Source organism: Mobula birostris, chromosome 11 (assembly GCF_030028105.1).
Source record: "Mobula birostris isolate sMobBir1 chromosome 11, sMobBir1.hap1, whole genome shotgun sequence".
Lineage (NCBI taxonomy): Eukaryota > Metazoa > Chordata > Chondrichthyes > Myliobatiformes > Myliobatidae > Mobula > Mobula birostris.
Genome location: NC_092380.1, coordinates 81,438,861 through 81,682,653, shown reverse-complemented (window position 1 = coordinate 81,682,653; position 243,793 = coordinate 81,438,861). Strand labels below are relative to the sequence as shown.

General features: G+C 40.1%; 1 protein-coding gene and 1 long non-coding RNA gene across 7 annotated transcripts; one reads left to right on the top strand and one right to left on the bottom strand.

Moving 5' to 3' along the window:
* The first annotated feature begins 1,166 nt into the window (after window positions 1–1,166).
* LOC140205228 (MOB kinase activator 2) lies at window positions 1,167–208,957 on the top strand. Of its 6 annotated transcripts, none has more exons than XM_072272647.1 (6): window positions 134,980–135,607; window positions 135,914–136,027; window positions 183,666–183,826; window positions 184,748–184,841; window positions 199,325–199,449; window positions 208,229–208,957. In XM_072272647.1, exons 2-6 carry the CDS (start codon window positions 135,990–135,992, stop codon window positions 208,492–208,494), a joined length of 684 nt encoding a protein of 227 aa, XP_072128748.1. In that variant the 5' UTR covers window positions 134,980–135,607; window positions 135,914–135,989; the 3' UTR covers window positions 208,495–208,957. The 6 variants fall into 6 exon arrangements, with proteins under 6 accessions (XP_072128751.1, XP_072128748.1, XP_072128749.1 ...); XM_072272648.1 differs by having other exon boundaries at window positions 135,909–136,027; XM_072272650.1 differs by lacking the exons at window positions 134,980–135,607; window positions 135,914–136,027 and adding an exon at window positions 1,167–1,444.
* Window positions 40,129–51,465, bottom strand: LOC140205229 (uncharacterized). Its single transcript, XR_011887789.1, has 3 exons — window positions 51,382–51,465; window positions 43,769–43,803; window positions 40,129–40,288 (listed from the first exon to the last, which is right to left on the bottom strand). It is a non-coding gene; the product is annotated as an uncharacterized lncRNA (long non-coding RNA).
* Window positions 208,958–243,793: the final 34,836 nt, after the last annotated feature.

The window sequence follows — 243,793 nt, the reverse complement described above, 5'->3', positions numbered from 1 at the left end:
TCATCCCTTCCCCTGCAGGTTTCACCTATCACCTGGTGGTTCTCTATCTCCTCCCCCACCTTTTAAATCTACTCCTCAGCTTTTTTTCTCCAGTCCTGCTGAAGGGTTTTGGTCCAAAATATCAACTGTATCGTTTTCTATAGATGTTGCCTGCCCTGCTGAGTTCCTCCACTATTTTGTGTGTGTTACTCAGATTTCCAGCATCTGCAGATTTTCTCTGGATTGTAATCCATTGTAGGATCTTACAACTCCTGTAATTAATATTATATTTTTAATTGTTCAAGACTCAGGAATAGTAATTAAAATAAAGATCTCTTTAGAACTGCCGAATAAACCACGTGCTTTAGCAGCAAAATTCTCTTTAAAATGCAGACTGAATATACCCCTTCAGAACAAAATTCATCTGAATGGTATGATTCAACAGAATAGGTAATTGAACAACATACATTTTGAAATAATAAGTAATACACTACATAAAATCCAAGCGCCATACACTTTTAAAATCTAACTATGAAGTGAAACTTGTCGCAGATTTAATCTTCAGACCAGCACAAATTTAAACACTTGATGCCAACTACAAAAGGAGAAATTGGCTTCTTTTTGCGCAACATGAAAATAAAATTTGCAAGTTATTCAGCAACGAAAGACATTATACGACTCGGCCTGTCACAATCCTCTTGACTAAGCAATACTGAACAAATCAGTACTCGTGAAAATTATAAAGAATCCGCAGAGCTGGTTCTACTAATTTAAAACATATTTTAAATAACTTACTCTGTACCTTGTTCAACTAACTGATTACAACCAATCTGCGTCTAAATTTGGTGGCTTTCCTTTAGGATTTTAACAGCTTACACGCAAAACATGTTAAGATAGTTTACAAACGTGTTTACTTTAAGACCCTAGTCCTTTCCTAGTGAGCTGTTAGTGCAGTAGTCTCTTTCCATCGACGCTGCCCCAGACTTGTTGGGTATCACCAACATTTTCTGCCTTCGCTTCGGAGTTACAGTATATCTGACAGTTTGCTCCCAGACCACTTTTCAAAACTCTGCGGATTTTTGAAGTCGCCTGAGGACAGGTCCGGACAGCAGATAAACTACAACTCCCAGCAGGCGTCGATATCCGGCGGAAGCGAGCCGTGACCCTCGTGGGGGTGGGCATTTGAGTGTTGAGTGTTCCGGTCTGGCCGGGAGCCGCACAGCGCCGCTGATGTCTGAGTGTGCCTGGACAGGCGAAGGGTTCCGCCAGCTGGGCTCCGTCCCTCACACAGCTAACGGCTCTTGACAGACCCTGCCTGCGCGCCCTTTAAATGCCTCCCGACTCTCGCTTGGCACTGCTTCTAGTCTGATGGTGCTTGAGTGTTTGGTGGCGGGAGAAGGGTTGGAGGAAGCTTGAGGAGGTACTGGGAGCTCTTCATCGGATCAGCGATGGATTGGCTCATGGGGTAAGTGAAGGAACTTCAGGAGGGAGAAGCCCTCCACTGAGGTACTGGCTGGTTGTAAGACCAGCACTCCATCCATCAAACCTCTTTCTACAGCTCATAGTGGGCCGAAATGAAGGGGTTGGTGCCCTAACCTCCGCTCCCAGGTGTACTTTGTTTAATGACGGAGATAGTTTGTAGAAGTTTCATTTTTTTAAAGTCATGTAAATGCACCCGGCAAGTAGGAAGAGAGGTCGGTTTTATCTGCCCTTCCGAGATGGTTATTTGTTTTTTTTTGAATTGGTTTACGATACCTATGGTTGGATAAATACTAAATCGAGAAAGGTGTAAAATTACAGTTTCCACGCTGAAATGATTGATTTTTAATCTAAAGAAAGACCTGGTTGTTATTAAAATGATCATTGATAGCATTTCGCTTAAAGAAAGTAAGAAAAGCAAAGGTCAAAGATAATCTATTTATGGAGACGTATAATAAACTGCGCGCGATACTTTTACTGAACAAGCTTGGGAGGGATAAAGCAAGTCGTACTGTTTGCCTGTTTAGCAATTTGCTATGTCATGCTGGAATACAGTAGGTCATCTTAGTAAATTGTTTATAACAAGGATAGAAAGGGCATTTATTTGATTTGTAAGATGTGTTTATTAGTTGGGTTAAAACTTTACGTGCAGGATTTGGACTCTTGTTAGACTTAAGGGGTATTGTTCTGTCATTTCTTCTATTAATATGTAACACCTGGAACGCATTGAGAACAACTTCAGTGTTAAAATGCATCTTCAGTAAAGTAATTGGAAAATTATATTGTCCATTTTCCTAGCAGTTTAAGGAATTAAAAGAAACTATCAGTTTTATTGATGACAAGTAGGATTAAAATGCTGCAATGTAGTTAAGATCCTGAAGTTATAAATGAACATAATAAGACTCTGTATTAGCACACACAAATATACATTGATGCTATCTCTTCAGTAAGGAAGTTAATGGCCTTGAAGATTAAACATTATACTGCTACCATAACTTGCATGTCCTGCAAATATTATTGGAGTGGCACATTTTCTTTTATAGTTCATAGCTTATTTCTTTTTATTGTATCAAAGTACTACATTTTCAGTGATATTTTTGTTTGTTTGATTACTTAGATTTTTTCCCTTATAAGTGGGGAAATATCTAATTATTGTTTATTTTTATAATTTTACGAATGCAAGTCAAAATAGTCCATAATAATCTTGAAGAAATGTTAAAGTATTTTCAAATGTCAATACTGAGACACTATTTTAGTCAGAAAGTTAAGTTTTTAACTTTTGGGAAACATATTTATAGCTGAAATATTGGTAAATAATAAATTATAATCATGCTTATGACCATTAATATGCTTTTCTATGTTTATAGATTCTGAGCACCAGACAAAGGTTGCAATTAGCTTTATATTGATTTTTTTGCCCTTTTTTTGGAAGCATGAAGTATGTCAAATTAGAGTTAAATGATAGCTTAATGGACTTGAGGATAATTTTCAGAACAAAGGCTTTTATTTTAGATATTTTTAATATTGCCAGCTGTATATCATGTTTAAACTGAACAAGTTAGTTTTAAGAATTTTAGAAATAGAAGCAGAACATAGAAATCCTGTTATTCATTAATATCATGGTTGATCCTGTTACCTTTCCTGCTTGATCTTATGTGCTCTGATTTCTTAATATCCAAAATTTATTGATTTTTAACCTTTTATCCGCAAAATATTGGAGTTTCCTGATGTAGAGAATAATAAATTCTTACAGACATGACTGCATCTAATATTTCTCCATAGAGAGAATAACCACTCACTGTTTATCCTGTTTGGCCCTTTGAAAATACTGTATGCATCTTTGAGGTAATTTTTCCTTCTCTTAATTGCCATACACAATCTCTCCTTGTAAGACAGCTGCCTCAACCCAGGAATCAATTATATAAATCAATGTTGTACTGAATTCTAATAACAATTAGGAAGGCTGGATTATAATGAATATTTAAATTGTAGCTGATATTTGAAGCATCCTCTCTAGAAGAAGTACTGTATATCTCAATGGATAGAACATGTGAATGTAAATCAGTGGTTACTTGGGCAATAGTGAGCAAACTTGATATGGTTACAGTGAGGGGCTGTGGCTTCTCATCTCTAATGCCCACAAAAAAGAGGTCCCGTTCGAATAGAACATTTTGTTAAGTTTGTTCTCGCTCTGAATCAGAATCACGTTTATTATCACTGTCTTGTATGATATGAATTGTGTTGTTCTATGGCTGAAGTACAATGCAAAAACATTAAATTACTATAAATTACAAAATAAACAAATGGGACAAAAAAAGGTAAAATGTGGTCTGTTCAGCGGTTCATGCTCCATTCAGAAATCTGATGGCAGAAGGGAAGAAGCTGTTTCTTAATTGTTGATTGTGGGTCTTCAGGTTCCTGTGCTACTTCTCTGATGGTAGCAATGAGAAGAGGACATGCTGGATTGTGAGAGTCCTTGGTGATAGGTGTCACCTTCTTGAAGCAGCACTTCTTGAAGATGTCCTTGATGGTGAAGAGACCTGGCCGTAAGGGAACTGGCTGAGTCCACAATCCTCTGTAGCTTCTTCCAATCCTGGGCATCGAAGGCTGCGTACCAGGCAGTGTTACAAGCAGTCAGAATGCACTCCACTATACAATTGTAGAAATCCGTAAGATTCTTCATTGATATGCCAGATCTACTCAAACTCCTAACAAAGTAGAGCTGCTGATGTGCCCCTTTAGTGATTGCATCAGTATGGCAGTGCTCGATAGGTCCTCTGAGATGTTAATGCCCAGGAACTTGAAGCTGCTCACACATTCCACCACTGATCCCTCAATGAGGACAGGTATAAGTTCTCCCAACTTCCCCTTCCTGAAGTCCAAAATGGGTTAATTGGTCTTACTGGTTGAAAGTTATGTTCTTGCAACGTCACTCAACCAGCCAATCTACCTCATTCCTGTATGCCTCCTTATGAGATGTTACCAATTACAGCAGTGTCATTTGCAAGTTTATCGATGGCTCTTGAGCTGAGCTTAGCCACACAGTCATGAGTGTAGAGAGAGTAGAAGACTGGGCTAAGCATGCACCTGTGTTGACTGTCAGCAGGGAGGAGGTGTTTTTGATCCCTGCGGACTGGTTTCCTGACAAAAGTATGAATACAGCATTGTAAGACTCCTAATTTGGATATACAAATTAATTCTTGTACTTACAATACAGCATTGTAAATGCACGAATTAGTATATCCTATCATTAGATTTTTTTTCTCCCTCTTCTAACTCTTTTGACTCTCATTGCTTATTCTTAAAGGGTGATTTGATACAGTTAGTCCATCTAGACTAACTAAATGGTGATCACACCAATATAGCATGTGGTATTATCTTTCACAATGATACACATGCAATTCCAGTTAGCAAACAGAGCAAGAAATCATAAAAAAAATTTATCAAACTATTTGTAATACACAAATCAAAGATGAAGCATTTTATCTTTCTATCTAGTGAAGCTCACTGCTTTTGTTAGCTGTACTTTTGGGGAATTAACCATTTGGTTTGTAAGATAATACTGGAGATTCCATAGAAATTATTTCGATTTTTTTTTTTTTTTGGACATTATTTCCCAAACTGAAAGGACTTAACTGAAATGATCTATTTCTTAATGCTTTTCATCATGGATCATTGTACAGTTTAAAACATTTCATTTATTACACCAAACAAATATTACCTTTCCACTTGAAGCTAAGGTAGAGTCAAGCAAGTAGCTATAAATATTGTTACTCTTCATAATTAATTGTCAGCATTCTATGCATATCAGTTACTGAGTTCTTAAAAATCCCAACTATTGGTTATCGAGCAGGTGTAATATGACAGCACGTGCAACAGATATGTTTTACTGTACTTAATAGGGCGCGACAGTATCGTACTGGTTGGAACAATGCTATTACAGCATGGGCATCAGAGCTCAGAGTTGAATTCTGACATCACCTGTGAGGGGTCTGTATGTCCCCACAGTGAACGGATGGGTTTCCTCTGGGTGCTCCAGTTTCCTTCCACTGTCCAAAGGCGTACCAGATAGTAGGTTGATTGATCATTGTAAATTGTCCTGTGATTAGGCTGGGGTTAAATCAGTGGGTTACTGGTGACGCAGCTCAAAGAGCCGGCAGGGGGCGGTGGGGGGGGGGTGCGTATTCCACACAGTACCTTGAAATAAATAAATAAATATTAAATTGCCACTTTTATTAAAATAAAGCAACTCATCTAGTTTGCCACAAAGTATCTTCATGTCAGATCATCATTGTAGAAATATTAAAAGCATGTCCTGAGGCCTTGATGCTGGTAGAATATTTGTGAAACTTATTATAGGGGTTAATCCTGATATAATATTTTGATATTAAATCTGATCAATTATTATGATTTTTGAACTTTTAAAAATATTTAACATGGGTATTCATGTGCATTAAATGTGCTGCATAAAGCAAGATCTTCATGAAAGGGTTAGTAGAATTTATGTCCTGGTTCTGCCTGTCGATTATCATCAATAACGTTTTGGTTTGCAACCTTTGCAGCTTTAAGTACTGTTAAGTCATAAAATGTTGCGGCCTTGTTATGTTTCTCAAGTACTTTTTTTCTGATACCAGCACCTAGTTCTTTAGACATTGCTGTATATAACAAGTGGGAAACTTTCACTAGTTACAATGAAACTATATCCAGGTGTATGCTTTGATTTCTTTGTAGCAGATTAATCAGACCCTGTCTACTATGTCACAATGAAACTTTACCTAAGGTTAGGTTACTCTTTTGCGGGAAATTCTGCAGGCATTCTTTCCGATTATTAACGGGATGTGAGGAATTTGTCATGTTTTTTACTGGTTGTGAATCGGTATTGGAAAATAGTCACATAACGTGGAAACATTCTCTTAAGTTACTGTGTCCACGCCAAGCATCAGTTACTACTTTATGCTGATGCCTTTTCCTAACACTCAGCCCATAGCCTTAAATATTATTGTCTTTCAATTGCTCATCTAAATGCTTATTAAATGTTGTAAGAGTACCTTTCTCCTCCAAACTCATGGGCAGTAAGTTCCAGGTTTTCATCATTCGATGAATGGAAAGTTCTTAATGAAATTCCAAACACAACATTCTGCAGGTACTGGAAATCCAGAGTAACACACACAATGCTGAAGGAACTCAGCGTGTCACGCAGCATCTGTGGAGAGGAATAAAGAGCCAATGTTTTGGGCCGAGACCCTTAATGAAATTCCATCTACTTCTCCCACCTCTTATCTTAAACCCAGCATCCTTTAAGCATTGATATTTCTGCAAAGGGGAAACTCTTCTCACAATCCTCATAAGTTTCTAAACCTCAGCCAGGTCATCACTCAGCCTCTTGTGTTTCAAAGGAAGCAAGTTTCTCCTCATGGCTGAAACATGGTATCCTGAACAACGTCACAGTGAGTCTCCTTTGCACTCTCTCCTCTGCAGTCGGTGTGGTGCCCAGAACCACATAATTAATTCAACTGTGGCTCTAATACTTGTTTTATATAGTTGTGCTATAATGTCCATGCTCCTATAGTCTATGATGACAAGTATTCCTTTTTCCTTCTTAAGCCTTTATCTATCTGTGCAGTTGCCTTCAGAAATCTTGGGCATGTTGCAGTAAGATCATTCTATTTCCAAATTAACATTAAGAGTTTGTTTTTCTTAGCATATGGGCTATCCAACCTTCTTTAGCTGAATGAGACTGGACAGCTTCAGTACTGGCATACTGTTTATTGATTCATGCAGTTAGAATTGGAATCTCTGCAGTGACATGTCTGTAAGATGACTAAACATACTCAATGTGGATACTGGGTTTGATTAATTGCTGAAAGATTGTAAATTCTTTACAGTTGTGGCTTTCTTTCTGTCTTTAGTACAGGTTTCTTCTATGGTACCAGTAAAAGGAACTAACGTGAACTGAACATGTTTTGTGAGTAGGTGCAGTGGCAGATGAGTCACTGGTGTTCACCGTTTCAGGAACCATTTCTCCTCTACCATCAGCTTTCTCAATAGACAATGAATCCATGAGCTACCTCAGTATTCTCCTTCTCCTTTTGCTCAACTTAGTATTGTACGTACATGAACATTGGTTGCATCCCCCTTGGCAAGAGAGGGGGAAACAATCAAGCCGGGTTCTGATAGGTAACCGCTCTTTAGTGTCTCCCTCTCAAACATAGATTTTGTTTGATACAGATCCTGCTCTTCTGGTTCTCTCTTCAACAAAAGAGCTGGTGTTTTCACATGATATATGGCTAGTTAGACTAACACTTGGAGCTCTGTCAAATACTGTGAACTAAACAACTGATGTATCGTTCCATTTGGAAAACAGGAGCATGCAATCTTTGATAATTTGACAGTTTAATGTCTATTGTCCATATTAATTTCTTTTTACATGCCATTACAAATTTGAAATATTGATCATAAGAAAATGGACCATTTGTTATTTTTACCTTTTCTTATTTCCTACCCCTTTCTCATGGAAGTAGAGTGTGTCATTATTTTATCGGTTGAACATGGGTGAAATTACTTAGATGCAGATAATAAGGTGAAGTACAACAGTTAACGTTATAGTTATTAAGCTGCTGTTCAATGCATTTAATGTGAATAAAATTAAAAAATTTTACAGAGCATTCTTGTCAAATAGAATTGCATATTCTTAGTGTACTCTCAACTAATCACATCGTAGTTAACTAAAATATTTAGAGTTCAATATGGTGAATGCTGAAGGGTTTCTGTTCAAAAGTGGGAGTGAAGTAGTAAGCTTCATGGTTGTGATGGAAAAGGGCTGGTAGATTGTGATTCAGATTATAAAAGCTTATTAGGTAATCATCTGGGAGGAGAACTGGGCATCCACTCAGGGAATGAAAGTAAATGCGCCTTGAGCGGATGTACTTTAATCATTAATGCAACGTTATATTCTTCTGCTAGAGATTAATGTGTAATTTGGCAGCATTATTGTTTCTTCTTTGTCTGAGTATTATAAATGATACAGGTCCTTTGTTGTAGAGCATTCGCTTAGAATAATTATTTATCAGTATTAGGTACACTTTGACAACTTTAGCAATTGCAGAGCACTTAATCCATTCAAAGTCTAAAAGAAAGTTTTAAGATTCAGGATTTCCTGCTGCACCTTTTTTATTAAACCTGTGTAGCCTCATTGGTTTCCTGCTGTTTTAAGTCTACCTTTCAAAGCATCGTTTACTTTAACAAATGCTTTCAAATGATGCTCACATGTATGCACAGAAAACTGAAAGTAATGTGCTCTTTTTTTATTATTGGCTAGTTCCTAGATCAGGGGTTCCCAACCTGGGGTCCATGTGGTCAGGCTCATTGACATTAAAAAGGCTAAGAATTCCTGTCCAAGAATGTCAGCCTGAAAGTGTTTCAACGAATTTGGGGGCTGGAAGAAGATGTAGGGGGAGAGGACATTATTTCTGGGAAATTTACCTTTCGATGTATTTGTAAAGCTGCAATTAAAGCAGGTGCTGGAAATGAGTCGGACAGCATCTGTGGAGAGAAAGAATGTTTCAACCTGATGCTCTTTTATCAGAAGGTTCAATGAGTAAAACTTGGTCACGTTCGGCAACTTTTGACTTGCCAATCCGTTTTGAGGTGGTAGTTGCAGCCGTGTGGTGGCAAAATTGCTGCTAAATTACTAGGTTGTGGATTAAGTACCACTCTAGAAAACTTAGTGTAGTCAGTATAGGACTAAGAAAGTACTGCCATTAATGGGAATGAATGTACGTAAGTATGTCAGACTTGTGAATTTAATAAAATGGGGGGCTCATTTGTAGGAGTGTTCATAAGTCAGGCCGTTGTAACCTAGGGACAGCCTGTAAGTTCAAAAGCGCAGCATTTGTACAGTACTGTGCAAAAGTCTTGGGCACATATATGTATTGCTAGGGTACCTTAAGATTTTTACACAGCAGTGTGGTAATTTTATGTATTGCACTGTACAGCTGCTGCTGCTGCAAAAATCAAATTTTATCACATTTGTGAATAATGATAAACCTGATTCTGATATAGGTCTCTATTGTGGACTGAGAGTGGGAAGGGGGCAGGGAGAGGGGAATCATGGATGGGAAAAGGGGAAGGGAGAGGGGAAGGAGTGGGAAGCATTCTGTAATGATTAATAAACCAATTGTTTGGAATCAAATGACCTTGCTTGCTGTCTTAAGGCTGGGTGTGTCTGCACCTGCACCAGCCTCACTCTTGGCACTCCTCCTCTGCCACATGTCCCACACCCCTCCCACAGTGCTCCACACTCACCATCCCCAACATCATTTGCTCCTATCAGATTTACAAACTCGCTTTCCACTCCACGGTGACAAACACAGTACTGTGCAAAATTCTTGGGCCTAAGACTTTTGCACAGTACTGTGCAGGTTTTCGCTCCTATGAATTGCAGAACTTGTTTCCCCTTTTTTCAATAGGTGCATTTAATGTCAGAGAAATGTGTACAATATACATACTGAAATTCTTTTTCTTTGCAGACATCCACAAAAACAGAGGAGTGCCCCAAAGAATGAATAACAGTTAAGACGTTAGAACCCCAAAGCACCCCCCAACAACTCCCCCTCCCATGCATAATCAGCAACAAGGCAATGAACTCCCCACCCCCACCAGCAAAAAGCATCAGCACCCTCCACTGAGCACTCAGGTGTGCAGCAAAGCATCAATAAAGACACAGTCTTGCAGTACCCCAAAAACTACGCACTCACCCGATAATTCGACATACAACAGGCTCTCTCTCTTCCTCCCTAATAAGAGAAAAGGAGATGTCCCCATTTCACAGCAAGAGGGGAGGCAAAACAAGCAACTTGCTGATTTACGATGTTAAACGTCTGTTGCGTCACTTTTTCTGAGCTCTGCGCCCAGAGAATCAGCACTAAAAAGGCGCAGCTCTCTGGGCACACAACCCCCGGCAGCTAACCTGCTGCTCCTGATGTTCTGTGTTCTCCCGCAAAGCTTCAGCCAGGGGCACTGGCCTAGAGTCAGCACATCCCTAGAGCCACGAAATCCAGGAACCCTGAAGACATACTCGTCTTCCAGGCTTCATCCTTGGGATATCAAAAAGCTGCCGGTCATGAGGCCCTGAGAGTGGGTCCCATTCCCGCAAACAACCAAAGTCAGTGTAACTCCAGGTCAGGGTCTTCGAAAGAACTGCTCACACCCTGGAAAGGGAAAAAAGAGATTCTTTCTACTTGTAGCAATTGTTCTTTTTTTATCAGTCTTATTTGCTTTTGATGCCATTCATTAAAGTACTGTGGATCTACTGTTATCAATTTAATTGATATTAATCAATTGATAACAGAAAAGGTAGCACTAATAAGGGTGACTCCTTGCGTGCAGCTCTGATGGGAATCATCAAATATTCCTGTTCAGAACTACTACAGCTAAAATCCGCAGGTACTTTGTTTTAAGATGTTATTTTAAAAAATCTATTGATACTCAAAGTCAATGGATCCCAGACTGCAGATTCAGGTCGCGAGTGCAGTTTTCCTTTACAATAAAGGAAGCAAGGGAAGTGGGCTGGGCTGAAAGTAAGGTTGAAGTGCAGAGGCTTTAGAACCCCCACTCCTGATTATCCTGCTGGGGAATGTACAGACTCTGGAAAATAAGACTGAAGACTTCAGAGTAAGATTGCTGTGCCAGAGGGACATCAGGGACTGCTGTGTACTTAGCTATGTTTTCGGGTCCCTACTATTTCAGATGCAGCGCTGCAGTTCCATTTCTTCACCATTCTCTGCAAAGACAGGAAAGGTTTTTTTTACAAAGGTAGAGAAGGTGGAGTGTGATTTATAATTAACTCATCATGGTGCACAGATGTGGCGGTTCTGTCCCAGTCCTGCTCATTTGACCTAGAACATCTAGCGGTCAAATGTCATCCTTTTCATCTGCTGAGTTTTCCACCATCGTCCTGGTTGTGGCGTACATACCACCTCAGGCCAGTGTCAGGCAGGCACTTAAGGAGCTGACCTCTGTAGATAACAGGCACAAATCAGCGCACCCTGATGCCTTCTCTAGCATTGTGGGGGATTTCAACTAGATCAACATGAAGTCATCTCTGAGCAGCTGCAACCAACACTTTGCATAATGCTTTACAGTACCAGTGACCCAGGTTCAATTCCTACCACTGTCTGTTTGGTTTGTATGTTCTCCCTGTGACCACCTCAAATCTATAGACATTTGTCAACGTTTTAGAAGGCTTGCTGAATCTTCGTAAACTTCGAAGAAAGTAAAAGCGCTGTCTTGCTTTCTTCATGATGGCACTTACATGCTAGACCCAGAGCAGATGCTCTGAAATGATAACACCTTGTAATTTAAAGTTGCTGACCCTCTCCACCTCTGGTCCTGTATGCCTGTTCGTCACCACCTTTGATTCAGCCAACGACAGTGGTGTCATCAGCAAAGCTAAATGTGGCACTGCAGCTGTGTTTACCCTCACAGACATAATGATAAAGTGGGTAGTTCAGGGGGCTAAACACACAGTCTTGTGCTGCACCTGTGCTGATGGAGATTGTGGAGGAGATACTGTTGCCAATCCAAACTGATTAGAGTCTGCAGTTGAGGAAATTAAGGCTCGGGTTACACAAGGAGATATTGAGGCCTAGAGCTTGAAGCTTATTGATTAGTTTTGAGGGATGATAGTATTGAATGGCAAGCTGTAATCAATGAAGCACATCCTGATATATGTATCTTGCTGTCTAGATGTTCCGGGGTTGAGTGGAGAGCCAATGAAATAGCATCTGCTGTTGACTTGTTGGAGCGGGTCCAAGTCACTCTGCAGGCAGTAGTTGACATGTCTCATCATCAACCTCAAAGCACTTCATCACAGTGGATGTAAGTGCTGCTGGGCAATAGTCACTGAGGCAGGTTACCATGTTCTTCTTGGGTACCGGGATAATTGAAGCCTGCTTGAAGCAGGTGTGAACCTCAGACTGCTGAAGCAAAAAGATAAAGATATTGGTGAACACTCTAGCCAGTTAATCAGCCCAGGTCTCTAGTACTTGGCGAGATACCCTGTCTGGGCCAAATGCAAAAGGGTCTCTGACCGGAAATATTAACTCAGTTTCTCTTCTCACAGATGTTGCTTGATCTGCTGAGTATTTCCAGCATTTCCTGTTGTTGTTTTTTTTTGTAACCAAAATTTAATTTGGTAAAGAGATTGAATCTTCATTAGGCTCCTAATTTAAGAAATGAAGTTAATGATGTAGAAGGAGTTTCTTAAAAAAATAGACTAATATCTGAGATTGGTGTATTGCCTTGGAGTCATGGAGCACTACAGCACAGAAGCAGACTCTGACTCATCTAGTCTGTGCAAGTTTGTTATTTTGCTGAGTCCCATCAACCTACATCTGGACAATACCCTTCCCATCTGTGTACTTACCCAAACTGCCCTTAAATGTTGCAAACGAGTCTGCATTCTGCACTTCCACTGTCTGCACGTTCCACACTCGCACCACTTTCTTAGTGAAGAAGCTCCCCTTCAGGTTCCTGTTAAATATTTCACTTGTCATCATTAACCTATGACCTCTAGTTCTAGTCTCTCCCAATCTCTGTGGAAAAAGCTTGCTTACATTGACCCTATCTAATAGCACTGTAGATTTGTTCTGTTGTTAGATTTTCATCAGTGACAATCTTGGCAAACTCATCAATGAATTTCCCTACAGCTTTGTGATCAACAAATGCTTTATCTTTAAAATGTTTAAACTCTAAAACTTTAATGCCATGCCTTTTAAATTTCTGCAACCACCTGTTGAATATTCACACTTATCTTCAATTTTCAGTTTGTCATGATAGATCTTTGCTAGTGTCATGATTAGCGTTCCATTAAGTCGCATATGTTCACTCCGATGCTGAAAAATCCACTCTTTCATTACACGATCAAGATCTTGATTTTTTGCTTTATGCAGTGTTTTTCTTTAACTTCTGTTCATTACATATGTAAGGTCACTTCACAGAACTGTCTGTGGTGTGCAGAGACCTACACAATGCCTGGGAACCTTCCCAGTGCTTTGTAGAACTTTCCGTTTGAGGTTATGTCAGCGCTCAAAAGATTTTGGATTTTCGGATAAGGGATACTCAACCTGTTTAAATGATTTTCTACAAACTGGCATTAGACCAGTTGTTAAAAATAATTATCAGAAGCTGCTGTGAACTTTGGGAGGATAGTTATATTTGTGAGCTGTTGGTTTATAAAATACTAATTTACAAATATAAATTTTAAATCTGTACCGTATTTTACATTATGATTAAAACATGGAAATTTAAAAAAATAGAATAATCAGGTGCCATTGTTACAGAGAACTTGAAAACTAAACTGATTATATTCAGCAGGAATGATCATTGTGTGACATGAAACATTTTCTTACACTAGTTCACAGCTTTTGAGTTTTTGAATAAATCTGATGGGGGTAAATGGCAATAATCCAATAGAAATCTAATTTAAAAAGCAGTCGGTACATATTTCAAATAAAATAGATTGTTACTATGATAACTTCAGAAAATTAAGCATTGATGAAATTATTTTCATTCTTGTTTAATTGACGAGTTGTGTTCGGAGTGTACCCTCATATTATGGCAGCTTGAGGAACAGAAATTCATCCAATGGAGTCCACAATTCACTTCCAAAAGTTTGAGATGCAGAATAAAGAAAATCTTTTATAGAATTCATGTGAGGGAAAATATGCAATAAAAAAAATTTGTAATTATTTTTAATCAGAGTTTGTGTCATGAAAAATCTTGATATGGACAGTTTTCTAGCAATCCAACCCCTTGATTACATGGGTGTGTGATTACTTCAACGTTTTCATATTGCATGACACTTGAATAATTTTCTCTTTTAATCAATTACTTGCATTAAGTGTGAAGATTGCAGGGTCCTTATTCCATGACCTGTTTGTAGAAATTTGTGCGCAAGTCTATTGTTCCTCTTGTTACAACAATGACTACATTTTAAAACTATTTCATCAGCTGTAAAGCTTTGGCCCACCCTTTATTGAAATGGAAGATGCAAGTTTTTATTTCATGGACCCAGTACCTGTAAAGTATCTTTTGGTTCCATTTGTATGCTTACAATGCATTGTAGCAGATGTTAATTTGATTTAGTGCATTTACCACATGAATACTGCCTCCATTATCACCTTTAATTATTTTCATTTCTCAAAATAATTTCTGCAGTTAATCTTCAGTTTTAAAATTATGCACTCTTCTGAAAGAAATGAAGGAAAAAGGTATTTTGGTACCTGTAACAAACAAGTTTGTCAGGGCCTTAATTGTATAGTCATTTCTTTGGCAATTAGCAAACGCAATTTGTCACAATATGAGAGGCCATTTTAAATTGTGATGATTTTTGATTAACACTGAAAGCACTGGAATGATTCAGTATTTCATTCTTTTTAAGCTAAGTGAGATCTCCATGATCATGCAGGCTTGCATGATTTAATTTGGAAAAATCTAGCAGTGGAATTACAGAGTATACACTAATAGATATCATCTGTTTGTACGGTGCAGCAAATTAACTTCCATTTTGCGATTCTGATGAAGTTTGCTATAAAATCTGGGTTTTCAATGCCAGCAAATGATATACTTCGTTAACAGTAAAAATCAAGGATGTAATGTTGAGGCTTTATAAAGCACTGGTGAGGCTTCACCTGGAGTATTATAAGCAGTTTTGTGCCCATCTAAGAAAGGGTGTGCTGACATTGGAGAAGTTTCAAAGGAGGATCACAAAAATGATTCTGAGATTGAAAGGCTTGCCATATGAGGAGCGATTGACGGCTGTGGGCCTCTACTCACTGGAATTCAGAAGAATGTGGGGGTGACCTTATTGAAACTTATCAGATATTGTAAGGCCTCAATAGAATGGATATGGAGAAGATGTTCCTTATGCTGGGAGAGCCTAAGAGTAGAGGACACAGCCTCAGATTAGAGGTGCGTCCTTTTAGATTGGAGATGAGGAATTTATTTAGCCAGAGAGCGGTAAATCTGTGGAATTTATTGCCATAGGCGGCTGTGGAGGTCAAGTCATTGGGTATATTTAAGGTGGAGGTTGATAGATTCTTGATTAGTCAGGGCGTGAAAGGATACAGGGAGAAGGCAGGAGGTTTGAGCTGAGAGAGAAAATGGATCAGTCATGATGAAATAGTGGAACAGACTTGATTGGCCAACTGGCCTAAATCTGCTCCTATATCTTATGGACTAACCTAATCCTGAAATTTCCTAATGGATAAAAGTAGAAACCAATATGCATATCAAACAAAAAATCCTATGTTGTTGTTGGTACGGTTTCCAGTTTAAAATAATGTGAACTCTCACTGTACTATTACAATATATATGTTTTTCAATGTGTTTTGTTTGGTGTGGGAAATACTGGCTTTGCATATGTCCTGAGAATTCACTGTTTAGCAAAAGTTTTAATGACAGTACTTCGATAGTAAGAGTGCTACAATTTATCAATGGATCAGTTTAACACTGACTGCAATAATTAGTACTAATATTAAACCAGTAATTTTTTTTTCTTATTACTGCATTTTAAAGGTAAGATCAAAAATAAATCTCAAAGTTGCTGGTGAATGCAGCAGGCCAGGCAGCATCTCTAGGAAGAGGTACAGTCGACGTTTCAGGCCAAGACCCTAACGAAGGGTCTCGGCCTGAAACGTCGACTGTACCTCTTCCTAGAGATGCTGCCTGGCCTGCTACATTCACCAACAACTTTGATGTGTGTTGTTTGAATTTCCAGCATCTGCAGAATTCCTGTTGTTTGTGTTGTTTGTTGTTCAAAAATAAATTTACTTTGTTTCATGTCTATTGATGAAGTTGGCAGAGGTGTTCAAGGAAATGTTTGTTTTCTCTCTGCTGCAGTCAGAGGACCCACCTGCTTGAAAAGGGCGACAATCACACCAATGCCCAAGAAGAGCAGGATGAGCTGCCTCAATTACTTCTGCCCAGTAGCACTCACATCTACTGTGCTGAAGTGCTTTGAAAGCCTGGTCATGGCTAATATCAACTCCTGGCTAAGAAAGGACCTGGACTCGTGGTAATTTGCCTATCGCCACAAGAGGATCACTTGGACAATAGTAATACATAAGGCAGGCTGCTGTTTGTTAACTATAGCTCAGCATTCAACACAATCGTACCTTCAGTTCTAATCAACAAACTCCAGAACCTGGGCCTCTGTACCTCCCTCTGCAACTGGGTCCTTGATTTCCTCACTGGGAGACCGTAGTCAGTGCAGATTGGATGTAACATCGCCTCCGCACTGACAACACTGGTGGACCTAAAGGATGTGTGCTTAGCCCACTGCTGTACACCCTCTGTACCCATGACAGTGTGGCTAGGCACAACTCGAGCACCATCTATAAATTTGCCAACAACACAACTATTGTTGGCACAATTTCAGATGGTGACGAGGAGTAAGATACACCAACTAGTAGAATGGTGTCACAGCAAGCAACCTCACACCCAAAGTCAGTTGTTTTTCCTCTCCACACCTTGTGGCGTATTGGATAGAAACCTTGCCATTTCTCTAGTATTTGTCTTCTTGCTTGAAACGAGGCTGAGTTGCTAACTCAACGCTCAACCCAGCATGGATGGAGAGCGTGCCAGATTGAACACAAGACCACTCTCCTCGAAGTCTGGTGTAGATGCCACCACACCACCAGCCAACAACTCACCATCAGTGAGACCAAGGAATTGATTGTGGACTTCTGGAAGGGGAAGTCGAGGGAGCACACACTGGTCTTCATTGAGAGATCAGCAGTGGAAAGAGTCTCTACTACACAGCTGTAGAAGTTTGCAAGAGTATTTGGTGACATATGAAATCTCCGCCGTCTCCTAAGAAAGTAGAGCCACAGGCATGCTTTTTTCATTATGGCCCAGGATAGATCCTCCAAGATGTTGACACCCAGGAACTTGAAGCTGCTCACCTTTTCCACCACTGACCCCTCAATGAGGGCTGTTGTGTGTTCTCCTGACATTGCCTTCTTGAAGTCCACAATCATTTCCTTGGTCTTGTTGACACTGAGCATAAGATATTGTTGTGACACCACTCAACTAAGCTGATCTACTCACTCCTGTATGCCTCCTTGTTGCCATTTGACATTCTGCCAACAACAGTGGTGTCAACAGCAAGTTTATAGATGCCGTTTGACTGTTCCTAGCCACACTATCATGAACATAGAGAAAATAGAGTATGGGCTAGGCATGCATCCTTGAGGTGTGTCTGTGCCGATTGTCAATGAGGAGAAGTTGTTTCATTCTCAGCATATTTGAAATGTATGTGAAGAATTTCATATTTCTGTAGACTTGACTCACAGATGGCTTGTTAATTTGTAAGAATACATCTCTTTACTATTCATTTAGAAATTGAATACTTGTAAATTGTTACCACAATGCTATTGCAGCCAATTTATGACTTGCACATGCAAATCTTTTGTTTGTTACAATGAATTTGGCATAGGCTCGAATGACTTTTAATTATTACTATTTACATTATTTTGTGTTTTTCCATTTTTAAGCTCTAGTATAGAAATGCACTTAGTTTTTACTTATGCAGTTTCATGTCCTGGCACTGTTTCCAGTCAAGTCGAAGCCAGCTGCTTTTCTTGACAAAGTTACCTTGCCCTCTATATTTCTGTTCCCACTATTTGGGAATGTTAAGTGTCCAAAAATTTCCTATCTGGATGGAATGATCTATGGATTGATAAGTTGCAAGGTAGTTGACGGAAGAGGATGGCCATCTGCTCACTTCCAATTAATCCATTCAAAATATCTTACACGCAAACACGAAGAATTCTGCAGATGCTGGAAATTCAAGCAACACCCATCAAAGTTGCTGGTGAACGCAGCAGGCCAGGCTGCATCTCTAGGAAGAGGTACAGTCAATGTTTCGGGCCGAGAACCTTTGTCAGGACTAACTGAGATATCTTACAGATAGCTCTCCCAAACTTTTTATATTTTGTTTAATAATTTGAGGTTTTATTTTCAATCCCTCTATCTAGAATTCTTAGTGAACATTTCCTGTTATTATTCTTAAAGTTGTCTTTCACCTATCCTGTGAAAAATGAGATGCGATCAATCAATCTCTGAAGTCTGTTCCACTAGTTATCTCATCGGTGGTGCAACTGGTAGAACAACTGCCTCACAGTTCCAGTGACCTGGGTTCACTCCTGATCTCTGGTGATGAGAGTGTAGATTTCATACATTTTTCCCAGGACTCTTTGGGTTTCCTTGGGTACTCTAACTTCCTCCCTCCTGCATTCTAAAAATATTCAGGCTGATTGCTAAGTAGAAATTAACCCTAATGTGTAGATAAGTGGTGGAATCTTTAAATTGAAAATTAGTGGAAATGTGGGAAGAATAAAATTGGTTAGAGTAGGATGAGTGTAAATGGAAGCTTGCTGGTTGACACAGACTACCTAGGCTGAAGGGCCTGTACTGATCGGTTCATGACAATATGTCATCTGCCTTTGATTCATGTCCTTTGTTATCATTACCTAACACATGCATAAGTTTCAGTTTTAAACGAATTCACTCAATATTCACAGCTTTTTAGGGGAGTAAGTTCCAACTCTTCATCAGTATGAGCTGCTTTTGATTGGTTGCCTTTGTCGTTGAAAGGCTTCACAGTAAGTTGTCTAGAAAATGGCGAGATTTGTCTCAGCCATCCATTCATGGTGTATTGCAAAGTGAGGGAATACAAGTCTTTCAAGTTTCAATCCCATCACATGAAAGTCCAGAAGAGAAAACTGATTTGTGTTTATCAGCAATTCCTTCTGGTTAGAAGGAACCATTAGGAAGTCATACTATTCGGAAATCCATTAGGAAGTTCAGTCACAGCATGGTAGAGCTGACTGATTATAAATGAAGTCCAATTATGAACAAACCAATAAAAGTTGAACTGGGGCGTGCAACTCTATTCTGAGATTTGGTCAATTAATGTCCTTATTTTGAGGAAAGTAATAATACCAAGTTGAAATGGAACCATAATTCAATAATGTTTTCATTCCGTTTCCTTTGAGTTTAATTCCGCATGATGGATAATTCTGGAAAAGTCTGAGTCATGAAATTATTGCCTATGTATGCTCCAGTTATTTAGTTTAAACTGACCACTCACAGTTTTTGTATTTGCTATCTGATAGCACTGCATTAAAATTAATTGCATAATATCTGAGTCCAGCTGATTCTTTCGCAGGACCCCAAAATTTAAAAAAAGCTTAATTCTAGACTTTAGGGTTATGAAATCCAACTTACTGTGAGAGGGACTTCCAGGTCATCAAGGGAATGGCGGTGTAAGGAAAAGGTCTCTGGACAAAAAAGAAGGTAAACTGCCCCATAATCGAATTTAGACAAAATATTGCATAACTATATTAATAAAAGAGGCAAGGATGATGTCTAAGAACAAGATTAAAAAGTCCGCTCCGAAGGCTGATAAATATAAAGAGACGCAGCAAGGCGACGGGCCTAGCTCCCCCACGGCAAGCCAGGATGGAGATAATGAGGGGGAATCGGTGACTCTGTCCTTGATTCTCAGAGAGATTCGCGAGTTCCGACAAGATAACAGCAAACAGCTGGAAGATATTAAAGGAGAAATAGTAAAAAGTAACTCGCGGATAGATGAAGCCGAAGCGAGGATTGTTGGAATTGAAGAGAAGCTACAAAACGCAGAGGAGGTGATAGCAGAAATGCTGAAGCTGCAAGACCAGCTCCAGTGGAAACTAATAGATCAAGAAGGCCGCTCGAGAAGGGAAAATGTGAGGATTTACGGAGTTCCCGAAGGAACTGAAGGTAAACCCGGATTGATGATTCCCTTCGTGGAGAAGCTACTTAGAGAGAACCTTGATATACCGGCCGCAAAAGACCTACAGATAGAAAGAGCTCACCGCGCGTTGGCACCAGAGCCTCCAGCAGGCGCCCAGCCCAGATTGATTCTGGTCAGGTTTCTCAGTTACAGAACGAAGGAAGAGGTGCTTAAAAGGGCATGGCAAAAGAAAAGTTTCATGTGGAACAACTGCAAAATCAGTTTAGACCACGACTACACACCGGGAATTCTTGCCAGACGGAAGGAATATACAGAAACACGGAGAGTCCTGAAGGAAAACAACATCAGATTCCAGACCCTGTATCCAGCTCGGCTGAGAGTCTTTTACGACGAAGGGACAAAAACTTACGCTACGGTGGAGGAGGCAACGTTGGACCTGGCGGACCAGGGACTACCTATTAAAGTTATCACCTAACTGGAGTCGCTACTGTAGAGGATTTGGCAGAAGTCGTGACAGTTAGTGGGGCGAGGACGCTCCACTTGAACCAGAGTGTCAAACTACAAGGAAAAGCTGCAAATATTCAGACGCGAATGTACAGAGAATACAGATTAATTAAGAGAAATGACTGAAAAGAGTAAATCGGACTTAAAGGTAAAATGAAAACTGGTAACTGAAAATAAACTAGGCGGAATAACTTGAATGATAGCAATATGGTCGAGACATAAATAGGAGAAAATTCTCTATGATTATTCAAACTGCTGAGGGCCCTCTAACACAGGGTGAAGATAGAGGTTATCCCTCTGAACTGAGGCGGGTCGGTGCTCAGGCCTCACTGTGGGAAGTCAGGAAAAATTTTCAAATGTTGCACGTTCAAAAATGTCTAGGGTGTGGTTATATGTCTTGATTCACTGTTGAGAAGGGATTGCTTACTGTTTGGTTAGAAAAGGAGAGTGTTTTTTTTCTACTAGAGAAAAATGCAAACCGAATTGGTAAAAATAATTTCCTATAATGTTAATGGGGTTTTGAATCCAATTAAAAGAAATAATATTATGTATAAATTGAAAAAAGAGAGGGCACAAATAGCTTTCCTCCAGGAAACACATATGAGCCAATCTGAACATGGAAAATTAAAAAGAATGGGCTTTAAGCATGTATTTTATTCATCATATAAATTGAGTCACAAAAGAGGGGTAGCTACTTTAATATCAAGTACTCTTAATTATGAACATATTTCAGAGACTAGAGACAAAGAAGGATGTTTCGTAAAAATCACAGGAAGAATAGAAGGTACAGAAATAACACTGCTGAATGTTTATGCTCCTCCAGGTTGTGAATGGTCATTTTATAGACACATTTTTGACCTAATGGTCAGTTCTCAAGGGGTAGTAATTTGTGGAGGGGATTTTAATATTAGATTAAATCCTATATTAGATTCTTCAAGAATAGTTACTCAGAATAAACCTCTGACTCGGAAAGTGAATTCATTGATGGAGGAGTTGGGAATTATAGATGTTTGGAGGGAATTACACCCTACTAGTAAAGATTATACATATTACTCTTTCCCTCATTCAGCCTATTCAAGGATAGACTATTTCTTTATCTTTAATACAGATAGACTCAGGATAAAAAACTGTAATATTGCAACAATTGATCTGTCGGATCATAGCCCAGTCTCTATGTCTCTAATCCTGGAAAGGAAAACACTATGGAGGCTAAACTCACATATACTCAATAACCCGGAAGTAATGGAGAGATTAAGGGGAGAAATCAAAGAATATCTAGACCTTAATGACACGGGAGAAACATCACCAGTGATCTTATGGGATACATTGAAAGCTGTACTGAGAGGGAAAATTATTTCCATTACCACTCACATGAAAAAAATCAATGCACAAAAATTAGCAGACCTTCAAGGAAAATTAAAACAACTTCAAGTTGTAGATAGCAACAAAAGTAATTCAAATCGAAAACAGGAAATTAGGAAATTGCAAAGTGAAATTGACGATATTTATACGTTGGAAACTCAAAGAAATTTTCTTTACCTGAGACAAAAGAATTATGAAGTAGGAGGTAAATCAGCTAGATTATTAGCATATAAATTACGAAAACAACAAGCAGACAATACAATTCATAAAATAAAAAAATCCAAAGACAAAGCTTGTGGAGAGTACAATAGGGAAAATTCAAGAGAGTTTTGAAACATATTATCGAGAGCTGTACTCCCAACCCCGGGCCCCCAATGAGCCCTATATAGACAGTGTATTGAATTTTTTAGATCTACCTAAACTTACAGATTTACAAAATGAAAGTTTATTAGAATCAGTAACTGTCAAAGAACTGAACGTGGCCATCTCTAGGTTAAAGGCTGGAAAGTCCCCGGGTTCTGATGGGTTTACCTCAGAGTGCTGCAAGTCCCTGAAGACACAGTTAGCCCTATTACTACTTAACACCTTTAATTGGATCTTGCAGAGAGGAGAAACTCCACCTTCCTGGAGAGAAGCGATTATTTCAGTTATTCCTAAAGAGGGTAAAGATAAACTAGAATGACAACATAAGGAGAACTCTGCACATATTAGAACAGGTTAATAAGAACGAGACAGAGACAATGGTAGTAGGATTGGACGCTGAGAAAGCTTTTGATTCGGTTAGTTGGGCATTCCTATACAGTGTTAGGAAGATTCGGCTTTCAAGAAAAGTTTATTAAAGTAATTCAGACTCTATATGACAGCCCTACAGCCCGAATTAAGATAAATGGGGACCTCTCTGACTCCTTCATCTTAGAGAGAGGCACTAGACAGGGATGCCCAATTTCTCCTCTCCTTTTTGCGCTATATATTGAACCGCTTGCCCAACTAATAAGACAGAGCGAAATCGTAAAAGGTATCAAGGTGGCAGGGATTGAACAGAAAGTGGCGTTATTCGCAGATGATGTTTTGGTCTATCTGAGTGAACCAGAAAAATCATTTATAGGATTGTTTACACTGTTGGATGACTGTGGGAAAATATCAGGTTATAAAATAAATGTAAAGAAAACGCAGGTTATGTCCCTAAATTATACACCATCCAAAAAATTGCAGGATACATATGATTTTAAGTGGGAAGCTAAATCATTAAAATATTTAGGAATAACCCTGCCGAAGGATCTTTCAACACTGTCACAGGTAAATTATGGGCCATTAATCTCAGAGATAAAAGCAGATATGCATAGATGGAATCTTATCCCCTTTTTAAGTTTAAATTCAAGGATAAATACTATAAAAATGAATATTCTTCCTCGGTTATTGTATCTTTTCCGTACTTTACCGGTGGAGGTGGATGATAATCAATTCAGGGAATGGGACAAATGGATTTCCCGCTTCATTTGGCAAGGAAAGAAACCTAGAATTCGATATAACACCTTACAGTTAGGGAAGGAAGGAGGAGGTATGGTTCTTCCTTGCCTGAGAAATTATTTTTATGCCTCACAGATAACTCCTCTGTTATATTGGTGTAATAGGGAATATAAGGCTAGATGGAAGGAAATAGAATTTGGATTAGTTGACAGTTTTCCTCTTCAGGCCTCAATAGCTGACAAAGGATTGATGGCCCAGTTGGAAAAATTTAAAAACGCTTGGATAAATCTTACATTAAAAGTATGGCAGAAGGTGGTTAATTCATGTGGAATTAATAACATGTTAAAACTCTTTAGATGGTGTGCATATGATACCGAACTCCTTCCCAACAGAGGAGATAAAAGATTTGAGCTATGGATAAAGAAAGGTCTTACAATCTACCTCTCATTTATAGATAAAAGAGTATTACAAAGTTTCCAAATTCTGCAGAACAAACATGGCCTAGAGCATAATGACTTTTTTAGGTACCTTCAAGTACGAAACTATGTTAACCAGAGTTGTAGATATACAGACCTATCAACAGTAGAATTAGAATTTTTCAAGATTCTGAATTCGGCTTGCAGTTCAATACCTAGTAAATCAGTTTCTCGATTATATAATGCACTCTCCCATGCTAAAAATGTAAATACACTGTATATTAAAGAGAAGTGGGAGAAAGAAGCGGGGTTGGTACTTTCAGAGGAGGCTTGGGGGGAAATCTGCAGCTTTCAATGGTCCTCGACTAATTCTTTGACTTGGAGAGAACATTGTTGGAAAAACATTATAAGATACTTCAAGACCCCATATCAGGAAAAATATAACGATACAAATGTGATGTGTTGGAGAAGGTGCAGCTCCAAGGAGGCAAATCATTTTCATATTTTTTGGGATTGCCCTAAATTAAGTCTATTTTGGGAAGGTATTCATAGAACATTAGTTAAGGTACTTAGGTCCCAGATACCTCTGAACTTTATTTGGGGCATGTATTGTTTCTTGAACAGAAGGAAGATATAAAGTTGCTGCAGGCCCTCTTAGCGGCAAGTAAGAAATCAATCACTAGAAAGTGGCTAAATCCAATACCACCTACATTAGAAGATTGGTACGAAATTATCTTGGAAATATTTAAAATGGAAAAGTTGACTTACTCCCTGAGAACTCAAAAAGAAAAATTTTATCAAATCTGGAATAAATGGATTGAATATATAACCCCAATGCGAGCAGACTTTAGATGACTCTCCCAATGATTTATACTGCTCTTCTCATCAACACAGTAATATTGCTAACATAAGCACCCCTAGTCTAAATGTTTGTTTTTTTTGCTTTCTTTTGGAAAATAGAGAATTAACACAAGTAAAGGGAAAGATTTGGGAAAGGGATAAAAAAATGAAAAAATTAAGTAAATAAGTACATAGGGATTGGATAATTATGTCTGCGGGCAGGAGCAAGCATGAACAAATTAGGATATAAACACCTACAATGGTTGATACATAGGCTTATATACAACATTTTGGACCAGTAGAAATGGTCCAGAAGGGTTATATGGAAACTATTATTACCATTTTTCTTAACAACTAATTCCATTACTTAGCCTAATAGGTTAGATTTACCACAGTACATAATTATCTATTTAAATGTTTATTTTCCTTTTATATCATCTCAATGTGTACTTAAGAATGTATAAATAATTGTAGTTTTATACATATAAAAAAATGGAAAAGGTTATATGTGTGAAAAAAGTACATGATATTTGTGAATTCCTTATCCAAATAAAAATAAAATAAAAAAAAAGAAATCCAACTTATTGCAGTTTTACAGTTTGTCTTTATGAAGGCAGTGATTTGCTCATATTGGTTCTTGTCTGTTCTTCCTTGTGCATGTTGCTCTTGTTCAAATTTAAATTTTTACATCTTACAAATTATTTGATGGCATTCTATTTGAAATTGTCTGGGCACAGAGTTATAACTGCTAGTGATTCATGCACCAAGTAAGATCACTATTAACACTCGTTTCCACTATTTTCCAAATACACTTTGAATCTATAGTTTCACGCTCTGTGTAATAAATCTTTGTCTGGGGAAGTCAGCTTTGACTTGGTAGGTGGCCCTGAGTGAAAAGTGAATGGCAGGACCTTGGGGTGTGTTATTGAACAGTGAGAATTGGGGTTGCATGTACAGCATTCCTTGAAAGTGGCAACACAGGTAGACAGAGTAGTGAAGCAGGCAGAGACATGAGAGACTGTAAATGATGAAATCTGGTCCGTAAAACAAGCTGCTGGAAGAACTCAGCGTGACAGGTAGTATCTTTGCTGAGGGGTGGGAGGGAAGAAGTTATTGATGTTTTGGATCAATATGGCATTCTTACCACATTGAGCTGTGGAATTGATTACAGGAGTTAAGTCGTCATGTTGTAAAATCTGATGGTTCTGGTGAGGAAGTATGTGCGTAAGCTAAGGAAAGTGCAGAAAATATTCACAAGAATGTTGCCTGGATTGGAGGACTTGACTTCAAGGAGTGACTGAATAGGCTGGGGCACTTTTTCCTGGAGAAAAGTATTCAGAGGGGGTAACATGACAGATGTGTAAAATTATAAGGTGCATAGGTGGGGAGGATCTATCTACTGCCTGTCACACCACTGGCGTTTAGGACAGCAATCAAGGTCCTCCATCCCTGGCATTCGTTCATCCTGTCAGTAGCTCAGATTTCACTACTGTCAGTCATGCAATTTCAAAGTGCGGACTCGGGAATTCCATCCCACTCAGATATAGAAGGTTTCTTCATTGCTGTTTGTGTAACAATTTTATCTTGCCAGTCAGGGTTGTTATCCTTGAGCTGTACTCCCCAGCCTCAGGGACTCGTGAACCACTCTTAGTCTGGCCTCTGTCCCTTGACCTGTTTGGCATGGGTGACCCTACCAAGAGCAAAATCATAAAAAAAACCCTGACTCAGCTTGTGTAGATCTCCAGTCATTGAGGCACGCAAACCTTCAAACCACAACAAGGTTGTAGTCCTCTTGAAGGAGATAGGGAAGATGGTCATGGTTTTTGCCCTGGATTGGGGAGACTGGAGGGCTAAAGTGAGAGGGCAAATACTTAAGGTAGATCTGAAGGGCAAGTGTTTTTTTTTAGAATATGGCGTATATATGGAATAAGATGCCAAAGGAAGCGGTAAAGGTAGGTATAGTTCCAAAATTCAGTAAACCACTTGGACAGATATGGGGATATGGGATATGGGTTATGTTCCACTGCAGGCAAATAAGAATAGCTTAGATAGGCATCCTGTTCAGCAAGAACAAATTGGGTTGAAGGGCCTGTTTCTGTGTTGTATAAATTGATGAATCTTTACAAAAAGATTCAATCCATAAGACCACTGGAGCAGAATTAGACTATTTGGCCCGTCGAGTCTGCTCCACCACTTGATCATGACTGATCCATTTCCTTCTCAACACTATTCTCCTGCCTTTTTTCCATAACCTTTTGGCCCCTGAATTATCAAGAATCTTATCAACCTCCATCTGAAATACACTCAATGACCTGATCTCCACAGACACCTGTGGTAACGAATTCCACAGATTCATCACAAATTCCTCATCTCTGTTCGAAATGAATATCCCTCCATTCCAAGGTTGTGCCATCTGGTCTTAGACTCCCCCCATTATAGGAAACATCCTCTTCACGTCCGCTCTATCTAGGCCTTTCAACATTTGATAGGTTTCAATGAGATCCCCCTTTATTCTAAATTCCAGCGAGTACAGGCCTAGGACCATCAAACGCTCCTCACATGATAAGCCTTTCAATCCTGGAATCATTTTTGTAAACAACAGGACTTCTGCAGATGCTGGAAATTCAAGCAACACGCATCAAAGTTGCTGGTGAACGCAGCAGGCCAGGCAGCATCCTGACGAAGGGTCTCGGCCTGAAATGTCGACGGTACCTCTTCCTAGAGATGTTGCCTGGCCTGCTGCATTCACCAGCAACTTTGATGCGTGTTGCTCATTTTTGTAAACCTCCTTTGAACCATCTCCAACGTCCGTTTTAGAGAAGGGGCCCAAAACTGCTCACGATACTCCGTGAGGCCTCACCAGTCCCTTATAAAGCTTTAACATCACATTGTTGTTTTTTATATTCTAGTCTTCTTGAAACGAATGCTGACATCGCATTTGCCTTCCTTATCACTAACTCAACCTGTATGTTAACCTGTAGGGAATCCTGTATGCGGACTCCCAAGTCCCTTTTGCACCTCAGATTTTTGAATTTTCTCCCTGTTTTGAAAATAGTTTACGTTTTTATTCCTTCTACCGAAGTGCATGACAATACACTTTCTGACATTATATTCCATCTGCCATTTCTTTGCCCATTCTCCTAAACTGTCTGTCTCCTTCAATTTCCCTACTTCCTCAACACTACCTGTCCCTTCACCTATCTTGGTATCATCTACAAATCTGCTCCAAAGTCATCCAAATCATTGGCATACAACATAAAAGGAAGCCGTCCCAATACAGACTCCTGTGGAACACCACTTGTCACCAGCAGCCAATCAGAAAGGACCCCTTTATTCCTACTCTTTGCCTCTGCCAATCAGCCACTGCTCTATTCATGCTAGTATCTTTCCTGTAATATCATGAGCTCTTATCTTTCTAAGCGGCCTCATGTACGGCCCTTTGTCAAAGACCTTTTGAAAATCCAAATTCACAACATCCGCTGATCTCCTTATTCTATCCTACTTGTTATTTCCTCAATTCTAACAGATTGATCAGACGAGATTTTCCCTTAAGGAAGCCATGCTGACTTTGGCCCATTTTATCATGTGCCTCCAAGTACCCCGAGACCTCTCCTTGATAATCAACTGCAACATCTTCCCAACCACTGAGGTCAGGCTTAGTGAACTATAATTTCCTTTCTTTTGCCTCTTTCCCTTCTTGAAGAGTGGAGTGACATTTACAACAGCGGTCCCCAACCACCATGTTTTGCAAATCATGTGTTACAGGGCCGTGAGGAAACGATATGAGTCAGCTGCACCTTTCCTCATTCCCTGTCACACACTGCTGAACTTGAACATAGGGTTGCCAACTGTCCCATATTAGCCGGGACATCCCATATATTGGGCTAAATTGGTTTGTCCCATATGGGATCGCCCTTGTCCTGTATTTCCCCCGCTAAGGTAGAGTGTTCCTATGAAACCTTTCGTGCTGAAATGGCGTAAAGCGAAGAAACAATTACCATTAATTTATTTGGGAAAAAATTTTGAGTGTTCCCAGACCCAAAAAATAACCTACCAAATCATACCAAATAACATATAACACCTAAAATAACACTAACATATAGTAAAAGCAGGAATGATATGATAAATACACAGCCTATATAAAGTAGAAATAATGTATGTACAGTGTAGTCGGGAAGATCAAGCCAAAACCGACATGTGGGGAAAAAAATCAGCACGTACGCGCATGCGTACTTCATGCATGCACACACAGGTGCCCGCGCAAGGCTTGATGGTCATGGTAGTCTTTCTCAGGGTAAACACAAGCGTCGCGGTCAACACACACCAAAAAATGCTGGTGTATGCAGCAGGCCAGGCAGCATCTATAGGAAGAGGTACAGTCGACGTTTTGGGCCAGCACCCTTTGTCAGGATTTGACTGCTAGTTTTGTCCCTTATTTGGGAGTGAGAAAGTTGGCAACCCGAACTGTAAAAGACATCATGTTGAGGTGAGTTTAACCCGACTTGAAATTCCAGCATCTGCAGATTCCCTCGTGTTTGCAAGATACTTACTCAGTTTGTCCACTGTTTCTTTGTCTCCCAATACTACCTTTCCAGCATCATTTTCCAGGGGTCCGATATCTGCTCTCACTTCTCTTTTTCTTTTTATATATCTTCAAAAAAAATTAGGTATCCTCTTTGCTATTATTACCTTCATCTTTTTGCTCCTTATGGCTTTTTTAGTAGCCTTCTGTTGGTTTTAAAAAGCTTCACTATCCTCTAACTTCCCACTGATTTTTGCTCTATTATATTTACTCTCTTTTGCTTTTATGCTGTCTTTGATTTTCCTTGTCAGCTCCGGTTGTATCATCCTGTCTTTAGAATACTACTACTTCTTTGGGATTATTTATACTATGCTTTCCAAATTGCTCCCAGAAATTCCAGCCATTGCTGCTCTGCCATTATTCCTGCCAGTGTCCCCTTCTAATCAAATTGGGCCTGCTCCTCTCCTGTGCATCTTTAAATCCCTTTACTCCACTGTAATTCTGATACATCTGACTTTAGCTTCTCCCTCTCAAATTGCAGAGTGAATTCTATCATATTATGATCACTGCCTTCTAAGAGTTCCTTTACCTTAAGTTTCCTAATCAAACCTGGTTCATTACGCAACCCCCAATCCAGAATAGCTAACCCCCTAGTGGGCTCAATCACAAACTGCTTTAAAAAAACATCTAGTAGGCATTCTACAAATTCTCTCTTGTGATCCAAAATCAGCACCAACTCGATTTTTTTTCCCCCAGTCTATCTGCATATTGAAATCCCCCCTGACTATTCTTATATTGCCCTTTTTATGTGTATTTTCTATCTCCAGTTTTAATTTGTAGCCCACACCCTGGCTGCTGTTCGGAGGCCTGTATATAACTCCCATCAGGGTCTTTCCACCATTGCAGTTCCTTAATTCTACCCACAACAATTCAATATCTTCCAATCCAATGTCATCTCTTTCTAAGGATTTGATTTCATTTTTTTACCAACAGAACCATGCCTCCCCCTCTGCCTACGTGCCTTTCCTTTCAACAATGTATATCCTTGGATATTAAGCCCTGAAAAATAATCTTTCAGCCACTACTCAGTGATGCCCACAATATCATACCTGCCAATCTCCAACTGTTCTACCAGATCCTCTGCCTTATTTCGTATGCTGCATGCCTTCAAATATAACACCTTCAGTTCTGTATTCGTCACCCGTTTTGATTTTGCCCCCATTACACTGCAACTCATCCCATTGACTGCAGTTTTGCCCTATCATCTGCCTGTCATTCCTGACAGTCTCACTACACAACGCCTCTACTTGTTTACCAACTGCCCCTTTCTCAGCCAATTTTACTCATTTTCCTGTCCCCCTGCCAAATTAGTTGAAACTTTCCCCATTAGGTCTGGTAAACCTGCCCACAGAATATTGGTCTCCCTTGGGCTCTTGTGTAACCCATCCATTTTGTACAGGTCATAACAGAAATACAAAGACAAAATCTTTGCTGACTATCTAGTGCTGCACTGTTGGATGTTCTGACTTTTGGATGAGACTTTATAAAGGTAAAAGATCTCTTGGCACACTGTTGAAGTAAAAGAAAGTTTTCTTTTTCTGTTGTTGTAAAAAGGATATTATCATATGTAAGTATGTGGGAGTATGCTGTGCAGAAACTTATAATTGTGTTTGCAACATTGCAAAAATAACTACATTTCAAACTGACTTAAGTGGCTACAAAGTGTTATGGTACAAACAGAAAGGAACATGAAAGGGATTACATATCCAAGTTTTATGCAGATACTTTCATGTTAGTTTCTGTTCTGCTTCATTACAATTTGTAATCTAATCAGGTACTGTAATTGTGGAATTAATCTCTCGGCTTGCAATATTGTTTATGACACTTGTTTTCTTTGCTCATCCTTTGATCTTTCATCTTCCATTTTTGTGTTTTTTCAGTGGCAGACAAAAATCCAACTGTGACTTGCTTAAGAACAGTGGAGAAATTTAATTGCCAAGTTGGTAGTTGACTAAGCCTTAAAGAATGTAGTGTTATTTGTAAGACATGGAACTCAATTAATTAAGAATCAGGAGCTGAATTTTCTTACTTTTTTTTGTTTTAAAACCTAAAACCTTCATAGTAAACAAAAGAGTACTACCTTCAGCATTTGAAATGAAATAAATCTGTTCTCAATTGAATTATTTCTTCTTAATTTGGTTCTGCAGTGTTTCCTGCTTTAATGTTGTCTTTTTCAGTTTGACTTTTATTTTTATCGATATTTCATAAGTCTTTAAGGACCACTTAAATTTTTGAATGATCTTTAATCAAAATAAATGTACGGTCCAGGGATTAAGATAGTTGAAATTTATGTTCTGGTCAGTGTAGTTAGTGACCCCCCCCCCCCCCCCGCAAATGTTTGGTTGGTTACGTTGCAAAAACCTGCTGAATGATGGAGCATATCTTCTAAAATAGCTATTCTTGTTGGCATGAGGTTAAATTATTAAAATAATGAAACTTTGGTTTTGAAATCACATTGAGTTCATCCAGTGAATGTCTGAGACCTAAAGATCTTAAATGTTCTGCATTCTGACTTTGGCTTGTGCTGAATCTGCTATTTTCAGCTGGGAGGCCTGGAGGGAAACTGGACACGTATTTTCAGGAAGGGTCAAAATTGCCAGGAATTCTTCTGATAACTTGTGATTCCTGAGGTACAATTTTCAAGGTTGTCTCCATGTCATTCATAGTCTTCAATATGAAGGCTGATATGAATAGTGGGTAGCAAGTAAGAACCTGGAGGATGGAAGCCGGTAGGACTAAGAGAGAAGTTACAGACTTTTGGGCATGGTTGATAAAATATGGGAGTGAATATTAACTATAATTAAAAGAACATGATAGATCAGCTAGAAGTATGCCTATCGTGCCTGGTGAAGAGTAAATTCAGTTAATCTGTGCCTTTTCAATAAAAAATGTAGTCTTTGTTATTATTTCTAGACTGATAGAATTTATCCAAATTAAGTGATGACTTTCATGTGAAAAGAACCTTCATGAGACAAGTCTGAGAGTGGTGGCTTTTAAGATATTTTATAATATAAATCTATAAAATTTGCAATCCTTTTAAAATCTATGCTACCTATAATAAGGAAACTTTAAGCATGTAGGAAGTTGGTCTGAGAAGTTTAGTCTGTGTTTCGTCTAGCATTTCTGTAAACCACAACTGGAACAGTGTGTTTTTGCATTAACATACATGGCAGGTAGAGACTCAATGCCATTTCTGCTTTAATTGGAGGGAAGTGGTTTCAACTATGAATTTGTCCTCAACATTGAGACTTGTGTAAAAGACAGATGTTACAGTTGCTATCACCTAGGATTCTGCTGGAGTGCTATTGGCCTTGTGAGATTTTCCTTTATTTTTTTAATCTGTCATGTTGATCTACATTTTAAAAGTATTGTATGAAGTTAAAAAGTAAAACCTGCAAAAGTCTGTATTAAGTTTTCAACGTGAACATGTATTGTTACGTTATTCTGCTTTCAGGCAGATGTGACTTGGAAAATAATTTTCACTATATTTTAATATTAGGGCAAGTGTATCATATGCTAAGCAAGACAAAGAGGAAGTAGCCTTATCGGCATAAGAGTACGTTGAGAAATTTGAGGATCTTGTATATTATACCACACTGAACAAAGTATTATCCTATTAGGATATCTATCAATATTCTGTTAATGTATTCCACCCTTGGAAACTGAACAAATAGAACCTTTGCAGTACGAGTCTGTGGAAGTAGATTATAGTTTAAACTATAGATGTCATCAGCTATAACTTCCGAGCTAAGGCCGGAAACGGGTCTCATGGCTCACTGGTTGATATGGATTGACTGTATAATTTATTATAAGACTAAGAAGGCCATCAGTTCCAGAAATAAATTTTAATACCAAAATGGTGGTTTCACCAATGGTTATTTGAAGAATATAGTGTGTCTTTTTCATTTTTGGGTTTTGACATATTTCCAGGATTTTTGTTTTCATTTGTGTAGCTTTTATATTTTGTTAGTTCATCAATTAGCATTCCTTAGCCAGAATGATAGTTGAAGCACGGCAGTAAGTCTTGTTCACCCAATGCCAGTGCATCTCTGTAATAGGTATATATATTAAATGACAAAGAACTTTGATTTCCATTTCAGTTCAATCTTTTCTGTTTGATAATATTTGATGGCATTGTGGGAAAGCTATTATGGTGCTTGGGTACAATAATGGACAGGGAATTCTATGGACTGGGAATATAACATCATTTAATGTTATCCTGTGGTTCTCTGCCCTCTGCCTTGTTTTTGGCTTAGTTTGTTTTTGGATAGAAACAAACCAGTAGTCCATATTTTTAGTGTACAAATGCCTTTTAGAGTTTAATATGTTTTGATCCAACCATCACACATAATTTTACCCTAATTGTTAGAAAATAAACCAGTTTAGGAATATTCAATCGGCTCGTAGAACACTAGAGCACAGAAACAGGCCTTTCAGCACTTCTAGTCCATGCCGATTATTAATCTGCCTAGTCCATTGACCTCCATCTGGACCATAGCTCTCCGTGTACCTATCCAAACTTCTCATAAATTTTGAAATCAACTCTACCCATAACTTCTGACAGATCATTCATTCTCACTGCCCTCTGAGTGAAGAAGTTCCCCTTCATCTTCCCCTTAAGCATTTCACATTTCATGTTTCACCCTTATCCCATGACCTCTAGATCTGATTTCACCCAACTTCAATGGAACATACCTGCTTCCGTTTACTCTTCAGTAGACCTCATAATTTTGTGTACCTCTATCAAATCTACCCTTATTCTGCTACGCTTTACGGAATAAGGTGCTAACCTATTCAACCTTTCCTTATAACTCAGGTCATCAAGTTTTGACAACATCCTCGTAAATTTCTCTGCACTCCTTCAATCTTTGCTGACTGTCTAATGCTGCACTGTTGGATGCTCTGACTTCTGGATGAGACTTTTAATTGAACTCTGTTCCCTCAGGTTGAGGTAAAAGATCTCTTGGCACATTGTTGAAGTAAAAGGAAGTTATCATTTTCTGTTGTTGTAAAAAGGATATTATCATATGTAAGTATGTGGGAGTATGCTGTGCAGAAACTTATTATTGTGTTAGCAACATTGCAAAATAACTACATTTCAAACTGACTTAAGTGGCTGCAAAGTGCTGTGGTACAAACAGAAAGGAACATGAAAGGGATTGCATATCCAAGTTTTACATTAGTTATTTTCACATTAGTTTCTGTTGTCTGCTTCATTACAAGTTGTAATCTAATCAGGTACTGTAATGGTGGAATTAATCTAACTCTCAGCTTGCTGAAGGAGGGAAAAGTGCAATATTGTTTATGACACTTGCTTACTTTGCTCATCCTTTGATCTGTCATCTTTCCATTGTTCTGTTTTTTCAGTGGCAGACAAAAATCCAGTTGTGACTTGCTTAAGGACAGTGGAGAAATTTAATTGCCAAGTTGGTAGTTGACTAAGCCTTAAAGAATGTAGTGTTATTTGTAAGACATGGAACTCAATTAATTGAGAATCAGGAGCTGAATTTTCTTTCTTTTTTTTTGTTTTAAAACCTTCATAGTAAACAAAAGAGTACTACCTTCAGCATTTGAAATTAAATAAATCTGTTCTCAATTGAATTATTTTGTCTCAATTTGGTTCTGCAGTATTTCCTGCTTTAATGTTGTCTTTTTCAGTTTGACTTTTATTTTTAACAATGTTTCATAAGTCTTTAACGACCATGTTGACTATCCTTAATCAGTCCCTGTCTATCCAAATACCGGTACTGAGATATCTGATCCCTTAGAATACCTTCCAATTACTTGCCCATTATTGAAATCAGGCTCACCGGCCTATAATTTCCTGGCTTAATCTTAGAGTTTTTCTGAAGCAATGGAAAACATTAGCTATCTTCCAATCCTCTGGGACCTCACCTGTTGCTCTGGTGTGGCACTTAGAATTCTTGCATTAGCCTCACACGGGGCCTGAGGGAACACCTTGTCAGGCTCTGGGGATTTATCTCAAGACAGCAAACACCTCCACTATAGTCTTGGTACGGCCCATGATCTCACTGCTGCTTTGTTTCATTTCTACAGACTGTGTCCATTTCCTGAGTAAATACTGATACAAAAAATCCATTTAAGGTCTTCCTCATCTCTTTTGGCTCCATGCATAGATGACCACTCTGATCTTCCAGAGGACCAATTTTGTCCCTTGCTATCCTTTTTCTGGAAATATGTATCTGTAGAAGCCCTTGGGATTCTCCTTCACCTTGTCTGCTAGAGGAACATCGTGCCGCCTTTTAGCTCTACTAATTTGCTTCTTAAGTGTTCTCTTGCATTTCTTGTACACTCCTTAAGTACCTCATTTGCTACTTGCTATATTTACCTGCTACACACTTTCTCCTTTTTCTTAACCAGTGCATGATACCTCGCAAAAACCGAGGTTCCTTCAACCTGTTATCCTTAACTTTTTATTCTGACAGGAACATGCAAACTCTGTCCCCTCAAAATGTCACTCTTGAAGGCCCCTCGCTTAGATAGAAACATAGAAAACCTACAGCACAATACAGGCCCTTCGGTCTACAAAGCTGTACCGAACACGCCCTTACCTTAGAACTACCTAGGCTTTACCCATAGCCCTCTATTTTTCTAAGCTCCACGTAGCCATCCAGGAGTCTCTTATAAAGACCCTATCGTTGTACACTAAGTACACCTTTTGACAGAAAATAACCTGTCCCAATCCATTCTGCCAGATCCTTTTGGATACCATCAAAATTGGCCTTTTACCGGTTTACAATCTCAACTCAAGGACGAGACCTATCCTTCTCCTTAATTATCTTGTAGCTAATAGCATTATGATCACTAGATGCAAAATATTTGGAGTCCCTTACCTGCCCTATTTCATTCCTTAATAGGAGATCTAGTATCACACTCTCTGGTTGGGACCTTTATGTACTGATTAAGGAAACCTTCCTGAACACATTTGTCAAACTCTCACAACCAGCTCTTTTACAATATGGAAGCACCAGTCAATTTGCGGAAAGTTAAAATCACCTACTATCACAGCACTATGCTTCTTGGGACAGTCTGTGCGATTTCTCTCTACAAATTTGCCCCTCTAAATCCTGTGGACTTTTGAGTGGTCTATAATATAATCCCATTAATTTTGTCATCCCTTTGTTATTCCTCAGTAGATGAGCTACCCTGTCTGAGCACTGTCATGACATTTTCCCTGACTGGTGATGCCACCCCTCCCCCTTCAACCTCTCACACTCTATCACGTCTAAAACAATGAAACCATGGATCATTTAGCTGCTAGTCCTGCCACCCCCTCTCCCCTGCAAACAAGTCTCACTCGTGGTTACAATGTTATAATTCCACATGCTGATCCATACTCTAAGCTCATCTGCCTTTCCGACAATACTCCTTTCATTGAAATATACACAACTCAAAACATTAGTCCCAACATGCTCAACCTTTTAATTCCTGGCTTGGTATGTAGGCTTAACAATGTTTTTCTCCTCAACAAATCCACTATCTGCTGTGGCGCACTGATTCCTCTCCCCCTGAAATTCCAGTTTAAACCACCTTGTGCAGCACCAGCAAATCTTCCCGCAAGGATATTAGTTCCCTTCCAGTTCCTTTTGTACGGGTTCTGCCTTCCCTGGAAGAGAGCCCAGTGATCCAAAAATCTGAAACTGTCTCTCCTGCCCAGTCTCCTCAGCCACATGTTAAACTCTATGATCTTCCCATTTCCAGCCTTGCTAGATATGGCACAGGTAGCAGTGCTGTTAAGATCACAATTCTGGAGGTCCTGCCATTTAACTTAGCACCTAACTTCCTGAACTCACTTTGCAGGACCTTGTCACCCTTCCTACCCAAGTCATTGGTGCTGATGTGGACCATGACCTTCAGCTGCTCAGCCGCCCGTGTAAGAATGGTGTTGACTTGATTCGAGATGTCCCTGATCTTAGCATCCGGGAGGCAACGTACCATCTGGGAATCTTGTTCTCGTCCACAGAACCTTCTGTCTGTTCTGCTAACCAATGATTCCCTTATCACTTTTCTTCCCCCCATCCCGCCTTCCCTTCTGAGCCACAGGCAGACAATGCCAGAGACCTGTGGTCTGGCCTTTCTTGGCTAGGTCATTTCCACCCCCCCCCCCCCCCCCCACAACAGTATCCAAAGCGGTATACTTGTTACTGAAGGGAGCGGGTACAATGGTACTCTTCTCTGGCTGCTTATCTCTCCCCCTCCTGACAGATACCCAGTTACCCATGTCCTGTACCTTGGGTGCAACCACCTCCCTGTATGTCCTTTCTATCAACCCCTCAGCCTCCTGAGTGATCTGGAGTTGATCCAGCTCCAGCTCCAGTTCTTTCACACTAACTGAAAGAAGGTACAGCTGGATGCTCTTCCTGCAGGTGTAGTTGTCAGAGACAATTTGGGTCTCCCTACTTCCCACATCCTGCAAAAGGAGCATTACACCGTCCTGGCTGGAATCCCCATTGCTCTAACTGTGCAATAAAAAAGAAAAATTAAACAAAATAAATCTACCTACAGCCTTCACCTCCCTTCGCTGAAGCCTCTATGAGCCAACGCCTGAGCTCCCCACCGTAACACTGGCCCACTCACACAATGACTGCTCTGCTTCAACTTAATTTCTTGTTATGTATTGCCATATGCCTAATTATGCACAATCCAACATCTCCATAGGAATAATAGCATGCAGAATGTCTCTACTGCCTCCACTTGCTTCTTTTGAAATCTTTCTCCCGCTAAGCAACCCAACATGTCTAAGGGAACTGTGTGCGCAGAATGTGTAGCAGATTATTAATCTACTATCTAAAACAGTAAATTAATTGCTGTCTTTAGCAGTTTATGAAATAAAATGCAAAGCTTGCACAAACGCTGGGGATTTCCCCAACCATTTTGCTAACTGGGCTATACTTGTAGCACATCCTAATTAGAACAGTTGATCATCTCAGTCACATGATTCTTAGAAACCTTGTGAGAATGCTTTTGCTGTCCTATTGCTGTTTGCAAACTCTTAAAAGGTGTTTCATCCCTATTTCTCAAGACATGGTTGTTACTTTGTATTTCAGTTTTTTTTTCATGCAGAGTTCTTGATTATCTTTTTGCACCCAATGCATTGTTTAGAAGTCGACAAATAGTAATGAAAAATCAGTTTCCAAGAATGTACCTACCTATTTCTATTATTAATATACATCACAAACAATGATCAATAGCAATTTAATAGTTTCGGTTTACCTATTCAGGATATTATGGTTAGTTGTTTTTCTTTCATGTTTTTCATTTATTCTTCATTCCCATTGAAAACAATACTGTACTATGTATTGCAAGAAAGAAGTTTTATTGAAAGTCCAAGTGTTCATAATATATATGGTTAGGTGTGTTTCCAAAGGAAGTTTCAAATTAAAAGCTTGTGGGAGTTCAGTTTCTTCCACTAGAAGGTAAAGACATTGGCAGTATCTCTGTTCTGCCAGGTTTTCTGTAAAAGAACCGATCTTCAAGGACCACTGCGTGTACGTGATTCTACAATGTTTTCATTTAGATGGATGTGATGATATGGAATTACATAATAGAGGCAGAGTTGGTTCACATTTATCCGTGCTTTAATTTTTAGTAAAAAAAAAGTTTTCAAGACTATTTTTGCTTGTTGGTTCATGTTTCGTTGTCTAGAGAGACAGTGAATCCTTAAGTTTAATGTGCTGATATTGCGAAATATTCATGCGCCAAAGTGGATGCATAAAGAGGAAAAAGCAGATATGTACCAGGTGCCATTTATACTCCCAAAGGTACTCCACGCTTTTTCAATCTATTATCCCTTTTGTTGATTACATTGAATCTAGCAAAAGAACAAAGTTCTGTCAGTTGGTGTAGTAATTCCTAGTTGAAGTTAAAAATTAAGTTGCTTCTCAGATAGGACTTAAATATTTTATTGCTGTAGTTGACACTAAAAGTCATGGAAGTATAAGAATATTGTTTTGATTGTTTTGTTGATGACCATTCCATCTGAATTAAAGAAAAATATCCCAAGATGAAACTTGTTTCCATATTTTATGTTACATGTTCTTGGAGTAGTAATTGGAAACTGAATTTGAGCTTGATTTCTTTACCTACCTATTTTCTCTGTCCCATTCGCGTATCAAAATATTGTGAGTGTGCGTGCATCCAAGATATAAAGTTTCTCAGGAACTGACTAAGCAAAAACAATGACAAAAACATTATTTAGGAAGAAAGATTTTTTTTTAGATTATGAAGACACGCATGCCTCTTTTATTGTCATTTAGCATGCAGTAAGAAATGATACAATATTTCCTCCGGTGTGATATCACAAAACACAGGACAGACCAAGACTGAAAAACTGACAAAACCACATAATTATAACGTATAGTTACAATAGTGCAACAATACCATAACTTGATGAAGAAGTCCATGAGCACAGTAAAAGTTCAAAGTCTCTCAAATGTCCCACATCTCACACAGACGGGAGAAGGAAGGAAAACTCGCCCTGCCATGCCCGACCACAATCCACCTCTGAGTCCTCCGAAAACTTCAAGCCTCCGAATCAGCTCTCCAACACCAGGTACTGAACGCCATCTCTGTCCGAACGATTCCACCTCAATCTCGGTCGCCAACAGCAGGCAAAGCCGGGGATTTTGAGGCCTACCCTCCAGAAGATTCCGGACCATGCAGTAACGACAGCAGCAAATGAGCGTTTCAGAAATTTCTTCAGATGTTCCTCTGTGCTTTCACGTCCATCTCCATCAAATCAGAATTGTCCATGGCCCCTATTTAATGGATACGATATCATTTTCACCGGAGGGCTGCGCATGCACGGTGCGCTGCTCTCTCTCCTTCCGCTGAGATTTTCTAAATGACATAATAATAAGACAAACCTTAAGGCAATGAAGAAAATATTTGGTGAGATGAAGACGACAGTTAAGAAGAGCCATGTGAGAAGAGCAGCAGTGAGAGAGGCTTTTGCTTGTGTAATTGCAATGCATCTAGTTGAGGTGTCAAGGGATTAGCTTCCAAATGCTGAGTTAAAATAGAAAGGTAAGGATGACATCTATACCATACCCTGTCTTTGACAAAATGTCCATGTAAGCACAAATTAATAGGTATTGCCTGATAATCCAACTGTAACATCAGCTAAGTTGGCACGCCATGGAAGCCCGTCTATGGATGAATCCAGTCTGTGTGCTTTAACTGCTAAATGGACCAACTTGCTGGAAATCTAGTGGAAACACTTGAAAATTAGCAACATTCTTAGCCCACTAATATTCTTCCATTTAAATATGGAAATTGGAAGTATCTATTTTGGTCCAGTGACAATAACAAATGAGAATTGAAGTACTGGAATGACATTGATGTGGCTTGGCTACTTAGAAGATACAAATTTGTATTCCATCTACTGCAGTACAGTGCAGGGGAGTCATCATTATCCCATGCTCTGGTTATTACATGCTGCCCCTTGGCCACCTAGTTTAGAAACACCAGTACGGCTTCTTCATTATTCTGATCAGCAACAGAAAAGCTGTACGTTAAAGGTGCATATTGAGATTTGATACTAAGTTATTTACAATTGAGACACTTAAGTGGATTATTTCAGTCCTTCAGTGATAGGCACGTTCAAGGCAGAAGTTGTGTGACTTATCAAAAATACCTCATCACATATGCATTTTTACAGAGTCCTTGATGCCCATTGGCTAAGTAGCTGGACTTTCTTTCCGTGATCCTCATGAATGTGATTGAGCTGGGTCTAATATTCAAATTGCAGCAGGATTGTCTCTGGTCCTGCTTAGTGGTGGATTGGCAATGTTTCATAAAGAAATTGTGGGAAACATGGTTTGTTTATACTAATCAAACATTTGATAATGAAACCCATTATAATGAAGTTTCATTTTCCTTAAAGCCTCTGCCACAATCGCAGACCATATAATTGTTAGCAATGGTTGGATGAAACTAAACAAACTCTAATTAAATTCCAGTGTAAGGTCAAGTTTGACAACTTTTCTCAGTTAGCCCTTGCTCTGGACTACAGTATTATATTTTCTACTTCCCATTTCAAGTTGCATGAGGAAATGCTAACTTTTATGTTGTGTATTACTTTGAGTTCATTTCCTTCCCTTTCCACAGCTGTTTGGTTACCAGAAATTAGTTTACTTCCATTTTCTGTCCACTCAGCTGCTGAAACCCAAAGCTAATGTTGTTTTCATCAGAATGGTGTTCAAGATTTCCAGCATCTACAGAATCTTGTAGTGCGATTTACTGCTTTCATGGTTTGCTAGCTGGCTTCCGTGTCTCAGTCCAGGCCAGGTGTTCCCAACTTTTTAACGCTGTGGACCCCTACCATTAACTGAGGAGTCCGTGGACCCCAGGTTGGGAATCCCTGGTCCAGGCAGGCTCTCATTCATTTAAAAAATTGTAGCCTGCCTTCTTACCCAAATCAAATCTTCTGTCCCATTCAAACCTTTCTAAGTCGATTTCCATTGATAATGTTATTCTAGTGCACCTATGTCAAAAATTTCATTCCTTATTGGTCTTTGTGGTCCATGCCTTGCTTTCCTTAAAATTATTCTCCCGAATATCTCTACATGTGCCACTGTTCCTTCTCTGAGGCACTTAGAAGCACAGGAATATGAGTAGGCCAGTCAGTCTCTTGAACCTATTTTCTGTTCAATTTTAATTCCCAAGGTAATCCACAGACCATCTCCTAGGTTGGTGTCTTTCTACTGTGAATAAATTATTCATATTGTAGGCAACATTATTTTAAAGCTGTGACCATTTACTACCCTTAAAATTTAATCTTATTAAAAATGCTGTTAGCCTGCTTCATGTTCTGTATAATCATCTGCATATGGGCCCAGTGAAATATAAAGAAACATAAAACAGTATTGTGTAACAAATTCTTTACAATATCCAATTGAACAACTTGATTTTTTTCTCATTATTTTTACAAATACATTCTTTAAGACTGAATATCCCAGAAGACAATAACCAATAAAGCTTTACCTTTTTAAAGTTCAATGAATTTTTACCTGATTTCAATTTTAACCGGAATGTTATGTTTCCAGTAGGTTAGAAATTGTATTTTTGTTAGTTTTAAAGAAGGCAGGGAGACAGTTTCTTTTTGAGAAATGTTTGCATTTGTAACAGTAGATAGCTATTAAAAATCTTGCATATTCTTCAATCGGGTTCAGAAATAACTGACTTTATGGATTTTTTGAGGCTCAAACAGAAATGTCATATTATTTCATAACATCAGTCTATGCTCTCTTCTTGCTGCTGCCATCAGGAAGGAGATGTAGGTACCTCAGGACCCACACCACCAGGTTCAGGAACCCTCAACCATCAGCCTCTTGAACCAGAGGGGATAACTTCACTCAGTGTCACTCACCACATCTCTGAACTGTTCCCACAACCTATGTACTCACTTTCAAGGCTCTTCATCTCATGTTCTCAATGTTTATTGTTTATTTGTTTATTTTTCTATCTTTTTGTAACTGCAGTTTGTTGTCTTGTACCCATTGTTTGTTTGTCCACCCTGTTGGGTATAGCTTTTATTAATTCTATTGTGTTTCTTACATTTACCATGAATAACCTCAAGAAAATAAATCTCAGGGTTGTATATGGTGGCACATGTACTTTTGTAATAAATTTACTTTGAACTTTTTGAACTTGGCTGCTCAGATAAGGAGGGTAATTAATTTGTTAGTCTTCACTTATGCATAGTTCAAAGTAAATTTATTATCAAAGTACATATGTCACCATACTTCCCTGAGATTTATTTTCTGCAGGCAAGTTATGATAAGATATTACTGATCTGAAATATTAGCTGTGTTTCCCTTTTCATAAATGCTGCCAGATATCCTGTTTTTGTACTAGTTTGCATCCTTGACAAATAATGGCTTTAACAATGGCATGTTTAGTGTTTACTAAACTTCAAATTTGGGTTCTATGGTATTTAATTATTTTAATAAGGGCATCATTAATCATGGATCAAGTTTGTTTGGAAGTATTTTTATTGTTGCATGTTTTCTCTTTTAAAAGTATAATTTCTCATTCTATAACATTGTTCTTCATCCTTCAGAAAAATGCAGAAATGGCTATTAGATAGTTTTGTGCATTTGAGTTAAATAATTTTGATTTAAAATTGTTACTTAAATTGTGTGGGGCAGCTTTTTGTAGGATTACCAATGAGTGTACCAAGTGTCTTGCTTTTAAAATGTCCCTATATTAATTCTAACAAACTTGACTTGGACTCAATTTATGGAATAGCATGTTCACATAATAAAGCTGAGCATTAGCACATCTAGTACATAGATTGTAGCTCCAAGTGGAATTTACCTTGTTTGTTTTTTGAAAGGCCAGATGTCTTCTTGCTATGAGAATATAAAGTTAAAATTTTACTGAGGAAAAGCAGAAAAGTGGATCTTAATTAATAATGACTCAAACATTAAATTATAACAACATGACGAAGGTCCAGCACCTGGCTGCGTGGTGTGCTGACATTAACCTGGCCCTTCACACGCAGAAGAGCAAGGAGATCATTGTGGACTTCAGACATGCTTGGAGCCACACTCGCGTCCCCGTCTACATCAACAGAGCTGTAGTGGAGTGTGCATCAAGCTCCTAATTCCTTGGTGTCTACATTTCCGAGGATCTCACCTGGTCCCCGAACTCTTCCATTCTGATCAAAAAGGTGCAACAGCGCCTTTATTTCCTGTAGACCATCAAGGAAACTCACCTCTGTCCCAGGATACTGATGAACTTTTACCGCTGTACCATTGAGGGCATACTCACCAACTGCATCTCAGTGTGGTATGGCAATTGTCCCATTTTGGACCGCAAAGCACTCCAGCATGTGGTGAAAACTGCCCAGCGGATTATCGGCACCCAATCGCCCACCATTGAGAACATCTACCGTAAATGCTGCCTGGGCAGGGCAAAAAGCATTGTGAAGGATGCATCTCACCCTAACCATGGACTTTTTTACTCTCCTTCCATCCGGTAGGCGCTACAGTAGCCTCTGCTCCTGCACTAGCAGGCACAGGAAGAGCTTCTTCCTTGAGGCTGTGACCCTGCTGAACCTCACATCACAGCGCTAAGCAGTATTGCACCCATATTGTACTGTCTCAGTACTTTTATATTTGTCTGCTGTAGCACTTACTTTTTATTCGCAGTTATTTTGTAAATAACACTATTCTTTGCATTTTTGGTTAGATGCTAACTGCATTTCATTGGCTTTGTATCTGTACTCGTCATAATGACAATAAAGTTGAATCTAATCTAATCTAATAACTGGTGCAGAAGAAAAATTTGTTCAGATTCTGGTTCATCAGTTCCAATCATGTCTCAAATTGTTAACCCAAATATTGTTCCCAAAGTCATGTTTTATTTTATACTCTTCATCTTAAGCAACTTTTCAGCTTTGAGCTCTTTCCTCGTATTTCCAAAAATCAACAATGTTAAACTGATTTTTGTTTAAATGACTTGCACTCACTCACCAGTTATTCTAAAGTCTTGAATGCTTTCCTCTTAGCTGAAGTAAGACCTTAAGTCTATAGTTTATCTTTTTGTACCTATGGCCATCTCCAGATTTGACTCCTGTAAACGCTGAATGTTTTCTCTTTTCGACGGATGCTGCCTGGGCTGCTGTGTTCCTTCAGAATTTAGTGTGTATTACTTTGATTTCCAGCATCTGCAGATTTTCTCTGGTTAAACTTTGACTAGCTGGGAGTACATTCTTTTCTGCACTATTGCATTCAAAGAATGACCTTCATTTTCTTTTCTACCTAATGAATGGTGACTTGCATTGGACCATTCTTGATCTCCTATTCCTAATCTTTGTGACTACTATGCATCATCCAAAAATACAGTATACATCAGTTTTTGAATGTATATTAGAGACACTTATTTCTATCTTATCCTCAGTTTTGTTTTAATTAATTTCTTGGGACATGGGCTTTGTTGCGAAATCAATAATTCTCGCTATCCTTGCATTTCCTTGTCAGGATAATAGTGAGCTAGGTATTTAACCTGCTGTAGTTTTTCTGATGAAGGTACTTCTGCAATTCTGGTGGGTCAGAAGTTCCAGAAGAAAAAAATGGTGATATATTTCCAGGCCAGGACAGTGTGTTTCTTGGCAAAAAACTTCAGTGAATAATGTTCTGGTACTTTGGTTCTGGTGGCAGAGATCATAGTTTGGGAAGTTCTGTCAGAGTAGCCTTGGTAGATAATTGCAGTGCATTTTCTGGATGGCACTCCTGAAACCACAATATTCTGGAGGAGGAAGTGAGAGTTTAGTGTGGTGGACAGGTGATAACCGAGCCAGTTGTTTTCAACTAGATGCTCTTAAGCTATTGGAGTTCTGTTGAAATTGTATTTTTAATGTAGTTCATAGATACTCGGGGCATCACGAGGGATTTGCATGCTGCAGAGTATGTATCAGCCTCTGATCTTGATCTTGCACTTGCATTGTTTACGTCAGCTGTCCCTAACCACCTGGCTGCGGACTGGTACCGGGCCGCAAAGCATGTGCTACCGGGCCGCGAGGAAACGATATGATTTGGCGATATGAGTCAGCTGCACCTTTCCTCATTCCCTGTCACGCCCACTGTTGAACTTGAACACATACGAGGTCATTACCCACGCGTCATCCATGTCAGCGCGGGAAGGAGATCAACTCCTCGAGCTTGCAAATGACGGTGGGCTGAAAAGCACGTTTGATGTAACATCTCTGCCGGCATTCTGGATCAAAGTCCAGGCTAAATATCCTGAGAGAGCCACGAAAGCACTGAAAATGTTGCTTCCATTTCCAACATATCTCTGCAATGAATGCAATGAAAACTAAATTGCGGAATAGACTGGACATAAGGAACCCCCCTTCGAGTATCGCTGTCTGCCATCACCCCTCGACGGGACCGTTTTGTTGCAGGAAAACAAGCCCAGGGCTCCCACTGATTCAGCGATATTGGTGTGTTGCAATTATTTGATATGTTCATATGGGGAAAATATATGCTGTGTGTTTAATATCCAAACGTTACTTAAAATGTTATGATGCTATTGATCTATATAACCATATAACAATCACGGCACGGAAACAGGCGATCTCGGCCCTTCTAGTCCGTGCCGAACGCTACTCTCACCAAGTCCCACCGACCTACACTCAGCCCATAACCCTCCATTCCTCTCCTGTCCATATACCTATCCAGTATTTCTTTAAATGATAATATCGAACCTGCCTCTACCACTTCTACTGGAAGTTCGTTCAACACTTACTTCAAGCTCTGCTGATAATTGACTTATCGCTATATTCATGCGAGGAAAATATATGCTGTGTGTTTAATATTAAATTCGTTAGATAAACCCTTTTAGAAACAAAATTAAATGTAATAGCCACTTATCACCTATATTACGTTCGTGACTAACACCCCTCCCAAACAGAATTGCCAAAAACGATTTGTAGAAAAAAATTGGCATGTACATGCATGCGCACTGGTGCCCGTGCAAGGCTTCATGGTCATTGTAGTCTCTCCTTCCCCCCCCCCCCCCCACCCCCAGGTCGGCCAGTCCGCAAGAATACAAGAATATTGTCAATATGAAACCGCTCCGCAGTGCGAAGAAGTTTGAGGACCCCTGGTTTACGTAGTTGGTTCACTTGACTGTCTGGTTAGTGTTGATCGCTCGGATATTGATAATGGAGGACTGAGCAGTATAATGTCATGGAATCTCAAGTATATGTGGTTAGAAACTTGTTGGAGTTGGTTATTTCCTCAGAGTTTTGTGGCACAGAAGTTACTTGCCATTGATCAGTCCAGTGCTGAATGTAATCTCAGTCTTAGAAACATAGAAACATAGAAAATAGGTGCAGGAGTAGGCCATTCGGCCCTTCAAGCCTGCACCGCCATTTATTATGATCATGGCTGATCATCCAACTCAGAACCCCGCCCCAGCCTTTCCTCCATACCCCCTGATCCCCGTAGCCACAAAGGCCATATCTAACTCCCTCTTAAATATAGCCAATGAACTGGCCTCAACTGTTTCCTGTGGCAGAGAATTCCATAGATTCACCACTCTCTGTGTGAAGAAGTTTTTCCTAATCTCAGTCCTAAAAGGCTTCCCCTTTATCCTCAAACTGTGACCCCTCGTTCTGGACTTCCCCAACATCGGGAACAATCTTCCTGCATCTAGCCTGTCCAATCCCTTTAGGATTTTATACGTTTCAATCAGATCCCCCCTCAATCTTCTAAATTCCAACGAGTACAAGCCCAGTTCATCCAGTCTTTCTTCACATGAAAATCCTGCCGTCCCAGGAATCAATCTGGTGAACCTTCTTTGTACTCCCTCTATGGCAAGGATGTCTTTCCTCAGATTAGGGGACCAAAACTGCACACAATACTCCAGGTGTGGTCTTACCAAGGCCTTGTACAACTGCAGTAGTACCTCCCTGCTCCTGTACTCGAATCCTCTCGCTATAAATGCCAGTATACCATTCGCCTTTTTCACCGCCTGCTGTACCTGCATGCCCACTTTCAATGACTGGTGTATAATGACACCCAGGTCTCGTTGCACCTCCCCTTTTCCTAATCGGCCACCATTCAGTTAATAATCTGTTTTCCTGTTTTTGCCACCAAAGTGGATAACTTCACATTTATCCACATTAAATTGCATCTGCCATGAATTTGCCCACTCACCCAACCTATCCAAGTCACTCTGCATCCTCTTAGCATCCTCCTCACAGCTAACACTGCCACCCAGCTTCGTGTCATCCGCAAACTTGGAGATGCTGCATTTAATTCCGTCATCCAAGTCATTAATATATATTGTAAACAACTGGGGTCCCAGCACTGAGCCTTGCGGTACCCCACTAGTCACTGCCTGCCATTCTGAAAAGGTCCCGTTTATTCCCACTCTTTGCTTCCTGTCTGCTAACCAAATCTCCATCCACATCAATACCTTACCCCTAATACCGTGTGCTTTAAGTTTGCACACTAATCTCCTGTGTGGGACCTTGTCAAAAGCCTTTTGAAAATCCAAATATACCACATCCACTAGTTCTCCCCTATCCACTCTACTAGTTACATCCTCAAAAAATTCTATGACATTCGTCAGACATGATTTTCCTTTCACAAATCCATGCTGACTTTGTCCGATGATTTCACCGCTTTCCAAATAAGCTGTTATCACATCTTTGATAACTGACTCCAGCAGTTTCCCCACCACCGACGTTAGGCTAACCAGTCTATAATTCCCCGTTTTCTCTCTCCCTCCTTTTTTAAAAAAAAGGGGTTACATTAGCCACCCTCCAATCCTCAAGAACTAGTCCAGAATCTAACGAGTTTTGAAAAATTATCACTAATGCATCCACTATTTATTGGGCTACTTCCTTAAGCACTCTAGGATGCAGACCATCTGGCCCTGGGGATTTATCTGCCTTCAATCCCTTCAATTTACCTAACACCACTTCCCTACTAACATGTATTTCGCTCAGTTCCTCCATCTCACTGGACCCTCTGTCCCCTACTATTTCTGGAAGATTATTTATGTCCTCCTTAGTGAAGACAGAACCAAAGTAATTATTCAGTTGGTCTGCCATGTCCTTGCTCCCCATAATCAATTCACCTGTTTCTGTCTGTAGGGGACCTACATTTGTCTTTACCAGTCTTTTCCTTTTTACATATCTATAAAAGCTTTTACAGTCAGTTTTTATGTTCCCTGCCAGTTTTCTCTCATAATCTTTTTTCCCTTTCCTAATTAAGCCCCTTGTCCTCCTCTGCTGAACTCTGAATTTCTCCCAGTCCTCAGGTGAGCCACTTTTTCTGGCTAATTTGTATGTTTCTTCTTTGGAATTGATACTATCCCTAATTTCTCTTGTCAGCCACGGGTGCACTACCTTCTTTGATTTATTCTTTTCTCAAACTGGGATGAACAATTGTTGTAGTTCATCCATGCAACCTTTAAATGCTTGCCATTGCATATCCACCGTCAATCCTTTAAGTGTCATTTGCCAGTCTATCTTAGCTAATTCACGTCTCATACCTTCAAAGTTACCCCTCTTTAAGTTCAGAACCTTTGTTTCTGAATTAACTATGTCACTCTCCATCTTAATGAAGAATTCCACCATATTATGGTCACTCTTACCCAAGGGGCCTCTCACGACAAGATTGCTAATTAACCCTTCCTCATTGCTAAAACCCAGTCCAGAATAGCCTGCTCTCTAGTTGGTTCCTCGACATGTTGGTTCAAAAAACCATCCCGCATACATTCCAAGAAATCCTCTTCCTCAGCACCTTTACCAATTTGGTTCACCCAATCTACATGTAGATTGAAGTCACCCATTATAACTGCTGTTCCTTTATCGCACACATTTCTAATTTCCTGTTTAATACCATCTCCGACCTCACTACTACTGTTAGGTGGCCTGTACACAACTCCCACCAGTGTCTTCTGCCCCTTAGTGTTACGCAGCTCTACCCATATCGATTCCACATCTTCCCAGCTTATGTCCTTCCTTTCTATTGCGTTAATCTCTTCTTTAACCAGCAATGCCACCCCACCTCCCCTTCCTTCATGTCTATCCCTCCTGAATATTGAATATCCCTGAACGTTGAGCTCCCATCCTTGGTCACCCTGGAGCCATGTCTCTGTGATCCCAACTATATCATAATCATTAATAACAATCTGCACTTTCAATTCATCCACCTTATTACGAATGCTCCTTGCATTGACACACAAAGCCTTCAGGCGCTCTTTTACAACTCTCTTAGCCCTTGTACAATTATGTTGAAAAGTGGCCCTTTTTAATGCTTGCCCTGGATTTGTTGGCCTGCCACTTTTACTTTTCTCCTTAGTACTTTTTGCTTCTACCCTCACTTTACACCCCTCTGTCTCTCTGCACTGGTTCCCATCCCCCTGTTGTGAACTAACCTCCTCTCGCCTAACCTCTTTAATTTGATTCCCACCCCCCAACCATTCTAGTTTAAAGTCACCTCAGTAGCCCTCGCTAATCTCCCTGCCAGGATATTGGTCCCCCTAGGATCCAAGTGTAACCCGTCCTTTTTGTACAGGTCACGCCTGCGCCAAAAGAGGTCCCAATGATCCAAAAACTTGAATCCCTGCCCCCTGCTCCAATCCCTCAGCCACGCGTTTATCCTCCACCTCATCGCGTTCCTATTCTCACTGTCGCGTGGCATAGGCAGTAATCCCGAGATTACTACCTTTGCGGTCCTTTTTCTCAACTCCCTTCCTAGCTCCCTATATTCTCCTTTCAGGACCTCTTCCCTTTTCCTACCTATGTCATTGGTACCTATATGTACCACGACCTCTGGCTCCTCACCCTCCCACTTCAGGATATCTTGGACACGATCAGAAGTATCCCGGACCCTGGCACCAGGGAGGCAAACTACCATCCGGGTCTCTGGACTGCGTCCACAGAATCGCCTATCTGACCCCCTTACTGTCGAGTCCCCTATCACAACTGCCCTCCTCTTCCTTGCCCTACCCTTCTGAGCTACGGGGCCAGACTCTGTGCCGGAGGCACGGCCACTGGCGCTTCCCCCGGGTAAGCTGTCCCCCCAACAGTACTCAAACAGGAGTACCTATTGTTAAGGGGCACAGCCACCGGGGAACCCTCTATTACCTGACTCTTCCTCTTCCCCTTCCCCCTCCTAACCGTGACCCACCTGTCTGCCTCCCGTGGCCCCGGTGTGACCACCTGCCTGCAACTCCTCTCTATCAACTCCTCACTCTCCCTGACCAGACGAAGGTCATCGAGCTGCAGCTCCAGTTCCGTAACGCGGTCCCTTAGGAGCTGCATCTCGATGCACTTGGCGCAGATGTAGACGTCCAGGAGGCTTGGAGACTCCAGGACCTCCCACATCCGACACCGAGAACAGCAAACTGCCCTCACACTCATACTGCCCCTCTCCTCAAATAACAACAGAAAATGAATGCCAAACCTTCCTCGCCTCGCCCGTTTCCGCCTAAGTCTGTTGAGCCGAAGCTCTTAAGTCTTCACTCTGCTCCCGGCTCACTCCGCCGCCCGCAAACTACGCTGCCCGCTCTATGAGGCTCTGTTCCTTTTAAATCTGCCGTGCTGCACTGCCCGACGTCACATGCCTGTGCAGTCCCGCCTCTCTGAACGCCGTTGGAGAAAAAAAACGAAAATTTCAAATATGTCTTTCTCGGCACTCCCACTCAGACTCTCAGACTTCCTTCTTCGAATCAAACCCGAAGCAGGATTTCTGCCCTTTTAAATCTGCCGTTTTAAATCTGTCTTCTTGCATGCAAGGATGGACTGCCTAATTTGATCAGGTGTTTGTCCCTCTGCTCTATGATGTCCAGTGCTACATGACCAAGAAATTTCCTTGAACTAAGTATTGGGATGATCAAACCCCATCATCATTCCTCATTACACATTCCTTTTTCTAATCACTAATTTATCCTATCACTGCAACTGAGTTTGTATTTGACAAAGGCTGTTAAAGACCATAAGCCCATACCCTATTGTAACAATTACCCTTTTTGCTAGTCCTTGGATCTATTTATCGCTTAAACTATCTTTTTTCTTTTGTCTCTAGACTTTACTATGTCAAGACTGTCCTGGCTGGGCTAGCATTTTACACTACCTAAATCTGAAGTCATGCGAAACTGCTGCTGACGCCTTGAATCCTCCACCAGATTTATTCATTCATTCCCTAATTCTTGCCAGCCTACGCAGGTTTGCCGTTAAGCCATGTATTGATCTTAAAGTGTCTCTTATCACATGATTCTGGTTCCTAACCATATCCATCCAGAAAGCAACTTGTTATGATTTTGGTTGGATGAAATCTAGCAGACCTTGTTTGGGCTTTCTATGACCTCTTTTTCATCCAGTTTAGCTCTTACACTCTTGACATTCATATTAACTTGTTTTTGTTCACACCCTGAATTCCTTGCAGTATTCAGATGTCAATTAGATTGATCTATATCATTCTGTCTGCTACTCGTTCAAACCTTTCTGTCCACTTTATCATTTGTGTTCTGTCTTCAGAATCTTAGATTTTTGAGATCAAAAAGTACAAGCTTTTGGGAAAATTCTTGCCTAAAAATTGGTTATAAGTTTTCTGTTACAGAATGTCCACCTTGTCTCTAATGTAAAAGCTTCCTTTTACCATTGAAGTTGAACAATGGCACAAAGTCAGGTGTTGGAACTTTTGCCAGGTGATTGTTATCACTGCAATTCTAAATAATGTTTTTGAAACAGTGAATAAATGGAATTGACAGTAGCAGGTGCAGCTGAACATCAGAAAGCAAGGTCACATTTACTGTATGTTTTCTCCTAAATTGGTCAGAGTTGAATACAAGAGTTGTGACCTCCTATTACAGCTCTACGTGATGTTGGTGAGACTACATGTGGACTACTGTGTGTAGCTCTGATAGTCAGGCTATTGAAAGAGTATTATTAAACTGGACGGGTACAGAAAGGATTTACAAACATGTTACGAGGAATGGAGGGACCAGCACAAGTAGGCAACTTGGTCGGCATAAATGAGTTGAGCCAAAAGGCCTTTATCCATGCTGTTTAACTCTATGACTCTAAATTTGGGATCTTCAAGCAGACTATTTGTTAATTATTAGGGTGGACCTGCCCCTATCATTTGTGAGAGGTGGTTGGGTGCAAAGAGAGAACACTTGAAGCATTCCAAATATGTAACTGTCACCTTTGGAATGTGTCATTTTAAAGTGACTAACTTGCATAGCTACATTTGGAGGGGCTAATTTTAGAGTTTTGTTTCAGCTTTGAAATGCCGTATAACGTATTCCACTTGATGCAGAAATAGCAGTACTTCCACTGTGATACAGATTTAATGAATGCCCAAGGTATGCAAAATGTGAATCAGTGTCAATAAGGCCTGCATCTTTGCAAAATGAAAATGTCCTACAATTCACTCTTTTTCCTTTGACTTCTTCAAAAGATTAATAGGTCAGTTTTCCTGTGAAATATTTTCAGCAAATTGTGGTCTCCTTTAGGCAAGTGTTCAGCTAGTTAGTAGAACTAATGTCAGTTTTTCAAAGAAAGTTCCTCAATTTATGTCCAATCTGAATTCCTGAATTTGTGTAACCAGTCAACTGTGGTTTAGCACTTGCTAAAAAGGAAAATGCACCTCACATATTTCAAATGAACCTGTTTCCACCACTTTGAAAGACAGCTCATTCCCCACCTACCTCACGATCCGAGTGAACAATTTCCCTTGCAGGTTCCCCTTAAACACTTCGCCTTTCACACTTAACTTGTGACCTGTAGTTCTAGTATCACTTAACCTTAGTGGAAAAAGCCTGCTTGCATACATACCATATATGCGTTTCATAATTTTGTATACTTCTATCAAATCTCCCCTCATTCTCCTACACTCCAGGAAATAAAGTCCTATCCTTGTCAATGTTTCCCAAAAATTCAGATCCTTAAACCCTGACAATGTCTTGTAAATGTTCTCTGCACTTTTTTTGATTCATAGGAGCAGAACTAGGCTATTCAGCCCATCGAGTTTGTTCCACTATTTCATCATGGCTGATCTGGGATCCCATTGAACCCTACACACATGCCTCCTCACCATATCCTTTGATGCACTGACTGATCAGGAAACAATCAACTTAAATATACACACGGACTTCGCATCTGCCGCAGTCTGTTGCAGAGCATTCCACAGATTCACTACTCTGGCTTAAAAAAAACACTTCCTCCTTACTTCTGTTCTAAAAGGTTGCTCCTGAATTTTGAGGCTGTGCTCTCTAGTTCTGGATACCCACACCACAGGAAACATCCTCTCCACATCCACCCTATCTAGTCCTTTCAACATTTGGTAGGTTTCAATGAGATTCTGTCTGTGCCTTCTTCTTCCCCCCCCCCACCCCCCCCTCCCATAGTCTTCTAAATTCCAGTAAGTATAGGCCCAAAACTGCCAAATGCTCCTCACTGGTTAACCCCTTCATTCCCAGAATTATCCTCGTGACCCTCCTCTGGACTCTCTCCAATGACAACATATCCTTTCTGAGATATGGGGCCCAAAACTGTTGACAGTACTCAAAGTGTGGCCTGACTAGTGTCTTATAGGCCAGTGTGCCAAAAGCTCTGTTTACGACCCTATCTACCTATGATGCCACTTTCAAGGAATTATGGATCTGGATGATGGATAAGTATATGGATGAAAGGTGTATGAAGGGCTATAGACCAGGTGCAGGTTGATGGGACTCAGTAGATAATAGTTCAGCAGAGACAAGATGGGCCAAGTGGCCTTTTTCTGTGCTGTCATGCTCTATAACTCTATGAACTATTTTCCGGGATGTTGCTGAGAATTGAAGGCTGTATTTATAAGAGTTTGGATTGGCTGGAACATAGGAAGCCAAAAGGCATCCTTATAATTGTTACTGAATTCTGAGATGCATAGAGTGGATAGATCAGGGATGGGCAACCTATGGCGCATGCGCCAAAAGTGGCGCATTGGATGATTAGAAGTGGCGCATTGCACCCCAGTGATAATAATAAAAAAAGTAAGCCTACTCATGCAAAAAGTATCGACCAAAAACCGATTTGTAGAAAAAAAAATCTATGACAGGAATTCGAGTAGCTTAGAGCTAGAAATGTGTTTTACTGAGAATAAATCTAAAATTTAGCAATTATTTTTAGTGATTTTATTATTTCATGCACACCTTTTGGCGAATGTTATCTTCTTTCACATTGAACTTTTTTTTAAATTGAAAACAGATTAATGAGTCACACTAGGAAAGAAGGCCTTTTGTTCTGCAGTTGTTCCATAACTGTTCAATACACGTTTGTTACTTGTTTGATCCTGAGGTGCCAGGCGTCTGCACCAGTGGTGTGTCACAGGTTTTTGCCAGTCAGTTTACAATTGACACTCGTGCACTATGGAGTTGTGCTTTGTTCGTCCTTTGTAAACATTTGCAGTTTTGTACTTTTTTGAAAATTAAGCCTTGTTTTTACATTCAGTTACCCATCACAGTGTAAAAGAAAATGAGCAAAAGCAAAGCAGAAAGTGATGGTAAGCGTGAATTCAATGAACAGTGGGAAAATGAGCTCTTATTTATTGTGCATTGTTTGTGAAAACACTTTCTCACAGAATAGAAGACATGATCTTAATAGACACTATAAAACACAACGTCAGACTGAAACAGAAGGAAAACTGAAGTTAGTGCTTGGGTCTGAGTTACGGAAAAAATGTGATTAAGAAAAAGGAAGAAATCAAAAAAAGACAAAATATATTTGTTAAAAGAAGTCTCATGAAGGTAAGTAATGTTTATCTTGTTTTATATTAAATCAATATATCATGTAAAAATGCTAAATATGTCTATATTAACATTTTTACAAGAATTGAATGGGGGTACAATCGTATGGCGTATCTGAACTCGTGCGTTAAAAAATTGACGCATGGAACGTAAGAGGTTGGTCACCCCTGGGATAGAGGGTTAGAATAACTTCGTTCCCCAGGGCAAGGGAGTACAGAACTAAGGAGCACGTTTAAGGTGAGAAGTGAGACATTTAAAAGAGATATGAGGGTGGTGAATATTTGGAACAAGCCTCCAGAGGAGGTAGTGGAGGCAAATACTGTGACAACATTTAAAAGGCATTTATGCAAGTATTTGGTACGAAAGGAGTGGAATGATATAGGCCTAACACAGGCAAATTGCTCTAAAAAGCTATCCCTTGGGCATTCTACAAATTTCCTCCCTTGGGATCCAGCATCAACCTGATTTTCCCAATCTACCTGCATATTGAAATTCCCCATGACTTTCAATCTGATGTCACCTCTTTCTAAGGACTTGGATATCATTTTTTACCAACAGAGTTGCCCCATCCCCTCTGCCAATGTTGCAAGGTGTATCCTCGGATATTAAGCTCTCAACTATAACTTTCTTTCAGCATGGCTCAATGATGCCCACAGCATCATACCTGCTAATCTATAACTGTGCCACAAGATAATCCATCTTATTCTATATATCGCATGCATTCAAATATTATACGTTTAGTCCTGTATTTGTCACCTTTTTCACTTTCGCCGTCATGTTACACTTCAACTCATCCCACTGACTGCAAATTTGCCCTGTCATCTGCTTGTCCATCTTGACAGGCTCACGGACGAACACTGCAATGACTTGTATATCAATTGTTTCATACTCAGCCCTATCACTCCGGTTCCCATTCCCTCCCCAACTTAGTCTAAACCCTCCCCAACAACTCTAGCAAACCTACCTATAAGGATGTTGATCACCCCCGGGTTCAGGTATAACCCATTCTGTTTCGTACAGGTCATCCTTCCCCAGAAGATCCAGAAATGATCTAAAACTCTGCCCTTTCCACTACTTCCTCAATTACTCATTCATCTGTATTATCATTCTATTCCTACCCTGACTAGCCCTTGCTACTGGGAGCATTCCAGAGATTACTACCTTGGTGATCCTGCTCTTCAGCTTCTTCCCTAACTCCGTATACCCATTGCAGAGGAACTCTTCCCCCTTTCTACCCATGTCATTGGTGCCAATGTACAGCACAACCTCTGGCTGCTCACCTTTCCTCTTGAGAATCTTCTGCAGCGGCTCTGAGATATCATGCGCCCTAGCACCTGGGAGGCAACACACCATCCTGGTTTCACTTTTGCAGCCACAGTATCTGCTGTTAGTTCCCCCAACTACCAAGTCTCCTGCTGCTATCACTCTTCCGGAATTTTCCCTTTTTTGCTGAGCTTCAGAGCTGGACACAGTGCCACTGGCCTGGCTGCTGCTGAAAGGTCATACCACCACCAGTACGAGGGGAATAGCCACAGGGGACACCTGCACTGGCTGCCCACTCCCCTAACTCTGAATACTATCTGAAGCCTCTCAGATGGTCCCGAATGCATACATCATCAGCTCTAGTTCCCTGACTTTGTCAGTCAGGAGCTGAAGTTGGGTGCACTTCCTGCAGATGTAGTCATCAGGGAGACTGTTGGGTATCATGAAATCCCACATCTCACAGGAAGAGCATTCCAGTGCCTTAACTACCACCCTGGCTACACTTGCTGTGCCTCTAACTTCTTAACCTTAAGAAGCAACTTCTTGCAATTTGCAAATAAACCTTCATCATCTCATTACTGAATAGATGTTGGAGAAGTTTATGTTTGTATGCAGGAAATGCTTCTTGGAGGGGGGATGTTCATTTTGAGGTCATTGAAACCAGACTCTGCCTTTAATCTATTTAATCTTTAATCAACACCTTTAATCTATTTTTGTAATTTTTCAGAAAGTAACAAACTATTTAAGTGGCTTATTGGTAAAAATATTTGATTTTACTTGTTGGCTTTAAGGGAAGGACAAATGACATATGTTATCACTAAGTACAGGAATAGGAAGAAGAAAGAAAGGAAGGTTTATTTCGACTTAAAAATTTAATGCTTGAAGAAATTTCTTAATGCATGAACTTTTAATCATTAGACAATTCCATAATATATTCAGATGAACTGAAACAAATTGTATCCATAAGATTCATTATTACAGTTAGTTATACTTGTAAATTTTACTATTTCTTTCCCCAGCCCTTCGACTATATTTTGTGGTAATGGAACAAAGGTTTCACATTCACTTCACTGGTCACTACCTACGTGGTTTTTGCAGACTATAGGAAGGAAACATGCTCTCATCATATTTTTTTCAGCACAGTGTTGTCTATGACATGGGTTGTTAGCATTGGAAGAATTTGCAAAGCTCCTCATTCAAAAGTGCAGAAGAAAAAATACTAATGACTGTATGGTGCTTTTGTGCTCTGTTCAGGATGTATCAAAGTTTTTTTTAAATTTTGAAGTGCAACTGATTTGCACTCTGCAAGTTCTACCCAATCAGCAAGTTGCCCATGACCAAATAATCCTGACTATTCAAAAAAAAAGTAATAGCAAATGAAAGATAAATATGGTCCAGAATTGTTGCAGTAATTCCTCTGCCCTTCAAAAAAGGAAGAGTGTTGGGTCTTTTACATGAGGAAGGAACTGAACGCCTTGATTTATTGTTTCATCTAAATGCCAGTACCTCTGACTGTGCAGCAACCCCTTGTATTGGAGTACCACTTTACACTTCTATGTCTTTTAGTGTATACCTGCATGATGTTCCATTAGCAGCACATCTACTGGGCAGGTAGGATAACTGACGGTAGTTTCTGGATTCTGGCATTTTGTTGTGTACTCTAGAAGCTGTCAGGTTTTACGCATTATAAGACAGATGGTTTGTAATAAAGTTTCATCCAATAACTCGCCTTTAGGTGGAATGCATGAAGCCAGAAGTAATTGTCTTAACACTTGTAATCCTGGCTTAATTCCATAACTACCTTTGATTACCTATATGGTATCAGAAATGGGTTATAAAAGGGATTGTTCTGGTGTTACACATCCTTTATCTGCAATATAATCTCTGCAATATGAACATTTATTTTAATGGTTGCTAGAAATGTTCATAGCAGTTTGTTATTTACATCAATTACCACAGAAAGGTAAAAATCTGCTCAAGATAAATAATTGTCCGATGCCTCCTTAGTGAATGTCAGATATAAACACATCATTTCCAACAGGCCTGTTCTGCTTTCATCTTGCATAGCTTTTTCTAACCCTTTTGGCTCTTGATTGCTAATGGAATGAGAACATCGTTGTGGTACATAATGTGACTCATTTAACAGTGTAAAGTTTATCATAAGCAAAGGAAGAAAAACTTATTGAGTTATGCTCAACAATTTTATTATTTTCTTATTTGGTCCAAGAATAAAAGTTCCTTTTATTCATTTTTAAGATTGTTTTATAACATTGGATTTATTTTTTGATGACACATTAATGATAGGGTTGATTAATGAGAGGCATTAATAGACACATCTATTCTGACTCTTCAGCCCATTAACTGCAATAGGACTGCCTCCTTGATACAGTCATTGATTTAGATCAGGGATGATCTGATCCATCACCTTTCACAGATGCTGGCTGCTTTGAGGGTTTCCAGCATTTTTTGTTTTTATTTCAGATTTCCAGCGTGTGTAGCTTTTTAAATTTTTTCAACAATACTCTCCTGAGCACCATTCCACTGATCTACACCACATCTTGTAGCCTGATTCTCACTGCTGCATTTCAGAGTCAGAATCCGGTTTATCATCACTGGCGTGTCGTGAAGTTTGCAGCACAGTGAAGACATAAAAATTACCATAATTTAGTGAGGTAGTGTTCATGGGTCAATGACTTCAGAAATCTGATGGCAGAGGAGGAAGAATCTGTTATTAAAAATGTTGAATGTTACCCTTGCTCAATGGTAGGAATGCAAAAAGGGCATGTTCCAGATGATGAGCACGTTGAATGAGGGGTGAATCCTTCCTGAGGCAATGCCCCTTGAAGATGTCCTTGATAGCATGGAGAGTTCTTCCCATGATGGAAACGGCTAAGTCTACAACTCTACAATACTGTATATTATGGGCTCCATACAACCAGTCAAAATCTGCTCAAGGTAAATATTTGTCCAATGCCTGCTGAGTGACAGTCAGATATAAAAACATAATTTCCAACAGGCCTCTTCTGCTTTCATCTTGCATAGCTCCACTGGTGATTCAACCAGTCAGAATGTCCTCCACTGTACTCCTGTAGAAATTTAAAAGAATCTTTGGTGACAAACAAAATCTCCTCAAATTCCAAATGAAGTGAAACTACTGATTTGTCTTCTTCATGACTGCATTATTGTGTTGGGTCCAGAATGCTGATGCCCAGGAACTTGAAGCTCTCATCCTTTCCACTACCAAACTATCGATAAGAATTGGTGTGTATTCTCTCGACTTTCCCCTTCTGAAGTCCAGAGTTAATTTGCATGGAAGAGAAAATTTGCATAATGCTAGAAATCCAAGCAACAAACACAGACTGCTGGAGGAACTCAGCAGGCCAGGCAGCATCTATGGAAAAGAGTACAGTTGACATTTCGGGCTGAGACCCTTCATTGGGACTGGAGAAAAAAGATGAGGAGCCAACCATTCATGAGAGAGAATAGAGCAATAGGCTAAGCACATATCCTTGAGGAGTACCTGTGTTGATTGAGGAGATATTATTACCAATCCACACAAACTATTGTATCCCAGTAAGAAAGTTTAGGATTCAGTTGCAGTGTGAGGTACAGAGACACAAGGCTTTAAAGCTTGTTGATTAGTAGTGAGGAGATGATGGTGTTGAACACCAGGTTGTAATTGATACACAGCAGCATGATGCCTAGGTGCTCCAAAGCCAAGTGGAGAGCTGGTCGTCCAACTTCAAGGAGTGAAGACTTGTGTACCTTTCGTTTTGCCTGAAGAATAAGATAGATTGGGTGATGGAGTTGTGAGCATTACAGGCAACTATAGACTATGCAGTTTTTTAACAGTTTTACTTTTAGCAGAGATATCCAGAGAAATCTTCAGTCAGTAATGCCTGGCTATAGCTTTGGAGGGTTTCCATTGTCCCATTTGCACACAATACATATTGTTAGCAGGTTATCTGTTCCAGCAGCCTATGTGACTGAATATTCAATTTTCATTGAATTTTGGAACGTGCTGTCTCCACTTCAAGCACTTTACAATCATTCTCCACACAGCACTATTCTGTACAAATTGTGTGCCTGTTTAAAGGCTGGATCCCAAGGCCACAGCTTCATATTAAGTGTTTATAGCTATGTGGATTTGCAATTTGCCAATTCATTAGTTGGCGCTGAAGCAAGGAAATTGCATTTATACTGTTACTCACTAAACATGACAAAATTGCAATCGTTCGTTCTGCCTGCTTTGGAAATGGCTGTTAGTGCACACCTTAAAAATAGAAAAACATTTCCTAGATCTCTGTAACATACATCAAAGTTGCTAGTGAACGCAGCAGGCCAGGCAGCATCTCTAGGAAGAGGTACAGTCGACGTTTCAGGCCGAGACCCTTCGTCAGGACTAACTGAAGGAAGAGTTAGTAAGAGATTTGAAAGTGGGAGGGGGAGGGGGAGATCCAAAATGATAGAAGAAGGCAGGAGGGGAAGGGATGGAGCCAAGAGCTGGACAGGTGATTGGCAAAGGGGATATGAGAGGATCATGGGACAGGAGGCTCGGGGAGAAAGACAAGGGGGGGGGGAACCCAGAGGATGGGCAAGGGGTATAGTCAGAGGGACAGAGGGAGAAAAAGGAGAGTGAGAGAAAGAATGTGTGTATAAAAATAAATAACGGATGGGTACAAGGGGGAGGTGGGGCATTAGCAGAAGTTAGAGAAGTTGATGTTCTCTATCAGGTTGGAGGCTACCCAGACAGAATATAAGGTGTTGTTCCTCCAACCTGAGTGTGGCTTCATCTTTACAGTAGAGGAGGCCATGGATAGACATGTCAGAATGGGAATGGGATGTGGAATTAAAATGTGTGGCCACTGGGAGATCCTGCTTTCTCTGGCGGACAGAGCGTAGATGTTCAGCAAAGCGGTCTCCCAGTCTGCATCGGGTCTCGCCAATATATAGAAGGCCACATCGGGAGCACCGGACGCAGTATATCACCCCAGCTGACTCACAGGTGAAGTGTCGCCTCACCTGGAAGGACTGTTTGGGGCCCTGAATGGTGGTAAGGGAGGAAGTGTAAGGGCATGTGTAGCACTTGTTCCGCTTACAAGGATAAGTGCCAGGAGGAAGATCAGTGGGGAGGGATGGGGGGGGACGAATGGACAAGGGAGTCGCATAGGGAGTGATCCCTGCGGAAAGCAGAGGGGGCGGGGGAGGGAAAGATGTGCTTAGTGGTTGGATCCTGTTGGAGGTGGCGGAAGTTACAGAGAATAATATGTTGGACCCGGAGGCTGGTGGGGTGGTAGGTGAAGACCAGGGGAACCCTATTCCTAGTGGGGTGGCGGGAAGATGGAGTGACAGCAGATGTGCGTGAAATGGGGGAGATGCGTTTGAGAGCAGAGTTGATGGTGGAGGAAGGGAAGCCCCTTTCTTTAAAAAAGGAGGACATCTCCCTCGTCCTGGAATGAAAAGCCTCATCCTGAGAGCAGATGCGGTGGAGACGGAGGAATTGCGAGAAGGGGATGGCATTTTTGCAAGAGACAGGGTGAGAAGAGGAATAGTCCAGATAGCTGTGAGAGTCAGTAGACTTATAGTAGACATCAGTGGATAAGCTGTCTCCAGAGACAGAGACAGGAAGATCTAGAAAGGGGAGGGAGGTGTGGGAAATGGACCAGGTAAATTTGAGGGCTGGGTGAAAGTTGAAGGCAAAGTTAATAAAGTCAACGAGTTCAGCATGCATGCAGGAAGCAGCGCCAATGCAGTCGTCGATGTAGCGAAGGAAAAGTGGGGACAGATACCAGAATAGGTACGGAACATAGATTGTTCCACAAAGCCAACAAAATGCCAGCAACTTTGATGTGTGTTGCTTGAACTTCCAACATCTGCAGAATTCCTGTTGTTTCCTAGATTTCTGTGTTCTTCTCACAACTTGCTTTCCAACTTTTTTTTTTATTTTGTCGGCAAACTTCATTGAGCATGGTAAATAAGCATAGAACACTTATTTTATATGGTCTTTTTTCCCCCAATGATAAGGAACCAAAAACTGAAAGGCATAGGTTTAAAGGAAGGGGGAAAAATTTAAATGAGACACTAGGAGTAACTTCTTCATGCAGAAGCTGGTGTGTGTAGAGAACAAGCTGCCAAGAGGAAATAATTTAGGCAGGTACAATAACAACATTTATCAGGGATGTGTGCTTAGCCTACTGCTCTGCTCTCACTAAACCCACAACTATGTGGCTCAGCACAGCTCAAATGATATCTATAAATTTGCTGATGATGCAACCATTGTTGGCAGAATTTCAGGTGGTGGTGAAAGGGCGTACAGGACCGAGTTATACCAGTGAATTGAGTGGTGTCACAGCAACAACCTTTTACTCAATGTCAGCAAGACCAAAGAGCTGATTGTGGACTTCAGAAAGGGGAAGGTGAGAGAACAAGAACCAATCTTCGTAGAGGGATCAGGAGTGAGCAATTTCAAGCTCCTAGGTGTCAATATCTTTGAGGATCTACCTTGATCCCAACATGTCGATGCAGCTGTAAAGAAGGCAAGACGGCAGCGATACTTCACTTGGAGTTTGAGGAGGTTTGGTTTGTCACCGAAAACACTCAGACTTCTACAAATATACCGTGAAGAGCATTCTGACTGGCTGCATCACCATCTGGTATTGGGGGCGGGGGAGGCACTGCACAAGATCGAAATAAGTTGCAGAAAGTTGTAAAATTAGTCAGCTCTTTCATGGGTACTAGTCTTTGTAGTATCCAAGACATCTTCAAGGAGTGGTGCCTTAGGAAGGCGGCGTCTATCATTAAGGACTCCTACAACCCAGGACCTGCCCTCCTCTTGTTCCCATTGGGAAGGAGGTACAGAAGCCTGAAGGCACATACTCAGTGATTCAGGAACAACTTCTTCCCCTCTGCCATCCAACTACTAAATGGACATTAAACCCATGAATACTACCTCACTACTTTTTTTTTCCCCTTTTTTTTTATCCTCACTGCTAATTTTAACTTGTCAATTTAATAGACATACATTTATTTACCATGTATTTCATTGTACAGCTGCCATAAAGATAATACGTTTCACAACATAATGCCGGTGATATTAAATCTAATTCTGAATCTGATTTTTTTAAAAAAACATTTTAAACAAGTGCATGGATAGAGTGATACTAGCCAAACACAGGCAAATGGGACTAACTTAGGTGGCACCTTGGTCTGCATGGATGAGTTGGGCCGAAGGGCCTGTTTCTGTGCTATATTGGTCCATGACTCAGTAGGCAACTGTGAAGTTTGGAATATCATGAATATAACAAGAACAGCTAAATAACTGAACATAAAGTAGAACATTACAATTTTCTAGCAAATTATATTTTATTTCTGTGGTCACGGTCAATCTTCAAACATTCTAACGATCAAATAAATGGCGGATTTAGATTTTTTTCTGATGTTCTTGCGCATTAGTGAAACCACAATTTCTCCTCAATATACAAAGTATATATTAATATTTGAATCCTAAATTCCGTCTGGGTAGCCTCCAACCTGATGGCATGAACATCGACTTCTCTAACTTCCGCTAATGCCCCACCTCCCCCTCGTACCCCATCTGTTACTTATTTTTATACACACATTCTTTCTCTCACTCTCCTTTTTCTCCCTCTGTCCCTCTGGATATACCCCTTGCCCATCCTCTGGGTCCCCCCCGCACCTCCTTGTCTTTCTTCCCGGACCTCCTGTCCCATTATCCTCTCGTATCCCTTTTGCCTATCACCTGTCCAGCTCTTGGCTCCATCCCTCCCCCTCCTGTCTTCTCCTATCATTTTGGATCTCCCCCTCCCCCTCCAACTTTCAAATCCCTTACTCACTCTTCCTTCAGTTAGTCCTGACGAAGGATCTCGGCCTGAAACGTCGACTGCACCTCTTCCTAGAGATGCTGCCTGGCCTGCTGCGTTCACCAGCAACTTTTATGTGTGTTGTTTATTAATATTTGAGTGTGTTAATTAGGTCCGCGGCAAAAGTTCACTGAGTTTTTGACTTGTAGATGGTTTCAGTCAGATCTAATGATTAAAAAAAACTTCAGTGACTCAGATTGATAATGCAAGCAATAATCCTTAAGCATGTAATTTTTAGCTAATTTGAATAGGTGGCAAAAAGTATTAAGTCATGAGTGGGTCAGACAGTGCTGACAAACCTGGCACTTTATGGTTGTTGGCTGACTGCTGGATGTCCTGTGCTACTTGCACCCAGCTTTATGTCATATCTTTTATTGGATCTCGTCCTTCAGATCTCTGTCTAGCTGTTCTTTTTTTTCCACCATTTTGAAATGTGGGTTTCTCCAGTCCAAGAATACCTAATGTTTGTAATTAATTACTCTCTGGATTTCCTGTATGTTCTCAACAAACAACTATCATTGTTTTCTGGTGAAGAAGCCAAGAGTTTCTTCATTGGTGCATATTGAGCTTAATTCAGGGCATATTGAGTGCTATAATTCTCTATGGCTCATAGTGGTTGTCAGGTTCAATGTGGAGCTAACCAAGAAGAATCTTCTTTGTGGGTGGGGGGGGTGGTGTTGAGGGTTCTTTAAGTCTGTTAATGATAATACTGTATTTGTAAGGCAGCATCTCTTTTGCAATGAACATTTTCATGCCAGGTTACTGGTTAGCCCAGTCATTGTTGGCACCATGAACTAAGCAGATATCCTTATTCTAGCAGTAGTCTTGCAGTTCCAGTGCTCAGATCAAGGATGTTGTACTTGTTTCTCCAATGAAATAGATTTTGGTTAAGGCAAGATAATATTCTATGCATTTGGTGAAAAATAGGACTCCACTAGAGAGAGTCTTTCTTTCTCCTTCCTTGCCTTAGGGCCTTTTTGAATGATTATGATCTTTTTGACTGATGTTAATATCACCAAGGAGGCATAGTTTGTCTCCTGTTGGTATTTGGACAGATTGCTTAAGGGTAGAGTAAAGATCCCCCCCCCCACCCTTTTTGTTTCATCTAAGAAAGGATGATGTGCTAGTTTCAGCATTAGGGTGAATGGAGGGTATTGAGGTATTCACTTACCTGAACCGAGTAATCTATTCTTGATGACAAAAACAATCCCATGAATCTAGGATTTTCCTTGCAGATTGAACTTCCAGAAGATGTGTTCACCACCTTGTTCCTTGACCTGGTCTTCCCATGTCTAGTATGTCTAGCTCATTGTTGAGGTGCCTAAGGTTCCGGATTGTTATAGCAGAATAATATTCAGTTTCATTCACTGTTATGGTAAACTCCAACAGCATTTCAGGTTCCAGGTTTAATTCTGAAGGATCGAAGATGCATTTGCCTGATTTGCAGCAATTGCACCCCAGCTGCCACATTGGTGAGACAGAGTAACTTGGTGAGCAAAGTGATGCTGAAGTACAGAACGATTGGTGAAATAAGAACAGAAAAAGCTGATAAAGCAGGATGCAGTTGTGGAGAGGGAAGCATAGTCAAGGTTTCTGGCAATGATCTTTCATCAAATGTAGAAAAAAATTGGAAATTAGATATGCACTTTAAGTTGCTGGGGAGAGTTATGGGGGTGTGATGGAGGGAAGACTCAAAGGACTGACTGCCACAACTGGTGGTGCTTCTGCCTGCGAAAGGATGCTGAAGGTTTGTTTGTTGTAGCTGACATCATCACCACTTTTATCAGTCAGTTTTTTGGTTCCCACCATGTCATAGATATTCCGTTCCTGCCCTCTAACTGCAGCCTTGAAGCTTCAACTATCTTATTCTTAATTTTTCCCTATTCTAGTAGAAGCTCATTGATATGAAACATTAACTCTATCTCGCTCTCCATAAATACTGTCTGGTCTTCAAGTCTTTCCAGGATTTTCTCTGGGTGTGTGCTTTTTACAGATTTTCAGCAGTTTGCTAGGATTAGGCAGAATAATTGTTTGGCACAGGCTAGATGGGCTGAAGGGCCTGATTCTGTGCTGCAGTGTTTTATGACCCCATCTACAGTTATTACTTCTGCTTTTCAGTTGGATACCAGGTTGTATACTGACTTAATACTTGCACATCTCTGGTTATATGTACAGATGCCTATTCAGAATCAAGCTACATGCTGGTGTACTTAACAGTGAACATCATTCACAGATACATGGCACGCACTTGCACTCTTTCCCAGCATAACCCCTTCAATATCACTGTTCCACCTCCATCTTCTCTCTCACAATTCTGCAGTCCCAGTTTCCTCCTCTTTCCCCCTCCACTCTCAACACCACTGCCCCTGTGCTTAAGCTTGACCCCTCCCTGCTCTAACTTCCACTGTCCATTGTATCCCCTCCTACTGTTTGGTCTCCCATTCCACTATGTCCCACCCCCCTCAACCCCGATGCTTCATCCACTGACCACACAGATGAAACTGCATCTCTTCCATCTTACCCCCTTCCTCTTCCTCCTTACTGACACCAGAACTGTGCCCTTCTTCCCATCTCAAGGTACAAATAGACATCCCATCCCATGCTTATGGCTTATTGGGGCACTCCAGAAAATGCTTGCAGGTTCTCCAACTGCCTATCGAATATTGTCCAGTGCTGAGGGAAAACTGCGAGTGACAGGTGGACTCTGCAACAGAAGTGGATTTATCTTGTGGGATTGTATTGCTCAGCTGTTGTCTTGCCTAGCACACTTAATGCTGTGAGAAAACAGGTTAATGGCACACACTTCAGGCAATTCATTACAGAGCTCTGATGCAATAAATAGGTTAACAAAAACATTAGAGTGATTTGCAATGTTTTGGAAATGTACCCTTATAAAAAGGTAATTACTTCATAAATTACATTAAGTTGCACCTGTAACATCCACAGGGACAGTGTGATTATATGCAAATAGTCCTTGGAGATGTCAATAGCCTGAAGGTTTCCTCTGTTTAAATGGCCATTACTTTAAAAGCCATGAAAATAGAAATCAGCTTGTAAAAAATTACAATTGCTATTGCATGTCATATTTAAAAAAAGAATAAATTATAATAATATTGCCTCAGATTTCTCATCTAGACCGATTGGTAGCCAAATGGAACAATTTGCAGCATGGGAGCTGTTCCGTCTCTGGAGGACAGAAAAATAAGAGACCTGTATGGTGATCACTCCTAACTACAAGGTGAAATGTTAAAACAGATTTTCAGATGATACCACTGTAGTGGGCTGCATCTCAGATAATGATGAGTGGAGTATGGGAAGAAGATAGAGAGCCCAGTGACACCATGTCATGCCAACCTTTCCCTCATTGTCAACAAAACAAAAGAGCGGTTCATTGACTCCAGGAAGGGGAGGCAGTGCATGTTCTCCTGTCTATATCATCGGTGTTGAGGCTGAGAGCTTCAAGTTCCTAGGTGTGAACATCACCGATCATCTGGCCTGCTAAGTTCCATCAACATTTTGTATGTGTTGCTCATAGCCAAGTAAACTTACCAAAACCTCTACTTCCTCAGGAGACTAAAGAAATTGGGCTTGTTCCTGTCAGCTCTTACCAATTTTTATTGATGCACCTTAGAAAGGACTCTGTCCGGATGCATAGCAGCTTGGTATGGCAACTGCTCTACACATGACTGTAAGAAACTGCCCATGTGCACAAGGCTCAGCATGTGACAGGAACCAGCCTCACCTCTATGGACTCGATTTATACTTGCTGTCTCAGTGAGGCCACCAGCACAATCAAACCCCACCACCCCCCACCCACCTCAGACATTCTCTCTTCCCTCTCCCATCGGGCAGAAGATACAGAAGCCTGAAAGCACGTACTGTACCACCAGGCTCAGGGACAATTTCTTATCCCACTGTTGAACGGACCTCGTGCTGTAAGATTGATTTCTGGCCTCATTCTACCCCGTTATGACAGCTTTTACACTTCATTCCACATTGTTATTGTTTTACCTTATTCCAGCTCAATGCGCTGTGGAATGATTTGATCTGAATAGACAGTGTACAAGACAAGCTTTTCACTGTACCTTGGAACACGTGTCAGCAATAAGCCGACAGCAATGCCAAATCCATTGAGATATGAACTATTTATTTCAAGTATTGAAATGATAAGTTTGTTTGCCTTACTGCTGACACTATTCAGCAATAATATTGCTTTTTGTAATTGCGTCTGTGAATTCTTAGCTCGAGCAATAAAATGTTGTTCTTCAATATAGACGCGGCTTCAGATTCTTAATGAATTTCATAGCCATTGTCTGTAATGCAATTGTAGCTTTCAAGAGGTCTTGTTTTGTTTTAAGTAGACAAAAAACCCTTGTTTATGCCAAATACAAAAAAACAATAGGAAGGCATTGAAGTGCTCATCTTATACATTGAGGTAAAATTTCAGCAATATACTGCAAACTTCTAGCATCTTTGATCTTTTTTATTTTTGCTCAATTTATAAACATCAATAAATAACCAGAAAATGATCAATATCCCAAAGGAGAAATCCATTTTTCAACTTACGCTCTTCAGTTGTATGTTCACAAGTAGTCCAGCAGAGGGCGATGGTTGTTTGAAAATCTAACACAACAGGTACTCATTGTTATAAAAGCAAATGAATCTTCATAATTTATGACAACTTGTTTTTTTTTTGTTCTTTGTAGTTTCACCTTTTAAATTGTGTTGATTTTATGGGGGTTTAAGCAAGCAGCCTTTTTGCTCATGGTTACTGAGGACCATGAAAAATCTGAGTTATTTTTAATGCATATGTTTTGCTGATGAGCTTTTGCTTGTTTGTACTGAATTGTTCTAACTTCCTGTCAATGGGAAACTCTTTGCACTTGTTAGATTATTTATGTATATTACAATAAATGATGAGATATTTTATTGTTTTCAATTTTAACTTCTCAGTGTTACTGAAGTAGTAAGATTGATTTCAGTCTTCAAGAGACAAAAAGGAAATTTAAGTTTTGCAAAGAATAATATCCAAAGGGTTTCTGACATTTTAATGAACCTAACCACAGACATAGTTTTTTAAAAAGGTAGGATTTTTCACAGTTCTGGAAGTAGTAGAGGAAACTGCTTTGTCTTTGTTCATAGGCAGAGAAATTATATCCAATTGGCATGCTTATCAAGTCAAATTATGGTAACTTGTTTCAGTGTTTAGAGTGGTATTTACTGGAAATTCACATGAACAGGAAACATACATATGGTTGGTTTATGTTTGAAGTTAACCTTCATGCAATTGTTATGCTCAATTGTTTCAACCACTCCCATTCTTCAAGCCAAGCAGATGTAGAGTTAAACTAGAATTAGTTTTCATCTACTCAACTGGAGGTCATTGTCCAGCCAGCAGAGTGGAACTGCCTCATGTACAGCTATCTGCCCATACATGGGCAACCAGCTTTCACAGGACTCTTGCATTCCTGACTCTGAAACGAAGCAGCAGTGCTGTCTGGGAAACAACTGGAATGCTTAGCTATAACCTCTTACTTGATTGTGGGTTATTTTTAAAGGAAATGTGATAATCAGCTCAGTCCCACAGGAAACTTGCTTGATTTTAATCACAGATAACTATAAAGAAGCAATTCATGTTGTAATTGGTAATGTGGTTACATTGTAAACCTTTGACAGACAAACAGCCTGTGCAGTTGTTAGTTTCTATATCATTTTATCACATTATAGGTAACATCTATGACCTACTTTAATTCTTATGGAGGATCTTATTTGCTGATTACTTTTAGTCCATGAATTGTTTTCTTTGCTATACAAACTGGGGACAGTATTTCAGCCAAGTGCTATTGGAATAATTTTATTCCTGCTTATTATATTCCCCTGCTCAAATATATGAACTTGGACCAAATTTGGTTAGAGTGCGCATCCTGTAATTTACCATTTGTTAGAATTTATGATGCAGTTTTTTTCATTGTAACTTGCTGAAAGTGCAATCTGAAATATTGAGAAAGGAGCAAAGCATGTGTGGGAACGTAAGTGACTGTGGGAACGAATGAATATCCAATGAAAAGTAGGAATGTGAAAAGAAACAAAGTAAAAATAGCAAAAGAACTTGGGTGTGAAATCAGATAATTTAAGGGATAAATGTAAGCCTAAAAGGAAAGATTAGAAAATAGTTTTTAAAATTAAAAGATTTGTGTTCAACCATATAGATGGTTATATTTTTTAGCCAGATTTTTAAAGTTTAGTATTAAATTTGCAATCTTCACATCATTGAATAGACACTTAAGAAGACAAGGTCAAGCTTGGATTTTTTTTCAAGTTTAAATTTAAGATCAAGCTCTTGAAGACGAGAGGTGAAGGTGAGTTGCCATTTGTGCAAGAAGAATGGAGAAAAAGAACAAATGTTCTGCAAGATCCAGAAATTTGCAACTTACTCATGAACCCATTGGTCAATTTGCAAGATGGATAACATCCTTTGCTGTGAACTTGCCTTTACTTTTCCAAGAAGAACCACACCTGTCCACCCCACTCCAGTCTAGCAGCTGATTTGATTTAAGTTGTGCAAGGTCAGCAACTTGTTGTCCCAATCAGTCATACTGAACAATTGTCAATTATCTAGTTTTATTTATCCAATCATGTTGATCTATAAACTAACAAAATTGCACTGTGTAATGAGGTATCCAAATAGAACTCCTAAATCTTTATTTGATCAAAACCTCATTGTTGCAAGCCGTTAGTTAAAAAGATTCAGGTTCACATTTAAGCACATCAAAAAATTCAGGGAAATGTGTCGTTCAAATACTTTGTGCTAAGTTTGTAAAACACAGTGAAGTAAAGAAGTTTTCAACTGGACCGCACTTGGCCTCAGTCCCGAAAGCTTACTACGGACAATCCCAGATGTTCCAAAGCATACTCTCCTCCGCCCCCCCCAACCCCAACCCATCGGGAGAACTCTGGCCTGATGTCTGATGTTGAATTTTGCCATGCACTCTCATCTTGCCATATCGTTAACCATTTTAAAGTGGGGAGAAAAGGTATATCTGCGTAATACCCTCAGCTGTTGAGCTCAGGGTCTGATTCCATTCACAAGAAATCACATTGAATCATTGGCAGCAATTCATGTGAGAGCTCAATTTCCAGCCCCACTTTCAAAAGATGTATTGCTTGACATCGACAATAGCACTTTCTTGTTTGAATGGTCTTCATTACAGAAAGTTTACCTATATGTAATTTCAGTATCATTTGCATATAATTGATACACAAGGCTGATACTAACATCCTGCAAAGGGAATAGTTTGTGCATCCTTCCTAACCTTGTTCTCAAGCTCGATTGGGTGGGGCATATTGTCTGCACAAAACTGGGTGCAGAAGAAGAAAGAATTGTTTGGACAGCCCATTTGTTTACTCTTGATAACTTTCTGATGGTGTCAAAGAATCCTCATTTCATAAGGGAAAAAGTTGTTGCTGTGGAATGATCTGGAGGATTTTAATAATGAAGAGAAAATCACTAAAATTCAAAAAAACAAGTTTTGTCCATCTTGTTTTTAACTTGCAGTGCATTACCACAAGGTGGTGCTTGAATCAATTTTTTTAAAATGTTCAATATTCATCATCATATCATCAACTATATTAAAGTGGAAGAAAGGTATATCTGCATAATATGCTCAGTTGTTGAGCTCAGGGTCTGATTCCATTCGCAAGGATCATTTCTTTGAATCATTGGCACCAGGTCATTTGAGAGTTCAATTTACAACCATACTTTAAGAAGATGTTTTGCATGACATCAACAATAAATACATAACACTTTCTTGTTTGAATGACCTTGATGAAGAGTGTCGGCCCAAAACGTCAACTGTTTACTCTCTTTCCATAACTGCTGCCTGGCCTGCTGAGTTCCTCCAACATTTTGTGTTTGATTCAAGATTGTTTAGTGTAATTTCCAGCACACAAGTGTAAAGGAGAACAAAACAATTGACAGGAAATGATAAAGTAGTGGTGGGGTGGGGGTGTGTGCTGGGCTGGTACAGCAAGTTTACTTCTGTATCCATTTGCTGGCCTGGGTTTAAAAAGTCTGGAGAAGATGTTTGAGCATTATTTTATAAGTACAACCTCATAGTTAATAATAAAATGGGCCACCACTTTTCTATACATTTTATATTTTTTTAATAAAACTCAAATCTTGTGTGCAACAGGAGGGTGATTTTTCCCACATGATTCTCATGAAGTGCTTCTATCTTTGGTTACAGTATCTGTTGCCAAGAATTTAGACCATAAGCTATAGGAGCAGAAATAGGCTTGTTAGCTTGTTAATGGCTGATTATTATTCCTTCTCCACCCCATCCTTCTCCCTTCACTCTGTAACATTTGACACCCTCACTAATCAAGAGCCTATCTACCCCCTAATCATATGTACCCAATGACTTGGCCTCCACAGCCGTCTGCCATAACAAATTCCACGACCATCCGGCTAAAGAAGTTGTTATTCTTCTCTGTTCAAAAGGGATGTCCTTTTATTTTGAGGCTGTGCCCTCTGGTACCATTACTGGAAACATTCTCTGTGCATCCACTCTATACATGCCTTTCAATCGGAAGGTATCAATGTGATTTCCCCACCCCACCCCCGGAAAAATTTGAAATACTTATCTTTTAATGCTGAATTCTGGTTTATTCGATATTATGTTTTGATACCACAAGTGCTAACAATTTTGAATATGACGGAATTGGGATTGCCAGGTTTGTGCATGCTTGTAGGTGTGGTTTTAGGATGTTTTAATGCTTTACATATAATTTATAAATACAATCTGTTTGTTGCAATTGAGGTGTGTTGTTCATGCAAATATCAAAATTTGTATTGCCGTCAGATTGTTGACAGATTGTTGACTGTGGATGTTGCCTTATACTAAATTTGCTGATTATTTGTTGATAATCTGTATCCAGTCTCCTTGAATAATAAAAACTGTAACTTGAAACCAAAAGTCAGATGTAGATTCACAAGAGTTCTTGGCAAAGAGCAGGCATCCCACCTCTCCCGGCAGTTCCAGGAGTCTCCTGCATATCGATATTGGCTCCTTGACACCAGGAAATTATATACAATATCCCGGAAATAAATTTTTAATTGGGAGGGAGAGCGAGCATCCTGATTGGTCTCTCTTCGTGCTAAGAGTGTTTCCCAACCACCGGGCCGTGAGGAAACAATATGATTCGGCGATATGAGTCAGCTGCACCTTTCCTTATTCCCTGTCACGCACTGTTGAATTTTAATGCACGCGAGGTCATCAGTGACCCAAGATGTGCAAAGGAATGGGTCCATGACCCATTTGCGGATGACCCCGGTGAATCATCCATGTCAGTGCGGGAAAAAGATCAACTCCGCGAGCTTGGAAATGATGGTGGGCTGAAAAGTATTTTTGACATAACATCTCTGTCGGCATTCTGGATCAAAGACAAGGTTGAATATCCTAAGATTGCCACGAAAGCACTGAAAACGTTGCTTCCATTTCCAGCATATCTCCGTGAAGTGGAGTTTTCTGCAATGAATGCAACGAAAACTAAATTGCGGAATAGACTGGACATAAGGAACCCCCTTCGAGTATTGCTGTCTCCCATCACCCCTTGATAGGACCGTGTTGTTGCAGGGAAACAAGCCCAGGGCTCCCACTGATTTAGCGATATTGGTGTGTTGCAATGATTTTATATGTTCATATGAGGAAAATATGCGCTGTATGTTTAATATCCAAACGTTACTAAAAATGTTATACAGGCTTCCCCCGCCATCCGAAGGTAGAGCGTTCCTATGAAATGGTTCGTAAGCTGAAATGTCGTAAACTGAAGAAGCAATTACCATTTATTTATATGGGAAAATTTTGTGAGTGTTTGCAGACCCAAAAATAACCTACCAAATCATGCCAAATAACACATAAAACCTAAAATAACAGTAACATATAGTAAAAGCAGGAATGATATGATAAATACACAGTCTATATAAAGTAGAAATACTTCTCTACAATGATTGCCTGCACAGATCTCCGTAGTGAAAATCTCACGCAAGCGCTCTTGGCAGAAAATCTCACGCAAGCGCTGTTGGCATAAACGCACTCTCCAGTAACCTTTAAACTATGAAGCTGCCAAATCTACCAAATAACATGTAAAAATACACAGCCTGTATAAAATAGAATGTATGTACAGTGTAGTATCACTTACTGGAATTGGGAAAACAGCACCGAGCACACTGATAATGCTGTGTTAGACTGAGTTGTCGCAGGCTGGGTGGTGCAGTGGCCCCCACCCTCCAGGCCACCGACCCGATACATTGCCGCGAAGAATGCAGAGGTAGCCAGGAGGCACACAGCACATCTTTAAGAAAAAGCCGGCTTTTTTCTTAAAGATGTGCTGTGTGCCTCCCGGCTACCGCTGCGTTCTTCGCGAATCGGTACAGTATCTGTCTGGGGCCTGGGTGGTGGGACACGAGGGTGTCATCTCAATGTCGATCAGGGCAGGCAGCTCATCTTCTCCTATGACTGCCCGCCTCGATGTTGAAGGTCGAGGTTCGTCATCTGCTGTGGCTGATGTGGAAGGCTTGCTTGACTGCTGAGCCTCGCGCATTTTTCTATCATACAGTTGTTTGTAAGCACTCAAACCATCCTGCAAATATCCCCTAAACCTACGTACCCTTTCAAAATTAAAGTCGTACTTTATCATTGCAGCGAAAATCTCACGCAGTTGCTTCATTTTCTGCATTCGGTTTTGATTGTTATCCTTTCCTCTTCCAATTGCATCAGCTCTTCATCTATCAGTTCTTGGTCATGGGATGCGAAAACTTCTCCAACATCATCTTCGTCAACTTCCACAAGCCAAACTCACTTTGTCCTTGCTTCGTTCACCACGATCGAGACGCTTAATTATGTCTAGTTTTACGCTAAGTGTAACACCCTTACGCTTTTCCGACACCCTAGAACTCATCTTGCTAACGGCTGCTCAATGCAACGTGTTTAAGCAATGCCGTTCCGAATCCGGGGGAGAGCGGCTGCTCGGGGCACGCGCTGATTTTTTCGCGCACTGCTTTTGTTTATTGCGTGCTGCCTTCCTTTGTAACAGTGAAAACACCTTCTGAAAGCGAAAACAGGGTACTAATGTAGGTCTTTCGTAACAGTGAGGTTTCGTAAAGCGAGCGTTCGAAAAGCGGGGGACACCTGTAATGCTATTGACTTATAAGTAATTTATAATTCAGTGGTCCCCACCCTCCGGGCCGCGAAGAATACAGCGGTGGTAGCCAGAACGCACCCAGCACATCTTTAAGAAAAAAGCCAAAATAAACAAGCTAATTGATTAGGTGCTGCCCGGCACGTAAATGTCAGCCCAGATCAGAGGCGATTACCGATTGCGTCTTCTCTGATCTGGGCCGACATTTACGTGCCAGGTGGCACCTAATCAATTAGCTTGTTTATTTTGGCTTTTTTCTTAAAGATGTGCTGGGTGCGTTCTGGCTACCACTGCTGCATTCTTCGCGGCCCGGGGGTTTGGTACCACTGTTACAATTGACTTATCACTACATTCATGCGAGGAAAATATGCGCTGTGTGTTTAATATTAAATTCGTTAGATAAACCCCTTTAGAAACGAAATTGAGTGTATTAGCCACTTACAAGTGGCTTATAGTTGACTTATCACCTATATTCCAGTCATGTTTAACACCCCCCCCACGCCGGGTCGGACGGTCTGCAGTGCCAAAAAGGTTGGAGACCCCTGATTTAAACTAGCTGGCTAGCTGCTAAGGAGCTATGCTATTGATGTTCTACGTGGTGAGACCAAACTCCCTGTAGACTTAAAAGTTGTAATAGAATAAACATGATAATATAATATAAGTACATATTTTAATGTCACATTTGCTGCATATACCCAACTTGGTTTACAGATCGGACAAAACCACTAAGCAAAGTATTACATACACCCTTGGAGGTTGAAGGTTGGGGGGATATGGGGCTGCAGGGGGTGGGGGTGCTACCTCCCTGAAATGAATTTTTGCAGGGTGGGATGTCTGAAAGAGCAACCAAACTATAGTGGTAACAAATTACTTGTGGCTTAGAAATAGGCTCCACATTGTCCTTGAAGATGTCAATAGCCTATAAGTAAAGGTTTTATTCAACTGTTTCTACAGAGTGATTTTTCAGGAAAAAAGGTAAACTGAAGCCGTTTAAGGTACAGGAGGTAACAGGCCTAACTTATTTTTTTATTGAGGATGGAAGAAGTTTTGAAAACGATTCATTCAAAAAGCTATGAGACTTTAGTGATCTAACTGAATGGAGGAACAGGCTGTGAGGCTGAGGTTCCTGGGTGTATGCTAATAGATGAACACATTCTTTATACCAATGATGCAATGTTTTAGTCTCAAGATTTATTTGAAAAGGAAGCATAGCATCCTATAATAGGCCTACTTCCAGTCATTGTTCACGATGCGCTGTGGGGCAGCAATTTTTTTCAAAAAAAAGTCTCTGTTGGACAGAATTAGTAAACAGTCCAAGCATAAAATATCAGTGGTGGTTGTTGTGTAGCATTTGCTGCAATATACGTGTGGAGTGACTTTGATTGATCTATTTAAAGAGAACATAATAAGTTATAACTCTATATTAAAACAGCATCAATTTGTCAAATATTGTTTATTGGTTTATTGTTGTCAAATGTACAGAAATGCATTGTGTATGCCACGCAGACAAATCATGTCATACTCAATTCCACTGAGGTAGTAAAAGGAAAATTGAATACAGAATGTAGTGTTGCAGTTAGTGAAAGTGCTGTGCAGATAGACAAAGTGTAAGGGCCATGCTGAGGTAAATGGGAAGCTCTTGGATCACCAGGAATACCCCTTTCAGTGTCTGATAACAGTGGCATTAAAGCTTTCCTTTAAGTCTGGTGGTTTATGCTCTCAGACTTTTCCATCTTCGGCCCAGCAGGAGAGGGGAGAAGAAAAAATGCCTGGGTTAAAGAGCTGCTTCATTAGTTTAGCGTTTTCCCAAGGGGGCAGGAAGTGAAGACACTAGCTGGATGGTGATGTTAAGATTGTAGAAAACTTATCATTTTCTGTCTCCATTTTTTTTGTTGGGAGCTCAGCTTTCTCGTAATCGAAATGTTTTGTAATTTGAATGCTGGTGACAAGTTTCTATGGATTATATCACAATTTAAAAGAAAATATACATTTTTTAAGCATTTGCTTGTGCCCTTTTATAATCTTAAGTAAAATGCTTCAAGCATCTCTTTGAAATAAAATATAAATAATTACTCATTCTAAATAATGTCCTGTGGCGACCCACTTTCTGGCACACACGAACCAGCTCACAACAGCGCGCGCAGACAGAGAGGGCCGGCCCCAAAAAGGGCGCCAGGCCATCTTCACCAGCAGGGGGAAAATCCCGCGCGCAGAAAGGGTCTGGGAATATGCATTCCCCACAGCAATCCCGCCCAGGGAGGGCGGGAACGGGAAGGCTTTAAAGCCGGCCGCGAAGTTTGAATAAATCTCTTTCATCGCAACTCTAACTCACCGACTCCATGTGGTTATTCTAGCGCTGTGTGTAGCACATCGCTACAATTGGTGACCCCGACGGCCCAAACGATATTTGGACCATAGATGACTGACGCTGCATCTGTTCACACAGTTTCGTTAAAACTGCCAAGCTTCTGGACGCTGCGACCCCAATTATGGTTCGAACAAGCAGAAGCACAATTCCACATTCGGCAGATAACCTCGGAGTCCACTCGCTACTACTACGTGCTGAGCTCACTCGACCAGGAGACAGCTGCACAAGTTGAGGAGTTTATACAGTCGCCCCCAGAGGACGGCAAATACACAGCATTCAAAGCCCTGCTCAGAAGGACTTCCAGACTCTCACGGCGCGAACGAGCACGCCGCTTAATGCACCTGGATGGTTTGGGAGACAGGCCGCCGTCAGCATTAATGAACGAGATGCTGGCCCTGGCTGAAGGACACAAACCCTGCCTCATGTTTGAGCAGGCGTTCCTAGAGCAACTGCCCGAGGACATATGCCTGCTGCTGTCCGACGCAGATTTCAGCAACCCCCGGGAGGTGGCGGCCTGAGCAGATGTGCTGTGGAATGTCAGGAAAGAGAGAGGGGCATCCGTCGCACAGATCACCAAGCCGCGTGCCCAACGACAGACCAGACCAGGCCCGGCAGCAGAGCCTACAAAACCCAGCGACGGGAGTGAGGAGCCCAACGAACAATGGTGTTTCTACCACCAGCGGTGGGGCACAGAGGCCCGCCGCTGCAGACCACCTTGCAAATTCCCAGGAAACGCCAGGGCCAGCCGCCGCTGATGGCTACGGCGGCTGGCCATCAGGACAGCCTCCTGTATGTCTGGGACAAGCAGTCGGAACGCCGCTTTTTGGTCGACACTGGAGCGGAGATCAGCATCTTACCTCCAACGAGTTACGACACCCGCAACAGAGAACCGGGATCCACCCTGAGGGCCGCTAACGGCAGCACAATACGAACCTACGGCACCCGCACGGTGCGGCTACAGTTCAGCTCCAGCCGGTTCACGTGGGACTTCACACTGGCCGCCGTGGCCCAACCACTGCTGGGGGCAGATTTTCTACGAGCCCACAGCCTACTGGTCGACCTGCAAGGGAAGCAATTAGTCCACGCCAAGACTTTTCAAACGTTCTCCCTGGGTGAAGCACAGTTGCCAGCCCCACACCTGGACTCCATCACGCTGTCCGACGACAAATTCACCAGGGTCCTGGTGGATTTCCCATCAGTACTGACACCGCAGTTCATGGCAGCCATGCCCAGACACGGAGTACAGCACCACATCCCGACCCAGGGACCACCCCTCCACGCCTGTGCTCGAAGGCTTCCCCTGGACAAGCTCCGACTGGCGAAGGAGGAGTTCAAGAAGATGGAGGAATTAGGGATCATACGACGGTCCGACAGCCCATGGGCCTCCCCCCTTCACATGGTGCCCAAGGCAATGGGGGGGCTGGAGACCATGCGGTGACTACCGCAGACTGAACGAGGCTACAACGCCAGACCGCTACCCTGTGCCACACATTCAAGACTTCGCAGCAAACCTACGCGGCGCAAGGATCTTTTCCAAGGTAGACCTCGTCCGGGGATACCATCAAATCCCTGTACATCTGGACGACATCCCCAAAACAGCACTTATCACCCCGTTCGGACTTTTCGAATTCCTCCGAATGCCGTTTGGTCTAAAGAATGCCGCACAGACTTTCCAGCGGCTAATGGACGCGGTGGGACGCGACCTGGACTTCGCATTCATCTATTTGGACGACATCCTCATAGCCAGCAGTAGTCGGCAGGAACATCTGTCCCACCTCTGCCAGCTCTACTCCCACCTGAGCGAATTCGGCCTTACAATCAATCCAGCCAAATGCCTGTTCGGACTCGACACCATCGACTTCCTGGGCCACAGGATTACTAAAGACGGGGCAACCCCGCTGCCCGCCAAGGTAGACGCGGTCCGCCACTTCCCCCGACCCAACACAATCAAAGGCTTGCAGGAATTCATGGGTATGGTGAATTTTTACCACCCGCAGTCGAACGGACTAGTGGGGCGCTTCCACCATCACCTGAAATCAGCTCTCATGGCCCGCCTGGAGGGGCCTAACTGGGTGGACGAACTTCCCTGGGTCCTGCTCGGAATCCACAAGGCGCCCAAGGAGGATCTACACACCTCGTCGGCCGAGTTGGTGTAGGCGCGCCCCTGGTCGTCCCAGGAGAGTTCATACCAGCCCCAAGGGGGCAAGAGGAAGAACCCACAGCAGTCCTGGACAGACTACGGGAGAGGCTCGGTAACCTGGCCCCCATCCCCACTTCACAGCATGGACAGAGCCCGACCTGCGTACCCAAAGACCTGCAGAACTGTAAGTTTCTTTTTGTATGACGGGGCGGACACCGGGCACCGCTACAGCGGCCCTACGAGGGACCGTTTAAGGTGATCAGGAACAACGGGTCCACGTTCGTGTTGGACATTGGGGGGAGAGAGGAGGTTTTCACAGTGGACCGACTCAAACCGGCCCATGTGGACTTGGCGCAGCCGGTCCAGGCTCAGGCACTGCGGTGCATGGGGCAGACCTCCCAAACAGAGGCCGATCCAGACTGTGGACATTGGGGGAGGTATCGCTGTTTCTGGGGGGGGGGGTTATGTGGCGACCCACTTTCTGGCACACACGAACCGGCTCACAACAGCGCGCGCAGGCAGAAGGCCGGCCCCAAAAAGGGTGCCAGGCCATCTTCATCAGCAGGGGGAAAATCCCGTGTGCAGAAGGGGTCTGGGAATATGCATTCCCCACAGCAGTCCCGCCCAGGGAGGGCAGGAACGGGAAGGCTTTAAAGCAGGCTGCGAAGTTTGAATAAATCTCTTTCATCGCAACTCTAACTCACTGACTCCGTGTGGTTATTCTAGCGCTGTGTGTAGCACATCGCTACAGTCCCATTAATGAAATAAAAGTTATTGAATAGAAGCCTTGTTTTACCAAGAGGGTAAATCTGCATCAAATAATTGGAGTGCTTTCCATAATGGTGTCAAATGATTTATTAAATGGACAAGTGTATAACAGGCTGTATGTAAATAAATAAAACTGACTTCCAGAACTCATACAATTTATTCAGAGAAATGGTGCAATAGTCCAGAAACCAAGTACTTCACTTGCAATTGAAATGTTATTATACGTTTGTACATTTATTTGGCAATTGCTTAAAAAATCATGTTAAATAGATTGCAGTAGAGCCATACAATACAGAAATAAGGCCTTCAGCCCAACTGATCAATGCCAACCAAGATGACAAACTGGTGAATTCCAACCAAGATGACCAATCCATAACTTAATTCAACTGTCTTTGAAGTTGCTATTGTACCTGCTTCATCCACCTGATTCTACATAGGTACCATCCTTTGTCTGTAAAATAAAAAATTCAAAGTAAATTTATTTTCAAAGTATGTATACGTTATGCAACCTTGAGATTTGTCTCCTTACAGACAGCCACAAAGCAAAGAAACCCAAAAGAACCCATTTTTTAAAAAAGTTCCTCTTAAATCTTTCCCTTCTCACCTTAAACCTATGTCTTCTAGTTCTCATTAATCCAACTCTGGGGGGGGGGGGGGGGGGGAAGAGACTGAGAAAATTCACCCTATTTTTGCCTCTCATTATTTTATCCACCTCTATAAAATCACCTCTCATTCTCCTAACCTCTAAGGAATGAAGTGTTCAACCTCTCCCTATAACTCAGTCCCTCAGGTCCTGGCAGTTGGTCAGACCACACTTGGAATATTGTATTCAGTTCAGGTCACCTTATTGTAAGAAGGATGTGGAACCTTTAAAGAGGGTGCAGAGGAGATTTACCAGGATGCTGCCTAGATTAGAGAGCGTGTTTTATGAGGATAGGTGAGGGAATTAGGGCTTTTCTCTTTGGAGTAAAAGTGGATGAGAGGTGAATCGATAGAAGTGTACAAGATGGTAAGAGGCATGGACTGAGTGGATAACTAGTGTCTTTTTCCCAGGGTGGAAATAGTTAGTTCAAGGGGACATAATTTTAAAGTGATTGGAGGAACGTATGGGAGGAAGGGGATTGTCAAGGTAAGTTTTTTTGGGGAAGTGGTAAGCGTGTGGAACACCTTGTCGTGGTGGTGGAGGCAGATACATTAGGGGCATTTAAGAAACACTTAGGTACATGGATGATAGAAAAATTGAGTAATATGTAGGAGGGAAGGGTTAGATTGCTCTTGGAGTAGGTTAGTTTGGCAAAACATCATGGGCTCAAGAGCCTGTACAGTGCTGTAGTGTTGTATGTCCTAACATCCTTATAAATCTTTTCTGCACTCTTTCCAGTTTAATAACATCTTTCCTATAGCAGGGCGACCAAAACTGAACACAATACTCTGAGTGCAGTTTCACCAGTGTCCTGGACAACAGCACCATGACCTCATAATTTTAATACTCAATGCCCTGACTCATGAAGGCCAGGATACCAAAATCCTCTTTCACCACCCTGTGTACTGGTGACTCCCCTTGCAGTGAACTCTGTACTTGTACTCCAAGGTCCCTCTGTTCCACAACACCCCTTAGGGCCCTGCCATTCACTATGAAAGTCCTTTCTGCATTTAACGTTTCAAAATGCAACTCCTCATATTTATCTGAATTAAATCCCATTTGCAATTACTTGGTCCACTTATTCAGTTGATCAAGATCCCACTGTGATTTTGGATAATCACCTTCATTGTCCCCTATACCACATAGTTAAGTGCCATCTGCAAACATGCTAACCATGCCTTGTACATTCTTATCCAATTCGTGAATATAGATGACAAACAACAATAGCCCTAGCAGTGAACCCTGGGGCCAGCAGACTAATTAACCATCATTGTGCTCAGCTTTCTACTATCAAGTTGATTGTGTATCCAATTAGCCAGCTCTCCCTGTAGCCTTGCAATCTAACCCTGCAGAGCAGCCTACGATGTGGAACGTTATCAAAGTCCTTACTGAAGTTCATATAGACCACATCTACAGCCTTTCCCTCATCAGATTTCTTGGTCACCTCATCAAAAACTTAATCAAATTCTTAAGACATGATATCCCACTCACAAAACAACAGTGACCTCCTATAATCAACCCGTCTTTCCAGTTGTACACACATCTCTCAGAATCCTCTTCAGTAACTTGCTGACCAGACTTACCGGCCTATTGTTCCTGGGTTTTTCTTTGCCACCCTTCTTAAACAAAGGCACAGTATTCTCTACCCTCCAGTCTGCTAGCTTCTCATTTATGATGCAAAGATCTCAACCATGATTCCTGAAATTTCTTTTCTGGCCTTCCACGGTGTTCTTGGATATACCTGGAGATTCTTTATTTGTTGTCTCTTAAATGTGTGCCCAATAGATCCCTTTGAAATTACAGTAGTTGGGTTTTAGAACTCTGTCCCTCTTCACACACTATACTGGATCTGTTAGCACAAGACCTTTAGTTTGATTAGCTGAATGCTGGAAATTGCATTTGGAGACGCTGTCCACAACCAAATGGATCTTTTTAGAAATGTGTGTCATTGGAATTTTGCATTTCAAATGACAGCGATTGTTTTCGTACAGTGCTGTAAGTATCTGTTGACTTGCGACGAGAGATGTATGTGAACATAAACATCTGTTAACTTATGCAAATAAATCTTTGCTCGAACATTTAACAGTAGAAAATCTAGAAATGGTTTGCATTAATTTTTTAACAAAATATGTCAGCAACCCTACCCATCATATGAAACAGCTGTCATTAAGTCATAGTCATACTTTATTGATCCAGAGGGAAATTGGGTTTCGTTACAGTTGCACCAACCAAGAATAGAGTATTAAAGTAACTTTAAAAAATAATTAATTAGATTAGCTTGGAGATAAATAGGGTTAATTTTTTAACAGGCATCGTTGATGCTGCCTGACTTGCTGACTTCTTCCAGTATTTTGTAGGTGTTATTCTAGATTTTCAGCATCTTCAGAATCTCTTGTGTTCATTCTTTTAAACACAGGCAACTTTTATTTTTTGCCATTCTTCTTTCCCCAAAAGACATATTGTTAATGTAATTTTTTTTAACGTACTTTGCAAGGATGCCATTGTAATAGTCCTGTGATATACTCCTATGAGACTGATCAGAACTATGGATGTTCTAGTATGGAAAGATATTGAGAAGCATACTGGTATTTAAAATGTTATTCTCTGTGGTTGCAGTTATTTCCTACTTACATTATTGTTTATGAAAATCAGTTGAATTCCAGCACCTTTCAATCTTGTTCAATACTGTCAGCTGTATAAGTAAAGAAAACGTTAAGTGTTTGTGTATGTTGGAAATGTAACTGACTTGCAAAGGTTCTTTGTCAGATGAAGACAGTAATATTAGACTCTAGTGAAACTAGTCTCACAATTTAGGGGTTTGTTGTGAAAACTCCAACTTGGATTGCCCTTGGTCATACTTTGACTGATCTCCCATGTTAAGTAGCTTGGACTTTGAGGGAAGCAACAATTAGCAAGTCTTTTCTGTCTCAATATTTTTCCTATTAGCTAACATGTCGAGTGATGTTGAAATGATTGGATTTTTTTCTTCCTTGTATTGAAAACAGCTTTGTGCAGAATTAAAGATCATAAAGGCTGATGTAATTAATGCTTGTGAAGAGAAGAAATTCCCAACACTGCCAACTAAAATTTATTGTTTGTTCACTTGGTCTGAAAGGGAATACTGTCCAAATTTATGCTCAATTGTTACATGGTCTAAGTGGACAGGAGTAAACTTGTATTATTAGAGCATTATGAACTTACATTGGTGATAAATTGGTTATGTGTGATCCATTTATAAGCCAGGAACAATTTTGACTAACTGATCATAACTTCAGCATCAATACAAATTTATGCTATTCAATAACTGATAGTGATGATCTACTTTATTGGCTTTCTCTTCAAAGGCTGGCTTGGTCAACATAATTTTGTCTTGTGCTTAAAACCTATTTACCACAAAAATTTAAATTATTCACATCCAGCAGATTCAAGCTACTAAGAATCAAATTTAATATCTCTGGCATATGTCAAGAAATTTGTTGGCTTTCAGCAAAACAATGCAGTGAAAAATTTAAAAAAATAAAGCTAAAGTTATACTATAACTATTTAAATATACTATAACTATACATATTGATTTAGTATTAAATTAATATTAAGCATGACCATGTCATTCTATGGATGCATGATAAAGAGCATCCTGACAAATAGTAACATCGTGAAGAATCCCACCCACCCTGCTCATGCACTGTTTGTCCCACTCTCATCAGGGAGGAGGCTACGTAGCACCCACTCCAGGACCACCAGAATCAAAAACAGTTACCTTTCCCAAGCAGTAAGGCTGATCAACACCTCCACCCGCCAACTACACCACTTTATTATTTCCTGTCAGTCATCTTATGTACAGTCTAGTGTCACCTTAGGGACATAAGTCAATCTATATACTGTATATAAGCTATCTTATGTACTTGTATTTATCGTGTTTTTTTCGTTATTCTGTTCTTTATCTGTAGTGGGGTTTTTTTGTGCTGCATTTGATCCGGATTAACAATGATTTTGTTCTAAGTTACACTTGAATGATAATAAATAATCTTGAATTTGTCCTCAAAGTTCTCTATTGAACTGATTTTAATGCAAGAAAAAAAATGAAAAAAGATACTTGCAAACTATTTTCATTTTAAATGCTTTATACATGACCTCTTATGAGTAAAATACATATTTTAGGAAATGCATAAAATCATTTAAAACCTAATTGGCAAACTTAAATTAAGCTCAATTCCACCAATAGCAAAAATTCCTCGAACAATAGAAAATCTGCGTCACCATTATTTTTGATCTAGGGATTTGGAAAGTGCTGTCAGCTAAAATTATTTTTAAACTAGTGTTAAAGATTATCCAAACTCTCAACATGTTTGACATATAATTTAAAGCAATAATTTGAATTGGTTTGGGTAACAGCACCCCTATTACACATATCAATCTGTGAAACTTCTGTTTCATAATCTGTAATTATAATAGTTTATTTTGACTCTCCCAATCCTAATAACCTGACTTTTTATGTTAGAATAGATGGTTTTGGTGTGTTTATTCAAGTTGGTTGGTGCAACCAAACCCAATTTCCCTTGGGATCAATAAAGTATGACTATGACTATTATCTGAAAAACTATTAATAACATAATATATAATGTCTGTTAAATGCAGCAGTTATGAACTTGTGTAATTAATGTTTAATTTATTTGAAATTCCATTCTTCAATTTTTTTCCAACACTATAATACAGTTAATACTTTCAACTGTTTTATCTTTTTTAGAAATTAGCTAATCAGCAAAAAGGGAAATCTGCAATTATCCTTGTGCTTTGTTTAAATAATGGTTATTTTGTTTTCAAGCAATTATTTTGCCAAGTTAGTTTCAATGGATGTAGTGATACACTTTAAAATGCTTTTGCTTCAAAAGTAAAATGAAAGCCACTCAGTTTTAACAATATTCTTTATACAAATGAGAGATGTGCTGTAGCCCAAATGTTACTGTTTGCTCAAATTATAAATTAGAGCTAAAATTGTAGACATTGTATACTTTTTAAAGTTTAAAAATGCCCATGGTAGAAAAATAATAGCTGTGGTTTAAAAACGCCATTCTACAATTCTCTTGTGGCAAAGAATTATATGATTTACGCAATAATAGAGGGCAATTTTAGATTGTTGAAGTCTGATATACATTTAAGGGCCTTTATGGACTACCATAGGGGTTTAAGGTATTTTGGTGCAAGAAAATGTTTGTCCAACAAACACTCGGAGCTTAAAAGGACTGAGCTAGGGAGCAATAGTTATAAAGTCAGAAGTTTCAGCAAATTGCATGTTGGGGCTTAAATTTGACAGCTGGCAACCAGTAATTGAATTAACATGAGTTGATCACTGTAATTTGACTGAATATCCCAGGGAGATTTGCTTTAACTTGGGCTTTTGTTGACTTTTCATTTGCTATCTCAGTTGATGAATTAATGGAAAGACAGATACAGAACTTAAACAGGTTTCTGAATTTTGCGAGCTTTGGAAAATAAACAGGCAGAAAACTGAAATAATTCACAACTTTATAATGTTTTTGTTAATGTTGTTCTATCCAAAGTGGGGAAATAAAATTAGCTAGTTCCTGTGAATTAGCAAGGAGGCATTGAAATTAACATTTATCATCAAATTAAAAACTTAATTGTCATTTCTCTTATGATGTTGAAGTGTTCTCATTTTAGAATAATTTTATGTCATCTATTTGATTTTTAAAAAAAATTACTACCAGACCACTAGATGGAGAACCACACAAAAGTGCAGAATTCTGTATTGTCAAAGGGTGGGGAAGCCTGAAGTGAATTCAATTGGCTGAAATCTGCTGTTAGTGAGTAGTGTTCAGCTCCATGTGCGTGGAGGCACGTTTCACAATAATGGCAAATTCTTATTCTCCATAATGTTGTGACTGAATACTTAATAAATTCATTCTCCTTTTGATTGCATTTATCAGAGCTGCCTGCTGCTTACCAAGAGGACAATTAAGTGACAGTTTAGAATTTATTTGAAGTTTTGATGCCAATTGATGGAATTCTGATTTTAAAAAAAATCTGTCCCTATGATACTTTCAAGTTATTTTCATTCTTCGTGGTGCTATAATGTCTTTCTATTTAATTGAACCTGCCTTTCTGCTCAGCCGATTCTGGTTGTTGTCCTTCAATGGCAATGTAGACCAGTGGAAAGTGTAATGTTGACATTATTGGAGTTGGAAAATATTTGCAGGCAATCCACAGTTCACTTAGGAGATTGGATATTTTTAGATACTGAAAATTTCCAGACTTCCAGTATAAAAAGATTTTTCTAGTGATCAATGGATTATTGTGCACAATTCTGTTCTGGACAGAGAAATGGAAAAAATCACATTGTTTCCTTAAATACTGTATAGCATTTTCATTAGTAAACCAGCAGCAAAGAAATCAGAATTTATGTTCACCTTCACTGACCTTTGCAGATTGCAGTTATGTAAATAGAATAAATTCCAGCGTCTGGGCTGACACATGAATGTTCTGTTCTGTTCAGTGGACGTTATAGATTTAAGAATAGTTTTGATGAGTGTTATGTGGATGTTTCTTTTTATTTTTTTATACCACCTCTGTACTACCGGTGAATGAGGTTTGAAATTGATGCAATTAAATTCAATAAGCCCATTGTCAACCTAGCTAGGCAGCGTAGTAAAAGTTCTGGAAGGAAAGAAAGGCCTTATTTCTCATTGCTTTAGGTCAATTTGGGGATTACTTTCATTTTAGTATCATTGTAAAATTATTTGAGCTACTCGCTCACACATAAAAGTGGCTGGTGAGCGCAGCAGGCCAGGCAGCATCTGTAGGAAGAGGTGCAGTCGACGTTTCAGGCCGAGACCCTTTGTCAGGACTAACTGAAGGAAGAGTGAGTAAGGGATTTGAAAGTTGGAGGGGGAGATCCAAAATGATAGGAGAAGACAGGAGGGGGAGGGATGGAGCCAAGAGCTGGACAGGTGATAGGCAAAAGGGATACGAGAGGATCATGGGACAGGAGGTCCGGGAAGAAAGACAAGGAGGTGCGGGGGGGACCCAGAGGATGGGCAAGGGGTATATTCAGAGGGACAGAGGGAGAAAAAGGAGAGTGAGAGAAAGAATGTGTGTATAAAAATAAGTAACAGATGGGGTACGAGGGGGAGGTGGGGCATTAGCAGAAGTTAGAGAAGTCGATGTTCATGCCATCAGGTTGGAGGCTACCCAGACGGAATATAAGGTGTTGTTCCTCCAACCTGAGTGTGGCTTCATCTTTACAGTAGAGGAGGCTGTGGATAGACATGTCAGAAAGTGTTCTCCTTGCAGATGGGTTTTTGAACAGCAAGTTAAAATTGTGTGTAGAACAGCATGATATGCCAGCATAGACAGAGCTGTTGTTCCTCTCCGCACCTTGTAACACATCGGCCGGCAACCTTGCACAAAGACACAGTCTAGTTCACCACATCTATTTCTTGTTAAGACTCTCATTATCTTTTCCACGTCTTTCCGCATTTGATTTTATGGAGCATCTACCAATATTGCTAACAAGAATGATATAGAGTGATTTGTGAACGTTGTGCAGTTACAGTTGTCTCCTTGTGACCGATAATATGTAATGGCCTCTTTTGTAATGATTTTCTTGCAAAAGTACTTACTAACAGCATGCCGCCTCTTGATATCGTCAGTTTTCAGTCAATTCAGTTTCCTCAAAGTGAAATTGAATGTCAAAGGTTTGGTTTTGGTATACTCCAGAATGAGATGTACTGTTTCAGTACAGCGTGCCATTGCAAGATAGTTGTGGTTACTAGATTTTGAAAATATGAAAATCACAGCGGGAGATCCTTGTATCGTATTCTATTCCCGTACAACTCTGGATACTTCACAACTAATCTTTGCTCTGCTTTAGGTCTTAAGTGAAGCTGTTTGTTACATGCCTTTCTGCTCCATTGGCAATTGATTATGTAAAGAGCAAGTCTGCCTGTATTTACATGACTTGCAAAAGATCCAAGCTTGGGCTTTTAAGTGGTAAGTAACATCTGGAGCATGTGCAATAACTATTTCTTAAAAAAAAGTAACCTAGCCCACTCACATCACCTTCATAGTGACCCCTTTCCATTTATATTTCTTGATGACAGACAAGAAAAATAAGTAATTTGCTGCCGTCATTGATCAGAGATTTATTTACTTAGTGTTGCTCATCAGTAACATTTCCCCATAAACGTTATGGTGAATGTTACTGGCAAGACTAACATACATTCCTCTCCGCTTGTCTATATAAGCATAACTCTAATAATACCCTAAATTCAATATAACCCAAGACCAAAGGAATCTACTTGATTGGACTTCTTACACCACCCTGTACATTTTTGGAATCGGATTTATTATCACCAGCATGTGATGTGAAATTTGTTAACTTAGCAGCAGCAGTTCAATGCAGTAAATAATCTAGCAGAGAAAAAAAACATAATAAATTAACAAGTAAATCAATTATGTATATTGAATAGATTTAAAAGAAGTGAGGTAGTGTCCAAAGCTTCAATGTCCATCTTGGAATCGATATGCGGGTTCCACCAAGGCAAATAGCCAAGGTTTGTTGAACAGCACTTTCAAAGCCCATAATCGCCACCATCACTTGGGCCACTCACAAAAGGTCATCACTTTGAAGTTCACCTAAAACAAAATCTTTCAACATTCTGATCTGGAGATATTTCCTGGTACACTTTTCTACAAAGGGACATTCCAATTGAACAGAAGGACTTGCTGTCCATAAACAGACCATCCTTTGTAACACTGTAGACAGATAAAACTTTATGCACATAATGATATTTGCTGTTTATATATCCAGAGTCTTTACACATCTTAATGTAACCACAGAGAAAGAAAGTCATCAGGATGGTCAGGTTGGGCACGTTTTCCCCACCCCATTTTCTAAGGATTTGTTCATTGTGTTTGTGCAGACCTGATCCATTTCAATCTCCAGATGAAACAGATGAGTGACCTTTGCAGAGCAGCAGTGGAGCAAAGGCCATACCTGCATGGAGTGTGAACACAGCCAGTTTCCTTCCTGTAATCAAAATGTAGTGTCAGTGACGCAATGCCAGTTTCTGCAGCACCTTGACTGTATGCTCCACCCAGTTCTTGGTGCATGCTCCACACCTCAGAATCATACCTGATAGTGAAGGGAGCAAGTAGTTGATTGGACCTAGTACCAAAAAATCTGGCCTTCCTTTTGCTGTGATTCCCTCTGGCTTGCGAGAGTAGTTGGAGGCTGAAGCTGGGTAAGAGGAAGGAACACGTACCAATCCTCATAGAGGGATCAGAAGTGGAGAGAGTGAGCAGCTTCAGGTTCCTCAGTGTCAATTGGAATGTCCCTATGTAGAAAAGTGTACCAGGAAATATCTCCAGATCAGAATGTTAAAAGATTTTTTTTAGGTGAACTTCAAAGTGATGACCTTTTGTGAGTGGCCCAAGTGATGGTGGCGATTATGGGCTTTGAAAGTGCTGTTCAACAAACCTTGGCTATTTGCCTTGGTGGAACCTGCGTATCGATTCCCAGATGGACATTGAAGCTTTGGACACTAGCTCACTTTTTTTAAATATACAGTATTTCTGTTTTTGCACATTCTTTTAAATCTATTCAATATATGTAATTGACTTATTTATTATCATTATTATTTTATTTATTATTTTTTTCTCCGCTAGATTATGTATTGCATTGAACTGCTAAGTTATCAAATTTCATGTCGCATGCCGGTGATAATAAACCTAATTCTGAATCTGATTCTGAATTATTTGGCTAAGTACCAGAATGTTCTGGATTCAACACCTAATGTGCACTGGATTAATTGATCTCAGAAATGCAAAACAGCCATGAATTTTACTATTCCTTGAGTATTGAATTACTCACAACCTTTTCCCAATAAGTATAAACCATATTGCTGCTTTGCGTAATGCGCAGGGATGTGCCTATACTTTTTCTGCATTCATTGTACCATCAATTGAATATATTCCCTTACAATGACGCAATGTTTTTTTTCTCAAACAACGTGTATATGAGGCATTTGAGAAGCAGTTAAACAGGGCCCAGTTCCTCTGTCCAGTGGCCCCAGGCTCCTCAAATGTTGCCCTTCCCCACAAAGCCTGTATGGTGCGGTGTTGCATTCCTCAGTACAGATACTACCAATGGAATGTGCCCAGTGGTAATATTTGCCTGATGCTGGCTCCTTACACCAGATAACCAAGGTTCAGCAAACCAAAGTGCATCTTTCACTGAGTTGAGGATTTTTCCAGCAGCAGTTGGTATTTGTCCAAGTATATGTCTCTGGGAACAGCTTACAGATCAGAGTCCTTTGTTACACAGCAGTTTGATAAGGACTCTTGCATCTTCAGCTAGACCTCCTTAGCAAATGTAGCCAATGGCACTGAGAGTAGTATGCAGTGGGAATGTGACTTGAGCTATCGAGGAAATATTTAATGGAAGTACTCCTTCCTCTGCCAAACAGGCTTTGTTGGTGCTTGTTTGAGACGCTTGCTAACAGGCAATTCAAAGTTTCAAAGTAAATTTATTATCAAAGTACATAAATGTCACCATATACTAGGAGATACAGTTTCTTGTGGGCATGCAGAGTACATACAAGGAAACACAAGAGAATCGATGAAAACTACACACAAAGACAAATGACCAATGTGCAAAAAAAGGCATACTCTGCAAATACAAAAATAAGTAGATAAAATTGAGAGCATGAGTTGTAGAGTCCGTAGGTTCGTAGAATCAGTTAAGTGAGGTGAGTGAAGTTATCCACGCTAGTTCAGGAGCCTGACGGTTGAAAGGTAATAACTTACTGAATCTAGTGGTGTGAGACATAGGGCTCCTGCGAGAAGAGAGCATGGCTTGGATGGTGGGGTTCCTTGATGATGGATGCTGCATTCTTGTGGCAGCACTCCTTTTAGATGTGTTTTCTAGTTGAGAGGGCTTTTCCTGTGATGGACTGGGCTGTATCCACTATATTTTGTAGGATTTTCCACTTGTGGAAAACCAATTTCCCCCAGGATCAATAAAGTATGACTATGACTATTGTGGCATTGGTCTTTTGACACCAGGCCATGATGCAACCAGTCAGGATATTTTCCATTTTTCCCAATGATGTTGATAGCTTACAAGGAAAACCATTCCATAGTATCCACTATCTCCTTGTACCACAGACTCCACAGCATATTTCGTGCTTTCACTTGTATTCAAGTAATGGAGAATCTGGGCTGTGCAGGGTTGTCAGATTTTCTTGCCAGGTACAGTGCTAATATGGTCACAGTGGATAATCAGCCTTAGTGCTTAACTGAGTTGACAGTGACCTTGGACAAATATTGTATTCCACATTTAACAATAAGATGGGGCAACAGTTTCTGATGTTTTGTCTCTCCCCCTTTGGCTTGTAGAAGAGAGTAAAGTTGCCCTTTGAGTTCTGACATAAGACATAGGAGCAGAATTAGGCCATTTGGCCCATTGAGTCTGCTCCGCCATTTCATCATAGTGATCCATTTCCCTCTTGCCCCAATCCTCCTGCCTTCTCCCTGTAACCTTTCATGCCCTGACTAATCAAGAACATATCAGCCTCCGCCTTAAATGCACCCAGTGACCTGGCCTCCCTCCACAGCTGCCTGTGGTAACAAACTCCACAGATTCACCACCCTCTAGCAAAAGAAATTTCTCCTCATCTCTGTTCTAAAGGGACATCCTTCTATTCTGAGGTTATGCCCTCTGGTCCTAGACTCTCCCACCATAGGAAACATCCTCTCCACATCCACTCTATTCACTTTATCTAGGTCTTTCAATATTCTATAGGTCTCAATGAGATTCCTCCTCTCCCCCCATTCTACTAAATTCCAGTGAGTAAAGGCCCAGAGGCATCAATTGCTCCTCTGCTCCACATACGATAAACCTTTCATTCCTGGAATATTCTCTTGAATCTCCTCTAAACCCTCAGCACATCTTTTGTTAAATAAGGGGCCGAAAACTGTTCATAATACTCCAAGTGAGGACTCAGTAGTGCCTTAGAAAGCCTCACCATTACGTCCTTGTTTTTATAATCTAGTCCTCTTGTTACATAACCGGCAACAATGAATATCAATCGAGACAGGTTATATAAAAACAACCAAATATTTATTAAACACGGATAAACAATGAAAAATCAAACTAAAACCTTAACCAGAAGTTAACCACTATGCAGCCGTTCAACAAATTGTCACTCGGCACTGGTTCTTGAAGCGTTAAATGCGAAAACAGTTCTTAAAGCGGTAAAGTCAGATGTAGTTCTTAAAATGGTAAATTCGAAAATCCAACAGATTTATACGTTCAATTGGGAGAGACTTCTCTAGAGAAGGATTTCTTCATAGACACGACTTTCCTGTTGGTTCTGTCCAAAGGATTCATGATGCAGGAAATAAACGGCTTAAAACAACTGACCTTAGTTTCTAGAGAGCAAACCTTTGCATGAACTTCCTTACTCTTTTGGCAAGAGTTATCTTCGATGCAGGTCGCTACTTCTTCAACGAAGACTCAATAAGGTTGATTCTTTGTTAAACTGCCGAACGATACCAACTTCTCTTAATCCTTCGGGTCCCGTACTTCGATAAAGTCTTCACTCTCCCATACTACTGGAAAAAGGTACATCAACACATCTAGCAAAAATTGCCAGTCCAGCACTATGTACCTTGCAACAGAACGTAACACTCCGTTTTAAAAATGAAACTGCGTCATAAAAACAAATACGCAACAGAAACGGAGACACAGACACACGTTCTAGCTGGAAAACTAAAAACTAACTGCGTCATCTGAGGTCTTCCCTTATGTACCCGTTGTGCACATGTTATCACGAGACCTCACATCGGCGGGAGAATTACATCAGGTGACCTCCAAAAGACCATTACATCATTCTCATTAAAAAAAATCACAGATCTCCTTGAGGTATGTAACACTCTCAAAATGAATGCTAACATGTCATTTGCCTTCCTCACCATTGACTAATCCTGCAAATTAACCTTTAGGGAATCCTGCATGAGTTCCCCCAAGTCCCTTTGTACCTCAGGTTTTTTAGAAATTTCCCTGTTTAGAAAATGGTCTATGCTTTTTTTCCTTCTACCGGAGTATATAACCATACACTTCCTGACATTATTCCATTTGCCACTTTGTTTATTCTCCTAACCTGTCCAAGTCCTTCTGCAGCCTTCCTTTTTCCTCATCACTATCTGCTCTTCCGCCTATCTTTGTATCATTTGCAAATTTAGCTACAAAGCCATCAATTCCGGCGTCCAAATCATTAATGTATAATGTAAAAAGATGTGGTCCCAACACCGACCTCAGCAGAACATCACTAGTCATTTGGCAGCCAATCAGACAAGGCTCCCTTTATTCCCACTCTTTGCCTCCTGCCAATCAGCCAATGATCTATCCATGCTAGTATTTTCCCATTAATATCATGGATTGTATCTTGTTAAGCAGCATCATGTGGAAGACCTTGTTAAAGGCCTTCTGAAAATCCAAGTACACAACATCCACCAGTTCTTCTTTCTCTATCCTGCTTGTTATTTCAAATAATTTTAAAACATTTGTCAGTTAGGATTTTCCCTTAATGCAGGGTTTCCCAACCCCTTTTATGCCATGGACCAATACCATTAAGCAAAGTGCCCGTGAACCCCAGGTTGGGAACCCTGCCTTAAGGAAATCATGCTGAGTTAGGCCTATTTAACCATGTATCTCCAAGTATCCTGAAACTACATCCTTAACAATTGAATGCAACATCATCCCAGCATCAGACTAACTGGCCTAAATTTCCTTTCTTCTACCTTCTTCCCTCCTTGAAGAGTGGAGAGACATTTGCAATTTTCCATTCCTCTGAGATCATGTCAGAATCTAGTGATTCTTGAAAGATTATACTATTGCCTCCACAATCTCTTTAGCTACCTCTTTCAGAAACCTCGGGTGTAGTCTATCTGGTCCAAATGACTTATCTACCTTCAGACCTTTCAACTTCCCAAGCACCATTTCCAAAGTAATAGCAACTGCACTCACTTCTGCCCTCCTGACACTCTCAACCTTCTGCCATACTGCTAGTGTCTTCCACAGTGAAGACTTATGCAAAATACTTAGTTGGTCCACCATTTCTTTGATCCCATTTCCACCTCTCCAGCGTCATTTTCCAGCAGTCTGATATCCACTCTCACCTCTCTTTTGCTCGTTATGTAGCTGAAAAAAAACTTTTGGTATCCCCTTTGTTATTGGTGGCTAGCTTACTGTCATATTTCATATCTCATCTTTTCCCCCCTCCCCCCATGGCTTTTTAGATACCTTCTGTTCATTTTTAAAAGTCTCCCAATCCTCTAACTTCCCAGTAATTTTTGCTATATCACATATTCTTTCTTTTGTTTATGTTGTTTATGGCTTCCCTTGTCAGCCACAGTTGCATCATCCTGCTTTTAGAATATTATTTCTTCTTTGGGATATATCTATCCTGCACCTTCTAAATTGCTTCCAGAATCTCCAGTCATTGCTGTTCTACTATCATTCCTGCTCGTGGCCCCTTCCAGTCAACTTTGGTTAGCTTTTCTCTCATGCCTCTGTAATTTCCTATACTCCACTGTAATATTGATACATCTGACTTTAGCTTCTCTCTCTCAAATTGCAGGGTGAAGTCTTATCATATTATGATCACTGCATCTGAAGGGCTCCATTACCTTAAGCTCCTTAATCAACTCCAGTTCGTTACACCCAGTCCAGCATAGCTGATCCCCTAGTGGGCTCAACCATCAGTTGCTCTAAAAAGCTATCTTGTAGGCATTCTACAAATTCTCTCTTGGAATCCAGCACCAACCTGATTTTCCCAACCTACCTGCATATTGAAATCTCCCGTAACTATTAAAACATTGCGCTTTTGACAGACCTTTTCTATCTCCTGTTGTAATTTGTAGCCCACATTCTGGCTACTGTTTGACTGTTTGGAGGCCAGTATGTAGCTCCCATTAGGGTATTTTTTTTTTTCCCTGTGGTTTCTTAACCCCAGCCAGAAGGATTCTACATCTTCCAATCCTATGTCACCTCTTTCTTAGGATTGATTTCATCCATGTTGCCAGCTAGATGTATAATGTCTATATCCAGATATCTGTATAATAATATATAGATTTTACTTAGTTTTTTTTAATAAAGAATCTGTTCCAGCCTGAAATATGTGACTTGATCCAAACAATAATGTGATTGCCTTTTAACTGTTCTGTAAAATAACCAAGTGGGCCATTCAATTCAAGGGCAATTAGGGATGTGTCTGCATTGCAGACAAGATGATCTCTCATCTCCTTCTGTAGTGTGTACATTTAAGGTCTAGAGTGAGATGTAATAACCTTTGTTAAAGCTCATACAAAGCAGTGGCAGGAGGTATGACTATTATCTATGGCCTATTTCAGGGACCCACAGAAGGATAAACATCAATTACTGCTTGAGAATCATCAAAAACGTAAAACAGCTGCATAGTATTTGCTGTATTTGTTTCAGTTTGAGAATCTTGCCCCAGTGAAGGGTCTCAGCCCGAAATGTTGACTGTTTATTCCTCTCCATAGATGTTGTCTGACCTGCTGGGTGCCTCCAGCATTTGCTCTGTGTTGCTCTGGTTTTTCTAGCAGCTGCAGAATCTCTTGCGTTTATGTAATTTGCCTGTCTTCCAGTGCAGGGAGGTGTCTAAAATGTCACAGACTGGCATGTTTCCAGGTGTAGAATCACTTGCCTAGGGCCATCTTGCAGCTTTGTGCAGCACTGGCAAAATGTTTGTGGAGAAATGCCACATTTCAGGGCATTCCTCTCAATGACCCAGCTGGAGGCAGGACTTTATGCTTTGGCTCTTGGTAAGGTTGCCCATGTCGAACAGGTCAAAGGGTAGGGGCCAGACTTGAGTGGTGCATGGTCTTCTATATTTGGAGGTTCAGCTCAGGACTAACAACCCTGAATGGTAAATCAAAACTGTTACAGAAATAGCAATGAAGAATCCTTCTACATCTGAGAGTAATGGTATTCCTGAGTCTCCACCTGGGACTTGCTTGACTGACAGTGGTGAAAACCAAGGGGAAGGTACTGACATGATGAAGGAAGCCCTGAATACCCCCAGAGACAGAGGACCTTCATTACTGTCCTAAACACCAGCAGTGTAACAGGCAGTAAGTGAGGGCACTCCTGGCACTGAACACTGAGGCATGAGTCTTCAGTAAAAACCTCTCAAACCTATTACCTATAAAGGATTTTGAATGAAAAATTGATATTACATAGACATGCTGTAAGTATTGTAGGTGAATACGATTATCTTCTTGGGATTATGATTATCAATAAATGTATTGTATAATCACAAACATATTATTCTTGGAAATAAAAATGAAGAACTGTGAATTAAAACCTTTCCCTTTAATATGTATAGACATGTAAAAACTCCTTTGTCTTTTTGTAAGGAATGAATGTGAAAGAAAAGTTCATGTCTTCCTTATATAATGTAAAGTTTTTCTTGTTTTAAGGAGATGAAATGATGTGTCTTGTTCGTTGATTATATGCAGGCTTGCAAAGTGTATTAGTGAGGGAAAAATGTAGGGATGGATTTTAATCGCTGGCCTTGTCTGAATAAACAAAAGCCTTTGGCCTATGAGCTAATTAGGTTAGTTGAGGTTTGTGTTTTAAAGGAAAGTCTAATTGCTCTTTCTCAGGAAATCATTGTTACTTGAGCAAAACAACATAAGCAAGTGAAGGACAATAGGTGCACCTTTATTGTGTCTTGAAGTCATAAATGGTGAAATTTGTTGCCACTATATTAATATAGGACATAAAAATGACTTGCAGCAGCAACAATCATTTTTCAACTTGTGGGAATTGGAAGTATTTGTTTCTGTAATATTCCAGTGAAGTTTGGCAAAAAAAGCTTAAAATCTTGCGATGTGTGTTGCAAGCGCTGTTGGCAGTCAGACAAGTTGGAAAGTTTACAGTCAGAGGAAAGGGAAATAATTTGTCCGTGATAGCTTAAAGATATCACTTTGTTTGGTTAAGAACAGAGGAAAAATGCATATAGAACTAGAAAGTCCCAAATTTGTGCTAGTGTCTGCAGATTTAACTGATTCCAAGAAGATTTTTAGATTGTACTTTTAGTCTTATATTAAAAACAGTAGACAAACTTGACTTTGCCTCTAAACTTTCGGAGGCAGTTGCTATTATTTCAGTTCTGACAGTTGTTCAGTGACTGTGCATATGCATGAAGTCATTGATAAGGGTAAAAAGTTTTACTTACCACCAGGGGATACATATTTTGCAGTAATCTAATCGCTGAGTTGCTAGAGGGATAGTGTCCATAGAACATTAGAAGTACTAATAGTTGCTGATTTTAGGGAAAATGCTCGGTGTAAAAACATGCATTCTTGGATTGGCTAGTAATTTGATTTAGTTGATTGGTAAAGTAGAAAGAGAATAACTATGTCTGCTCTGTGAGAGGACAAACAGTGAATGGTACAAGAGTAAATTGAAAGTTTTAGCCAGTAGCAGGTGGTAAGGCATCAGTCTAGTTTAACCTGACTTGGTTCTGTTGGAGGTGCTTCCAGTTTTTAAGCTAGATTCAGCTTTCATATATCATACTAAGGGTTCATAAGTTTATTATAATGCAAATTAACTTCCTTTCCATTTCAAACATTGTACACTTCAGGTTCTTTTATTGTCTGTGAGCTTCATTTTTGGGTAGCTCACTCTTTGATGCTGCCACGTAACTGAAAGGTTGTTGAATTTATAATGTATCAGTTTAGACTTTGGGGCAAATTGGATTTTGTATAAAATTTTCTCTTTTGCTATTTTTCTTTTTTGTGTGCTGAGGTATGGTTCCATGTGTATTCGTTTTCTGCACTGACTATCTTTAAGTGAGTGGGGCCAGTGCCATACATAGTAGAGACACAATCCTTCCCTTCTCCATGATCCACTAACAAACTTTCCAGCAGGTGCCAGATAGAAATCAGGAGCTACGATTCTGGCAATTTGTTTGTGTATGATCATTTTGAAATTGATGCACAGTGACTCATGTAATTCCTGTTAGAAATAATGATACTTCATTTAAAGTTAGGCAGATTTGGAAAATGTATCCAAGGACAATGGTCTAATCTAATATACAGTAAAATCTATTAATAAAAGTAACTGGACTTGCAGTAGAACTGTAATAGTGGTTTTACATGTTCTTTGGTAATTGGGGCATAGTAACACAGTGGTTATGATATTGGACCCTAGGCGTGGACTGAAAGTACAGAGATCTGTTGAAATCCAACTTCAAAGCAGGAGTTTGTGGGGGATGGGGGTTGGTGTAAAGGGTAATTTAATTTCAGTAAAAAAAACTTCTTGGATTAAAATATAGTGTTGATGGATTGCTGGATCTGTTAGGTTAATATGTCTCCAAGAGGATCAGTAACGTAGTCAACTCCTCACAATCCTCTGTAATGTCCCCACAGGGGTTGACATTATATTCTCTTGTCAGTACAGCATTGTTTCATGAATGATTTATGAAAAAATGTGGCTACTTTGCCTCAGTGCTAAAGTTAGAATGTAATGCCACAGTAGCTGTAAATTGCATTTACATATTGGCTTCAATGTGAAAAAAAGTTTTAAGATACTATACAGAGGCAAAATTTGAAAAGAATGTGCTCAATGCAAGATAATATTTGGACTAATTTTGTTATACATCTGGATTAGCCCCCTGCTTTACTCACTTTATACTTATAGATGTGTGGCTAAGTATAGTTGTAATGCTGTATTTAAGTTTGCTAATGACACCGCTGTTGCTGGCTGAGTTTAAGGCAGTGACGTGTCGGCATATAGGAGGAAGATTGAAAATCTGATGGAGTGGTGCCACAGCATCAACCTCTCACTTAACATCAACAAAACCAAAATGTTGATTATCCACTACAGGAAGAAGCAGCTTGAGGTCCAATGAGACATTCCTCATAAGGGGAATAGAGGTGGAGAGGGTCAGTGACTTTAAATTCCTTGGCAGCATCAATGTATCAGAGGATCTATTATGGGACCAGCATTTAAGTATCATCACAGAGAAGGGATGATGGTGCATTTACTCTCTTAGAAGCATTGGCATATCGCCAAAACAGTTTGCCAAACTTAGGTGCACAGTAGAGAATACAGTATCCTAATTGGTTGCAAAATTGGTCTGGTATAGGAACACCAATGCTGCAGAACAGAAAAGGCTACAGAAAGTGGTAGATGCAGCCCAGTCCATCACAGGCAAAACCTCCACACCATGAGTACATTTACATGGAGTGCTGCCACAGAAGGCAGCATCCATCATCAAAGCTCCCCATCATCGAGGCTATGCCCTCTTCTCATTATCGTTGGGCAGGAGGTACAGAAGTCTTGGGTCGAAAAACACCAGGTTCTGGAATAGTTATTACCCTACAAACGTCAGGCTTCTGAACCAAAATGGATATCTTCATTCATCACTACACAACTGATTCTACGATCTACAAACTTACTTTCAAGAACTCTTTACAGCTCATGTGCTCAGTGTTATTTTTATTTGCACAGTTTGTCTTTTTTTTTGCACATTGGCATTTGTCTTTGTTTTACTTATTGTATTTCTGTTTTCCTCTGCAAGAAAATGAATCTCAAGGTAGTATACTTCGAACTTCAGATTTTGATGAGAGTTTAAGGGAAGATGAATGTATGAAATTGGATATTAAGTATCTCCCAGAGGACCAATGGCACAGATGACATGAATAGAGTGAGTTTCCAATAGGAAGCTCTAAAGTCAGAAGAAAGAAATCTGTGACAAGACTATATGGGGTTGGTGATTATGAGATTAGAAGATGGACAAAAGGCAAGAATTGTATTAGAAGCCGATATTTTATCGTGGTAAGCTGTCTGGGTTGTGTTTGATTCAACTTGCTCCTTGCAGTAGTATGATCCCCATGGCTGTACATTTAACCAACCTTGCAGGACTAAAGTCTTCTCCATGCCTCACTTCTATAGCAAACCTTCGAGAAAAGGAGTTGTAGAGTGGCAGCTTGGCTTTGGACCATGCTGTAGTTTCAGCATTTACTCAGATCAATTAGGAACTGATTTTAAACACCTCTGATTATTGAAGAAATTTTAAGTTAGGGCATGTTTTAATATTTTTAAAAATTATGAATTGCTAGATGTGCATTGTTCACTGTTCAGCTCAGCACATCTGAGCTGTGCTGCTGTACTTGGTGATGAGTCAGCAATGGAGCAGGTCAATTACATTACAATGAAAAGACATAAAAGTCAGGAAGAAACTAACTCATGCACTGCAGCTAGCTGATGTCTCTATGTTACTGCTTGCCAGCAAATAGCATGATTTATCTTACTGACTTATGACTGAGTTTATGGAGCAGCCTAAGATAAGTATCATAACTTGATATTTGAATGAAATGGAGTGAGGTTTTCTCAAAGTGGGTCAAATTTGCTTTAGAGTGCTTTGTGCAACACCCAATTTAACTAAAAATTAGAACTGTTTTGCATAAACAGCTAACTTTTCTGAATGTGGGATGAGTTGTACTCAATGAGTAAAATACTGGTTGAGCATCCCTTATCCAAAATGCTTGGGGCCGCAAGCATTTTAGATTTTGGATTTTTTGGGATTTTGGAATATTTGTATCTATGTAATGAGATACCTTGGGGGTGGGGCCAAAGTCTAAACATGAAATCCTTATACATTACTTACACAGATTATGTACAGCTAGTGTGAAACTCACAGAATGAGCACAGTCTGACGTGATGGAGCTCTGTCCTCCACAAACTGTTAGAGTTGAATGACTAGCCCCAGCCACATCTACTAACCAGTTCCAGTGCTGTGATTGACTTCATATGTGCCATCAATTTCAAACATCCGTTCGTTCCACAGCAGCTACAATGGAGGGGGTAGTTTTATATCATATTTTTAATAATTTTGTGCATGAAAAAATTACCTTCAATTATTAGTTCTTCATGATATCTTTATTTATTTTATGATCATCATACCGTTATGAGACATATGTTCACTCCGCTGATGAATCCACTCTTTCAATCCACAATCGAGATCTTCATTTTTCACTTTCTGCAATGGTTTTCTATTTTTCATTAACTACTGTTCATTACACGTGTGAGGTTACTTCTCAGAGCTATCTGTGGTGTGCAGGGACTTGTGCATCACCTCGGAACCTTCCCAGCTCCTTGTTGAATTTTCCATTTGTGCTGTCATGTCAGTGTTCAAAAAATTTTCTGATTTCGGACGTTCTGGGATCTTGATATTTTGGATAAGGGGTACTCAACCTGTACTAATATTTCTGCAGGTTTTTCTTTGTTGAATTTTCATGCTTTGGAGCTTTTTGTTGTGTCTGAGACTGTGATCTAAGGAATGTATTCTGTTTGAAGGAGTCATGACACATAGTATGCTGTGCTTGCTTGCATTGATCTCTTTAGAATTCATTGCATGTTCATTAATAGTACAACTTTGGCACACCCTTGACATTGGACAGCTAGCACAAATATTATACGGGGATACTTGACAGGGTTAGGCAAATTTCATCTTTCAGTGCTATCAGTTTTGACTAATTAACACTGATATATTGGGTAATGTTAGTGGTTACATCAAATGCACAGGAAAATTCCAGCTCCATGTTCCAGAAGCTTTCACAAACTGAGTTATAAATAGAGGTTTAAGCTCTGGTATGTCATAATTTCCTGTTTTTTTAATATAAACCTGCAAGATAACAATGATTAAACATGTTCACAAACAGAACATTTTAAAGTGGAACTTTAGTAAATCATGAAGTATGTTAAAATACAACTTCTATAAATCATGTGCTGTATAACAAATGAAAGTAATTCATACTGATGCTTTTGTATTTTGCATCTTGGAAGTTCACATATTAAAGTTTAATATCAGAATTTGCTGGGAGTTTATTTTTACTGAAAGTTCATTATCTTGACTGGCAAATGCACAGAGTTGAATTGAATAACCAATCATCAGTACAATGAAAATGACTTGGAACAGCTAAATTTCATGTATACCTGCCAGAAAATGAATCTCAGGGTGGTATATGGTGATGTATATGATCTTTGATCATGAATTTACTTTCAAGTTTGTTTAGATTTGTGTGGCATTTTTACTTCAGAAAATGTCCTTAAGGCACTATACAGAAGCAAACATAGCAAAAAGTAGGCGCTAAGCCTATTCAGAGGCTTACAGTCAAGTTTAAGTTGTATTTTAAATGGAATTCTTCCATTTGTGAAAGGAGGTAATGGTCTACAAGGGTGTGTGTGTGTGTTAATTTTTGCTTGAACATACAAATTTGAATTTATCAAATGAAGAATAATTTCAAAAAATGATTAATGGTGCAGGCTTACAGATTAAACATTTAAGAATGTAACATCTACCCGTTATCTTTATTTGATTTCTTCTAAAGTACAAGAATCTTTTAAAGCATTGAATTTTCTCTGTAACTCGGCGTCCGCAGCTGTTCCAAACATTCATGATTATCAGAAAAAATCTTTCTTACTTCAGTCTTATCTTGAGATATTGTTCCCCTATTCTGGTTTTCACAGGAGAACATTCTCCAAGTATCTAACCAGCCTAAGCTCACTTACAGTTGGATAAAAAGCAGTTGAGATTACCTTTCATATTACTACATGATAAAAAGATTAGAGACAATTTGCTCGACTTTACCTCCTCAGATAATCAGCCTACACTCTATCCCCATCCTAGTTATCAATCTAATGCGAATTATCTCAGGATTAACGAAGAGACCAAAACGGCTTAACTAATAAAACTGCCAATTAGAGACTGGAATCAATTTCTGCAGGAATGGGGTAGAATACATGGACTATATGAAATACCCAGAGATAAGGCTGGATTTTACTTCTGTTTCAGACAATGTATTTTTTGAAGATCAGTTTAAATATGCAAACAAACCTTCTGCAGAAACTTGGAGAAGCTACATGGAGTGAAGAGGAAAAGATTTAAGTGTTGGCCTTGATCTACTTCACCACTGAATTTATTCTCCTGTTTCCAAAATGTTGGTTGTATTGCTAGATCTGATCCTGTCTGCTGTTACCAGTGCACTGACATCAGTAGCCATTGAATGTCTGCTGGCACAGTTTAACATTGCTCAAACCAGACATAAGAAACAAGTTCAATTATATCTTTACAGATCTCTCTCAGCCATTCAATTGTGGCTTAAATCAAGAATAACTATGGGAATACTCTTCTTCTTTTCCCTATTCTCTCATCCTTTTTACATTTTTGTCAACACTCTTACTGTATAATTTTATATTTTATGTAATTTATACTCCCCTATTTTATCCTTCGATTCCTCAAATTCTTCAGTTGTCACATCCAATAGCATTCTTTATAATATATTCCCCCTGTGTACCCTTCTTCCCTTTCTCCAGTGGTCACTCTCCCTGCCTTTCAGATTCCTTCTTTAGCCCTTGACCTTTCCCACCCACCTGGCCTCACCTACCAACTTCCAGCTAGCCTCCTTCCCCTTCCCCCATTCTTTTTATTCTGGTGTCTTCCCCCTTCCTTCTCACTCTTGAAGAAGGGTTTTCCACAGATGCTGCCTGACCTGAGTTGCTCCAGCATTTTGTGTGTGTTGCTTAGCATTCTTTATAATTTCAAGGCTTTTACTTTCAATCTATTACAAATTTTAACCTTTTCAGTTATCCATAGAAGGATTTCTGTTCCTGTGCATAATTTATTATCATGTATTTCAATTTGGAGCTAACCAAAATGCAACCTGACTATAACCTTCCTAAATCGAAGCATTGACATCTTAGACTGTATGTAGATGACATCTCAGTAGTTATGAGTTTTAAGTACAGGGATGTTAAAAATACAGATTATGACACAATGTTGAATTTGTAGATGATGTGGGTCTGCTAATATGAATTATTGCATGCAGTGCTGGGAACCCTATTATGTCGAATAATGGGCTAGAAATTGTCTGTAAGGCTTGTGGAGACCAACTCCTGAAATGGAATGATCCATGTTCCAATGCACACTTATGCCAGATTTCATGCAGTTTAATGAGATATCTGTCACTCATAATGCTGATTATAGAATTTCACAGCAAGTCAGTAAAAAAAAATCTTTTTGAAATTAACTTTTCAATTGTATTTAGAACATACTTATTCGATTAAGATGAAATCGTATAAGTTTGTAACTTTTTTATTTACGAATCTGAAGGCTTATAGAAAAGGTACTCTTCTACTGAAGGCATTCTGAGATTTTAACTCAATGATTCCTGTGTGTATTACTATGCAGAATTAATATGTGACTTGTTGGGGACTTGATGAAGTGATGCTCTCAGTCATCTATTATCCTTGGTTAGAGGTTGTAGTATTGGGAGATGCTGTTAAATACTTGACAAGTAGCTGAACTTGCACTCTGCAAATAGTATGCTGTTGTTTCATTGTGGTGGAGGTGATGGTGTTGGAGGAAGAGAATGCTCAAGATGGTGAAAAGATTGGCAGTCATCCAGACAACTTTGCCCTGAATGTAGTTGAGATTTTAGAGGGCCAGTCAGAGCTGCACTCATGCAGGCAGGTGGAAAGTGTAATCAAATTTGTGCCTTGCAGGAAATTCACAGGCATTGTGAGGTCAGGAGTGGCTTACTTGGTGCAGAAAGCACAATCTCTGATCTGCTCTCATCACCATACTATTTAAGAGGTTGGTTTAGAACATTGTTGACAATATTTTTTTTGCAAATCTGACTCCTCAGATAATGAAGCAGTCCAAACAGTCGGTCTTGACAATGCTGACCATTTGTGTCTTCTGTGTTTCTGCCCTCCTCCCCTCTCCTCCACCCTATTCCCAAGAATGTTTAGTGTGGGGAATTTTCCAGTGATAATATAATGAAATGCCAAGGGAACTGGTTAGGTGTTTCATTTGGTGATCCAAGCATTTCTTGACATTTATTAATTAATCCATGCCTGAATGTTAATAAGAATCAGGCATATTATCACTGTCGTAGACAACATTTTATTTGTTGCTTAGCTGCAGTAGTATAGTGCTAAAAAAGAAAGGAATAATAGGGTATCCAAGTTTGACTGCATGGTCATGGACTGCTTCATCATCTGAGGAGACAGATTTGCACATAAACACCATGCAATCATCAACAAATATCCCCAACTTTTTGAGTGATGGAGGGATTGACATTGAGGCATTTAAAAATAATAGGAGCAACTCAAAAATTACCCTGACAAACACCTGTATTTATAATCCAAAGTTAAAATGATGATCTTCAACAACTATAAACCATCTTCTGGGTGTGACCTGAGGCTGTATAGATCCTTTGTAACCCCTTTTTCTGATTTGACTAGAGCCCAGTGACGCTTCACTTGAGAATATACTTTGGTGTTATTCTCACCTGCTCCAGCAGTTATTTTTTGCCATGTTTAGACAAGACTAATGAGGTCTGGAATTAAGTAGTCTTGGTGGAAATGGCATAGAATTTATTGATAACCAGGTGTTACTTGTACTAAAATTGATCATTGTATTGCTAATATAATTATGGCACATGTTTTCTGTTAGCCACTTATAAAGCAGTCCCTGTCACCATTACTGTTTATATAACTGCTCAGGAAAATTGACTCAAATATTCTTCTTGAGTTCAAATGTGGTTTGAATGTTGCTTTTTGATTATATGTTACTCAAATTATGTCAGAGTTTAATTTTCAAATCTGCATGGAAAGGGTTGGTTCAAAATAGAACAAAACCTGCCCCTACACTTCCTCCCTCACTACCATTCAGGGCCCCAAACAGTCTTTCCAGGTGAGGTGACACTTCACCTGTGAGTCTGTTGGGGTCATTTACTGTGTTCGGTGCTCCCGGTGCAGCCTCTTGTATATCGCTGAGACCCGACGTAGATTGGGAGTGTGCTTCGTTGAGCATCTTGCTCCATCTGCCAGAACAAGCAGGATCTCCTAGTGGCCACCCATTTTAATTCTGTGCTCCATTCCTATTCTGGTATGCCCAGCCATGGCCTCCTCCACTGGAGTGATAGGGCCACACTGGGGTTGGAGGAACAACACCTTGTATTCCGCTTGGGTAGCCTCCAACCTGATGGCATGAACATCAATTTCTCAAACTTCCAGTAATGCTTCCACTCGCCCTCCCCCATCATTTCCCGTCCCCTTGTCCCTCTCTCATGTTATCTCCTTGCCCGCCCATCACCTCCCTCTAGTGCTCCTCCCCCCCCCTTTGTTTCATCCATGGTCTTCTGTGTCTCTCATCAATCAACTTCGTCCCTCCCCCTCCAAGTTTCACCTACAGCCTGGCATTTCTCTCTTCCCTCCCCCCACTTTTCAAATCTACCCCTCAGCTTTGTTTTTCTCTAGTCCTGCTGAAGGGTTTTGGCCCGAAACATCGACTGTACTTTTTTCCATAGATGCTGCCTGGCCTGCTGAGTTCCTCCACCATTTTGTGGTGTGTTACTCAGATTTCCAGCACCTACAGATTTTCTCTTGTTTCAAAATAGAACATTTGGTCATGCTAAAGAAAATTGGGTCAATATTGAAACTTATTTTAGTGGATTGCAATGGAATCCTGCAGCTCTTGGAGAAGCTGAAGGATCCAATTGAAATTCATATAATTGTTGAGACTCACATTGTAAAATGGTTTTCCATTTTCCATTTACTTTCTTCCTTTGCTCAGTGCGCCTAACCTTTTAATCTGAGCAGGGACATGCCCAATCTGTAGAAAAAGGATTAGTATGCATTTGATCCAAGGGTCTTTCAGAAATCCAGAAAGAGGCACAAAAGTTGTTCCTTCGCTGTCATGTTATTACAAATTAATAGAACAAAGGAATATAGTGATAGAGGTCTACTAAGCAGAGAGACAAAGGAACTGTAAGAACTAGGTTAAGGTGCTGCTTCTTTGTGTTTAGATATCATATAACCATAGATGAGGAAAATTCCATTCAAATTTATAGATAAGCATTAACCAGTGAGAAAATCATTATTCAAATAATGCAGTATAAAGAAGCTTCCAGAACTTTCCAGAATTATACTTTGCATAATGATGAGAGCAGGGGTTCCCATCCTGGGGTCCAAAGACCCTTGCTTAATGCTGTTGGTCAACGGCATAAAAAAGTTAGGAAACCCCTGCACTAGAGGCATATTAAACCTGGATGTGGATATTATAGCTGCAAGGAAGCATACCAAGCAGCTACTTGTGTATAAGTAATTATATAAAATACAAGCACCTAATTAATTGTTAAACTGCAAAGAAAATGTCTATTAAATAGTTTAACCTAAGAATTAAATAGTTGGATAACACTAAGTGTTTGCGTTAAGACCTAATATCTTAGTAATAGGACAAGCTCCTGACTCAAAGCCGGAAACCATAGTTACTGAAAATATGGCTAACCCAACAAGTCATTTGTCAAAGTTATTCTGAAAGATGTATGCTGACAAAACAATTGACAACTAGCTTAAAACTATGTTGGCATTAAGATGCTAAAATTAGCATACACTGTGACTGAATGTAAATGGAAAGCCAGTACTTGCTTAGAATCTAGCTTTCATTGTGCATTTTATGTAAAGCGATCAACATTTATGGGAACTCTAGATTTGATATGAATGTGTAGGTAATGTATGGAAAATTACTGAGTTCCAGATGTTCACTATGATGGATCAAAGAATCAGTGACTATCAAAATTACATCCTAAGACAACAGAACATAATTAGGTCATTCAACCCATGGGGTCTGCTCTGCAATTCCATCATGGCTGAGTTATTTTCCCTCTCATTAGCTCAGTTAGCTGATTGCGGAGTATAGGCTAGTGGCAACTTTTTAAAAAAAAATCTTATTTCTTGACTATGAAGTTTCCAAAATTCCAAGAGGATTTACTCTTTGAGGATGTGAAGATCAGCAAATATTGTGGAGAGCTGTGAAATTGCTACTTGCTTTAAAAAAAGTTCTCCTTGTTTGAAGAATGTAATTGGTTTTCCCCATGACATGACAGATACAGTATTGTAAATGGTTCTATTAATGTCTAGCCTAGCAATTTTGAGGTGTACAATTTTAAGATAGTTGTTAACACCAGTCAATATCTGCGCGTAACAACTACAGTTTTCACAATAGTGAATTGTAAGTATTTCTCTTATTTTTCAGATACATTTGTTGAAGTATCTACTTAACAAGAATACCAGAAAGTAATGGGTATAATTTTTTTGTAATTTTGGGCATCAACTAAGTCCAAAAGTTTGCGAGTATAGCATGTTGATCCCACACAGGGACATATGCATGAAAATATTTAAAAGATGTGAAGGGTATCTGGAGGTGGTGGGGAAATTTTGTGGTTTATTTAATTATGTAATGTCTGCTTTTCAGTCAAGTTATTTCTTATCCTGCAATTTGTAGCTGTGCTGCATTCATAGCACCATTGCTTTGTAGAGCTGTAGAAATTACAGTGAACATAAGTTCAAATTGGTTTGACAAATTGGCGTCAGCTTTAGAAAAGATGGAAATAAAAACCAGCATCAATAAAAGTGACCATGAAACTGTCAGATTGTTGTGAAATCCCAACTGCGTCATATGTTCAATCATCAAACTGCAAATAAAACCATTAATCTATAGATTCAGATGTTACAGTGACATTTTTGGCACAGTAAATCCCCAAGGTACTTTTTGCAAACACCTGCACAGTCTAGTTAAACAACAGCCTGACATAAGCGTACTTATAGAATCATACCTGCAAACTAGAGGCTCTGGCTACTACATCACAATCCTTGGGCCTGTCCTACAGCATCAGGAAAATAAATTCACCAGATATCATTGGGACATGTATGTGGATAGGAATGGTTAAAAGAAATACGGATTAGGGCTAAGATGAGCATCTTTGTCAGCATGGATGAGTGGGCTGAAAGCTGGCTGTATGACAGGCCCAAGGGGTACAGGAGGAAGGAACTGATCCTGGGAGCTTTCATAGGATTTTATAGGATTAGATTAACTATTGACAAGGAAATTTCAGCCGATTTCTTTTGAAAAGAAGCACTGGGAATAGCAAAGGTTGTGGGAATCTTTAAATCCCATTATCAAAAAAGGCTCAGTACCAACTCTTCTGATTGAGCTGAAGAGCTTTTTGTTGTCCTTCGTCTGTGACCATTAGTTTGGGAAGCGATGCAAGAACTTTGCCAGACACCTGTACATGACAATGCAGGTAGGAGTGACTACAACACAATGTCTTGTGGAACTAAGGCCTATTTTCTTCTAAATTAATGAATACAAGCCTAGCTGACTCAATCTCTCATTGTATATCAGTCACACAAACCCAAGGATCAGTCAGGTGAACCTTTGTTGCATTTTCTCTTTGGAAAGTGTATTATTTTGTAGATAAGATCAGACTTAATATGTCAAAACAGGGCATTCATGAGTTGTGGATCATTGGTTGCAATGGAATTGTAATCCATCATTTTCTGCAAAAAAGCAGATGAGAGATAGAGATGCTTGTGGTGTTCTGCGTCGTATGGTACACATGACCCTGCATTCTGCTCAGCTACAATCATAAGATATACAGTAGGATCATGGAGACTTTTCCAAGCTTTGTGACTCTTCAGCCCATAAGTCAATGTTGCCCACCTACAATAGCCCCATCTATTAGCACCTATTCTGCAGTGATCTGTGCCTTGGATATTTGTTACATGTTATAAGAATCTCTTCCTCCACTAGACCTTCAGACATTGCATTCCAGATTCTAGATACTATCAAGGAGGAGAAAAGAAGTTTATCCTCGAGTTCACTTCAAACTGTTTTCTCTTTATCTTAAACTTGTGCTCTCTTGACTAAGATACTTCTGTAATGGAGAAGCAATTCCAGCTGATCCCAGTGGTACATCACTGGTCACTACCTTTGAGGAATGAACAGTATATTTGAGAAGCAATAGTGAAAGTGATATACTGGCAGTCAGGACCCCTTGACCTGTGTGCTGTGGTTGAGGGTGACAAATTTTGTTATGCATTAGAAGGTAGTCTTGAACTACTTTTTCAATCCTTCAAACATAATTTCAGCATTCCAGTGGAGTCATAGAACTCTACAGGACAGAAACTGGCCCTTTGGCCCATCTAGCTTGTGTCAAACTATTCATATGTCTGTATCTAGAGAGTTCTAGGATTTTGTGTGATGATGCAGGAATAGTATCCAAAGTGAGATTCTGTATGACTTGGAGGGTAATTTGCTGGTTATGTGTTTCTTCTGTTGACTTTCAATTTCAAGATGGTAGTAACTATGTGTGTACAAGAATTTGATGAGAAAGAGCTGCACTGTGGTCAACATTGGGCTTTCTGGGTATTGAGCTCCTTGTTCTGTGAGGGATTATCTGTGAGTATGTTGTTGGTTTATTATTGTCACATGTACCGTGGTATACTGAAAAATCTTTTTTGGATACCTTTCATACAGATCAGTTCATTACAACAATTAGTAGAAGGTAAAACAATATCAGTGCATTAAGACAGTAACAAGAAAACTGCAAAGTATTTTGTTGTCTGAAGTCACAAAGGTCCTATGTAAATTAAAGTTCTTTCTTTTGAATCCTTTCCTATGGAGAAGGTTCTGCCTTCAGCTTACTGCCTGCTCTTTGGATGGCAAAAGTGATTAATTCACCAAAAAAAAAGGCTCGTGGGAGATCCACAGCAATTCATTTTCTTTGTATGGATACTTTATTTCAGAGATTTAATTAAACTGAAAAGGGGTTAGATCAGGGGTTCCCAACCTTTTTATGCCATTAACCGCTTGGTTAGGCTGATTTTAGACTGCTAAAAGGTAAGCACAACATCACAGACTGAAGGGCCTGCACTGCTGTTGTGTTCTATTTTCAATAATCTGCTTTTACGGGGAAATAGGTTTTATTCTTTTCTGAAGGGCTTGGTGTTTGCTGTACACATATGGCATACGTACTCTATGCTAGGTTGGATATTTTGGTGTTGATTCACTAGTATGTAATCTGTAAATGGACAGCTGAACTCCAGGAACTATAATTGGCCTCTTAAAAAGGCACAGTGCATGTTGTCATTTCCCCAAAGGGTTTGACAAGTCAATTGAAGGAAAGATTCTGAGTTAACTCAAACCATTCAAATATTTGTTCTCTGGGAAATGCAGCTACTTATGAATTGATGATTCAATACTTGGGTGTGCTGGATAGTCTGGAAGATTGTTTTGTCTGGCAGAGGAATTATATTTATAAGGGACATGGCAGCTTAAGTATGGGTGGGTAAGGGCAGAACCTGTTTATCTGTGGGATTGCTAAAGTTCTTGCCTGCACAATTTATTTGTTCTAGAGGGTCGAGCAAAAACTTGAAATGGCTGTCTGTGTTTTGCTTCATTAAATTATACTTTCATTCTTCATACTTGATTTACTATGAAAAACTGTTTTTCCCCATTTAGTGGGACCATGCAGAGTCTCTCAGTTTGAATACTCACAGGTGCATATCCCTCTGTACTTTTTTTTAAAAAAGAGGTATTCTCAGTCTGCATATTGCTATGCCAGGAACCTGATGCAATTCCCAGTTCTTCCCACTGCTGTACACTGCTCTTACAAAAACCTGTTCTCTGTCCTCCATTACTGCTTGCAGTTATGTGGGAACCTGCCACAAACTCTTCTCATGCTCTGTGTGGAGAGGCTCCCTGAAAGAACTGGTATTCATCTAGCCAATGCTGAGGTATGGGATTTAGGGCAGGGTCTTCTGGTCAATATAGTCTGTGAGGGCTGTGGATGGGAGCTGACAAAGGTTGCGGCATGTATTGACAGGCTGGATCCTATAACTTTGATCACCTTGTGCTGAAAGCAGTTGCCCCTTTCTCTTGGACAACATTTTATTACTGTTCATGGGTTCAATGTCCATTCAGAAGTCTGCTGACAGGGGAAGAAACTGTTCCTGAATCACTGAATGTGTGTCTTTAAGCTCTTGTACCTCCTCCCTGATAGTAGCATTGAGAAGAGGGATGCCCTGGATGATGGGGGTCCTTAATGAAGGGTGTTGCCTTTTTGAGGTGTGGAGGCTAGTGCTCAATATAGAGCTGACTAAGTTGACTACTTTTGGCAGCTTATTTTGATCTTGTGCAGTAGCAGCCCCCACCCCACCCCACCCCACCCCTACACCAGACCATGATGCAGCCATTTAGAATACTCTCCACGGTACATCTGTAGAAACTTGCAAGTGGCTTCGGTGACATACCAAATCCCCTGAAACTTCCAGTGAAATGTAGGCACTCTGTCTGGTACTGGGGATTTATCCACCATAATGCATTGGAAGACTGCAAGTACCCTCCTCCCTGGTAATATGAGTACCCTCCAAAACATCATTTGTCAATAAATCTAAGGGGAAAAATAATTAAGAATCCACCCATTTCCAGCAGCTTGAGACATAGGCAGCCCTGCTGATCTCTAAGGGGAACTACTCTCTCACTATGTCCACCCTTTTACTCTTATGATGGCTATAGAACCTCTTGGGATTTCCTTAACCATACTTGCCTGATTCATCTTATTCCTTCTTGCCCTCCTAATTTTCCTTTTAAATGTATTATTAATATTTTTGTAGTCATTGAAGGATTCACTCATCCGAACAAGATCAAGTGTAAAGGGGCAGTGCATAGTTATGACAGGGTCCTTAATAGTGTTGATATACAGAGATCCCTGTGGCCCAAATGCATAGCTCTCTGAAAGTAGTTATACTAGCTGCTAGGATGGCATGCTTGTCTTCATTACCAAGGCATTGAGTTCAAGAGTTGGGAAGTTATGTTGCAACTTTATAAAACTATAGTCAGGTTGTACCTGAAATACTGCGTACAGCCCAAGAGTGTCTAACCTGCCCTCAGTAAACTTGAGGGGACCAATATCCTTGTGGCCAAGGTCATTAGAGCTGTTGGGGAGTACTCAAGCTAATTTGACAGGGAAATGGGAACCAGAGTGATAGGCAGAGGATGGTATACATGTAGCTGCATCATGTACTGACTGTGAGGAAGGACAGGCAGCTGATAGGGCAAAATTGCAGTTAGTGGAATGGGTTGAAGTGCATCTTTAAACTAAATAGTAGGGGGTGAGTTCAACATTTGGGAAAAGTGATTATAAAGTAAAAGGGAAGGAGAGTGCAGAAGAGGTTACAAAAGTCTCCAGATTAAATACAATGAGGAAAAAGTTCAGAAAGTGAATTTAACTTTCTCTAACATGGGGGCAAAATTGAAAATTGTACTGAATACAGGACTGAAGGTGTTATATTTGAATGCATGCAGTATACAGAATAAGGTAGATGGTCTGTAGTGCAGTTAGAGATTCGTAGGTGTGATCTTATGAGCATCACTGAGTCATTACTGCAAGAAGATCATACAGTAGGTGAGAGCTTAACATCCAAGGATACACATTGTATTGAAAGGACAGGCAGGTAGACAGAGGGGGTGGGATGGCTCTGTTGATTTAAAAAAAAATAAATCAAATCCTTAGAGATAGCACAGGATCAGAAGATGTTTTTGTAGAATCCTTGTGGGTAGAGTTAAGGAACTGCAAATGTAAAAGGGCCTAATGGAGTTATGTAGAGGCATCTGAACAATAGCCAGCATGTGGAGTACAATCTACGATGGGAGATAGAAAAGGCATGTAAAAAAGGCAGTGTTATGAAAGTTAAAGGGAATTCCAATATGCATAGTTTGCATATTGTTGTTTGTTTGCGGTTTTTGTATTGCTATATTTATGCTCTATTCTTGGTTGGTACGGCTGTAATGAAACCCAATTTCCCTCGGGATCAATAAAGTATAAAGTAATATGTTGGTAGATTGGGAAAAGTAGGTTGGTACTGGATCCCAAGAGAGGGAGTTTGTAGAATGTCTACAAGATAGCTTTTTAGAACAGGTTGTGGTTGAGTCTACTGGGGAATGGTCAACTCTGGATTGGTTTTTGTACAGTGAATCAGATTTGATTAGGAAGCTTAAGGTATAGGAACTCATAAGAGACCATAATCATAATATGATAGAATTTGCCCTGTGTGGTTTGAGAAGGAGAAGCTAAAGTCAAATGTATCAGTAGGACAGTGGAATAAGGGAATACAGAGGCATGACTGGCTCATGGACCTCCAGTTTCCTCCTCCTGAAGTAAATAATCAGGTTCTTGCTCTTAAGTATAAACTGTGTAGAGCAGGGAGCTAAGCATGCAGTCTTGTGGTGCACCTGTGCTGATGGAGATTGTGGAGGAGATGTTGGCAATCTGAACTAATCTTAGTATATCAGTGGTCGAGTATGTTGGGACCTCTGGTGCTGCAAGGTATATGTTGATGATATTGGGCAGAGATTTCTTCATACAAGCCTTATTGAAGTCCCCAATAATGATTTGAAATGTGTCGGGGTAGGCTATTTCTTGTTTGCTGATGGTGCCAGTCAGTACCTCGAGTGCTGCCTTAACATCAGCCTTTAGCTGTATGTAAACTGTGGTCTGGATCACAGAGGAGAACTCTGCTGGTAAGTCCGATGGTTGGCACTTAATCATTAGATGTTCCAGGTCGTGATTTTAAAAAAAGTGGCAAGACCACTGCACCTGAACACTAGAAAGAGTTTATCATGAAACACAGACCTTTTGATTTCTCTGAATCAGCAGTCTGGTCCATACTGCATATCGAGAAGCCCTCAGGTCTTATCCAAGTAGCCAATGAACCTGGAGTGAGCCATGTCTCCATGAAACTGAGAATGCAGCAATTCCTTGTTTCCCTCCAATACAGCAATTGTGCCTTTAGATCCTTAATTTTATTCTCCAGTGACTGTACGTTTGCTTACAAAGATACTGGGTAGAGCAAGTTTCATATCCCTTCATTTTAGTCTGGCTTGGAGTCTTCCCCTCCTCCCTCTCTTTCAGCCATGGTGATGTACCGCTTAAAGGTGCCGTTCCTGCATAGTTGAGAGTCAAGTCTGCTGAGTCCTTCAGGAGATCATAAAATCACTGGCACATTACTTAAAGAGGAATTACAGGTTGTAGATTGCAGTGAGAATAGTTCAGAAGTGTATTTAGAAGTTTTGTAAGCTGCACACAACACATGGCCATGTTTCTCCAGCGCCATCTTGTTTGTGTGTTTGCCCTTCTGCCACCCGCTCCCCCTCCATTACTCTGTGCTCAAGTCACGAAACACTTCAGAGATGTTCAATTCCACTTTATTTTTAAGTCAAAATGAACTATTGAAATAAAACTGCGGGTGCTGCAGTCTGTGACCACTCTCTCCAGATGAGCTCAGAGCCTGGTCTCAATGGTCCAGCTTTGTCTAACAGCCAGCAGCCAGATAGAGCCCATTGATGGCCCGGTACCCTCCCCAGTCCTGTCCCACAGTGCTAACTGTGACAGCTGATGCCTTTCCTTTAGGGAGGGATGTGTTGATTGGACTGGAACTCCTGAGCCAGAAGCGACTGGATGAAACATCAGCTCCCAGTGATTGGTGGGTGGGATGGTAGGAAAAGGGAAGCATCAGCACCGTTTGGGGAAAATGTCTTCGGGTGTGACTTCCATGAAGATGTATTTTGGACACTCTTCCTTTGTAGGCCACACCTTGGTGCTTTTCCCCTCCCTCCCCAGCTCCTGTGCTAGAAGATCTGTGAGCATGTTCTAGAACTCAGCTTGTTGACAAACCCAGCATTCCCCACAATACCAGGTGAGTGGAAAAGACTGTCGCATGAAGAATGAAGAGGAGCTTACAAAGAAACAGCAAGCTTACAACAAGGCCTATCTTCACCTCCCTCCTCGTCCTCTGATCTGCAATATGTGGAAAGGCCTGCAGAGGAAGAGAGGTTTAAAGTATACTGCACAGACATGATCAAAGTGAACAGTCAGAAATTGAAAGGCCGAAGTGCATATCCTGATTGTTCAGCTCATGTTAGAGTCTGGCAATAGTGTTCTGGAACAAGTTCAAGATTGATTTTATCTGTCATTCAAACATACATGTGAATATAGCCAAACAAAACAGTATTCTCCGGAGCCGAGGTGCAAAACACAGTACATCCAGTCACACACAGCACACGTAGCCTGGTAGTTACGTTAGCAGAAAAATATAGTCACAAAAAAAAATTATATACCTCAGGTTCAAAGTGTCCTGGCTTGTAGATTGATGATTGAGCAGTCCACATCGTGCACTCTGGGGCAGCTGTAACGTGATCCTGCGGCATGAGGGCCTGGTTCCGTACCAACTAAAACCACACAGCTCTCTCACCATCAATCTTTCCAATAAACCAGTGAATCAGTCTTGCAGTATTCTATACTACCAATGTCCAACAGGGTCTTGCAATCACAAGAAAATGTCCAAGACAATCATTTGCGTGGTTTATTGGACTGACCTCTTTCTCCTTGTGTGGCTATAGCTATCAGCAACATGGCGCACAGCATGTTCAACTCCACCATTGTTAAGTAGTTCACTAGAGGGGCAGAACTGCAGCAATTAATGTTTTCAGTATCCAGCAGTGTCTTGCAATTGCATAAAAAACACAAAAGACAACAATTATACCATTGTTTGGACTCGGAGAGGCTGCTGCAATCAGGCACGTCGCCATCTTGCCAGAATGTCTTCACTGTGATAAATTTGACCTGGGAGTCAAATTTACTTTTTCCCTCACAGTGTCCGCCCTTCTCATCTTGAGGTCCAGTTGGACAATATCTTGCAGTGTATGGAGGATGTTGAAATGAAGAGATTCCCTGCAGAAGGGAGGTTTGCCTTTAAAAATCAAGCAAATCGGAATTTTCCTGTGGGCAGTGGTGAAACACAAGGGTGTATGAGGATGGTTTGTTTTAGGCCAGGAAAGGATCTGCTGCAGCTTTCAGTAGCATCCTGGAGATTAGGCAATCCAGAGCAACAGGAACTGGAGAGGAAAAAAAACAGACCGTGGGGCCTATGTCTGAGGTCTAAGCAGAATTGTGCTTGTCCAGGGATATGAGCAGCTCGATTGGTCTGGTCACCCCTTTCAAGTCCAGAAAAGACTCTCCATTGTCTCCATGTGGATCAACCACTCATGGGGGTGGAGCTCAGAGCAGTGAGTATCCAGTTATTGGATTGTCCAACCTCAGCAGATGTGGCCAAGAGTGTCCCCCAGTCACTGAGAAAGAGAAGGGGGTTTTAGAAGGATGAGGGTGATCACATTGAAACATTTCTAATGTTGAAAAGCCTGGACAGAGTAGACGTGGAAAGGTTGTTTCCCATGATGGGGGAATCAAGGACAAGAGGGCACAGCCTCCAGATAGAGAGGCATCCATTGAAAACAGAGGTGTGGAGAGATTTCTTTTGCCAGAAGGTGGTGAATTTGTGGAATTTGCTAGGTCATTGGGTGTATTTAAGGCAGAGCTTGATAGGTTATGGGGAGAAGGCTGGGGAGTGGGGCTGAGGAGCAGGGGAAAGAAAAGAATCAGGCATGATTGAATGGCAGAACACGTGGTGATTGAGAGTTGTTGTGCCATCCAAGCTGGGAGCTAAAGTGTTGGAGTACCTACATGCCAATCATCAAAGTGTAGTCAAAATGAAAACATTGGCTCAAACCTTTGTCTGGTGCCTGGGGTAGATCAGCAGATCGACCAGGTTGCCATGCGCTGTGTGGGATACCAACACACCCAGAGCAAAGGTGTCCAGAGCTATCAGAACCACTGTGCAGTCCCAGAGTCGACTCCTACAGCCACCATGGAGAAGGCCCCAGAACCTGAGATTAACAGTGACATGTCTCTCCTGCCAAGCAGAGTGGACCTCGACCACACACCCCCAGCCCCCCCAGTCAGGAAAGATGTTATCCCTCAAGAATCTGTGTACATACATCTACTGATGCTTCCGGACACATCTTCAGTGATGTTCCTGGAATCATCGGGTGTTTCAGGTCTTTCAACATCATACAACCTCCTCCAGGTGACCCAGCCGGGGCTGATCAGACCCCAGCTTGTGTCCAGATGGCTAGCTACTTATGACTCTATGACTCCCCTCTTTTGAGCCACAGCCATCTTGAGGCCCTCTCTGCCGCATCGGTGGTACTGTGGATGGCTCTCCTCTTCCTCTCTGCCTCGATGCCCAAAATGCTGAAGGCTCTAACTAAGGAACGGGCTGCGAATCCCCTACAACCAACCTCCATTGGGAGAACCGTTCAGCTGCGATACTGACAATAATTGTTGTCATCGCTTGCAGCTTCCTATCAACCCCTCCCTTCGCCGTTGCCTCCGGAATTTGGTTAACATCTTCATCAAACTGCTTCCACAGTGAAGTCATGTCAGCTGTGGGCCATTTGATCCGCCTCCTGTTAGACTTCATGTTAGAGGAATTAGTTTGCAACACTTGGAGGTTCCAGGCACGACGGGGTGACTCCGGGCCTGGCCCTTCCTTCATCTCACCAGGTTGGACACCTGCGCGTTGTGCTGCTCCTGCTCCCGCCAGACACTTCATCCTCGCTTGGTGGATCTTCAAGCCGTGATCTTTCTTGTAGATTTTGCCACATGCACACTTCTTAGAAGTCCTCCACAGAGATTAAATCTTTAGGCCTCAACGGAACAACTTAAAGCTTACTATGCTGTGGATGTCTATATAGTAGTATTATATAGCATATTGTGTATTTATAATGTGTGTGTTGTGTATTTAAAATTTGAGTAATATGGTAAATATATTTTAGCATTCTTTGTTGTTTACGTAATGTAAAAGTATGTGAATGGTATACGTCATCATGCCACCACGTCATTTGTGTGCAACTCGCATAAAGCGAAAAAGGAACTAAGACGCGCATTCCCAGCTCCGTGTTTCCTTTCAATTAGTTTTGTTTTGGAGTTACAAGAGGTAAGTTTCCTTAAGGGGAAATCTTGCTTGACAAATCTTTTGGAATTTTTTGAGAAAATAACAGGCAGGATAGATGGAGAGTCAGTAGAGGTTGCTTACTTGTATTTTCAGAAGGTCTTCGACAAGTTGCCACACATGAGGCAGCATAACAAGTTAAGAGCCCGTAATATTACAGGAAAGGTAGATGAGTGGTTTACTGGCAGGAGGCAAAGTATGGGAATAAATGGGTTCTTTTCTGATTGGCTGCCGGTGATTAGTGCTGTTCGGCAGAGCTTGGTGTTAGGATTGCTTCTTTTCATGTTAAATGTCAATGATTTGGATGATAAAGTTGATGGCTTTGTGGCCAAATTTGTGGATGCTACAAAGATGGGTAGAGGGGCAGGTAGTGTTGAAGCAGGGGCAAGGAGTCCAAGAAGGACTTGGACAAATTAGGAGAATGGGCAGGTAAGTGGTTGATGAAAATTCTATAGATAAGTGTATGGGAAGACACTTTGGTAGAATTAATAAAGGCATAGACTATTTTCTAAACAGGAAGAAAATTCAAAAATCAGAGGTAGGTGCAAAGATACTTGCGAGTCCTCGTGCAGAATTCCATAAGGGTTACTTTACAGGTTGAGTTGGTGGTGAGGAAGGCATATGCAATGTTAGCATTCATTTCGAGAGGACTGGAATTTAAAAGCAAGGATGTAATGCTGAGGTTTTAGAAGTCATTTGTCACTTTTGGACCCCTTAATCTAAGATGTGCTGGCATAGGAGAGTTCAGAGGAAGTTCATGAGAATGATTCCAGAAACAAAAGGGTTAACATATGAGCTCTGAGCCTGGTACTCTCTTGGGTTTAGAAGAATAAGGGGGCATCTTGTTAAATTTGTCAAATATTGAAAGGCCTAGCTAGAGTGGATGTGGTGAGGATGTTTCTTATAGTGAGGGAGTCTCGAACCAGAGGGCATAGCCTCAGAATAGAGGGACAACCATTTAGAACAGAGATGAGGAGGAATCTCTTTAGCCAGAGGGTAGTGAATTTGTGAAATTCATTGCCACAGATGGCTGTGGAGACCAAAGCACTGGATATATTTAAAGTGGATGTTGATAGGTTCTTGATTATTAAGGCATCAAAGGTTACGGAGAGAAGGCAAGAGAATGGGGTTGAGAGCGATAATAAATCAGCCATGATGAAATGGCAGAGCAGACTCGATGGGTCGAATGGTCATGTTCTGCTCCTGTGTCTTATGGTCTTCAGGCAACTCGAGTATTGCACCTGACATCACTGAAGAGCTTTTGTTGATATTAGCCTAGCTGGATGAGCTGGGAGCAGTTCCTTAGCAATGACCCAGGATCAACAAAGCCAGTGGGCCCCAAACAGTAATTGCCCACATTTACCCAGAACTGATCTCCAAATCCTAGCAACTAATTTAGCATCCCTTCCAAAGACAATCCTTCTAGTTATTGACTCCTGAAGGAATGGAAGGAATCTGTACGTTGTCTCACTTTTGCTGGAGTCCTCTTTCCTGTGTGTCTCATCATCTTGTGCAAGTTTCTTCCTTGCCCTTCACATGGCTCCCTCCATATCTGTGTCTTCAGAGTTTCAATGGGGAAGAGTTAGTTCAGGAAAGTCAGTGAAGTCTGGGATGAAGTCCCACCAAAGACCAGGATTCTGAATCTCAGCAGGAGGCCTTTCATCCCATCATAGTGCTGCTACAATGAATGCTCTACAGATCCTCCATGTCCTTCTCTGGCCTCTTTCTCTCCACTTCCAGCTCTTCCTTTCTCACCCCTGGACAGAGTGTGTTTTCTTCTACAGTGTACTGGGGCCTGCATCCGTTCCACTATTAGACTTCCGATACAGAAGATATAGTTTGGGAAATGTATTCAAGGCCGCAGTGAAATCCCACAGAGAGAAAGAATTCCAGAGTCCAAGATGAGAACTTTTGGCTCATTGTGGTGCTGCGAGGTTGTAGGTTCAATCCGTGCTGCTCCACTGGGAACACCTGTGAGCAGGAAGATTTGTTACTTGGGACATCGTGCCTACACCAGGTTCCAGATCAGCAAACCATCCTCCAGCTGCCCTGAAGGTGGTTGCTGTTTCTCTGGTCTCCAGGTGACCAGGGTTTAAATCTTGTCATGATGCTGCTCCCCTTGTGATGTATCATAATTGGCTTTGTGATGTCAGGCTTTCACCTCTCCCTGAGTGGTCACACCTCAACATCTCTATATTAGTAATTATCATCATCATCATCAGGTGCTGTGCCCAGTTGGAGCTTTGAATGCCATGGCCCACACACTCCTGTTTCGGATCAAGTGGTATTGTGGTATCAATTCATTAGAACCAATGCCTGCCTTTATTGTTGATAATTTTATTGTTAATAAGTCTTAACTCTTGACCAAGGGTTGAGAGTAAATGAATGGTTTATTGTAAACATCCTTCATTTGTAAATGAACAGAGTCAACGCATAATATTATTGTAAATAACTTTATTGAATAAGGACTCAGAGTCAATGAATGTTTTTTTTATATGTAAATAACTTTATTTTGTAATACTTCTGAATAAAGTATTTTTGGAGAAAAAAAATCTGTGCAGACAGGGGGACTTGGAAGCTGAAAAAAAATCAATTCATTGGTATTCATTTCCAGTTCTCTGGTTGCTGTCTCCATCATCATTTGTCTTTGTCTTCCTCTTGCTTTCTTCCCTTCAATCTTTCCCATAATTACCGTGCGTTCTTTTCATGATCTCATACATTATTTCTCTTTTTGTGTTTGCTCTGTTCATGACATCCTCGTTAGATATTCGTTTCATCCATGATATTCTTTGCATCCTCCTCAAAAACCACATCTCTGCTGCTTCAATTCATTTCCTCATGTTACTAGATATTGTCCAACATTCTGAGCCGTATAACATAACTGGATAAATGTAACATTTCAGTACTCTGAGGCGGGTTGTCATGCCTAATTTAGTGTGGGTAGGTATACTCTTCATTCTCGAAAAGGTGTCTTTTGCCATCCCTATTCTTCTTTTGATGCCCACGTCGCACCTGCCATCTGATGTCACCCAGCTTCCTAAGTAGCAAAAGTTCTGTACTTGTTTTATGTCTTCCCCATTTATTCTCAGCCTACAGATAGGATTCTCCTTCTTTCCAGATATCACCATACGTTCTGTCTTTTTCAATTGATAGACCCATTTTTGCACTTTCTTCAACAATTATATCAGTTGAATTTTGTAGTTCTTCCTCCATACTTGCAATTAACACAGTATCATCTGCATATCTGAAATTATTGATGTTTTCACCGCCAACATTGATTCCCAAGATGTCTCTTATTTTTTGTAATATTGTTTCACTGTACACATTAAATATTAGTAAAATTAGGATTAACTGGTTTTCGTGGGTCTGTGACCTTGGGAATGGTAGAGGTGGGATTGTTCATTTTCCCTGCCTCCCTAGTTTGGTTTAATGGTGCTTGGAAACAAGGAAAAGGCTGAAACATTGCACAAAATATTTTGAATTATTCTCCCTAGTTTTGTTTTATTTATTTATTTGTTTGTTGCTTGTGTATTTATTTATATAGTGAACAGACCCTTCTGGCCATACGGTCCTGCTGTCCAACAAGCCCCTGATTTAACTCCAGTCTAATCACAAGACAATTTACAATGACCAAATAACCTATCAACGGTTACATCTTTGAACTGTGGGAGGAAACTGGAGCGCCCAGGGGAAACGTGCGCACAAGGGAAGAATGTACCAACTTTCTTACATAAAATGGTGGAATTGAACTGATGTTCCAAACTGTAATAGTGTCATGTTAACCACAACATTACTGTGATGCCCTAACCTTAACATTAACCTTAAAGAATTGGGAAATGATATGGAATATTGAAGGGAGAAACATAAGTAAGTCAACATATTTTATTTAAGGAAAAATCTTGACTGACAAACCTGTTGGAATTCTTTGAGGAAATCAAAGGCCAAGTAAACATTCTTCATTGATTTTTTTTTTGTCTATCCTGCCTGTTATTTCCTCAGAGAATTCAACAGATTTGTCATGGCAAGATTTCCACTTAAGGAAACGATGCTGACTATGGCCTGTGTTATCATGTGCCTCCAAGTATCCCAAAATCTCATCCTTAATAATGGACTCCAAATTGGTGTTAACTGGCTAGACAATATTGTTGACATGGACTGGTGGAGTTGAAGGGCCTGCATCCATACTGTATTATTCTTTTACTCTATGAACTAAATGCCCTTTGTTCTGTAGCAAGGAAAAATAAATTGAATCAAATTACAAATAGATATTTCCTGATCTTCAAATTACATCTCATGGTCCAGTGAAACAGGTTCATTCTGAAGATGGCCAAAGAAACATGACGCAATAATTTTCAAAGGAGAAATTAAAAATATATGAATGTAAAACGTGCTTTTCCATCCAAGTTGCATTGGAACCAATGAAGTATCTTCCTGAAGTGCTTTCATTAACATAGTCAGAGAAAGACAGCATCTGATTTGTTTATGGAAACAGCATTAAGATCGAAAGGTTGTCAGTTCTCTAGGCACTGACTTTCATTTCTGGCATTTATCCTGAGGGCCCAGATTTGCTGAGTATGCCTGCAGGAAATAGAATCTCAGGGCTGTATGTGGTGATGTGTGTGTACCCTGATATAAAAAATTACTTCAAACTTTGAAGTGATATACCAGTGTACTGTACATTATCCATTACCTGCTAACACATGAACTTATAATATAGGGCAGTGCTATGTGGGCAAATAAAGCTAATTGATTAAAATTGTAATTGTTGAAAACCCTGGACATGTTCACTTTCCATAAAATATCTTTGGGCAAATGCATTTTTTTTAAGAGTGTAAATTTCATGCATAAGGAAGATAGTTCAGTAAATTTTACTACTCTGTGTATGATTCTCTTTCCGGAGTCATTTGCCTTAACTCATTTTATACCTCTTTTGTGTGTGTCTCTATCAACCTTAAGCACTTAACATGTCAGGTATGGAAGGCAATGGAGGAGCCAAAACAAGTTCTGCAGCATAATCATGTATGTGAATTAAACTGATGAGTGTTTGTTAGTAAATAAAGTTTATTCCAGTGTGAACACTTTTAATGAGGGATTGATTTTTTTTCTCTAGCTTGCAGGTCAAAATCTTGTACTGTAAGTTTGTCTCACAAAATGACTTTCCTTCTAAAATAGTCTATTGTTTTGGGTTAACATGAAAAGTTGCTTAACGTCTGTGTTTCTTCCTGAATCCCTTTCCTCAGGAAATTCATTTTCAGTCTAGGTTCTGAGGCAGCCATTACATTTTTTGGGCGGGGGGGGGGGAATAAAAGTTCAAGTTGATCATTTTAAGACTCCCATTGAATGTAGGCCCAAATAGATAAGCTACCTTATATTATTTATAATGATTCAAAGCATGTTTAACATCTAGCAACAGATGCATGCATCTGATAAGTTCAAAGTCTAAACTAGTTTAAAAGTAAAGTAACAAAAATTAACAATAATTCATATTTAAACTCAAATGTTTCTGTGAACTCAGTTTGCTTTGTTTTCTGATTTATTATATACAAAACATAATGCACATTTCATAACCGCTATGTAGCCTCAATAAACTGATTAAATGATCTGGTCAATTTCCTACTGTGCTCTGAAAGTGTTATAATAAATGAGCTAAAATGATATCTAATTGGAAATACCAACTTAGCTGTTACGCAGTTTTAAAATTAATATTCACATAATGCATTACCAATCTTCTGAAAACTGAGGAAGGAGCTATTAATAGTCAATATTCCCAGAATGTACTTTGTTTAAAAGTCTGAGTGGATGGCCATGATGTTCTCCTTTTGAGGAAAATAAGATGAGCTTTAGTCCTTCATGGGATTACATATGGAGAACCAAAAGCAAATGTGGCCATCAGGTGATTGAAGTTTCAAGATAAGGGACAATAGAGTCAGAAATTTAATTCTGTTGTAAGTATAAAGTTAAAAGGTATATAGAGGTAATATCTGTTGTAAATATAGATAGTACAATTTAATAAAAGTAAATGGTAATATTAAGCTTACACAGGTGAAATTTTAATATTATAAAAATGTATTACATTTAATAATAGATTTTTATCTTCTGTAGTGTCCACTTCAGAGCGCAGCAAAATCTAACAAAGAAAAGCAGCAAGCAATTAAAATTTCATGCCTTCAGACCACAAAATAAGTTTAATTTCTCCTTGTGGGTTTCTAAATTTCACCATTTAATATTTCCCACTATTTCCATTGCCCCATCAACCAATGATAATGCAGTTTTTAGCATGTTAGGCTTGGTTATAATGTCTGTGCTGTAAAAGCCATGACCTTACGTGGCAACCCAGTAAACTGTGTCTAAATTTATGTGCCTCTGTAACCTTTTTAGAGTTTCATATTTGACTATGGCATGAGACCAATGCATTAAGTGTATTGAGAGGAATTTAAACTGAATTGCAAGATATGATTGGAAAACATTAAGAACAATTTTGGATTCTATCCCCTTCCTTTCCAGTCCTGATGAAGGGTGTCAGTCCAAAACTTTGAATGTTTCTTCCCCTCCATAGAATTGCCTGGCTTGCTGAATTCCTCCAGCATTTTCTGTGTGTTGTTCAAGATTTCCAGCATCTGCAGAATCTCTTGTGTTTAAGAAAAATCCTGACTCTGAGATAGTAAAATTGTGTTTTGAGATGTTTAAAAAATTTATTAATGTTTAAGAACTCCAAGTTCCATTGGCTGACATTTATACACACACTTAATATTGTGCCATATTGGGAAATGTGAAAGAATAAAAAAAAAAGCAACATAGTAGGATTTGTGTTGTGGTTACGTGATGTCATGTATGAGTTCGATGGGCCGAAGGGCCGGTTTCCATGCTGTTTGACTACACAGCTCAATGTCCAGTTCTCAAGCGTTAAACTTGAGTGTGCTTATATCTATAGTTTTCAACACTAGCAGGGAAAATTAGAATTCAGACCAATGGAACATTAAGTTTCCATGATGTAAATTTCCTAAATAAATTCTCTGCCTAATTTCTGAAACTTAAGTCAAGATTTACAATTTGCTTCTGCACATGCCAAAACATTGAGTTCATGATTTGACATTTTGTTTTATTTTGTAAAAGTGCTTGAGTTGAGTTAAGCTTAATATCAATATGTTTTTTTCAGCCACTTAATTTAGCAGTGCACCAAGTTCTTTTGTGATCAATACCTATATACAATCTTCACCTCTCTTCAGGATCCCAGCACTAGATTTTATTTGTATATTTTGGCAGACCCCATTAGCTACTGGACCTGATTCTGTTTCAGCTAGGTCATGAATAACTGCCACAAATGATTTAGTGTTTTACATAAAGTGTATGCTGTCATGACTCACACAAAAATAATCAAAATTAGTTTTAAAAATATCTATTCAGCAAATATTTAGCCAAGTCCTGATGTGATATTTAGAACCATCCTTTAATAGTCTAACATGCCCAACTTATGTTTATCATGCAACTTTTTTGTGATATTTGACCCAATCATTTCTTTCATCTTTCAGTCAGTGGTAAAAGGGACAACTGGACTGGAGTCACACATTTGGAGCAAAAAAAACTGCAGATATGGGAAATCCAAAATAAAAAAAAAACAGAAATGTTGGAAGCACTCAACAAATCAAACAGCATCTGTGGGGAGAGAAAGATGGGAGACATGCCAAGTTTTAGACTTTCCATTCGAACTGAAAACAAATAAAAGAAGTGTTTTATAATCCAAAGAGGGGGAGTTATGGTGTGAGAAGATGAAATGTGTGCAGACCAAAGCTGTGAAGGTAAAAATTCTATAGCAATATGCTAGTGATGGAAGAGGGAAAATAGAACCAATTTGAAACAAAGTTTTTCCTCACTTCTCCAGTTCGAAGTGAAGTGGATAGATACGTGTCCATGGGGGGGGGGGGGTAACTAAAAGAGTTAAAGGAAAGCTGTAAAGCATTTTTTATTCGTTATAAAAGAGAAGTATGTGTTGTGTATGGAGTTTATTGTTTCACGCATACATAGGTGTACTGAAAAACGAGCACATAACATCAAATACACAAGATATGCAAGAAAAATATAAATGAACAACACAAATTATATAAGAAAGAATGCAATTGAAACAAAGCCCATTGTCGTGCAAGATGGTTATCATTCTGCCTTACTAAGATGGTGATTAGTATTGTGCTGGTCGGTTAAAGAACTGAAAAACTTGTTCTTGAATCCTGTAAACAACAGGAATTCTGCAGATGCTGGAAATTCAAGCAACACACATCAAAGTTGCTGGTGAACGCAGCAGGCCAGGCAGCATCTGTAGGAAGAGGTGCAGTCGACGTTTCAGGCCGAGACCCTTCGTCAGGACTAACTGAAGGAAGAGTGAATCCTGTGGTGTGAAACTCTAGGTTTTTGTAACTCGTGCTGCAAGAAGATGGCAAGGCATAGATGGTGGGGATCTTGGATGTTAGATGTTACCTTCTTGACACTGCCTCATGTAGATGCTACTGATGGGGGGAGGGATGTGCCAGAGATGGATGTATGTGCTGAGTGCACTGTTCTCTGCACTTTGAATTGCTGCATCAGACCATGATGCAGGAAGTGGAAAATCAGAATAACTGGTTTGAAGAGGTATTTCCAGTGAGTGGCATCGAGTTGAGAGCAATATCTTCATCACCAGTGATCTGGGGAATGTAAAGGAGGACATCATATTGTGAGGCAACTTGTATGGTGCATAATTATCAGTGTAATCAATTGTGCTGATTGTCCATTCATGATTATTTTACAGCACTTAGCATATCAATATAGAAAGTACATTTTAATGCTGGTGTCTGCTCATTCAAGTAAGAAGAGCTCTTTTGCAACTCTAGAACAATGCATAACTGATTATATAAAGTGTTCATCAAATCTTTGGGCACTTTATGTAATTAAAACTTTTTAAAATCTATTAAATATATTGGATTTTCCTGGCTGCACATTCAAACATTTAAAATATGCTGGCTGCAGTGCGCTGTCCTAGCCCAGAGCTCCTGCACAGCCAGGCACAATAAATTAAATGTCAGATTGGAGACAATTCTACAATGAATGGTTTTGAATCAGTTTGCTGCATCATGGATGCATACATGTCTGTTTATTTGACGTTGCTGGTATATAACATGCTGGTACTTTTCATAAAGCAGAGGCCATCAGTCACGTTGATTGCTCTTCAAAGTTGATGTGATATTATGTTGGGTTTGTAATGTTGAGGGTGGTTTCAAGTCTTACTCAATCTCTTTGGGTCAGCCAGTCTATACATTCTTGTACCTCCCTGAATCTTTTAAGCTTGCATATTTCAAAGGGCAAATCCTATCACAATCTGAGTTGATCTCAGTTTTCTCATAATTTTATTTTAATTAGAATTATGCAGGAGTACTTGTCTGAAAAACCTTTTCCCTAATGTGGTTCATAATGTTAATTATGAAAGAAACATGAAAAGCATCTTTCAGCCTGACCATGTTGTTCATTGTGTATGTTCAGTTTCTGGAGGGAAATATAATTCAAATTGACGATGCTCAGGGTAAACAAAAGCATTCTGTGAAGTCATATACAGGAAAGAATGTGTTATTATTAACAGATGAAAAATAACAGAAGATAATCTGGCCTGGCCAATCTGTCCACTTATTATGATCCATTGTACACAGCATACATTATCTATTCCCACCCAGAAGAAAGAAATTGTATGGACAATTTCATAACTTTTAGCACAAAGAACTTTTAGATTTCTCAATAAAATGGGAAATGTTGGAACCAATTTGGCATAGCAAATTGCTTAAACAGCTGAATCTGTGTTTTAGTTTATTAAGGTATGAATGCTGGCCGGGTTACCACAGTCTTAAAAATAGTACTGAGTTGAAGCTGTGTGATTTCATTTCTGATGTGATAAAGATAAAATCTTAAATCAATTTTGGGATAAATTGCAAATTCTTCCTTGAGTCACTGTGTGATCTAAACCATTTCATGGAATTACAATGGCTTGAATGTCAAATAACATGGAAATTCTAATTCTTGTTGTTTAAAAGAATGTCTATTTTAAATTGTGAAACACACTTGTCCCCATTTTTAAAATCCTAATTCTTATTTCATCTTACTCCATTTACTTGAATATAGAAACTGGATGTTCTCAAGAATAGAGGTATTCTATGACATCATCACCACAACAATGTTTGGCTATTCTGCACTTACTGTGAATGACATTTATATAATATCTTTTATATGACATGGAGGAGGTTGAGCACGCATTATTTCACTCTGCTCTGAGCATTACACCTAGATGGAAAATAAATGTGTGTAATGCAACTAATTTTGTTCAGCAGTTTTTCTATACTGTACTCCTGGGTGGGGCTGTCTGGCTCATAGATTTCATCTTTCAACTTCACATTCTGCCCTCTTAATTTAACGGTATTACCAAATGCTGATAACAAATTATATTCCTCTAAATCGGATTTAGTCACTAATACAAACATGCAATATTGAACTGGTCACTGTTAAATATAATCTTTATTTGAAGGAAATGTGAAGAAACTTGATGAGGATATAGGAATCTGGTGTGATTTGATGGGAATATGGAGAGAATAAAAGGGACACTAATGTAATTGATATTTGATAGTTGGCAGATATTTTATGGGCTGAAGGGTTTGCTACCATTCCGTAGGATGATTCCATGAGTCAATGACTTACCTGTCCAATTTCTAAATGTGTAGCTGCCTCTACCAATCAGGAAGGTTTGAATATTTATATCTAATCTTTGCTGAGTTTGTTGCTTGTGGATATTGCAGTTTGCCTCTGTACCACTAACTGAGAGAGTAAGGATCACTGATCTGCATCACTTACCAATTACGTGGACCAGAGATGTGCAATGTGAGCAGATAGGTGAGAGATTTATAGGACTACGCAAGTGATTTTGATACCTCATTAAGTATTTCATTAAACCACACAAGCTATGAAGATTCCCAGCCTTCAGTAGAAAGACCCAATCAAAGCTGCAGCACAATTGGCTCCATATTACTAGACTTAAGTAAAGAAGGAGCTATTCAGTTATGATTAACTCTTTGGAACAATGAAAAGCTATGTATATTAAGCAGGCAAAGAGAGCAAAAGGAATCCTCAGGAAAGTTTACATAAATCAATTTTTATTGGTTTCTGTAGCTGCTGAATATAAAGATGGTAGCAGAAATAATTAAAATATTGAACTAGCCTAAACAATTGAAATGACAACACCAGTAATTAGTCATTGTCATAGTTCTGATGATTTTGTACTTTTCTCATAGTCAGTTTCACTGTTCACTATTGACACTGCATGTTTCATTGTGTGTAAATCCATAAAACCCTAAGACATAAGAGCAGAGTTAGGTCATTTGGTCCATTGAGTTTGCTCTGCCATTCCATCATGATGAATTTATTATCACTCAACCACATTCTCCTGCCTTCTCAATGTAACCTTTGTTACCCTGACTAAACAAAAAAAACCTCTGCATTAAATATACCCAATGACTTGACTTCCACAGCTATCTGAAGCAATGAATTCCACGGGTTCACCATCCTCAGGCTAAAAAAGTTCACCCTCATCTCTATTATAAATGGACATCCCTCTATTCTGTGTCTGCTCTCTAGTCTTAGATTCCCCACTGTGGGAAACATCCTCTCCACATCCACTCTATCTAGGCCTTTCAAAATTCAGTAGGTTTCAATGTGATTACCTCCCCCTGCTCTTCTAAACTCCAGCTAGTACAGGTCCAGGGTCATCAAACACTGCTCGTACATTAACCCTATCATTCCCAGTACAATTGTTTGTGCGTTATTAGTTTAGGCAGATTGTATTTGTCTATTATTGTGACTTTGAAGATCAGACCACTTCCAATCAACTTTGACCAGCCCCTTTCTTATGCCTCATTAATTCCTTTTAGTCAATTGTAGTTTTGATACATCTGACTTTATCTCAAACTGCAGGATTATTTCTATCATAACCACTGCTTCCTAAGGACTCCTTTACCTTAAGCTTCTGAATCTACATATATGTAACTACATAATGAATAATTGTAATACAGGATCCTTATTGCTTGTAATAAAAGTACTGTTTTGAGGTGTGATCAAAGCCCAAATGAGTACACATTTTACGTGAAATCCATAAACAGATCTTATCAGATGTGACAAAGTGAAATTAAATTAAATTTAAATGGAAATTAATTTCTTAACTCCCCTTACCCACCTGCAAGGTTCAAGGCTTAAATGTATCGAGTACTCTTCACTTCTTGGATGAATGCAACTCCAATAACATTCAAAGCTTAATGCCACCTTAGTTGAAGCGTCATGTTAAAGACCCATTCTTTCCATCCTTTACTGGTGTAATTTGGAAAACCTTCAATATGCATTTCAGCATGTTTACTTTTGATAATAAGAGTGCAAGCTGTTTTACCAAGTGATTACTTGTTATATATTGTCCCAGGTGCTGGAAACTTCCAGACATGAAGGTTGGTGGGGCTGTGAATAGCACGTAAGGCTGTTGTGGGTTATAACAGGGATGCAGAACCAGGCAGAGAAAATGGATGGAGTTCAATCTGAAAACGTGAAGTCATATACTTTGGATGATGAATTTGAAGGGCAGAGTACAAGGTGAATGGCAGGATTCTTAGCAGCATAGATGAACTGAGCAATCTTAGGGTATATGTGCATATATCCCTCAACGTTGCTACACACAGCGATAAGGTGGTTAAGAAGGCGTATGGTGTGTGGCTTACATTATTTGAAGGTTTGAATTCCAGAGCCACAAGGTAATGTTGCAGTTCTGTAAACTCTGGTCAGACCACCTTTAGAGTAGAGTGAACAGCCTGCAGCAGTGGTTGGTCAATATAAAATAACATACATTTACAGTTGAGTGGAGGAAAATTTAGGGAAAATGTCTAGTAGCTTTTTTTTACAGAGAGTGGTGGGTGCCTGGAATGCACTTCTGGGATAGTGATAGAGGATGATACAAATGGGACGTTTAAGAGACTCTTAGCTAGGTATGTGGATATAAGGAAAATGGGCTGTGTAGGAGGGAGGGGTTTGATTGATCATGGAGTAGGTTTCTGTGGGTCAACATAACATTGTGGATCTAAGGGCCCATAATGTGCTATGCATTACACTCAATGTTCTACAGTCACGTTTGGAATAATTTGATACATGTTTGTTCTAGATAGAACTGCTTTATTAAAATTTGATGCAAAGAATGATTATTTTCAATGTGAAATATTTTAATTTGTGATTAACATATTGAAAATGAAATGTACATTTTCTGAAGAACATCTTGGAAATATTCCATTGTGTTTCATGTAGGAATCCTAATGTTTGCTTTCCTTGAATTTAGTTATACTTTACATATGTGATTCATCAAGTGACAAGGTAGCCAAAAAGTGTGAAATGATCTTAAGGAACAGGTGATAAATTGACAAGCCATCAAGCTCCTCTACTAACCCCCATCTGACACTGTTTTATGCAAAGATAAATTCAGGGAATTTTTTTTCTCTCTTCCTTCCCCTTTGTTTGCATAGTTCTTAAGAATATATGGGAGAAAAGTAATGTTGGAAAAACTAAGCTACATAATAGATTTAAACATATTTCTACGATTGGCTTGAATTTACTTTTTTATTATTTTTACAACATAAGTTACACTTTGTTTCAATTTTTCAGCAGTACAAGAGAAAACTGCTATTACAACCTAATTATCAATTGCCAACTCTGAGAGTCTCGATATGACAGTTAAAATTATTTCACAATATAAGAGCATATTTAAGAACTACTGGCTCTAAATTCTATTGGTTTCTTTTATTCTATATAATTTGACCGTTAAAAGAAGAATGAAATTTGAGATGACCATGAGCGGGAGGCTTTATTTATAGGCCCTGGGGACTTGGGCCTTTGTATTTCATAAGGGAGGGACTTAAGATTTCGCCTGGTTTAAGATAAAATGGCTTTTCAAAGTTACATTTTTTCTTTCTGCTGTCATTTAAAATTCCGTAACAATATACGTACTGAGTGCCTTCTCTTCATCGTATGTATTTATTCCTGCACCCCTCGTCTTAAAATGGGTTCTCATTTGGACCGTGACAAAAATTAAATCAGGAACTATGTGGGCAGCTCTTGTAGGGATATTAAGTGGACAGGAAGGAAAACTGAGTAGCCTAATCAGACACTGCATCTGTGATTTATACAAGGCAGCGTGCCCAGAGAGAGACACACACACACACATTTATGTATATGCATGGTTGCAACCGTTTTGTGTTCTTTTTCTTCCATCACAAATCCGGTTTTTTTTTTGCTTGAGGAACGCTGTCGAAAAAATGTTTGTTTAACATCGAAGAAAAGCTGAAGATTCATTTGCTTGTTTCCCCCGGGATGAAGTGAAGTCGTTAGCATTTTTAGTTTATGGCCAAAAAAAAGAGAACCAATGGCGAGGAGGAGGAGTTAAATTTAAGTAAGCAGAGTTAATAGCTTAAGTGAACTATCGTGACAAGCTATCACTACAGTTAGGCCGGCAGTTTTTATTTACATGTGTATTAAAGGAAACCTTAGTCCATCACCTCTGAGACATTTCTGGATTGGATTTGCTGTTTGTCTCCTCCAGTAATTGATTCCCACTAGTGTTTAATTAACGCAGTCGACCCTGACTCATTTTCACTGCTTTAACAAGGAGTTTGCAGAAGCTTGCTAAAATAACATTAAACGGCGAAATAATTCGGACATTAAAATCAGTCTGGATTTCCTCATAAGATTCCTGTCAGCGAACATGAGGCTGAAGAGGAATGGATCGTACACATTGCACAGGTAATGTTAATATTCATGACCTTTGTATCGGTGCCTTTTTAAGAGTAAACAGAGGGAGAGCCGGGCAGAAAAAAATACGTTGGCGAGTAGTGATTTGCAGTTTGTTCCGATCGTCCTTGGATTCAAGCTTGAGTAAACACGCAGATATTGTGTGTTTGAACTCCGCGTTCACTCCCCCTTCACGGTTGGGTTAAAGATACGTCGGTTTCAGAAAGTTTACTATTTGTGTATATTGTGAAAAATGTTTCTGTCTTTTCCTTCCCCGCTGCATTCGCCGGGGGTTGTACGATCCTCTGGGCAGAGCAGTCGAGGAGGAAGTTAGAGCTGATCTTGGGAGCAGCATGTGAAGAGCAAAAGGAGGTAAACAGACCGGCAGCTCTCGATGGACATCCTGTTCTGCTTCGATTGCGTCTTGTTTAGGTACTATCTGACGCGACGTCTTTTTTCCCTCCTCCGTTTTATGGCTATCCGCCGTCATTGTCAATGACTTGTAATTTCTGTGACATTGTACGCTTAGACTATTATGGTAACAATGCGTTTATTTTTAGTGGTGGTCCGTCCCATACATTACCCCATTCTAGGGCATTGGCTTCGCATTCATTTCATATCGTTTTGTTTCCCATTAAGTCTTATTGAAATTATCGAAAGTCATTGCTCGGTTGTTGATAGGAGTGATAGGTTCTAACTTAGAAATTTCACTGAAGATGCACTGGAAACATGAGTCGAGTTAGTTAACATCTTTATATCTTGTATGCATTCCTATCAGTCACATATTGAATCAGTTTATACAGGTTGAGCACTCCTTATCCAAAATGCTTGGGGACCGAAGTGTTTCAGATTTTTGATTTTGGGATATTTGCATCTACGTAACGAGATACCCTAGGGATGGACTCAAGTCTAAACACAAAATTTATTTACTTATTCAGCTTGTACATAAACCCTGAAGGTAGTTTTATATAATAATTTTGTGCATGGAACCTCAGAAATACCTCAGAAAAATAAACTATCGCTACCTCAGCCATTGAGTTGGGCAGTCAGTGGCTGTTTACCTTCACCATCATTCATGCTCTCCGTAAGCAGTCTTTGTCTGGCACCTATTCATCGCACAGAATTACTGATGCAGTTGTTCCATGTGTTCAATTTTTATCAGTGAAAATCTTGGCAAACTCATCAATGAATTTCTCTGCTGCTTCATGTTCAGACACTTTATCAGGACAGTTTTTAAAAAATTTAATGCCATGCCTTAAACTTCTGCAAACAGCCTGCAATTTTCAGTTAAAGATAGATCATTGCTTGTTTCATGATCAGCATACCGTTAAGTGCCATATTTTCACTTGGCTGATGAATCCACTCTTTCAATACATGCTCTAAATCTTAATTTTTCACAATATGCAGTGTTCTTCTAGTTTTCATTAACTTCTGTTCATTATGTATGTGAGGTCACTTCTCAGAACTGTCTGTGGTGTGCAGAGACCTATGCTTTGCCTGGGAACCTTCCCAATACCTTGTTGAATTTTCCATTTGTGACATCTTGTTAGCACTCAAAAAAATTTCAGATATTGGAGGTTTTTGGATTTTGGAATTTTGGATAAGGTGAGCTCAACCTTTGCTGATTGATTCAATTTGATTAAGATATCACAGTCATTTAGAGTAATGAATGGCCGGCTGGTGGCGCAATGGCATCAGCGCCGGACTCTGGAGCGAAGGCTCCTGAGTTCGAATGCAAGTTGGGCCACCCCCCCCCCCCCCCGAGCACGCTTTCCATCTGTGCTGGGTTGAGCGTCGAGCTAGCCACTCAGACTCGTAAAAAAAAGGGTTGAGTCAGGAACGTTCATATCATGACCCGGTTAATCCGAAAGGAGACCAGTCCTGACACCACGTGCCAGACAAGAATGGCTGACTGTCTGGTGCGACACGCTAAAAAAAAGAGTAATGAATAAGGATTTTCTGCCTGGTGAGGTGATTTACATTACTTGGTCTTTTTTTTTGGTCTATCCAGCACCTTGGCAGGGCTAAGACAGCATGCTATGGAAATGATTCTGTCCAAACTGAATTAAGAGCCTGTCCACTCATTGACAATAATACATATTGTATTGGGTAATTAAAGCATGCTGATGCAGTCAAAGCAATTATCACAGGTCAGGGGAACGAAACTTTTTAAAAATAGTGAAAGTCAGAGAAGTGTAATTAAAATTATTCTAACATGTTTGGTGACAATTTTCAGAATATGCTCCTTGTTTGAGTTCTTCCCTTCACCTCAAAATTTAATGTGATATGTTGATTAAAAGCTGGTCTATGGGTTAGTGGTACTACATATTGGTTTCCCGAATTGATGAGAAGTTCAATGCATGATCATGATAATTTGAAGAATATGTAGAATCATATTACTTCAAGGATTGTAATACTGGAGAACTATATCTAGCTTTTCTTTATACTTAGATTACTAAAACTTTAAGAGTTGCATGGCTAAAACAGTGAACTGCTGTAACAGCAGATAGTGAGGTCAGCTGAGAAGATCATCGGGATCTCTCTTCCTGCTATTACAGGCATTTACACCACAAACTGCACCCGCAAAGCTAACAGCATTGTGAAGGACCCCACGCACCCCTCACACAAACTCTTCTCCCTCCTGCCATCTGGCAAAAGGTACTGAAGCATTCAGGCTCTCACGACCAGACTGTGCAACAGTTTCTTTCTCCCCAGCCATCAGACTCCTCAATACTCAGTCTAGACTGACATCTGTATCATTTGTTATTGTAATTTGTCCTCTACTGTGCCTATTGTCTTGTTTATTAATTATTGTACTGCCCTGCACTGTTTTGTGCACTTTATGTAGTCCTGTGCAGGTTTGTATGTAGTCTAGTGCAGTTTTTATGTTGTTTTACGTAGTCTAGTGTAGCCTTGCGCTGTCTCACATAGTCTAGTGTAGTTTTGTGTTGTTTCATGTAGCACCATGGTCCTGGAGGAAGGTTGTTTCGTTTTTACTGTGTACTGTACCAGCAGTTTATGGTTGAAATGACAATAAACTTGCTGTAGTGAAAATTCAACTACTTTGAGATCTATGAAGACCTTAATCTTCATTGTTGCACATATTCTGGAATTGTCTTTTATTTCTGTATAACATAGATTCTATACATGTATACTATCATCTTCCTTCCTTCAGAGGGGAAGTTTTTTTAAAGAACCCGATTAAATTGATTGCAAGTATCCAGGTAAAAGGCGTAGAAATGAATGTTGTTGACACTGTCTGAGCATCAACAGTTCTTGTATAATAGAAAGGGACTGGAGACTTGATTTCTCTTTGCATCTAAAGGTAATAGCCAGATTGACTCCCATTTATAACTTTTGAAATCCTAGGTATCTGACTGCCAATAGTTCTTAGTTGTTTGTTCGGCAACATGCAAAATTTGAACACCTTGTTTACCCCAGAATGCATTTTGAAAATGTATTTAGTTTAAACAAATGACCAGTAACATACTATTGTACTGTTCATATTTGGTCGCCTATAATGCAAATGTTTAATTCTGTAGGGACATTGAATTAATATACTTTCTTGATCGCAACTCCAATAATAGTGGACAATAATGTAGCAAAAACTGCATAGCCATTGTTTAATATAACTAAAATGTTGCATGCAATTTTCAAATTAGGTTGCAGGATGTTAGAATGGTGCTATGCATCATTTGAGTAGATATTTTTCCAGTAAAAATGTGTCCTAATTTGTCGAATTGGTATGAAAGGAGGACTTCGTACACTGGAGTTACATAGAGCTGGACAATACAGTTATAATCCTAAATATAAGGATAATGTATATTACCATTCACAAATAAAGGAGGAAATAAATTCTTCAACTGAGGAATACAGATCAAAGTTTCTGAATGGAGCAAGTATGCAGTTTTTAATTACTGCAGAATAGACTGAGAGAATTTACTTTATTGCCAAAAGTCTGAGTGAGGGAAAGCTATCTCCTATACAGCACTTCGCTATGCTCACCAGTGATTGATGGGGTGGATTTCTACCTCCCAGAGCAGGGGTAAGAAAATTGCAGAAGGAAATCTATTGGTGTTGGAAATTCAAAAAACTTGCAATAACTTGTGTAATTGTTAGCTGAGCATTCTTTCATTAAAATGTGATTATTTATTGTAAATCTTCAATTATGATTTATGGGTTATTGGGCATAGGAACTTTTAATACTAGATAGCTGGTAGCTCAGGTGTATAAATATCTGTTTGCATGTGACTCATTGATGCCACTTTGCTTGTCTTCAGGCAGTGGAGAGGAGTAGTTTCTTCCATCATCTATATATCAACAAAGGAAATACCTACCATGATGTTGGATTCATTTTGGCCTCAACCTTTTATTTACATGCTTTCTCATGTTGATAAGAATCCAGACGCTGGGTCAAATTTCATTTGACTAATTAGTGGCATCTAGTTCTACTTCTCCAGCACTTCTGTCAATCTCATGTCCATCTTCATGCTATCAGATTGCCTAACAATTTGTTGATGGCATTCTTTAATTCCCTTATCAGGTCTTAAACCTTTTCAAGTACATTTAACATTTTTGTATACTAGTGATGTTTATAAATTTTTTGTTGCACCCTTGCAGAACTACAATGGTTTTGTAACTTCAAAGGATAACTCTCGTTTCAAGGTGCTTTCATGTTATCAGGCAAATTTTGTTTTGAAATAATTGCACAGAACGCATTTTTACCAGATTTGAATTAGATATATTTTTGTTATGTTCTTGTACTTGAATTGGACAAGCCCTTTCACTATCCACTATCAAGGGACCTAAACTTTTTCAAGGTGAAGCAGCAATTCAGTTGTACTTCTCCCAGAGTACTGCATTCAGTGTTCACAATGCAGTTTCCTGTGTTCAGTTCACAGAGATAACACTGAGATTTCTTGTCTACCATTTGAATTTTCCATCCCACTCTCACTCTGAGCAGTTGGTGCTTAGCCTTCTGTACTATCATAGTGAGGCTCAGAACAAGCTTGAAGAACAGCACTTCTTCTGGTGGGGGCAAGTTGCAGTCTCTGGATACAATATCGAGTTCTGTAACTTGATTTCTTGTCTGTATCAGTCATTCATCTATGATACTGAAACTGACTCAGTGATCAGAACTGGAGGATGTGCCCAGTCACACCTACTGAATGATTTAGCTTAAATAGAACATTTATGTCAACTTTCAAATCAGTTTTAGTCTACTCTAAAGTGCAAGAAAACTATTTTTCCCCAAATTCTAGGTTTAATTAAAAAAGTACAGTGAATTCCGGTTAATTGGGATACATTGGGACCAGTACATTTCGGCCCAATTAAGTGGCTGTCCAATTAGCTGAAATTTCATGGCAATAGTTAAAATGGTATAAAAAAAAAGACTAACTACCATTTAACTGAGTAACAAATTATGTACTTAAATGAAATACAGAACAAATTAGAAAACTATCAATGCTACTACAGTACTATAAAACTGTGTTCATTCCTCTTATTTATCAACATAGCATGCCACAATTTTAATTGACTGTAAGTGAACAAAATCAGCACAGACACCTAGTGCAGATAACAAACTGCCTTCGTACTATGCTATTGACGATTGCATCCTCCAAATCTTCATTTTCATTGTAACATTCAAGACAATTGTTGATATCTTCAAATTCTTTGTAGTTGCTAACTTGTCGAAATAGTGAAATCATTTCATTTTCACTCTTGGCTGTTTCTAGCATCTCAAAGCATGAATACTTGTAACTGCAGTGACAAAACAGTTCTGAATTGTCTTACTGCTCATTTCTCACCAACTGTCTGTGACAAAAATCACTTTTTTTCAACACAAACACACACAGTTCATGCTATTTAAAACTTTGATCTAGTGTCTAACAGCCATACAACGTGCACGTGACTGATGCTAGTTAGCAATTTCGATAAGTCTCCTGTCCCAATTAAGCGACATAGTGTCCCAAATAAATGAAGGGAATCCTGGGTATTTTATTGATTAGTTTTTGCTCTTTGAGAAATAAGCTACTGCTCTGATTAATTGATGGCACAATTAATGGATCCACTGTACATTCATTTCAAACACAATAAGAGGCAAATGGTAAAAATAACTAAAACTATGAAATGCCACATGTTGCATGCTGCTGAATGTTTTATATTTAGAAGTTTCTGATGTATTTCCCTGCAGCCATGAATGAAGGGAGGTGCTTCTAGAAGTCTGCCTTCCCCTGGAGCTTTGTGGTTCTATGGAATGCGTGGCTGTCTGCATAAGTTTTACAAGATTTAGCACAGGCAGTGTAGGCAATGTAAGCTTCCCTATTAAGACTAAAGATGTATTTTGTCTGCTTCCCAGATAAAGCCATTTAAAAAAACTTGCATACAAGGAGGATTTAAAGTGGTTGCTTAAAAATCAATTGGTCTGTTTTTGAAGGCAAATACCATTTATTCTTCTAAACGTGCACTTTTTCTGTAATTTTATTAAGGGGTTGGAATATGAGACATCATTAAGCTGCCGTATATTACAAGTTCTGAATAGTGAATTCAATAGCACAATGTTATCTTGATATACCAGAATGTTCCTGTAAATAGGCTAAGAGGAAGGAGACTTTACGGCACAGCAAAATACAATGCAGTCCATTTCATCTTTGACATCAGGAATGGAAGTGTCATGTATCTGAATGAAAGTTGATTGACGCTGCCAGTTATGAATATGTTTGCCTCTGCCAACTGTAAGAGAAAAGATGGCTCAGTTTACCTACTTCCGTAAAATTTTTGATAATTGCAAACTGTACCAAAATGAAAAGTTGCTTGCAATACTTTGTGTGTTCTGCAAGCAATTTCAATTGGCTGTTGCCGTCTGGGATTCAATTCCATTCCCTTTGATTTAACTGGGTCCAAAACACTTAGTATATGTCCTGATTCAGGACCTCAGTGGAAAACAGTTTCTTTCCCCCAATAGATCTGTTTGACCTACTGAGTCCCTCCAGCAAAATGTTTGTTGCTCCAAATTCCATCATTCGCAATCTGTGTGTGTGTGTGTGTGTGTGTGTGTGTGTGTGTGTGTGTGTGTGTGTGTGTGTGTGTGTATATGTATATGTGCATGTTTATGTATGGTCTCTACTGAGAATGAGGAAAGATGAGTAATATTTTTGTTTCACGTAGGCCTTTAGTCTAGTTACAGTTTTTTTTGGGGGGGGTGGTATAGAGCTGCAATTTTGAGAATCGTGACATGTAGTTGGCTTCCACAGCGGAGTGAGTGTAATGGTGCAGAGCATAGTCTCTAACTGTGGGTCCACAAATGAATTCTCCATAGTCTTGTATAAATGCTGAATGTATTTTGAATAACCACTGCTATTAGCTGTGAAAACATAGTGAAATTTTGCTTCTCTTTGGAAAGAACCACATGTTTTGTAGTATAGGTGGTATTTTGTGTAGTTTTGGCTTCTCAGAGGTTGGAGTTGCACATTTGTTACAACAAGGCAGACATAACTTCTTCATGATGGTGCTCAAGAAGTCTAATTTCTTGGATCAAGATTTCCAGCCTTTTTTCGTAGGAATGAGTGGAAAAAAAGATTTGATGGAGACCATAAAAGTGTTCAATGTGTTGATTCTTATTTGTCACTTTTTTTTAAAGGCAATCACTCATATACATCACATTATTTATGGATGATATGTAGAATGTTGATTTTAATATGCTTAGAAATATGTGTATGAGTCTAGAAAATGTCTGGAGAGCAGAAGAATATGTGTGTTCAGAAAGGGCACGAGATAACTTGTGCTAATACTGCAGCATCTTCAAAATGTTCATCTATCTTGCGAATAGTACTTTAAATAATGCAGACTACCTTTTTTTTAATGAGGGCTTATTACCTTGACTCTTCCAGGAAATTCAAACAGATGTATGCTGGAATGGAAGAAAAGAGAAAGGCAGATCAGATTTGCACCCTTTGCATGGGAGTGTCTCCTAAGATGCCCGTCCAGTACTAATGGACTAGATTTCCTCACTTATTTCCTCATTGAGGTGGCCTGCAATGATACCGTGGCCTTCAACCTCTATGGAAATGTTGAGCCTAAATAGATACCTCTCTTTTAAAACCGAACTAGGAAAAGCCTTTTAAAAATTGGACATTTCCAAGTGAATCCCAGATTTTCCAAATGGGATGTGTAGCATTCAATAAAAGACTGTCACATTTTTAACACTGGCTAAAAGTAGTATGATCAGTAGGTTCCTGATGGATTTATGTTATGTTTTGTCCAGTGCAGGTCTTTGCTGCTTGCAAATTTAGTACGAGGAAGTAAGCCAGAAATATGAGGCAGGTACATTAATGATGTCAATATTTATGATTGTGTTGTTCATATCAAATGTTTGATTTAGTGTTGTACTATGAATTGTACGTAATACTTTCATAACTCTGTACATGATGGGTGAACAGGCTCATCTGTCGTGAATGTATAGTCTGATTGAAAGGATATTATGTTAGTGAGAGTGCAGATTTTGTGGTTGCATTATTTGTTTGAAAAAGACGAGTTGATTTGAATATATTACCAATTCAGCGGTGTTCTTTTTAAATTAATTTAACAATACAGTGTGGCGTAGGCCTTTCTGGCCCTTTGAGCCACGTCACCCCAGCAGCCCGTGCCAAACCCAATTAATCTGAGCCAATTAATCACAGGACAATTTACAATGACCAATTAACCTACCCAGTACATCTCTGGACTTTGGGAGGAAACCAGAAGACCTGAAGGAAACTCACGCATTCCACGGGGGAGGATGTACAAAGACTCCTTACAGAATAGCACTGGAATTGAACTCTGGAACATCTCAAGCTGTAATAGGATCCTGCTACTGTGGTTTTACAACCAGGGAGCCCTAAATTGAGAACTAAAAGGAAAAAAACCTTCCTTTTATATGAGGGGAAAGTAAACATCGTGGAGTAATTTACTGGCAATTGTGATCATTTTTGGGCCCTGTATCTAAGGAAAGATGTGCTGGTCCTGAGGTAGTTCATGAGTATGACCTTGGGAATAAAAAGTTTAACAAAAGCTTTGGGCTGTACTTGATGTAGTTCAGAAGAATGGGGCAGGGTCTTATTGAAACTTAATGTTATTTATTTATTTTATTTAAAAATTCAGCCCCAAATAGGCCCTTCCAGCCCTTCAAGCCAAACTGCTAGCAACCCACTGATTTAACTAAGCACAAGACAATTTGTAATGACCAATTAATCTACTAAATGGGACATCTTTTGACTGCGGGAGGAAAGTGAAGCATTCACAGGAAACCTATGCATTCCGCAGGGAGGACGTACAAACTCCTTACAGAGGACGCTGGGAAAGAACTCTGAACTCCGCCCCAATTGTAATATTGTGCGCTAACCACTACACTATCATGGTACCCAACCTACTGAATGACCTGTATAGTGTGGTTGTGGAGAGGATGCTTTCAGCCAGGGGGTGGTGAATCTGGGGTATTCATTGCAACGGAGGGCTGTGGAGATGAACTCATTAGGATGTGTAAGTTGATAGGTTGATTGGTAAGAGGGATTAGTGATTGAATAGCGGAGCAGACTCGATGGGCCATAAAGCCTAATGCTGCTCCAGTATTAAGGTCTTATCAGGAAAAGGTGTTGAAACATCTCTTTTCTCCTGCTTCCACTCATTTCTTCAACTTCGGGAACCTTAACTACGTGCCAGTGATATACTGCAATAAAATCCATTTTCACAGTAAATTATATAACATAAAGGTATTTTTGTTTCTGTGCAGCGGCTTTCATAATCTCAGTATATCACAAATTGCCTATATGGAAGTGGCTATTGAAATAGAAAAAAGTACTGGAAGTAGGAAAAAAAAAATACTAGAATGAGAACCAGAGCTGTTGTCTCCGGTGAAAAGACTGAAAAAGAGAAAACCACTTCTTGTCATGCTTTACCCCTAGTTGGTCCTCCTGGCCTCTGCCATTCCATTGCTGACCCAGCAGCCCTTCCCCTTCCACACTTTATATTGGATGGCTCGCCCTTTCACTCTTAGTCCTGATGCACAATCCAAACCTGTTCCTCCCCTCACCCAGCCCATGATCCACTCAGTTACTTCAGTAGTTTGTTTATTGCTCACAAAACCATCAAATGTGTTGTTCTCGCTCCTTAAAAGTTAAAGTTGCAATGGCTCATTACAGAACACCTGCCCAAAAACGCAGCAAAGGGGTTGTTGGCACCTCTGGGGATGAATAACATCCTTATGCAAACTGGTGCCTTGTAATCCAGAACATCTTTGTAAATGAAAAATATCTGATACTTGTGCTTGCCTGAATTAAAAATGCTTTTATAACACTGTTCAAAATAACTAGAAGCTGAATTTGAGCATCAAGAAATTAATTCCTTGTGAATCTTTAAATTGTGTGGCAGTTACCTATTTAAGCTCCAGTAATTAAAAATACCTAATAAAAAAAATGAGAGCTGCATAACATTTTGTTTACGACTAAGTACGTGTTTATATAGTAGAATTTTCCTACTCCAACTTATGTAAGTATTTTCTTAAAATTCTTCTGAGAAAACTTGGTGTGATTAAAAATTAAATTTTTTTTTCCATATCACTCACTGTCCATTTTTCTGAGTAGTCCGGCACTGATACAACCTATTACTATTCTGTGAATATTCAAAAGAAGAAAATGCAGAATAGCAAAAGGAAGTAAAGGTAGGGATAATTTTTGAAATGACAAATGGAAAATATTTTTGAACCAAAAACAGAAAATGCAGGAAATGTTTATCAGGCAGGGCAGCTTCTATAGAGGATGTGGACAAAACAGTGCCCTGAGTCTTGTTTTCCCTCTGGGTATTTTCTTGGACTCTGGGCACTGCCAGCAGTTTTTGTGTCTGATTTCTAGCATCTGCAGTTCCTTTCATTTGCTTTTCAAAATGATGGAATTTTTTTTTAAGGAAACTAACGTCAGAATCACGGCTTGGAGCATTGAATCAAGCGATTGCAATTGTGGATCTGGTAAATTGCTCATGAAGGAATTTTGGGCAAATGAGTTGTGATTGAAGTACCTTTGGATTCAGCAGATTGGCAATGTTCCCCAAGTGGTTTGGGGATATATAGACCAGAATGGTTATAGGCCTGAGTCCTGTTTCTTTAATCAGGCGCCTCTGAGGTGGCCACAATGCGTTTGCTTTTCGCTGAAAGGTAAACTATACAGGTTTTCAGATGATTTCTTAGAGATTCCTGTTGGACTCGATGTCAGCTAGACCAAGGAAATAATTTTAGGCTTCAGGAAGGGAAATTGGGAGATTCATTGAGAGGTCAGCAGTGAAAAGGGTGAGCAGCTTTAAGTTCCTGGATGTCCATGTCTTGGAAAATCAGTCCTGGGCCCAACATATTGACACAGTCATAAAGAACGCACACCTTTCCTCCACTCCAAAGGAAACAAAACCAGCTTATCCAGTCTCCCTTGTAATGGAACATTGCAGATTGGTCAGCGTCCTATTGAATCTCCTCTTTACCCTTTCCATTTGAATCATGGCCTCTATATAGTGTGCCATTTTGCAAAGTTGGATCATAACTTCCCTGCTTTTGTATGAAGGCAAGTATCCCTCATCAACTGTATCTGCCTGCACCTTCAGGGCTCCTTCAGTTTGGGCACCATGGTCCTTCTGTTCCTCAACATTGCTTATGGCATTGCCATTCATTGTGTGTCCCCCACCCTTATCCATTTGCCGTTGTTCTGCTCATCTTAACCATCTGATCAGCATCGTCCTGTACCCTACAAATAAACCTCACTATCAACGATGCTATCAATTTTTGTGACACTTCTAAACTTATATAGATTGCAAATGCATTTAACAAGCAACAAAGATCCCAGAGTCTGTATCTATGGTTTACTAGTGGTCACAATACATTTTAATATTCAACTCTTCACCATCACCCTCACCCTCTACCTCACTATTACCTAGTCAACTTTGCCAACTTGGCCTGGAGCCCCGGGTTGGGACTGTTCAATTTTTTTTTTGTCAACCAAAGCTGCGAATGAAGCTCAGAAGTATAAACAGATAACCCTGGCATAGTTGTCACATTGTCATTGATATCAAAACGTTGCAGGTTTATGTCTTGTACTCAAGGTGTAGTACTGAAACTGTGGCATTGTTAAAGATGCTGTCATTCAGATCAGACAAACAGATTCTGCTTTTATGGGTAAAGCATTCCATGGCTCTAACAAAAGAAGAGAAGAGTCGTTTTGTGTTCTGAGCAATGGGAGGATCAAATATTCTGGTAAAAATGTTGGCTGTACTGGAAATGAATTGTGTGCAATTAATGTATGACTTCTGAAGTTATCAGATGAATACTGGAAAGCAGCTTCAAATTATTTGTTTAAACACCCTTTTATGGCATTTTATGCTATTTTGAAGCAATTGACATCTTTTTTGTCCCAATTTTATATAAAGGAATTTATTAACAATATTTTGAGGGCCACCTTAAATTCAGTTGAATGTAATGTGCTAAGCTATTTGTACAAGAATTTTTGAGGAGTATTTGACATATACAGATATTTGGAATTGTTGGCATTGTATGGCTCTGGTTGCCTTTCAGATTGATTGGTAATGTATTCCAGGATAATCTCCATTTATCGGACCATATTTTTTATTTACTTTTCCATGATCTGCACCTTCAGAGATCTTGAAGAGCTAATTTCCAGTGTACCTTGTTTACATGTTTTCCTGAAATGTTGCAGTGTAACCTCTTTTTCTACATGTAATTCTAGTCCTGGTTACAAGATGCAGCAACACAATCTTAATTGGTGTTAACTTTATCAGGACGTCAGTAAATATTTTTGAGTATTGTCCTTGATTTTGTCTTGATTTCAGTCACTGGTTAACCATCTGTTTGGATTCTTCTTCCCATTGACTTCCCTGTCACATGTTCTGTGTCCTTAGAGCATTGTTTTGAGTTTTAAAAGAAATTTAGAAATGGTATCAGTAATGTTAATCTATGAAACTAGGATTGAGAGTTATTTTTGTGCCAATATTTTCAATGTATTTTTAAATATAGTTGTCTGGATAATATTGAAGGTTTGAGTTGGAATCTGGTTCCTTTTGAGATCTTTGCAGTTTGAGAACAGAGGGGCTTTGTGGATAGTGGGCTGTTGGATTAGGTTTGTGGACAAGGTCCCTCCTAGTTTTCAGAGTCGAAGCCAGGCTGGCTGCACAGAGCACATATGATCAGCTCAAGCATGCAACAATTGGTGTAAGGCTTGAGTCACTAAATTGGTAAGTTAAGCTGCACAATGGGAACCACTGTTAGTCTGTGATAGGTTAAACTTCAAGAATTGAACTCATTTCCTGTTAAGACTACCTTCTGCCAACTTTACAGCCAACAATAGCTCTTTCAAAATATAACATTTAACTGGTATTCTCAGTTTTTGTAGTAGCTTTCATTTCTGGCCATTTTAGCTTTGAGTGCATTGGAAATGCTTGATTTTTTTTTTGTTTACAAGAGCCTTGTGTTGAAGTATTCCAGGGATTTCTGACACGCAAAGATAATTTGCCAAAGCAAGCAGAATACCAGTGGGCGTATTTATTTTTACTGGTATTGAGGTCACAAGGATTCTGTAAGTTTGGTGAAAAGATTATTTTGTTCTAACTTAATGAAATCTCCAAATCCTGATGTAATGCTCTTTTTAACTTCTGGATTTTTTTTTATATCAGACTTGACACATGATTTTTATCCTTCCCCAGTCAAAAATGGGAGTGTTCACCATTACTAACAAAGCACATATCAAAATATCAATATTGAAGGTACACAATCATGACACAGTAGTTTAGGTACCTAAACATTTTTAAATGCAGTTCTCTTGAGAATTTTGTTCTTTGTACAAGTGACTTGTAACATCATATTTTTGATGCTCTAAATATCGTAAGTAGGCTCGATTGTTGTCCTTGGCAAAGATATAACCTCTCAGGCATATACACATCCCAACTAGTATCAGATAAGTATATTAACCAATGTCTGGAATGTCAGTTTGTTTTCTCTGCATAATGTCTTCACCCACTCTTTGTTCTTGATGAAGGTGGGGGAGTATCAGGTGCACATATTGCAGTATTATCACTTAACCTCAAAACCAATTTACAGTATTGTACATTACGTGCAAGCTATCTTTTCTCTTCCTAAAAGGCTGTTTCCATATGTCCCAACTGGAGATTTGAGTACACTAGGAAAATCCATGGTTTTCCAGCTCCGAATAATTCTTCATTGTATCTCTCAGAGGTTTGATTTGTAGAGTCCACTTTAGACTGATCATCCGATACCTTGGAGCACCGTCCATATCAACTGCTCCAAGTAGTCATGTTAAGGCCTTTTATAACAGATTCAGATTTATTATCACTGATATGCCATGAAACTTGTTTATTTGCAGCAGCAGTACAGTGCAAGATATAAAATTACAAAAATATAGTGCATAAGAGGAGTTAGTGTTCATGTACCATTCAAAAATCTGGTGAAGAGGAAGAAGCTGTTCCAAAACCATTGAATGTAGGTCTTCAGGGTGCTTTACTTCTGCTGTACTGTTAATAATAAGAAAAGGGCATGTTGCAGATGATGTGGGTCCTTAGTGAAGAATGCCCTCGATGGTGAGGAAGGTTGTGCCCATGATGGAGCTGGCTTCTTTCACTCCTGCCTATTGAACTCTCGTATCAGGCAGTGATGAAACCAGTCAAAATGCTCCCCATAGTCATAGTCATACTTTATTGATCCCGGGGGAAATTGGTTTTCGTTACAGTTGCACCAGTAATAGAACCATAAATAGTTAAATAGTAATATGTAATATGTAAATTATGCCAGTAAATTATGAAATAAGTCCAGGACCAGCCAATCGGCTCCGGGTGTCTGACCCTCCAAGGGAGGAGTTGTAAAGTTTGATGGCCACAGGCAGGAATGACTTCCTATGACGCTCAGTGCTGCATCTCAGTGGGATGAATCTCTGGCTGAATGTACTCCTGTGCCCACCCAGTACATTATGTAGTGGATGGGAGACATTGACCAAGATAGCATGCAACTTAGACAGCATCCTCTTTTCAGACACCACCATGAGAGAGTCCAGTTCCATTCCTACAACATCACTGGCTTTACGAATGAGTTTGTTGATTCTTTTGGTGTCTGCTACCCTCAGCCTGCTGCCCCAGCACACAACAGCAAACATGATAGCACTGGCCACCACAGACTCGTAGAACATCCTCAGCATCGTCCGGCAGATGTTAAAGGACCTCAATCTCCTCAGGAAATAGGGGCGGCTCTGACCCTTCTTATAGACAGCCTCAGTATTCTTAGACCAGTCCAGTTTATTGTCAATTTGTATCCCCAGGTATTTGTAATCCTCCACCATGTCCACACTGACCCCCTGGATGGAAACAGGGGTCACTGGTACCTTAGCTCTCCTCAGGTCTACCACCAGCTCCTTAGTCATGGTACAGCTGTAGAAATTTGCTGGAGTCTTAGTGAACTAGTAAATCTCCCGAAACACCCAATGAAATGTAGCCACTGGTGTGCTGCCTTCATGACTGCATGGATATGTTGAGCCCATTATAGATCCTCTGATGTTGATGCCCAGAAACCTGAAACTGCTCACCCTGTCCACCGCTGACCCCTTAATAAGGACTGGTGTGTGGTCTCCCAGCTTCCCCTTCCTGATGCTCACAATCAGTACCTTGGTCTTTTTGTTGCAACACCACTCAACCAGCCAATCTTTCTCACTTCTGTCTACCAGTTCATTGCTGTTAGAGATCCTGCCAAACAGTGGTGTCATTGGCAAATTTATAGATGGGATTTTGAGCTGTTACTAGCCACACAGACGTGCGTGTAGGTAGTAGAGTAGTGGGCTAAGCACATCCTTGAGTGTGCCTGTGTTGATTGTCACCAAGGAGGGAATGTTATTACCAGTCTGCACTGATTTTGGTCTCACGATGAGGAAGTCAAGGATCCATTTGCAGGGGAAGTACAGAGATGCTGGTTTTGAAGCTTGTTGATGAATAGCGATGGGTATTCACACAGGTGTAGGTTTATTCTTCCTATCACAGTGTGCATCGTGTGTTGATCTCATTGAGGTGCAAAGTATCATTACCATTTATGCTGTTAGTTTTTGCCTTATTAATTGTGATGACATGCAAAGCCTGCCACAGCTGTCATTCATCCAGTTGTGTGTCTGAATTCATGTGGAATTGCATTTTCATACTCATAATAGCCTCCCAAAGCTCATTTCTGATCCTCTTTAAGCATTCAGGATTGCCAGTCTTGAACATCACAGATGTAGTCCTCAGCAAACTACGAGTCTCCTGGTTCAGTCAGGGCTTCTGCTTTGGATATGTTCTCAGAGGCACATGTTCATACACACAGGTCCTGATGAAGTCTCTCTAGACTGTAGCATATTCATTTGGATCTGAAGATGAATTCCTGAGTGGGGTGCAGTCCACCAATTCAAAACAGTCCTGAAAGCGATCATTTATCTACCTTGACCTTACCTTGTGCAGTCCTCACCACTGGTGTTACCCTTGTCATAGTTTTCCGTCCTTTTGTGAGATGCTGTCACTGCTAGTTTTTAATGCAAAGCAATTAATAAAGGCTGGAAACAAGGTGGATAGCATCTGCAGGAAGTTCAACGGAATTAACATTTCAGGTCCAAGTCTATTTTTTCTGTAACTTTCAATTTTGACAGCAGGGCCAAATATGCCATCGATTCTTAAACTCTGCTTCCATATGTCACAACCAGTAATGGTTTTATCGTCTACAATTTATTAGCCATTGGCCACTCAAACCTGGCAATTATCCTTTGTCACATGGCCTGAATCTTGCTAAAGAAACAAGAGGTGCTGCCTTGTTCAGAAAGGTGAGTAGCTAGTAGTTCAAAGCTCCTATGCTATAGAAAAAGATAAATTAAAAATTTGCACTGGGGAATTGGAATAGAATATAAATATTTTCCTCAAAATTTAAGTTAAAAGTTAACTGAAAAGCACCAAGATATGCACATTGTCATGATTATAAATGAGCATCCAGTTTATTCAGAAATCATTTCGGAGCTTTGCGTGACTGCATTCAGCTTCCTTCCTCTCGAGAAACAAGTTTGTCTCTTTTGCAGATCATAGTCATATCAGATTCTAATATGTTTGCCAGATACATAGAACCTTAACACAGTGGTTCTCATTAATTATACTTTCAAAATTAATACCAGTAATTTGAAAGTTCATCATTGCTTTTTGAATCTTTTTTTTAGTCAGCTCTCTACCCTTTTTGAAAGTGTACTTGTTTGGAGTATACTGTGCTATCACTTAATCCAAAATGTTAAAAAAGATATGCCCTCACATGTTGTATGCCCATTTGTTATGCTTTTAAATTGTGAGGTAGACAGCTAAGAACGGGCATCATGTATCAGTGGAGACTGAATGCAATGAGAGAATAGGGGGAAAAGCAAAATAAAAATCTGTCTAGCTACCTGGGACATTCCTTTATTATTTCCATGGGGAGGTTGATTAGGACACTAATTTTGCATATTTTTAATGAAGCCTTAATATAAATGCATGCAATGTTACAAATACAGTGGATTTCTCTATTTGAAACTAGGAAGAAAATAGGCTGACAATTATGATAAAATCTTACTATACAATAGTTTCAAACTTCAAAATATTTAATTATGTACTTGGAGCAAGCTGACTTTAACATTACCAGGCTAACAAATGGAACACTAAAGGTTCTCGGAGAGCTGAGATTGAATGTGGTAGAACCTAGAGCGAGAAACACTCTGCATCTGTGAGAGGAAAGGAATTGGCAACTTTCAGGTCATGCACTCTCAGGACTTGATTGGTTCAGGGTTTAGAACCAAAATGTCCGAGACTTCTGCACCTCCTGCCTGATGGTAGTAGCGAAAAGAGATGGGTCAAAAGCAGGCAAATGGGATGGGTTCAGGTTGGGGATCTTGGCTGACATGGAGAAGTGGGCTGAACACCAATCTGTTTTCTACTCTCAAGCCTCAACTCTTTTAATCAGCACAGTGTAGTGAGGCTGAACATCAGTTTGTTTTCTGCTCTTTGGCCTTGGCAGTTTAATCTGGCCTGAAGTCCGCTCCAGCGATGGCTGTACCTTTATTCTCGAGAGTCAGATGCACTGAATCCTTCAGGAGATTATAAAATTGCTAGGTCACACTACTAGTCACAGACCTCCAGCCAGATACAAAGTTCAAGAGTCTTCAGAAGACTATAGCAAGTGACATGATTTTCCTTTAACAAATCCATGGCAACTTCCTCTAATCAGTTCTTTCATTCGTGTGAATTCTGTCCCTGACTCGGAAGAGTTCCCTGAAAGAGCAAGAAATGTACCAGATCCTTGTATTCTAATGTAAATACACCTGGCATTGCTGTTTCATGGGTTTTGTGATCCCATTTGTTCAAACTACTTTTGGCATTTTGTACTCCAGTTTGTAATGTAGCATCTACTGGCAGGATTTCAGATGTGTAATTGATTGTCATCAACTGTTGGTCTAGAACTGTCTTCTGTGAAAGTCCCAATCCTGCTTCTTCCACCTCCAGCCTCTCATCCCAGCCTCGCTCCTTGTATGTATGTTAAAACTGATATATTTTAATCATTTCCATTTGGTGACTTTACATGTTTTGTTTGTTTCTATCTTGCAATGCAGACTTCCTGAACATGCCTTGATTTTTTTCTCCTTGTTACTGAAGATGAAAAGATGAAAGGCCAAAGATTTTTTTAAAATATCCAAAGCTGATCATCTTGATAACATGGCCATCAAAGAGCCACATGTTTGCATGAGTGCTTTGAGAAACAGCTAGCCAAAGGCTAACAAGTCCAGGCATATACATGTGTTAGTGGCATTGCAGCAAATGTTTAGACCTGAGGATCTGACACTTTTTATTTCCAATGAAGGATTTCTTAAGCAACAAATTAAATGTTTCATTGTACATCATATGTCCTTTTGACCATCTATGAATTATTGTTTCTTGTGATATAATTTGCATTTGGTTTGGTCACCCACACCTTTTTGTGTTCAGTGGATTCCAGTTAATCAGGGCAACCTCTTATTTGGGACAATTCTTAAAGAACAAAAGCTAATCAAGAAAATAGCTGGGATTTCCTTCATTAATTTGGGATGCTGTGCTGCTTAATTAGCACAGGAGACTGGTGCCAAACAGTTTCTAACTAGAGTCAGTCATGTGCACATCACCATGCTTACAGTTTTTCAATAGTGTCAGTTTGTTTGTGTGTTCAAAAAGCAGTGATTTTTGTCACTGATGGTGAGAAATAAGCAGCAGGACAATTCAGATCTGTTTTACTCACTGTGGTTTCAATCATTCAGGCTTGGAGAAATGGTGAGTGAAAACAAAACTATTTAACTACTTCAGGAAGTAAGCAACTAAGAAGAATTTGAAGGTATCAACAGTCATCTTGAATGTTACATTGAAATGAAGATCGAGGATGCAACAGTTTCGAACTAGTGTCACTTGTGTGGCCGTTAGAAACTACGCAGCACTTAAAGCGAATATATTTTAAATAGTGCCGGCTACATAATCTTGTTTTATGTTTTTCATTTGGGCTGACTGACAGTGAATTAAAAAGCAGTGTTTTTGACGCAACTTCATGCAGAAAGGCAATGAAGGCAGACCATTACTCTATGTATATGCTGATTTTGTTCATTTACAATCAATCAAAAGAACATAGCACCATACACTGTATGAATTCCTCTGTGAATAACAATTAGGAAATAATAGTTTTATAGTATTAAAAATATTGGTAGTGTTCTAGTTCTCTATTTCATTTAAATACATAATTTTTTTATTCAGTTAAATGATAGATTTTTAAAAAAAATATTTCTATGAAACTTCGACTAATTGTGGCAGCTGCTTAATTGGGCCAAAGTGTACCAGTACGGATGTGTCCCAATTAACTGGAACTCATCGTAGTCATGAAACTTTCCCTAGGTAGCTCTTACTCCACCACATGATTAATCACTCCTATGTCTAATCCTTTTCCTGACACATTGATGAACCTAGCATGCATGTTTCCCACCAAGGATAAATATTTGCTGGTTACTTTATTCTTTTTCTGCTTTCCCCAGTAACTGTATGTAGACTCTTGTAAAACAAAACACACCTCCAATTTTTACATTTGATGTCACTGATGAGAAATCATTGGTTTAGATCAATTTCAGTTGGTCAGCACATTTTCTGCAGCATGTTCATTTAACCTGATGCCTTTTTACATTCATGCAACTTAAGAAATCAAATCGGTACAGTTCTTGGGCTTCACTGGAAGCCAGTAACTTTCAGTAATAGTAAGTCAGATCTGATTATTCTTCAGATAGTTTTGATATTTTGAGTACCATTTTTATACTTAGTAGAAAATCCTTCCCACTCTGTGGTGCACTGTTGAATATTTTAGTACTTGCTCCACAACATTTTGTACTGGTTATATAGAAGGATTGCCCTATCATAGTGCCTTCATATGGAGATGGGAATTGCAGTGCTTAGTGAGGGTAAAATATTTTGGAAGTTCCCTTCTGGGTTAAATGTTTTCTGGTCAAAACTACACATTACTGATGTTGATTTTAATGAAGGTGATAATGTGTGGTGTCTTCCCAAATTCAAGCCACACACTATGACTTGGGTAACTACTGTACTCTTCTAGCATATGTAATAGGGAGATGGCGGAAACATTAGGCCATTATTTTGCTGTGTATTTAATGGGTGGATGTGATGTATTTGAAATAGAAGGAGCTATTAACTACCTAACCAAATTCAGTAGATGAAATAACTAGTTTAGATGAATTGCATCCATGCATTCGAAAAGAATCCAAGGAAGATATAACAGAGGCATTACCACAGAGTTGATGAATACAGTCTAGCGAATGCAGAACTGGGGAGACTGAAAGGATCACTTGTGAGCTTCAGGATAAAGCTAAAAGTGCAAGGAAAGAGTTACCAGTGGAAGGAGGTGAGAAGTGGTATTGAAAAGTACTAAGGCTATAAAAGCAAAAAAAATCTTGAGTATTAGGATTTATTTCTTGAAAGAAAGAACTGAAAAATAATTTTATTGCTAAAAATGTTTGCAACTTGCATAGTACTGCACACATTTTTGAGTCATTGAAAAAAGAGCAGAGAAAGTATACGAGGCTGATGCTAGAAATAAGAGCATACAGTATTAAGAAAGGATAAAGAAAGTGAGAAAAGATGGCTGAGGAATGATCAAAGGTTTTGATAGATAGAATACAGTGATGGTTTCCACATGTAGGAAAGAACATAAATGTGCAAATAGAGGCTGTCATTATAAGATAGTGACCAAAAAATCCAGAAGGGAATACATTAACAAATCCTCTACGGCTCATTGAAGTAAGAAGATGGAATTTACCACAGGAAAAATAATAAAGATGCACTTAAGGGGAGGCTAGACTATGGAGAATACAAGGAATAAGGGAATAAGAGTGTTGTGCTGAAAGATTTCGCTAGGGAATGGAGGTTTTCTGGAAAACTTAGCCAAATTATGCAGTGTTCTGCTGTTCCCTGATGTAGCTTTGGTGTGATCTATTATAGGCTAATAAATAGACCATAGAGCAGGAACAATCCCTTCAGCCCACAGTGTTGTGCCAAACCAGCTAAATTACTAGTCAAATAACCAACTAAACAAATCCCTTTTGCCTACACAATGTCCATTTCTGTCTATTTCCCTCCCATTCATGTGCTAATCTAAATATTTTGTAAAATCGCCAATGTTTCTGTCTCTACTAAGATCCCAGGTAGTGCATTCCAAGCAGCTGCCACTCTGTTTAAAATAAACTCTTCTGCCCCCTCCCCCACTTCTTCTTTGAACTTGCCCCCTTTCACCTTAAAAGCGTGCCCCCTGGTATTAGATATCTCTTGGGGGAAAAGATTCTGCTTGTCTACTCTATGCTTCTCAAAATCTTTTAAACCTCCGTCAGATCTCTCTTCAACCTCTGCTGCTCCACGTAAAACAACCCAAGTTTGTCCAACCTCTTGTTATAGCTTATATCCTCTAATCCAGGCACTACCCTGGTAAACCTCATCTGCACCTCTCTAAAACTTCAACATCTTTCCTATAATCAGGCAACCAGAACTGTATGCAATACTCCAGATGTGACCAAACTAAAATTCTATAAAGCTGCAACATAACTTCCTGACAATTGAACTGAATGCTTCGACTAATAAAGACAAGCATGCTATATGCCTTCCTAAATACCCCATCAACCTGTGTAGTCACATTCAAGGAGCTACCACTTCCCTGTCCCACTACTATCCCAAAATTTCTGCCATTTTCCAATCCCGGCCAACCTAACACAAGATTTGACTTCATACTTTCCCATATTGACTGTAATATCTACCTCCAACTTAATAAGTGCTTGTGTTGCTATATCATATTCCCTTTCTTTACCTGATACACCTACATATACAGCTACCTAACAAAACTATACTACTATTCCACACTCTCCAGAACATATAAATTATAATACACTTCTATCAACAGATCAGGTCTTCTTGAATGCTTAAATTCCAAACTCTGTAGTACCGAGGCAAAATCTGAGCAGATCACGACTCTATTTGGCATAACTTGTTCACCCCATTGCATGCTAATGATAATGGCCATAAATTCTGCTGTATAGAAAGACAACCCATCTGTCAGCCTTTTCCCCCATCTCAACATTAAACCAGGGGGTAAATATTCCTGAGCCTATCTGCTTTCTAACTGGTTTCTTAGAACTGTCTGTAAAAATAGGCTAAAAGGAAAAATACTGCTGCTGTAAATGACCAGAAACCCTCTCACCACCCACAAGACCCTGCCTATCCCCCAGTAACATCAAATCTAAACCCACATCTGGAGATTTCCAGGATGGAACCCCTGGCCCAGCCACAGTTTGACTAATCTGCAAATCCCCAAGATCACACTCCTGCACGTATTCCCTAATTATCTGCCCAAAACGTTTAGCAACTCTGCTAGTATATTCCCAACAATCCATTAAAACTGAATTCATCAAATGGGATATCCCCCACCCTACTACAGGATGCAAGGCTCAATTTTTCTTTCAGCAAGTCAAGAGGTATTTCGCCTAGTTCAAGTCCCAGTGCATCTCTTGGTGTGGTCCAGAATGCTCCATTACAGATTCTAAGTTCACTGGCCTGTAGAACACCTAACCTATATAAAATTGAACAAACTTATTAAAGCATGACTAATTGTCAGTAAATACCCCTTAGAGCTCCCCAGTCATACCCAGCCACACAGCACATAAAGTTAATGACCTGCTTACATTTATTCTCCAAAAACTGTGTGTTCTCCAAGTAAGTCTCACATCCGGCTATAGCCCCAATTATGTAAACATGGGAACCCTAGATAGCAAACAACCATACAGAGTAAAGTGAATACCAACCTATGTTTCTGAGTAAAAACCATATATCTTGACTTAGAAACAGAAAAGTTAAAAAAACCAGTCCAAAGACCATTCTTCCATTGTTGATAACACTGTTTGCATAGACCTTACCACATACACAGTATTACAACCCCTTTTCCCATTATCAGCATATAGAGCCAAACCGCCTGACCTGTGCGCTGTGCAGTTGGTCTTTAAAAATCCCTCCACGTGTCAAATGAAGACTTGCTCGAAAACAGCTGTTCCCAATTAATCTTTCTAGTTCCTTATGCTCTCATAATTTGCCCTGCTCCAATTAAATACTGTCTCGCGAGGTTTATGTTTATCGTTATCTGTAGCTATCTTAAAACTTCAGGAGTTCTGGTCACTGTTCCCTAATTGCTCCCTCGCTGAAAGGTCAGTCACCCAACAAGGCTGCTTACCCAACACCAGGGTAATGAAAAAAAAATGATATTATTACCAGATTAAAAGGAAATTAGATTTCTCAAATTGAGTTTTGGCGTAATGTTCATGTGAGTCATATGCTTCACACTGAATTTCCAAATGGTAAGCAAATTTTTAAAAACTTGATCTTCACTGGTGTGGGTGCACAATTGGTTCATTTATGCAAAAAATTTAAATGTACAGGCCCGAGGTTCTGAAATGTAATAAGTATTGAGGATAGTGACAGAAACCATGTGGACGTGGACTGAGGAAATGAACAAATATGTAGTAGAGGAAATGTAATGCAGAGGAATATGAACTAATAAATTTGGAAGGATGAAAGGAGAAAGATTATGCCTGTTCAGAATCAGATTTATTATCACGGTGTGAAATTTGTTGTTTTACCGCAGCAGTAGAGTGCAAAATCTTAAATGTACTATAAATTACAAAATTAAACAATACAAAAAAATGACAATATTATGTTTTAACTGCAAGAAAGGAGAGAGTGGGAGGATTTGAGAAGGGTATATACAATCAAAAGGCTGTATAATTGATGGCACTGAGTGCAAAAGCAATGGAATTATGCTCAACAGTTTAAAAAATACTAAGGAATAATAGGCACAGAGTTGGCTCTTTAGATTTGTGTAACTCAATTGAGGCAAACATCAGAAATGATGCCACAGCTCTTGCACATGTAGAAGAGATTAGTGACAATAATATAAAGCTGAGGACCTCAAATTTTCTTCTTGGGCTCTTGGAGATAATGTTGTCTGCCTTGGAACAGAGAAGTTAGATGATGCTGCCAGCTTGTACTCCTTCCCCTTGCCTACCTTCTAATTCTGGCTTTCAAATTCTGATGAAGGGTCTTGGCCTGAAACGTCGACTGTATTCCTGATCATAAATGCTGCCTGACCTGTTGCGTTCCTCCAGCATTGTGTGTGTTTTGCTCAAGATTTTCAGCATGGGCAGAATCTCCTGTGTTTCAGATGAAGTTGCCCTAAATCATAAATGATATTTTGAATATTTTCATTAGAGAATACAGATTTCAAGTAACTAACTTAACAAGAAGATTCAATGGTAACTTTGTAAATAATTGGTAAATTGTTTTGTAATTGTCACAGGTACCGAAGTACAGTGGAAAGACTTGTTTTACGGACTGTTAATACAAAGCAGTACATTTAATGTAGTCCAAGGTAAAATGACAAGAGAATTGTAGAATATAGGATTGAAGTCATAGAAAAAGTGCAGTACAAGTAGACAATAGGTGCAAGGTCACAATGAGGTCGATTGTGAGGTCAAGAACCTATCTTATTGTACTGGGGAACCAGTACAGTACCATTTATAAAACTAGATAATTGCTGTCCTTGTGTCTGGTGGTATGTGCTTTCAGGCTTTTGTATTCAAATGCCTAATGGGAAGCGTGAGAAGAGAGAATGTGCAGAGGGGAGGATTGTTGATTATACTGGCTGTTTTAAGGAGGCATCAAGAACTGAAGACAGAGTCCACGGAAGGGAGGCTGGTTTCTGTGATGTGCTGAGCAGTGTTCACAACTGTCCGCAGTTTTGTGTGGATATGGGCAGAGCAGTTTTCATGCTAAGGCCTGATGCATTCTGATAAAATGCTTTCCATGGTGCATCTGGTAAGATTCAAAGGTAACATACCATATTTCTTTAGACTGCTCAGGAAGTAGAAGCACTGGTGAGTTTTTCTTTTGGCAGTGGTGTCTATGTGGTTGGACCAGGACAGACTTTTGGTGATAATGTCCAAACAACTTGAAGCTCTCAAACCCTCTTGATCTCAGAACTGTTGATGTAAACAGGAAAATGTGCACTGCCTCTCCCTTTGAAATCATTGATCAGGTCTTTTGTTTTGCTGACATTTGAGGAAAAGATTGATGTCACTTTTGGAAGAACTTGGATAAATTTGGGGAGTGGAAGATAATTCCACAGTGTAGAGCCAGATCCAAGGAATGTAGTGAGAATAATAAGACTTTTCCAAGAGCCAGTACAGACATGATGGGCAGAATGTGCTGTATCACCCAGATCCTATATTCACTTGGATCACATACAGGGGCATCTTGTTCTAAAGTTGGCTGTAGAGGAGTTCAGTCTGATTTGTATTTATTGGTGGTTTTGGAGTTGGAGGGCGTTGTACTAACCAGTCATACTGGGTGGACTGCCTGCAAGTCTCTAAAGAATTCCAATAACTAGAAAGTAGCACACTTAAGGGTATTGTGCCAATCGTGATGTTTATTTCATTTTTACTCTTTCATGGTTTGTATCAATTTGCCTTAACTTTAGACCACTGTACTGCTTAGAGCAAGTTTCTGTTGGCTTGTTTACACTGACGGGAAAGGGACTGAAAGAAGCCAGTTCATGCGTGGTTCTGTAGGAACTACATTTTTCAAAAAAATTCTGTTGCCGTTTCAACCTGTCTAGTCAAATAGCCTAGACAGATGTGAGCTTGAGCATGTCCTGGCATGATTATACTATGCATACTCTGTTCTTCACAAAAATGGCACTGACAGTGACTCAAAGTAGAATTTCTTTTAAATGAAGTTATCCTTTTTCTTACAATCTTAATATAATACACGTACACTTTCACATGATGCACACTGTAAATGTGATAACTGGAGAATCCACGTCATTTGAAATATTGATCGCAAGCTCATGAGCAACTGATTAAATTATCAAAATTGCCTGTTGTGTAAGCTGAACTTGACTCCAGATGCTATAAACCTGTGACAATTATGTTCCACTTCACTTCTTGTGTTATATCACTTATTGCTGCATGCATGATTGAAATTTGAATTTGGTCTTAAATCTGTATTGTAAGGTTGTTAGGTATTTGGAATTTAGCCCAATACGTGGTAGAAAAGTGTTCATACCTTCATTTCTATTTTCTTGTTATCTATTATTTTGATATTTTAATGTTGGTTAGTGGACTGTTCGTTCTTCAGTATAATATTAATTTTCACTTCCTGCAACTGGATATCAGGAGTGCAAATTTGAGAGCATGACCTTCTGGGTTCCAACTGTGAATTGCTGTTCATTGAACCCTGCTGAAAAAGACAATTTGTGACCAACTTGTACGAATGTGATTTGGTATCAGTAATCTTCCATTATGGAATAGTTTTAAAGCTTTCCGTACTTTCATCAAAAACTACCAGTTTAAGCACTTACTTTCACTCATGAATTTCCTTTCTGAAGGTGGCTCACAACTATCTTTTTGAGGGAAATTAGGAAGGAGCAATGATTACCGGTCTTGCATGTGACACAGCTTGAAAAAAGAATAAAAATAAAACCAAACTGCATTTACTGTAAACACGGTGTTACGTTTATCTCCTTGCGAGTTTAAAAACTGCTAGTCAGACTTGTTATAACAAAAAGTCACTGAGTTTTGTTTAAAGCATCTCCTTGGCTCTGAATGGGTTCAGAAATTGATCAAATAAATATAGTAATTTTCAGCTGCAGTTACACTTTGTACCATGGAATGGAAACATTTTATTAATTACTTCCGTAGCAGAATGACTGGTAACAATTCTGAAGATTTTGCCTGCTGTATTAGGCTCTTCAATTTTAAACATGCTTAAGGTATTTGGCATAGAAGATATGTCTGTAAATGATGGTCTAGCCACTTTATTCCTTTATCATGTATGGGTTGCAATTTCACTGAAGACAACAACCCATAGTGTGCTTACATTCAAACCAAGAAATTTCAGGTGAAAAGATTTTGGGATAGTTAGATGTCATACCCTGTATGTGTACTGGTGCATGGTGTCACTTTTCTGAATCACTCTTTGTTTTCAGAATAAAGCTAATTTTCAACAAATTGAATTTAGTTTAAGTGGATAAAATGTTTGATGTAAAATGAAACCTTTCTTCAGTGTATGAGAGGTTTGCTCCTGATTTCAAAATGTGAAAGTGGCTGTATGAATAAGTGATCCATTTTAAACTTGTGGCTTTTGTGCAAGAAGATGGTGAAAACCGGCTGATAAATACAATCTCTCTGTAGGCAGCCAGTTTTGTACTGTTATTATATCACCTTGTACTACTGTAACGCACTGATCAATGTATGAATGTTATGAAAGACGTTTTTCACTGACCTCAGTATAGGTGATAACAATAAACCATTTTACCAATTTAGATGCTTCAGGCTATGCTTGTACATCTCATAACAGATTAACATTAATAAAGAAAATTGTTCACCTTTTTTTGATTCAAAACTAGGAAATGAAAGAAAAAGAGAGTTACAAGGCTGGAAAAGGGCCCTTCAACCCAACTCATCTATGTCGACTAAGGTCCATATCCTTACAGACTGGTCATCTCGTGCTCCACATTGCTAGCTCTTTTAATACTCTCATTTCTACACTGGCATCTGACTTTGGCACCTCCACTACCAGGGTGAGGCTAAACACAAACTGGAGGAATAGCACCTCATTCTGACTGGGTCATCTGCAACTCAGTGGCATGAACGTTGGATTCTCCATTTTTGGGTTGGCTTTTCTCTCTCTGCCTCGCTGTGTGTGTGTCTCTCTCTGTCTCTGTCTCTTTGTCCCATTTCACTCTCTTCCTGATCCATCCTGTTCTTCCAGTACTCATTCTATTTCTTCCCCTCCTTTACTCATTCTGTATTCACTCATCCCCCCCTTAGATTCTCTCCCCTACATGATTCCCCTCTGCCATCCCCAGTTCCCATCTTGATTACATGCTCCATGTTCCTCTCATCATCTGCAGCCCTTTGTTGCATCCAACTGACACCAACCAGCTTTGTCTTGATGTCCACTCTCTTCTTCTCTAGTTGCCTATCACCAACCTCCCCCCCCACCACCACTTCACCTGGATTCAATGATCCTTTGCTACCTCTTGTTCCACCCCTTCTCCGCATCCTTTTGTATTATATCCATCTTTCAGTGCAGATGTATTTCTGCCCAATTTATGGACTGTTTCCCTCTACAGATGCTACCTGACCTGCTGAGTTCCTCCAGTATCTTACTTGTTGCTCCAGATTCCTGCATCAGCAGATGCTTGTCTCCCTGTATACCAAGGGCTCCTAACCTCTTTTATGCCATGGAGCCTTGCCATTAACTGAGGGTTCTGTGGACCCCAAGATAGTAACCCCTGCTCTGTACCTTTCCTATCCACTAATGTCTTTTGAACATTTTAACTGCACCCACTTCTACAGTTCTCCAGCAACTCATTCTTAATATCCACCATCCTCTGTTTGGGAAAAATTGCCTCTTGTTTCCCCTTTAAATCTTTACCCTCTCACCTTAAACCTGTACCTTCTAGTTTTAGACACGTTTGTGCTGAGAAAAGACTGAAAATGACTGGTCAGGAGGGAGTGAGAAATTCTAGTAATGGAAGTCTAATCACACTATCAGTAGAGATGAGAGGAACATGCTGATGCAGAAGCTGGTTGCTGCCTCTTTTATCTTTTAAATTCTGTGCAGCTGTTTTGAGCATTACGCCTGAAGTTTTCCTTCTCTTCGTAGACACTCCCTAGATTTATGGCCTGAGCTGTTGATGAAATCAATGAACTGCTTGTCCTTTCATGCCAAATCCAGGCACCTCCTGTCTGATTGGCTGAAAATGAAGGTTGTTTAAAGCGCATTGCTGATGTGAATGTGGTCTAACTAGTTTTGAGTTGTAAAGAGACAAAGGAGGTTTGAAGACTGAGAAATTACTATGGTGGGAGATCATTTAGACCATAGTGAAGACAGGTCATTGCTTGGACAGCAGAAAACAGGATTGAATTACAAGATGGTGCTACAAGCTATGGGAAAAGTCCTAAGGTAGAGGGCCACTTGTCTTTTGCAAAGTAATTTGTGGAAAATGTGAGGGAAAATACAGCAAAAATTGTTATGGTTTGTGTGTTAGTTCATCTATGTCAGCTATGGACATTAGAGCTGAATTGAGCAAGTGTTTGGATACCATGCTGTGACTTTTATTTTTACATTCGTGCTGTGTCAAAAGCAGTTACTTTTTGCATAGTAAATAATTTGCGAGCAATGTAAATCCTCCAGGTTTCCTCCGTGGCTCGGTTTTCTCCCACATGCCAAAAAGATGTATGGGCTAGGGCTAGTAAGTTGTGGGCATGTTATATTGGCGATACTTGTAGGCTGACCCAGCACGTTGCAAATGATGACACAATTGCCATATTTCACTATATGTTTAAAAATTTCAAATCTTTTGATTAGTATATTATCCAAGTTTGTAGTAAAACTGTTTTCAAGTTTGAGGTTTTTTGTTTTAACAAGTTAAAGGAATAATGAAGGAATTATCCCAGAGAACAATTTAGGAGAGAAATACCACCAGTTGTGACGTATAGGAGAAAAATTTAAATGATAGAGTATATGCTTAATTTCCCAATTTAAGTATCGCATTGTCAAAAATCATTTGATGAGATCTGTACTTCTAGAGTTTCAACGTTCTCTTGTACTCTGAAAGTTAATGCTTAATCTTGTGACGTTACCTGCATTTGTGAGATTTAATGCCTGACCGGGCTGTGTTAACAACCTACACTCTACCAAGGCTAACATTTAGTTAGCAATGCTCTGGAGAGTAACGAATAGACTGAAATTTACAGTTTGTTTATGGCATCTATATGTTACAACTAAAGAGAAACACACGCTTTTACAGAGCCTTTGGATTCCATTCAGGACACCTCACTTGAAACATTCAAAGTGTTTTTGAAGTGTTGGCGCAGTGAGCTTCAAGTGCCTGGCCTTGGGCTGACATGTTACTGGAACATACTGATTGATAGTCAAGAATGCTACCAACGGAACATAATTAACAATTAAAATCTTGTTGTAGGCTTTGAAGTTGAGCTTTATCTTGAGTGTTTGAAATGAAAATTAACAGTAGTGGCTGACTTTGTTGTAGTCTTATTATGTCTCACCAGTTTGGAATTTGTTGCATTTCTGTATAGACTGTAGCATAGTCAGCAGCACTCGCTTCTGAACCTAAATGTTCTTGGCTCAAAATGCCCCTTAAAGAGAGATGTGTACAGAATCTAGTTAAATGTAATATTGCAAGACTGCTGCATTGTCAGACATGATGCCTTTCAAAAGAAATGTTAAATCAGGACCCTCTGTACTGCTGAGATTAGATTTGAACATTGTGAAGAGGTACACAAGAGTAACCTATAGTCTCCTGGTCAGTATTTATCCCTCAAGACAGCAACACAGATGCAAATAATCTGATCGTGATTGTGTTGCTTTTTGTGGCCACCATTACATTCCTATTTTACAGCTAGTGAAGCACTTGAAGATTTGTCACTATAGTAAAGAGCATAAAAGAGCCTATATAAATGCAAGCCTTTCTTCTATATAACATGAAGGGAACTATCATGGCATTGGTTGAATCCGTTTGATAATAATTGGGCTTTTGCTTTATGCTATTTTAGCTAGTGTTAAGGTATTGATTGATGTTACTCAAAAGTATCAATCACAGACCTGCAGTGCAGTACTCATGAGACCAAGGTAGTCAAACTTGCTTGCTAAAAGGCTGCAAATGTTTCCCTCGGTATCTTCCTTGTACCTGGGAACAATTCAAAGGGTTGTGCTTCATATAATGAAGTACATGCTGGATGACAATGGTTGTATTGTATTCACTAAAACTTCAATCTTATCTCCATGAGTTAAGTATTATATTTTACATTTTGTGTAAACTTCTGCAGAACATTGGAAAAATTGCTCAGAGCAGCTTTGACTTGGTTTGTGATACATTTATGTAGCATTAATTTGGACATGTATTATATTTCTCAGGAGTTTTTGGTATAAAATATATTTAGTGCAAAAAAAAAGGTGCTGGAGAACATAGCTCCCTCTAAGCTGTGCGCGTGTGTGCACACGTTTTTCAACCAGTGCACAAAGGAAATTAATGTGCGCACAAAAGGTTAGTTACCTAAAATAATGTAGTAGTTAATAATTACACTTATTGAAAATAATCTTTTAGCTAACTGTTTCTGTTAACTAGTTAGTCAGTTTTTCAAATACCACAATGCACATCACTAATTTACGTCACCTCACCTATTTGTACAGCTGCATCACAGCAGCAGCCATGTTTGGCGGACAGTGTTCATATCGTAAAGTTTACAATGATCTGTTTCAAATCCTGTAGATAGCTTACTGAGTTTTTATTGGAAAAAATATTGATTCACTATGTGGAATTCAAAAGAAGTGAAGGGCGTGAAGCGCAAAAGAACTGCAAATTTGTTTAAAGTTGAATGGCTTAACAAAATAGTAGACACTATTAACACCAAAAGCTCATGAGGTCGTGAACGTTCAGCTATGAGAAATACTTATGTATGATTCGGAAACTGGAATTATCTGTTTGTATTGTCGTGATGTGAAAGTTGCTAGAAAATTTGCTAGTAGAAAGAAGTGGGATGATATTTGGAAACTTGACTTTTTGAAGCGTTATTTGGCAAGTAAATCGCATTTGGATGGTGTACAAAAGCTCAGGCAACAGAACCCGTCATTACCCATTACAGGAGTGCTACGCATGTTACGGTTGAGTGCAGATGAGCGAGAGCGAAAACGATCAAACTCAGAGAAAATCAAAGTTGAGGTGCAAGAATGGTCAGCTTTTGAATTCTCCGCAATTGCAGATTGTTACTTCACATTCAGCAATGAATAAGTTAATGTCTCGTCTAAAATATCATGATTTTCTAGCTGAAGATATTGTAATAGTTAGACAGTTTAATGATTTCAAATTTTCCATGCAAGAAAAAATTAAATCCAAACCGATTTCAAACTTTTCTCAAATGCTTCAAAATTTTTGCTTCAAAATGAACAGTTTTGCTTCAAAATGAACAGTTTTGCGACCTTGCACAGTTGATGGACACTGGGGGAACTTTTCTTGCGTCTAGTGCGGACCGTGAGCGAGGTCTTAGCCTAATGAATCAACTCAAAAACAAGCTGAGAAACTGTTTAGATGAATGTCATTTGGATATGTTAATGAGAATCAAAAGCTATCAATTGGATGGAAGTTCTATTAGTCGAGATAGAGTTTACAAAGAATTGGTAAATGCCAAAGACAGGCGAGAGAAAAAATAACTGAGTGACTTAAATATGATAAAAAATTAAATATCTCCAACCTGTTGGCATGAACATTGACTTCTCTAACTTCCGTTAATGCCCCTCCTCCCCTTCGTACCCCATCCCTTATTTATTTATTATTATCATTATTATGATTTTCTCCCTCTTTTTTTCTCCCTCTTTTTTTCTCCCTCTTTTTTTCTCCCTCTTTTTTCTCCCTCTTTTTTCTCCCTCTTTTTTTCTCCCTCTTTTTTTCTCCCTCTTTTTTTCTCCCTCTTTTTTTCTCCCTCTGTCCCTCTCACTATAACTTCTTGCCCATCCTCTGGGGTCCCCCCCTTTCTTTCTCCCTAGGCCTCCCGTCCCATGATCCTCTACCTTCAGGCTCGCATCCCTTTTGCCAATCAACTTTCCAGCTCTTAGCGCCATCCCTCCCCCTCCTGTCTTCTCCTATCATTTTGGATCTCCCCCTCCCCCTCTCCCTCCCACTTTCAAATCTCTTACTAGCTCTTCTTTCAGTTCGTCCTGACGAAAGGTCTCGGCCCGAAACGTCAACTGTACCTCTTCCTATAGATGCTGCCTGGCCTGATGTGTTCACCAGCATTTTTTGTGTGTGTGACTTAAATATGTATGTTATTTTGTTGTTGTTCTGTGCAGTTTTATGTCAAGTATTTTGTAAACCTACATAAACTGTCCCATGTGTGCGTTCAGTGCACGCATACTTTTGTCACAGGAAAAAAATTTGCACAACATAAGATTTTTGCACACACTGACTACTAAACATTAGAGGGAACCTTGCTAGAGAATTTGTCAGGTTGAGCAGCATCTGTGGGGAGGAAGGAAATGCCCATGCTTTGCATTGAGACTGATTGGGACAATTCAATGTTGTCTCCAACATCTGCAGTCTTCTGACTCCTATTTTATTTAAATTTTCTTTTTGGGCATTGTTAATGCTAACAGTTACTGTGATTAAATTAGTAACACAATTTAACAGCTTGTAAAGGGATACATTCTTTTAAGCAGCTTTTAAAAGGTGTTCATTCAAAAGATTCTTTTTCATATATTTTAAGACTTGCTAATAGCATTGCTAGATGTGCCCATTGTCTAGTACTGCATTTAATTGTCCAAACTGCAACACCTGATCTAAATACCTTACACATGATTAAGTTAAACTTTCTGACTTTGCTCAGCTTTTATTCTGATCAGCTTTCCTCTGTATTGAGGAAAAATGTTGCAGATAAAATCAAGACACAATTCCCAGCAGGTGTCTTTCCATCTGCAGCAGAACTGGGGTACTTATCTTTGGTGGGCAGTTCACGAACTGATTCCATTACTTTGATGCTGGGTTTCCTTCATTACTTCAGAACCTGTTAATTTTATCATCTTTACTACTAATTTTCACCCTGCCCTCAAATAAACTATTTCTGGAGATTCTCTCCCTTTTGTGGATCTCACTGTCTCCACCGCAGGGGACAAACTATCCACTGACATTTACTATGAACCCACAGCTACCTTGCTAACACCTCTTCCTCGCCCTGTCTTTTCTAAGATGCCATCCCTTTCTTCCAGCTTCTCTTCACTGCCACATCTGCTTGGAAGGATGGAGCATTGCATTTCAGGGCATCTGAAATATCCTCCTTTTTCAGGCAACATGGCTTCCCTTCTGTGCTTAATGGAGCCCTGTCTCGCATTTCCTGGACCTCCATCTGCACCTACCCCTTTCGCCCAACTGGACTATATCTTTCACCCAAATAACATTTGCATCCAGCATATCAACCTTGTTTCCACCAGCTATTGCAGAATGCCTTCCATCGTTACATCTTCCCCTGCCCACCCCTTTCTACTTATGTGGGGACCACTCTTTGTTCAACTATTTCTACTCACCATTCCCTGATTCCTGGTTCTTTCCAATACCTATTCCTGCACCACCTCCCTCAACAATATCCAGAGACCAAAACAGAGTCTCTGAAGAGGGAAAGGTCTGCATCCACCTCTTCCAACTTTGTTTACTGCATTTGATGCTCCTGATGTAGCTCAGCATTGGTAAGACCAAGCACAGACTTGGCAACTGGTTTGCAGAGCACCTGCGGTGTGTCTGCAGTAAATATCCTGAGCTGTCCCATGCCTTCCCTCTCTTCCACCCCTCCCACCACTCCCTTTTCGCTTTTCCATCCTGGTTCCATTCACTGACCACCGACTGAGTTCATTCACTGGATCCCCTCCCTCCTATAGCTTCATCTGCTCAACTCTTCTTTGACTAGTTTTTGTTACTACCTTATTAGATTCCAACACTTAAAGCCTTTTGTGTATCTACTCATCACCCTCCAGTCTTTGTCTCCACATTCACCCTCCCCTCCCTATTTGGCTCCACCTCCCTTCCCCACCCCACCCCACTTTATTTTGCTTGTCTTCAGCAGATTTGGGTTTTTTTGCATTTGATTGCAGCATTTGGACAAGATGTCTTGGGAACATCTTGAGTTATTTCAAAAATTGAGTCAATAATACCAACATAGTATAATTTTAAGAAGTTTTATGTTTTTCCTTTTACAATGGCATAATTTATATTTAGACATACAGTATATTGTTTCTATGTTTAAGTTCACTGACTAGTTATATTACAAATACCTGTGCTGTTGTATTTGTAGTAGTATGAACTTCAAAGCAATATTCTGGTTTTTCATTATCCTAAGATTATTGAAGTCAAGGAAGAATTTAATACGTAATTCCAATGTGTGAAGTTTTTTTGATAGGCAGACTTTTCGAAAGTAAGTTATCATTTGCAACGTACACAAAATGCTGGAGTAACTCAGCAGGTCAGGCATTGTCTGTGGAAATGAATAAATAGTTGATGTTTCAGGCCAAGACCCTTCTCCAGGACTGGAAAGGAAGGAAGAAGATGCCAGAATAAAAAGCTGGGGGAAGGAGAAGGAGAGTAGCTGAAAGGTGATGGGTGAAATAGGAAAGATAAAGGGCTGGAGAGAAAGGAATCTGATAGGAGAGCAGAGTGGGCCATAGGAGAAAAGGAAGGAGAAGCAGACCTGTCGGGGGGTGGGGGTGGGGTGGGGATGATGGGCAGGTGAGAGGTGGTAAGAGACCAGAGTTGGGAATAGAAGAAAGAGGGAGGACAGAAGGAGAAATCAATATTCACGTCATCAAGTTGGAAGCTACCCAGACAGAATATAAGTTTCTGCTCCTCTGCCTTGAGAGTGGCCTCATCTTGGTACTAGAGAAAGCCATGGACTGGCATGTCAGAATGGGAATGTGAATTGGAGTTAAAATGTTTGACCACTGGGAAGTTTCACTTTTGGCAGATGGATGGAGCGGACGTGCTTGACAGAGCAATCCCCCAATTTATGATAGGTCTCACCAATGTAGAGGAGGCTGCATCGGGAGCAGTGGACACAATAGATGATTCCAGCAGATTCAGAAGTGAAGTATTACCTCACCTGGACAAGGAATCAGTGAGGGAGCAATCCCTGCTAAAAACAAGGAGGGGGGAGGTAAAGATGTATTTGGTGGTAGGATCCCTTTGGAGTGGTGGAAGTTGTGGAGGATGATGTGTTGGATGTGGAGGCTCATGGGATGGTAGGTAAGGGCGAGGAAATCTATCATGTTAAAGCAGCAAGATGATAGGGTGAGGGCAGTATCAGTGAAGGGGGAAGGAAAACACGTTCTTTGAAGATGTAGGACATCTCTGTCCTGTAAAGAAAAGCTGCATTCTGGGAACAGATACAGTGGAAACGAAGAAATGGAAGAAAGGGAAAAGCACTTTTACAAGAGACTGGGTGGGAAAGGCTATAGTCAAGATAACTAAGAATCGGTAGCTTTATAAAAGATGGCAATCAATAGTTTGTCTCCAGAGATGGAGACAGATTGAAAAAAGGAAGAGAGGTGTCAGAAATGGACCAAGTAAATTTAAGGGCAGAGTGGAACTTATCACCTGATTGAGGTCCATTCAAATTCCAGTTTAGTACTGATACAGTCTCTAGGCTGCTTTGCAAGTTGCTGTAGAGGCCTGGCCTGATTCCATAGAACTGTGGTGAATTAAGCAGGGCTGCTGCATTGCAGCTCCAGCAACCTAGCTTTAATCCAGATTAGCAGTGGGTTTCCACATTCTCTTCTGGCCACTTGGGTTCCTTTTGGGCGCTTGAGTTTTCTCCCATATTCCAAAGACGTGGGTCAGTAGGTTAATTCGTGATGGTAAACTGTTAGCACGGAATTAATAGGTCGAAAAGCCTCCAGCTGTTGGAGATGCAGTGTGAATGCACTTGTAAGCAAAGTATTCACTTCATGAATTTCCTCTCTCACAGGTCAGTAAAACATTAATTATTGAAATTGAGTAATATGGAGAGTCTAATAATATGGAGTCTGGTGTAAGAGGGTTGTACTCTTACTGAACTTCAAATGACCACATTTCAGAAGGTTCATACTGTACATATATGCAAATTTTATCCAAAATTCAGTTTACTTTTATATGCTAATACAATAAAACTCTTAGCTCTGGAATGCTTGGGACTATGATGCTGGGCTATCAGATTTTCTGGACTATAGCTTTGAAAACCCTAATGTACTATTAATTTGGTGGTTCTTTCACGTTACACAGGAGTATAATCAATTTTCCAGTGTACTCGAAGTTTAAAGTTGAGCGTAGGGTCGAGTTTAAGTAGAGCATGGGAAATGGGGCCTGATGAACAAGATGGCAAACCATTGGGAATTTAAATAGTTTAATAGCTGGTCAATCTATATTCCAAAAATCATTCATTGACTGGTGTTGGAGCTCTTAACTGCAGAGTTGCTTCATTTATAGCAGGAACATTGAAAGTGTTCAAGGATAGTTTCATGAAAAGTATTGTAAAGTATGTCAAAATATCATGCATGTTTACACTGAATTTTCATGACACCAGGGAGAATATGTAAAATGAAACTGCTGCTCGTGATTACTCCACTGCTAGAGAATTTCATTCACCCCAGAAGTAGAAAGCTAATTGAATGATCCTAACAGAAATTATATAAAATGGTTTCCACAGTATTTGATAGTTTAGAAATGGAGGGGTTAGGCCTTTGCTGACTCTGGAAGCTGTGCGCCTGGCTTCTGATTATTCTTTAGTATTCTTCTCCCATGCATTGTTTTACTCCATCAGATTTTGACCCCCACTCCTCTCCACATTTGGATAGTATCACAGCTGCGGGAAGGGAGTACGGCATGGAAGGATTATCTACTCAGTCATCGTGGGTGGAAGTCGGGAACAGGAAGGGAGCAATCATTCAGTTAGTATTCTATAGACTCTGCCACCCATCCCAATAGCAACAGAGGCCCTGAGGAGCAGATTGGAAGGCAACATTTGGAATATATTGTTGTCATGGGGCACTTCAATTTGCCTAATATTGATTGGCACCTCCTTAGTACAAAAGGTTTATATGGGTCAGTTGTTTATATGTGTTATTTGTGTCCAGGAATGATTCCTGACATAATATATGGACAAGCTGACTAGAGCGAGGCCATACTGGATCTGGTGTTCAGCAATAAACCAGGTCAAGTGTCAGATCTCTTGGTGGGTGAGCATTTTGGAGACAGTGACCCTAACTCCCTGACCTTCACTATTGCCTTGTAGAGAGATCCAGACAGACTGTATGGGCAGGTATTTTATTAGGGGAGGGCAAATTATGATACAATTAGGCAGGAACTTGGGAACACTAATTGGTAACAGGGAAATGCACAACAGAAATGTGGAGGCTGTTTATGGAGCACTTGCATGGGGTTCTGGATAGATTTATCCCATAAACACAGGAAAAGGATGGTAGGGTGAAAGAAACATGGTTGCCAAGCAATGTGGAACATCTAATCAAGAGGAAGAAAGAAGCTTACTTAAGGTTAGGGTTAGGGCTAATCCTAACCGTAAGGATCAGCCGGGGCTCCAGAGATTTACAAGTTAATAGGGAGGAGCTGAAGAATTTAGGAGAGCCAGAAGAGGTCATGAGAAGGCCTTGGCAAGTAGGATTAAGGAAAACCCCAAGATGTTCTGCATGTATGAGAACAGGAGGATGGCCAGAGTGAGGATAGGACCGATCAGGGATAGTAAAGGAAACGTGCCTGGAGTCAGAGGAAGTAGGGGATGTCCTTAATGAGTACCTTGCTTCAGTATTCACCAGTGAGAGGGGCCCTAGTGGTTGTGAGGACAGCGTAAAACAGGCTGATATACTTGAATATATCGATGTTAAGAAAGAGGATGTGCGGAGAATTAAATTAGGATAGATAGTTCCCCAGGGCTGAATGGGATAGATCCCAGATACTTAGGAGAAACAAGGGAAGAGATCACTGCGCTTTTGATAATCATTGTGACCTCACTGGCCACAGGAGTAGTACCAGATGATTGGCAAATGTTAATCTTTTATTCAAGGAGGTGAGTAGAATTAACCTTGGGAATTATAGACTAGTGAATCTTGAGTGGTGGGAAAATTACTGGAGAAGATTCTCAGTGACAGGAATAATGAGCATTTGGAGAAGCATAGTCTGATTAGGGTGGTCAGCATACTTTCCATCAGGGGAAATCTTGCCTAACAAATCTGTTGGAATTCTTAAGGAAATGACAAGCAGCGTAGACAAAGGAGAATTGGTGGTTATCATGTCCCCTGCTTTTCGAACGTTCGCTTTACGAAACCTTACTGTTATGAAAGACCTACATTAGTACCCTGTTTTCACTTTCAGAAGGTGTTTTCACTTTCAGAAGGTGTTTTCACTTTCAGAAGGTGTTTTCACTGTTACGAGAAAAAAAGCAGCACACGATAAAAAATCAGCATGCGATAAAAGGCAGTGCATGCCCCGAGCAGCCACTCTCCCCCGGATTTGGAACGGCATTGCTTAAACACGAGCCTGTGAGCATCCGTTTGCAAGATGAGTTCTAAGGTATCGGAAAAGCTTGAAAGAGCTCGTCAGGGTGTTACACAGCATAAAACTAGACATAATTAAGTGTCTTGATCGTGGGGAACGAAGTAAGGAAAACTTGAGTTTGGCTTGTGGAAGCTGACAAACATGATGTTGAAGAGGTTTTGGCATCCCATGACCAAGATCTGACAGATAAAGAGCTGATGCAATTGGAAGAAAAAAGGATAACAATCGAAACTGAATGAGTAATGATAAAGTACGACTTTAATTTTGAAAGGGTACGTCGGTTTAGGAGATATTTGCAGGATGGTTTCAGTCCTTACAAAGAACTGTGTCATAGAAAAATGCACGAGGCTCAGCAGTCAAGCAAACCTTCCACATCAGCCACAGCAGATGACAAACCTCGACCTTCGACATCGAGGCGGGCAGAGATAGGAGAAGATGAGCTGCCTGCTCTAATGGAAACAGACAATGAGATGACACCCCAGTGTCCCACTACCACAACCCCCAGGCCACGGACAGATACCGATTTGCGAAGAATGCAACGGTAGCCGGGAGGCACACAGCACATCTTTAAGAAAAAAGCTGAAATAAACATGCTAATTAATTACGTGCTGGGCGGCACCTAATTAATTAGCATGTTTGTTTTTGCTTTTTTCTTAAAGATGTGCTGTGTGCCTCTCGGCTACCGCAGCATTCCTGCATGCTTCGTGGCAATGTATCGCTCAGTGACCTGGAGGGTGGGGGCCAGTGCACCACCCCAACCTGCGACGACTCAGTCTAACACACCATCATCAGTGTGCTCGGCAAGCTATCTTCCCGATTCCCGTGATACTACACTGTACATACATTATTTCTACTTTATATTGGCTGTGTATTTTTACATGTTATTTGGTATGATTTGGCAGCTTCATAGCTTAAAGGTTACTGGAGAGAGTGTTCTTGCCAACAGCGCTTGTCTGAGATTTTCTGCCAACGGCGCTTGCGTGAGATTTTCGCTCCGGAGAACAGTTCAGTAATGATTGTGGAAAAGTATTTCTACTTTATATAGGCTGTGTATTTGTCATATCATTCCTGCTTTTACTATATGTTACTGTTATTTTAGGTTTTATGTGTTATTTGGCATGATTTGGTAGGTTATTTTTGGGTCTGCGAATGCTCATAAAATTTTCCCATATAAATAGATGGTAATTGCTTCTTCGCTTTACGACATTTCGGTTTACAAACCATTTCATAGGAACGCCCTACCTTCGGATGGCAGGGGAAACCTGTACTTGAATTTTCAGAAGGCCTTTGACAAGGTGCCACACATGAAGCTGTTTAACAAGATAAGAGCCCATGTGTTACAGGAAAGATGCTAGTCTGGTTTGAATATTGGCTGATTGATAGGAGGCAAGAGTGGGAATAAAGGGAGCTTTTCTGATTGACTGCCAGTGACTAGTGGTGTTCCAAAGGAGTCTGCGATAGCTTTGTGGCCGTGTTTGCAGACAATACAAAGGTATGTTAAGATGCATATAGTATTGGAGTAGGATGGCTGCAGAAAGACTTAGACAGATTAGGAGAATGGGCAAAGAAGTGGCAGATGGAATACAGTGTTGGGAAGTATATGGTTAAGAATTTTCATTGAAGGAATAAAAGAATTTTCTTTTTCCCTGTTTTCTAAACAGGGAGAAAATTCAAAAATCATAGGTGCAGAAGGAGTCCTCATGCAGGATTCCTGAATATTGACTTGAAGGTTGAGTTGGTGGTGAGGAAAGCAAATGCAATGCTAGCATTCATTTCGAGAGGACAAGAATTTAAGAACAAGGATGTAACGCTGACGCTTTATAAGGCACTGGTGAGACAACACTGGATTAGAGAGAGCAAGTTTGAGCCCCTTATCTAAGAAAGGATGTGCTGACAGAGGATTCAAAAGAGGTTCACAAAAATGATTCTGGGAATAAAAGGTTTATTATATGAGAAGCGTTTGAAGGCTCTGGGTCTGTACTTGCTGGAATTTAGAAGAATGAGGGAGGGGGGATCTCATTGAAACCGATTGAATGTTGAAAGGCGGAGATGGAGTAGGTGTTGAGGGGTTGCCTCCTGTAGTGGGGAAGCCTAGGACAAGAGAGCACAACCTCTAGATAGAGGGATGTCCATTTAGAACGGAAATGAGGAATTTCTTTAGCCAGAGCCTGGTGAAACTATGGAATTCGTTGCCACGGGCGGCTGTGGAAGCCAGGTCATTGGATATTTAAGGCATTCTTGATTAGTGAGGTCATGAAAGGTTACGGGGAGAAGGCAGGAGAATGGAGTTGAGAGGGAAATGGATCAACCATGGTCAAATGCCAGAGCAGACTCAGTGGACCAAATGGCCTAATTCTGCTCCTATGTCTTATGGTTTTCTGGTCATGCTTCACGAGCTTGATTGAATTCTTTGAGAATGTGACAGTGCATATTGAAGAAGGTAGAACTGTGGATGTGTATGTGGATTTTAGTAAGGATCTTTATGTTGGTCTCATTCAGAAAATCAGGAGACATGGGATCAAGGGAAATTTGGCTGTGTGAATACAGAATTGGCTTACACACAGAAAGCATAGGGTGGCTGTAGATAGAATGTATAATGCCTGCTGTTTCGTGACCAGTGGTGTTCTGCAGGGATCTGTTCTGGGACCCCTGCTGTTTGTAATTTTTATAATTAACTAGGATGAAGAAGTGGAAGAATGGTGTTAGTAAGTTTGCAGATGGCACTGATTGGTGGGGTTGTAGATAGTGTGGAGGGTTGTTGTAGGTTGCAGCGGACATTGACAGAATGCAGAGCTGGGTTAAGAAGTGGCAGATGGAGTTCAACCCTGAAAAATGTGAAGTGATTCAGTTTGAAAAGTTGAATTTGAAGGCAGAGTACAGGGGTTAATGGCAAGGTTCGTAGACGTGTGTTGGAACACGGATCTTGGGATCCACATCCATAGATCCCTCAAAGTTGCCGCGCAAGCTGATAGGGTTGTTAAGATTGTGTATGGTATGGTGGTCTCCATTAATCGTGGGACTGAGTTCAAGATCACTAGGTAATGTTGAATTCTGAACCCTGATTAGACCACACTTGGAATATTGTGTTCAGTTCTGGTCATCTCATTAAAGGAAGGAAGTGGAAACTTTAGAGAGTGTGCAGAAGAGATATTAATAGAATGCTGCTTGGAGTATAGAGTATGTCTTCTGAGAAAAGGCTGAGCTAGCGCTTTTCTCTTTAGAGTGAAGGAGCATGAGAGGTGACTTGGTAGGAGTCATAGATTGAGTGGATAGCATGACTTTTTATCCAGTGCAGAGATGGCTAATACCTCAAGGGCTTAATTTTACAGTCTTTGATGGAATGTATAGAGGGGGATGTCAGAGACAAGTTTTTTTTAAACAGAGTTCTGCTTCTCAGAACACCCTGTAGAGGCAGATACATTAGGAGCATTTAAGAAATCCTTAGGCATAAATAATAGAAAAACGGAGGGCTATATATTAGGGAAGGGTTTGGTTGATCTTTGAGTAAGTTAAAGGATTGGCACAACCTTGTGGACTGAAGGGCCTGTACTGTCCTGAGGATCTACCAGTAGACAACCCTGGAGAACATCATACTCAACTGGAGTGATCACACTATTGTGCTGTAATGTTCTTTGTTCTAATAGGTGGTATGGTTGCATTTTAAAGATTTGATATAAAGCCAAAATAATTGTTTTGTGTTTGTCATAGAATAGCAAGATTGTATTACCCACCATTGGGAATTGCACAGTATAAGATGCAGCTGGCTGCTTTGCAAAGCAATTTGAGGGCATCAAAAATGACCATGTGTACTAAAATAGATTATTTTAGATTGGTCTTGTTAAAGTATATATGTACTTTGTACCACTTTTTATTTTTTAAAGAAGAAAAATGGCTTCATATAAAGGGATTAAATGAAAATCTTACGTAGAGTGCGCCATGAGCTACCAAGTTTGTTTGTGAAGAAAGGCTTCTGAGCAGTTGTCTTGAATGTACAGAATTCCATTTCTTTAGAAATGTAAAATTGTTCATATCTTCTAATTGTTGGAGTATCTTCTGATTTAATGGAGCTCCAAATAAATAGAAATTTTTGGGGTTTCTTAGATAAGGTAACTTAAGTGGATGGAGAAATGGAAAAGTTTTATTCATCTTTCCAGACCTGATGAAGGGTCCTGACCTAAACGTTAATCTTGTTTCTCTTCCATCCGATGTTCCCTAACCTGAATATTACCAATGTGTTCAGTTTTTATTTTGATTTTACAGCTTCTCAATTTCAGATAGCTATGTTTCAAAGTATTTATTTCTATGTTCTCGGCTAATGTATGCTTCTGTATCAACAACATTTAATGTTGCAACATCAATGGCAAGCCTTGGAAATATCAAACTGAGTTTACCTATTAAGGAAAAGATATTTGTGAGAATATGGAGAAAAGGGCTTCTGGCAGTACTGCAGTTATTTTTCCTTGCATAAACTGAATAGGAAAAGCAATGCATTGCCAGATGTTATTCCCAGAAGTTCTGAAACTTGGTATGAACATCTGGACAATGTCCAGGATATCATTGAATGGCAAGCAGAAAGCGATGGAAATGAGCTGTGCATAATCAGTTAAGGTTAATTACTGTTTCATTTTATGATTGATAAATGAAATACATAATCACCTAACATTGAGTTGAGGAGGTTCTGTTAATATGCTGATCCAACCACATAGAAAGTGCACCAGTGCCAATAGTTCCTCAGAAGGCTAAGGAAATTTGGCATCTCTTCTTTGACTTTTACCAATGCACTGTAGAAAGCATTCCTATCCAGATGCATTACGGCTTGGTATATGTGAGAAATAAATAGATTTGGATGTTAAATGTACTCTTAACGGGATATTTCTTGCATTTTAACTGCCATTATTTCCAAAATTAGCCTTCTGCTTTTCAACTTGCTCACTATTCATTTCAGACTTGAATTTATATGAAGCTTTTGAAACATATGGTGAATTATAAGTGTTGTTTGTCTTGGTTTGTTGACAAAAGATGGAAAAGCTTTCCTTTTCAACCATTGTAAACTAAATTAGTTGGTATCTGCTAAGCATGTCAAGATTCTAAAATTTGAATTATCTTGGAACTTGTGTAAAAAGATACTTCTGGTATTTTAGCTGGTTAATTATACTTTAAAATGTATTTAGTAATTTACTTCCAAGTGGGATAGTTTAAAAAAAGTGACAATGTGGTACTGAATTATTGAACTCAGTAACTATGTTTCCTTGTGCACTCAGTAGTCACTTTATTGGGTACATCTGGCCATTGATCTAATCAGACAATCTTGTGGCAGCAATTCATTGCATAAAAGCATGCAGACCTGGTCAAGAAGTTCAGTTGTTGTTTAGACCAAACATCAGAATGGGGAAGAAATGTGATCTAAGTTGCTTTAACCGTGGAATGATTGGTTCTGTCAGACAAGGTGGCTTGAGTCTCTCAGAAACTGCTGATCTCCTGGAATTTTTATGTACAGGTCCACAATCCATTATCCGAAATCCTTGGGGCCAGTTACATTTCGTAATTCAGAATTTTTCGGATTTCAGACCCCACCCCCCCCCATACCAAAAAACACATATGCTCAAGTCCCTTATTTAACTTGTTCGATGTGGTGGACTTTAGGACCCAGTGGCGCACCAAACCTACGCACATCCTCCCGTATACTTTAAATCATCTCTCGATTACCTATAATACCTAATACAATGTAAATGATATGTAAATAGTTGTTATACTCTATTGTTTAGGGAATAATGACAAGAAAAAGTTTTATTTTCAACAAAAACATTCAATAAAACATAAAAATATACACCTTCAAACAAACCAAATCAAACACATGGTAAATGACTTATTGGAATAAATGTAGAACGTCACTGTCACTATAAAACTTCAGTAACTTGTCTTTCTGTTTATTTAAATCATATACAGTGGTAGTTCCAACACTATTTTCTTCAGTAAGATGCCGCACAGACACACCATGATCAAGCTTCTGCAATAACTCCACTTTCTGCGTTATTGATAATGATAGATGCTTCCTTTTCTTTTTCTCATTGTTACCCATAGGGGTATCTGTGGCTCATTTTGACATTTTCACAGTGAAATTAAACACAAAGTCAACAGTGAACACAAAATATCAGCGAACAGTAGATGCACGTGTAACCAGTACGAGCGCTGAGCCAAAACTGGACATCTGGCGGCCTCAACTAGTGCTGCCACATCACACCTGAGTGACATCAACTGTTTTTTTTTTTTTTTTTTGGAGCTTTTTGGATTGCAGAATTTCGGATAAAGGAAGGTGCACCTGTACAACAGTCTCTAGTGCTTACAGACAATGGTGCAAAAGTTAGAAACATCCAGTGAACAGAAGCTCTGTGGGCAAAAATATCTTGTTAATGAGAGAGGTCAGTGGAGAATGACCAGACTGGCTCAGGCTAACAGGAAATTGACAGCAACTCATATAACCATGCATTACAACAGCGGAATACCACACTGGGTTCCACTGCTGTACCTAATAAAGTGGCCACTAAATGTACGTAGAAGTTTTTTGTTGTCTCATATATGTTTCTAAAGATGATAAATTTGTGATTTTTTTTTGGAAGGATACAGTAATCCATTTGAAAACAGCATGCTTCCACTTCTAATGCTTCAGAAAGTATATATATGATATTTATTCAGGTTTTGCCAAATAAGAAACAATTTCAGTATTCTTTTCCAATTTCTTCTTGTATTTTTGTACTGTATCATTAAACACTGCAAACGATTCTATCTGAATTCCTTACCAGCTGATCAATTTCATTAGGATCAATTCTAAAGTTCTTTTTTTGCAACCACTTTGAATTAACTTGAGGCAAATTGTGAGGGAAATAATTAGGATAATGTGCATATATTTTTTTCAGAATCACTCAGCAGCATTTATGCTTTATTGATTCCGATTAGATTACAGTAAAGAGTGTTTTACTGCCTATAGGTTCTGTATTGTACTGTTCAAATGCAAATTCAAAATTTTCATGTTCTCTCAAAACACCATACCATTTGGGAATATTAAATAGTTGCATTTAAAGTTTAACAATGCAAGTTTTCAATATGAACATGTGATCATTTTTATTATGAAGGAATCTATATAGAAAGACACTTAGATCATTAAGTGTTTGGAGATAATGTCCAATAGTACTGGTCAACAAAGATTTTGCTTTCTGAATACTTGAGGGTGTACCTTGTGGATTTTTGGCTGCTTATCATGAAAATCACCATGAACTTTCCCTATCACACACCATGTTTTTAAAAATAACCTATATTTGTTATTTCAATTCAGTCTTCTTCCCTGCAAATCTTGGCATTGTCTGATGAGTATGATGAAAGGTTTCAGTAGGACATTGCAGTTATGGAGAAACGGTATCAGGGCAACTGGAAGCCATTAATGCTGGCTGATTATTGTTGGACACAAGCTAGAAACCTCAGAGACTGAGTGCTAATGAAAATCAACAAAACATGTTTAGTTTAGTTGAACTATTGCAAAGCATCAGCACCATTATACAATTAAACACATTATATTAATAAAAGTTAATTTCTTGTTTCTCCAATTCCTAACGTGATACAAGTAGTCTGAAATTAAATTTGTGTTTAGCTTCAAGCAGTCTATCATAAACAAAAAAAAATTCTGGTTAGGAAAAAAATTGCTGTCCGGTGTAGCTAGTTAAATGATCATCAGCTTTAATTTTTCATTGTTGTAACAAAAAAGAATCTGCTCTGAAGTAATTTAGCTTGATGTATATTCAACTGCCTTCTGTTCGCCATAGATTTAGTAACTGCACTTTCCTTCATAAAAGGGTGTCTACTGTAGGCAAGGATACATAACAAAAACAGTTGAAAATGCCATTTGACGATTAGATACTATTCCAAAATTCAGCATTAAGGAAGGAAATAGTCTCATACAAGTGTTGTGATCCATTTGGCTGCTGATAGGTTTGTTGTGGCGGAAGACATTTCTTCTTGGACTTGGCTTAAACAGGAAATAAGGAGGGAGGGGAGAGCAGGTGTTAACGTACAGTAATTATGTTAGTATATTCTGGGAATTGAATAGATTTTTGGCATTGCTTCTCATTCCCATGCTCATTTTATTTGTATTTTCATTGTCCTGCACAGAACTACATGCTGAAATCCCTACGTGATAGTTATGAGATTGTGTACCATTTTCTTATTATTCTTCAACAATGTTGTATTGAACTGTATCCAAAAATGTCCCATTCAATTAATCTGATGTTTTTTTTTCTCTTTTAGGAAGTCCAAGACCAAGCCAAATGGTAAAAAAACAGCAACAGAGGAGAAGAAGTTGTATCTGGAGCCTGAGTATACCAAAGCCAGAATAACAGATTTCAACTTTAAAGAACTGGTGGCTCTGCCACGTGAAATTGACCTCAATGAATGGCTAGCCAGCAATAGTAAGTTTCTCCTGTACACCTAGATATAACCAACAGTTCATTATCAAATCTCACTCCATAATAACTTTTGAAGAGTGGGTTGTGGAAGCTGGTGTGGAGCTAGAACTTCAACATGATCACATTGAGCCAGAAAGCTTATTTTTATGCTGTTTATTCGAATGTGACAAGTTGAATGCATTGTTTTCAAAATAAATAACCAGAATGTAAATGCAATTAGTGCTTTTCTGTTTTTCCTGGTGGTTTGTTGAATACAATGTTGCCCACAGGTCACTGGTAAAGGAAACCAGCTGATTTTTATACGTTGTAGCTGTGTAGAAGGAAAATCACAAACTCTTCCACATTTGAATGTGCCCCTGGAGGTCCAACTTATCACTGTAATTGGCAGTTATATTGTCTGGTGATGATTTGCATTATAGTTAAATAATTATGGCATTTCAGTTTCATTTATGCAGCAGCTAAGGATTATACTTTCTGGAAAAAGAAGAAAATCAGTAAGAAAAAATTGTGCATGTGAACAAATTATGAGCTACAATCTTTTAATTATCTCCAGTTTCATTGCAGGTGCCTTTTCCAGACAGTGCCAACTTGCCTAAAATTGTTTTTCTTGACCTCTTGCCTGGCTGGGTTTATATCTTGTTTTGCCTTATAATTAAATTTAGAATATCCTGGTTAGAATTTTAGGTGTAGAATTTTTCTAAATATATATTACTAAATGATTATATAATCTTAACTGTTAGAATTTTTGTTTACTGTTTACAATGCCATCTATTCATTGAAAACTGATTACTTAACATCAATATATTGAAATTATAAGAACAAAATTTAACTTTTCTTCAATCCTGTTTTTTGTGTTTGATGGAATGATCTGCCAAACAAATATTTGGTAGCATGTAACATTTTCTTTCCTTCCCAAATTTTTAGCAACAACATTCTTCAATCACATAAACCTTCAGTACAGCACCATCTCGGAGTTCTGCACTGGAGATACGTGTCAGACGATGACTGTGTGCAATACGTAAGTATAATTTGAGATTGCAGAAGTTATAATCGTACATTTTTAAATGTTGATAGTGAAATTTTAGTATGAGTATGTATTGACATCAATACATATACAAGTACTTACCTTCAGATTCTCTTTATTCCACATTTGTACACTATGCTGATGCATTGAAGAAGTAGTGTAAATCCCAATATTGTTCTGTGACTAATCAAAAAAATGTATTTTCAAAGATTCGAAATTGCTTATTGACATCCTTTATTGTACAAGTGTAAAGGAGAACAAATGATTTTTACTCCAGATCCAATGCAGCATAAAGTAGCCTAAAGTACATAGTTTTTTTTTAAAAAAAACACAATAAATATATAAACAATCTTATAAAATACCATGTAATTGTTATATACATAGACCGATTGTACATAAATTAATGCGAGGTGATATGTATGTATTGGTGGTGGGGTGGGTTATTGTTTTCCTTCAGTTTACTAACGTTATTAATTATCACCATATGAAAAGCATAGCAAAAGATGCATTTAAATGATAGCATTGGCATGGGGCAGGAGGAGTCCATTTGATCTGTCAATTCTAACCCGGGTTCTAGAGGAGCATTCTTATCAGGCCCATTTCTGCTACTCTTTCATCATAGTCATGCAAATTATTCATTCTCAGGTCCCTTTCCAATTCCCTTTAAAAGGCACTGATTATTTCTGTTTCCCCCCTTCCTACAGGCAATGAATTCACCATCTGCTAATGAGAACAGCTTCCCTCTATCTACCTTCCTAAACCAGTCATGATCTTGTAGACTTCTATCAAATCTCCTCTCAACCTTCTTTGCTCCAAGGAAAATAATTCCTGCTTCTTCAGTCTAGCCTTATAGCTGAAATATCTCATCTGTGGAACGTGAATATATGGATGACATTAATCCTTGGTAAATTGCGTCCACATTTATAATTTCTTAAAAATTTATTTACATCTTAACGGTTGAAATTGAGATGCAAAATAATAAAACATTGAAGATCCTGGATATCTAAAATAAAGATAGAATGTTGAAAATGGCTGGAAGGCCAGGTAGCATCTATGGACAATGAAACAGTTCATGTTTCAGTTCAAAGACTCTCAATCTGAATGGGAAAATAAAAAAACAAGGTTAGCTTAAAATTGCAGAGAGCATGGGAGGGATAAAGGGGATATCACTGATTGCTGAGGCCAATCCACATTATCTCAATATTTTATTGAGCTATCTTGTTAATAGATGGAGTGTAGTTAGCAAGAGGGAAAAGAAAAGGACATTGTAAAGCTCTGAAATGCAGGCAAGTGTTTTCACTGAATCCAAAGCTCAATGGCAGAGTGATGGAAATGCGGAATATATCACAAATTTGAGTAATTTACCTTTTCTGCTTATCAGAACTGGTCAGTTACATTTCAGTAATACAGGCTCAGATTTTTTCCTGCATAAAAACTGCCTTTTAGCTTTTGGTTTAGCAACAGATCTACCATGCATTTGTTAGCTTAAATATGTTCCTTTCTTTTATTTCCTCTCATTCTAACTGATCTCATTCATCTACTAAGCAAGATTGGCGCAATAACATTGGGATCATGGCCTTAGCCTCTCAGAGGTACATCCATACATCTCCTCCACCCTCTTTGCAACTGTAATTTCTTTTGTCACTTTCCTAGTGTTATTGAAGGGTCTTTGGTCCTTTCTTCTTCCATAGATGCTGCTTGACCTGCTGAATGCTTCCATTATTTTCCAAAATTGACAAGGAACTGTGCCATTTTGCTAACTTGACAAAGATGAGGCCTCTAAAAGTTTTTTCATGATTGCACATAGGAAGATACTTTCAGATGTTCCATACGCAGCAGCCACCCAATGTCAAAATCAGTTCCCCTTTTATTTAGTGTAAATATTACTTAACTCTAGATAATGCTACTCTTGTAATTGAAGGAATGTGAAGGTTTAGTCATAGTTGTTCCTCAGCTGGCTGTTGCATGAAAGAGTACATACATTTGAAGAAAGTTGTGGCTTTTTGAATTTTAAGGAAATGAACAGAATCACGAAGAAGCAGTTCTTATTCCATTACTTACTAATGCCACCGTTCATGCAGCTTCGCTTGTGGATAGCGATATTTTGTTGCATCAGTTCCACTCCATTATAGCCACAAAGCCAATTGACCAGAAGTATATCTAGGTTTTAAAATTCATGAAACTTTTCTCCCTTCATATTAAAGTTGTTTGATGCAAAGCATCAACACCATATTTCTGGATAGCTATTTTGTCCCTTGTTATTTTGTTATATTCTGTAAAATCCTCTTTTGAACATAGTTTGGCAATAGTTTCCCAGCTCAAAAGCCAAACATTCAAACGTGTGTATTCATGATGGACTGTCGGTGATAACTTAATACCTTGTGTTGAGTCATATTACTGAGCTTTTCCCTCTTTTGAAGCACATTAATTCTGCATTAGCTATAGGTGGAGATGTGCATAAAGATGTTGTAAAGCAAGAATTTAAAAAAGCGTCACCTAGGGTTATAATGCAAGCTCTTGTATCTGCTGTGGGGGAAACAATGATTTGATTTGTTCGTTCTTCACGTCTATAATTTAGAGTTGAGATGTGTAAGGCAGTCATTGTCTGATATTATAAACAAAAACAGCAATAATGCATGTGCCTTATTTGCTACAGTTGATAGTGTCTCACATCCTCCAACGTCAGTAACACCTGAACTGTTATGTAATAACCTTGCGTTCTGTCTTACTGACAAAATTCAGAAGATTGGACGTGCAGTTAGTGTCCCTGCATCAGGTCAGAAGTCAGTGTCATTCTTCCACTCATTCAGAACTAATTCAGTTAAAATGACACAATTCAAACCTATTGACAATAAAACTTGTGCTACACCTGAAATCCTCCTCCTGTTCCCTTGACATTTTGCCAACAACCTTTGTTAAGAATGTTTTTAATTGCGTGGCGCCAGACATTCTGCAAGTAGTAGTTCTTCTCTTCTATTGGGTTGCTTCCCAAAAACCCTGCAGGGGTTCTATAGAGGTAGTTATTAAGCCTCTTTTAAAAAAGAACAACTTAGATTCCTCAGTAATTAATAACCACAGGCCTATATCAAACTTACTATGTTTAAGTAAAATAACTGAAAAGGTTGCTTATCAGCAACTTAATAGCTTTTTGGCACTAAGCAACCGTATGGATGTTTTCCATTCTGGATTTCGACAACACCATAGCGCTGAGACTGTTCTGCTTAGAGTTTTAAATAACATCCACTTAAACCATGATGATGGTAAAATTACAGTTTTGGTTTTACTGGATCTCAGTGCTGCTTTTGACACAGTTGTCCGTGACATATTGCTGGACAGACTGGAAACTGTGTGGGACTTTCCAGTACAGTCCTAAGGTGGGTTAAATCATATTTACAAGACATGGACTGTTTTGTATTATTGATTGCTGCATATCTGACCGAACAAAAGTGATATGCAGTGTGCCTCAAAGGGTCCGTACTAGGGTCTCTTCTGTTTAACATGTACATGCTCCCTCAGAATCAGGTTTATTATCACCGACATGTGACGTGAAATTTGTTAAATCATGCTATGTAACAAAATATCTTACCTTAATTATGTGGATGATGCTCTGATTTACATAAGTGTCATCAAATGTCTATAGTCCCATATAATCACTAAAAAACTGTATTGAACAAATCACTGATTGGATGAGCCAAAATTTCCTTGTTAAGCAAAGAGAAAACTGAAATAATAGGTTTTGGTGTCAAAAAAGGGCAATTAAAAGTCAGTGCTCACTTGGACTACTTGTCGTCACAGACCACAAACTAACCTAGGCCTCTGACTTAAATTGTAGCTGCCACATTAGGACAATTACAAAGTCCACCTTACAAATATAGTGAGAGTTAAAGGGCGTATGTTTCAGCAAGATCTAGAAAAACTCAACCATGCATTTATTTTTAGGAGGCTTGACTACTATAATGGCGTTTTCACAGGTCTCTGTAAAAAAACATCCCTCAGACAATTGCAGCTCATTCAGAACACTGCTGCCAGAGAGTCCTCACTGAGACGAAGAAAGTAGAACACATCACTCCAGTTCTCAGATCGCCACACTGGCTTCCTGTCCATCAGAGGATTGACTTTAAAATATTACTACTGGTTATAAAGTATTGAGTGGTCTGGGGCCAAAATACATCCCTGATCTCTTGCTGCATTATGAACCTTCCTGAGTTCTCAGGTCACTTGTGGTGGGTCTGCTTACCGTTCCCAGGGTCAAAACTAAACACGGTGAAGCAGCTTTTAGTGACTATGCTCCACGTATCTGGAATAACCTTCCAGAGGATCTGAAGTCTGCCCCAACTTTAAGCTGTTTTAAATCAAGGCTTAAAACTTTTCTTTTTACTGTAGCTTTTAATTAGAATCTCCTGCACTGTAACTTCTACAAACCCGTTTTATTTTTCATATCTATTTTTTGTGTGATTTTTTTTCCTCTTGTATATTGTCTGAAATTTGATATTTGATTCTTATATCTTGTTCTATGTAAAGCACTTTATATTGCCTTGCATTTGAAAAGTGCCATACAAATTTACTTGCTTGCTTTTAAACCTGTTGACTTCTAGGAAATTAATTGCCACATCTCACAACTCGGATCTAAATTTTAGATCAAGTTTTTTTGTTAATATATTCTTGCTAGTCAAGGGTCGCAGGGATCACTTGATCAGGGATTCTTGGGCTTGTTTTATCCATCATACCTCATCTGATATTTCCAGACACTTCTGGCTACTTGCTAGCTCCAATTCATAGTCATGATTCTGCCTTCGTTAGCTGGATTAAAAATTAAAATATCGATTGCTCTTTCAAACTATTACTTCAAGCTCCAGTTTTTTCTCACACAATTCCTTCAACGTGTCAGAATTTAAAATAGTGCATTTCTAACTCCATGTTGAATTTCTATAAGAGCTTCAATGGCCATTATGGTATTGAATCGAAGACAGTGACAGTCTTGGTTTAATATGGTCTTCTGGTTCATGTGTTCAATTCCATCACCCTCTGTCCTGTATGCCTAATCGCATTTTCAGTATTTTGTTGGCTTGCCATCGGAAATTGTGTGCTACAATTGAATTTCCTGTCTGAACACCTCTTGTTCTGTGAGCTTTTCTGTTTCTACCTCCTCAAAACATTCTTCCCCCGGCTTAAAATCTTTTCAAATGTCTTGTTAAGATAGTTAGGTACTTTTAGTTAAGCTTGGAATAATCTCAAAAGATGTAAATTGTTGATTTGATCTCTATGAAAGAGCTGCTATAATTTAGATTTTGATTTGTATCACTATAATAACTTATTTTAACTGGGGATCTGAAGTGTGTGTTTTGCCACCAGTACAATATTGATAAACTACAGGTCCACAATCCCTTATCCGAAATCCTTGGGGCCAGTTGCATTTCGGATTTCAGACCCCCGCCCGATACCAAAAAACACATATGCTGAAGTCCCTTATTTAACCTGTCTCAGTACGGTGGACTTTAGGACCTGGCAGCGCACCAAACCTACGCACATCCTCCCGTATACTTCAAATCACCTCTAGATTACTTATAATGCCTAATACAATGTAAGTGCTATGTAAATAGTTATACTGTATTGTTTAAGGAATAATGACAAGAAAAAAATTTATTTCCAACAAAAACATTCAATAAAACGTAAAAATATACAGCTTAAGTGAACCGAATCAAACACATGTTAAATGACTTATTGGAATAAATGTAGAACGACACTGTCACTGTCACTATAAAACTTCAGTAACTTGTCTTTCTGTTTATTTAAATCGTATACAGTGGTAGTTCCAACATTATTTTCTTCAGTAAGATGCCGCACAGACACACCATGATCAAGCTTCTGCAATAACTCCACTTTCTGCGTTATTGATAATGATAGATGCTTCCTTCTCTTTTTCTCATTGTTACCCATAGGGGTATCTGCAGCTCTTTTTGACATTTTCACGGTGAAATTAAACACAAAGTCAACAGTGAACACAAAATATCAGCGAACAGCAAATGCACGTGTAACCAGTATGAGCGCTGAGCCACAACTGACGTCTGGCGGCCTCTGCTAGTGCTGCCACGTCACACCTGAGTGACGTCAGCTGTTGGCGAAAAAAACTTCGTTTTCAGAGCCTTATGGATTTCAGAATTTCGGATAAAGGAATGTGCACCTGTCGTTCTTATTTGCAATGTTTTCACAACCCAGCTGTGGAAACAGTGGAATATTTAGGGCCTCATTTGCTTCTACTCAACTTTAAATTTGAACTGTTGGTGAAATGAAGCTGAGGGAGAAATCCTGTAGTAAGTCAAACATTGATTTATTGATTTTAGAAGTACCTAAAGACTTGAGCACTAAACTGAAGGGACTTCAGAAATTAAATGGAGTTTGTAAGCTGCTGTTTCTCATGATTTGGCTAAAAATTAATGTAACTGTAATTTGTTATGTGAGTTGAAATGGCGGTTAATTAGGGGATCCTTCTGGAAGCTCACTGCCTGCTGTTAAAACAGAGCCCTCAGCAAATTAAAATATTTTGCAGATTCTGATTTAACCAAAGTGTTCTTTTTTCCCCAGCCTTGTCTCTGTTCCAGATCTCACTGAAGTCTGTAGGCCTTAATTTTGATGATTCTAAAGTCTTGGATAAAGAGCTCCTGTTAAAGTTATACTGCTGACATTCATAATTGCATTGTTTTTTATTTGGCTACTGTTCAATTTGATTGGTCTGCAGACATCAGGATAACTATGATATGAGCAGGCTGGTCAAACCTGTTTGAAAAACCTATTTAATTGCTTGTTAACAGACTATGTCACAGTGATGGATGAAGGGTTTTAAAAAGTGAATGTAGTTTCGCCCAAGTTAAAGTTTAATTTTGTTAGTAATTTATGAAGAAGCTTTTACACTGTGCTGTGTCAAGTTGAATCATGTAATTAATTATAAATGAATTGTAGGCTTTCATTTGATTTCTGAAGTTTTTCTAAAGAAGAAAAAACTTGAAAGCTCATGTTAGCTTGTTTAAAATTTAACCGTGTGTCCTTTGCTCTTCTCCTCCCACTGTTAGCTGTTTCCTGTTCTGAAATGACGGACAGTTAATCAGCAAATACAGCTATTGTCTAGCTTAATATGTTTGGGATTTTCGCCTCAGAAAAGGTACTTGTATTGTTGCACATCCTTACAGTCGATTTGGGGAAGATTTTACAGAACCATCATTGTTATTATCACTCCAGTGTCATGAGAATCCTTGTTGTAAATGGATCGGCCATGATGAAATGAAGGAGTAGACTCGATGGACCATATGGCCTAATTTTTGTTCCTATATCTGGTGGTCTCAAATAGTCCAAGTCTTGGGAAATATGCAAAAAGCAATTCTAGCACTGCTTCCTAGTAGACTACGAGTTTTTGTGCCAAGTTTGGGATAGTAATCTTCAAACGCCCTTTTTCCTCAGTTGTCCTGTTGAAGTAATAGAGTTTATTGAAGGCATTGGTGAATTTAATCACCAATGCCTCCCTTTTCTGGGATGTGACAGCATGGTATGGTAAATGGTCCACATTTTCCAGCATTACTGCCAAAATGATACTGTAGAGTAGGGACATTAGTGGAAGTTTCGCAGATCTTGAGTGCGAGGCCTGTCCTCTCATGCTTCAGTGACGATGAGAATCATACAGTGTGGAGAGAGGTCCTTCTGACTTGCTGAGCCTATGCTAACCACCAGTGACCTATTTGCACTAATCCTATACATATCTGAATTTATTTTCCCCTCTATGATGGTGACAATTTACACCAGCCAATTAATTTAACAACCTGTGAATCCTTAAACCATTACACTTATGGTGACAGAATGAAAAAGCTGTTACAATGCTCCAGGACATACCAGGACAATTTTCCCTTGTGCCATTGGCTTCTCACTTTCAGCTTGAAAATAACAAATGTACTTAATTTCTGTCAGAACCTTTAAAGTTTCCGTAAATACATACTTCAATTTTCCAAACACTAAGTTAAGAAAGGATATTTATCAATCATTTCAAGAGCTGCAGACATAACACAATGTCTAATGCCCCTTAAGATTTCACTTTTTTTAACCTTTCTAAATAATATGGTCATTGTGTCCCTGCTTTGCAGCTTTTGTGTAGATTTTGGTCTGTTGGAAGTGCTTTTTCTGATCTTCCATACACTTGTGCAGCAGGCAGTTTGTGCACAGCAAGGTATAGAAATAGAAAACCTACAGCACAATGCAGGCCCTTCGGCCCACAAAGCTGTGCTGAATATGTCCTTACCTTAGAAATTACCTAGGGTTACCCATAGCTCTCTATTTTTCTGGGCTCCATATACCTGCCCAGGAGTGCCTTAAAAGACGCTGTCGTATCCACCTCAATCACCGTTGCCGGCAGCCCATTCCATATACTCACCATTCTCTGAGTTAAAAAAAGAAGTACACCTGATATCTCCTCTGTACCTACTTCCAAGCACCTTAAAACTGTCCTCTCGTGCTAGCCATTTCAGCCCTGGGAAAAAGCCTCTGAGTATCCACATGATCAATGCCTCTCATCATCTTATACATCTCTATCAGGTCACCTCTCATCCTCCGTTGCTCCAAGGAAAAAAGGCCAAGTTCACTCAATCTATTCTCATAAGGCATGCTCCTCAATCCAGGCAACATCCTTGTAAATCTCCTCTGCACCCTTTCTATGGTTTCCACATCCTTCCTAAAGTGAGGCGACCAGATCTGAGCACAGTACGCAGGGTCCTGTATAGCTGCAACATTACCTTTCGGCTCCTAAACTTAATCCCACGATTGATGAAGGCCAGGTATGCTTTCTTAACTGCAGAGTCAGGTCTCACACAGTGTTCAGAAACATGACTGATGTGCTATCTTAATATCAAGATACTGGGAGAACATCCCCATCATGCACTTAAGTAAAATGTGTTTGGGATTATTTTTTAATTCCCCCAATAAGTCAGAGATGGTTTTTGATCCAGATCTTGCCCAAAGAGCAACACCTGACAATGTGACACATATTAACAGTGAGTTCTAGTTTCAAATGATTGTATTGATCCCTGAATTGGTTAGACACCACAATGTTTCAAATGTACACAGAGACAATGCTGATACTATCCTATTTTAGAGAGATTGATCTGCAAATTTAAAAAAACATTCTGTAGGCTATGTATTTTGGAATTTTACAATAGCAAAGTTCTGAAGCTCATGGAAGGATCTTGTTATTAATATTTGGCAGAGTAATACTGGTTATATATACATGATACTGTTTTCTGCTCTCTGAAGCTGTTACTGAGGTTTTACCAGTGCTTTGCCAAATAAGGGCCATTTTTATATTGCCAACTTTCATGAGAGATTCTTGTGTTCTAGGATCCTTCTATGGTTAAAGTATGTTTTCTTAAGTGCATGATCTCTACAACTGTATTTTGAAGCCTTTTTAGGTCTTGCAGAGTATTAGAAACTTGTTGCTATTTGGAAATACAAAGTTCCTTCCATTCATCCTTTGCTTTTACTTTCGCTAAGCAGTGCCAAACATTCTAGTTCTTCCCGGGCATAACTTGAAAATATAGTAGGGCAAGAATTCAGTACTTTGGAAGTGTTGGAAACGATTTGTTATATGTAATTGTAAAGATAAAAAGTTTTGAGTAGTCAGTTTATCTAAATCTAGGGAAGTTTTATTTCCTTCAGTCTGTATTTCCAATATTATTCAACATGACTCTGAATGAAGGCCCATTATTTACTGAAAATAGGGTTTACATCCCTGCATATTATTTATGTCTAGTAAATATTGCTGTTGGAGTATTGTTACCAGAAATATTAATACTGAGGTCAAAGGTCATCTGAAAGGAAAAACCTGTACCTTCCACTTAAAACAAAATCTGGTTGAAATGTGAACGTACTTCTTGAAAGTTATCTCCTTCTGCAACACAGCAGGTGGCCATCAAGTATATAGAGTAATTCTTGCTTTGTGCAATCACTGAAACCTCTGCATACAACATATTCAAAACAAATTAATCCAATAGTTAATGTGTATGTTCAGGTTGATGCATACAATGTAATCCATCATCATTTTGCATTTATTTTTGAATAAAACTCAAAACTAATGAATTGTTAAATTCTGAGAGGCAATTGTATCTATGCTTAATTTTTAGTTAAAAGCTGTCAGATTATAGATGCTAGCAGTACACACAAAATGCTGGAGGAACTCAGCAGGCCAAGCAGCATCTATGGGGGGAGAAAAGTACAGTCGACATTTCGGGCCAAGACTCTTCATCGTCGACTGTATTCTTTCCATAGATGCTGACTGGCCTGCTGAGTTCTACCAATATTTTCTATGTGTTGCTTGGAGTTCCAGCATCTACAGATTTTCTCTTGTTTCAGATTATAGATTTTTTTTCTCTTTGCCTGTTGAAGGAAATCTTAACATGAAGTTTACTTAAGACCTAGCCTGAAATTTAGAAATACCTGTGCTGTCTTCCATTGGTGTAGCACACATGAATGCTCTGATGAAAAGCAAACATAGAGTGAAAGGGCACAGCTAACATCATTGTGAGAAATGGAGTAGCTGGGTGAAGATCAAAGGGCAAATTTGAGAGAGCAGCTCGGAGATATATTAACAACCATAAAGGCTGGTAAGAAGAGGAAACTGGATGAAGGAAGTATTGTGAGCTGTAGTTTCAAGAAAGAAAATTATGAAATCTATATCTGGAGAGGATGTGCTGAATTTCAGTTTAACAGGAGAGTTAGGTTGCATTTGATGACTGACTGCATACCAGCTGCATATAAGATTGAAACCAGAGATGACCTGTCTCCCTCTTGCTTTGCCATTCCCCTGTGCTCTCCTTTGCTTTTATTTGTTCCCCAAATGCCAAACTGTCTCCATGGACCCCTGTTCTTCTTTACTCTCTTCATTATCCAGGGTATCTGTGTTTTGATATGACATTCGGGTCTGAATTTGTTGTTAGCCTGTGGCTAAATATTTTCCTGCTACAATTGCAAGCTACTGCATGCAAAGGTGCCATTGAATGGGGAAGGGCTGGCAGAGGAATGCGGAGGGGAATCAGCACAATTATTTTTCATGTGAAATTTGAGATTCTTGTTATCTGTAATAAGTTCTGACTGAAATGATTCAACGTGACTGATATTACTTGGTAATTTGTTGCCTTAGGTGTTTATAAAGGTATTTAAATAAATTTTTTTGAATGTGTTAAATTTCTGGTTTTCTCTACCTTAGAACCACCCCTACCTTTCCCTGCTAAAACAAATCAAAACTTGTGAAAGGAGAAATTCTCATTTCAACTGAACACAACCTCAGCATTCTCACAATTTAGCTGATGGTGTTAGTGTCATAAGTTTTGGTTCGAAATTGAAATGTATAGATTTATTCCTGAAGAATCTGCTTTATTGTCACAATGACATTGCAAAAATGTTACCAACATTACTGTATCCTTGGGGTACTTAACCCCAGATGTTTGCAACCATCCAAAGAGGAAACTAACATCTAACTTCTGTTTACTGAATTTACATAGTATTTGAGCAGTTATACTGTGAAGGAAACAAGCTGTTCATTTTCTCTTGATAGTCTTTTTATTCAATGCCAATAAAAGGAAGCTCCAGATGCTAGAAATCTGAAATAACTTGAATATGTTCTTTTCAGAACTGTCAAGCATCAACTGATGAAAGAGAGAGAACTATTGAGAAAGATCTTTTGTCAGAACTGGGAAAAACAAGTCAGTTTTAACTTGCTGAGAGAGTGGGGTAAGAACTCAATAGGAGCAGGGATGACCCATGGGACCCATCATGGCTGATGTAATCATTAGCTGGGCCCTACCTATCTGCCTTTTCCTCCCCATAAACTCTTAATTCCCCTACTGAACAAAAATCTATCTATGTGTTTATATATTTATATGTCCTTGGGCAGAGAAATCACAGATCCACTACTCTCTTGGGGGGAGAAAAACAGATTGTGAGGTGATGTCCCCTTGTTCTAGTCTCATCTGTCAGTGAAGCCAACATTTCTGCCTCTATCTTATCAATCCCTTTTACAGCTTTATATTTTTCTACAAGATCCACTCTCATTCTTCTGATTTCCAGTGAGTTGTTTCAGGCAGCTCAGCACTCCTCATGACAGACTCCGTCATAGAATCATATAGCACTACAGTACAGAAACAGCCCTTCAGCCCATCTAGTTTGAGAGGGTGGGGTCTTTGATTATGCTGGCTGCTTTACTGAGGTAACAAGGGGTACTTACAGAGTCCATGGAAGCTAGCATTTTTAGCTGTGATGTCTGCATAGTCGGACCCAGGACAACTTCTAGAATTTGAAGCGCTCTACTTCAGCACTGTTGATGTAAACAGGCACATGTGCACCAGCCCCTGCCCACCGCTCCCCTTCCTGAAGTTGATGACCTGCTCTTTTGCTTAGGTGACATAGAGGGAAAGGTTGTTGTCACGGCACTATAAGTTCTCTACTTTCCTCCTGTACTCCAACCCACTATCGTGGTAACATTTGAAAACACGTGTAGATGGAGTTGGAGTAGAATTTGGCTATGCAGTCATGAGTGTACGGGGGGAGGAGAATAAGGGTGCTGGGGACATAACTCTGAAAAGCACCAGCACCAGTATTATCACAGTGGACAAGGTTCTACTTGTCCTGACTGGTTGCCATCTTTTTGTTAGGAAGTTGAGGCTCTAGTTGTAGAGGAGGTGTTGACTGCCAGGTTCGGTGTTGAGTTTGCTTGTTTCACACAAATTTTAGATGGAACTATTGCACCCTCTGTTTGTATGTGAAATTCAATTAACCTAACCTGGTTCCAGTGTTATATCCTTCAATATTCTTGTTCACTGCATTTGTTTTGCTTTCCCATATGATATGGGTGTATTTAAGACAAGAGATAGACAGGTTCTTGATTAGCCAGGGCATTAAAGGGTATGGGGTGAAAGCAGGGGAGTGGGGATGACTGGAAGAATTGGATCAGCCCATGATTGAATGGTGGAGCAGGGTCGATGGGCCAAATGGCCTACTTCTGCTCCTATATCTTATGGTCTTATGATTAATGTTTTAAAACTGTTTGCCACTTGTAATACATTATAATTGTAAGCTTAGATTGGTCTTGGGGCTCTAAGATTGTTTATGTGTACTATGCATTCTCCTGATGGAACTGAATTATATTTTCAGTCCACCTTGTTTTCCAGCATTATCTTCACGTGGCTTCAGATTTTTGCGCTTGATGTTGATTTACCATTAAATTGAGAATATCTTTGTGTTCGGTGGCAATAATCCACGTCTAGAGTTAAATGCTACTCTTAACCCTTTTTAAGTTTTTTCTGGCTTAGCAAGAATAATTGTATGCTTTTTTAGCACTTTAGACTTCTGTTTGGGATGAACAGAAGTGGCCAAGCCTTGGATGGTTAGCCTCTCTTTTTGTCACAGGTTATAGATGGCAGGAGTGTTGCAGAGCTACTGCATTCATAAATATTATTGTCCTTTTTTCATAGAATATAACAGACATAAATCCAGTTTGATTCCCCTCATGTCAAAGTTACATAGTTTGTTCACACTGCCTTAAACTTTGAACTTTACTGAGCAGTCTCCCATCTTATCATGAGGAAAATAGATGCTTTTCAATTGTGGACTATAAATGTAACAAAGTAAATTTACAAGGTAGACTTTAATTTAGCCTACGGGAAGTAATTGTGTTTCAGAATCTATTGACTGAGGAACAAGTTTTAAGGTTTATTAACAATGTAAACAATGTTCAAGATCAAAAATAATTATGACCGGAACAAACCTGTTATATAACAGGAAAAAGTTATTGCCTTAATGTTGCTGGTAGTGTTTGTAGATTTAGCAATGCTGATCTTTCTCAATTTCTGTTATTTTTTAATGAAATCTGAATGATTCACATGTCAGTCATCAATGAGTTGCTTTGAGACGCAGTAATGTTTAAAGGTAGTCACAGCAGCTAATTCTTGCACAGCAAGACTCAATAACAGCAATTGTAGAAATGGCAAGTTAAGCTGTTACCAGTGTTAGCAGAATCAAATATAGTGCTCGCAGAATCCAAATATAGTGCTCCTTGCATAGTACCAGAGGTTCCCAAACAAATATTCCAGGGCCTTGATTCCTATCACTAATGTTTCAGTACTTCCATGAATGCTGGTTTGTACAGTTTTTTTACCTTGGAACTTGAATACATAATCTAATATTAAGGTCAATGTTTCTGAACAAGGTAAAAATAAAGGAGATTGGTTGCTGATCACAATTTTTAAATATTTTTAGTGTCTTCAAAATTAACTCTGTACATAGTAAATATAATCTTCCCTTAACTTCATTAAGTTAGTTTTCATTGATGCTTGGCGCGGTGAAGCAAAGAAAGTGGAGAGCAAATTCCTGTTGTATGAAGCTTGTGACTAGAAAATTCAGGGTCACTGTGCCTGCATAGAATTAATGGATAACCTTTCTCTTCATAACAGGCAATATTATTGGTATGATGAAAGGGGAAAGAAAATCAAATGCACAGCCCCACAATATGTGGACTTTGTAATGACTTCTGTACAAAAGTTTGTGACAGATGAAGATATCTTCCCAACAAAATATGGTATGTTATGTAGTTTGTTTTTCCGTACATGTTTTTGTTGGTATTTTGATTTAAAAGCAAATGGTCCTGATGAAAAGTCATCTATCTGAAATGTCAGCTCAATTTCACTCTCCACAGACGTTGACCAAGTAATGCTGCTTGTATTATTTATACCTGCTGAATAGATATGTCTCAACATCTATTTTGTATGTCAAGAAAGATGGTTATGTCTTAATTCAGACATTGATCTGCGTGTAAAGAGTGGTTTTGATTGGCGTGGCATTGTTGAAACTCAGAATAAAAGTCAGCTTTATTAATCACCGACGCATGTCTTGAAATTAGTTGTTTTAGTCACATTCATAGTCAAACTTTATTGATCCCGGGGGAAATTGGTTTTCGTTACAGTTGTACCATAAATAATTAAATAGTAATAAAATCATAAATAGTTAAATAGTAATATGTAAATTATGCCAGTAAATTGTGAAATAAGTCCAGGACCAGCCTATTAGCTCAGTGTGTCTGACCCTCGAAGGGAGGAGTTGTGGCATCTGTACAATAAAAGAACAACAAAGTATCATTTCATCGACCGTTCAGAATCAGAATTATTGCTTTGCCCAAACACTTGTTTAAGCACACTCTTGGAAGACTGAGCTATGCAATTCTGGGTTTAAAAACAACCTATTTAGCTCCAAGTTACTAACCTCAGAATTAGCTTCCTCGTAGAATGAGAAGATTGGATGAGAATGCAGCTGCCATGGTAAGTAAGTTTGCAGACAGCACCAAAACTGGTGGTATAGTTTAAAGTGAGGTAGGTTATCTAAGGGTCATAAACACAAAATAATCTGCAGATGCTGGGGTCAAAGCAACACGCTGGAGGAACTCAGCAGGTCGGGCAGCATCAGTGGAAGAGATTGGTCGACGTTTCGGGCTGGAACTCTTCGTCAGGGGCAGAGGCCTCATAAAGAAGGTGGGGGGAGGGTGGAAGGAGAAGGCTGGTAGGTTCCAGGTGAAAAACCAGTAAGGGGAAAGATCAAGGGGTGGGGGAGGGGAAGTAGGGAGGTGATAGGCAGGAAAGGTGAAGAAGGAATAGGGAAAATCACAATGGGTGGTAGGAGGAGGCGGGACCATGAGGGAGGTGATAGGTAGCTGGGGGAGGGGCAGAGTGAAACTGGGATGGGGGAAGGGAGGGGGAGGGAATTACTGGAAGTTGGAGAACTCAATGTTCATGCCACGGGGCTGGAGACTACCCAGACGGTATATGAGGTGTTGCTCCTCCTTCATCATGGCAGTAGAGGAGGCCATGTATGGACATATCCGAATGAGAATGTGAAGCAGAGTTGAAGTGGGTGGCAACAGGGAGATCCTGTCTGTTGTGGCGGACGGAGCGGAGGTGCTCGACGAAGCGGTCCCCCAGTCTGTGTCGGGTTTCACCGATATAGAGGAGGCCGCACTGGGAGCACTGGATATGATAGATGACCCCCAGCAGACTCACAAGTGAAGTGTTGCCTCACCTGGAAGGACTGTTTGGGGCCCTGAATGGTGGTGAGAGAGGAGGTGTAGGGACAGGTGTAGCACTTACGCTTGCAGGGAAAAGTGCCGGATGGGAGATTCGTGGGGAGGGACATGTGGACCAGGGAGTTGCAGAGGGAACGATCCCTGCGGAAAGCGGAGAGGGGTAGAGAGGGAAAGATGTGCTCTGTGGTGGGGTCCTGTTGAAAGTGGCGGAAGTTGCGGAGGATAATGTGCTGGGTCCGGAGGCTAGTTGGGTGGTAGGTGAGGACAAGGGGAACTCTGTCCCTGTTGTGGCGGGAGGATGGGGTGAGGGCCGAAGTGCGGGAAATGGAGGAGATGCGGGTGAGGGCATCATTGATGATAGCAGAAGGGAAACCACAATCCTTAAAGAAAGAGGACATTTGAGATGTCCTGGAACGGAAAGCCTCATCCTGGGAGCAGATGCGGTGGAGACAGAGGAACTGGGAATAGGGAATAACATTTTTGCATGTGGCAGGGTGGGAAGAGGTATAGTCAGGGTAGTTATGATAGTCAGTGGGCTTATAGAAGATGTCAGTGGACAGTCTGTCTCCAGAGATGGAGACCGAGAGATCGAGAAAGGGGAGAGAAGTGTCCGAGATGGACCAAGTGAATTTGAGGGCTGGGTGGTCCTGTTCCAGGGGTAAGTAAGAGGAGGTGTCAGAGAGCTGCCGTTTGGCCTCAGTGAGGTAGCGGTCCATCCGCTAGACTACTACGGCACCACCTTTGCGCATTTGATGGTGAGGTTGGAATTAGTGCGGAGAGAGTGGAGGGTAGTTGTAGTAGTCTGGTGGATGGATCTCTACCTCACTGAGGCCAAACGGCAGCTCTCTGACACCTCCTCTTACTTACCCCTGGAACAGGACCCCACCAAAAAACATCAAACCATTGTCTCCCGTACCATCACTGCCCCTACCAACTCCGGAGCCCTTCCATCCTCAGCCACAAAACTCATAATTCCCACACCCCATACTGCTTGGTTTTACCTCCTCCTCAAGATCCGCAAGCCTGACTGTCCTGGTAGACCCACAATTTCTCCCTGCTCCTGCCCCACCGAACTTGTATCTGCCTACCTGGACTTCATTTTGTCACCCATAGTTCAGTCCCTCCCCACTTACATCTGGGATACATCCCATGCTGCCCTCCTCTTCAATAACTTCCAGTTCCCCAGTCCCGACCGTTTCATTTTTACTATGGATGTCCAACACTTATACACTTCCATTGCCCATCAAGAAGGCCTCAAAGCCCTCCGCTACCTTCTGGACAATAGACTTCACCAGTTTCCCACCACCACCACCCTCCTCCGGTTGGCGGAACTGGTACTCACCCTTAATAACTTCTCTTCTGGCTCTTCCCACTTTCTTCAAACCAAGGGTGTAGCTATGGGCACTCGCATGGGCCCCAGTTATGCCTGCTTCTTCGTTAGTTATGTGGAACAGTCTATGCTCCAAACCTATACTGGTACTGCTCCCCAACTTTTCCTTCGCTACATTGACGACTACATTGGTGCTGCTTCCTGCACCCATGCTGAGCTTGTCAATTTCATTGACTTTACTTCAAACTTCCACCCAGCCCTCAAATTCACTTGGTCCATCTCGGACACTTCTCTCCCCTTTCTCGATCTCTCAGTCTCCATCTCTGGAGACAGACTATCTACTGACATCTTCTACAAGCCCACTGACTCTCATAACTACCCCAACTATACCTCTTCCCACCCTGCCATATGCAAAAATGCTATTCCCTTTTCCCAGTTCTTCCATCTCCACTGCATCTGCACCCAGGATGAGGCTTTCTGTTCCAGGACATCTCAAATGTCCTCTTTCTTTAAGGATTGTGCTTTCCCTTCTGTCGTCATCAGCGATGCCCTCACCCACATCTCCTCCATTTCCCGCACTTCGGTCCTCACCTACCACCCCATCAGCTTCCGGATCCAGTACATTATCATCCGCAACTTCTGCCACCTTCAACAGGACCCCACCACTAAGCACATCTTTCCCTCTCTACCCCTCTCCAATTTCTGAAAGGATCGTTCCCTGTAAGCTTAAGTGCTACACCTGTCCCAACACCTCCTCTCTCACCACCATTCAGGGCCCCAAACAGTCCTTCCAGGTGAGGCAACACTTCACTTGTGAGTCTGTTGGGGTCATCTATCGCATCCGGTGCTCCCGGTGCGGCCTCCTCTACATCGGTGAGACACGACGCAGATTGGGGACTGCTTTGTCGAGCACCTCCGCTCTGTCCGCCACAACAGACAGGATCTCCCGGTTGCCACCCACTTCAACTCTGCTTCGCATTCCCATTTGGATATGTCCATACATGGCCTCCTCTAACTGCCATGATGAAGGAGGAGTAACACCTCATATACCATCTGGGTAGTCTCCAGCCCCTTGGCATGAGCATTGAATTCTCCAACTTCCGGTAATTCCGTCCCCCTCCCTTCCCCCATCTCAGTTTCATTCTGCCCCCTCCTCCAGCTACCTATCACCTCCCTCATGGTTCCATCTCCTTCTACTACCTATTGTGCTTTCCCCTATTCCTTCTTCACCTTTCCTGCCTATCACCTCCCTGCTTCACCTCCCTCACCCCTTGATCTTTCCCCTTACTGGTTTTTCACCTGGAACCTACCAGCCTTCTCCTTCCCACCCTCCCCCCACCTTCTTTATAGGGCCCCTGCCCCCTCCCTCCCTCCCTCCCTCAGTCCTGATGAAGGGTCTCAGCCCAAAATGTTGACTGTTCGTTTCCACGGATGCTGCCCGACCTGCTGAGTTCATCCAGAGTGTTGTGCGTGTTGCTTTATCTAAATGTCAACTGGAAAAATGGAATTTAACTTCTACAAGTGCAAAGAACTTTTGGGAAATTAAAACAGGGCGGGATTTACACAGTAAATCACAGGGCCCTGGAGCGTACTGTAGAAAAGAGCAGAGCTAGGTTTATAAGTAAATAGTGCCCTGAAACTGGTGACGCAGGTAGATGGGGTGGTGAAGATTGATGCTTAACCTCATCAGATAGGGCAATGAATACAAGAGTTAGAATATTATTTTACAGCTGTACATGATACTGATAAGACCACACTTGGAGTATTGCATGCAGTTTGGGTCACGTAGTTAATAAGGAAGGGTGTTATTTGAAGACATTCAGACAAGTATATGGATAGGAAAGGTTTACAAGGCTATGGGCCAGATGCAGGCAAATGAGAGTAGCTGAGGTACACGACTTGCATGAGGAGCTGAAGTGCAATTGCAAAGCAGGCACAGCAGCAGCTATATATTTTTTAAGAGTTTGACGAGTATTAGTATGTCGCCAAAGACACTCGCAGATTTCTACAGATACACTGTGGAGATCTAATGGTCTTGGTGAATTTCTTTCTCCGAGGCATTTGCTGCCAGCTAATGGAGGGGTTGGGGGTCAGGAGAGGAGGGGGACGATGGAACCTTGATAACATGGTCACAGAGTGTGGAGAGTATGGATCTGAATAAGAGAACCAAAAAGTCAAGGAGGAGCTAGTAAAGTTAAGAAGGGGCAGAATTGTAATTGAATTAGAATTGTTTTTGTTTGATTTGGAGTTGACTAAAGCAGGAAGGAATGTTCTGGGAAATTTTTGATTACCGAATGAAGTTGGCATGAGGAAAATTTTTAATGTAGCAATAAGTTGACATTGAAATATATGACATTGGAGGAACATTCAGTTGTGGCTTTCAGAAGGAAGTTGAATCAATATTTTCAAGTTGTAAAAAAAAAATTGTAGTTTTAGAGAAAGAGATGAGATGATTTGCTCTGGCAGACAGCTAGTTTATGTGCAGAGGTTGAAGCTAAATTCGAGTCTCCAGTGTTGTATGATTTTTATGAATCAAACCTTTGAAGTGAGAAAGCTTGGAAGGTTGGGGACTTGACCGAGCACCTCAGGCAATGTTCATCTCTGGGAATGTACAGGTCAAGTTTGATTTGCATCTGGGGATTAAACTGGTAAATCAAGATTTGTTGTCAAGCATTTGGTCAGATTGTGGCTGACTAACCAGTATGGTTTTGATCTTGATAAATCTGGATAATTTTTACTGACCCATAAATGCAATTAATAAAACTGCAGTAATGTGAAATGGAAGTGGTGTGGAAGAGATGGTGTTAAATGATGAAATTAAGCCTAGCAATGTATGTGTAGAGAAAGATAAAACTGAGTGATAGAGAGAAATTTGAGGGATTAGAATCAGGCAAGGATTAGAGTTTAATTATACTACAGGTGTCTGTGGTGGCTTGAGATCAAGTATTGTGAGTACTTGTTATAACTTGGAATAGAATTGGGAGAAGGCAGTGTTACAGGGAGTGTGGGCTAGTTGATTTCATTGAAAGGTAAGGCAATATAGAACACTATGGTTATTGTTATATTTATAGTCTAGATAATGCATTAGGCAAGAAATCAGTTTTAAGTTCCTGGGTGTCAACATCTTTGAAGATCTATCCTGGGCCCAACACATTGATGTAATTACAAAGAAGACATGACACTTCATTAGGACTTTGAGGAGTATTGGTATGTCACCATATACACTCGCAAATTTCTGCAGATGTACCATGGAGAGAGTTCTAACTGGTTGCATCACTGTCTGGTATAGAGGGGCCATTGCACAGGATTAGAAAAAGCTTCAGAAAGTTACAAACACAGTTAGCTCCATCATGAGCACTAGCCACCCCAGCATCCAGGACACCTTCAAAAGGAGATTCCTCAAAAAGATGGCATCCATCATTAAGGACCCCCATCGCCCAAGACATGCCCCTTTCTCACTATTTCCCATCAAGGAGGATGTACATGGGTCTGAAGATATACTCAATGTTTCAGGAATGGTTTCTTCCCCTTTATCGTCAAGTTTCCAAATGGACAATGAGCCCATGGACAATACCTCATTTTGTTTTCCTCTCTCTTTGCACTACTTACTTAATTTATAGTGTTTATGATTGTTTTGCAATATATTGTTGCCGCAAAACAACAAATTTTATGACTTATGCCAGTATTAAACCTGATTCAGATGTTGAAGAGGAGTGGAAAGAGGGTTAAATACCTTGTATAAAGAATCATCTTAAACTGTTTCCTTGATCCAAAATAAGTGAAAGGTGCACAATCCATAATTAATGTCACTGCTGTTTCTTGAAGTTCTATTGTGCCAGGTTTATCAAACGTGATTGGATTGCCTTATCACTCCTTTTATTTTGTTTTCCTTCCTCACTACCATATGGCAAGACTTAATTTTGTGTGGCATATTTTAGAAGCTAATCCCAAAAATATTTGGCCAGCCTTGTGATTTTCAGCGACACAAGTAATTAGGGCATGAGATATTTTTTTTAACGCCAGTTGCAATCATTCCTTTCAACAAAGAATGCATTATAAAAAGGTTTTGTTTGATTAATTTTCATGACACTATTGCAGAACAAGGAAAACAGGTTGATTGATACTTGGTCGAATTAATTGGCAGATCACTGAAGACTAAATGATACAAATATTTTTGGCAACTTCATGTAAGTTTTGTTGACCCAATGTGGCAGTGGTCCCCAACATCTGCGAGGAAATGATATGATTTAGCAATATGAAATGATATGAGTCAGCTGCACCTTTCCTCATTCCCTGTCACGCACTGTTGAACTTGAAAATAACGTATCAAATCATACCAAATAACACATAAAACCTAAAATAACACTAACACATAGTAAAAGCGGGAATGATATGATAAATACACATCCTATATAAAGTAGAAATAATGTATCTACAGTGTAGTTTTACTTAACAGAATTGGGAAGATTAAGCCAAAACCGATTTGTAGAAAAACAATCGGCACGTACACGCATGCACACGTCACACATGCGCACACAGGTGCCCAAGCAAGGCTTCATGGTCATGGTAGTCTTTCTTGGGGGTAAACACAAGTGTCCTGTATTTAACTGCTACTTTTGTCCCTTATTTGGGAGTGAGAAAGTTGGCAACCCTACTTGAACACCACCACCAACCCCCCCCCCCCCCACCCCCCCACATCAGCCGGTCCACAAGAATATTGTCAGTATTAAACCGGTCCGTGGTGCAAAAAAGGTTGGGGACCCCTGCAATATGAGCATAAGGAGAGAGATTGGGGTGCTGAACATCAATTGAAGTTGAAAAGGTAGGTATAAGTTTGGTACCGTGTACTGGTGTTTCTCCCTCTGTTGGCAGGTAATCTTAATCAGTAAAAATGAAGTGTGACAAACAGGTCAATTATCTTTATCTTTTTTTAAACCTAAAAGAATCACATTTTCAATTAGATTTTGAACCAAATATATGTTTACATTTTGTGTTCAATTTAGTTCTTGTATTTCAGAAGCAACAGCATACACATTTTGTGTAAGTGGCAATACAACCATTGGTTGTAGAATATATTTCTGCACTGTAAGGAGAAAATAAATATCCTATCTAATGTATTTTTAATTCTGGAATTTGATAATTTGATTGGTGCCATATTTGACTCCCAAAAGAGCTTTGGGAATGCACAATCCTGTACCGAAATGACTATTTCTAAATATTTAAATTATTCTTGGTGAAGTGCATAGCAGAAGTTATTTATGAATACAACTTAAATTTTGTGCATAAAAATTTACATTAGATTAAACCTATACTATAGGTTAATAAATTCACCTTTGCTAATTTTATTAATTGTTATATCTTGAATTTTGGTCAATGAGCATCTGCAGTATTTGTCATATGATTCAGCAAAAATATGTTTCCTGTGCCTGAAAGTGATGGAATGTAAAGTTTAGGATCTCTAAAGTTTTTTGAATTTGTTTGTTGTGCTTATCAGGAAGATCGAATTCCAAGAAAAGGACTGGGATTTGTTAGAGTAATTAGTGAGCTTCCTCTCCTATCTGCTCTGACTGCTTTCTTTTGATTAACAAGTCACAGACAGGAAGACAAAACACTTGGTGAAAGCACGAAAGAGAGTTAGAGCAATAACAAATTGGCTTTGCCAAACATCTGTCCCTATCCATCATATGTCATTAAAAGCCACTTCACCACTGGAAGAATGGTGACAACTGTGGTTGATTTTCTTCATTCTTGTACCACCACGGGCAGTTATAGTACTTGCACTTTCATGCAGGGATTGGCTCATTTAGTACAGTACTTAACTCAATAAGTATTTATTGATTAAGTGAAGGAAGTTTAGATATGTTCTTTGTGTTTGCTTCACTTTTTTTTCTGTTTCTGAGGAAGTCTAGTTTAAATATACTATTTTTAAACTTGTGTTGTTCTTTCTAATTGCAGGCAAAGAATTTCCAAATTCCTTTGAGTCTTTAGTAAAAAAGATCTGCAGGTATCTTTTTCATGTACTGACTCACATCTACTGGGCTCATTTCAAGGAAACTGTTGCGTTGGACCTGCATGGACATTTAAACGCACTGTATATGCATTTCATGTTATTTATAAGGGAATTCAATTTGGTAGATCCCAAGGAAACTGTTGTCATGGATGACCTGACTGAAATCCTTTACAGCCACGCAGCATCACAGAACCACGTCAAGGAAAGATGAGCCACGACAAAGGAAAGACATGCAATCATGAAGACTGTGGGACCTAACTGTGCAGGATTAAGTGTGGAATTTAATTTCACACTCTAAATGCGGTGTTTACTTCTAGGAAAGAACCACGTTTGACATGGGAAGATGTTGTGCAGAATGGTGGTACTGCCATTTTTAATATATTATGATATGTTATAAAAAAAAATGACTTTTAACTTTGAAGTGGCATGCTGGCAAACATGCTGTTTACTGCTTCTCCCCTACCGAGTAGGAATGAAATGGAATAGATGAGTCTTGGTTTTAACCCAGGAATACAGAGGTTTAAATTTGTATGGTCATAATCTTGGAATACTGGAGCTATCATGCTGCTCTGGCAACCAGTCAAGTACCTCTTCATTATTCGACTTGGACCAGTTATACACAACAGGATTTTTTCTTTATTTATCACATTCTATCTGCAAGCTCCATAATTGTATTTTAAAAAAAAACTTAAACTGCAGCTTATAACAATATTTTGGCTTGCATTCAAATCTGTGGGAAGATTCTTTATCCCCCTTGTTAAGCAGTTCTATAATCAGTTAATCTCGCAGACTAGCCTCAGTTTTAGAGAAGTAGTCAAAGCCAGTGCTGCTGGGAAGCAAAATAGCATGCAAGTTACGCACTGCAGTCAGGCCTGATTCAGTAGCATATGGGGGCCTTCCTCTGGCACATTTTAATGTTCAGCTCTTGTTGCTTCTCATCCTTGTACATCTGAGAAATGTTCCTGATCAGGTAGCAAGAAGAAAGTCAAGCTGATGTTCCATTTAAAGATGGTCACTTCAGAGTGTGTACACACTTTTTGTAAATATTGTTTAAGGTTGGTGTGTTGTACATGAATGCAAGTAGCAACTTTGGTTTGTCCATCTGTTCAATACTGATTTATGGTTATGTTCAGTTTCTGTTTTGCATCTTCTAAGTTTAGCCAAGTAGCTCCCCCTCATGTTTGATAGGAATACAGATGGGGGAAATTGGGGATCAATAGACAGATTTCCAAGCTCAGTTGCGTCATTTTTAGTTTTAAACTGAAGGGCAATACACAATATTTCACTTTAGTTATCATTTTATTATAAATGTAGGGTTTTGGTTTGCTGTTTTTTTTTGTGTTTGAACTGTTGCACTTGAACCTTGTAGTTAACCATGGTTTCCAGGTGTTTACAAGTTTATTTTGTTTTTGGCTTCATTAATATAAAATTATAAATAAAAAAGAGATTCAAAACAAAAGCTTGCCTGCTTCATGGTGAATGTTATGGAAATTAATTTATTTGGGAAGTTATTCACTGAATTCTAGGTCCTGGGTTGCTGAGCGATGACTTGCCTCGTACCAAAATGTAAATCCTGAAGTGATTTTATGAAGTAAGCATTATTGTGAAAGTAATCCTTCTGTATAACTTATCTTTAAGTTGGATAAGATGTTGCTTCTACAACAATGATTAAGATTTACTGTTTAGTTTATCTTTGGGTATATCAAGGAATGTGTTATGCAGGCCCATTTCTTCCACCAGCACTGAACATAAAAACACTTATGGAGAGATATTTATTTTAATTTTTTTTTTTACTTGGCCAAAGAAGTGTTTGTGAATTGGTGTAGGAGTGAAATGTAGCCTTGGTAAGTTTATGTAAGAATCTGGCCTAGTTCGGTTTGGAACACTTGTTTACCAATGGAATTTAATTATAATTTCTACAATTATGCCACCTTAAATTCTAAAGTCAAACTAATTAATTCCATAGTCAAGCTACATGGTAGCATGGCAGTTAGCACAATGCTTTACCGAACCAGCTGTAAGATCGGGGTTCAATTCCAGCTGGTGTCTGTAAGGAGTTTGTACATTCTCCCTGTGACCACATGGTTTTTCTCCAGGTGCTCCAGTTTCCTCCTGTGTTCCAAGAATGGATTTGTTATTGTTGGTGAGTTGTGAGCTTGCTATATCGGCATCGGCAATGGGCTAACATTTGTGGGTTGCCAGCATAATCCTCACGGATATGATGTAATGCAAATGACACATTTCACTGTATATGTTTTAATTATACATGTGACAAATAAAGCTGATTTTTTTTTTCTGAATTGAATTCCTGAAGTTAAACAACTTCATGTACACAATTTTAATAATAACGAGCTTGAGCTTCATAACTTGAGTGTCAGCCGAGCTGCTTAATAGTTCATTGTGAAAAGACTGAGAAACAGTGACCAAGGGAGCAGATGGAAATTAAATGTAATGGCTGCAGAGACCTGTCTTACTTTACACAGAATCACACTCTCCTCTTTAATGGTTTTTAGCATAGCAGGACAGCATGATACATTGATCTCTACTTTTTATACAGCAAATTTCCTAAGCTTGTGTACTTTAAAGATTTGCAGGTAATTTGTTCTTCAGGTAAGTTAATTACTATTCTTACACTCAAAAAAAATTGCTGACTGTTGACAATCGTCCTTGCTGGCTCTTCATCCCGAGATGTTTTGGAGATTGATGTTGTCTACTAAATGAGTTTGCTCTATTTAGCAGATCAAAATGTGACGCAGTGAATCACTGAGTTAAAATCTGTGTGAACCTTATCATGAGCGATAAGGTCTGCAGACTTCATTCCCTGAAGGAAGTTGGTGACCTAAATAGTGAGTCGTAAAGATCTGTTCCAAGCAAACACCAAGAAATATTGTACTAAATTGGAAAGAGTCTAGAAAAGATTTACCAGGACGTTGCCAGGAGTAGAAGACCTGAGTTATAGTGAGAGGTTTAGTTCTTTATTCCTTGGAAAAGAGATGAATGATGGGCAACTTTTTCTCCAGTGAGTTAGTATTCTGTATTCTCTTTGTATGTGGAGCAAACTGACAGAAGAAGTGGTTGAGGCACGTACAGTAATATCATTCAAGAAACACTTGGATAGGAAATGGTGGGAGTAAAGTTTGGAGGCATATGGGCCAGATGCAGGAAATTGGGACCAGTTGAGTGGCCAGCATGGGTAGGCTTTTAGGGCCTGTAACTGTGTTGCATTGCTCATGGCTCATTCCTGCTTTCAATCTGGAACTACACTCAGAAATTAGATTCACTTTATTTGATGATATATTGTTTCTGTCTATTTGCTTTCAAGCTGTGCAGTAGCTGGGATAAATGAAGGGGAAGACGACCATCTATATTTTGCATTAGTATAAAATGTGCACCAAAACCAACTCACAAACCTGGCCTCAACAGCCCCCTGTGGCAGTGAATTCCACAGATTCACCACCCTCTAGCTAAAGAAATTCCTTTTCATCTCTGTTCTCAGTGGCCATCTGTTCTGAGGCTGTGCCCTCTGGTCCTAGACTCCCCAATGTAGGAAACATCCTCTCCAGGTCACTATATCTAGGCCTTGCAACGTTTGATAGGTTTCAGTTCGATCCCCCCTCATTTTTATAAATTCCAGCAAGTACACGACCAGAGCCATCATACGCTTTTCATGCAATAACCTGTTAATTCCCAGAATCATTGTCATGAATCTCCTCTGAGCCACCTCCAATGGCAGCATATCCTTTCTTAGATAAGGGGCCCAAAACTACTCACAATACTCCAAGTGAGGCCCCAGCAGTGCCCTTCAAGCCTCAGCATTACACCCTTGCTTTTATATTCTAGTCCTCTCAAAAAGAATGCATTTACCTTCCTCACCACTAATTCAACCTGTAACTTAACCTTCAGGGAATCCTGCAAGAGGTCTTCCAAGTCCCTCCGCATCTTGGATGTTTGAATTTTCTCTCCATTTAGAAAATAGTCTGAGCCTTTATTTCTTCTTCTGAAGTGCATGACCATACATTTCTTGACACTATATTCCAACTGCCACTTCTTTTCCCATTCTCCTAGTTTGACTAAGTCCTTCTGCAGACTCCCTGCTTCCTCAGTACTACCTGCCCCTCCACCTATCTTTGTATCATTGCCAGATTTGGCCATGAAGCCATCAATTCTGTCATCCAAATCATTAACATGTAATGTAAAAAGATGCAGTCCCAACACTGTCCCTTATGGAAATTCAAACCCGAAAAGGGTCCTTTTATTTCCACTTTTTGCCTCCAACCAATTAGCCACTGCTGTGTCCATGCTAGCATCCTTCCTGTAATACCATAGGCTATTTTTCTTGTTAAGCACCTTCATGTATGGCACCTTGTCAAAGGCCTTCTGAAAATCCAAGTACATAACATGCACCGATTCTCCTTTGTCTATTCTGCTTGTTATTTTCTCATAGAATTACAACAGATCTGTCAGGCAAGATTTCGGCTTAAGGAAATCATGCTGACTTTGGCCTATTTTATCACATGCTTCCAAGTACCCCGAGACCTTTTCCTTAACAATCGACTCCAACATCTTCCCAACCCCTGAAGTCAGGCTAACTGGCCTATAATTTCATTTCTTCTGCCCACCCATGTTGTTTCTGACTTGCCTTGTTAGCCATAATTCCATCTTCCTGTCTTCATTAGACTTCTTTGGGATGGATATATCCTGCACCTTCTGAATTGCTCCCAGAAGTTGCAGCCATTGCTGTTCTACCATCATCTCTGCAAATGCCGCCTTCCAATCAACATTGGCTCGTTCCCCCTCATGCTTCTGTAATTCCCTTTACTCCACTGTAATACTGATGCATCTGACTTTTTGACTTCTCCCTCTCAAGTTGCAGGATGAAGTCTTAACATATTATGATCACTGCCTCCTAAGGATTCCTTTACCTTAAGCTCCCTAATCAAATCCAGTTCATTACACAACACCCAATCCAGAATAGTCTTTCCCCGTACAGGCTCAATCACAAGCTGCTCTAAAAGCCATCTCATAGGTATTCTACAAATTCTCTTTCTTGGGATCCAATACCAATGTGACTTTCCCAATCTACCTGCAGATTGTAATCCCCCATAACTATTGTAACGTTGCTGTTTTGACATGGGTTTTCTATCTCCTGTCGTAATTTGTAGCCCAAATCCTGGCTACTGTTCGTGGTCCTGTATACAACTCTCATCAGGATCTTGTTATCTTTGCAGTTTTTTAAAAACTCCACCCACAAGGATTCTACATCTTCTCATCTTATGTTATCTCTTTTTATGATTTGATTTCATTTTGTACCAACAGAACCACACCATGCCCTCTGGCTACCTGCCTATCCTTCTGAAACAATGTTTATCCTTGGATGTTAAGCTCCCAGCTATAATATTCTTTTAGTCATGACTCAGTGATGCCCACAATCTCTAACTGCACTACAAGGTCATCTACCTTAATCCGTATACTGCATGCAGTGGAATATAACACCTTCAGTCCTGTATCTGTCACCCTTTGACTTTGTCCCCAGATTATACTGCAACTCATCCTATTGAGTGGAATTTTTGCCTATTATCTGCCTGTCCTTCCTGACAGTCTTACTGCAAACTGCCCATTCTCAGCACAATCACTCCGGTTCTCAACCCCCTGCCAACTTAATTTAAACCCCTCCAACAGCTCTAGCAAACCTGCCTGCAAGCATATTGATCCCATTCGGATTCAAGTGTAATCCATCCCTTTTGAACTGGTCGTACCTTCCTCAGAAGAGATCTAGAAATATGAAGCCTGCCTCCTCAGCCTCTCATTCATCTGCTAAATCATCCTATCCTTACCCTCACTATGTGTGACACAGACAGCAATCCCAAGGTTACTAGGTCTTGCTTTTCAGCTTTCTATCTAACTCCCTGAATATTCTCTTCACTTTTCCTACCCATGTCATAGGTGCGAAATGTACCAAGAATTCTGGCTGCTCACGCTCTCCCTTTCAAATGCCACGGACCTGATCTGAGATGTCCCTGACCCTGGCACCTGGGAGGCACATACCTTCTGTGTGTCTTTTACATGTCCACAATAACTATGGAATCCCCTGTCTCTGCTGTAATCCTCTTCTTCCCCCTCCCCCCTTCCTTACTGAGCCACAGCGCTAGACTCAGCGCCAAAGATCCGGTTGCTCGGGCTGCACCCGCTGGGTCGTTCAAACCACACACACTCTCACACACTCCAAAGTGGTGTACTTACTCTTGAGGAGAATGGCCACGGGGTACTCTGCATTTCTTTTCCCTCTCCTGACCTTGCTTCTGATGCTCACTGGTCGAAAATTTTAAAAAAGTTAAAAAGAGCTTACAGCAGAAGAATATTTCAAATATAAAGAATGTAGGGAAACATGACTTTTCCTCCCTACTAATATAGATTATTAGATCTTGCACAAAATTTTATTGGCCAGTACTCCCAGTCAGTGATTGCTTTTGGACACAATTGGAAAGTACTACTCAAGAAAGTGATTACATTTGGGTACACTGCCTTAAAATATGAAATCTGAGAAATTCACTTACCAGTGTGTAGGTCCTAGCCATCTACCTACAGGAAAGATATCAATAAGATTTAAAGAGTACAAAGAACATTTTCCTCAGATTTTGTTGGGAGTTGAGGACCTGGGTTATAGGGAAAGGATGAATAGGTTTGGACCTTACTCCCTGGAACATGGAAGATACTTGATAGAGGTAGACAAAATTGAGGGTTATAGATAGAATAAATATAAGCAGGTTTTTTCCATTGAAGATGGGTGAGACTAGAACTAGAGGTCTAGGTTAAGGGTGAAAGGTGAAAGTTAAGGGAAAATTGAGGAAGAACCTATTCACTCAGGGTGGTGCGAGTGTGAAACAAACTACCAGGAAAGATGTAAATGTGGGTTTGATTGCAATGTTCAAGAGAAGTTCAGATAAATGCATGGCAGGGAGGAGGAGGGAGGGCGATGGTCCGGGTGCAGGGCAATGGGACTATGCAGAATAACAGTTCAGCATAGACTAGATGGGCCAAAACGTCTGTTTCAGTGCTATAGCACTTTCTGATCTATGTTTATTGTTCACCCTCATTACTAGATTAGCTGAGCCTACCCATGTTGATAAATACAGATATCCCAATACAAAGTAACAACCAAGTCCAGATCTTGGTGGGTTTCTCTACTATTAATACTTCACCCTAACCCCAGCTTGTTGGGATGCTGCTTTGGTCTGTGAACAATGGAAGCATGACTGGTAAGTCAAGCTGATTAGCTGAGAGGATATCATGCCGACAATTCCTTGACGGCTCTATAATTTAGAAAATGCAGCAATACTTCATGATGGACAACTTGTACGGAAAAATTATAAACTGAAATAATATGATTACATCTACCATTTTCCCTACCTGACATTTTCAAGTATCAATAAATTAAGACAAACTACACCATTTTAAATTTTGTCAGTTAAATTTTTTTCACATTGCAAAGGAATCCAGTCCCATCTTCCTCACAGCTGTAAAATCTACAGTGGAATGAACTGTAATTCCTGGGCCAAACTGAAGAGTTAAAGGATTACACAGCACAGCAAAAGGCCTCAGAGTCAATATTTTCTACTTCTGGACTCTGAGGCCAGCCACACCACATATAAAACATAGACATAAGAAAACTACAGCACAATACAGGCCCTTTGGCAAACATGTACTTACTTTAGAAATTACCTAGGGTTACCCATAGCTCTCTATTTTTCTAAGCTCCATGTATCTATCCAGGAGTCTCTTAAAAGACCCTATCATATCTGCCTCCACCACCATCATCCACAGCCCATTCCATGCACTCCCCACTCACTGTGTAAAAAACTAAATAAATAAATTAGCCCTGACATCTCCTCTGTACTTACTTCCAAGCATCTCAAAACTGTGCCCTGTCATGAAAGCCATTTCAGTCCAGGGAAAAAGTCTCTGACTATCCACACAATCAATGCCTCTCATCATCTTATACACCTCTATCAGGTCACTTCTCATCCTCCATCGCTCCAAGGAGAAAAGGCCAAATTCACGCAACCTATTCTCATAAGGCATGCTCCCCAATCCAGGCAATACTCTTGTAAATCTCCTCTGCACCTTTTCTATAGTTTCCACATCCTTCCTGTAGTGAGGTGACCAGAACTGAGCACAGTACTCCAAGTGGGGTCTGACCAGGGTCCTATATAGCTGCAACATTACCTCTCAACTCTTAAACTCAATCCCACGGTTGATGAAGGCCAATGCACCGCATGCCTTCTTAACCACAGTCAACCTGCACAGCAGCTTTGAGTGTCCTATGGACTCAGACCCCAAGATCCCTCTGATCCTCCACACTGCCAAGAGTCTTACTATATTCTGCCATCATACTTGACCTACCAAAATGAACCACCTCACGCTTATCTGGGTTGAACTCCATCTGCCACTTGTCAGCTCAGTTTTATTTCTATCAATGTCCCGCAGTATCCTCTGACAGCCCTCCACACTATCCACAATACCCCCAACCTTTGTGTCATCAGCAAAGTTTACTAACCCATCCCTCCACTTCCTCATCCAGGTCATTTACAAAAAAAATCACAGAGAGAAAGGGTCCCAGAACAGATCCCTGAGGCACACCACTAGTCACTGACCTCCATGCAGAATATGACCCATCTACAACCATGCTTTGCCTTCTGTGGGTAAGCCAATTCTGTATCCACAAAGCAAGGTCCCCTTGGATCCCATGCCTCTTTACTTTCTCAATAAGCCTTGCATGGGGTATCTTATCAAATGCTTGCTGAACTCCATATACACTACATCTACTGCTCTACCTTCATCAACATGTTTAGTCACATCCTCAAAAAATTCAATCCGGCTCATAAGGCACAAACTGTATTTGACAAAGCCATGCTGACTATTCCTAACCATATTATGCCCCTCCAAATGTTCATAAATCCTGCCTCTCAGGATCTTCTCCATCAACTTACCAACCACTGAAATAAGACTCACTGGTGTATAATTTCCTGGGCTATCTCTACTCCCTTTCTTGAATAAGGGAAAAAATTCTGCAGCCCTCCAATCCTCTGGCACCTCTCCTGTCCACATTGATGATGCAAAGATCATTGCCAGAGGTTCAGCAATCTCTTCCCTCACCTCTCACAGTAGCCTGGGGTACATCTCGTCCGGTCCTGGAGACTTATCCAACTTGATGCTTTCCAAAAGCTCCAGCACATCCTCTCTCTTAATGTCTATATGCTTAAGCTTTTCAATCTGCTCTAACTCATCCCTACAATCGCCAAGATCCTTTTCCATAGTGAATACTAAAGCAAAGTATTCATTAAGTTCCTCAGCTATCTCCTCCATTTCCATACACATTTTCCTACTGTCACACTTGATTGGTCCTATTCTTTCACGTCTTATCATCTTGCTCTTCACATACTACTAGAATGCCTTGGGGTTTTCTTTAATCCTGCTCTCCAAGGCTTTCTGGCCCCTTCTGGCTCTCCTAATTTCATTCTTAAACTCCTTCCTGCTAGCCTTATAATCTTCTAGATCTCTATCATTAGATAGATAGATATACTTTATTAATCCCGAGGGAAATTTGTTTTTGTTACAGCCACACCAACCAAGAATAGAGCGTAAATATAGCAATACAAAAAACCCCAGCAATCAAACAACAAAATGCAAACTATGCCAGATGGAAAGTAAGCCAGGACCAGTCTATTGGCTCAGGGTGTCTGACCCTCCACGGGAGGAGCTGCACGTTCGATGGCCACAGGCAGGAACGACCTCCTGTGCCGCCAAGTGTTGTATCACGGCAGAATGTGGCTGAAGTCCAACAGTAAAAAGTTCAATATCCAATTACCTAGTCTTTTGAACCTCTCATAAGCTCTTCTCTTCTTCTTGATTAGATTTACGACAGCCATTGTACACCACAGTTCCTGTACCCTACCATTCTTTCCCTGTCTTATTGGAACATTCCTTTGCAGGACTCCACTCAAATATCCCTTGAATATTTGCCACATTTCTGCCATATTAGTTCCCTGAGAACATGTGTTCCCAATTTATGCTTCCAAGTTCCTGCCTGATAGCTTCATATTTCCCCTTACTTGAATTAAATGCTCTCCTAACTTGTCTGTTCCTATCCCTCTCCAATGCTATGGTAAAGGAGATAGAATTGTGATCACCATCTCCAAAATGGTCTCCCACTGAGAGATCTGACACCTGACCAGGTTCATTTTCCAATACCAGATCAAGTACAGCCTCTCCTATTGTAGGCTTATCTATATATTGTGTCAGGAAACCTCCTCCCCATCTATATCTCTTGCTCTAGTGAGATGCCAATGGATATTTGGGAAATTAAAATCTCCCATCATGACAACCCTGTTATTATTACACCTTTCCAGAATCTGCCTCTCTGTCTGCTCCTCGATGACCCTGTTACTATTGGGTGGTCTATATAAAAAAAAAAACACCCAGTAGAGTTATTGACCCCTTCCTGTTTCTAACTTCCATCCACAGAGAGTCAGTAGAAAATCCCTCCATGACCTCCTCCTTTTCTGCAGCCGTGACACTATGTCTGATCAACAGTGTCACACCCCCACCTCTTTTGCCTCCCTCCCTGTCCTTTCTGAAACATCTAAAACGTGGCACTCTAAGGAACTATTCCTGCCCCTGAGCCATCCAAGTCCAAGTTCTAATGGCCACAACATCATCGCTCCAAGTATTGATCCATGCTCTAAGCTCATCTGCTTTGTTCATGATGCTTCTTGCATTAAAATATACACATCTCAAACCATCGGTCTGAACGTATCCCTTCTCTATCACCTGCCTATCCTCCCTCTCGCACTGTCTCCAAGCTTCCTCTGTATGTGAACCAACTGCCCCTTCCTCTGTCTCTTCAGATCGATTCTCACCCCCACCCCAGCAATTCTAGTTTAAACTCTCCACAATAGCCCTAGCAAATCTCTCTGCCAGGATATTGGTCCCCCTCAGATTCAAGTGCAACCTGTCCTTTTTGTACAGGTCACTCCTGCTCCAAAAGAGGTCCCAATGATCCAGAAATCCGAATCCCTGCCCCCTGCTTCAATCCCTCAGCCACACATTTATCCTCCACCTTACTTTATTCCTATACTTACTGTGGCGTGGCACAGGCAGTAATCCTGAGATTACAGTACCACCTTTGAGGTCCTGCTTCTCAACTTCCTTCCTAACTCCCTGTAGTCTGTTTTCAGGACCTCCTCCCTTTTCCTACCTATGTTGTTGGTAACAATATGTACAACGACCTCTGGCTGTTCACTTTCCCACTTCAGGATATCGTGGACGTGATCAGAAACATCCCGGACCCTGGCACCTGGGAGACAAACTACCATTCGCATTTCTTTCTTGCATCGCCTGTCTGACCCCCCTAACTATAGAGTCCCCTATCACTGCTGCCTTCTTCCTTTCCCTACCCTTCTGAGCCACAGCGTCAGAGGCGCGGCCACTGTTGCTTCCCCCAGGTAGGCCGTTCCCCCCAACAGTACTCAAACAGGAGTACTTATTGTTAAGGGGGACAGCCACAGGGGTGCTCTCTGGTATCTGACTCCTGCCCTTCACTCTCCCGACTGTTACCCACTTGTCTATCTCCTGAGGCCTCGGTGTGACTACCTGCCTATAGCTCCTCTCTATCACCTCCTCACTTTCCCTGACCAGACGAAGGTCATCGAGCTGCATCTCTATTTCCCTAATCTGGTCCCTAAGGAGCTGCAGCTTGACACATCTGGTGCAGATGTGGCCATCCGGGAGGCTGGGAGTCTCCTGGACTTCCCACATCTGACACCCAGTACAATTCACCTGCTATTCTGCAAATACATTCAGGACTTGTGCAATTTGTTCACTCTTAATGCTAATGTAGGTAAATGCTAATTTACTGTCGAACTGTTCTATCTTACTAGCAGGGTTTTGCTTATCCACTCCCATTTTCTGCACAGTGACCAGACAATGTACTCTTATAACCCCATGCCATATCTCAGCAGGGATATTATTGTCTGAGATGTGCTTATTCTTGTTAACGGCCTTGGTACAATATCCCAGTTTTACATAAAGAATACACTCCAGTTTGCTGTATGAAATGATAACTGCTAAATAACTTATGTTTGGAACTGATTGTGACAGAAATTTTGGGAGCAGCTTCAACATATTTATAACCGAAATGCCAATATGATGAAAGCGTGCAGTCACATACTGTGGTGAAAAATTAAACAGTAACCTGGAGGAGACACATTCCTATGCTCAGCAATGGCTGAGCGAGCACAAATCAACCAAAGCACATGCAGCCAACTTAAGTCCAAAGGATCAAGATAATCATCCAGCTGCTGATCCTCAACTCCAACTCCTCACCACTGAAATCAGTCTTCAATCAATTCATTTCACCCTACAAGACAACCTGTTGTGACAGCACAGGATAAAGGCTTGACAGTATCTTGGCTGTGAGACTCAAAACTGTCCTCCAGAATGACCCCATCTTTAGTTCTGCAACATCAATGCAGTTGCATCATTAGCAGCCAGCCAATGTGGAAACAGTCCAATTGTGCAAGAAGCTGGAATAATCCAATCTGTCTAGTCCTTTCCCCTTCACTTTGCTCTTAATCAGCAAAACAAAAACTTACAAGCACTGATATCACGTTGTATATATTCACTAGAAATTGCAACATGGCTTTTTATTTTGCATACTATATATTTCGTACACTCACTAAAACCTTTGCTCGAGCAATCAGGAAGGAAATATGGAACACCTCTGCAAATTTGGCTACCAACAGAAATTAATTAACAAAATTTGTGTCATGATAAAATGCAAGCCATCATACTAATCAGAGGCTAGAGGCTGTACTGAAACAATCTCTGCAAAGACTGGTGGCAAGTATGGCACTATCACTTCCCCAACCATTCCCTCAGTCTTTCTCATGGCAATGGTGCATTTCACCCCTAACAAACTTCTGCCTTAATCTTCTAAATGTTTGGGAATATATTCAACTCATATTGACTGCATCCCCAGAACTAAGGGCACCAGGCTCCAAAGTTGGTTTGGAGACAGGAGGCAGAGTGCACAGTGGCAGCTATTTTTCTGAGTGGAATTCTGTAAGAAGTGGTGCACTGTAAGGGGTTGGTGCTGGGAGCTTGTTGTGGTGGTATCAATAGTAATGAAGATGGTTGTTTGAAACTACAGAGGGACATGGAAAGTTGCATGGAGGTGATGCACTTCGGATGGTCAAGTTCTGTTAGTTCATGCAGAGTAAATGGCAGAGACCGCGAGAGTGTTGATGAATGGAGAGAAACCACGGTGCAAGTTCACAGCTTGACAGGAGTGTCAACACGGATAGGAAATGAAAAAGACAATTGATGTTCATACTTCATTGCTGAGGCATTCAGTACAAGAGTTAAGACTTGTTACAGTTCTACAAAACATTGTACTTAGGTACAGATTTGGATGCCATGCAACAGGACAGATTGCAGGAAAATTTCACTGGGATGCTGCCCGGCTGTAGCAATAAGGAGAGATTGAATAGGCTGAGGGGCAACTCAATAGCTTTACAAAATAATGAGGAATCATTGTGGGTAGAGCTAAAATTGCAAGGGTAAAATGATCCTCAAGGGAGATATATACAGACCTCACAACAGTAATAAAGGTGTGTATAATTTACAACAGGAAATAGAAAATGCATACCAAAAGGGCAATCGTCACCATCGTCATGGGAGATTTCAATATGCAGGTAGATTGCCTCAAAATTACATGCCCCTCCACATATCTTAAACATAGAAACATAGAAACATTGAAAATAGGTGCAGGAGTAGGCCATTCGGCCCTTCGAGCCTGCACCGCCATTTATTATGATCATGGCTGATCATCCAACTCAGAACCCCGCCCCAGCCTTCCCTCCATACCCCCTGATCCCCGTAGCCACAAGAGCCATATCTAACTCCCTCTTAAATATAGCCAATGAACTGGCCTCAACTGTTTCCTGTGGCAGAGAATTCCACAGATTCACCACTCTCTGTGTGAAGAAGTTTTTCCTAATCTCGGTCCTAAAAGGCTTCCCCTCTATCCTCAAACTGTGGCCCCTCGTTCTGGACTTCCCCAACATCGGGAACAATCTTCCTGCATCTAGCCTGTCCAATCCCTTTAGGATCTTATACGTTTCAATCAGATCCCCCCTCAATCTTCTAAATTCCAACGAGTACACGCCCAGTTCATCCAGTCTTTCTTCATATGAAAGTCCTGCCATCCCAGGAATCAATCTGGTGAACCTTCTTTGTACTCCCTCTATGGCAAGGATGTCTTTCCTCAGATTAGGGGACCAAAACTGCACACAATACTCCAGGTGTGGTCTCACCAAGGCCTTGTACAACTGCAGTAGTACCTCCCTGCTCCTGTACTCGAATCCTCTCGCTATAAATGCCAGCATACCATTCGCCTTTTTCACCGCCTGCTGTACCTGCATGCCCACTTTCAATGACTGGTGTATAATGACACCCAGGTCTCGTTGCACTTCCCCTTTTCCTAATCGGCCACCATTCAGATAATAATCTGTTTTCCTATTTTTGCCACCAAAGTGGACAACTTCACATTTATCCACATTAAATTGCATCTGCCATGAATTTGCCCACTCACCCAACCTATCCAAGTCACCCTGCATCCTCTTGGCATCCTCCTCACAGCTAACACTGCCACCCAGCTTCGTGTCATCCGCAAACTTGGAGATGCTGCATTTAATTCCCTCATCCAAGTCATTAATATATATTGTAAACAACTGGGGTCCCAGCACTGAGCCTTGCGGTACCCCACTAGTCACCGCCTGCCATTCTGAAAAGGTCCCGTTTATTCCCACTCTTTGCTTCCTGTCTGCTAACCAATTCTCCACCCACACCAATACCTTACCCCCAATACCATGTGCTTTAAGTTTGCACACTAATCTCCTGTGTGGGACCTTGTCAAAAGCCTTTTGAAAATCCAAATATACCACATCCACTGGTTCTCCCCTATCCACTCTACCAGTTACATCCTCAAAAAATTCTATGAGATTCGTCAGACATGATTTTCCTTTCACAAATCCATGCTGACTTTGTCCGATCATTTCACTGCTTTCCAAATGTGCTGTTATCACATCCTTGATAACTGACTCCAGCAGTTTCCCCACCACCGACGTTAGGCTAACCGGTCTATAATTCCCCGGTTTCTCTCTCCCTCTTTTTTTAAAAAGTGGAGTTACATTAGCCACCCTCCAATCCTCAGGAACTAGTCTAGAATCTAATGAGTTTTGAAAAATTATCACTAATGCATCTACTATTTCTTGGGCTACTTCCTTAAGCACTCTAGGATGCAGACCATCTGGCCCTGGGGATTTATCTGCCTTCAATCCCTTCAATTTACCTAACACCACTTCCCTACTAACATGTATTCCGCTCAGTTCCTCCACCTCACTGGACCCACTGTCCCCTACTATTTCTGGAAGATTATTTATGTCCTCCTTAGTGAAGACAGAACCAAAGTAATTATTCAATTGGTCTGCCATGTCCTTGCTCCCCATAATCAATTCACCTGTTTCTGTCTGCAGGGGACCTACATCTGTCTTTACCAGTCTTTTCCTTTTTACATATCTATAAAAGCTTTTATGGTCCGTTTTTATGTTCCCTGCCAGTTTTCTCTCATAATCTTTTTTCCCCTTCCTAATTAAGCCCTTTGTCCTCCTCTGCTGAACTCTGAATTTCTCCCAGTCCTCAGGTGAGCCACTTTCTCTGGCTAATTTGTATGCTTCTTCTTTGGAATTGATACTATCCCTAATTTCTCTTGTCAGCCACGGGTGCACTACCTTCCTTGATTTATTCTTTTGCCAAACTGGGATGAACAATTGTTGTAGTTCATCCATGCAACCTTTAAATGCTTGCCATATCTTCATATCATCCGCAACCTTTGCAAAAAAAGCCATCAATTCCATCATCCAAAGTATTGACATAAAAGAATCAATCCCAACATAGACCCACTAGCACCGGCAGCCAGCCAGAAAAAGCTCCCTTTATTCCCACTCTTTGCCTCCTGCCAATCAGCCATTTCTTTATCCATGCTAGATACTTCCCTATAATACCATGGGCTCATGGCTTGTTAAGCAGCTTCATGTGTGGCATATTGTCAAAAGCCTTCTGAAAATCCATGTACACAGCATCAGCTAATTCTCCTTTGTCTATCCTGCTTATTTCCTGAAAGAATGTAATGCAAGATTTTTCCTTGAGGAAATCATGCTGACTACGGCTTATTTTATCATGTGCCTCCAAGTAACCTAAAATCACTTCCTTAGCAATCGACTCCAACATCTTCCCAACTACTGTGGTCAGACTAACTGGCCTATAGTTTCCTTTCTTCTACCTCTCTACCTTCTTCAAGAGTGAAGTGACATTTGTAATTTTCCATTCTGGAACCAGAGTTTAGTGATTCTTGAAAGATCATCACTAATGCCTCCACAATCTCTTCAGCCACCTCTTTCAGAACCCTGGGGTGCACACCCCAGGTTCAGGTGATTTATCCATCTTCAGACCTTTCAGTTTCCCAAGAACCACCTTTCTAGTTATGGTAACTTCACACACTTCATTCCCCCTGACACCTGGAACTTCCACCATACTGCTCATACCTACCACATGAAGACTGATGCCAAGTACTTATTCAGTTTGTCCACCATTTCATTGTCCCCTATTACTGCCTCTCCAGCATGGTTTTCCAACAGTCCAGTATCCACTCTGACCTCTATTTTGCACTCTATGTATCTGAAGTAACTTTTGGTTTAATATTCAAATTATTGGCTAGCTTACTTCCATCTTTTTCTCCGTAATTATTTTTTAGTTGCCTTCTGTTGGTTTTTTAAAGCTTCCTAATCCTCTAACTTCGCATTATTTTTTGTTCTATTATATGCCCTCTTTTGGCTTTTACAGTATATTGGCTTTGATTTCTTGATAGACACAGTTCATTTTCCTTTAGAATACTTCTTCCTCATTGGGATATATACTGTATTCCCTATACCTTCTCAATTGCCACCAGAAATTCCATCCCGTGCTGCTCTGCCTTCATCCCTACCAGTGTTCTTTTCCAGTCAATTCTGGTCAACTCCTCTCTCCCGCCTTTGTAGTTCCAGTCAGGCACTTTTTACCCTTGCAGTTCCTTAGCTCTATCCACAATGATTCAACACCTTCCGACCCCATATCATCTCTTTTTGAATTATTTGATTTCATTTCCTACCAACAAAGCAGCGCCACCCCATCTGTCTTCCTGCCTGTTCTTTCAATGCGATGTGCATCCTTGAACAGTAAGCTCCCAGCTATAATCTTCTTTTAGCCACGATTAAGTGATACCTAACATCATACTTGCCAAACTGCCTACTTATTCCATATACTGTGCGTATTCAGATGCAACACCCCTAGTCCTGTATTCACCCTTTTTCACTTTGTCTGCCTTTTACATTGCAACTCATCTTGTTGACTGCAATTTTTCCCTATCAACAGCCTCTCCTCACTACACATTGCCTCTATAAACCAGCGACCTCAACTTCAGCTCTATTATCCACCTTTCCTACGATGCTTCTTGCGTTTAAGTATATGCAGCTCAGGACGCTAGTTACACTATGCTCAAACTTTTGATTCTTAATTTTGTCTGAGGTCTTACCAACATCTGCTTCCACAACCTCCCCACTAACTGTCTGGCACTCTGGTTCCCATCCCCCTGCAACTCTAGTTTAAACCCCACCATGCAGCATTAACAAATCTTCCTGCTAGGATATTAGTCTGCCTCCTGTTCAGGTGCAAACCGTCCCTTCTATACAGGTCCCACCTTTCCTGGAAGAGAGCCCAATGATCCAAAATCCTTATGCCCTCCCTCCTTCACCACCTCCTTAAACTGTATAATCTTCCCAGTACTGGCCTCACCAGCACATGGACCCTGGAGGTCCTGCCCTTTAAATTAGCACCTCATCACTCGCCCCACCCATGTCACTGGTATCTACATGGACCACGATGTCTGGCTGTTCACCCTCCCACTTAAGAATGCTGAGGACCCAATCCGAGATATCCCAGATCCTGGCACCCAGGAGGCAACATACCATCAGTGATTCTTGTTCTCACTCACAGAACCTGTCTGTTCCCTTAACTAACAAATCCCCTTTAAGCATAGCAAGCCTCTTTTCCCCCCTTCCCTTCTCAGGGACAGTGGCAGAATCAGTGCCAGAGGCCGACCACTGTGACTGTCCGCACCCCCCCCCCCCCCGACAGTATCCAAAGTGCAGTACCTGTCGTTGAGGGGGATGATCAAAGGGTCCTTTCACATTCTTGTCTGTCACCTAGCTTCCTGTGTCCTACACCTTTGGTGTAACTGCTTTTTATATGTCCTATGTATCACTCCTCAGCCTTCCGAATGATCCGGAATTCACTCAGTCCCAGCTCCAACCCCTTAACGCAGATTGTTAGAAGCTGCAGCTGGATGCACTTCTCACAGTTGTCATCGTCAGGGACACTGGAGGACTCCATACCTTCCCGAATCCCATAAGAAGAGCATTCAACTATCCTGCCCGGCATCTCTACTCTCCTAGCTGAGCAGATATAAAGGGAAGGAATGAAAAACTTAACCGTGAGCTTTTCTTGACGTTTGCTTTCTCTGACTGAAGCTTCTCTTCATGGAAGACTCAGAGAAAAAGCCTCACCACTCTGACTCTGACGACAGCTGCTGTGCTTGTCACTGCCTTCCTTTAATTTGCCCTTGCTAATCAATCCCAAATGCTGATTGGTTGCTGGCCAAAGCTCATTTTTGCTCTAGTGGCCTTTTGTACTTGGTCATTGGACCTAATTGAAGCTCCCCCACCCCCCCCCAAAACCTCCGATGTCCAGGTTGACCACTGGTCAAAGTTATTTTTTGCTGCAGCGACTTATTGCTGCGTTTTATACTCTGAAAAGAATTTCTGGGAGCGATTTGTAAGGTGCAGGATAGATACAACCCAAAGAAGAAGAATTATTCTACAGGCAGGATGATGCAACAGTGGCTAACAAGAGAATTGAAAGCAACATAAAAACCAAAGAGAGGGCACATAATAGAGCAAAAATTAGCAGGAAGTTAGACTGGGAAGCTTTTAAACAACAACAGAAGGCAACTGGGGAAAAAAAAAATCAGAAAGAAGTAAGAGATAGAATATAAAGGGGTAAGCTAACCAATAACATCAAAAAGGACCACAAAGTGCCTTCAGATATATAAAATGTAAAAGGTGATAGTAGATTTCAGACCGCTGGAAAATGATGCTTTGGAGGTAGTAATGGGCGACAAGGAAATGACAGACAAACTGAGTGAGTACTGTGGAAGACACTAGTAGTATGCCGGAAATCCGAGAGTGTAAAGGGGCAGAAGTGAGTGCAGTTACCATCAATAGGGAGATAGTTCTTAGGAAACTAAAAGGTCTGAAGATAGGTAAGTTACCTGGATCAGATGGTCTCCACCCAATGGTTCCAAAAGAGGTGGCCAAAGAGATCATGGAGGCATTAGTAATGATCTCTCAAGAATCACTGGATTCTGGCACGGTTCTGGTGGAATGGAAAATTGCAAATGTCACTCCACTCTTTAAGAAGGGAGAGAGGCAGAGAAAAGGAAATTATAGGCCATTTAGTCTGACCTCAGTGGTTGAGAATATGTTGGAGTCAATTATTAAGGAGGGAAATGATTTTAAAAAAAGACCATAGTCTGCATGGTTTCCTTAAGGGAATTTTTTTTCTAACAAATCTGTTGGAATTCTTTGAGGAAATAACAAGCAGGGTAAACAAAGAAGAATCAGTTGATGTGTACTCAGATTTTCAGAAGGCCTTTGATAAGGTGCCACACATGAGGCTGCTTAATAGGTTAAGAGCCTATGGTATAACAGGAAGGATACTTAGCATGGATAGAGCATTGGCTGATTGGCAGGAGGCAAAGAGTGGAAATAAAGGGGGTCTTTTCTGTTTGGCTGCTGGTGACTAGTAGTGTTCTATAAGGGTCTTTGTTGGGACCACTTTTTACATTAAATGTTAATGATTTGGATGATGGAATTGATGGCTTTGTGGTAGCTTTGAGGAAGCAGAGAGGCTACAGAAGGAATTAGACACATTAGAAGAACGGGCAAAGAAGTGGCAGATAGAAAAAGAGTCAGGAAATGTATTGAATTGAATTGACTTTATTTCTTATATCCTTCATATACATAAGGAGTAAGAATCTTTATGTTACATGTCTGTCTAAATGTGCAATGCACAATTTATAGTAATTTGTAATAAATAGTTTGTACAACAGGAATGTCAATACAGCAAAGAAATACAATTGTATCAGCATGAATTAATCAGTCTGACGGCCTGGTGGAAGAAGCTGTCCCAGAGCCTGTTGGTCCTGGTTTTTATGCTGCAGTACTGGTTCCCAGATGGTAGCAGCTGGAACAGTTTGTGGTTGGGGTGACTCCAATGATCCTTTGGGCCCTTTTTACACACCTGTCTCTGTAAATAGAAACATAGAAAACCTACAGCACAATACAGGCCCTTCGGCCCACAATGTTGTGCCAAACATGTACCTCTACCACCGTCACTGAGAAAAAGCCCCTATCGTATCCGCCTCTACCCCCATCGCTGGCAGCCCACTCCATGCACTCACCACTCTCTGCATTAAAAAAAAACCTCTCGTGTTAGCCATTTCAGCCTTGGGGAAAAAGCCTCTGACTATCCACATGATCAATGCTTCTCATCATCTTATACACCTCTATCAGGTCACCTCTCAGCATCCGTCGCTCCAAGGAAAAAAAGGCCGAGTTCACTCAACCTATTCTCATAAGGCATGCTCCCCAATCCAGGCAACATCCTTGTAGATCTCCTCTGCACCCTTTCTATGGTTTCCACATCCTTCCTGTAGTGAGGTGACCAGAACTGAGCACAGTACTCCAAGTGGGGTCTGACCAGGGTCCTATATAACTGTAACATTACCTCTCAACTCTTAAACTCAATCCCACGGTTGATGAAGGCCAATGCACCGTATGCCTTCTTAACCACAAAGTCAACCTGGCAAGCAGCTTTGAGAGTCCTATGGACTCGGACCCCAAGATCCATCTGATCCTCCACACTGCCAAGAGTCTTACCATTAATACTATATTCTGCCATCATATTTGACCTACCAAAATGAACCACCTCACACTTATCTGGGTTGAACTCCACCTACCACTTCTCAGCCCAGTTTTCGATGTCCCGCTGTAACCTCTGACCACCCTCCACACTAATCACAACACCCCCAACCTTTGTGTCATCAGCAAACTTACTAACCCATCCCTCCACTTCCTCATCCAGGTCATTTATAAAAATCACGAAGAGAAGGGGTCCCAGAACAGATTCCTGAGGCACACCCATGGTCACTGACCTCCATGCAGAATATGACCTATCTACAACCACCCTTTGTCCTCTGTGGGCAAATGTCCTGAATAGTGGGAAGTTCACATCTACTGATGCGCTGGGTTGTTCGCCATGGAGGAAGGCCACAGAAGGCTATGGAAGAAAGAAAAAAGGGGGGTGGGGGGGAGAAGAGCACCAGAGGGAGGTGATGGGCGGGCAAGGAGATAACATGGAAGTGGGAAAAGGGGATGGGAAATGGTGGAGGTCAGAGGGAGGTCTTCTGTCTCTTTCACCGATCAACTTCCTAGCTCTTTGCTTTATCCCTTCCCCTTCAAGTTTCACCTAATGCCTGGCGTTTCTCTCTCCCCTCCCCCCATCTTTCAAATTTACTCCTCAGATTTTTCTCTCCAGTCCTGCCGAAGGGTCTTGGCCCAAAATGTTGATTGTGTTTTCTCCATAGATGCAGCCGGGCCTGCTGAGTTCCTCCGGCACTTTGTGTGTGTTGCTCGGATTTCCAGCATTGGCAGATTTTCTCGTTTGTAACATAACATGAGCATTTTAACTCTGGAACTTGTATAATAAATGGAAATCATGACGCATGAGCAATGATGTGAGAGAAGATAACATGCATTGAGACTAATGTCATTATGTCTCGCATATTCCTAACTTGCACTACCATAGAAAAATTACAAGAAGCTGCCTGCAAGCATTACCATCTCAAAACACCAATACCATCTCATTTGAATGTGAGCACCAGGTAATGAACTCAGTTGTCACTTTCTCATCTATCCTTATCTGAATCAATGCCTTCAGCAGTGAGCAGAGGGAAGGAAAATGAATCCATTTCACTATGTCAAGGCACGCACAGGCTGGCAAATTATTTCCAATTGCTCTGCTTACAAAAGAAACAAAGAGCCTGAGGATAGGAAGTGACTTACCAGGTTTGTGGTATGTGTTGTTAAGCAATTTTAAGTGAAGCACAACTATTAATAGCTGCGGATATTCACACACATTCTGAAATTAAGCACATTTTTATGAGAAAAGGAGAAACTCAAGAAATTCCAAGGTAGTTTAAACCGAGGTTACATACTGCTGAACTACTGAGGTGAAAACTGATTATTTCCACTCCAAACACACAAGCGATGCTTTGAAGGTTCCAAGCAAACTTTTTTTTAATCTAAGAAAGATATGGGAGAAAGTTTTAGCTTTAGTAGTTTCCTCTCCTTTTGAGATCATTAAAACAATAGATCTCAAGGGGTAAATTCAAATGTATCAATGATGCTTGAAAATACATGAATTTTTGCAAAAAGAATAAAGCAAAACTACAAAACAGAATTTTGCCTCCATGCTGTGAAAGCAGCCTAACTGATGACTGAAATAAGCCCATCTGCTCTGAAGAAATGATTGTTGAGCCTATACCTAGACTCCGATATGGCCTCAGCACACACCTTGGACTGACGTGCCTGCCCAGAGTCCAAGATGTATCGTGAAAGTTTGGCTTTTAGGAATTTGAAGAGACTTGGTGTGTCAGCATAGACTCTAGCAGGCTTCTACAGAGAGAGCGTTCTGACTGCTTCACTGCCTCGTGAGGAGGGGCCACTGCACAGGGTCAGAAATGGCTGCGAAAAGTTTTAAACTCAACTAGTCTCCTCAGCATCGAGGGCATCTTCAAAAGCTGTTGCCTCAAAAAGAAGCATCCATCATTAAGGAGGCCCAGCATCCAGGGCATTCCTCTTCTCATTGCTACCATGAAGGTGGTGGTACCGAAGCCTGAAGACACACACACAACATTTCAACAACACCTCTGCCACCAGATTTCTGAATGGACAATGAACCCATGAGCACTTATCAGTATTCCTCTTTGTGTTCATTTATTCATCTGTGCCAGTATAATGTATTCTCTCTGATGCTGTGGTTATGATACAAACAAATGGATTGAAAGGACATTTGAGACCATTTAGTGTGTATGTGGTCACACTTGGGCCAGACTGGGTAAGGATGCCAGCTTTTCTCTCAAGCAGCATGATATTGAACCAGATGTTTTAAATGGCAATTCACTTTATTTTCCAAACTTAACCTCCACGTGGTGGGATTTGAAGTTGGTTTTCAGTTGTTAGTTCAGGCTCCAGTCAATATGGGTGGAAGTCAGGAATAGGAGGGGAGCAGTTACTCTACTGGGGGTATTCTATAGGCCCCCTGGTAGCAGCAGAGATACAGAGGAGCAGATTGGGAGGCAGATTTTGGAAAGGTGCAAAAGTAACAGGGTTGTTATCATGGGTGACTTTAACTTCCCCAATATTGATTGGCACCTGATTAGTTCCAAGGGGTTAGATGGGGCAGAATTTGTTAAGTGTGTCCAGGATGGATTCCTGTCACAGTATGTGGACAGGCCGACCAGGGGGAATTCCATACTAGATCTAGTACTAGGTAATGAACCGGGTCAGGTCACAGATCTCTCAGTGGGTGAGCATCTGGGGGACAGTGACCACCGCTCCCTGGCCTTTATAATTATCATGGAAAAGGATAGAGTCAAAGAGGACAGGAAAATTTTTAATTGGGGAAAGGCAAATTATGAGGCTATAAGGATAGAACTTGTGGGTGTGAATTGGGATGATGTTTTTGCAGGGAAATGTACTATGGACATGTGGTCGATGTTTAGAGATCTCTTGTGGGATGTAAGGGATAAATTTGTCCCAGTGAGGAAGATAAAGAATGGTAGGGTGAAGGAACCATGGGTGACAAGTGGGGTGGAAAATCTAGTCAGGTGGTAGAAGGCAGCATACATGAGGTTTAGGAAGCAAGGATCAGATGGGTCTATTGAGGAATATAGGGTAGCAAGAAAGGAGCTTAAGAAGGGGCTGAGAAGAGCAAGAAGGGGGCATGAGAAGTCCTTAGTGAGTAGGGTAAAGGAAAACCCCAAGGCATTATTCAATTATGTGAAGAGAAAAAAAGGATGACAGGAGTGAAGGTAGGACCGATTAGAGATAAAGGTGGGAAGATGTGCCTGGAGGTTGTGGAAGTGAGCGAGGTCCTCATTGAATACTTCTCTTCGGTATTCACCAATGAGAGGGAACTTGATGATGGTGACGACAATATGAGTGAGGTTGATGTTCTGGAGCATGTTGATATTAAGGGAGAGGAGATGTTGGAGTTGTTAAAATACGTTAGGACGGGTAAGTCCCCAGGGCCTGACGGAATATCCCCCAGGCTGCTCCACGAGGTGAGAGAAGAGATTGCTGAGCCTCTGGCTAGGATCTTTATGTCCTTGTTGTCCACGGGAATGGTACCGGAGGATTGGAGGGAGGCGAATGTTGTTCCCTTGTTCAAAAAAGGTAGTACGGATAGTCCGGGTAATTATAGACCAGTGAGCCTTACGTCTGTGGTGGAAAAGCTGTTGGAAAAGATTCTTAGAGATAGGATCTATAGGCATTTAGAGAATCATGGTCTGATCAGGGACAGTCAGCATGACTTTGTGAAGGGCAGGTCGTGTCTAACAAGCCTGATAGAGTTCTTTGAGGAGGTGATCAGGCATATAGATGATGGTAGTGCAGTGGATGTGATCTATATGGATTTTAGTAAGGCATTTGACAAGGTTCCACATGGTAGGCTTATTCAGAAAGTTAGAAGGCATAGGATCCAGGGAAGTTTGGCCAGGTGGATTCAGAATTGGCTTGCCTGCAGAAGGCAGAGGGTGGTGGTGGAGGGTGTACATTCAGATTGGAGGATTATGACTAGTGGTGTCCCACAAGGATCGGTTCTGAGACCTCTACTTTTCGTGATTTTTATTAACGACCTGGATGTTGGGGTAGAAGGGTGGGTTGGCAAGTTTGCAGACGACACAAAGGTTGGTGGTGTTGTAGATAGTGTAGAGGATTGTCAAAGATTGCAGACAGACATTGATAGGATGCAGAAGTGGGCTGAGAAGTGGCAGATGGAGTTCAACCTGGAGAAGTGTGAGGTGGTACACTTTGGAAGGACAAACTCCAAGGTAGAATACAAAGTAAATGGCAGGATACTTGATAGTGTGGAGGAGCAGAGGGATCTCGGGGTACATGTCCACAGATCCCTGAAAGTTGCCTCACAGGTGGATAGGGTAGTTAAGAAAGCTTTTGGGGTGTTAGCTTTCATAAGTCGAGGGATAGAGTTTAAGAGTCGCGACGTAATGATGCAGCTCTATAAAACTCTGGTTAGGCCACACTTGGAGTACTGTGTCCAGTTCTGGTCGCCTCACTATAGGAAGGATGTGGAAGCACTGGAAAGGGTACAGAGGAGATTTACCAGGATGCTGCCTGGTTTAGAGAGTATGCATTATGATCAGAGATTAAGGGAGCTAGGGCTTTACTCTTTGGAGAGAAAGAGGATGAGAGGAGACATGATAGAGGTGTACAAGATAATAAGAGGAATAGATAGAGTGGATAGCCAGCGCCTCTTCCCCAGGGCACCACTGCTCAATACAAGAGGACATGGCTTTATGGTAAGGGGTGGGAAGTTCAAGGGGGATATTAGAGGAAGGTTTTTAACTCAGAGAGTGGTTGGTGCGTGGAATGCACTGCCTGAGTCAGTGGTGGAGGCAGATACACTAGTGAAATTTAAGAGACTACTAGACAGGTATATGGAGGAATCTAAGGTGGGGGCTTATATGGGAGGCAGTGTTTGAGGGTCGGCACAACATTGTGGGCCGAAGGGCCTGTATGGTGCTGTACTGTTCTATGTTCTATGTTCTATGACAAACCGAGTAACACAACTGCTGGTGCCATGTTCATAACAGTCAGTAGAAGCCAGTGGATCATGTATTTCCCCTGAGGAAATAATAATCCAAACTCTGAAACAGAAGTAATCTATAGATATTAAACTGCAGATTGCATGTAAGAGTAAGGAAACATGCAATATAGAGCTTGAAGAAACTATCAATCATCAACCAGAGGGACAAATTGGTAGGAAATGACCAAAGCTACTGTCTACATTCAAAGTGAAGTGATTACTAGCTCAGGGGCTCCCAGGGTTACGATGATTCGACTTACAGAAATCCATTGAACACACATTCTCCCATACAATATTCAATACAATGTTTCACAATATTTATTAATGACTGGACATAATATACAATCCATTAGTTTAATTCTGGGTGTTGTCACGGTGAATATTCAATGAAATGAAGGAATTACACCAATACACTATGGGTTACTATAGCAAATGGATGTTTTTGATTAACAGAGTAGTCAGCTTAAAGGCCAGGTTTCAGGAATAGCAGCCTTGCCTAACCCACATACTGCCTTAGACCAGCAGAAAAGAAAACTTGAAGGAAAAAAAAATGATCCCAAATCATCGTTTGCTCTAGGTGTCAAATTTCAATGATTTTGGTACATGCTGTATAACCTAATAATCATTGTTATGCCAAGGCTTTAGTGACTACGCAAAAATAAATTCAGTTCCACTGTAGTGCCAAGAATTTCCCAACTCTTCACACTGTATAGATATGGGCTGGGTTACACTGGATTGAAAGTCCTTGCCTTGGGCCTGTATAAGGTTACATTCAATCTTTTTGTATCGAAGATATCACAGAATGAAAGGAATCTGCTTAAGGGGAGCCTAGATCATTATAAACATTCATTCCAAAGGAACAAAGAGCTGTACAGCACAAGCCCTTCAGCCCACGATAACCCAGAGGTTTATATAGCTGGAGGTGTGTTGTCATTCTAAACCTTCCCATCCACATAGCGCTCCATTTTATTTCACCTATGTGTCTATCAAATGTCTCTTAAATGTCTGTTATGTATCTGCCTCTACTACTGACCCTGGCAGTGTGTTCCACACATTTACACATTCTGTGTGGAAAAAACCCTTCTCTGACATACATTCTTCTAATCACCTTAAAATCATGCCTTCTTGTATTAGCCATTTCTTCCCTGGGAAATAGGTCTCTGGCTGTCTACTCTATGACTCTTATGCACCTCTATCAAGTCACTTCCCGTCCTCCTAGGAGAAACCCTACTGCACTCATGCTCTCTAATTCAGAGAGCATCTCTTCCATACCCTCTGTAAAGCTTCCACATCCTTCCAAACAAAGGCAACCAGAAACAACAGTCCAAGTGCGGTCTAACCAGAGCTTTATATAGCTGGGGCTGTGCCATTGCTAATCACAGCTGCAGAAAGGGAGATGTAATGGAGGGATTGTCTACTAAATTAGTGTGGGTGGAAGTTGCCACACCATAGCCTTGGACAAGGATAGGAGCAGATAGTATTGGAACCCTATCCTGAATCCTGTGCAAATTCCACATTTCTGTGGTGTATTTTCCAAAACACACCACAGAAATGTGGAACTTGCACAGGATTCAGGATAGTTTATCCTATTGAGGCCGGGAAAGGATGGTTGGGTGGAGAAGAAGTAGAACATCTGGTCCAGAGGGAGAAGGAGCCAAAGATCAAACAGGGCTCTTGAAAGTTATAAGGAAGCCAGGAAGGAACTTAAAAAGGGACTCAGGAAAGCCAGAATGTAGAACAGTACAGTACAGGCCCTTTGACTCATGGTGCTCTGCCAGCCTTTTCAAGTTCAAGTGCTGTTTATTGTCATTCAACTGTACACATGTACTGTATATCCCCAAATGAAGCAACATTCTTCTGGACCAAAGCACAACACAGTATCTATAACTCTCTCTCTCTCTCTCTCTCTCACACACACACACACACACACACACACACACACATAAAGTAATATTACCACAAATAAATTAACAAATAATAAGGTACATTTACAGCACAAGTTAAAAAGTAAATAGTATAACGCTATTGAAAAACACACAAAATTTTGGAGGAGCTCAGCAGGTAAGGTAGCGTCTATAGAAATGAAAATAACAGTCGACATTTCAGAACAAGACCCTTCATCAGAACTGAAAAGGAAGAGGGAAAACTCCAGAATTAAAAGGTGGTGGGGGGAAGGAGGTGATAGGTGAAGCCAGGTGGGTGGGAAAGGTAAAGGGCTGGAGGAGAAAGAAACTGATAGGAGAGGAGAGTGGACCATGGGAGAAGAGGAAGAAGGAGGGGCACCAGGGAGAGGTGGTAGGGAGGTGAGGGCAAGGAGTAAGAAGCCAGTGGGAAATAGCCGAAGAGGGAAGGGGAGGGAAAAAATTACTGGAAGGAGAAATCGATGCTCCTGCCATCAAATTGGTCCTCCACCTTGAGAGTGGCCTCATCATGGCAAAAGAGGAGGCCTTGAACTGACATGTTGGAATAGGAATGGGGTTAGGAATTAAAATGGTGGCCACTGAGAAGTTCCTCTTTTGGCAGATAGAGTGGATAAAGCGGAACCCCAATTTACATTGGGTCTCACCAGTGTAGAGGCCGCTGCATCAGGAGCACCGGATAAAATAGATGACCCCAACAGAGTCACAGGTGAAGCGTTGCCTCATCTGGAAGGACTGTTTAGGAGGTAAGGGAGGAGGTGAAAGGACAGGCATACCATTTCTGTCATTTGCAGGGGTTTGTGTCAGGATGAGGATTAGTGTAGAAGGTTGAATGAATAAGGGAATTATGGAGGGAGCGATCCCTGCAGAAAGTGAAGAGTGGGGTGGTGGTGAGGTGGGGTAGGTAAAGACATGTTTGGTGGTAGGATCCCATTGAAGGTTGTGGATGTTGCAGAGAATGAGTAGGTAACACTACCTGGCAATTTCATACACGATGAGATCTGGGTAGTGGCAGGGAATTCAGTAGTCCTGCAGCCTGGAGGAAGAAGCTGTTTTCCATTCTATCACTTCTTGTCCTAATGCAATGGTATCTTCTACTTGATGGTAGGGGATGAAAGAGATTGGTGGACAGATGGGAGGGATCTTTGCTAATGGTAAGGGCCCTGAGTAGCACTCCAGATAAATATCTCTGAAGGGTGGAAGGCAGACCCAATGATTCTCTCAGCAGTCCTCACAATCCTTTGTAGGGACATGTGGTTAGATGCCTTGTGATTCCTGTACCAGATGGTACAGCTGATGCAGCTGGTCAGGACACCACTGGTCACTTGCCTCCAGGCAAAATAAGCTCCCTCTGCAATCTGTGGGCAAGTCAATTCTGAATCCATGCACTCAAGTTTACCTGGATCCCATACTTCCTAACTTTATAAGTCAAGCATAGAGAAACTTGTCAAATGCCTTACTAAAATCCATATACACCACATCCATTGCTCTATCTTCATTAATTTCTTTTGTCACTTCCTCAGAGAATTCAATCAGGCTCATGAGGCACAGCCTGCCTCTTATAAAGCCATGGTAACTATTCCTAATCAGACCATGCTTCACCAAATGCTCATAAATCCTGTCTCTAAGAAACCTCTCCAATAGTTTGCTCACCACTGACGTAAGATTTACTATTCTATAATTCTCAGGATTATCCCTATAATCTTTCCTGAACAAAGGAATATTTGCCAGCCACTAATCTTTTGATCCTGTGATCAGTGAAGACACAGAGATGATTGCTAAAGCTTACTTTACTTCCAGTAGTAACCTGGGGTTACGACTCTAATAAATCTCAACATGTTCCAGCATATTAGTCTGTTCTATACTGCCCTCACATTCATTAACTTCCCTCTTACTGGTAAATACTGAAGCAAAGTATTCATTAAAGACCTCCTCTATCTCCTGGCTAAGTACTTTTAAGTTCTTTCCTAGCTACCTTATAACTCTTAAGAACCCTGTCTGATCCTTGCTTCCTAAACCATAAGTATGCTTTATTCTTCTTCTTGACTAGATGTTCCACTTCCCTTGTCCACCATGCCATCCTCTCCCTGCCTTAATGGGATAAACTATCCAGAAACCCATGTAATACACCCTAAACAAATTCCATCTTCCCGTTGAGCATTTCCCAAGTACATCTATTGCCAATTTAAACTCCCAAGTTTCTGCCTGAAAGTTTGCTCTTCCTCACGTTCCCTTACTGTCTGCTCCATCAATGTGTACCACAACTTCTGGCTGCCCTGAAGAATGCTGTGGACCAAATCTGAGACATCCTTCAGGGAGACAACATAGCATCCAAGAGTATCTTTCATGTCCACAGCACCTCCTGTCTGTTCCCCTAGCTGTTGAATCCTCTATCATCAGTGCTTTCCTCTTCTCCCCCCCTCCATTCTGAGCCACAGACTCAGAGCCGGAGACCTGGCTACTGCAGCTTTCCCCAGTAGGTCATTTCTACCCCCCTGCCACCCACCCCACCCAACAGTATCCAAAGCAGTATACCTGTTATTGAGGGGAGCAGACAAAGGGGTACTCTGAACTTTCTGCCTATTCCCTTCCCTTTCTCTTAACAGTTACCCTTTCTCCTGCAACATAGATGCGGCTGCCTCTCTGTAGCTCCTACCTATTAACGCTGCATTTTCCAAAATGAGCTGAAGGTCATCCGACTGCAGCTCCACTTCCCTTACACAGTCTAAAAGGAACTGCACCCACACGCACCTCGCAAATATGACGATCAGATAGACTGTAGGTTTCCTAGATCTTCAACATCATGCAAGAGGAGCACACCACTGCTCTGGGATCTATTCTCACTAATCTACCTAATCAATAATAAAGAAAGAAAGAGAAACATGACAGAAACCTCAAGCTAACCATCACCTCTTCTCACCAAAGCTTCCTGAGCAAAGCCTCAATGCCCCACTCTAACCCTGACCACTCACACTATGGCCACTCCCACAATGCTGCCCTTGCTAAGTCCATTAGAATCCAAACAATCTCATGCCCTGCAGAAGACACCTACTGACATTAGAGATGGCAAGAGCAAAGGCCGGGAATGAATCTGACATTTCATCCTCTCTTTTGTCTCAACTTTCTATTTTTTAAATAGCCTGAAAATGACAGCTTGCTGTGGATTGGACCATGGCCCACAATTCAAATCTAACTTGTGTCCTCCTCCCCCTTCTGCTGGTCATTTAAATAACAGAGTCAGGTGGAGGTCCATCTGAAATTCATTATTACTCAACACACACAAAATGCTGGAGGAACTCAGCAAGTCAGGAAGTGTCTATAGAGGGGAATAAGCAGTTAATGATTCAGGCTGAGACCCTTCATCATGACTAGAAAGAAAGTGGGCAGAAGCCAGAGGGGTTTCTGCATGAAACGTCAGCCATTTATTGCCCTTCATAGATGCTGTCTGACTTGCTTAATTCCTCCAACATTTTTTGTGTGTTACTCAAGATTTCCAGCATTTTTTGCGTGTTATTCAAGATTTCCAGCATCTTATGCTCATTAATACTAATACCCTTGCCAATCTGTGTAGCCCAAATGTGCTCTACAGGAAAAGTTAAGAGGAGATAGCTCACATGCTAAACTCTGTTGACGAGACGATAAATGCAAGCTTTGTGATCTGACGTTTAATTGCTTCTCAGCACCATTAATCAATGACACTGCCTGACATAAGCACAACTTCTTGAATAGCTTCCTTGAATCCATTTCCAGATTGTGGGACCATTTTCGTATCTCACAGTCAAAATGGAACATATGGTTGCCTAGGCAATGATTACAGTCAATTCTCCTCACGTGCACACGCTATCCATCCCTGCAAGCTATTAGCAGTAGTGTATATTCCAAATCGGAAAGTACTAACAGGAGAAGAACAACACATTGCATCAGGTCTCCTGCCAGCTTCTAATGTAAATTGATCAAAATATCATTCCACTTTTCTCTCCAATGATTAGCTAGTTTTCCTTTGAATGCATCCATGATATTTGCCATAACCAATCTCTGTGATAGCAAACATTATTTTTTAACCAATTTTTGAGTTTCAGGAATTTGAGGAGAGTTGGTATGTCACAAAAGACACTCATAAATTTCTGCAGATGTACCATGGAGAGCATTCTAACTGGTTGTAGCTTCGTCTGGTATGGAGGGGACACTGCACAGGGTCAGACAACGCTGTGGGAAGTTGGAAACTCAGCCAGCTCCACCATGAGCACTAGCCTCGCCAGCACTGAGGACACCTTCAAAAGGTGATGCCTCAGAAAGGCATCGTTAAGGACCCCCATCACTCAGGACATGCCCTCTTCTCAGTGCCACCATCAAGGAGGAGATCCAGGAGCCTGAAGACACACACTCAACATTTCAGGAACAGCTTCTTCCCCTCCACTATCAGATTTCTGAATGAACAATGAACCCATGAACACTTCCTCAGTACTTTTCCATCTCTTTTTGCACTACTTTTTTAATTTTTATATATTTCTTGTAATTTATAGTTTTTATTATTATGTATTACAATACACTGCTGCCACAAATCAACAAATTTCACATAATTGAAAAGATTAGTATTTTATTCCTTTCAACATCGAAGATTGAGGGGAGATTTGATAGAGGTATACACAATTATGAGGGGGGTAGATAGGGTAAATACAAGCAGGCTTTTTCCACTGAGGTTGGGTGGGATTACAACTAGAGGTCATGGGTTAAGGGTGAAAGGTGAAAAGTTCAAGGGGAACATGAGAGAAACTTCTTCACTCAGAGGGTGCATGCGAGTTTGATTTCAACATTTAAGAGAAGTTTGGATGGGTACATGGATGGTAGGGGTTTGGAAGGCTATGGTCCGGGTGAAAGCCAATGGGAGTAGGCAGCTTAAATGGTTTGGCATGAACTAGATGGGCTGAAAGGCCTGTTTCTGTGCTGTACTTGTCCATGACTCTATCTGCCAGTGATATTAAACCTGCTTCTAATTCTAAGTTAAGATCATTCTTCATAACTCCCTTTTGGTGTTATTAGCAATTAACAGACGACACCATCACAGGATTTCTCTACTACCGGTTTTCTATCTCATATTGAAGCTATATAATCTTAAAGACTATCAATCCACTCCTCAATTTCCTCTTTTCTAGAGAACAGCCTGGCGTAGTCAATCTTTTCTTGATGTGTGCTTGCAATTCCAGCAGCAGAATATTGAATCTATATTATATTTCCTCAAGAGCATCCTTTAAAATAATTAGAGACCAGAATTATTTGTCATAATGCTACTGCAGCCAAAGAAAAGTTCTGTACTTGTGGAGACCTATAAGTTTCTGGACAGCCACTGCCTCTCCATTGGAATAGACCAATACTGTAAGAAAAACTTGCATATAAAAAGTCTTTGAACTCACATTATGCTTTACCAATTAAAAATTGGCTTTAAACCACATAATGAGGTATTAGGATAAGTGACAAAATGTCTCAATGAAGAATATTTTAAGGAGCTTCATAAAAGAGGTGGAAAGATAGGGGATTTTAAGCAGGTAGTTCCATTAAGTACATAGTTGTCGGTAAATGCAGCAATTAATTTCAGAAGAGACCAAGGAAGTGGAACATGATGTCCCTGCGTATGATGATGACTCTTGCATCAATAATTGTAAGTGAGTAACTCACCATTTAAAAAGTAGCCTTTTCTGTCTACTCCAGGATTATCCTGGAAAACAAGGGAACTCTCACCTGACATGCTCAAGCTAACTACTGCACTCTCCACACCAAACCCATCAACATGCTCTCATGTCCCAGCTTCACCAGATTTGAACCTCCTCAGATTTCTATCCACAAGAACACAAAACTAACTGGACACTTATGCAAAATTAGTGCACTGTTCTTCCTCAATTATTTCTACTTCTCTAGATTCAATGACAGGCTTTGAGAGCAAGACAGTTTTGTCACCACTGGACACTGAGAGGCTGAGGCCTGTGGAACATGTTCTCCAACATTTCGTGAGTATATTGTTCAGAGAGGAAACAGGAATGTATTGATGCCCTGCAAGAGTATATATTGGCTTCATAGGACAATCAATGTAAAGGAAATCCTATACAGATTGTACTATATTTCCTGTAATTTTTGAAATAAAAAACGGACATAATTTAACAATGGACCATGATTTCTTCCAATAGATTATTGGCTGGACTGAAGACAAAACGTTTCACAGAAACTCTCTGTTCATCTGATCAATCCCAACTCAGTGATTCTGGCTTGAATCAAGTAACTCACAATCTCAGCAAAGTTTTATAAAATCCCAGAACCTCAGCATTATAATGGTCAACCAATTTTGCCTGTACAGTATTGATTGCCTTGAAGTTAATTTTCGTCCTTGTCTTGCTGTTACTGACATCAGTGTCTTTGCTGACTCCAGGCTCTGCTGTTGCCCTGTTCTCCTGGCCACTCCAAAAAATTCAGCTCATTCCCGTCACTGCCAACCATTCCCTAATCTAGCTCCCTCATTCAGTTCAGGTTACTGGCTCCATGGATTAAAACCAGCAAGCTCATGGTGAAATCCTGTCACAGCTTCCGGTTCTGTAACAGTTTTCGTCCCAACAACAGCCTTCCTGTACTTTGTTGTACAGTATCTCATTCCTGAAAAATCCTTCATCTTCCTTCTTGCCTTTAAAATACACACCCAGTAAGTATCTCATGTCCATCACAAGATTTTAATTCTTGGTTCAGCTCCAATTTCCAATTAAACCTTGGCAGTACTCTCTACATTAAATTGTGCCACTGCTCAAATCTGCCACAACATTACATTCATATTTGCCTTAATGCTAGAATGATGCTCCCCATGTTAACTCCAAAAGAATCAACTCAAAAGGACGTCAAAATTCTGAACTGGAGTTGGCCGCTTGCAAATCAGAATTTGGTGTCTTGTAAATGTCAGACTTTCCACTTCAAATTTCATAACTTTGCATGTTTTCTATGTATGCATATTGAATCAAAGTAGTTGACTGCCTGTCCCAACAAATAGAGCATAGGAATACTTAAACATGTTTAAGGAGCAGGCTTCTACCTCCCTCTGCTGGCTATTGGTTGCATAGTCAGCTACATCAAAATCCATATAGCGCTAGGTTAAAAAGATGTAAATATCTTGTTGCATCACATCTCTAAAGAAGCTTAATAAACAAGTGAAAAGACTGATTGAGTTCTGGTGCAGGTAGTAACCCTGAAAGCTGTAGTTCAATAGTCAGGAAAGTTTTTGCATCAGTCACATTCTCACACTCTCACACTGTATTTCAAGTCAATGTCTTATCATGACTTTATTTATGGATTATTACAGAGAATAGATTCTTCTCTCCTCCCTTATAAGGGAATTTCACTTTGCAATCTGGCAACATACGCAGCAAACAACTCTTAGTTGTGTGATTTAAAAAAAAGTTT

What these genes read in the sequence shown, in the direction of transcription:
- LOC140205228 (XM_072272645.1), top strand. Translation starts at nt 165,129, where the DNA reads ATGGTGGGAGATCATTTAGACCATAGTGAAGACAGGTCATTGCTTGGA. An exon ending in GCTATGGGAAAAGTCCTAAG is followed by an intron (nt 165,236 to 183,665) that starts GTAGAGGGCCAC and finishes TTTCTCTTTTAG; the next exon opens with GAAGTCCAAGACCAAGCCAA. An exon ending in TGAATGGCTAGCCAGCAATA is followed by an intron (nt 183,827 to 184,747) that starts GTAAGTTTCTCC and finishes CCAAATTTTTAG; the next exon opens with CAACAACATTCTTCAATCAC.